The 288,358-nt window shown below is 47.0% G+C and overlaps 3 protein-coding genes across 6 annotated transcripts in view; 2 read left to right on the plus strand and 1 right to left on the minus strand.

Annotated features, from left to right (window-relative positions):
- The window catches only part of MTERF3 (mitochondrial transcription termination factor 3), a 111,143-nt gene extending 106,584 nt beyond the window's left edge, over positions 1 to 4,559 (plus strand). For both annotated transcript variants that reach the window (XM_063924168.1, XM_063924170.1), the window contains exons 6-8: positions 2,798 to 2,869; positions 3,569 to 3,730; positions 4,317 to 4,559. In XM_063924168.1, coding sequence (XP_063780238.1) covers positions 2,798 to 2,869; positions 3,569 to 3,730; positions 4,317 to 4,511 — 429 coding nt within the window. In that variant the 3' untranslated portion in view covers positions 4,512 to 4,559. The remainder of the gene's footprint in view (positions 1 to 2,797; positions 2,870 to 3,568; positions 3,731 to 4,316) is intronic.
- Positions 4,560 to 33,239: 28,680 nt separating this feature from the next.
- RIDA (reactive intermediate imine deaminase A homolog) lies at positions 33,240 to 94,503 on the minus strand. Of its 3 annotated transcripts, none has more exons than XM_063924172.1 (6): positions 94,321 to 94,503; positions 55,854 to 55,959; positions 49,353 to 49,407; positions 39,678 to 39,746; positions 34,936 to 34,991; positions 33,240 to 33,528 (listed from the first exon to the last, which is right to left on the minus strand). In XM_063924172.1, exons 1-6 carry the CDS (start codon positions 94,383 to 94,385, stop codon positions 33,460 to 33,462), a joined length of 420 nt encoding a protein of 139 aa, XP_063780242.1. In that variant the 5' UTR covers positions 94,386 to 94,503; the 3' UTR covers positions 33,240 to 33,459. The 3 variants fall into 3 exon arrangements, with proteins under 3 accessions (XP_063780242.1, XP_063780243.1, XP_063780244.1); XM_063924173.1 differs by lacking the exon at positions 94,321 to 94,503 and adding an exon at positions 73,660 to 73,776; XM_063924174.1 differs by lacking the exon at positions 94,321 to 94,503 and adding an exon at positions 64,658 to 64,755.
- Positions 94,504 to 94,616: 113 nt separating this feature from the next.
- Positions 94,617 to 223,310, plus strand: POP1 (POP1 homolog, ribonuclease P/MRP subunit). Its single transcript, XM_063924171.1, has 16 exons — positions 94,617 to 94,757; positions 95,871 to 96,013; positions 96,195 to 96,308; positions 127,189 to 127,364; positions 151,324 to 151,572; positions 152,401 to 152,488; positions 154,105 to 154,292; positions 178,820 to 179,073; positions 179,351 to 179,444; positions 180,158 to 180,263; positions 181,871 to 181,990; positions 184,003 to 184,118; positions 184,240 to 184,431; positions 184,509 to 184,663; positions 221,505 to 221,789; positions 221,998 to 223,310. Exons 2-16 carry the CDS (start codon positions 95,890 to 95,892, stop codon positions 222,626 to 222,628), a joined length of 2,892 nt encoding a protein of 963 aa, XP_063780241.1. The 5' UTR covers positions 94,617 to 94,757; positions 95,871 to 95,889; the 3' UTR covers positions 222,629 to 223,310.
- The last annotated feature ends 65,048 nt before the right edge of the window (positions 223,311 to 288,358 follow it).

The raw sequence follows: 288,358 nt of genomic DNA on the forward strand, positions 1-288,358 counted from the left end.
CTTGGGAAGGTTCCTCCGTTTTGTGCAGGCTGGAGTGGATAAAGGCTTGCTTCTGGGATCCATTAAGGTCCAGATTTCAGCTCTTTCCATCTTCTTTCAGAAGAAGTTGGCTCTCTTGCCGGAAGTTAACGTCAGACCTTCTTGCAAGGGGTGCTTCACATACAACCTCCTTTTGTGCCGCTTACGGCACCTTGGAATCTGGATGTAGTGTTAAGCTTTCTACAGTCCTCCTGGTTTGAACCTCTGACGACGGTAGAAGAGAAGTACCTCACGTGGAAAACGGTGATGTTACTGGCCCTGGCTTCTGCTAGGTGTGTCTCATAATTGGGGACCTTGTGCAAAAGTCCGTACTTGGGGGGTAATTCCAAGTTGATCGCAGCAGGAATTTTGTTAGCAGTTGGGCAAAACCATGTGCACTGCAGGGGAGGCAAATATAACGTGCAGAGAGAGTTAGATTTGGGTGGGTTATTTTGTTTCTGTGCAGGGTAAATACTGGCTGCTTTATTTTTACACTGCAAATTAGATTGCAGATTGAACACACCACACCCAAATCTAACTCTCTCTGCACATGTGAAATCAGCCCCCTCCTGCAGTGCACATGGTTTTGCCCAACTGCTAACAAAATTCCTGCTGCGATCAACTTGGAATTACCCCCTTGGTCTTTTACGAGAACAGAGCTGAGCTCAGGACTGGACAGCAGTTCCTGCCGAAGGTGGTCTCCGCGTTTCACTTGAATCAACCTATTGTGATTCTGTCCAGTTCTGACACTTCTGCTCTTCCGGAGGCGTTGGATGCTGTGCGAGCCTTGAAAATCTATGTCAAGAGGACGGCTCTGATCAGAAAGACGGATTCCTTGTTCGTGCTGTATGATGCGCGTAAAAAGGGTTGCCCTGCTTCAAAGCAGTCCATTGCTCGTTGGATTAGGTTTACTATCCAACAAGCCTATGCGTCGGCAGCCTTACTTGTTCCTCAGTCTCTGAAGGCCCACTCTACTAGATCGATGGGTTTTTCCTGGGCGGCTGCCCGTGGAGTCTTGGCCCTGCCACTACGCCGAGCTGCTACCTGGTCGGGGACGAACACCTTTGTGAAGTTCTACAAGTTTGATACCCTGGCCAAAGAGGATAACCAGTTTGGGCAGGCGGTGCTGCAGTTGTCTCCGCACGTTCCCGCCCGTTCTGGAAGCTTTGGGACATCCCCATTGTACTAATTCTGTCCCCAATATCCCTTATGGATGCTAGAGAAAATAGGATTTTGAATACCTACTGGTAAATACTTTTCTCGTAGTCTATAAGGGATATAGGGCGCCCGCCTCTGTGAGGTGACTTTCTGCAGGTTCTCAGTTACGTGCTCCTGTTCAGATGTTGCTGTTAATGTGGCCAGACTTTGCTGGCTAAGTTATGTATTGGTGTGCTGGTGTATAAATCTCACCACACCTGTTGTTGTTATGTTCCTTCTCTCAAGTATGTCATTTTCCTTTGGGCACTGTTTTACCTATAAATGACCTGTAGGAGGAGGCATAGAGGGGAGGAGCCAGCACACCCAGCTGAAGAAATTTAAAGTGCACTGGCTCCTTTGGACCTGTCTTTACCCCATCGTACTAATTCTGTCCCCAATATCCCTTATGGACTACCAGAAAAGGATTTACCGGTAGGTATTCAAAATCCTATTTTTAATTATATGGTCCCACCAAGTGTCAGTGATGCCTTACAGGGAGAATAATAATACTGTAATAGAAACAACAAATTCAATATAACAATAATATAACCAAACCATACAATATAACAATATTATAAACAAACCATACAATATAACAATAATATAAACAAACAAACCATACAATATAACAAGATTCAGACAGTAAAGGGACGAACTGTGAGATGATACAACAAAATGAGTGACTGTAATAAGCTGCAGCTTTTGATGACCCTGTGGCCTGAGAAGATTAGATGGAAGGAACTGGAGATGCTAACTATGAAAGTGGGGGGCACACTGGAGACCAGTATAGTGCAGGGTAAGAGCCAAGAGATTGGAGGACCTTGCTTGTGAGAATTTACCTCCTAGGGGAAAGGAAGTAAAAAATGGGATTTGAACTGGGAAGAGATGAGGTGGGGCAGAGGTCTGGAGGTAAAGATGTGAAAAGGGCTGGTAGGCTTTATGGAACAGTTGTGTTTTCAGGCCATGTTTGAAACCCCGCAGGCTGTTAGACAATCTGGTAGGGTGGGGGAGCGCGTTCCGGAGGTGGAAAGCAGCATGCAAATGTTTTCGATGAGGGAGTTGGAGGGTGAAATTGAGGAAGCAAGGTGACAATCAGAGAAAGAGGTAAAGTGGGAGTGGATAAGCTTACGTCACTACCTGCAATGACCATGCTATGTGCAGACTCTGTCTCTACACGGTCGGACCAGAACAGATCGCAGACCATTTGGTGCACCCTCTCAGCCTTAGTACAGTGTGCTACATGCTAGCATGTGACAGTGCTTCACTGCACGATGGAGACTAAGAGGCATGTACTGTAGAGGCTGCAAATAAGGCAGCCATCTCTGCAATCCCAATTAAGTATCCTATTTAAAAAGCAAACATAATAGGGTAAGTGAGGAGTTTTAAAATGAATAGGAAGTTGGTTTCATTATAAAAGGACCCCTAAAGTACAAGCTGCGTTGTCTATAAATAACTACAGATAACATTTACACATATATTACTTGGTTGTTAGTCATTTCATTTAAAATATTTCTTTTTTTTACTCAGATTTTTAAACAAGACGACATTAACTTTTTGCTTTTTCTTCTTCATTATGTCGCAGACCAGAGATTTAGTAACCCGTCTCCCCAGAATGGTAACTGGAAGTCTTGAACCTGTAAAGGAAAATCTAAAGGTAGTGAAGGTTTTTATTTTTTTATGTATTTTACTTACCCTACATCTCACATTTGCTATGTCTTTTAAAATTCCCACACAAATTACAGAAGGTATCAAATCAGTGGCAGTAGGGAACCAGCGGAAACTAAAAGTGGGGAGCCACAGCAACCGCACCCCCCAACTCTGCCCAAAATTGCCGTCCGGGAGTCAGTAGGAACAGCAGCGGGGATTGTGCAGCACAGCAGCAAGTGGATAAACCGCCCCCCCCCCAGTCTCCGGTGTCAGCCAGCTTCCATTGGCTAGCTGACCTTCTCTCCGCCCTCAGATGGCATTTGGGTGTGCAGTGGCTGTGTCTCCCCACTTTTCGTTTTGTAAAGCGCTGCAATCGAGGTTATCATCTCAAACCGGCCCCCCCTCCTCATAACACTTCTCCCCAGCCCACTACCACAGGAATTGGGCTGGGAAAGAACAGAGACTGGATTTGCTGTTGCTGGGACGTGCACGCCCACCTAAAGTGCCTTTAACTCTGACAACAGTCACCACTAGGGAGGCCTTGCCTACGATGTATAGCGCACCTGTGCTAGACTGACCTAAAGATACAGTAGCTGTCTAGTAGTAGTTACATCACTGATGTCTGTGGTCTGCTACATGTTTATAATATGGGTAATATTTTAACAAATTTGGAAACTGGACATAAAATTCAGTTTTTGTTTTACAGGTTTTCGAAATAGAACTGGGATTCCGTAAAAATGAAATACAACATATGGCACTGAAGGTTCCTAAAATGTTAATTGCGAAGAAGACGACACTTACGGAAACCTTTGATTTCGTGCACAATACAATGGAGATTCCCCAACACTTGATCACTAATTTTCCACAGGTATTCCAAATATCACTTGACTGTTTTAAAAAAAAGACATCATTTTTGAAATTATTATTATTATTCTTTATATGGCGCCACAAGGGTTCCGTAGCGCCCAATTACAGGGTACAAATGCACATAATCAAAACAGGAAAATAGTGACTAACAGTTGAAGACAATATAGGACAAGTACAGGGTAACTAAGCACAACTACACAAGTAAACGACATAGAGATAAGTTCCCAGGTGGCCAAAAAACTGTGGGATTTGGGCAGTTGAGGATTATTAAAGGAAGAAAAGGATAAGCACATTTTTAATTCAATGAAGTCAGTACCCTCTTTTTAAAAGCTCAAATGTTATTATAGATTAAAAATATGCCTTGGGGGCTGTAGTACCATTCCAGTGTCCATAGGCCCCCATTGTAACATTAGCCCCTTTCCCCCCAGGGGGGGATAGATCTCTCCGTGGCTCTAACCTCACACCCTCCAATGGTAATAGATCTCCCAGTGGCTTTAATCACAATGGTAATAGATCCCACAATGACATTGGTCCCACCTCTCTCATGTTGATAAGTCATTATTGATCTGTCCTCTGTTTCTTTTCAGATATTTAACAGCAGTCTGTATAGAATTAAGGAAAGACACCAGTTTCTTACCTTTCTGGGAAGAGCAATCTATGACCCGACAAAGCCCAACTATGTCTCCTTAGATAAGCTGACATCTATGCCCAACCACATTTTCTGTGAAGAAGTTGCCAAGACTTCCATACAGGACTTTGAACAGTTCCAAAAATCCATGTGAAGTGGCTCTGACACATCTATTGCTCTTATTAAACACGTTTATGTATTACTGTGCTTCATGATTGTTTATTCATAAGTGTTAATATTAGTAAAAATTGTGGGGTCATTATTCCTGTACATTATATTTAAATATGCAGTGTTTGTAGACTGCTTTTTGTAGATCAAAAATATGTTTAACCAAAACAAGTGAAGGGGGGGGGGACACCGACACCGGCCTCCTGGAGGTGCTGAGTCGGATCCCGCTGACCGGACCACCGTCCTGAGGGTCAGTGTACCGCAGGCATTGCACTCTTGCGCACACACCCGCAGCACGCCGCACCCCCCCAGTACAGAGCCTGAAGGTCATCAGACTGGTGAGTGATAACCGGGGACCCCGCTTGCTTCATCAGAGCGGGACCAGCGGCTGCCTGGCGCCATTTCCTGCACTCACAACCCTGCTGCAGGACTGCCAGCTCCTCCACAGGATACTTCACGGCCAGACACTGGTACAGGGGTGTAGTTAAGGGGTAGAGCCAGCTGTGGGACCCTTGTGTTAGGCTCCTCACGCACTGTACACCAAATTGCCTTATCCTAGCACTGCAATTGTTAGTTTCAGGCTGTGTGCTGGTTCCTCATCTCTGTGTACAGAGGCTGTATCTAGGCTGAGCAGGCTTGCTTGTACCTGTGTCTCTGTGTATGTGTGTGTATGTAAATGTTCTCTGTCAGCATGGTGAAAAAGGTTGTGTGTACTGTACGTCACACCAAGTTTTCCCCCTCTCCTGCAGATTCCCTCTTGTGTGAACAATGCAGTCAGCCCTCATAAACTAGTGGGGCTTCTGTGGGTGAATTGCAAGAGCCTCCTTGGCTCAGTTCAATTAAAACTATGATGGCTGACATATCTAATGAGTTAACTACTGCAAGACAAGAAAGGCAGCAGTTACAACAGTCAATAGCTGCTCTGACAAAGGACAGGGCAGATAGCAGACGTGTTTCTCCTCTCTAATCCTTTACCCCAAAAAAGGGGGTTACCCGATATTCTCTAGGAGTCCGAGGAGGAGGTACCGGAGGTGGAAGAGGGGGAGGAGCTGGAATCAAATGCTGAGTTAGAGGATTCCTCTGCTGCACAGGGTGTAGACTCACTTATTATTGCAATAAGAGATGTTTTAAATATTCCTAGTAATGAATCTGAGGTGCAGCAATCCTTTTTCTCTGCACAGAAAAAGGTACAGGTCACATTTCCTGAGCCATGGGCCTCTCCTGATAAAAAATTCCAAGTGTCCAAAAAGTGGTTAGCCATCTTCCCATTTGCCCAGGAGGGGCGTAAAGGTATGGGAAACTCCCCCGGCGGTGTACACATCTGTGTCACGCCTGTCCAAAAAGCTAGTTCTGCCGGTTCTAGGGGCTACGGCCTTAAAGGAACCTGCAGATAGGAAAATAGAAGCAACTTTAAAATATTTTTGTTGCAGTGGGTGCATCCCAAAGGCCTGTTATTGAAGGATGTTGGGTGATGCACGCAATACTCACTTGGGCTGGTAACATTCAGGAGGGCCTAGCAGGGCATAAGTCCCTGGCTGACTTAGTACTGCTGGTTCAGCATTTTCAGGAGCCTGGCCGCTTCCTCTGTGACACCATCAAAGGAATCATTGGTGTTAATGCACGTACCTCTACCATGGTGGTCTCTGCACGCAGAGCTTTGTGGCTACACCAGTGGGTAGCGGACGCTGAGTCTAGAGTGTGGAAGCTCTACCCTTCACAGGTGATTGGCTGTTCGGAGGTGAATTGGATACCTGGATTTCGAAGGTGACCGCTGGAAAGTCCTCTTTCCTTCCCTCTGCTACTCCACCTCCTAGACGCTGGACCTCTCTGCAGTACTTTCGGACAGCGTGCTTTAAGGGTAAAGCCAGAGGTGCCTCAAATGCGACACGAGGTTCCAGAGGTAAGTCTCGCAAACCAGCTACAACAGGATCTCAGAACCAGAGTGTTAGCTCTGGCTCCTCAAAACCCTCAGCATGACTGTGTCCCTCCACTCCAGGGGAACCTCAGGGTGGGAGCTCGTCTGTAATTCTTCAGCTCCATCTGGAACAGCTCCTTCCAGGACGCCTGAGTAGGAGGTCTGGTCTCCCAAGGCTACAAGCTGGAATTCGACAGTCTTCCACCTCGCAGGTTTTTCAAGTCGGGTCTACCAGCTTCAGAAACCATGCGCCTCACGTAGCAGGAGGCCATTTTAACGTTAACCCAGACCGAGGTCATTGTTCCTGTACGACCTCAACAAGGCGAGGGATGCTACTCCAGCCTTTTTGTGGTACCAAAACCGGACTGTTCAGTGAGACCCATTTTGAACCTCAAATCGTCAAACCCATATCAGAGGGTTTTCCGGTTCAAAATTAAGTCTCTTAATTTCTCAGGTCTGGAAGAAGGGGAATTCTTGGTCTCTCTGGACATAAAGGATGCCTACCTTCTTGTCCCTGGCCGCCTCTTCAGATGTACCTCAGGTTTACTCTGATGGAGAAGCACTACCAGTTCCAGGTGCTACCCTTCGGCCTATCCACAGCCCCAAGGGTTTTCACCAAAGTAATGGCGGAGATTATGTTACAATTTGGGATTCAGGGGTGAACACTGTCCCCTACCTGGACGATCTGCTTATAAAAGCAAGGTCAAAGGAAATCCTGCTGGAAAGCATCTGTCGCACGACATCCCTATTGTCACGCCACGGTTGGATTCTAAATTTTCAGAAATCCCACCTGGAGCCAACACAACGCCTCCAGTTCTTCAGAATGATCCTGGACTTGACACAGTGGCTCAAAAGGTTTTCCTCCCTGCAGACAAGGTGGAGGCTCTTCAGGTGTTGGTTCGAGCGGTTCTACAACCACACGAGGTCTCGGTACATCTTTGCACCCGTCTGCTGGGCAACATGGTGCCCTCCGAGCACGGACCTTCCAACTGGACCTCCTGAAGAAGGGGTCGGATTTGCATCTGCGGATGTACCAAGTCATTTGTTTGTCACTACAAGCCAGGATCTCTCTCCTGTGGTGGTTCCAACGCACCAACCACTTGGTGGGGAGGAGCTTCAGGATCCAGGATTGGATTCTCGTAACCACAGACGCCAGCCTTCGGGGCTGGGGTGCTGTTACCCAAGGGGCGCAGTTCCAGGGCAGGTGGTCGGAACTGGAGACTTGCCTTCTGATAAACATACTGGAACTCAGGGGGTCATTCAGACCCGATCGCACGCTGCCTTTTTTCGCAGCCATGCGATCGGGTCTGTACTGCACATGCATAAGGGCCGCAATGCGCAGGCACGTTGGCATCGCCTGGCAGCAACGAAAAGAACAAAGAACGCGTTAGCAGCGGCGAACACAAGAAGATTGACAGGAAGAGGCCGCCCTGGGGTGTCAATTCACCGTTTTCTGGGAGTGACGAGGAAAACGCAGGCGTGCCCGGCCGTTTACAGGGAGGGTTCCTGACATCAGCTACAGCAAGGATCTTCGCAGCGGCTGAGTAAGTCTTGAGCAGTGCAGAGACTGCACAAACTTTTTGCTTGTGTAGCTCTCTGCACAGCCGATCGCACCCCTGCAAAGCTCTTACCCCCTCCCCTGTAAGCAGCGATTATGTGGTCGGAGCAGTGCAAAAAATAGCCTACGTGCGACCAGGTCTGAATTAGGCCCTCAGAGCGATATACAATGCTCTGCTGCACGGAGCTCATCTGCTCCGAGGTCAAGCCATTCAAGTTTAGTCGGATGGTGGCATATGTCAATCGACACGGAGGAACAAAGAGCAGGGCCTTCATGAGGGAAGTATCCAAGATTCTCCTTTGGGTCGAAAGGAATGCAAGGGCTGTGTCAACCATTTTCATTCCAGGAGTGGACAATTGGGAGGCGGACTTCCTAAGCCGCCACGACCTCCACCCAGGAAAGCGGGGCCTGCATCCACAAGTGTTCCGGATGATAACAGATCTGTGCGGACATCCACAGATCAATATGATGGCCTCTCTGCTCAACAACAAGCTTCCGTGCTACTGTTCCAGGACGAGGGACCCTCTAGCAGTGGCGGTGGAAGCGCTGACGGCACTGTGGAATTACCAGCTAGTGTACCTGTTTCCTCCGATTCTTTTACTCCCTTGGATCCTAAAAAGAATCCGAAGAGAGGGGGTACAGGCAATTCTCATTGCCCCTGACTGGCCTCGAAGAGTCTGGTATGTGGATCTTCTGTCCATGGCAGTAGAAGAACCCTGGGCCCACCCACTACGGGAGGATCTTCTTCAGCAAGGGCCGTTCATTTACCCAGACTTACGGCGGCTTCGTTTAACGGCATGGCGGTTGAACGGAACATTCTAACTCAGAAGGGTATTCCGGGTGAGGTCATTACCACCATGGTTCAGGCCAGGGAGCCTGTCATATCAAAGCATTACCACCACGTCTGGTGTGAGGGCTGCGGAATTCAATCTGGGCACTTTTTGTGTTTCCTACAAGCTGGCGTAGATATGGGCCTGCTGTTGGGCTCCATCGAAGTTCAGATCTTGGCCTTGTTCATTTTCTTCCAGAAGAAATTGGCTGCTCTGCCTGAGGTACAGACGTTCCTGCAGGGTGTCCTGCATATTCAACCTCCCTTTGTGCCGCCCACGGCTCCTTGGAATCTCAACATGCTTCTGACATTCCTACAGTCATCTTGGTTTGAACCTCTGATGTCAGTGGTAGACAAATTACTCACGTGGAAGACCGTGATGCTCATAGCCTTGGCCTCTGCTAGGCGGGTTTCAGAGCTGGGTGCTCTGTCCTGTAGGAGTCCCTACCTGGTCTTTCATGCTGACAGGGCAGAGCTCAGGACTTGTCACCAGTTTCTGCCGAAGGTGGTCTCTGCGTTCCACCTGAATCAGCCTATTGTGGTTCCGGTGGCTTCGGCCACTGCCTCTCTTCCTGAGTCCTTGGATGTGGTGCGAGCCCTGAGGATTGACGTCAAGAGTACTGCGACTGTCCGAAAATCGGATTCCTTGTTTGTCCTCTATGATGCTCGCAAGAAAGGTCTTCCTGCTTCCAAGCAATCCAACGCCCGTTGGATTAGGTTTACTATTCAACAGGCCTATGCTTTGGCGGCCTTGCCTGTTCCTAGGTCTAGTTGCAAAAAAAAAGAGTTGTCCCTACAAAGAAATAGGGAACAAAAGAAAAAAGCCTCTTTGTGGGGGCACGCTTTCAAAATTTTATATATTGTTTAAAAATACATTTTAATTCGATAAATATAAAATTATGTGTATAGAAAAAGGGAAAAAATGTACCTATTGGTACAACCCTATTGAGAAAAAACAATCATGATTCTGTGGTGAATACAATATTATATACTCCTCCAATATAACAATGTATCTAAAATTGGACAGTTTGTAGCAGCCTCTGTATCCAGTGATATGTCTGAGAGTACAGATAGAAATCCCTGTACTCTTGACACAGGATGCAATTTAATAGATTAATTGCCTTAAGCAATACTTATGGAGGGAAATTAATTAATTAAATGCTAGGAGAAAATTATAGACAATTAGAATAGTTGTTAAGTAGGCAAAGGCATGGTACTTGTTAACCAGATCATTAGCTAAATCACCGCAATAAATTCAGATGATATAAACATGACAGAGGTATCTTAATTAATATCTTTGTTAATCTTAATTATAGATAAAATAGTAATAATCAGTGTTGATAGCCACACAAGAAAACAACCTGTGTATGTAAATAGTCTGGCGCGTGCATAGAATACAATACAATTGCTTAATGATCTAAGGATAAATACCCAATTATTTCAACAAGTACCTGATAAGCAAGCTCAGCAGCAGTAATAGAGATTGATTTATATATTTGCAAATTTCTATCAATAAGCTAACATTAATAAGGAGAGACAGTGACAATACCCGTGCCGTTCGTCCGCTAACTTCTGCTGCCTTCCCATATGTGAAAATCGCCACAGTGAATGGGAGGTGAGAGAGTCAGCGGCCGGAACGGGTATGAAAAAAGAAAGTGGCGTTACTGCTGTTGTCGGGAACAGGGAGGGGTGACCCTGGTAACAATTTGTCATTGAAGGGAAAACCCACTCCCGTCCCGCAATGAGTGCGCACCGAAATACCTATAGAAGTGGTGTATAATCCTCCTGATGTGCTGGGTTGCTGCCGTAGGTTTGACACATGTCCCTGGTTGCCTACGAGTCCGGGCCCGTATGCGCTTCACGGGAAACCCGGAGAGGACGTCAAAGTGACGTCAGTACGAGACTGAAGCTGGACGTACGTTTCACCCTAGCCGGGCTTGTTCACCATGGACCTGTTCCTAGGTCTGTCAAGGCCCACTCTACCAGGTCTGTGGGTTCTTCCTGGGTGGCTGCCCGTGGTGTTTCGGCTTTGTAACTATGCCAGGCCGCTACCTGGTCGGAGACAAACACGTCAAGTTCTACAGATTTGATACCCTGGCCACGGAAGATGTCCAGTTTGAACATATGGTGTTGCTGGCGTCTCAGCACGTTCCCACCCGTTTGGGAGCTTTGGGACTTCCCCATCGTAATTCAGTGTTCCCAGCATCCCTTATTGATGATAGAGAAAAGACGATTTTAATTGCCAACCGGTCAATCCTTTTCTCATAGTCCATAAGGGATGCTGGGCGCCCGCCTCTGTGCTTCACCTTCCTGCAAATTATTGTTCATCTTTTCACATCAATCAACCAATAGTAGTTCCTGTGTTAACAGCACATTCTGGAACTCTGGATGTGGTACGCGCATTACGCGTTTATGTATCCCGAACGTCTACAGTTCGTAAGACGGATACGTTGTTTGTTCTCTATGATGCTGCCAAGATGGGTTGGCCAGCTTCTAAGCAGACCTTATCCAGATGGATAAAACTGACTATACGTCAGGCTTACCTTAATGCTAGGTTACAGCCGCCTACATCAGTAACAGCTCATTCCACACGTTCTGTGGGAACTTCATGGGCAGCTGGTCGTGGAGCTTCTACGACGCAGCTTTGCCGTGCGGCTACATGGTCTTCAGTGCACACGTTTGTGCGCTTTTACAAGTTTGATACGTTTGCGGCATCAGCATCTAGCTTTGGCCGCCTAGTGTTACAGGTGCCAAACAGCTCTCCCGCCCACGGGGGAAGCTTTGGTACGTCCCAAGAGTACTCCAGTGACCCCTAGTGGATGAAAAAGAAAATAGGATTTTGGTACTTACCAGGTAAATCCTTTTCTTTGAATCCATAGGGGGCACTGGACGCCCACCCAGAGCAGTTTTACCTGGTTTGTGGTAAGTTCAGGGGATCTTATGGTAACACATTCTCACAGACTGGTTCAAATTTTCAAGTGCTGGTTATGGTGTCAACTGTTTAGTTGTCAGTAAAGTTATGTGTCAACTTCGTTGTCCGTTATGTTATATGTAATACTCCATTGTCAACCTCTCTATGGTTCCTGTTCGGCTCAGTAAAAAACACTGAGGTACTCGGGGATATGGAGGGGTGGAGTGTTCTAAATTTAAATATTCAGTGCCCTGTTTCCTACGGAAGCCGTCCATATCCCAAGAGTACTCCAGTGCCCCCTATGGATTCAAAGAAAAGGATTTACCTGGTACCAAAATCCTATTTTTTGTTATGCCACGCCCCTTTTTTGTGCGCGCACCTGCGGCGCGCGCTATTATTCCTCCTAGGTAGATCACAAAAGTTTTTTAGCTTTCACAGTAGATAACCGACTCCAAAAGTCTGGCCGCCCCTGGGATAGGTAGTGACGTCACCAACCTGGCATATTGCCGGGACGCCTGTCTGAAAGGGGTCTTGCCGAGTCGCACCCGGGAAGGACCAATGCACAAATCCTGGATGCAACTCGGCATTTTAGTGTAAAAGTGGTGTCAGAGAGGACAAAGAAGGTGTGGGAATAGTGTTTCCATAGAGCCCCTTATACTCGATGGACATGGCGTGTAGCTAAAGATGGGCTAGGGCTGTGATGGGGAACCTTTGGCACTCCAGCTGTTGTTAAACTACACATCCCAGCATGCCCAGCTACAGTTTTAGTATGGCCAAATAGCAAAACTGTAGCAAGGCATGCTGGTTTGTGTAGTTCAACAACAGCTGGAGTGCCAAAGGTTCCCCATCACTGGGCTAGGGGTTATTGGGAAAGAAGACATAATTGGGGAAGCGGAAATGTGAGAGTGAAATACAGATTTGAGCGCTCAAACTAGACTTTTTGCGCCGCAGCCATTAGTTTGCTTGGGTTTAGCTGCTTTACGCAACTTATCCTGACCTCTGTGGGCGCCATGTGCGATAAAAAAAATTAATTGCATATTGCCCAGTGATCCCCCATCACTTTAGATGAGAGATTGGGCGCAATATAATTGAATATCACCTACGGACTGAAATTCATAGGGAGGAGCTTTAAGAATTGCAGATTGACTGTAGGAGTTTAATAGTAGTGCTATAATATAGTATTGTGGTATCAGGTTATGGCCAAATACTTCAAAGTTAAAAATAGATGATGAGATGAACATCGGTACTTTGTGGCAAATATGCTCTTGCTAGGTGACCTGGAAAACATGACAGCTTTGAGGTTCTGAGGACCGAGTTTGAGAGCCACTGCAATAAAGGCATACTTGCCGACTTTCTGGCTGCTCTCTCCGGGAGAGAGCAGCCAGGTCGGCTCAGCAGCGGGGCGGGCTGTGATGGGGAGTGCAGAGGGGGGCGGGCCAGAGGCGTGATGGGGCGTGACAGAGACGGAACGGGTCGTGGCTGCGGAAATCACGTCACGTAAGCCACGCCCCCCACTGTGTAATGCCGCTATTACCGGCATTATACAGCAGGGGGCGTGGCTATGATGACGCGATTCAACAAGAATCGCGTCATCGCCTGCCCGGACCGCCCACTTTACTCGCTAAGTGGGCGGCCGGGCAGTGGGGAACCCCTGCAATCGGGAGACTTGCCTGTTCTTCCGGGGGGCCGGGAGGGTCACCCGATTTTCGGGAGCCTCCCGGCTATTCCGGAAGAGTAGGCAAGTCTGAATAAAGGGTTAATGTTAACCTGTTGTGTTTGTTGTTGTTATAATAAAACAAAGTTTTTTTTATTGGACCAAATCATCTTTTATTGTCTGAAGTGTTACAGGTTGAGTCTCCCTTATCCAAAATGCTTGGGACCAGAGGTATTTTGGATATGGGATTTTTCCGTATTTTGGAATAATTGCATACCATAGTGAGATATCATGGTGATGGGACCTAAATCTAAGCACAGAATGCATTTATGATACATATACACCTTATACACACAGCCTGAAGGTCATTTTAGCCAATATTTTTTATAACTTTGTGCATTAAACAAAGTGTGTCTACATTCACACAATTCATTTATGTTTCATATACACCTTATACACACAGCCTGAAGGTCATTTAATACAATATTTTTAATAACTTTGTGTATTAAACAAAGTTTGTGTACATTGAGACATCAAAAAACAAAGGTTTCACTATCTCACTCTCACTCAAAAAAGTCCGTTTTACGGAATATTCCGTATTTCGGAATATATGGATATGGGATACTCACCCTGTATAGCATATTTTAAAAATTGAAAAAACATTATATACATTTTTATGCATTATCTTCTTTTTGTCTTTTTTAATAAGTGGAACTGAGAGCTAAAATCTGGGAGTCACTTCTATTGCACAGGCCCATGCACCCTAACTTAATGGGGTAAATGTAATAGGGTCTGATTTGCCGGAGGTACGAGACTTACGACAAGAATGCACACATTTTTAAAATAGCAATCATTTACAAGGCAAAACCCAAGAGATTCTCGCAAAGTGGTGGAGAGCTAAGGCCCTCATTCCGAGTTGATCGCTCGCTAGCTACTTTTAGCAGGCGTGCAAACGCATAGTCGCCGCCCACTGGGGAGTGTATTTTCACTTTGCAAGCGTGCGATCGCCTGTGCAGCCGAGCGGTACAAAAACATCCCTGTAGTTACTTATCCTGTGCGATGATTCTAGCGTCGGAGGTCCCAGAATTGACGTCAGACACCCGCCCTGCAAACACCTGGTCACGCCTGCGTTTTCCCTACCACTCCCAGAAAATGGTCAGTTGACACCCATAAACGCCCTCTTCCTGTCAATCTCCTTGCGATCAGCTGTGCAAATGGAATCGTCGCTAGAAGCAGTGCACAGCCACGATGCTGTTTGTACCCGTACGACGCATGTGCGCATTGTCCTTATCGCTGCGCTGCGAAAATCGGCAGCGTGCGATCAACTCGGAATGACCCCCTAAATTTGTAAGGTGAGTAGTAAACCAGATTAAAATCCCTTCTTGTTTCAGTATTACCCTTTCTTAAAAACTTAACTGATGATTTTTCTGCAGCGGGGTACACTGGGGTTCCACAGGGATAACATCGGGGTGTAGAGTTGGATCTTGATCCGAGGCACCAACAGGCTAAAAGCTTTGACTGTTCCTAAGATGCACAGCGCCGCCTCCTCTATAACCCCGCCTCCGTACACAGGAGCTCAGTTTGTAAGTTGGTGCCTGCAGTGCAGGCTGACAACAGGCAGCGCAGCCCTGAAAAGAGCTTTCATTTGAAAATAGACTTCAAGAGCTGCAGTGTAGGCACATAAAAGTGCTATGTGTCATTCTGACACATCGTGCTGCAGCTCCCTCACCTCCCAGCGGCGCTGTACACTCCCGCACCCTGGTTGCCGGGTAACTACAGCGAAGGGCTCCGGTTCTAACATAGGGGGCACACACACCGCAGCTGCTCTCCGGGATCGCGTGGCCGCTGTAAGGAGGAGGTAAGAGGGTTCCCCAGGTGGGACCCGCTGCAAACCGCAATCCGGCGCGGTATATGGGAGGCAGACAGCGTGCGCTGGCGTGGACACTGTGGCCGTGCAGGAACCCCACTAGACCACCAGGGCAAGGGTACAGGTCGGATTGTAACATTAATCCGTTTCCATAAGGCCCACAGAACCCGGTGGTGAAGTCCAGCCAGGGGATCTGGCTCTGACCTGTAGCCCCTCCCCCAGGGTGCCATTTACTGCTAATGTTCCTGCCCTGGAGCTGCATCTCTCTCTCCCTCACTCGCTGTCAGCGTTTGGGCACCATTACACACAGCTGCGCTGATCTGGGACTGCTGGGTGATGCCTCCTCCGTAAAGCCGCCTGCATCTTCAGCGCTGTGCATTTACAGGTCACTTAAGTATCATACATGTCTTTAGACAGTGTTAGTTAAGAACAAGTGCACATTGTCAGGGATATTTAATACAAGTACCCTGTGATATACATCCAGTCTTTACTGTGCATTGATATATCTATATACCAAATTAGCTTTACTTGCGTAGTGTGTTTACTAAAGTATTGCCAGTCCAGTTTTATGGTTATTTGTGATCATTTCTGCATTGTTCATGTGACTGTGTGTGTGCCAATAGCTGCTGTGTGATTTCTATTCCGTGTATCTCACATATACTGCATATTCTGTACCCTGAGCGGGGCTAAGTGCGTTAGGGTGTTCATATAATATAGGGGGTCATTCCGAGTTGATCGCACGCTGCCGATTTTCGCAGCGCAGCGATCAGGTTACTACTGCGCATGCACTGCAATGCGAACTTACGTCGTACGGGTACAGACAGCATCGTTGTTGGGCAATGTTTCTAGCGACGAATCCATTCGCACGGGTGATCGCAAGGAGATTGACAGAAAGTGGTCGTTTATGGGTCATCTGACCGTTTTCTGGGAGTGGTAGGGAAAACGCAGGCGTGTCCAGGCATTTGCAGGGCGGGTGTCTGACGTCAATTCCGGGACCGGACAGGCTGAAGTGATCGCAAGGGCTGAGTAAGTCCAGAGCTACTCTGAAACTGTAAAAAACTTTTTTGTCCCGCTCGGCTGCACATGCGATCATACACTTGCAAAGCGAAAATACACTCCCCCGTGGGCGGCGACTATGCGTTTGCATGGCTGCAAAAAGTAGCTAGCGAGCAATCAACTCGGAATGAGGGCCATAGTGTTTATCACAGGATATACTCTTGGTATTTTCTCTGTGAGTTAAAGTCACCATATACCTCTTAAATCCTCCTTGTGTGCTCTGCCTGTAGTCACACGATCCGGGGGGATTTTTGTTAGGTATTCTGTCTGCTTATATTGTTCTATTCCACCCTACGGTAACGCTTTCCTATAATGTCAGCGCATCAGGGTGAGGGTTCTGTGGCTGACCCTGCGTCCTGCAGTGCTCATGCCATGGATGTCTCAGAGGAAAATACTGCAGCTGAGGGTTCAGGTGCTGGGGGCTTTGTGCCCCTCAGTCATTCCACTACAAAGGGGGCAACTACTGGCCCATTGTGGGATACATTTTCTAATTTACTGACTACGCTGGTAACTAGACTTACACCCCCTATGGGACCTCCTGTGCCATTACAGCCACATATCGTCCCTGCTGTTAATCCGCCATGGGCAGATACTCTGTCCTCCCAGTTACAGCAATTAAATCAGTCTTTGGCCAAGCAAAATGCTAACCCTCGCCCGCCTAGGACCAAAGGGTCATCTAAGTGGGCCCTTACGTCCTCACAATTCACTCATGTTACAGATACTTCATCTGATGAAGATGGTGCATATACTGATCCCTCAGACACTGATGCAGATGCTTCTGATGGGGGGTCCCTGACCCAAGTGGATGTTCCTGACCTCTTAGAGGCTATAAGGCTGATTCTTCAAATTGATGATGACGAGGAACCACCGGCTCCCTCTAAGAAACCAGATAAGTTCAAGCGTCAGAAGGTTACTAAGTTAGTTTTACCACATTCTGACCATTTAGTTGACATACGTCAGGAATCCTGGGAATGTCCAGGTAAGAAATACTCTGTCTAAGAAGATGCTGGCTCGTTATCCCCTCGCTGCAGAGTTAAGCAAAAATTGGGAAACACAGCCGCCGGTGGACTCAGGTCGCACGTCTGGTGTTATCATCTGCTCTGCCTGTCACTACCGTCACCTCTCTGAAGGAACCGACGGATAAGCGTGTGGAGGGTTGCTTGAAGTCCATTTACACTCTGGCTGGAGCTGTGCATATTGCGGTCTCTTGGGCTGCTGAAGCTATAGAGGCCTGGGTTCAGGAAGTAGAAGTGGAACTACCATCTAATTTTCCTGATAATGCAAGACAGTGTCTTTCATACATTGTTGCAGCCTCTCATTATATTCAAGAGGTGGCATCGGATGCAGGTATCCTAGCGGCCAAAGTGTCTACCACGTCTATTCTGGCTTGCCGGATCCTCTGGTTGCGGTCCTGGTCGGTAGATCTGGACTCGAAAAAGACCTTGGAGGTTATCCCTTTTAAGGGAAACATTCTTTTTGGGGAAGATCTCAACAAGATTGTCGCTGACTTAGCGTCTGCTAAGACTACATGTCTGCCCAGTACTACTCCTTCGGTCCCGAAGGCTAAGAGTACTTCCTTTCGTTCATTTCGACCTCCAGGTAAAGCAAAGGGTCAGGCATACCCGAAACAGGTTCGCACTTCCAAATCCACTAAGCCCAAACCTAAACGTGCCTGGGCTGCCCGTCAGCCTGCTGCCAAAACAGACAAGCCTGCTGCATGATGGGGTGGACCTCCCCCTGGGATATCCCAGGGTGGGAGGTCGACTTCTACGGTTTGCACAGGTATGGTTACAGACCACTTCGGACGCCTGGGAAAGGGAAGTCGTCACTCACGGATAAGCCATCTCTTTCAAGAAACGTCCCCCTCGCTAGTTTTGCTCAACAAACATCCCTTCTGATCCGGTAAAAGCAAAAACTCTCCATCTGGTGGTACAATCCCTCCTGGATACGGGAGTGTTGTAGTGCCGGTGCCTCTGGCTCAGAGAGGCAGGGGGTACTATTCAACGCTGTTCCTAGGCCAGAAACTGAATGGATCTTCTCGGACCATTCTTAACCTCAAATCTCTGAACAAATTTGTGAAAGTTTCCAAATTCCATATGGAAACTCTTCTCTCTAGTGTTCTGGCCCTGGAGCCCAAGGACTACATCGTATCCCTGGCTATACAGGATGCTTACCTGCATATACCTATTGCAGTGTCACATCAGCAATACCTGTGATTTGCTATTGGCAACCTACATTTTCATTTACTTGCCTTGCCTTTTGGTCTGACCTCGGCTCCTCGAGTTTTCACCAAGGTCATGGCAGTCATGACGGCCCTACTCCGCCGTCAGGGTATCAGGATCCTGCCGTATCTTGACGACTTGTTGATCCTGGCGAATTCCCCAGAGGTTCTCCTTCGTCACCTGGAACTGACGGTCCAATTCCTGCAAGCCCACGGGTGGCTCTTCAACTGGATGAAGTCTTCCCTGGTTCCTGCTCAGAGCATGGTGCACCTGGGAGCACTATTGGACACCCACAACCAGCAGTTGTCTTTGTCTCCGGAGAAGGTCTTGAAGCTTCAGGACCAGATAAGATGCTTCCTCTCTCGCCCACGTGTGTCAATTCACTTGGCGATGCAAGTACTAGGTCTCATGGTGTCGGCTTTCGACATGGTGGAGTTCACTCAATTTTATTCCCGCCCTCTGCAGAGGTTAATTCTCTCCGAGTGGGACAGCCTGCCTCACCGAAACAGGTCTCACATGATATCCTTGACTCCGGAGGTCCATCTGTCACTGACTTGGTGGCTGCAGGACAATCAACTGAGCAGGGGTCATCCATTCTGGATCTCCAACTGGGTCCTTCTGACAATGGATGCCAGTCTGCGGGGTTGGGGCGTGGTGTTGGAGCAACACTCTTCAGGGTCGGTGGACCAGGGAGGAATCTCTCCTCCCGATAAACACTCTAGAATTGCAGGCAGTGTTCAATGCGTTGACACTAGCCCTGCCTCTAATACAGAACAGGCCTGTTCAGGTACAGTCAGACAATGCCACCACGGTTGCGTACATAAATCATCAAGGTGGCACCCAAAGCCACAAAACACTGATGGAAGTGTCAAAGATACTTTGTTGGGCGGAACGCCATATCGGCAGTGTTCATTCCGGGGGTCCTAAACTGGGAAGTGGACTTCCTCAGTCATCAGGACGTACACACCGGAGAGTGCAGCCTTCATCCGGAGGTCTTTCAACTCCTCGTGGAACAGTGGGGTCTACCAGATGTAGACCTGATGGCATCTCGACACAATCACAAGGTTCCGGTCTTCGGAGCAAGGACAAGAGATCCTAAAGCAGCGTTCGTGGACGCACTGACAATTCCATGGAACTTTTGGCTGCCGTACGTGTTCCCTCCGGTGTCACTTCTGCCCAGGGTGATAAGGAAATTCAAGCAAGGAGGAGGAATACTACTTCTAATTGCTCCGGCGTGGCCCAGATGGCATTGGTTCTCAGACCTTCAGGGTATATCGATAGAGCGTCCTCTTCTGCTTCCGCAGCGGCCAGACCTCCTCGTTCAGAGCCCTTGTGTCTACCAGGATTTGGCCAGGCTGGCTTTGACGGCGTGGCTCTTGAAGCTTCCGTACTAAGGGCCAATGGATTTTCTGAGGCGGTCATTCAAACTATGTTGAAGGCCCGTAAGCCAGCTTCTGCTCGAATATATCATAGGGTCTGGATTTCTTATTTTGCTTGGTGTGCAACTAACAATTATGATGCATACAAGTTCAGTACGGCCAAACTCTTGGCTTTTCTGCAACAGGGCCTGGACTTAGGCCTTTGTCTGGCCTTCCTCAAGGTTCATATTTCTGCCTTGTCGATATGGTTTCAGAGAAAAATTGCGACTCTGCCTGATGTTCATACCTTCACTCAGGGTGTTTTACGGATTCAACCTCCCTATGTCCCGCCTGTGGCTCCTTGGGATTTGTCGGTTGTTCTGGATGCCTTACAAGAGTCTCCGTTTGAGCCTCTTCAGTCTGTAGACCTTAAATGCCTAACTCTTAAGGTCTTGTTTCTGCTGGCTATTGCCTCTGCTAGATGGGTTTCAGACTTGGGTGCCTTGTCCTGTCAGTCACCCTTTCTGATTTTCCACCGTGACCGTGCGGTTCTTAGAACTCGCCCTGGTTATCTCCCTAAGGTGGTGTCATCTTTCCATCTTAACCAAGAGATTGTGGTTCCAGCCTTTACCTTTCCAGGTTTATCCTCCAAAGAGCAGTCTTTGGATATGGTACGGGCTCTCCGTATTTATGTGAAGAGGGCAGCTTCTCTTCTGAGATCTGATTCTCTCTTTGTACTTTTTGGTTTTCACAAACGTGTCTGGCCTGCTAACAAGCAGACCTTGGCCAGATGATTTAGAAGGGCGATTGCACATGCTTATGTACAGGCTGGCCTTCCAGCTCCTGCAACCATCAAAGCCCATTCTACTCGGTCTGTTGGACCTTCTTGTGCAGCCCGCCGTGGTGCACCTTTGACCAATTGTGCAAGGCGGTTACAGAGTCCTCAGTGAACACGTTCATAAGGTTTTATGCCTTCGATACCTCCACCTCCCAGGATGCTCCTTTGGACGCCGGGTTCTTGTGCCCGCTACAGTGCGTCCCCTCCCATGAGGAACTGCTTTAGGACATCCCAGATGTATTCCCTGTGGAACCCCAGGGTACCCCGCTGCAGAAAAGGAGATTTATGGTAAGAACTTACCTTTGTTAAATTTCTTTCTGCGAGGTACACTGGGTTCCACAGGGTGCCCACCCTGACGCACTTAGCTTCTTTGGGTTTGTATGGCATTAGCTGCTGATACCTTCACCTACCGTGAGAATGTGGTGTATGTGGCTACGAACGGTTGTCATCTTTTTTACCTGCTACTGCATTGGACTGATTAACAAAACTGAGCTCCTGTGCACGGAGGCGGGGTTATAGAGGAGGCGGCGCTGTGCATCTTGGGAACAGTCAAAGCTTTTAGCCTGTTAAGTGTCTCGGCTCAAGATCCAACTCTACACCCCGATGTTATCCCTGTGCAACCCAATGTACCTCGCAGAGATTTAACAAAGGTAAGTTCTTACCATAAATCTCCTTTTTTCCCTAAAAAATGCTCAGAAATTGTCGGGGTTTTTTTTATGACTGAATTAGGTGAAGAACATGAATTTAACCCTATCCAAAATGATTTTAGTTTAAAAAAAAAAAAAAAAGGGGGAAAAAATAGGATTTTAATAACTACCCGTAAATCCTTTTCTCTTAGTCCGTAGAGGATGCTGGGGATGCTTCAAGAACCATGGAGTATAGACGGGATCCGCAGGAGACCTGGGCACTTTAAGACTTTAAAAGCGGTGTGAACTGGCTCCTCCCTCTATGCCCCTCCTCCAGACTCCAGGTATAGGAACTGTGCCCAGGGAGATGGACATTTCGAGGAAAAGGATTTATTTAATTTTAATTTTTAAACTAAGGTGAGATACATACCAGCTCACACCTCAAACACGCCATACAACATGGCATTCAACAACAACGCATGCAACGGCATGACCAACATCAGCCACAGACTGACTGTACTAAACTCAACATGAGTGTAACCAAAAAACCAAACTGCAGAAACAGCCCGCACTGGGACGGGCGCCCAGCATCCTCTACGGACTAAGAGAAAAGGATTTAACGGTAGGTGTGAGGATACGGATTCTCTGATCACTCAGGTAAACAGTTTAGTAAAGTGGCAAATGCCCTTTATTGTAAAAATACACACACAGTACACAAAACAGTAACTACTACATGCCAGGATGGTATCTTACTTACTAAGTCCCCACAGTAGTTTAGAATTACAGTCTCCTGATGTCACATGCCAGCAGTAGTTCTGTGTCCCCTGGTCTGGGATACCAGCTCACACAGTGCCCTTTGCCACTGACGGCACCGCAATGCCTAGTTAGTGTCTCCACTCCAGAGGTACATCCACTCTCTCTGACCTTCTGTGTAGATCTCCCCCTCACCAGAAGAGCTCACTCTTGTTATACCCTCCCCTGTCTATTCATCGCACAAGCTGGTCCGTCAGGAGGTCACAGAGGAGACGAGGTGTCTGGGCTCCTGCACACAATGGGGTGTATGTGATCAGATTACCTGCAGGCTCCATACATAACCTGTTTACTACTGAACCTACTCATCCTAATCACATGTGATTGTACAGCTAGGGGACTTACATTACAATGAATTGTTTACCATGTTAAATAACACTCTGGCATAGACTTATTCCTGTTAATAATTACACACATTGAACACAGTATAACCAAATAAAATACATGTTTCAAATATAACTGTACAATATAATAACACAATACAATATTGCCTAGCATATAACTAATAACATATTGGCAATTAGTGGAGTCCATGGGTAGGATCAGGGCTAAGAAAGTAACCGCGTGTATTTTACGACTGTGCGACACGACGCGTCGGCTATGTCGTTACAGTAGGTATTAAAATCCTATTTTCTCATACGTCCTAGAGGATGCTGGGGATGCTTCAAGAACCATGGGGTTTATACCAAAGCTCTAGAACGGGCGGGACAGTGCGGATGACTCTGCAGCACCAATTGACCAAACAGGAGGTCCTCCTCAGCCAGGGTATCAAACTTGTAAAACTTTGCAAAGGTGTTTGATCCCGACCAAGTAGCAGCTCGGCAAAGCTGTAATGCCGAGACCCCTCGGGCAGCCGCCCAGGATGAGCCCACCTTTCTGGTAGAATGGGCTTTTACCGATTTTGGTGACGGCAATCCTGCCCTAGAATGAGCCTGCTGAATCGTGTTACAGATCCAGCGCGCAATAGTCTGCTTGGATGCAGGAGCCCCAATCTTGTTGGGAGCCCACAGGACAAACAGAGCCTCTGTTTTCCTAAGCTGCGCCGTCCTGGCAACATAGATCTTCAAAGCTCTGACCACATCGAGAGACTTCGACTCCGCCAAGGTGGCAGTAGCCACTGGCACCACAGTCGGCTGGTTTACATGAAATGATGAAACCACTTTTGGCAGAAATTGCTGACAAGTTCTCAACTCCTCTCTATCAGCATGGAAGATTAAAAAGGGGCTTTTGTGAGACAAAGCCGCCAACTCAGATACCCGCCTTGCGGATGCCAAGGCCAACAACATGACTACTTTCCAAGTAAGGAATTTTAACTCAACCTTACGTAAAGGTTCAAACCAATGAGATTGCAGGAACTGCAATACCACATTAAGATCCCACGGTGCCACAGGGGGCACAAATGGAGGTTGGATGTGTAGCACACCTTTCACGAAGGTCTGAACTTCTGGAAGGGAGGCCAATTCTTTTATAAAGAAAATAGATAAGGCCGAAATTTGTACTTTAATAGAGCCTAACTTTAGGCCCGCATCCACACCTGCTTGTAGGAAATGGAGCAAACGCCCCAGCAGAAATTATTCCGTAGGAGCCTTCTTGGATTCACACCAAGACACACATTTTCTACAAATACAGTGGTAATGCTTTGCCGTTACTTCCTTTCTAGCCTGAAGCAGAGTGGGAATGACTTCACTGGGAATATCCTTTCTGGCTAGGATCTGGCGTTCAACCGCCATGCCGTCAAACGCAGCCGCGGTAAGTCCTGATACACGCACGGACCTTGTTGTAACAGGTCCTCTAGAGGAAGCGGCCAGGGATCTTCTATAAGCAACTCCTGAAGATCTGGATACCAGGCTCTCCTTGGCCAGTTTGGAACAATGGGGGTCATTCCGAGTTGTTCGCTCTGTATTTTTTTCTCGCAACGGAGCGATTAGTCGCTAATGCGCATGCGCAATGTCCGCAGTGCGACTGCGCCAAGTAAATTTGCTATGCAGTTAGGTTTTTTACTCACGGCATTACGAGGTTTTTTCTTCGTTCTGGTGATCGTAATGTGATTGACAGGAAGTGGGTGTTTCTGGGCGGAAACTGGCCGTTTTATGGGTGTGTGTGAAAAAACGCTACCGTTTCTGGGAAAAACGCGGGAGTGGCTGGAGAAACGGAGGAGTGTCTGGGCGAACGCTGGGTGTGTTTGTGACGTCAAACCAGGAACGAAACTGACTGAACTGATCGCAGATGCCGAGTAAGTCTGGAGCTACTCAGAAACTGCTAAGAAGTGTCTATTCGCAATTCTGCTAATCTTTCGTTCGCAATTTTGATAAGCTAAGATTCACTCCCAGTAGGCAGCGGCTTAGCGTGTGCAAAGCTGCTAAAAGCAGCTTGCGAGCGAACAACTCGGAATGACCCCCAATGAGTACCGCCTGAACCCTTGTTCTTCTTATAATCTTTAATCACCTTTGGAATGAGTGGAAGTGGAGGGAACACACAGACCGACGGAAACACCCACCGCTATTGCTTGAGGGTCCCTCGACCTGGAACAATATCTCTGAAGTTTCTTGTTGAGGCGGGACGCCATCATGTCTATTTGAGGAATTCCCCAACGACTTGTCACTTCTGCAAAAACCTCTTGATGAAGAACCCACTCTCCTGGATGGAGATCGTGTCTGCTGAGGAAGTCTGCTTCCCAGTTGTCCACTCCTGGAATGAAGACTGCTGACAGAGCGCTTGCATGTCTTTCCGCCCAGCGAAGAACTTTCGTGGCCTCGACCATCACCACTCTGCTCTTTGCTCCGCCCTGGCGGTTTATGTACGCCACTGCTGTTATGTTGTCTGACTGAATCAATACTGGCAGACCGCGAAGAAGATGTTCCGCTTGCAGAATGCCGTTGTAAATGTCCCTTATTTCCAGACTGTTTATGTGCAGACAAACTTCCTGGCTTGACCATATTCCCCGAAAGTTTCTCCCCTGTGTGACTGCTCCCCAGCCTCGGAGACTTGCATCTGTGGTCACCAGGATCCAATCCCGAATCCCGAACCTGCGTCCCTCCAGAAGGTGAGAACTGTGCAGCCACCACAGAAGGGAGATCCTGGTCCTGGAAGATAGGATTATTTTCCGGTGCATGTCCAGGTGAGACCCGGACCACTTGTCCAACAGGTCCCACTGAAACACCCTGGCATGGAACCTGCCATACGGAATGGCCTCGTAGGCCGCCACCATCTTCCCCAGCAACCAAGCGCATTGAAGAACTGACACTTTTGCCGGTTTCAGAATCTGTTTTACCATGTTCTGTATTTCCAGAGCCTTTTCCCCTGGAAGAAAAACTCTCTGTAATTCTGTATCCAGAATCATACCCAGGAACGACAGCCATGTCGTCGGAACCAACTGTGATTTTGGGAAGTTTAGGAGCCAACCATGTTGTTGCAGAATCGTCAGTGAGAGCGCAACATTTTTCAGCAATTGCTCCTTGGATCTCGTCTTTATGAGGAGATCGTCCAAGTACGGGATAATTGTAATTCCCTGCTTGCGCAGAAAAACCATCATTTCCGCCATAACCTTGGTGAAAATTCTTGGTGCCGTGGACAGACCAAAAGGCAACGTCTGAAATTGGTAATGACAATCCTGAACAGCAAACCTAAGGTATGCCTGATGTGGATGATATATGGGAACGTGTAAGTAAGCATCCTTTATGTCGACCGACACCATAAAATCCCCCTCCTCCAGACTGGAGATCACTGCTCGGAGAGATTCCATCTTGAATTTGAACTTTTTCAGAAAAAATCCCTCAATTTCTAGGTTCAGAATCGGTCTGACTGAGCCATCCGGCTTCGGGACCACGAACAGACTTGAATAAAAACCCTCCCCCCGTTGTGACGGGGGTACTGTGACAATGACTTGATTTTGACACAGCTTTAGTATTGCCGTGCATACTACCTCCCTTTCTGGAAGAGAAGCTGGCAAGGCCGATTTGAAATATCGGTGAGGGGGCACGTCTTGAAACTCTAATTTGTACCCTTGGGTTATTTCTAATATCCAAGGATCCAGGTCCGAGTGTACCCAGACCTGACTGAAGAGTTTGAGACGTGCCCCCACCGGTGCGGACTCCCGCAGAGGAGCCCCAGCGTCATGCGGTGGATTTGGTAGAAGCCGGGGAGGACTTCTGCTCTTGGGAACTTGCCACAGCCTGTGACCTCTTTCCCCTTCCTCTTCCTCTCGCAGCAAGGAAGGAGGACCCTCGTCCTTTTTTAAATTTATTAGGCCGAAAGGACTGCATCTGATAGTGGGGCATTTTCTTCTGTTGTGCAGGAACATAAGGTAAAAATGACGACTTACCCGCCGTAGCCGTAGATACCAGGTCAGTGAGGCCGTCACCAAACAAGACACTACCGTTATACGGGAAAGACTCCATCGCCTTCTTAGAGTCAGCATCAGCATTCCATTGATGAATCCACAATGCTCTCCTAGCTGAGACTGCCATGGCATTGGCCCTTGATCCCAAAAGGCCAATATCCCTTACAGCTTCTTTTAAATATGCTGCAGCGTCCCTGATATGACCCAGAGTCAAAAGCACGCTATCCCTCTCTAGGGAATCTATCTCAGATGACAAGTTATCTGCCCACTTTTCAATAGCGCTACTCACCCATGCCGAAGCAACGGCAGGCCTGAGTAGCGAACCCGAAGTGACAAATGGATTTTAGTGTATTTTCCTGCTTACGATCCGCAGGATCCTTTAGGGCTGCCGTGTCAGGAGACGGAAGTGCCACCTTTTTGGATAGACGCGACAGAGCTTTATCCACCGTGGGGGTTGACTCCCACTTTTCCGTCCCCCAAAAGGAAACTGATATGCCACTGGAATTCTTCTGGGAACCTGTATCTTCTTGTCAGGATTTTCCCAAGCCTTTTCAAAAAGAGCGTTCAGTTCATGAGAGGGAGGAAACGTTACCTCAGGTTTCTTTCCTTTATACATACAGACCCTAGTATCGGGAACAGCAGGGTCCTCGGTTATATGCAACACTTCTTTTATTGCCACAATCATGTACTGAATGCTCTTATCCAGTTTAGGATTTAATCTGGCATCACTATAGTCGACACTGGAATCAGAGTCCGTGTCCGTGTCAGTATCTGTATCTGTTATCTGGGTAAATGCACATTTCTGTGACCCCGGAGGAGTCTGAGCTTGTGACAATGCATCTTCCATGGATTTCCTCCATGTCTGGCTTTTAGACTCAGATTTATCTAATCTCTTCGTCAACTGAGCCACATTAGCATTCAAAACACTCAACATATTTACCCAATCAGCCGTCGGCGGTGCCGACACGGTCACTCCCACAGCCTTTTCTGTCCCCACTCCAGCCTCCTCCTGGGAAGAGCACTCAGCCTCAGACATGTCGACACACACAACCACACTGGGGCTATAGGGGACAGACCCACAACAAAGCCTGTTAGAGACACACAGAGGGAGTTCTGCCAGCTCACAACGCAGCGCCTATCCCGGTTCTGAAAGGAGTAAAATACTGCCCAGACCTGTTAGCGCTTTTTTATTCAAATAATTTGCACCAAATCTCTTGTGCCCCCCCCCCATTTTGCACCCTGTTACTTGTACAGCAGTGTGGGAGGCCAGGCTCAGCGTTGCAGCTTCTGTGAAGAGAAAATGGCACTGGTCAGAGCTGTGAGGGCTAAGCCACGCCCCCTTAATGGCGCGCTTAAGTCCCGCTTAATTTTATATCTTTATACTGGCGGTGGTCCGTAATCAGTGCCCAGGCACATTATACTCTTATTGCCAGTGGCTAAATTGAGGATTTATGCTGCCCAGGGCACCCCCCCTGCGCCCTGTAGTGCTGTTCTTACGAGGGAGCATGGCACGCAGCGTGGTACCCCAACATGCCGTCTTCTGCAGTCACTGAAGTCTTCTGATCTTCTAATACTCACCCGGCTTCTATCTTCTGGCTCTGCAAGGGGGGTGACGTCGCGGCTCCGGGAATGAGCAGCTAGGCGCACCAAGTGATCGAACCCTCTGGAGGTAATGGTGTCCAGTATCCTAAGAAGCTACTCAGAGAAGTAGGTCTGCTTCTCTCCCCTCAGTCCCACGATGCAGGGAACCTGTAGCCAGCAGGACTCCCTGAAAATAATAAACCTAACAAATGGGGTAATTCCAAGTTGATTGCAGCAGGACATTTTTTAGCAGTTGGGCAAAACCATGTGCACTGCAGTGGAGGCAGATATAACATGTGCAGAGAGAGTTAGATTTGGGTGTGTTATTTTGTTTCTGTGCAGGGTAAATACTGGCTGCTTTAATTTTACACTGCAATTTAGATTTCAGTTTGTATACACCCCACCCAAATCTAACTCTCTCTGCACGTTATATCTGTCCCCCCTGCAGTGCACATGGTTTTGCCCAACTGCTAACTTATTTGCTGCTGCGATCAACTCAGAATTAGGCCCAAAGTCTTTTTTTCTGAGAAACTCTGGAGAGCTCCTCAGTGTGCATCCAGTCTCACTGGGCACAGAATCTAACTGGAGTCTGGAGGAGGGGCATAGAGGGAGGAGCCAGTTCACACCCCTTTTAAAGTCTTAAAGTGCCCATGTCTCCTGCGGATCCCGTCTATATCCCATGGTTCTTGAAGCAACCCCAGCATCCTCTAGGACGTATGAGAAATTATTTTTCAAACATCGGTACATCAATCGGGAACATAGCAACCATCGGTAACATTGCGACTTTAGTTTTTAGTAGTGATGAGCGGATTCGGTTTTACTCGGTTCTCAAAACCGAATCTTATTGGCTCACTGATGTCACGTGTTTTGGATAGCCAATAAGATTCGGTTTTGAGAACCGAGTAAAACCGAATCCGCTCATCACTAGTTTTTAGAGCCTGGACAACTGCCAGATACACAGGGGGGGCTTGGGGGCGATGATTTACACTTACCAGCGGATACTATTATCTGCAGCTGCTGGGGGTGGGGGATCCTGCCGTGCTGACCGATCAGCAATGATCGGCAGCACGGCAACACTGGGAACTGGAAGGCAGAGTTTCCCTTCCCTGTTGCTGCTAACACAATTTATCTGACTGGTCGTATCCTGTGTGACCAGGTCAGAAAAAGCACTTGCAGGCATGGTCGCATCTGATGCGACCATGTCAGACAAGTGGTGAAAGGAAAATTTACAATGAAGTGGTGGCGACTGGAGCCTCACCAGAGATTTTGCCTTGATTAATATAACCTATAAAAGGAGACGATGAGGGATCTCTTGACAATGCCTCAAAGTGGGTGCTTATTGGAATCTGCTGCTGTATGGCCAACACTGGAGGGTCAGATGAGTCATAAGGTAAGTACACAGGAACCTCACAGGTATAACTCACAATACAGGTCAGTGAGGTACTGGCCCTTGTTACCAAATCCCTTTCAAATGGATTTTGTGATTTACATAAAAAAAAAAAAAAAAAGAGAAAACTGCGGATTATTGTTTATTGGTGTACTGCTGCAGAGACAAACACTCAGGGCTGCAGGCGTAAATCTCAGGACCAGCTGCTTCTCCCATGGGCAGCTTTACGTCGGCTTGCTTACGAGTTAGTAGCCCCAAGCATCTTTTTGTGTTAATCCCTGAAGGAAAAACTGCAAATATTGTTTACAAATAAATGCTGTGATCCATGTGTACAATATAAAATACATAAAATATACATCACAATATAAGATGGCACTACTGTCTTTGTAAAATTAGTTCAGCTGCGCAATAACCGACATGCACACCAGCAAAGCCACGGGCATCCACAGTTGCAAATACTGATGATTATCTTCCAGATGAAGACAATAAAAATGAATATCCTAGGTGACATTTATTAAGGAGCTTCAAAAGACCAAAAAACTAAATTCATGCTACTTTACCACCACCTAGTGGACATTTTTGAAACCACAGTTTGTGACATTGTCAAAGATTATTGATCAATGGGTCGATAGAAGGTCAACATGGAAATGGTCGACACGCTAAAAGGTTGACATGAAATTTTTTTTTTACATTTTTGGTGTCAAAATGTTCCTTTCTGCACATGGACCCCCAAATTAGTGCACCACGTTCGTTTGACATGCTTCGGGCAAGATGCTTCGTTGCACAGGTTACTATTCCCAATTGTAGTCCTCGTGGATGGCAAAATATTAAAAAGTCGTAAATATATATATATATACATATATATATATATATATATATATATATATATGAAAAAGAAATTTGAGGTGTGAGCGCAAACCGGGTTTAAATGGAGAACGTCTGTGGCACTACAAGTCCAAGTCCAGATTGTTGGATCAAAACTGAAACAGGTAAAAATCTCCAAGTAATCTGGCTGCACACTGCCATTTAGATCAGCTGTCGTCCACCCCGTTCTCCCTTCTCCCAACGGGGTAAGATTGTGTCTAGAGAAAACAGAATGATGGGGGGCGCCAATAGTGCATTAAAAGACGACAATTTATTAGCACATCATAAAACACAGGTCTAAAAATGTAAGAGTACCAAAGATAGCGGTACAATCACCGCTAATAAATTAGTTTTAAAATCAAAGATACAAGATGGATTCACTGCATGTTGCCTTGTTCAGCGTCCATCCACAAGCCATGGGGCGTGGCTTATAGATGGACGCTGAACAAGGCAACTTGCAGTGGTGAATCCATGTTGTATCTGATTTTTAAACGAATATATTAGCGGTGATTGTACCGCTATCTTTGGTACGCTTACATTTTTAGACCTGTGTTTTATGATGTGCTAATAAATCGTCATCCTTTAATGCAGTATTGGCGCCCCCCATCATTCTGTTTCCTCTAGACATTATATATATATATATATATATATATATATATATATATATATATATATATTTTAAAATCATGTTGACCTTATCACGAGCCATTGTCATGTCGACCTATCATCCGGATACCACTGTCAAATTATTTTCTCTAATATGGGGCCTACTTGTTCTATATACTTTACCTGCAGATAATATGGCACAAACCTACTTTACTGTATCCTGAAAAAACATTTATATATATATTTTTTTTTTAAACAATGATATGTATTTAATAGGAAAAAACTAAATCTACTGTGGCATATACACCTTACCTGCCTACTTTTGAAAAAGCATTTCAGAGAGATTGTCAAAGCTACACCTACATTATGAGCGCAGTGTTAAAGTGGACGTGTACTGCTAATCTGAGCAGTGTCATATAACGGACTAAAGCTGCATATACACGGTGCGATATGAACTACTGATATGGATTATATAGTCCAAATCGGTACAAAACATAGTACATATCACAGCTTGCGATGCCGATGCGTGCTTCCGCGGTGTCGGTATCACAGAAAAAAAATAGACTGTGCAGGCAGCTCAATTTTGACTAGAAAGTTGACAATCTAGTGCATATTGGTACGTGTGTATATTACTGACTGATCAAAGCCTGCAATACCGATATAAGCCCCCCTTAAAGACAAGCCCAGTATTTAAATGAGCTATTTCTAGTATAATCAAAATCGTCCACAGCCAAAATTGCACCGTTTGTGTAGGCTCCTTTACATACAAAGTAAATGAGCCCCATAGCAGTTGGTAACATCTACTAAGTTCTTGATAAATACACACTGATACTTTTCAGGGCTTGTTCATGTATTGTGTTCTACTCACAAGTGGTTCCATATAAGTGGCTTACCATACTATATAAGGGATAGTATGGTAAGCCTACTTATAACCAATGCAGAGAACTGGGACTGATGACCCCATTTGAATGTATAGATCTCGGATTTGTTTTTTTCCAGGAATAAAACAACGAAATAATGTGGGTAAGGTGCAATCAGGGAGATTACAATACTCTTCAGGGAGTATGGGAGATTGCAGCTATTTCAGGGAGTATCCCTGACAATGAGGGAAAGTTAGCAAATATAATATACACCCATCAGCTATAACATTAATTCCCTGCTATTGCTGGACAGCTCTTCCACTATGCTTAACTGCCCATAACCACAGAAGCGGATGAGTAGTTGTGCTGGGAAGGGGGGAGGGATGTCAAGTAAAGTGGCAGGGATGCCACAATTGGTGAGAGCTCCATGAATCTCTGAAGCTTAAAAAAAAAAAAAAAAAAAAAAAGCACAGTATCCTAAAAGTAAGAACATTTTTATAAGCAGAGTGCTAATAAGTTAATAGGATGTAATATTTGGGACGCACTTTATTTTGCAGAAAGAAGAACCATAGGGGCTCATTTATCAACGAGTGATAAAAGTTGTGAGTGATAAAACTTGTTACACTTCTAGTGGTGTCCAAGATGAATTAACAGTGATAGAGAAACCTGGAGATGCAAGACGAGCAGTGGAACCAACTGACAATTTTACTGAAGTCCTGACAATTTTCCAATTTTACATACTTGATGTGAAATATAGGGGTCATTCAGAGTTGATCGCTCGCTAGCAGTTTTTAGCAGTCGTGCAAACACTATGCCACCTCCCACTGGGAGTGTATCTTAGCTTAGCAGAAGTGCGAACGAAAGGATCGCAGAGCGGCTACAGAAAAAAAAAAAAGTGTGCAGTTTTAGAGTAGCTCCAGACCTACTCAGCGCTTGCAATCTCTTCAGACCATTCAGTTCCGGATTTGACGTCACAAACACACCCTGCGTTCGGCCAGCCACGCCTGCGTTTTTCCTGGCACGCCTGCGCTTTTTTGACCACTACCTGAAAACGATCAGTTGACACCCAGAAACGCCCTCTTCCTGTCAATCACTCTGCGGCCAGCAGTGCGAATGAAATGCTTCGCTAGACCTTGTGTAAATACATCGGCCGTTGTGAAACACTGCGCTGCATACGAATGGGCAAAAGTACGTTTTTTTGCATCAGCGTTGCACAGCGAACATTTTCTGCTAGCGATCAACTCGGAATGACCACCTATATTCCTAGTTTTATGAAAAAAAGAAAAAAAAGAGGAGAATAAAATAAAACCTAGACAAATCTTGAGTGAACAAAGATAATTTTCTTAATTTTATGTCAGTGCTTATTATGGTTTATTGTGAATATATATGGTGATGTGCGCAGTATCAATAAAATCTAAATCTGAAAAAAAATATATATATAATTAACCTTTATTGCTGACATGTATAATTACATTCCTTCTGACTGAATTATTAAAGATACTAAACACAATGTCCTTTAAACAGCTTAGGACTAATGCTTAAAACATTAATCAGTTCTTCCCCAAAAAATGCCCAAAATACAAAACAGCCCCTCCAAAATAGTGCTTCTATCAAATACATGGGCACAGGCGGTACTGTATGTAAGCGTCATCCTTATAGTGCCGGGGAAACCTCTGTTATAGGTCCAAGGACAGCCACCGCCTCGATTTCCACTCTTCCTCCCTTAAATAAAAAAGGGAAAATAAATATTTTTTGGAGCAGCAAAAAAGGGACCCAGTTAGGGCCCATTTATCAATGGGACCCATTTATCAATGAGTGATAAAACTCGTTGTGAATGATAAATGGTTCTCTAGCACATCAGCTACCAACTGTCATTTTCTCAAACACATGACAATTGGGAGCTGATTGGAGCACCATTTATCAGACGCAATGAGTTTTATTATTCGCAATGGGTTTTATCACGCGTTGATAAATGAGCCCCTTCTTTTTTAAGGATTAAAAGACTACAGGTAAAACTGGTCTAAAGTATAATGGTAAAGTCATAACTCTTTTGTTTAGATGGGATGCGGTCAGCATCCCAGTGGTTAGTCAGGTGACCAGCGCTGGAAGCCCGATGCCGGAACACCAAACAGCGATATTCCGAGGGTAAGAATTGAGGTAACGGTTAGGGTTTGGGGGTAGCACTAGAGGAGAGGTTAGCCGTAGATGCCCCCCCCCAAGTCTTAGCCCTACTCGCCACCCCCTGTGATTAGCCATAGCCGCCACCCCCACTATTTTAGCCCTAGCCACCACCCCAGTCGGGTTAAGGTAGGGAGCAGGGGAGGGGTAAAATTAATTACCCTGTCGGCATTCTAAAAGTCGGGATACCGTGGTTGGTCATGTGACCATCGGCATCCCAACCACCGGAATTTACTATCACACTCATTTAAATTAAAGGTAGGTACACACTGAAAGATATATCTGCAGATCAATTGATCTGCAGATATATCTATGGACGGATCGGGCAGTGTGCTGTGCATACACACTGCCCGATCCATCGGGGACTGACGTCATGAACTGGGCGGGCATGTACACACGCCCGCCCAGTTCAGCTGTCAATCACCGCGGCTGCCGCAGCATGTGTACGGGCGGCCGGCTGGTCGCCCGTACACACACAGCGATGCGCCAATATATCGGTAGATATATTGGCCATCGGCTGTGCTGCCGGGCCGACACAATATTTCTGTGAACGACGGAGTTCACAGACATATCGCCTGTACACACTGGGCGACGGACCCGCGATATATCGGCCATTGTGTACCTACCTTAACTGTTCTACATGCACATAACATATTCCTTTTGGGAGGAAGGGGAGAGACAGGTGTGCATGGGCACCAGAAGGCGGCATGTACTGGCTTACATCATCATGCAAATGCGTCTGTTATATGAACAGCTTTAAGATGGCCGAATGGTTACACATAGCGCCAAAAGGAAATCAGTATCATGTACAAGTATTGTAAGAGTTAAATTGTTAGCATATGACTCCTGGAGTACTTTGTAAACTGAAATATTCTATTCCAAACATGAAGGCTAAACATATAGGAAGAAGAGATACATCTGTATTTGGAAAGAATGGCTTGAACAACTTACTTTTGGCAAAGCAGCAACCTGGTAAGCGGCCCGTGCCGGGAAATTATTCTGAAAGACTGGGAAACAAAAGAACTAAATTGTGTTAAAAGTACAAACGTAAGGGTTGTTTTATTTGTGAAACAACATTTTATTAAAGTCCCTCAATAGAAAACAGTACATGGTATGGCATTATGTAAAGCTGAAAACAAATCTGTGAGGGGATGCACTAAGGTTAAAAATGTGCCCAAACCTCTGAAAATGTGGTTTTTGGAGGTCTGGCCGCTTAATGCATATACACCAAGCCCCGAAATGTGATCGATTCTGGGGTTTGGGTCCCCACTAGGGGGCGTCCAATCAGATCCTTTCCAGATCCCAATGTGGTGCAGGCGTCAGCCCACAGATGTGCAGATAGGACTCCAGGTCATAATCCCGGAAGTCCCGTCACCGCAAGAATTGTCCTTTGGAATTTTCTCCAAGCACATGGAGTTAATAAACGCTGTCATGCTTGCGGAGAGTGGCGGCACGCATCGCATGCAAAACGTTATGCTTGATGCATCTTGCCCTAGATAGCACATATTAGTCAAGACATTGTGATATGAACATTAAGACATGTCTGAAGACAATACACACGTAAGGAGAATTTTTAGACACTACGCTAGAAAAAGAGGGGGAAAAACAATGGTATGGGAGGATTAGTAAGGGGAGAGGTCGGACTCCGAACCCCATCCGCCTGCTAATTGGTTAGTTGAAAAACTTTACAGATGTTAGCGAGGGATGCCGACAGAATGGCTGGGAAGCAGGGTAAATATACAGGTATTAACAAGCCAACAATACCTAAATTCAACCACTTTTTTGTGTTTTGTTTCTTTTGGTGCAATGGCGTTTGTCTGTCAAGAGCATTTTAAGCCCTTTGTTGCTTATGGTGTTCTCATTCCAGTGTGGAGCCCATTTTTCGAGATCACACATTTTTAGAGTGCCAGAAGCTACACAAAATATACCTAGTGTTTTTTCCAGAAGGCTCTGCATTTTCAGGAAATACCTCTATTTGCTGTAACAAGTGAATTTAAATACAATTTAACCAAAATTTGTCCAAGAAAGCGGATGTACGTGTACGTATAATATATTGATGAAGTCCAGACAGGACGAAACGCGTTGGGTGCTGCCTTGATCTAACCTCAGTGACTAAGTTAAGATACTTCACTCCTCTCTTTTTAATTGTTTTTTGAATTTTTTTATTCTCACGTATTTTTATGTCCTATGTACCCCTTTTATGCTTTCTAGCCTTTCCATGCGTTTTTTATATATGTTTTTTTATGTATGGTACTTCTATTACTTATTTTTACTTCATAAATACTCGGTTTGTTTTTAGTGCTTTATATTGTAATAAATGTAATTTTTTATATAACTGCCTAGTTTTGCAAATGGTTTTTGCACCAGTGGTCGCTTTTTATTACCTCATCCTTTGTTCATAAATCTTTATTCTAGACACTTATACCGGTGCCTAACCATATTTGAGGTACAAAGCTGACGCCCTGATAAGACATAGGGAGTGCCCACTAGGCTGATCATATATCCGTAGTTCCAATACTAGTGTTGTTACTTGTTATACTGCATCTGTGGTGCCGATAGCTTTCCTGGTATATATATATATATATATATATATATATATACACACACACAGAGGAAAAACCACAGCACTCACCACACCAGAAGCGGGGCACAGCTATGCACTTACCACTCACAGGGTGGGGTGCATGTAACACTGCACTCTCCACCACAGAAGTGGGGTACACAGCTGTACTTACCACTCACAGGGCGGGGTGCATGTAGCCCATGACCACATCGCTCTAATAAATACAAACAGAGAACCCAGCACTCACCAAGGTAAACTCACTTATCCTCAACAATTCAATAAATAAATGATGGGGGTTTAGTTGGTGGATTGGCCAATGCACGGAAGCCTGCATACCGATTTTCAAGGTGCCCCACCTTCATGCAGGTCCTACACTATCACAGGTTTTGAGACTCTGTGATAGTGTAGGACCTGCATGAAGGTGGGGTACCTTGAAAATCGGTATGCAGGCTTCCGTGCATTGGCCAATCCACCAACTAAACCCCCATCATATATTTATTGAATTGTTGAGGATAAGTGAGTTTACCTTGGTGAGCGCTGGGTTCTCTGTTTGTATATATATATATTATATATTATATATATATATATATATACACGAAAGGAAAGAAGGGAACAAGCGCCTATGGTGTAGTATTTCCAGGAATGGGTAGTGATATTCTACCCACAATATACTGCGTACCAGATAAAAGCTTGTAATCAGGGCACATTAATTCACTGTCTTGTGTTCCTCATATAATGCCGGAATCAGATAGTAGCTTGTAACCAAGGCACATCAATTCACTGTCTTGTTTTCCTCGTACATTACCGGAATCTTTGGTGTGTGCTCTTTGCCGTGATCATACCGCGGCGGTGGAATGATTACAAGCTACTATCTGATTCCGGCATTATATGAGGAACACAAGACAGTGAAGTAAAGTCTCAATGTTCAGATGGTCGCAACGTTCCTGATCAATGTTCCGATGTTTGAAATTATAATTTTTTAATTATTTATTTATTTTTTTATTCATTTTTTTTAACTAAAATCTTTTGGATTGGGTTACATTCATGTTCTTCACCTAATTCACTCATAAAAACCCCCGACAAATTCTGAGCAGTTTTTTGGGAAAAAAATAGTCAGTTAAGTGGTTAACATAAACAAGTAACGGGTATTTTGCCTGATACCTTGTCTCCTGTGAATGCATTTGCAAAATAAATACACAGGGGTATTTCTGACTGGGATGCAAAGTTGCATGATTCCTCAGAAGCCTGATTTAGCACATCATGCTAACGCCACCTTCTGTAGGACTTATGCGAGAACCCATATAGCTTCATGTAGGAAGCCGCTCTGTCCACAGCTGCAAATGTCATTAGTATCACCAATTACACCAGCCACATGCTAGGTGCAAGAGATCCATTTGAAATAGGCTTCCCTTGTGCATATGCATAACTCAGAAGAGCACACCCACAACAATCCCACAAGACAGAACATGTCCATGCGATCTCATTGTCACTACCCAGTTAATGGCCCAAAAAGCCCAAATAATAGGGCAACACAGGTGTGGGGGGCTCCCACCAATAAAATTGACTTTGCACCCAGCTGTTGTCACTATTTTGCCCCTTATGGGAGCAGATGAGAGAGTGAGGGGCGTTAGAGAGAGACAAAGAGGGTGTCAGGGAGAGAGAGAGTGAGAGAGAGATACAGTATAAATGAGAGAGAACAGCTAGAGAAAGAGGTTGTCAGAGAGAGAGTAGCAAGAAAGAAAGAAAGAAAGAAAGAAAGAAAGAAAGAAAGAAAGAGAGGGTGTCGGAGAGAAAGATAGAGACAGGGGGTGTCGGATGAGAGGGAAGCAGAGAACAGGGGAGAGAGAGAGAGAGGGGGTGTCAGGGAGAGAAAATGAGGATAGCAAGAGAGAGGGTGATGGAGAAAGAGGGAGGGAATAGAGGGGAGAAAGAGAGACAGTGTGGGTGTCAGGGAGAGAGATGGTGTTAGGTAGAGAGGGAGTGGGAGCGACCAGGAGAGAGACAGAGGGTGTCAGGGAGAAAGAGGGAGGGGAGCAACAGTGTGTGTGTCAGGAAGACAGTGAGAGTGGAGAGAAAGTGAGAGGAAAAGAGAGAGAGTACGTGTCAGGGAGAGAATGGAGAAAGAGAGAGAGAGAAAGAAAGAAAGAGAGTCAGGGAGCGAAAAGAGTGCAAGAGAGGAAGGGTGTCAGGGAAAAAGAGAGACAGCATCAGGGAGAGAAAGAGGGGTGCAAGAGAGGGGGAGCGAGTGGGAGAGACACTACCTATTACAGCCTGGGTAAGCTTCAGCACAGGTCTCTGATGTGGACGGACACTTCATGGCATTAGGCCCTGCCCCCCTTGCCACCTGCAAATCGCAGCACTGCAGTGCCCTGATGCTAGGAGACAGCCAGGCAGGGCTAGAGAGGGCCGGGCCAGAACAATATATGCCGCAGTGTGGGGCTACCAATGTGTGGGGGCCCCTGGATGACCGCCCGGTCTATAATCCGGCCCTGGAGATAGGCAACAAAGCATAGATTGGCATCTGCGCATGCACTATGGGGCCGATTCAGACATAATCGCTGCTGTGCGTTTTCGTACAGCGGGCGATCAGGCACAAACTGTGTATGTGTATGCACCGCAATGCGCAGGCGCATTGTACGGGTACAAAGCGGATCGTTCACATGGGCGATGGCAAGGAGACTGACAGGAAGAAGGCATTTGTGGGTGTCAACTGACCGCTTTAAGGGAGTGTTTGGAAAAACGTAGGCGTGTCCATGCATTTGCAGGGAGGGTTCCCGATGTAAATTCCGGTCCCGGACAGGCTGATGTGATCGCAGCGGCTGAGAGTGTCCTGGGCTGCGCAGACTGCACAAAATCAGTTTGTACAGCTCTGGTACACATGCGATCGCACACTTGCACAATTAAAATACACCCCCCCCCCCCCGTTGGCGGTGACTATCCGATCGCAGGGCTGCAAAAATCGCTGTCCAGCGATCAGGTCTGAAATACCCCCTGTATGCTAAACCTTGCTATTAGCATTCGTGCAGAGAACCACCTGACTCCGTATTGTCCCTAAATAGTGCAAAAAGGGGAGATAAGAAACTATTTTGTTATATCTTCATTGATTTGCTATTTCCTTACTAATACTTACATTGCCTGTAAACTTCATTAACATCATTAAAATCGTTGATATCAGCCAATAATACAGTGGTTTTCACAACTGAAAAAGAGAGAAAAATTGGTTTTTTTTTGCAGTTCGTGAAAAACCAAAAAGCAGCGAGTAGATTACTGAACGGGGAGTTATATAAAACAGTATCATACAGAGTGTACATATACGGTCATAGATGAATAGAAATGGATAAACTAGAGATCAGTTTACAAATGATAACTTCCAGCTGAGAGCAAAGCTGTAGAGTAGCTGCACACTAACAATAGCTATGCTGACACGAGAGCATAGCAAAGGGCCTTAGCTAAAATGCTCATGCACCAACTCCAGTACATCATGCACAGCTCTTGAAGATGAACGATAATAAAGTTGTACAAAAGAACATAGGGGGTAATTCCAAGTTGATCGCAGCAGGAAATTTTTTAGCAGTTGGGCAAAACCATGTACAGTGCAGGGGAGGCAGATTTAACATGTGCAGAGAGAGTTAGATTTGGGTGTGGTGTGTTCAATCTGCAGTCTAAATTGCAGTGTAAAAATAAAGCAACCCGTATTTACCCTGCACAGAAACAAAATAACCCACCCAAATATAACTCTCTCTGCACATGTTATATCTGCCTCCCCTGCAGTGCACATGGTTTTGCCCAACTGCTAAAAGATTTCCTGCTGCGATCAACTTGGAATTACCCCCATAGTGGGACAGATGGGCAATGAGAAAAACAAGAGCAGGGGTACAAGGAGAAGGGAGCAGACTAGGGGCCTAATTCAGACCTGATCGCAAAATCTCTCTCTAATGGGCAAAAATAGGATTTTAATTAGCTACCGGCAAATCCTTTTCTCGTAGTCCATAAGGGATATTGGGGGAATCTAGTACGATGGGGTATAGACGGGGTCCAAAGGAGCTGGTGCACTTTAAATTTCTTCATTGGGTGTGCTGGCTCCTCCCCTTTATGCCCCCTCCCACAGGCAGTTATAGGTAAAACAGTGCCCGAAGGAAAAAGGACATATATGAGAGAAGGAACATGAAAAACAAGAAGTGGTGAGATTTTATACCAGCACACCACTAACATATAACAACCCGCAACGGCTGGTAACAACAACAGCAACAGCTGAACAGGTAAACACATAAAAGAGAACCTGCAGAAAAGTCAGTGCACTGAGGCGGGCGCCCAATATCCGTTATGGACTACGAGAAAAGGATTTACCGGTAGGTAATTAAAATCCTATTTTCTCTAGCATCCATAAGGGATATTGGGGGAACCTAGTACGATGGGAACGTCCCAAAGCTTCCAGAACGGGCGGGAATGTGCGGAGACTGCTGCAGCACCGCCTGCCCAAACTGGGTATCCTCTTTGGCCAGGGTATCAAACTTGTAGAACTTCACAAAGGTGTTCTTCCCCAACCAAGTCACAGCTTGGCATAGTTGCAAGGCCGAGACTCCACGGGCAGCCGCCCAGGAAGGGCCCACAGATCTTGTTGAGTGGGTTTTCAGAGACTTAGGAACAGGTAAGGCTGCCGACACATAGGCCTGTTGGATAGTAAGCCTAAGCCAACGAACAATGGACTCCTTCGAAGCAGGGCAACCCTTTTTCTGCGCATCATAGATCACAAACAAGGAATCAATCTTTCTGATTCAAGCCGTTCGCTTGGCATAGATCTTCAAGGCTCGCGCAGCAACCAACGCCTCCGGAGGAGCAGAAGTGTCAGAACTAGATGGAACCACAATAGGTTGATTCAGGTGAAACGCAGAGACAACCTTCGGCAGGAACTGCTGCCTAGTCCTGAGCTCTGCTCTGCCCTCGTAAAAGACGAAGTACGGACTTTTACACAATTCTGATACACACCTAGCAGAAGCCAGGGCCAGTAATATCACTGTCTTCCACGTGAGGTACTTGTCTTCTACAGTCATCAGAGGCTCAAACCAGGAGGACTGTAGAAATTCCAACACCACACTCAAATCCCAGGGCGCCGTAGGTGGCATAAAAGGAGGTTGTATGTGGTGTACCCCTTTCAAGAAGGTCTGAACTTCTGGCAACAGTGCCAATTTCTACTGGAAGAAAATGGAGAGCGCTGAAATCTGGACCTTAATGGAACCCAGCCGCAAGTCCTTATCCACACCAGCCTGCAGGAAATGTAAGAAACGTCCCAAGTGGATACATGCGTTCCTCGTACCAAGACACATATCTTCTTCAGATATGATGGTAGTGTTTTGACGTCACAGGTTTCCTGGCCTGAACCATGGTAGCAATAACCTTTTTGGAAAGGCCCTTGTGAGCTAGGATGTTCCGCTCAACTTCCATACTGTCAAACAAAGTCGCCATAAGTCCAGGTAGACGAACGGACCCTGTTGAAGAAGATCGCTTCTTAGCGGTAGAGACCAAGGGACTTTGACGGACATGTCCAGAAGATCCGTGTACCACGCCCTCCAAGGCCGATCCGGGGCAATCAGAATTGCCTGGACTCCTTGATCTCTGATTCGCTTGAGCACCCTTGGGAGCAACAGAATCGGAGGAAACAGGTAGACCAAGGCGATGTCAGTGCATCCAATGCCCTCGCCTGAGGGTCCCTGGTTCATGAGCAAAACCAGTGAAGCTTCTTGTTGAGTTGAGAAGCCATCAAGTCTATCTGTGGGCAGCCCCACTGGTGGATGGTCTGCTGGAACACCTGAAGGTGGAGTCCCCACTCCCCCGGGTGGAGATCGTGACGACTGCGGAAGTCCACTTCCCAGTTGTCCACACCCGGAAACGAAGATTGCGGACCTTGTTCTTGCATTTCTGTCCGCCCGTCCGAGGAGTATCTTTGACACCTCTCACATGCAGGCTCTGCTTTTTGTCCCTCTATGCCCATTGATGTACGCCACTGCTGTGGGGTTGTCTGACTGAACTTGGATCGTGTGATCCGTGAGCAGAGGAGAGGTCTGAAGCAGAGCATTGTAGATCGCCCGAAGTTCCAGAATGTTGATTGGAAGGAGGGCTTTGTGGACTGACCACCTGCCCTGGAACTACGCCCCTTGGGTGACAGCTCACCATCCTCGCATCCGTCGTGAGGAGGATCCAATCCTGAATCCCGAAACTCCGGCCTTTCAGGAGATTGGAGGACTGCAGCCACCACAGGAGGGAAATCCTGGCCTGAGGTGACAGCCGAATCACTCGGTGCATTTGCAGATGTGATCCGGACCACTTGCTCAGGAGATCTAATTGAAATATTCTGGCATGGAATCTCCCATATTGGATCGCCTCGCATGAGGCGACCATCTTTCACAGCAATCGTATGCAAAGATGGATGGACACTCATGTAGGTTGGAGCACCATTTAGACCATCTCCTGAAGTGTTCTTGCCTTGTACTCTGGTAGGAACACCTTTCGCACCACAGTATCCAGCAACATTCCCAGGAACAAGAGCCGCTGAGTTGGCTCCAGGTCGGACTTCTGTTAATTGAGGATCCACCCAGAAGATGGATAGTGCGGTCGATATGGAGCAATAACAGCTCTCTGGTTGTTGCTTTTATCAGAAGATCGTCCAGGTAAGGGACCACATTGACCTCCTGGACCCGGAGTTGGAACATCATCGCCGCCATCACCTTCGTGAATACCCTCGGAGCTGTGGACAGGCCGAAGGGCAGGGCCTGGAACTGGTAGTGACCATCCAGCAGGGGTACGTCTGATGAGGTGGCCAAATTGGAATATGAAGGTAGGCATCCTTGACATCCAGGGAGACCATGAATTCCTGTTCCTCCATGCCCGCAAATACTGCTCGCAAGGATTCCATTTTGAACTTGAAAACCTTCAGATAAGGGTTCAAGGACTTGAGATTCAAAATGGGCCTTACAGAATCATCCGGTTTCGGTACCACAAACAGGTTGGAGTAATAACCCTTGCCTCGTTGTGGTATTGGTACTGGAACAATGACGTGGGACTGTACCAACTTTTGGATGGCCTATTGCAACGTAACCTGCATATCCTCTAAAGCTGGTAAGCTTGATTTGAAAAATCGTTTGGGAGGAGCACCGTCGAACTCCAGCTGGTAGCCCTGAGAAATGAGATCCCTGACCCAGATATCCTGGCAGGAAGCCTCCCAGATGCTGCTGAAGTGACGCAGTCGATCTCCCACCTCGAGATCCCCTCGGGGTGGGTGGGCACCATCATGCTGAGGTCTTAGTGGAAGAAGAACTGGTGGTCTGGTCCTGAGAGCTGGTGCTTGCAGGTTTTCTTGACTTACCTCTGGTGCCTCTAGTGGCATTTGAGGCACATCTGGCCATAGATCGAAATCTGTTAGACTGAAAGGACTGCACAGACGGCCCCGTATAGGAGCGTCTCGCCGGTGGGGCCCCAGAGGGAATGTGGATTTTCCAGCCGTTACTTTGGAAATCCACATATCCAACTCATCCCCAAAGAGCCATTCCCCAGAAGAGGGGAGGGATTCCACACTGCACTTTGATTCTGCGTCCGCAATCCACTGACGCAACCACAAAGCCCTGCACGCCGACACTGCCATGGCTAAAGTCCTAGCATTAATATTTCCCATCTCCTTGAGTGAGTCACACAGGACGCGTGTAGTGTCCTGAATGTGCTTAAGGAGAGTCACCACAGTGACCAGGGGCATAGCCCCGGAGAGGCTCTCCTGAATCTGAGTAGCCCACGTATGAATGGCATGGGTCATCCAGCATCCAGCTATGACCAGCCTTTGCAATACACCTGCTGCCATGTAAACAGATTTTAGCGTAGTCTCTATTTTCCGGTCCCCAGGATCCTTTATGGTAAAGGAGCCCGAGGCAAGCAGCACCGCATTATTAGACAGTCGAGAGACTGTTACGTCAATCCCAGGCGGTTCCTCTCAAAACCTCCTGCCTTCAGGAGCAAATGGTAAAGTGTGCAAAAACTTTTTGGACACCTGGAATTTTTTGTCTTTTTTTTTTTTCTGAGGCTAACTTGAATAGGTCATCTAACTCTGCAGAATCAAGGAAAGTGAAATTAGGCTTGTTTTGTCTAAAGAAAAACGACTGCTGTGATGCAGCGTCCTCTAGAGGGAACTTTAACATGTCCCGTATAGCCAGAAATTGGGGTTCAATACCCTGAGCAGAATCTGAATCCCCACTAACGGGATCCAAGTCCTCCCCATCCTCCTGTATATCCTCATCTGTATCAGACAGCAGAGCAGGTAGACCACGCTTTTGTGGACCTGCATGAGAGAAGGGGGGCTGTGTAACATTTGCCCTAGCAGCTAAGTCTGCAACAGCTTGTTGTAGTAGCAGAGTTTTCTGTACATTAGCAGTGAGCTGGGATGACGTAGCAGACATCGTAGTTTTAAGAGACCCTAGCCAGTGGGGCTCTGGACCCTCTCCCCCCAGCCCCTTCACTGATTTGTGAAGATTGGCTGCATTGTTCACAAGAAACAGAATCAGATGACATGGGAGAGAATCTGATGTGGCATACACTGCACACATTGTGTTTACCCATGATTCACAGTAAGCACAATGACATACACACAGACAGTAATACTTTGCAAGCCTGCCCTTACTGTATGTGAGAGGAGACACACAGAGAGAAGGACACCATCACACCCCTAGCTGCACTGCCCCAATGAGGCTGACAGCTAACTATAACAGAGCAAATACTAGTAAATTCTGTCCTGTAGAGGACACAGACCGTGTACAACAGCAGCTCTCCCCCTTTGTAACACCCTGTACCAAATTTCCAGCATGTCTTGAGATGCAGGAAGCGCTGTGTGTGGCAGCATTAAGCAGAGGAAGGCGCCAAAATGCCTCTGGTCCCGCTCTGAGTTATCTCCGCCCCCTCAAATGGCGCCGGAGTTATAATGATTTTTATACTGGCAAACTCTCCTGTGTGGCTTAAAATCGTTGCACAAGTGCTAGTTCAAGCAAATATAAACCAGTCTGCACGGGGCTCCAGCGGGACCCCCCAGGAGGGTCCTGTATGCCGCGCCCGCGTTAAGCCGCACTTTGAACCGGGGGCCCCCCAGTTTGTACTCACCACAGACGTCACCTTCAGGCTAGTGTTAGGGGTGTGGGGTTTGCTGCGATTGTGACAGCCAAGGCGCAGTGCCCCGCTGAACAAACAACCTCTCAGGACGGTGGTCCAGCAGCAGGAAAGCGGCTCTGATACCTCGCAAGGCCGGTGACCGCTACCCCACCTAACTCCCACGGTGCAGCTAAGCTGTTTCCCAAACAGCATACCGAAAATAATAAAAGTTTAAAAGAAATTGAAGAAAACTCTCTGGAGCTGCAGAGACGTGCATCCTCTCCTGAGGGCACTTTTTTCTAAACTGCCTGTGGGAGGGGGCAAACAGGGGAGGAGCCAGCACACACAGTGAAGAAATTTGGACCCCTTCTATACCTATCGTACTAGATTCCCCCAATATCCCTTATGGATGCTAGAGAAACCATGTGCACGGCAGGTGGCGGCAGATATAACATGTGCAGAGAGCGTTAGATTTGGGTCAGTTATATTGTTTCTGTGCAGGGTAAATACTGGCTGCTTTATTTTTACAGTACAATTGAGATTTCAGTTTGAACACACCACACCCAAATCTAACTCTCTCTGCACGTTATAGCTGCCCCACCTGCACTGCACGTGGTTTTGCCCATTAGAGAAAGATTTTGCTGCTGCAATCAGGTCTGAATTAGGCCATAGGACCCAGTCCTCATAGTCTTATAGGCATATTCCAATAGAATTTGCCATCATTCTAAGGCCACAAACTCAAAATCACAACTCGAGGGCAGGCAATGAGCGTCTACTGGTTAATGAAGCATATTGAGAGTAGCCGCAAATCTAAATAGAACAGTACTCCTCAAACTTGTCAGCTAAAGGTATAATTAGGCTGTCCATACTCATAATGATCTTTAGGAGTGATGTGGGTCTCTAACACACCTGTATTACTACATTTCCGGCACTACTGAGATATTCATGAAGGACTTTTTATATTGTGTAAATAGCAGGCTTACAAGTCAGAAGCTGCAGGTTTCTACCAAGTCACTCTCCAATATAGCTTTGTATGTGGCACCCACCTCACTCCACAATGGGTGAATACTGGGACATTCCTGCCATATATGGAGAAATGTCCCAGAGCACCTCAAGCAGTTATTTGAGATCAATGGGTACACTTTGGGAAGAAAGTTATGGCTGTGGTAACATTGGGATAGGACCTTGTAATAGCTCTCTATAACCTGTACACTGACTACTACAGGGTAGTCCAGAATATAGTGGGCAATTATTTTTATCAGGCACATTCACCAGCTCATGATCCCAATCGTTAGTAAATTTAATCAATTAATCGATAAATCCCTCCAAGAGTATGAATGACTCAGTATCATCTTATTGGACCCAGGAGAATATAGAAAAACTGGGTTAAAAACAAGTATGCTAACTGGCAGCGGAAGCTATACTAAATATATGAGAAGCAGTTAGTTTCCCGGCTGTCGGGATTCCAGCGGTCACGATACAGATGCCGGAATCTCGACAGCCAAGGAAACCGTGCAGTCGGAATCCCCACTTGGGGGTTGTTCCACGCCACCCCCCAAGGGGAATAAATAATCTCGCCACCGAGCCCGGAGCGTGACGAGCCCACAAGGGGAAACGCTACGCTCGCCATCGGGATCCCGCCTGTCGGAATTTCAGCGTCGGTCTTATGACTGCCAGGATCCCATGCTGATTCCCAAACATATAACCTACAACATACATGAGTGCTTAGGATACAGGATGATTCAGTCTGTAACACACTAGAACAGATGACAGTCCATGGTAGCAGCTCTGTTAGGAGACTGCATGCAGGAGGCTGTAAAATAGCATACTGTAGCTGGAAGCACAGGTAATACTGCAGGTAGCAGACAGGACACTGGTGTAAGATGAACGCTGATTACAACAGGGAGTAAGAGATGATGACTCCTTGTTGCAGGATGGTGAGCGCTGATCACAGGACTGAATCAATAGAAGAATAGGAGCACTCTGGATAACGGAAAGTAACTGGAACAGATGCTGGAAGCTCAGGAACAGAGAACCGCTTCTAACACAGGAGACCTAATAGACTAGTTGTATTGGCAACGAGCAGGTGGAGGAGAGCGGTTTAAACAGGGAGCCGTAACACAGGATTGGACACTGAAGTCATGTGCAGTATAAAGACTCTGTAAATGGCTGTAACAGTTTCAGCTGACCTCAGGCAAGATGGCGGCACCCACACCGCAGCAAATGGGGAAACCTGAGATGATTGGCCAGCAGACACATACAGCTAGTCAATCAGCAGCGCAAAGTGTGGCAAGAAGGTCTAAGAACTCTATTTGTGACAGGGGATACTAAACATTCTATGTGACGTTCAACTTCTGCTAGCCAGGTGCAGTAATGGGAACTGGAGATATTTAAAACGCTACTATCAAGGAGTGCTTTACATGAACACATGTTCCAGCCAGCATGGTATGCTATGGTGGGCTTATATTGGCCAACGGATATCCTGCTAAAAATAGCTGCTATAAGGTAAAATAGCCACCCATATCTATCCAGCTGGGATGGCTGGCCAGATTACATTTACCATTGTTAGGGATTAAGGGTGCAGGTGGAAGGTAAAAAATATTTCAATATATATTTATGTTTCTTAAAGAGGACACAGGCTCCGACTGTCAAGGGAACCTAGAACATATATCTACAATATAAATGATATTACAGATGTGTCCTCATACGTCAAGCATCAGGGGGTGATTCAGACCTGATTGTAGAGGTGTTAAATTTAGCACATCTATGATCAGTTACTCAGACATGCGGGGGGACGCCCAGCACAGGGCTAGTCCATCACGCATGTCAGACCCTACCCCCCCTTCCCCACGGGTGCGAAAGCATCGCACGGAGGCGATGCTTTCACTCCCACCAAGTAGCTCCGTGCCTGCGCAGCCTAACTACGCTGGCAGGCGACTACCTGCTGCGTTCCGGGTCGCAGCAGCTGCGTGTGACGCCACGCAGCCGCCATGGCCCGCCCCCGCAACAGTCCGGACATGCCTGCGGTGTCCGGACCGCGCCCCACCAATGGCGTTCTAACGCCGTTGGCACGTCCCCTCCTGCCTGTCAATCAGGCAGAGGCGATTGCAGCCGCGAGATGCTTTCGCATCTCAGTGGGCCTCACGAGGTGCGCACTCCCCAAAGGGTTTCAGACTGTTTGCTGCTGTTGCAGCGATCGGGTCTGAATTAAGCCCTCAATACACCATGCTGCACGAGATGCCTGCCATGAAGGAACCGAGTTGAGGGGTGTAGCGCAGCAACTTTTTCATTAAAAGTTGTGTATACAGTAATTCGTACCACAGAGACAGCTAAGCACTAGTCTGTACCAGAGACGCCGGGCTGCGACTTTAAAGGCACAGGAATTCGTTTTAAATACAGTATGTGCAAAGTCGCAAGAGAAGAATGAAAAAAAGATGACCACAAATTTGCAAATGTTGCATTTTAAATTAATCGGTGAAGCCTCGTTAAATGGTTTAGTTGCATCCATTAGTTTCATTTGTGTGGCAAATATGCACATTCAAGTGAAAAAGATTCCTTGCGCAAGCCGAGTTGCACAGGACCTGGCGCACCAAGGAGGACTGTTTGGTGCGACTGCAGCAATAATCTATGAAGACATAGCTATAGGTCACATGATGATCTTTTAAAGCAAGGACAACCCACATACCATTGCCATAGTCACATCCTGCCGCCTTAAGGATTTCGCCCATATTCAGCAAAGCCTGGTTACAATAGGAAGATATTAAAATGATTAAGGGTTTAACTATACAGCACATTCTTTATGGTTCATATTATTTACTCATTCAATGTATTTTAAAACTCACCAAGAGCTGCATAGTGAGCAAAATTGGGGAGGGGGGTTTCGTCTATTAAACCTATAGCCTTGACCTTGCTGGTAACTGGGGCGGAAAGTAGCTATGCAGAGTGGGACTCTCCTAATGCCAAAACGGGTCTGACTGAATACTCAGCTGGCAAACTGGTCACCAGCTACTACAGGGGGAGCGATTTAATTAAGGAAAAGGTCTCAATGTTCTCCTGACCCATTTTTCAGATATTCGGATACTGTAAACATTGCCGATTATTACAAACAAGTACTGCGAGTACCACACCATCCCAGAGACACATCATGGCAATGGGACCTTGTGCTTCTCCTACGGGAACTATTACGGTTGCCCGTAAGGTGGATGTAACATTGGCTTGCAACTCAGCCGCACCGGCTCCTCCAGACTAGGTATAGTGCATATGTCACAGCGGGCGGCTTAACGACACATATGTATGGTCAGCAGGTTCCCCAAACATCTTCTCTATGCCAGCTCCCATGATACATCACAGGGTATGACTATCTCTCTGCGATATACCGCCATGCATCACCTGGCCGTATACATTATATATGAGTGAAGGATTATCACAGCAGAGTGCCTACACAACCGCTCCACAGCAGCCTATCACAGAACACTGAATCCCCCAAAGTATTTAGATTACAATAAAAATAAGAATTTACTTACCGATAATTCTATTTCTCGTAGTCCGTAGTGGATGCTGGGAACTCCGTAAGGACCATGGGGAATAGCGGCTCCGCAGGAGACTGGGCACAAAAGTAAAGCTTTAGGACTACCTGGTGTGCACTGGCTCCTCCCCCTATGACCCTCCTCCAAGCCTCAGTTAGGATACTGTGCCCGGACGAGCGTACACAATAAGGAAGGATTCATGAATCCCAGGTAAGACTCATACCAGCCACACCGTACAACTTGTGATATGAACCCAGTTAACAGCATGATAACAGAGGAGCCTCTGGAAAGATGGCTCACAACAACAATAACCCGAATTAGTTAACAATAACTATGTACAAGTATTGCAGACAATCCGCACTTGGGATGGGCGCCCAGCATCCACTACGGACTACGAGAAATAGAATTATCGGTAAGTAAATTCTTATTTTCTCTGACGTCCTAGTGGATGCTGGGAACTCCGTAAGGACCATGGGGATTATACCAAAGCTCCCAAACGGGCGGGAGAGTGCGGATGACTCTGCAGCACCGAATGAGAGAACTCCAGGTCCTCCTCAGCCAGGGTATCAAATTTGTAGAATTTAGCAAACGTATTTGCCCCTGACCAAGTAGCTGCTCGGCAAAGTTGTAGAGCCGAGACCCCTCGGGCAGCCGCCCAAGAAGAGCCCACCTTCCGTGTGGAATGAGCTTTTACAGATTTTGGCTGTGGCAGGCCTGCCACAGAATGTGCAAGCTGAATTGTACTACAAATCCAACGAGCAATAGTCTGCTTAGAAGCAGGAGCACCCAGCTTGTTGGGTGCATACAGAATAAACAGCGAGTCAGATTTTCTGACTCCAGCCGTCCTGGAAACATATATTTTCAGGGCCCTGACTACGTCCAGCAACTTGGAGTCCTCCAAGTCCCTAGTAGCCGCAGGTACCACAATAGGCTGGTTCAGGTGAAACGCTGAAACCACCTTAGGGAGAAATTGAGGACGAGTCCTCAATTCTGCCCTGTCCGTATGAAAAATCAGGTAAGGGCTTTTACAGGATAAAGCCGCCAATTCTGACACGCGCCTGGCCGAAGCCAAGGCAAACAACATGACCACTTTCCACGTGAGATATTTTAAATCCACAGATTTAAGCGGTTCAAACCAATGTGATTTTAGGAACCCCAAAACGACATTGAGATCCCAAGGTGCCACTGGAGGCACAAAAGGAGGCTGTATATGCAGCACCCCCTTGACAAACGTCTGAACTTCAGGCACTGAAGCCAGTTCTTTCTGGAAGAAAATCGACAGGGCCGAAATCTGAACCTTTATGGATCCCAATTTGAGGCCCATAGACACTCCTGTTTGCAGGAAATGTAGGAATCGACCCAGTTGAAATTCCTCCGTAGGGGCCTTCCTGGCCTCGCACCAAGCAACGTATTTCCGCCAAATGCGGTGATAATGCTTTATGGTTACATCCTTCCTGGCTTTGATCAGGGTAGGGATGACTTCCTCCGGAATGCCTTTCTCTTTCAGGATCCGGCGTTCAACCGCCATGCCGTCAAACGCAGCCGCGGTAAGTCTTGGAACAGACAGGGTCCTTGCTGGAGCAGGTCCCTTCTTAGAGGTAGAGGCCATGGGTCCTCTGTGAGCATCTCTTGAAGTTCCGGGTACCAAGTCCTTCTTGGCCAATCCGGAGCCACGAGTATAGTTCTCACTCCTCTCCGTCTTATAATTCTCAGTACCTTGGGTATGAGAGGCAGAGGAGGGAACACATACACTGACTGGTACACCCACGGTGTCACCAGAGCGTCCACAGCTATCGCCTGAGGGTCCCTTGACCTGGCGCAATACCTGTCCAGTTTTTTGTTGAGGCGGGACGCCATCATGTCCACCTTTGGTTTTTCCCAACGGTTTACAATCATGTGGAAGACTTCTGGGTGAAGTCCCCACTCTCCCGGGTGGAGGTCGTGCCTGCTGAGGAAGTCTGCTTCCCAGTTGTCCACTCCCGGAATGAACACTGCTGACAGTGCTATCACATGATTTTCCGCCCAGCGAAGAATCCTTGCAACTTCTGCCATTGCCCTCCTGCTTCTTGTGCCGCCCTGTCTGTTTACGTGGGCGACTGCCGTGATGTTGTCCGACTGGATCAGTATCGGCAGACCTTGAAGCAGAGGTCTTGCTTGGCTTAGAGCATTGTAAATGGCTCTCAACTCCAGAATATTTATGTGAAGTGATGTCTCCAGGCTTGACCACAAGCCCTGGAAATTTCTTCCCTGTGTGACTGCTCCCCAGCCTCGCAGGCTGGCATCTGTGGTCACCAGGACCCAGTCCTGAATGCCGAATCTGCGGCCTTCGAGAAGATGAGCACTCTGCAACCACCACAGGAGAGACACCCCTGTCCTTGGAGACAGGGTTATCCGCTGATGCATCTGAAGATGCGATCCGGACCATTTGTCCAGCAGGTCCCACTGGAATGTTCTTGCGTGGAATCTGCCGAACAGGATTGCTTCGTAGGAAGCCACCATTTTTCCCAGGACCCTTGTGCATTGATGCACTGATACTTGGCCTGGTTTTAGTAGGTTTCTGACTAGCTCGGATAACTCCCTGGCTTTCTCTTCCGGGAGAAACACCTTTTTCTGGACTGTGTCCAGGATCATTCCAAGGAATAGAAGACGTGTCGTCGGGATCAGCTGCGATTTTGGGATATTGAGAATCCAACCGTGTTGCCGCAGCACTACTTGAGATAGTGCTACTCCGACTACCAACTGTTCCCTGGATCTTGCCCTTATCAGGAGATTGTCCAAGTAAGGGATAATCAAAACTCCTTTCTTTCGAAGGAGTATCATCATTTCGGCCATTACTTTGGTAAAGACCTGGGGCGCCGTGGACAATCCAAACGGCAGCGTCTGAAACTGATAGTGGCAGTTCTGTACCACAAACCTGAGGTACCCTTGATGAGAAGGGTAAATTGGGACATGGAGATAAGCATCCTTGATGTGCAGAGACACCATATAATCCCCTTCTTCCAGGTTCGCGATCACTGCTCTGAGTGACTCCATCTTGAATTTGAACCTCTGTATGTAAGTGTTCAAAGATTTTAGATTTAAAATAGGTCTCACCGAGCCGTCCGGCTTCGGTACCACAAACAGTGTGGAATAATACCCCTTTCCCTGTTGCAGGAGGGGTACCTTGATTATCACCCGCTGGGAATACAGCTTGTGAATGGCTTCCAATACCGCCTCCCTGTCGGAGGGAGACGTCGGTAAAGCAGACTTTAGGAAACGGCGAGGGGGAGACGTGTCTAATTCTAATTTGTACCCCTGAGATACCACCTGAAGGATCCAGGGGTCCACTTGTGAGTGAGCCCACTGCGCGCTGAAATTCTTGAGACGGGCCCCTACCGTACCCGAGTCCGCTTGTAAAGCCCCAGCGTCATGCTGAGGACTTGGCAGAAGCGGGAGAGGGCTTCTGTTCCTGGGAACTGGCTGTCTGCTGCAGCCTTTTTCCTCTTCCTCTGCCACGGGGCAGAAAAGAGGAGCCTTTTGCCCTCTTACCCTTATGGGGCCGAAAGGACTGCGCCTGATAATACGGTGTCTTCTTATGTTGAGAGGCTACCTGGGGTAAAATGTGGATTTCCCAGCAGTCGCCGTGGCCACCAGGTCTGATAGACCTACCCCAAATAACTCCTCCCCTTTATAAGGTAATACTTCCATATGCCTTTTGGAATCCGCATCACCTGACCACTGCCGCGTCCATAACCCCCTTCTGGCAGAAATGGACAGCGCACTTACTCTTGATGCCAGTCGGCAAATATCCCTCTGTGCATCACGCATATATAAAAATGCATCTTTTAAATGCTCTATAGTCAGTAATATACTATCCCTATCCAGGGTATCAATATTGTCAGTCAGGGAATCCGACCAAGCCACCCCAGCACTGCACATCCAGGCTGAGGCGATTGCTGGTCGCAATATAACACCAGTATGTGTGTATATACATTTTAGGATATTCTCCTGCTTTCTGTCAGCAGGTTCCTTAAGGGCGGCCGTATCAGGAGACTGTAGTGCCACTTGTTTTGACAAGCGTGTGAGCGCTTTATCCACCCTAGGGGGTGTTTCCCAACGTGCCCTATCCTCTGGCGGGAAAGGGTATGATGCCAATAACTTTTTAGGAATTATCAGTTTTTTATCGAGGGAAACCCACGCTTCATCACACACTTCATTTAATTCATCAGATGCAGGAAAAACTACGGGTAGTTTTTTCTCACCAAACAGAATACCCTTTTCAGTGGTACTTGTACTATCAGAAATGTGTAAAACATCTTTCATTGCCTCATCATGTAACGTGTGGCCCTACTGGAAGTCACATTTGTCTCTTCACCGTCGACACTGGAGTCAGTATCCGTGTCGGCGTCTGTATCTGCCATCTGAGGTAACGGGCGTTTTAGAGCCCCTGATGGCCTTTGAGACGCCTGGACAGGCACAAGCTGAGTAGCCGGCTGTCTCATGTCATCAACTGTCTTTTGTAAAGAGCTGACACTATCACGTAAGTCCTTCCATAAGTTCATCCACTCAGGTGTCGACTCCCTAGGGGGTGACATCACCATTACCGGCAATTGCTCCGCCTCCACATCATTTTCCTCCTCATACATGTCGACACAATCGTACCGACACACAGCCCACACACAGGGAATGATCTGATAGAGGACAGGACCCCACTAGCCCTTTGGGGAGACAGAGGGAGAGTATGTCAGCACACACCAGAGCGCTATATATAAGGGATAACCTTATATAAGTGTTTTTCCCCTTATAGCTGCTGTTATGTTAATACTGCGCCCAATTAGTGCCCCCCTCTCTTGTTTTACCCTTTTCTGTAGTGCAGGACTGCAGGGGAGAGTCAGGGAGACGTCCTTCCAGCGGAGCTGTGAGGGAAAATGGCGCCTGTGTGCCCCCTTCTCGGCGGACTTTTCTCCCGCTTTTTGCTGTATTCTGGCAGGGGTTAAAATACATCCATATAGCCCTGGGGGCTATATGTGAGGTATTTTCGCCAGCCAAGGTGTTTTTATTGCTGCTCAGGGCGCCCCCCCCCCAGCGCCCTGCACCCTCAGTGACCGGAGTGTGAAGTGTGCCTGAGGAGCAATGGCGCACAGCTGCAGTGCTGTGCGCTACCTTGGTGAAGACTGATGTCTTCTGCCGCCGATTTTCCGGACCTCTTCTTGCTTCTGGCTCTGTAAGGGGGCCGGCGGCGCGGCTCTGGGACCGGACTCCGAGGCTGGGCCTGTGTTCGGTCCCTCTGGAGCTAATGGTGTCCAGTAGCCAAGAAGCCCAAGCTGGCTGCAAGCAGGCAGGTTCGCTTCTTCTCCCCTTAGTCCCTCGATGCAGTGAGCCTGTTGCCAGCAGGTCTCACTGAAAATAAAAAACCTAAAACTAAACTTTTTCTTAGAAACTCAGGAGAGTCCTAGAATGCACCCTTCTCGGCCGGGCACAAAAATCTAACTGAGGCTTGGAGGAGGGTCATAGGGGGAGGAGCCAGTGCACACCAGGTAGTCCTAAAGCTTTACTTTTGTGCCCAGTCTCCTGCGGAGCCGCTATTCCCCATGGTCCTTACGGAGTTCCCAGCATCCACTAGGACGTCAGAGAAATGATATTTGGTGATCAGTATTTAAAAAGTGCAATGGAAGAATTACCTGCCGTGCCTCACCCTTAACCCCGCCAGGCACAAGCTGCCCACTCTTAGGATCCATGCCAAGCTGGCCAGACACGAACATGGTCTTATCCACCACCACTGCTTGACTGGAATATAGAACAGACACTGAACATTACCAACCATGTATTACTAAACATACAATAAAAAGTTGTAATGGCACAAAGTGGTGTAAAAAATACATTTGTTTGGTTAGTTATAATTTATTAAAACTCCTTCCTTAGGGGTATATTCAATTGAAGTCGAAAGCTGCAGTCTGTCGAAAAGACGGCAGTTTCAACTTTTTTAGGTCGGAAGGGGTTCCGACCTATTTAATATAACCCCAAATTTTTTGACAAGTTGATGAATTTGACTTGTCGAAAAGCACGCGGATCAGCGCAATAGCTGCCGATCCACGTGCTTGTGTTGAAAACGGGGCCAAAACCTTTTCGACCATCTCAGTTCAACTTTAAAAAAAGTCGAAGTGAGATGGGGAGAGCAGCGCCGGAGACGGGGAGAGCCGAGGCGGGGACCAGGAGAGCCGAGGCGGGGACGGGGTGAGCAGCAATGGAGGATGTCACAGCGAGACCTCACTTGCTGGAGCCGGGTGGACGCTGCCGTGAGCGGCGGCTGTGATGTAGGGAGGGACAGGGAGAGGCAGAGAGACTGGGGGGAGATGGGGGAGAGCCGCGGGGAGACGGGGAGAGTAGTGCTACAGCAGCGGCTATATAGCCGCTGCTGTAACGCTGCTCTCCCACGTCTGCCAGCGGCTCTCCCCCGTATCCCCTCCCGCATCTCAATTCGACTTTTTTAAGAGCTGTGCACCGGATTTATTTATTTATGGTAACCATATTACAAAGAACACAGTAGACAATGTTTAAAAGTAGAAAGGGCAATGGTCATTATACTCAGGGATATTTGTCATGTTTTATTATTGTTAATACAGGTTGAGTATCCCATATCCAAATATTCTGAAATACGGAATATTCCGAAATACGGACTTTTTTGAGTGAGACCGAGATAGTGAAACCTTTGTTTTCTGATGGCTCAATGTACACAAACTTTGTTTAATACACAAAGTTATTAAAAATATTGTATTAAATGACCTTCAGGCTGTGTATATAAGGTGTATGTGAAACATAAATGAATTGTGTGAATATAGACACATTTTGTTTAATGCACAAAGTTATAAAAAATATTGGATAAAATTACCTTCAGGCTGTGTGTATAAAGCGTATATGTAACATAAATGCATTCTGTGCTTAGACTTGGGTCCCATCGCCATGATATTTCATTATGGTATGCAATTATTCCAAAATACGGAAAAATCCGATATCCAAAATACCTCTGGTCCCAAGCATTTTGTAGTAAATGAAGTAATATTCAGCAGTTTGTCCCTGTACTTTTTTCTCTATATAAAATTTTCCCATTATTTTTCACTACACTAACTTCCAAAGAGACGCTGTGCATTTGCACACAGGACAAACTTTTTGCAAAACCTCCCCAGCGTGTCAGCCCAGCACTGGGGCAGAGTGGATGGTGATGGGAAAAGCTGGAGGCCTGAGAGCTGATTGGACGATACAGGACGACTCCCTGTGCATTTTGTGTTACTTATTTAAAAACAGGTCAAAGGTCTTCATTCCATCTGCTAGAAGTAAGCGGCTTCTACTTTCCAGGCTCCAGCATTGCCCCCCCCCCCCAAATTATACACTGCAAAGCTACCTCTTAAAGAGCATGCATGCAGTATCTTTATTACAGGTTACATACTTCTTATATATTCTGTATTATTATCCAACAACATATGATGCATTACATTACAAATAATTGTTTAATTATTTACATCAGTCCCTGCCCCAGTCGAAAAATTTTCAGTTATTTTTTTTTACTTTGGAAGGAAACAAGAAGAACATACAAACTCTGCACAGATAGTGCCCTGCTTGGAACTGGACAGATGCCCGAGGCTATGCCGAAACTGAAAATCAATTGTGTACTTTTTTAATTTATTTTGTTATTGAAGCAGCAACAACAAAACATTAATATACTTTAATATTTCCAAAAGTGAATATTCTATTAAAAAGCAAAATGACTCTACCTTAAGCTGTGTTGTGAAGTCTAATTATTTGTAGTAAACTATTTCAAATGACTGTTTGTGACATTGGCCCTCATTCCGAGTTGATCGCTAGCTGCCGTTGTTCGCTGCGTAGTGATAATTTAAAAAAAAACGGCAAAACTGTGCATGCACCGCAATGCGCACGGGTACAAAGAGTATCATGGTTTTGCACAGGTTCTAGCGACGCTTTCAGTCGCACTGGCGAACGCAGGGAGATTGACAGGAAATAGGAGTTTCTGGGTGGCAACTGACCGTTTTCTGGGAGTGTTTAGAAAAAGGCAGGCGTTTGCTGGGCGGGTATCTGACGTCATTACCGTGTTACTCGTCGCAGCAATTATCGCACAGGATAAGTAACTACAGGGCTGGTCTTGATCTGTACAAAATGTGTTTGCAGCCGCTCTGCTGCACAGGCGTTCGCACTCCTGCTATGCTAAAATACACTCCCCGTGGGCGGCGAGTATGCGTTTGCACGGCTGCTAAAAATAGATAGCGAGCGATCAACTCGGAATGAGGGCCATTGTTTGATGTTATGCAAGAAACACTATATACTGTAAACGTGTGTAGAGGAGTGTAATAGTAATACATTGTAATCAGGTTATGTAACCACTAGTACGATCCCTGCAGTAAATACAGGGACACATCAGGTACGTCCAGGCAGGAGTTTGGGCAATATATTAGGTGCATATTAAAACTACTTTAAATACGCTACAAAAGGAGTAAAACAAAAAAACATCTGTCTGGAATTAGCATAATAATTATCCTACCTATAACCACCCCAGCAAATTAAGCAATATACAACTAAGCAAGCAGACAAGACACACACAGATCGCCAAGGATTATATTCTCACAGCTGACACAATAAGAATTTACTCACCGGTAATTCTATTTCTCGTAGTCCGTAGTGGATGCTGGGAACTCCGTAAGGACCATGGGGAATAGCGGGCTCCGAAGGAGGCTGGGCACTCTAGAAAGATCTTAGACTACCTGGTGTGCACTGGCTCCTCCCACTATGACCCTCCTCCAAGCCTCAGTTAGGACACCGTGCCCGGACGAGCGTACACAATAAGGAAGGATTTTGAATCCCGGGTAAGACTCATACCAGCCACACCATTCACACCGTATAACTCGTGATATGAAACCCAGTTAACAGTATGAAACAACTGAGCCTCTCAACAGACGGCTCAACAATAACCCGATTTAGTTAACAATAACTATGTACAAGTATTGCAGATACACCGCACTTGGGACGGGCGCCCAGCATCCACTACGGACTACGAGAAATAGAATTACCGGTGAGTAAATTCTTATTTTCTCTGACGTCCTAGTGGATGCTGGGAACTCCGTAAGGACCATGGGGATTATACCAAAGCTCCCAAACGGCGGGAGAGTGCGGATGACTCTGCAACACCGAATGAGAGAACTCCAGGTCCTCCTCAGCCAGGGTATCAAATTTATAGAATTTTGCAAACGTGTTTGCCCCTGACCAAGTAGCAGCTCGGCAAAGTTGTAAAGCCGAGACCCCTCGGGCAGCCGCCCAAGATGAGCCCACCTTCCTTGTGGAATGGGCATTGACAGATTTTGGCTGTGGCAGGCCTGCCACAGAATGTGCAAGCTGAATTGTACTACAAATCCAACGAGCAATAGTCTGCTTAGAAGCAGGAGCACCCAGCTTGTTGGGTGCATATAGGATAAATAGCAAGTCAGATTTTCTGACTCCAGCCGTCCTGGAAACATATATTTTCAGGGCCCTGACCACGTCTAACAACTTGGAGTCCTCCAAGTCCCTAGTAGCCGCAGGCACCACAATAGGCTGGTTCAGGTGAAACGCTGACACCACCTTAGGGAGAAACTGGGAACAAGTCCTCAATTCTGCCCTATCCATATGGAAAATCAGATAAGGGCTTTTACAGGACAAAGCCGCCAATTCTGATACTCGCCTGGCCGAAGCCAAGGCCAACAACACGACCACCTTCCACGTGAGATATTTCAGATCCACGGTTTTAGTGGTTCAAACCAATGTGATTTTAAGAAACTCAACCCCACGTTGAGATCCCAAGGTGCCACAGGGGGCACAAACGGGGGCTGAATATGCAGCACTCCCTTTACAAATGTCTGAACTTCAGGTACTGAAGCTAGTTCTTTTTGAAAGAAAATCGACAGAGCCGAGATCTGTACCTTAATGGAGCCCAGTTTTAGGCCCATATTCACTCCTGCTTGCAGGAAATGCAGAAATCGACCTAGTTGAAATTCCTCTGTTGGGGCCTTTTCGGCCTCACACCATGCAACATACTTCCGCCATATGCGGTGATAATGATTTGCTGTAACCTCTTTCCTAGCTTTAATAAGCGTAGGAATGACTTCCTCCGGAATGCCCTTTTCCTTCAGGATCCGGCGTTCAACCGCCATGCCGTCAAACGCAGCCGCGGTAAGTTTTGGAACAGACAGGGCCCCTGCTGCCGCAGGTCCTGTCTGAGCGGCAGAGGCCATGGGTCCTCCGATATAATTTCTTGAAGTTCTGGGTACCAAGCTCTTCTTGGCCAATCCGGAACCACGAGTATCGTTCTTACTCCTCGCCTTCTTATTATTATTCTCAATACCTTTGGTATGAGGGGCAGAGGAGGGAACACATAAACCGACTGGTACACCCACGGTGTTACCAGAGCGTCCACAACTATCGCCTGAGGGTCCCTTGACCTGGTGCAATATCTTTTATAGCTTTTTGTTGATGCGGGACGCCATCATGTCCACCTGTGGTCTTTCCCAAAGGTGTACAATCCTTTGGAAGACTTCTGGATGAAGTCCCCACTCTCCCGGGTGGAGGTCGTGTCTGCTGAGAAGATCTGCTTCCCAGTTGTCCACTCCGGGAATGAACACTGCTGACAGTGCTAACACATGATTTTCCGCCCTTCGGAGAATCCTTGTGGCTTCTGCCATCGCCATCCTGCTTCTTGTGTCGCCCTGTTGGTTTACATGGGCGACCGCCGTGATGTTGTCTGATTGGATCAGTACCGGCTGGTTTTGAAGCAGAGGCCTTGCCTGACCCAGGGCATTGTAACTGGCCCTCAGTTCCAGAATATTTTGTGTAGAGAAGTCACCTGACTTGACCAAAGTCCTTGGAAGTTTCTTCCCTGTGTGACTGCCCCCAGCCTCAAAGACTGGCCTCCATGGTCACTAGGACCTAGTCCAGTATGTCGAACCTGCGGCCCTCCTTAAGATGGGCACTCTGCAGCCATCATTTTAGAGATACCCTGGTCCTTGGAGACAGGGTTATCAGCCGATGCATTTGAAGATGCGATCCGGACCACATGTCCAACAGGTCCCACTGAAAAGTTCTTGCATGGAACCTGCCGAATGGGATTGCTTCGTAGGAAGCTACCATTTTTCCCAGGATTCGCGTGCAATGATGCACCGATACCTGTTTTGGCTTCAGGAGGTCTCTGACTAGAGATGACAGCTCCTTGGCTTTCTCCTCCCGGAGAAACACCTATTTCTGGTCTGTGTCCAGAACCATCCCCAGGAACAGTAGACGTGTCATAGGAACCAGCTGTGACTTTGGACTGTTTAGAATCCAACCCTGCTGTTGTAGCACTTTCCAAAATAGTGCTACCCCGACTAGCAACTGCTCTTTGGACCTCGCCCTTATAAGGAGATTGTCCAAGTACGGGATAATTAAAACTCCCTTTTTTCGAAGGAGTATCATCATTTCGGCCATTACCCCGGTAAACACCCTCGGTGCCTTGTACAGTCCTGTCTGGACTTGGTAATGGTAATCCTGTACCACAAATCTGAGGTACTCCTGGCGAGGATGGTAAATGGGGACATGCAGGTAAGCATCCTTGATGTCCCGGGATACCATGTAATCCCCCTCGTCCAGGCTTGCAATAACCGCCTCGAGCGATTCCATCTTGAACTTGAATTTTTTTTTTTTTATGTATGTGTTCAAGGATTTTAATATAAATGGGTCACACCGAACCATGCGGTTTCGGTACCCCAACCCGTGTAGAATAGTAACCCCGTCCTTGTTGAAGTAGGGGCACTTGAGTATTACCTTTGGGAATACTGCTTATTAATTGCCTCTAGTACAGCCTCCCTGCCTGAGGGAGTTGTCGGCAAGCCATAATCTAGGAAACGGCTGGGGGGAGATATCTCGAATTCCAGCTTGTACCCCTGACATACTATTTGAAAGAAACAGGGATCCACCTGTGAGCGAGCCCACTGATCGCTGAAATTTTGGAGACGGCCCCCCACCGTACCTGGCTACACCTGTGGAGCCCCCGCGTCATGCTGTGGGCTCAGAGGAAGCGAGAGAAGAATGTTGATTCTGGGAGCAGGCTGACAGGTGCAGCTTTTTCCCTCTTCCCTTGTCTCTGTACAGAAGGGAAACGCCTTTGACCCGCTTGCTCTTCTGAAGCCGAAAGGACTGTACCTGATAATACAGTGCTTTCTGAGTCCGTGAGGAAACCTGAGGTAAAAATATTTCTTCCCAGCTGTGGCTGTGGATACGAGGTCCCAGAGACCATCCCCAAATAATTCCTCACCCTTATAAGGCAGAATCTTTTTAAAGTCAGCATCACCTGTCCCGTGACAGGTCTCTAATACCCTCCTGACAGAATGGACATTACATTCATTTTGGATGCCAGCCGGCAAAATATCCCTCTGTGCATCCCTCATATATAAGACGACGTCTTTAATATGTTCTCATGTTTGACAGGGTCACCGACCACGCTGCAACAGCACGATCTGCAGGTCTCCGTCTAGTACCTGAGTGTGTAAATACAGACTTCAGGATAGCCTCCTGCTTTTTATCAACGGGTACCTTCAAAGTGGCCGTTCCTAAAACGGCAGTGCCACCTTTTTTGACAACCGTGTAAGCGCCTTATCCACCCTAGGGGATATCTCCCAGCGTAACTTATCCTCCTGGCGGGAAAGGGTACGCCATCAGTAACTCTTTAGAAATTACCAGTTTCTAAACGGGGGAACCCACGCTTTTCACACACTTCATTTATTCATCTGATGGGGGAACAAAACACTGCCTGTTTTTTCTCCCCAACCTAAAAACCCATTTTTAGAGGTGCTTGGGTTAATGTCAGAAATGTGTAACACATTTTTTATTGCCGGGATCAAGTCACGGATGTTCCTAGTGGATTGTGTATATGTCTCAACCTTGGCGACCCTGGAGTCAGACTCCGTGTCGACATCTGTGTCTGCCATCTGAGAGAGCGGGCGTTTTTGAGCCCCTGATGGCCTTTGAGACGCCTGGGCAGGCGCGGGCTGAGAAGCCGGCTGTCCCACAGCTGTTACGTCATCCACCCTTTTATGTAAGGAGTTGACACTGTCGGTTACTACCTTTCACCTATCCATCCACTCTGGTGTCGGCCCCACAGGGGGCTACATCACATATATCGGCCTCTGCTCCGTCACCATATAAGCCTCCTCATTCAACATGTCGACACAGCCGTACCGACACACCGCAGACACACAGGGAATGCTCTAAACGAGGACAGGACCCACAAAAGCCCTTTGGGGGGACAGAGTGAGAGTATGCCAGCACACACCAGAGCGCTATATATATACACAGGGACTAACTGAGTTATGTCCCTAATAGCTGCTTTTCATATAATATATATATACTGCCAAATTTAATGCCCCCCCTCTCTTTTCCCTCTTACTGTACTGTAGATTGCAGGGAAGAGCCAGGGAGCTTCCTTCCAGCCGAGCTGTGAGGGAAAAATGGCGCCAGTGTGCTGAGGATAGGCTCCGCCCCTTTTTCGCGGCCTATTCTCCCGGTTTTTATGGAATTCTGGCAGGGGTATTTTCCTCATATATAGCCCCTGGGGCTATATATTGAGGTATATTAGCCAGCCAAGGTGTTTTTATTGCTGCCTCAGGGCGCCCCCCCCCAGCGCCCTGCACCCTCAGTGACCGGAGTGTGAAGTGTGTGAGAGGAGCAATGGCGCACAGCTGCAGTGCTGTGCGCTACCTTGGTGAAGACAGAGTCTTCATGCCGCCGATTTTCCGGACCATCTTCTTGCTTCTGGCTCTGTAAGGGGGACGGCGGCGCGGCTCCGGGACCGAACACCAAGGACTGGGCCTGCGGTCGATCCCTCTGGAGCTAATGGTGTCCAGTAGCCTAAGAAGCCCAATCCGGCTGCAAGCAGGCGAGTTCGCTTCTTCTCCCCTTAGTCCCTCGCTGCAGTGAGCCTGTTGCCAGCAGGTCTCACTGAAAATAAAAAACCTAAGTCTATTCTTTCTAAGAGCTCAGGAGAGCCCCTAGTGTGCATCCAACCTCGGCCGGGCACGAATTCTAACTGAGGCTTGGAGGAGGGTCATAGTGGGAGGAGCCAGTGCACACCAGGTAGTCTAAGATCTTTCTAGAGTGCCCAGCCTCCTTCGGAGCCCGCTATTCCCCATGGTCCTTACGGAGTTCCCAGCATCCACTAGGACGTCAGGAAATTGTATTTACCACTGTTGATACACTTAGGTGTCTATTTACTAAGCCTTGGAGAGAGACAAAGTGGACGTAGATAAAAGTACCAACCAGCTCCTAACTGTCATTTTTCAAACACAGCCTGTAACATGGCAGTTAGGAGCTGATTGGCTGGTACTTTATCTCAGTCCACTTTATCTCTCATCAAGACTTAGTAAATAGACCCCTTTTTTCTTAAAGTGATAAGCACTGACAGGGGTAAGAAATTTACCTGTAAACATCCCTCCGAGCAGGGGCATTTGGTGTAAAGATAATGCGCCGTAGTCTATCAGACATGATCTGTGGTTCAACGCCTGCCAGGATATTCAGAGTCTGTGGTTCCAGCACACGTTTTAACCTTTGGTTCTTATCAACTCACTGAGTCAGTATCATTGATCCTGCTGTGTGACTAATACTGTACAGCATAGGGGTTAAGGTCGTTAGGTCGACACAATGTAGGTCGACCACTGAAGGGCGACAATGCCATTAGGTCGACAGGTCAAAAGGTCGACATGAGTTTTTCACATATTTTTTTCATTTTTGGGATTTTTTTCATACTTAACGATCCACGTGGACTACGATTCGAACAGTAAACTGTGCCGAGCGAAGCGGTAGCGGAGCGAGCCATGCAAGAGGACACAGTGCACTCATTTGGGTTCCCCGTCACTTTACGGAGAAAACGACACCAAAAACAGTCAAAAACCTCATGTCGACCTTTTGACCTGTCGACCTAGTACACGTCGACCTAATGACCACGTCGACCTATTGTCCCTGTCGACCTAATGCATGTCGACCTTCCACGGTCACCCTAAGTTGTGTCTATCCGACGACCCATACCCCAGCATAGTAGCTGTATCATGCACCTGTATATACTGTTTCTCACATACTTAAAATATTAGCAAAGTACAGATGGAGCCACGCTAATCGTGGCTCCGTCTGTGCCGCTGCATGCCCGCTAAGGCGCGCCTATTGCAAAGTTTGGGGCGCGTGTGTGTGAGACGCGTACGTGCCCCATTCACTTCAATGGGAGTGTCTCTGTGCACTCCCGTAGCGTGGCTAGGCGCCAGATTGACTAGTCACGGCGGGAGTGCACACTTGCAATGGAACAACATCAGATGAGCGCAGCTTCTTCTATACTGTACATAAAACGTTTACAACAGCTATGTTTTCATAGAATGGACAGAGTAAAATGAAATTGCAGGACATCATAGTGACTGATGTTTCAAAACATTTGTCCTAGTACACATGGGCCCATGGCCTTATTCAGACTCAGCATGAGTCTTAGGGGCAAACGTAATAGCCTGCGATTTGCGGGCATTGCCGACTTCCTGGCTGAGGTTGGACGTTGTGTTAAGTTTGCAGTCATTTTAAAGGCAAAGCAATTCGCACGGTTATTACATTTACTGCTTAGTCACAATTTGCATTAAAAAAAAAGTCTCACCTATTCACAGTCATATTGCAAAGCTTTTTGAGAAAGTGGTTGCAAATCAACTGGAAACTCGCCTGACAACCCAAGATATTTATGATCCATTCCAGCCAGGATTCAGGAGAAGACATAGCACTAAAAATAAGATTTTAATACCTACCGGTAAATCCTTTTCTCCTAGTCCGTAGAGGATGCTGGGGACTACAAAAGGACCATAGGGTATAGACGGGATCCGCAGGAGCTTGGGCACACTATAAAGACTTAAACTGGGTGTGAACTGGCTCCTCCCTCTATGCCCCTCCTCCAGACCTCAGTTATAGGAACTGTGCCCAGGAGAGACGGACATTTCGGGGAAAGGATTTTTGTTTAAACTAAGGCGAGAAACATACCAGCCCACACCACAACATACCGTACAACTGGAATAGAATGAAACCAGATAACCGTATGAACTAACAACAGCAACAAGCTGAAGAAAACCAATACACAATCCGTGTGTAAACAAGTACAATCAGTAATAATACAACTGCAAGAAACAGTCTGCACTGGGATGGGCGCCCAGCATCCTCTACGGACTAGGAGAAAAGGATTTACCGGTAGGTATTAAAATCCTATTTTCTCTTACGTCCTAGAGGATGCTGGGGACTCCAAAAGGACCATGGGGTCTATACCAAAGCTCTAGGACGGGCGGGAGAGTGCGGACGACTCTGCAGCACCGAATGGGCAAACATAAGGTCCTCCTCAGCCAGGGTATCAAACTTGTAAAACTTAGCAAAAAAGTGTTTGAACCCGACCACGTAGCTGCTCGGCAAAGCTGAAGTGCCGAGACCCCTCGGGCAGCCGCCCATGATGAGCCCACTTTCCTGGTAGAATGGGCCTTTACTGACTTCGGCAACGATAGCCCAGCCGAAGAATGAGCTTGCTGAATCGTATTACAAATCCAGCGAGCAATAGTCTGCTTAGAAGCAGGATTTCCAATCTTGTTGGAAGCATACAGGACAAACAAAGCCTCTGTTTTCCTGGTAAGAGCCGTTCTGGCGAAGTAAATTTTCAAGGCTCTTACAACATCAAGAGACCTTGGAACCGCCACAGCATCCGTAGCCACAGGCACCATAATAGGTTGGTTGATGTGAAAAGAAGAAACCACCTTCAGCAGAAATTGTTGACGAGTCCTCAATTCCGCTCTATCCGAATGGAATATCAAATAAGGGCTCTTGTGAGACAAGGCCGCCAATTCAGACACTCGCCTGGCCGACGCCAGAGCCAAAAGCATGACCACTTTCCAAGTGAGAAACCTTAACTCAACCTTACGCAAAGGTTCAAACCAAGGAGACATAAGTAACTGCAAGACCACTTCAAGATCCCACGGCGGCACAAATGGAGGTTGTATATGCAACACACCCTTCACAAAAGGTCTGAACCTCAGGCAGGACGGCCAATTCTTTCTGAAAGAAAATAGATAAAGCCAAAATCTGCACTTTTATGGAACCCAATTTCAGGCCTGCATCTACGCCTGCCTGCAAAAAATGGAGAAACCGACCAAAGTGAAACTCCTCCGCCGGAGCTGCTTTGGTCTCACACCATGAAACACATTTCCTCCAAATACAGTGATAATGTTTTACCGTAACCTCCTTTCTAGCTTTAAGGAGAGTGGGGATGACCTCCCCGGGAATACCCTTCCGAGCTAAGATTTGGCGCTCAACTTCCACGCCGTCAAACGCAGCCGCGGTAAGTACAGAAACACGCAGGGCCCCTGCAATAACAGGTCCTCTCTTAGAGGAAGCGGCCAGGGATCTTCCACTAGTAATTCTTGAAGATCTGGATACCAGGCCCTCCGTGGCTAATCTGGAACGACGAGTATCGCCTGAACCCTTGCTCGTCGAACGATCCTCAGCACCTTTGGAATGAGAGGAAGCGGAGGGAACACATACACTGACTGAAACACCCACGGAGTCACCAGGGCGTGCACTGGCTTGGGGGTCCCACTGGCTTGGGGGCACTCCACTGCACTGGCTTGGGGGTCCCTTGACCTGGAACAATACCTCGGAAGCTTCTTGTTGAGGCGAGACGCCATCATGTCTATCAGAGGAATTCCCCAACGCTTTGTCACTTCTGCAAATACCTCTTGATGAAGAGCCCACTCTCCCGGATGGAGATCGTGTCTGCTGAGGAAGTCTGCGTCCCAGTTGTCCACTCCCGGGAGGAAGACTGCTGACAGAGCACTCACGTGCTGTTCCGCCCAGCGTAGTAGTATTCTAGTGGCCTCGTCCATAGCGACCCTACTCCTTGTTCCGCCTTGGCGGTTTACGTACGCCACCGCTGTTATGTTGTCCGACTGGATCAGGACAGGGAGACCCTGAAGAAGGTTCTTTGCTTGTAGCAGGCCGTTGTAAATGGCTCTCAACTCGAGAACATTTATGTGGAGACAAGATTCCTGGCTTGACCATTTTCCCTGGAAATTTCTTCCTTGCGTGACTGAGCCCCAGCCTCGGAGACTTGTCCCGGGCTGTCACACCCCCTTCCGCTGCCCCGGTCAAGCTCAGAGACTTATTCCTGGGTGGCTGGCTGGCCGCACAGCCCACCCGCTGTCATGCTCTGACCGCCTCGCGATGTAACATGCTGACGTCACACAGCGCCCTCCCTCCCCACCCTGTCCTCCGGTCCGCGCTCAGTGTCTCCACTCACTCCGCGTGTGCCCTGCCCTGCCATTGCCGACATCCCGACACACGCCAGGAGCCTAGGATTAGCCGCCGCTGGAGCAGGACAGAGGTGGACTGGACACAGGCAACTGAGCCTTCCTGCCTGATGCATGACTACAGTGGGAATTGTGTAAGGGGCACGACTACTGTGTGGGCATTGTATAAGGGACATGACTACTGTGTGGGCATTGTGTAAGGGACACAACTACTGTGAACATTGTGTAAGGGGCACCACTACTATGGGCATTGTGTAAGGGGCACAACTGCTGTGGGCAGTATCTGGGGCACAACTGCTGTGGGCATTGCGTGGAAGTGGCACTAGACACAGAATGAAGGGAGGTGGAGGCTAAAATAGACAGTGATGGGGCAGGCTGAGAGATACAGAATGAAGGTGGACATGCCGAGAGACAGAGTGAAGGGTGTGAGGCTGAAAGACACAGAATGAAGGGGGGCAGGCTGAGAGACAGAGTGAAGGGCGTGAGGCTGAAAGACACAGAATGAAGGTGGACAGGCTGAGAGACAGAGTGAAGGGTGTGAGGCTGAAAAACACAGAATGAAGGGTGGTAGGCTGAAAGACACAGAATGTAGGGTGGGGGGCAGAGGAACAGAGTGAAGAGGGGAAACAGAGAGACACAAAGTGAGGTGGCTTGTGAGAGATGCGTGGCAGGGAGACGCAGGCGGATGTGGATGAGAGATGACACAGGGAGAGGATTATGGTGTGGCTGAGAGACGATGCAGGGAGGGGAGGAGATGGTGTGGCAGAAAGAAGCAGGCGGGAGATGAGGGTGTGACTGAGAGACAGAGAGGGCAGAAGGTGACATGAGTCTGGTTGAATCTCTGTTGCATAATGATGATCTTGGTTATATTCCTACACAAACAGGTAACTTCTGGACCATGTAATTTCCTTCATGAATAGTGATTATGACTGAAGACATCGTCTACCCATGGAGGACATTTTTTCAGAGGTTCCCCCGTTGTGAGAAACCACCATATAGGTAAGGTGCATATGGAATGGAAAGGAATACTCCCAGAGTGATGAGAAACCAGTATCGTGTCATACTGACACCCCCCAATTTGCAGTGGCCACGCCCCTTTTGTTATGTGATTTATATTGCTTTGAGTGCCAATAGGCGGTGCTAGACATGCCCAGTAGGCAGTGCTACACATGCCCAGTAGGTAGTGCTACACATGCCCAGTAGGTGATGCTAAACTCGCCCCTCCAACGGTGCACCCCCTAATAAAATGTTCTGCGCACACCTATGGAGGTCACTATGATAGAACCTCAACATCAAAAGGATAAGACTGGAACATTGCCAACCAACTGGATTACACTTGGGGGTTCAGAATTACAAAACACTAATCATGTGTGGCATCTTGGCATCGGTGGCTTGACACTTAAACATCAGATATTAGCCACAATCAAATCGTCATTCTTTCATCTGAGGACCATAGCCAGAATCAAGCACTTAAGTCCCCTTGAAGATCTGCCACAAATCAAACATGCTTTAATATCGTCTCAATTCTCATCGGGTCCCGATGGAATTCACCCAAGGGTTCTAATGGAGCTTCACTCTGAACTTGCAAGACCGCTATTTTGATCTTAAAAGATTCAGTTATATCAGGTATGGTTCCCAAAGACTGCAGTATAGCGGAAGTAGTACCAATATTCAAAAAGGGAAGTAAAGCTGAACCAGGTAATTATAGACCAGTTAGTCTTACATCTATAGTGGGGAAAGTATTGGAAGGTATTCTAAGGGACAGTATTCAGAAGTTCCTTGAAGTCAATAAGGACATTAAAAGGAATCAACATGGATTTGTGAAAGACAGATCATGTCAAACCAACTTACTTGGCTTTTATAAAACAGTAAGTGCGAACCTTGATCAGGGTAAGGAGTTGGATGTAATCTTTTTAGACTTTGCCAAAGCTTTCGACACTGTACCACACATGCGACTTATCTATAAGCTACAAGAAATAGGGCTAGAGAGCACAATATGCACTTGGGTCAAAAATTGGTTAGATAATAGCGCGTTGTGGTTAATGGATCATTTTCAAATTGGACTAAAGTGCTAAGTGGTGTGCCACAAGGGTCTGTACTAGGACCACTTTTATTCAACATTTTCATTAACGAGCTAAAAGATGGTCTAGAGAGTATGGTGCCAATTTTTGCAGATGATACCAGATTGTGTAAAGTTATAAATACGGAGGGGGATGCCGAGTCTCTTCAGAAAGACTTAGTTAAATTAGAAGCATTGGCAGCCAAATGGAGAATGCGCTTCAATACAGACAAGTGTAAGGTAATGCACTGTGGTAGCAAGAACAAAAATTTACACCTACATACTAAATGGGGTAACATTAGGGGATTCTGTACTGGAAAAGGACTTAGGTGTTCACATAGATAGCAAACTAAGCAGCAGTACCCAAAGTAGGATTGCAGCAAAGAAGGCTAATAAGATATTAGCATGCATAAAACGTGGAATTGATGCAAGGGACGGAGTGTTATACTCCCATTATATAAATCACTAGTGAGGCCACATCTTGAATACTGTGTGCAATTTTGGGCACCATACTACAAAAAGGATATTCTGGAGTTAGAAAAGGTTCAGAGGCGGGCGACCAAACTAATTAAGGGCATGGAGACGCTGGAATACGAGGAAAGGCTTGCAAGGCTAGGCATGTTTACACTGGGAAAGAGGAGACTAAGAGGGGACATGATCAACATCTACAAATATATAAGGGGACAATACACAGAGCATGCGCAGGACCTGTTTTCGGTAAGATCAGCACAGAGGACACATGGACACTCGCTTAGATTAGAGGAGATTCCGCACAATGCGGCGTAAAGGTTTTTTCACATTAAGGACAATAAGTGTTTGGAATTCCCTGCCTGAGGGAGTTATAATGGCGGACTCAGTCAACACCTTTAGGAATGGGTTAGATAAATTCCTTATGCATAAGGATATCCAGGGTTATGGTGCGTAGTCGCGCACTATAGTTACTATCAAAAGGGAATAAAACACAACGGCTTACATCAGCATCAGACAACAAATAGGTTGAATTTGATGGACAAATTGTCTTTTTTCAACTTTAGATACTATGTTACGAATTAGACTACTGCAATGCCCTCTAACATGGTCTCCCAGCAAAGAATTGCACCACTTACAACTGGTACATAAATAACGCAGCTCCCAGGCTGTTACCCAACCATCCCCATTCTAGCCACATAACACTCATTCTCTACTCCCTCCACTAGTTGCCTGTAAGATGGTAAGTCGTTTTCAAGATTAGCTTACGGACTTTCAAAGTCTACATGACCAGGGTCCAAGGTACCTGAAGCAGCTTCTGATTCCAATCCCCCAGGTCGATTACTGCAATCTGTAGATGAAGGACTTTAGCAGTACTGTGAATCTCCTGGAATTCATCTGGGGATGGGGGAGGTGAAGCTTGTAGCCATGTGCCCCGACTCTATAGAATGCGCTTCTGCGCATAGTGCGAGAGGCCCCGACTCTAGAATTCTTCAAAAACAGTCTCAAGACTTTCCTGTTTACTCAAGTATTTCCATAATGTCCCTTTAGTATCTCCATGATCTCTGTATTTTGGGAAAAGCATTTCTGTACTTCATTGTTTCTCTACTGTATTATGTTCATTTTACCTGTTAAGCGCCTTGAGTCCTATAGGAGAAAGAGCTCTATATAAATAAAATTATAATTATTATTATTATTATCCCTATGGTCAGAATCCTGACACATCCCAGAGGTAGTACTGAGGTTGGGGTTAGGGCCAGGCACTATAGGGATGGTTAGGCTGCAGTGGGATTGGTTAGGGTTAGGCTGCGGAAGGGGGTGGAGGTTAGTGTTAGGCTGCGGAAAGGGGAGAGATTAGTGTTAGGCTGTGGAAAGGGGGAGGGTTAGTGTTAGTCTGCGGAAAGGAAGAGAGATTAGTGTTAGGCTGCGGGAGGAGGGTGAATAGGGTTAGGTTGCAAGCGGGGGCGGTTATGGTTTGGCTGTGGAAGGGCGGAGTTAGTGTTAGGCTGTGGAAGTGGTAGGTTAGGGTTAGGCTGCATGGAGGGTGGTTATTGTTAGGCTGTGGGAGGGGGAAGTTAGGGTTAGGCTGCTGGAAGGCGGAGATGAGGGTTAGGCATTACACTGTTATATTTTGTTCATATAATCTATAGCATTATCCCATCCCTCATATATAAATTGTCTATGATCTACACTCAGGGCCGGATACAGAGACAGACACTATTGCACAGCCGCTGCACCTATGTAAAGACTAAAATATGCAAAATTTGCAGGAGTCGTCTTCAATTTAAAGATGTCCACTGACTTGTTGATTGTTTCGCTCTACTGCAGTATATTTGTATTTCTATGTGCAGTTTTACAATAAAATATTGTTTAAAAAAATATGCCCACTGAAAACTAACAGGTAACTCAGGATGTCTAGTAAAATCATGCAGCCGGGGCCGGTGAAGCTACAGGGTTCGGCATGCCCACAAAACGGGGCTAACACTCTGCGACTCTTCCTGTTGCTGCCCTATCTCCGCCTCCAAATGCCAGCGACATGTTAATCACGCTGCAGCATTTGGTGTGCTGCGACATCGCAGCCCCAGACCTCCACATGCACATGGTGGCTTCTGCGCATAACTAAAAACATCGGAGATGTGCAGAAACTTCGGGTGAGGTTAATCTGACGACACGCTCTGGGTTTTGCTTTGCCTTTTTCTGTGGTTCAGCGCAAATTTATGAAAGACTGAACGAGAAGGTTCTGGGCCTTATGTCACAGCCTGCAAGAAAGCCCGTATATTTAAATAGGCTATAATTTAAAAAGCAAAAACAACACGGTCTTGCCTTTTAAATTATTGACGCTTTAAAAATACAGGCAAACTCCCCGGAATTGTGCCCCAGCCCCCATCTCGCAGCGATTACATGTGGCACTCTGTGTGTTTTTTAACCTTGCTAACTATATAAACATTAACGAGTGAGAACAAGCTATATGAAACTACAATTAATAGACGCAGAGTAGCTCAGGAATTCTGAATATTCAAATATAAAACTCTCGGATATATAACCGGTCACACACGGCAGGTACTGTAAAATAAAGAGCAGACTTCATACCTGTAAATCCCTTTGAAAACAGGTGCTCTAGGTGTACAGATAATGCGCCGTAGTGTATAGGACATGATATACTCAGGATCATCCGGCTGTTAATCCAGAAAATGCCATTCAAACAGCAGATGTAACCTTTGATTTTTATTGACAAAAGGAGTCACCCAGGTTCGGATCAGGAACCTGACTGGCTACGGCTGACCAATAAAAATAACATTACTTTGAGAAGTGTTTATGATAAACACAGTTGGAGCCTCCTGATTTCCTGACTGCTGAATGGACAATTGTATAATATGAGGTTAATATTGATTAACCATTTACAACCTCTACTGTAGTTCAGGAATATTTCACTATATGTTGAAGGAGCAACAAGTCTTTAACTTGTCTTTGCCAAAAGTGGGTTTAGAGACCTGAGAAGGTTCCTGCAGATCTGGTGACTGGAACTTACGTTTTGCAGTCCGAGTAAGCAACCTTTTACTCATGTTTACCATGTGTCTTGTTTATCTCAGTCTCAGTTATTGCCACTGGAAATCTTTAAACTCATAGGGGAGAATTAAATTAAATGCAATTTGCCACCGGGTATAACGTCACATATATTGGCCAGGGTGGTCATTCCGAGTTGTTCGCTCGGTAATTTTCTTCGAATCGCAGCGATTTTCCGCTAACTGCGCATGCGCAATGTTCGCACTGGGACTGCGCCAAGTAAATTTGCTATGCAGTTAGGTATTTTACTCACGGCATTACGAGGTTTTTTCTTCGTTCTGGTGATCGTAATGTGATTGACAGGAAGTGGGTGTTTCTGGGCGGAAACAGGCCGTTTTATGGGAGTGTTTGAAAAAACGCTACCGTTTCTGGGAAAAACGCGGGAGTGGCTGGAGAAACTGAGGAGTGTCTGGGCGAACGCTGAGTGTGTTTGTGACGTCAAACCAGGAACGACAAGCAATGAACTGATCGCACTGGAAGAGTAAGTCTCGAGCTACTCAGAATCTTTCGTTCGCAATTTTGCTAAGCTAAGATTCACTCCCAGTAGGCGGCGGCTTAGCGTGTGCAAAGCTGCTAAAAGCAGCTTGCGAGCGAACAACTCGGAATGAGGGCCCATATACGGTAGGGCCAACATTTCAAGTTCCTATGCTCCAACACATTGAATACCCACATAGGGGCTTATATATCAATCAATATTTTTCAATTTAAAAAATAAATAAATTATATAAATAAATAAATAAATAAATAAAGGAATTGGTGCTATATTTTCCATTAGGGTTAATGGGTGGGCATACGGCTTTGCCTCCTCCTCAATTGAACAGATGCCTCGGTGGGACCTGCCTGACAGGAAGCTGCTTCCCAGGCACTGTTGTGCTATGTGGCTATAACAAGAAAGGAACAGAAGAGATCTTCAACAGGTGACTTAGGGTATAGGGAGTATAGTTTAATAGGTAATACCAAGTAAAAAGGGAGGAAAGAGGTTAATAATTTAATAGGGCTAATTTTTAGGTGGCGGTGGAATATATTTAGGAGTTTAATGCTGTATGCATCATACGAGTCCGTAATGCTCCGTGTAGTATTTGGCGGTCACTAAAGCTCCCTGTATTATATGACAGTCACAAATGCTGCTTGCAGTGTATGGCAGTCAATAATACTATGATGGAGATAGAAAATGCTGGTGCACACTACTAGCACTAAGAACACTAATAGTAAAAATCATTTAAATAAACCCTCACAATTAATACAGGTCTTACCTTCGAAAAGAGCCCATATTATTGCGTGATCTGAAATGTAGGACCTCTGGTAATTAAAACACCTGAGGGTAAATGGGAGGGGTGCCAACACCAGAATGAAGAAACCTCAACTTCAAGTGTACAATACATACACACATATAGAGGAAAGAGGGGTAAGCTGGACTGCACACCCTATTTCTAAAGATATTAAGAGTTTCTATCATGCTGAGACTTCTAATACTATGCTGGAGAAAGAGAAATGCTGATGCACACTACTAGCACTAAGAACACCGAAAGAAAAAATAAGATTTTAAACCTACCGGTAAATCTATTTCTCCTAGTCCGTAGAGGATGCTGGGGACTCCGTAAGGACCATGGGGTATAGACGGGCTCCGCAGGAGATAGGGCACCTAAAAAACTTTGACTATGGGTGTGCACTGGCTCCTCACTCTATGCCCCTCCTCCAGACCTCAGTTAGAGAACTGTGCCCAGAGGAGATGGACAATACAAGGCAGGATTTAGCAATCCAAGGGCAAGATTCATACCAGCCCACACCAATCATACCATGTAACCTGGAACATACATAACCAGTTAACAGTATGTACAAACAACAGTAACGGTCCAAGACCGATGTCAACTGTAACATAACCCTTATGTAAGCAACAACTATATACAAGTCTTGCAGAGTTTCCGCACTGGGACGGGCGCCCAGCATCCTCTACGGACTAGGAGAAATAGATTTACCGGTAGTTTTAAAATCTTATTTTCTCTTACGTCCTACAGGATGCTGGGAACTCCGTAAGGACCATGGGGTTTATACCAAAGCATCCAATCAGGCGGGAGAGTGCGGATGACTCTGCAGCACCGACTGAGCAAACGCTAGGTCCTCATCAGCCAGGGTATCAAACTTGTAGAATTTAGCAAAAATTATGACCCCGACCACGTCGCCGCTCGGCAAAGTTGTAAAGCCGAGACGCCTCGGGCAGCCGCCCAAGAAGAGCCCACCTTCCTAGTGGAATGGGCCTTAACCGGATTTGGTACCGGCAATCCAGCCGTAGAGTGAGCCTGCTGAATCGTAGTACAGATCCAGCGAGCAATAGTCTGCTTTGAAGCAGGAGCGCCAATCTTATTGGTCGCATACAGGACAAACAGAGCCTCTGTTTTCCTAATTTTAGCCGTCCTGGCTACATAAATTTTAAGGCACTGACTACGTCCAGGGATCTGGAATCCTCCAGGTCACCAGTAGCCACAGACACCACAATAGGTTGATTCATATGGAACGACGAAACCACTTTAGGCAAAAATTGCGGACGTGTCCTCAATTCAGCTCGATCCACATGAAAAATCAAGTAGGGGCTCTTGTGTGATAGAGCCGCCAATTCTGACACTCGCCTTGCTGATGCTAAGGCCAACAACATTACCACCTTCCAGGTAAGAAATTTCAATTCAACCTTGTTAAGCGGTTCAAACCAGTGTGATTTTAGGAACTGCAACACCACGTTCAGGTCCCATGGTGCCACTGGAGGCACAAAAAGGGGCTGGATGTGCAGCACTCCCTTTACAAACGTCTGGACTTCTGGAAGAGAAGCCAATTCCTTCTGAAAGAAAATCGAGAGGGCTGAAATCTGTACCTTAACTGAGCCTAATTTCAGGCCCATATCCACTCCTGTCTGTAGGAAGTGGAGAAAACGACCCAAATGAAAATCTTCCGTAGGTGCATTCTTGGTCTCACACCAAGACACATACTTTCGCCAGATACGGTGATAATGTTTTATCGTCACCTCCTTCCTAGCCTTTATTAAAGTAGGGATGACCTCTTCCGGAATCCCCTTTTTTGCTAGGATTCGGTGTTCAACCGCCATGCCGTCAAACGTAACCGCGGTAAGTCTTGAAATACACAGGGTCCCTGCTGCAACAGGTCTTCCCTCAGAGGAAGAGGCCAGGGGTCTCCTGTGAGCATCTCTTGTAGATCCGAGTACCAATCCCTTCGAGGCCAGTCTGGGACAACGAGTATCGTCTGTACTCTTCTTCGTCTTATGATCCTCAACACTTTCGTGATGAGAGGAAGAGGAGGGAACACGTAGACCGAGTCGAACACCCACGGTGTTACCAGTGCGTCTACTGCTACTGCCTGAGGGTCCCGAGACCTGGCGCAATACCTCCGAAGTTTTTTGTTGAGGCGTGACGCCATCATGTCTATTTGAGGAGTTCCCCAAAGACGTGTTACGTCTGCAAAGACTTCTTGATGAAGTCCCCACTCTCCTGGATGGAGATCGTGTCTGCTGAGGAAGTCTGCTTCCCAGTTGTCCACTCCCGGAATGAAGACAGCCGACAGAGCACTTACATGATTTTCCGCCCAGCGAAGGATCCTTGTGGCTTCCGCCATTGCGACTCTGCTTCTTGTCCCGCCTTGGCGGTTCACATGAGCCACTGCTGTGACATTGTCTGATTGAATCAGAACCGGAAGGTTTCGAAGAAAACTCTCCGCTTGTCGAAGGCCGTTGTCAATGGCTCTGAGTTCCAACACATTGATGTGTAGACAGGACTCCTGGTCTGACCAAAGACCCTGAAAAGTCTTTCCCTGTGTGACCGCTCCCCATCCCCGGAGGCTCGCGTCCGTGGTAACCAGGATCCAGTCCTGAATCCCGAACCGGCGACCCTCCAGGAGGTGAGCACTCTGCAACCACCACAGGAGGGACACTCTGGTTCCTGGGGACAGAGTTATTTTCCGATGTAAATGCAGATGGGACCCGGACCACTTGTCCAGAAGGTCCCATTGAAAAGTCCTTGCATGGAACCTTCCGAAGGGAATGGCCTCGTAGGCCGCCACCATTTCCCCCAGAACTCGAGTGCTTTGGTGAACTGACACCCTTTTCGGTTTTAGCAGGTCTCTGACCATGTTCTGGATGTCTTGGGCTTTCTCTATTGGGAGGAAAACCTTCATTTGTTCCGTATCCAGTATCATACCTAGGAACGGTGGACGAGTTGTCGGAATCAACTGTGACTTCGGTAGATTTAGAATCCAACCGTGTTGCTGGAGCACTCTCAGAGACAGCGCCACACAGCTCAGTAATTTCTCTCTTGATCTCGCTTTTATCAGGAGATCGTCCAAGTATGGGATAATTGTGACTCCATGCTTGCGCACCATCATTTCCGCCATTATCTTGGTGAAAATCCTCGGGGCCGTGGAAAGTCCAAACGGCAACGTCTGAAATTGGTAATGACATTCCTGTACAGCGAATCTCAGGTATTCCTGATGGGGGGCAAATATGGGGACATGAAGGTACGCATCCTTTATGTCCAGAGACACCATAAACTCCCCCTCCTCCATGTTGGCTATTATCGCTCTGAGTGATTCCATTTTGAATTTGAATCTTTTTATGTACAGGTTTAGGGATTTCAGATTCAAAATCGGTCTGACCGAACCGTCCGGTTTCGGGACCACAAATAGGGTTGAGTAGTAACCTCTTCCCTGCTGGTGCAGGGGAACCTTGATTATCACTTGCTGTATACACAGCGTTTGAATTGCAGCTAACACTACATCCCTTTCCGATGTGGAAGCTGGTAGGGCCGACTTGAAAAATCGGCGCGGGGCACCTCCTCGAATTCCAGTTTGTAACCCTGTGAAACTATTTCCAACACCCAGGGATTCAGGTCCAATCTGACCCAGGCCTGACTGAAAAGTCGAAGACGTGCCCCCACCGGTGCGGACTCCCTCAGGGGAGCCCCAGCGTCATGCTGTGGGTTTTGGAGCAGCCGGGGAGGACTTTTGTTCCTGGGCACCTGCCGAAGCAGGTGCTCTCTTGCCTCTGCCCTTACCTCTGGCCAGGAAAGAGGATCCCCGACCTCTTTTGGACTTGTGCGACCGAAAGAACTGCATCTGATAAGGTGTTGCTTTCTTTTGCTGTTGGGGAATATATGGTAAAAAATTTGATTTACCTGCTGTAGCTGTGGAAACCAGGTCCGTCAGCCCATCCCCAAACAATACATCACCCTTATAGGGTAGTACTTCCATATGTTTTTTGGAATCCGCATCACCCGTCCATTGGTGAGTCCATAAGGATCTTCTCGCGGAGATAGACATGGCATTGGCCCTAGAAGCTAGCAATCCAAATGTCCCTTTGAGCATCCCTCATAAACAAGACTGCGTCTTTTATATGTGCTAGAGTTAGGAATATAGTATCCTTATTCATAGTATCAAATTGATCTGTCAGCTCATCTGTCCAAGCTGCAATTGCGCTACACACCCATGCCGACGCAATCGTCGGTCTTAGCACAGCACCCGTATGAGAATAAATACCCTTTAAGGTAGTTTCTTGCCTGCGATCTGCAGGGTCCTTAAGGGCCGCTGTGTCAGGAGACGGTAGCGCCACTTTCTTGGACAAGCGCGTCAGGGCCGTGTCCACAGTGGGGGGTAATTCCCAAATCTCCCTGTCCTGCTTAGGGAAAGGGTATGCCATAAAAATTCTTTTGGGGATCTGCGGTCTTTTATCCGGAGTCTCCCAAGCTTTTCCAAAGAACTCATTTAATTCATGAGATGTGGGAAAATTAATAATCTGTTTCTTTTCCTTAAACATGTGTACCCTTGTGTCGGGGACCGAGGGTTCATCCACAATATGCAACACATCCCTTATTGCCACAATCATACACTGAATAGTTTTAGTCACCCTAGGGTGCAATTTTACTTCGTCATAGTCAACACTGGAATCAGAATCCGTGTCGGTAGTAGTGTCTTGTGTTAAGGGACGCTTTTGAGACCCCGACGGGCCCTGTGAGTCGGTCCAATCTGAGGATTGACCGCCTGATGTCCCCCCTAAACCAGCCTTATCAAGCCTTTTATGTAAAAAGATGTCACACTTGCATGCAACGTATGCCACATGTCCATCAAATCTGGAGTCGGCACAACCGACGGGGACACACCACTCATTTGCTCCACCTCCTCCTTGGAGAAGCCTTCCGCCTCAGACATGTTGACACACACGTACCGACACCCCACACACACAGGGAGTTACCTATAAGGGGACAAAACCCCAACCAGGCCCTTAGGAGAGACAGAGAGATAGAGTATGCCAGCACACACCCAGCGCTTAAAAACACTGGAATATATGACCAGATAGCGCTGTTATATGTTTATAATTGTAATCTCCACTAACTGCGTCGCCAAAGTGCCCCCCTCCTCCTTTTTCCAACCTGTGAAGCTCAGCAGGGGAGAGAACAGGGAGCCAGCGTTTTCTCATGCAGCCTCTGTGGAGAAAATGGCGCTGGTTAGTGCTGAGGATCAAGCCCCGCCCACCCGACGGCGGGCTTCGGTCCCATCATCATATACTAATAAAATGGCGGGGGTCCGCGGATTTACTGTCCCACAGCTTAATCCATCGTATTTATGGCCAAATTGAGGTTTATTGCTGCCCAGGGCGCCCCCCCCCCCCCCGCGCCCTGCACCCTTCAGTGCCTGCTTGTGTGTGTGTGACTGGGAGCAATGGCGCGCAGCTTACTCATGAAGCTTACCTCATGAAGATCTGATGTCTTCTGCCGCCTGAAGTCTTTTCCTCAATACTCACCCGGCTTCTATCTTCGGCATCTGTGAGGAGGACGGCGGCGCGGCTCCGGGACGAACCCCAGGTGAGACCTGTGTTCCGACTCCCTCTGGACAAGCCAGCTCTGCTTCTCTCTCCTCGGTCCCACGATGCAGGGAGCCTGTTGCCAACAGGACTCCCTGAAAATAAAAAACCTAACAAAATTCTTTTTCCACAGAAAACTCTGGAGAGCTCTCTGCAGTGCACCCATTCTCCTCTGGGCACAAGATCTAACTGAGGTCTGGAGGAGGGGCATAGAAGGAGGAGCCAGTGCACACCCATAGTCAAAGTTCTTTTTAGGTGCCCTATCTCCTGCGGAGCCCGTCTATACCCCATGGTCCTTACGGAGTCCCCAGCATCCTCTAGGACGTAAGAGAAATAAATTAAAATAAACCCTTACAATTAACATTGGTGGTCATTCCGAGTTGTTCGTTCACTGCCGATTTTTGCAGTGCAGCGATCAAGTGAAAAAACTGCAAAAATGCGCATGGTACGCAGCACGCATGCACTAAGTACTTTCACACAAAACTTTGTAGATTTACACAAGCTCGAGCGACGTTTTTTCATCGCTCGAGTGATCGTAGTGTGATTGACAGGAAGTGGGTGTTACTGGGCGGAAACTGGCCGTTTTCATGGAGTGTGCTAAAAAACGCAGGCGTGCCAGGTAAAAACGCAGGAGTGGCTGGAGAAACGGGGGAGTGGCTAGGCGAATGCAGGGCGTGTTTGTGACGTCAAACCAGGAACTAAACGGACTGAGGTGATCGCAGTGTAGGAGTAGGTCTGGAGCTACTCAGAAACTGCAAGGAATTATTTAGTAGCAGTTCTGCTAATCTTTCGTTCGCTATTCTGCAAGCTAAGAGGGCGGCGGCCTAGCGTTTGCAATGCTGCTAAAAATAGCTAGCAAGCGAACAACTCGGAATGACCACCATTGAGTATAAGTGTAGTTCTTAGTGCTAGGAGTATGTATTCGCATTTCTCTTCCTCCAGCATAGTATTAGAAGCCACAGCATGATAGCATCTCGGAATATCTTTAGTAATAGGGTGTGCAGTTCGGTATCCGGTTGATAGATAGACAGTGTCTAGGTAGACAGTCAATAGATAGACACCATATGTTAGACAGACATTAGGTTGACAGGGTCAAAAGGTCAACATGAAAAAGCTAGACAGTACAAAAGGTCAACGGGGTCAAATATCCATATGGTTTCCTTTTTTTGACACTGCATTGATTTACAACGGGCAGGACCTAAAACTGGAATCATATTGTGAAAATTATAGGGGGGAAAAAAAGGATTTTAAATACCTACCGGTAAATCCTTTTCTCGTAGTCCGTAGAGGATACTGGGAATCCATTTAGTACCATGGGGTATAGATGGGTCCACTAGGAGCCTTGAGCAGTTTAAGAATTTGATAGTGTGTGCGCTGGCTCCTCTCTCTATGCTCCTTCTACCAGACTCGGTCTAGGAAACTGTACCCAAGGAGACGGACATACTTTGAGAGAAGGATAGATAAGGAAAGTGGTGAGATTACGAACCAGCGCACACAGAACAATAGGAAAGCCATGCTAACCAAACTTGAAACATGAACAGCAACAGCTGTACAAACCAGAATACTTAACCAAGTAACAGTGCAGGATGAACGAAGCACTGGCCGGGCGGGCAGCCAGTATTCTCTACGGACTACGAGAAAAGGATTTACCGGTAGGTAATTAAAATCCTATTTTCTCTTTCGTCCTAGAGGATACTGGGAATCCATTTAGTACCATAGAGAAGTACCAAAGCTCCCAAACCGGGTGGGAGAGTGCGGAGGTTCCTGCAGAACTGAATGACCAAACTAAAGGTCCTCAGAGGCCAAAGTATCGAACTTGTAGAACTTTCCAAACATGTTTGAACCTGACCAAGTAGCTGCTCGGCAGAGCTGTAAAGCTGAGACACCACTGGCAGCCGCCCAAGAAGAACCCATCGACCTAGTAGAGTGGGCCTTTACAGACTTTGAAACCTGCAATCCTGCCGTGGAATAAGCATGCTGGATAGTGAGCCTGATCCAGAACGCAATTGACTGCTTTGAAGGGATCATAGAGAACGAACAGAGAGTCGGATTTTCTGTGACGAGCTGTTCTCTTTCCATACACCTTCAAAGCCCTCACAACATCCAAAGACTTTGAATTAGCACAGCCAGAACCACAATAGGTTGGATAGGTTGGTTGATGTGAAAAGCGGACACCACCTTCGGAAGAAATTGTTGACGAGTTCTAAGTTCAGTTCTGTCCTCATGGAAAAATAAGTAGGGACTCTTGTGAGACAACGCCCCTAGTTCCGACACACGTCTTGCTGAGGCCAAGGCCAATAGTGTGACGGTCTTCCATGTAAGATATCTGTCATGCCGCCGCGGCCGCTGCGCTTACCCCTCCGGGTCCTTTCGAAGAATCTTCGACGAACCCGGCAGGATGACCACTGCTTCTTCCGATTTGCTCCGTGTTCGTCAGGGCTCCCGTTCCGTGGGTCAGTACGTGGTTCATTTCCAGACCATTGCCTCTGAATTACGCTGGAATAATGATGCCCTGAGAGCTCCCTTCTGGAACGGTCTCTCCGATCGGCTGAAAGATGAGCTGGTTACAAGGGATCTGCCGGATCCATTAGAAGAGTTGATTTCCCTTTGCGTCAAGGTGGATCTTCGGATGCAGGAGCGTGGAAGAGAACGTAGCCGTTCAGATCGTTCCAGGTTCCGGAATCCTACTCCTAGACCGGTGGCTATGCTTAGCTCGGACGAGCCCATGCAAATTAACCGATCCCGACCGTCTCCGGAAGAACGACAGCGTTGTCGTGAGGGTAAACTTTGCCTTTACTGTGGAGCCGCAGATCACTTTCTCAAGTTTTGTAAATCCCGTCCGGGAAACGGGCAGGCCTAGCTTGTTCCGGAGGAGTCAAGCTGGGGGTTACGACAAAATCTTCTCCAATTTTGGACTGTTTGCTTCCTGTAACTCTAGTCACCGAATCAGCCTCCAAGTCTTGTGAAGCCCTGTTGGATTCCGCCCTGTTGGATTTCGGGGCTGCGGGGAACTTCGTTTCTTCCTCCTGTGTCCAAAGCATGGGTTTAAAGTTACGGCCTATCGAGCGGCCGATTTCGTTGACGGCTATCAACGGGACTAGAATTTCCAAGGGTCTCATAATGTGGCGCACGGAGCCAGTTAAGCTGCAGGTCGGGGCTCTACATCAAGAAAGTCTGGAACTCTTGGTTATCCCAGAAATGCACCATGATCTGGTCCTTGGAATGCCTTGGCTAAAAATTCATAATCCTCACATTGACTGGAAGTCTTCACAAATTCTGTCCTGGAGTTCCTTTTGTCACGCTAATTGTCTCACTCCTGTTTGTCCGCTCCGTGTCTCTTCCAAGACGGATGAAGAGCATATTCCGGAGGCGTATCAAGGGTACAAGGATGTGTTTTCGGAACAAGCAGCTGATCTGTTACCACCTCATAGGCCTTGGGACTGCCCTATTGACCTTGTCCCAGGGAAGACGCCACCTCGTGGTCGCACATATCCCCTATCACTTCCCGAGACTCAAGCTATGTCAGAATATATTAAGTCCAATCTGCTCAAGGGATTTATTCACCCCTCTTCCTCCCCTGCTGGAGCGGGCTTCTTTTTCGTGAAGAAGGAGGACGGGGGGTTGAGACCATGAATCGACTACCGCGGCTTAAATTATATCACTATCAAGAATAAATACCCCTTGCCACTAATCACAGAGTTATTTGATAGGGTTCGTGGTGCCCGCGTTTTCTCCAAACTCGACTTGAGGGGAGCTTATAATCTTATACGCATCCGAGAAGGAGATGAATGGAAGACTGCCTTCAATACCCGAGATGGGCATTACGAATACTTGGTGATGCCGTTCGGTCTTAGTAATGCTCCTGCTGTTTTCCAGGGATTCGTCAACGAAATCTTCCGAGACATGTTATATCAGAGTGTTGTGGTATATTTGGACGACATACTGATTTTTTCCAAGAATCTTGTTGAACACAGGACTCAAGTCAAAGAAGTGCTCCACCGTTTACGAGAGAATCATCTCTATGCTAAGCTTTCCAAATGTACCTTTGAAGTAACATTAATTCTGTTCCTCGGTTATATCATCTTGGGGACGGAGCTTCGCATGGATCCGGAAAAGCTTTCTGCCATTCGTGACTGGACTCAGCCTCTCTCTTTGAAAGCAATACAAAGGTTCCTGGGCTTTGCGAATTACCACAGGAAATTCGTTAGAGGTTTCTCCACCATTGTCGCGCCCATTACTGCCCTGACAAGAAAGGGCTCTAATCCGAGTTTGTGGCCTCCCGAAGCCATTGAGGCATTTTCCCACTTGAAGTTAGCTTTCATGGCCGCTCCAGTTCTCCAACAACCAAATTTCGATGAACCTTTCTTCCTAGAGGTTGACGCATCTTCAGTCGGGGTTGGGGCCGTTCTCTCTCAGTACTCCTCTGATAAGAAGTTACATCCGTGTGGCTTCCACTCTCGTAAATTCTCTCCGGCCGAACGAAATTACACTATTGGAGACCAGGAACTTTTGAGAATGAAATCCGCCTTGGAAGAGTGGAGATACCTCTTGGAAGGGGCTAAACATGTGTTTACCATTTACACGGATCACAAAAATTTGCTGTACATAAATCCGCACAATGCTTGAATCCTCGCCAAGCGAGATGTGCCCTTTTCTTTACTCTATTTTCTTTTGTTTTCAAGTACCGGGCCGGGACTCTCAATATTAAAGCAGATGCGCTGTCCCGTTCACAAGTTTCCACAGACGAGGACGAATCTTTTGAGCGGAGTTTAATTCTAAACCCAGTTTCTGTCTCCGCTGCTTTAACTACTCCAGCTCCTCCTCCTGGAAGAATGTCCGTACCAGCTAGATTCCGGCCAAGAATATTACAGTGGGTCCATAACTCCAAGTTTTCCGGTCATCCCGGTGCCCAGAAGATGTACAAGTTTCTGCAAAGGTCTTACTGGTGGAACACCATGAGGAAGGATGTACAGGATTACGTTAATTCTTGTCCACAGTGCACACAACATAAATCTCCTCGCCTGCCTCCTGCTGGGTTACTTCGTCCTTTGCCTATCCCTGTGAGACCCTGGACTCACATTTCCATGGACTTCATCACTGACTTGCCCTGTTCCAAGGGTTGCAACACCGTCTGGGTAATCGTTGACCGTTTTTCGAAGATGGCACACTTCGTGCCTTTGACTGGTCTACCGACAGCTCCGAAACTAGCTCTACTGTTCATCCAAGAACATTTTCGGTTGCATGGGTTGCCACAAGAAATAGTCTCTGACCGTGGGGTACAGTTCACCGCAAGGTTTTGGAAAGCCCTCTGTTCGAACCTACAGATTAAACTTAAGTTTTCATCCGCTTATCATCCCCAAACGAATGGTCAAACGGAACGAGTCAATCAAGATCTAGAGACTTTCCTTCGTCTTTATCTCTCCCCTTCACAGGACAACTGGGTGGAGTTGTTGCCTTGGGCGGAGTTTGCCCATAACCATTCGTTTCATTCTTCCACTGGGGAATCTCCATTCTTCGTCAACTACGGGTTCCATCCACGTGTTCCAGAATTACCAAGCCTTCAGACAGTAGAGGTTCCAGCTGTATCGTCCACTCTACGACACTTCGGACAAATTTGGAGTAAGATTCATGCTAATCTTAAGAAGGTTTCAGTCCGGTACAAGTTCTTCGCAGATAAGAAACGGCGAGCCGCTCCTCAATACAAGGTTGGTGACAGGGTTTGGATGTCCACACGTAATCTCCGGTTGAAGGTGCCCACCATGAAGTTTGCTCCAAGATTCATCGGTCCTTACCCTGTGCTACAAGTCCTGAATCCTGTGGTCTGTAAGCTGGGTTTGCCTTCTCACCTACGTATACCTAATGCCTTCCATGTTTCTCTTCTTCGTCCTCTCGTCCTTAATCGTTTTCATTCAAAGACCTCTAGCCCCACCTCAATGGAGACTGAAACAGGGACAGACTTCGAGATCAAAACTATTCTAGACTCTCGTTACTATCACAAGGGTTTACAATATTTGGTGGAATGGAAGGTTATGGACCTGAAGAAAGAAGTTGGATAAAGGCTTCTGAGGTCACCGCTCCCCGACTAATTCGGATCTTTCATTCCAGACACCCAACTAAACCAGGAAAGTGTCCTGAGGCCACTCCTAGAGGAGGGTGTACTGTCATGCCGCCGCGGCCGCTGCGCTTACCCCTCCGAGTGCGCTGGGCTTCCTGGCGGCCGTCCCCGCTGGTGGTCCCCGGCTCCTGTTGCTCTGTCGGCGCTGGTCCCGGCGGATGTCCGGGGGACGGGCGTCGCGGGTGCGCCTGGCGTCCCCGGGGGTCAGATGGGCGGGTGACGTCATCGGCGCTCTCCGCCAATCGGAGAGAGGCGGGAAGTTTAAATTCAGACGCCGGGCAGAGCTCCGGTGCCTGAGTATCATCAATTCTGCTGTCAGAAGCTGTGATCTCCAGAGCTCCCACGTTCCTGCAGCCTCCGTGCCTCCAAGCACCTCCAAGCACTTACGTGCCTCCAAGCATCTTCGTGCCTCCAAGCAACTCCGTGCCTCCAAGCACCTCCGTGCCTCCAAGCACTTCCGTGCCTCCAAGCACCTCCGTGCCTCCAAGCACCTCCGTGCCTCCAAGCACCTCCGTGCTTCCAAGCGCCCAAGCGCCTCCACGCACCTCCGTGCCTCAATACCTGTGCCCCCAGCACCTCAGTGCCTCCAGCACCTCTGTGCCTCAGCATCGCTGTGCCTCCGGCACCTCCGTGCCTCAGCACTCAGCATCGCTGTGCCTCCGGCACCTCCGTGCCTCAATACCTGTGCTTCCGGCACCTCCGTGTCTCAATACCTGTGCCTCCAGCACCTCTGTGCCTCAGCATCGCTGTGCCTCCGGCACTTCCGTGCCTCAATACCTGTGCCTCCGGCACCTCCGTGCCTCAATACCTGTGCCTCCAGCACATCTGTGCCTCAGCACTCAGCATCGCTGTGCCTCAATACCTGTGCCTCCAGCATCTCAGTGCCTCAGCATTCAGCATCTTTACAAGTCTTGTCTTTCAGGAGACCTTCAAGCATTCCTCCGTGCCTCCTGCCTGCCGTCTTAATCCTGTATGAGGAAGACCTACATCCGGCCATCTCTACTGCGACCCAGTAGCGGTTCCTCTTCCCGGTCACCGGAAGAAGCCCCGAGTCCACAACACTTTCCAATCAGGTCAGTGATAATATCATTTACGTCAACCTCCTGTAAAAGGTTCAAACCAGTCCGATTGGAGGAACTGCAGCACCAAATTGAGATCCCAAGGTGCCGTGGGAGGCACAATGGGAGGCTGGATGTACAGAACACCTTTCAAGAATGTCTGGACCTCCGGGAGAGAAGCCAATTGTTTCTGAAAGAAAATAGACAACGCTGAAATCTGGACTTTAAGGGAACCTAAGCCACATCCACTCCCAACTGCAGAAAAAGCAGAAGACGTCCCAGATGAAATTCCACCGCGGAATATTGTCTGCTCTCACACCAAGACACATACTTCTTCCATGTACAGTGGTAATGTTTAGACGTTACCCCTTTCCTGGCTTGGATCATAGTCAGGATGACTGTCAGGAATCCTTCTGGCTAGAATCAGCCGTTCAACTTCCATGCCGTTAAACGTAGTTGCTGTAAGTCGATAGACGAATGGGCCCTGTTGCAGAAGATCCTCACGAAGAGGTAGAGGCCACGGATCTTCGAGGAGTATCTCCAGAAGGCCCTTCTTGGCCAGTCCAGAGCAATGAGAATTGCTTGAACCTTTTCCCTTTTTATTCTTTTTAGAATTCTTGGGATCAGAGGAAGTGGAGGAAACAGGTAAACCATCTGGTAGACCCATGGAGTCGTCAGAGCGTCTACCGCCACTGCTTGTGGGTCTCTCGATCTGGAACAATACCGCTTGAGCTTCTTGTTGAGACGAAAGGCCATGTGAAAGCTCCACTCCCCCGGGTGCAGGTCATGTCTGCTGAGGAAGTCAGCTTCCCAGTTGTCTACTCCCGGAATGAAAACCGCCGACAACGCCACGGCGTGTTTTTCCGCCCAGAGGAGAATTCTTGACACCTCTGACATTGCTGCTCTGCTTTTCGTTCCGCCCTGTCAGTTTATGTACGTTACCACCGTTACATTGTCCGAATGGAATTGAATGGCCTGATTCCGAAGTAGAGATGAAACCTGCAGAAGGGCGTTGTAGACTTCCCTGAGTTCCAAGATGTTTATTGGAAGGACGACTTCCTGACTTGACCATCTTCCTTGAAACTGCACCCCAATCTCTGAGGCTTGCGTCTGTGGTTAGCAGAATCCAATTCTGAACCCCGAACCTCCGACCCTCGAGGTGAGAAGTCTGTAGTCACCACAGAAGGGAGATTCTGGCTTTTGGCAACAGACAGATCCTCTGGTGGATGTGAAGATCCGATCCGGGCCATTTGTCCAACAGATCCAGCTGGAAGGGCCTGCATGAAACCTTCCGTACTGAAGTGCTTCGTAAGAGGCCACCATTTTCCCCAGAAGGCAAATGCACAGATGCACCGAGATCCAGGCTGGCTTCAGGACAGCCTGAACCATCGACTGGATTTCCATAGCCTTCTCCAAGGGAAGGAACACTCTCTGAGATTCCGTGTCCAGTATCATACCCAGGAAGGAAAGCCTCTGCGTCAGTTCCAGATGAGATTTTGGTAAGTTCAGAATCCACCCATGATCCAGGAGTAGTTTGGTTGTTAGGCGAATGCTGTTCAACAACCGCTCTCTGGACGGTGCCTTTATCAGAAGATCATCCAGATATGGAATTATGCTCACTCCCTGTTTGCGGAGTAGAAACATCATCTCTGCCATCACCTTGGTGAACACCCTCGGTGCCGTGGAGAGACCAAATGGCAGGGCCTGGAACTAGTAGTGGCAGTCCTGCAGTGCAAACCATAGATAAGCCTGATGAGGTGGCCAGATCGGAATGTGAAGGTACGCATCCTTGATATCTAGAGACACTAGGAATTCCTCCTCCTCCAGACCTGCGATCACTGCTCTCAGAGACTACATCTTGAATTTGAACACTCGTAAGTACGGGTTCAACGACTTGAGGTTCAAAATCGGTCTTACTGAACGTCCGGTTTCGGTATTACAAACAGGTTGGAATAATGGGGGTCATTCCGACCCATTCGCACACAGCGGTTTAATGCTGCGGTGCGAACGGGTGCGGAATGCGAATGCGTGGCAGCCACAGTGCGCATGTGCGGCGGCCACAGTGCGCGTGCGCGACGTTGCCCGGCGGCCGTTATGTTGCGTCTATAGAAGGAAGCTGTCGCAGAGCCGACCGGAAAGAAGATTGACAGGAAGAAGGCGTGCCATGCTGATCCGGACCGTTTGGAGACGTTTTCGGGGAGTGGGGAGTAAAACGCAGGCGTGTCCAGAAGAACGGAGGGCAGATGTTGGACGTCAAAGCCGGCTCCAGCATCACAGAGATCGTCGCACAGGGTAAGTATGTCCAGGGCTAGTCATCCTTTGCTTGAAATTTTTTTAGCTTAGCAGGGCTGCATAAGCTCCCCCATAGGCGTGTACTAGTTGATTGCAGCAGCAAAAAGTTGCTGGCTGCGATCAACTCGGAATGACCACCAATATCCCTTGTTTCGCAGATGAGGTGGAACTGTAACAATGACCCGAGTCTGTACCAGTTTTCGAATGGCGTTCTTTAAGGTTATACTTGCTTCCCGTGAAACTGGTAAGCCTGATTTGAAGAATCTGTGAGGTGGGAGCTCCTGAAACTCCAGTCTGTAGCCCTGAGAAATAAGATCTATGACCCAGGAATCCTGGCATGATGTTGTCCAGATGGGACTGAAAATTTTTAGTCGGGCTCCCATCTGCCATTCTTCCTGGCATCCCGGTCCACCGTCATGCTGCGGGCTTTGAGGAAACATAGCTTGAGCTCTGTTCCTGTGAACCAACAGTTGCTGGTTTGCGTGGTTTACTTCTAGCGCCTCTGGTGGCTGTAGAAGAACCTCTAGTTTTTCCCTTAAACTTGGCAGTCCGAAAGGACTGTACATTAGGTACTGAGTAGGCTATCCTGGCTGGGGGAGCTGCAGAAGGAAGATACATGGACTTACCCGCAGTAGCTTTGGAGATCCATTTGTCTAGTTCATCTCCAAAAAAAAGGTCTCTCCTGTGAAGGGTAGGCCTTCCACGCCTTTCCTGGAGTCCGCATCGGCAGCCCACTGGCGTAGCCATAAGCTTCTGCGTGCTGACACTGCCATAAGCCTATTTCTTTTATGGCTTCCACAATAAAATTTGCAGAGTCCTGTATATGTTGCAGGAGTAAAACAATGCCCCCCTTAGGCAAGGTACCTAACCCTTCAATTAGGTTACCCGACCATTTTGCGATGGCTTTAGTAATCCACCCACATGCTATAGTTGGTCTCTGTGCCATCCCAGCAGCTGTATACAAGGATTTGAGTGTATTCTCAATTCTACGATCAGCCGTGTCTTTTAGGGAGGCTGCACCAGGGACAGGCAATACAATTTTCTGTGACAGCCTGGATACTGATGCATCCACTATCGGTGGATTTTCCCATTTTTTTCTATCCTCAGGAGGAAAGGGAAAAGATTATATCAATCTTTTAGGGACTTGAAATTTCCTATCAGGATTAACCCACGGTTCTTCAAACAGGGTATTTACCGTATTTTTCGGACCATAAGACGCACCTGACCATAAGACGCACCTAGTTTTTAGAGGAGGAAAACAGGAAAAAAAATATTCTGAACCAAATAGATTCTGTTACATTGTCTTATATAGCGCAGCAAATTCCTTTGCTCTTTACAATTGTAAACAGAGATAAAACAAATTGGGTAACAACAGACAGACTTGGAGGTAAGAGGGCCCTGCTGCAAGCTTACAATCTATACTGTAGACACAGACATCAGCTTTACAGGCTCTGAGAAGTAGTTCCTTTGACACAGGAAAAGTGGCTGAGGATTTCTTTTATATATTAAAATAAGATCCCTCAGTCTCCTCTGTTACCTTATCAGGGATATGCAGAACCTCTCTGATAGCCTTTGTTCCCTGTGACAGAGTAGCCTCCCCCACCTCTGCGTCCACCTCCCCCCTCCTCCATGTCTGACCCCTCATCATCAGAGTCAGACTGCAGGATATGGGCCAAAGGATGTTTTTGCGGACAAATGGTAGGGGACACTGAGACGCTGGTTTGGGTACTGGGTCTCTGTTCATAAACTCAGTCATCGATTGTCTTAAGTATTGCGTCTCTCTCTCATTGCGGGATAATTTAGTAGAAATATTGGAAATCATTCCCCTAATGGAATCCACCCAAGCTGGCTCTGCCCCACTAGCCTGGGAAGGTACACTGCACTGAGTACACTGTAGTGAACCCCCTGGGGAAGAGGAACACTCTGCATTACATGAAACACACTCTTTGTCTGACATACTGTGACAGTGACAGCGCACACACACACACACACACACACACACACACACACACACACACACACAGAGGAAAAAGGTTAAATGCACAATTAAACCACAAAGAGCCCTTGAAGAGAGCCACAGAGTTAGCCTGGAGCCAGCACACGGCATCCTTACTGCTAATGCCAAGCTTAGCCAGGTCGCAGACTAAGTACCCAGATTGGGGACTTAGTACACTAGAAAGTGCTCCCCCCCCCCCGCCATGACCCCCTGGTACAGGCTTAGGTAATCTGGAGTCTCTCTGGAGGAGCTGCGCGTCCCTGTCAATCAGCGTCTGTGTCCACTGCAGAGGGAAAAATGGCGCTGGTGAGCTGCTGGATCCGCTCATAGTGAAGCCTCGCCCCATCAATGGCGCTTGGTCTTCCCGCTTTTTTATGCTGGCTGAGGTAGTTTTTAGTCATTAAAATTGAGTCAGTCGCCTTTTAAGTCTGTAATGCCAGTCTGAGTACTGTGTACACCCGTAGTGTACTTAGACTCAGTTCGCTCCCTCAGAAGCGGTGCATCCGCACTGTGTACTGAGTCTGGAGAGACTGCTGCCCCAGCAGAAGCCATGCGTCTCTGTACCCTCATGCCGCCATAATGGCCGACGACACGCTAACTGGGACGCAGGCTTAGTACTCTTCTGGCTCTTTTAGAGGTGGCGACGTGCTGTGGGAATGTACGCTTGCCGTGGTGGGGCGTGCGAATAGTTCCCTCAGGAGCTAGTGTCCTGTCAGCGGGAAACAGGACCATTAACCCTTCAAGAGGTTGAGCCCCCCCAAGTCCCACGAAGCAGGCAGGCTGGTGCCATCCAGTCCTGCCTGAAAATAACAAACAGATAAAATAAATGCAGAAAACTCTTCAGGAGCTTCCAGTGACGTGACCGGCTCCTTCGGGCACATTTTCTAAACTGAGTCTGGTAGGAGGGGCATAGAGGGAGGAGCTAGCACACACCATCAAATTCTTAAAGTGCCCAAGGCTATGGGGGAATGAAATGAACAATGGGGGTCATTCCGAGTTGATCGCTAGCTGCCGTTGTTCGCTGTGTAGTGTTCAGTGAAAACAACGGCTATTCAGCGCATGCGTATGAACCGCAATGCGCGTCGTACGGGTACAAAGTCCTTTGTGGTTTTGCACTGGTTCTAGCGACGATTCTAAACACACAGCCGATCGCAAGGAGATTGACATGAAGTGGGCGTTTCTGGGTGGCAACTGACCATTTTCAGGGAGTGTTTGGTAAAACGCAGGCGTGGCTGGGCGTTCGATGGGCGGGTGTGTGACGTCAAAAGCCGTCGCTCCGTCGTTAGAATCAACGCACATGAAGAGTAACTACAGGGCTGGTCTTGTTTTGCACAAAAAGATTTTGCAGGCACTCTGTTGCACAAGCGTTCGCACTTCTGCAAAGCGAAAATACACTCCCCAGTGGGCGGCGACAATGCGTTTGCACTGCTAAAAACTGCTAGCGAGCGATCAACTCGGAATGACCCCCAATGTATTTGCCTTCATGCATACATGGAGAAAACATGACTAACATTGATGCTGAAACACGACCAGCCCAAAAAGTTCACAATAAGCTATGCAGATGGTTCCAAAAAAAAAAATCAGCATTCAGCAGTAAAGTGATAATACAATTAAACATACAAGTGTATTTTATAGACATCATAAAAGGAAACATTAAAAATGATAAAAGGACAAACTGGTGTAAATCTATGTACTGTTAAATAGGTAATGCTACCTGGTTTGGGAAACTGGTATTACGTGCATAGTCTAATAATCACTTGTGTCAGCCATGAGTGCAGGCACTGTAGCATTACTGTACAATGTACTTACCTTCATGCATATAACAATTAATATTATAAAATGCAATGACTGACCTGAGCATGCAAAGTGTTACCTGTATGGGCCAATAGCAGCTGGAGCCTTAGCACTGCAAATAATCTTCCTGACGATAGAAGCCATGGCTGTTACTAGAAAGCAGCTTCCTGCCAACTGAGACCTGCAGTTCTGTAGCACTGCGTGGTGTGAGTACTCAGTACTAGACTAATGTGCCTTTTCTAATCTGCTGCTGCACATGGGCGTTGCGCATGCCCAGTAGAGAGGATACGATGAAGCCAATTCATACTAGCGTTCCAATTACGTCATCGTTGCTCAGTATCCACCAATGAGATTACCCGCTGGAATTTTAGAAAGAGGCTTGGAACGCAGTAGCTCTGCAGCAGGGCCAGGGCGTCCGGAGTTACTGTGACCCACGTGAGAAGTGTATGGCAGTCCCTGGGCAATGAAGTTGGCACTGTGCTGAGTGACTGAGCATCGCTACCACAACCAGGACTGGTATACTAACCTCGTATATGTAGATAGAAGTGTATGGCATGTCCTGGGCAATGAAGCTGGCACTGTGCTGAGTGACTGAGCAGCAACATCACACCACCACTCTCAGGATTGGTATACTAAACTCATATGTAGTTAGAAGTGTATGGCATATTCTGGGCAGTGCAGCTGGCACTGTGCTGGGTGACTGAGCAGAAACAAACATCACACCACTACTCTCAGGACTGGTATTAGGTATACTAACCTCTTATGTGTATTGTAGATAGAAGTGTATGGCATGGCACTTTACCCAGTGACTGAGCAGGAGCACCATCACACCACCACTCTCCGGACTGGTATACTAACCTCTTACATGTAGATAGAAGTGTATGGCATGGCACTTTACCCAGTGACTGAGCAGGAGCAGCATCACACCACCACTCTCCGGACTGGTATACTTACCTCTTACATGTAGATAGAAGTGTATGGCATATCCTGGGCAATGCAGCTGGCACTGTGCTAAGTGACTGAGCAGGAGCATCGTTACCACACTCAGGACTGGTGTACTATTATTTATTACCAGTTTCTTCTATAGGCAGCCGATTTCGTTGTACTTTACAATTGGAAACCGTAATGGTACAACACTGACCGACATAGAGGAAGGATGGCCCTGCTCGCAATCTTACAATCTATGGGGAAATAGGCATGGATACACAAGGATAGGTGCTGCCTATTACTAATCTCATATAAGGGCATTGCATGCAAGGACTCTGGTCCCGTTCTGGAATGCAGGTGCACAGTATGTACATCTTTGAATCAGGCCCTATGTTACTGAATTGGTCCTGTGGGAGTGGCTAGGCCTGATAAACTAACTTAGTGTGAAGGTTTAAAGGCATGGCCTACCTACCACATTGGGGGTAAGTTGCCGTAGACCTGCTACTCTTTCAGTGCTGTAGTATGTGCTGGTTCTATGTAATGTATAATCAAGGAATTTAGGGTCACTATTGTAACCTCCTGGGTCGTTTTAATGTCTCTGAACTTCATGACTGATACGGATGTGCAGGCTGTCACTTCTGCTACTGGTTGCTGTTTCCAAACTTTTGTTACTTTCAATAGATATTTACTTCATTGTTCCAGTATTCCAGTTACTGAAGCAATGTCTACTGCAAAGGAGAAGAAATATGCAAAACGGATGCGGAATCAGCCGTCCAATGTGAGCTTGGATAAGAGTGACCAGCCAGCCAAAAATGGAGGGCGTGAAGCTTTTCATCCAGACAAAGGTAACGATACCTGTAGCCTGCCATTCGTCAATGCAGCATCTACTGATTCACATTAAATTTACATATACCAATTTTTTTCTTATGTTCCCCACTTCTGCCATGTAAACAAACTGTTAATACTTTGATTTGTCCTTTTTGACTTCTTCACATGATTAATGACTAGTAAATTTGTATTCTGTAGACGGCAGTCCTGATTCTTCCAGACAGCAAGAGAGGGGTTCACACTTACAGTCTAGAGGAGGTAGAGGAAAAGAAGGACAGAGTGAGGCATCTCGGGTTCCAAAATATATCACAGGTAAGTGTGTACAAGAGATCTTAAACCACCGGGTGAGACTTTTATTAATCCAGATTTATTATCATCAGTGGTGGAATGGATGATAAATCATGTTCCCCTCTTTCATGTCATGGTGGCATTTGGGTCACTGAACCTTAAGCGGAGTACACGCCTAAAGATTTACTTGTCCAATATATATGGTTGAAACAAACATCTGGTAATGTATAGGAGCAAATGACAAGCAATCTGTTGCTCCCAAATGCTGGAAAAGGACAAAAATGATTGGTCAAATACATTTGTTAAATCAAACAAATTTAACCAATTTGTCTAAACAACCATTGTCTGTTTTCCGGTGTTTGGTTGATTGTCATTTGCTCCCATGCATTACCAGATTTTTGTTGCCAACAAACAGGTTGGACAGAGATCTTTTGGTGTGTACCAAGCTTTAGGGGGAATTCAATTAGCTCTGGTAATTTACCACTGGCTAATTGATCCCCCGAAGGATAGTCAATTAGCCCCCACCGGCAGCACTTATCAGGCGAAAAAAAAATTCCAATAACCAGCGGGTTAACTGGTGCCGCTACCCTGTTAACACACATCTGTGAACTTTTCATGGATTCTGTGTTTTAATGTCCATTAACACGTTAATTTACTGGGAGTTAAAAAGGGTATCTGGTGAAAAAGGGAATACAAATTTATAGCCACGGGCATTAAAGCTCGAGACTACCTCCTTTTTTCACCAGCAGTAATTAACAGCGGGTAATTAACTATCCCCCCCTTAAGCCCAGTACTCACGGGCCGATCAAGGAGAGATGCGTGCTGAGCGAACCGCTCAGCACACATCTCTCCTGCCGCTCAGCACAGCGCGATCTGTGCTGAGCGTGCGGGGGGAGACGGGGGGGCCGCTCACTTCACCCAGCGGGTGAAGTGAGCGACCCGCTAGATTGGCCTGCATGCAGGCCAATCTAGCAGCGGCGATAGCGATGTGCGGGGCCGCGCATCGCTATCGCCGAGGGGGCTACACACGGAGCGATCCTGCCGATATTCTAAGCAATCTAGTCAGATTGCTTAGAATATCGCTCCGTGAGTACCCCCCTTTAGTTTCTCTTGCCTACCTTGAGCTTATATGCCTGCAAAGCCTTATATACATTTATGTGTGCTTAGCAGCAGCCAAGTCTCAATGGAGCAATCTAAATTAAAAGCTTTAAAACACAGGTTCTCAGACTCTGTCCTCCGGACCCCACACAGTTCATGTTTTCTAGGTCACCTGTAGATTTTTAAAATGTGACAGTTGGTGATGCACAGTGCAGCTGCCTGGTGACCTGAAAAACGTGACCTGTGTGGGGTCCTGAGGACTGAGTTTGAGAACCACTGCTTTAATATATAGAGGGCGATTGAATTTAGCCACATGGTCTGTCCTCCTGGGTGAAGTGCACAGAGCTATTCAATAACTGACACATAATCAACCTGGAATCAGTAACTGGAGCTCCTGATACTATAGGGTAGATGTATAAAGCAGTGATAAGAATGGAGAAGTTGCTTATGGCAACCAATCAACATCTAAGTATAATTTTATGGAATGCACCTGATAACTATTGCTTCAATGCTGATTGGTTGTTATGGGCAACTTCTCCGCTGGCTCACTTCTCCACTATTTTCACTGCTTCATACATCTCTCCCTATATCCTTTACAACACTCATTAAATATCTGGCTCTCTTATTCTATTTGCATGCTGAGCCACAGAGAAACTTTATTTTTGCTGCATTAGTTCTTCTAGGTCAGATTGCTGATCCTCTTCGCTTTGGGAGCAATATCGGTCAGCTCATTGGAGCATTTTTATTTATTTATTTTTCTCTTACGTCCTAGAGGATGCTGGGGACTCCGTAAGGACCACGGGGAATAGACGGGCTCCGCAGGAGACATGGGCACTAAAAAAGAACTTTAGGTATGGGTGTGCACTGGCTCCTCCCTCTATGCCCCTCCTCCAGACCTCAGTTTGATACTGTGCCCAGAGGAGACTGGGTGCATTACAGGGAGCTCTCCTGAGTTTCCTGGAGAAAAGTATTTTGTTAGGTTTTTTATTTTCAGGGAGACCTGCTGGCAACAGGCTCCCTGCATCGTGGGACAGAGGAGAGAGAAGCAGACCTACTTAAATATTAGGCTCTGCTTCTTAGGCTACTGGACACCATTAACTGCAGAGGGAGTCAGAACGCAGGTCTCCCCTTGCTGTTCGTCCCGGAGCCGCGCCGCCGTCCTCCTCGCAGAGCCGGAAGATAGAAGCCGGGTGAGTATAGGAAGGCAGAAGACTTCAGAGGCGGCAGAAGACTTCAGAGCGTCACCTTGGTAACGCTGCGCACCATTGCTCCCACACAACACACACATCGCACACTGTTGGGTGCAGGGCGCAGGGGGGGGGGAGGGTGCCCTGGGCAGTAATGTTATACCGCTAGGACTGGTTATATAGATATATACACTTTATTTGGTGTTATTTGTGAGAATTCCCCGCCAGTTTGTTTAAAAGAGTGGAACCGAAGCCCGCCACTGAGGGGGCGAAGCTTGTTCCTCAGCACTCACCAGCGCCATTTTCTCCACAGCACACGCTGAGAAGCTGGCTCCCCGGACTCTCCCCTGCTGATCACCGGTGACAGTGTATGTGTATATATATATATATATATATATATATATATATATATATATATATATATATATATATATATATATATATATATATATATATATATATATATATATATATATATATATATATTATAGTGTTCACTCTAGGATTTTTTTAGGGCAGGGTGCTGATCACGGGGAGGGCACATTTTTCATTCGTGAGGGCACATTTTTCATTCGTGAGGGCACATTTTTAAGTTAGAAGGGCCAAATCAGGTACATACTATAATGCTTGGTGCTCCCATTCCTATAGGTGAAAGCATGGACAGTGCGCGCCGGAGGCGTGCAGCAAAAATTTAGGGGAGTTGTTTCGTGGGGAAGGGGCGTGACCACATAATAGTACCAAATCACATTATACCACACAATAGTGCTGCTTATACACATTGCACCAGGTAGAACCTCCTATACACACTGCGCCAGGTAGAGCACGTTATACATATTGCGCCAGATAGAGCACGTTATACACATTGCACCAGGTAGAACCTCCTATACACACTGCGGCAGGTAGAGCACGTTATACATATTGCGCCAGGTAGAGCACGTTATACACATTGCACCAGGTAGAACCTCCTATACACACTGCGCCAGGTAGAGCACGTTATACATATTGCGCCAGATAGAGCACGTTATACACATTGCACTAGGTAGAACCTCCTATACACACTGCGCCAGGTAGAGCACGTTATACATATTGCGCCAGGTAGAGCACGTTATACACATTGCGCCAGGTAGAGCACGTTATACACATTGCACCAGGTAGAGCACGTTATACACATTGCACCAGGTAGAACCTCCTATACACACTGCGCCAGGTAGAGCACGTTATACATATTGCGCCAGATAGAGCACGTTATACACATTGCACCAGGTAGAACCTCCTATACACACTGCGGCAGGTAGAGCACTGAGGCACACTGCACCAGGGAGAGAACACTGAGGCACACTGCACTAGGGAGAGAACACTGAGGCACACTGCACTAGGGAGAGAACGCTGAGGCACACTGCACTAGGGAGAGAACACTGAGGCACACTGCACTAGGGAGAGAACACTGAGGCACATTGCACCAGGGAGAGAACACTGAGGCACATTGCACCAGGGAGAGAACACTGAGGCACACTGTAACAGGGAGAGAACACTAGGAGGAAGGGGAGGACGGGCACAGGGCAGATGCAGAGCGGCACTCACAGTTGCGGAGGAAAGCGCTGTGCCGGGTCAGCGGGGTCGGTCTCTTGATGCTGACGGCGGAGCCCAGGTCAGCGCGCAGCGCCATGGTGAGGGGGAATCAAACCATGCCGGAGGACTGGCGGGAGACACCGCAGGCTCTGATTGGCTGCTCCTCCCCACTGCACGCTGGCCCTGTCTCCGCCTTCAGCTGAGAGCTATCAGCGCGGCGGGGGGGAGAAGTGCCAGCGCGGCGGGGGGGAGAAGTGCCAGCGCGGCGGGGGGGAGAAGTGACAGCGCGGCAGGGGAAAGAAGTGACAGCGCGGCGGGGGAAAGAAGTGACAGCGCGGCGGGGGGAGAAGAGCAGTCCTTAGCAGGGCGGCAGGGCGGGCACAAACGGGCAGGGCGGCATTCTGTCACTCAAAAAAGGGGCAGGGCGCAGCGCCCTGCAAAAGAAGCTTAGAGTGAACACTATATATATATATATATATATATATATATATATATATATATATATATATAATATTTTTCCAGGGTTATTGGCGCTGGGTGTGTGCTGGCATACTCTCTCTGTCTCTCCAAAGGGCCTTGTGGGGGAATCTATCTCCAGATTAGAGATTTCCCTGAGTGTGTGCAGTGTCGGCATGTCTGAAGCGGAAGGCTCTCCTAGGGATGAGGTGGAGCGCATGAGTGTGGTGTCTCCATCGGCACCGCCGACACAGGACTGGTTGGATATGTGGAATGGTTTAAATGCAAATGTAAATTTATTGCACAAACGTTTGGACAAAGCAGAGTCCAGGGATTATACAGGGGGTCATGCCCTGCCTTTCCCTATGTCACAGGGGCCTTCTGGCTCTCAAACGCCCACTTTCTCCAGTAGTAGACACAGATACCGACACGGATTCTGAATCCGGTGTCTATTATGATGATGCGAGGTTGCAGCCAAAATTGGCAAAGAGTATTCATTATATGATTATTGCTGTAAAGGATGTGCTGCATATTATAGATGACCCCGCTGTACCTAATCCAAGGGGCCACATGTTTAAAGAAAAGAAGCCTGAGGTTACTTTTCCACCTTCTTTTGAATTAAATGAGTTATTTGAAAGTGCTTGGGAAACTCCAGACAAGAAACTGCAGATTCCCAAAAGGATTCTTATGGCGTATCCTTTCCCGATCAAGGACGGAATACGGTGGGAATCCTCCCCAAGGGTGGACAAAGCGTTGACGCGCCTTTCCAAGAAGTTGGCGCTGCCGTCTCAGGATACCGCAACCCTCAGGGATCCTGCTGATCGCAAGCAGGAGACTACCTTGAAGTCAATTTACACACATACTTGTACATTACTCAGGCCGGCAATAGCGTCGGCTTGGGTTTGTAGCGCTGTAATAGTGTGGACCGATTCCATATCTGCTGATATTGTTACGATGGATAAGGAAACTATTTTGTTGACCCTGGGCCATATTAAGGATGCGGTCCTTTTATATGAGAGAGGCTCAGAGGGATGTGGGCATACTGGGATCCAGAGCGAACGCTATGGCGATTTCTGCCAGGCGAGCACTGTGGACCCGACAGTGGACTGGTGATGCCGACTCGAAACGGCATATGGAGGTTTTGCCTTACAAGGGTGAGGAACTGTTTGGGGAAGGCCTCACGGACCTAGTTTCCACGGCTACGGCAGGTAAATCAGCTTTTTTACCTTATGTTTCCTCGCAGCCTAAGAAAGCGCCACATTATCAGATGCAGTCCTTTCGGTCGCATAAATCCAAGAGAGCTCGGGGATCTTCCTTTCTTGCCAGAGGTAAGGGCAAGGGGAAAAAGCTGCCAGCTACAGCAAGTTCCCAGGAACAGAAGTCCTCCCCGGCTTCTACTAAATCCACCACATGACGCTGGGGCACCGCTGGGGGAGTCCGCTCCAGTGGGGGCACGTCTTCGTCTTTTCAGCCAAGTCTGGGTTCACTCTCGGGTGGATCCCTGGGCAATAGACATTGTTTCCCAGGGGTACAAGCTGGAATTCGAAGAGGTGCCTCCTCGCCGTTTTTACAAATCGGCACTACCGACTTCTTCCCCAGAGAGGGAGGTAGTTTTGGCAGCAATTCAACAGTTGTGCCTTCAACAAGTGGTGGTCAAAGTTCCCTGCTGCAACGGGGGATGGGCTATTACTCAACCCTGTTTGTGGTCCCGAAACCGGACGATTCGGCCAGACCCATTCTGAATTTAAAATCCTTAAACCTATACTTAGAGGTTCAAGATGGAATCGCTCAGAGCGGTCATCGCAAGCCTGGAAGGGGGAGATTATATGGTGTCCCTAGACATAAAGGATGCATACCTTCATGTCCCCATATATCAACCTCATCAGGCGTTCCTGAGATTTGTTGTGCAGGATTGTCATTACCAATTTCAGACGTTGCCGTTTGGGCTTTCCACGGTCTCGAGGATTTTTACCAAATTAATGGTGGAAATGATGGTGCTCCTGCGCAAGCAGGGGGTCACAATTATCCCATACTTGGACGATCTACTGATAAAAGCGAGATCGAGAGAACAGATGCTGGACAGCGTATCACTCTCCCTGAGGGTGTTGCAACAACACGGTTGGATTCTCAATCTACCGAAGTCACAGTTAGTTCCAACGACCCGATTGCCTTTCTTAGGCATGATTCTGGACACTGAACAAAAGAAGGTCTTTCTCCCGATGGAAAAGGCTCAGGAACTTCAGAGCTTGGTCAGAGACCTGTTAAAGCCAGACAGGGTGTCGGTACATCACTGCACTCAAGTTCTGGGAAAAATGGTGGCGTCTTATGAGGCCATTCCATTCGGCAGGTTCCATGCAAGGACTTTTCAGTGGGACCTTCTGGACAAGTGGTCCGGGTCACATCTACAGATTCATCAGATGATCCGCCTGTCCCCCAGGGCCAGGGTATCTCTCCTGTGGTGGCTGCAGAGTGCTCACCTTCTAGAGGGTCGCAGGTTCGGCATTCAGGACTGTGTTTTGGTAACCACGGACGCGAGTCTCCGAGGATGGGGAGCAGTCACACAGGGAAGAAACTTCCAAGGTCTGTGGTCAAGCCAGGAGGCTTGTCTACACATCAACGTACTGGAATTAAGGGCCATATACAACGGCCTTCGTCAAGCGGAGACTTTACTTCGAGGTCTACCGGTTCTGATTCAGTCAGACAACATCACAGCAGTGGCTCATGTAAACCGCCAAGGCGGCACAAGGAGCAGAGTGGCAATGGCAGAAGCCTCAAAGATTCTTCGATGGGCGGAGAGTCATGTAAGCGCTCTGACAGCAGTCTTCATTCTGGGAGTGGACAACTGGGAAGCAGACTTCCTCAGCAGACACGATCTACATCCAGGAGAGTGGGGACTTCATCAGGAAGTCTTCGCAGAGATTGCAAGTCAGTGGGGACTGCCTCAAATAGACATGATGGCTTCACGCCTCAACAAGAAACTTCCGAGATATTGCGCCAGGTCAAGGGACCCTCAGGCGGTTGCAGTGGACGCACTGGTGACACCGTGGGTGTTTCAGTCAGTCTATGTGTTACCTCCTCTTCCTCTCATCTCAAAGATACTGAGAATCATAAGACGAAGAGGGATTCAGACAATTCTCATTGTTCCAGATTGGCCTCGAAGGGCCTGGTATCCGGATCTGCAGGAAATGCTCACAGAAGATCCGTGGCCTCTTCCTCTCAGGGAAGACCTGTTACAACAAGGGCCCTGTCTGTTCCAGGACTTACCGCGACTGCATTTGACGGCATGGCGGTTGAACGCAGGATCCTAGCGGAGAAGAGCATTCCAGATGAAGTCATTCCTACTCTGATAAAGGCTAGGAAGGAGGTGATATCGAAACATTATCACCGTATCTGGAGGAAGTATGTGTCTTGGTGCGAAGCCAAGACTGTTCCTCCGGAAGAATTCCATCTGGGCCGTTTTCTCCACTTCCTGCAAACTGGAGTGAATTTGGGCCTAAAGTTAGGCTCCATTAAGGTTCAGATTTCGGCCCTATCCATTTTCTTTCAAAAGGAATTGGCTTCTCTTCCAGAAGTCCAGACTTTCGTGAAAGGGGTGCTGCATATCCAGCCTCCTTTTGTGCCTCCAGTGGCACCATGGGACCTTAACGTGGTGTTACGGTTTCTTAAGTCTCACTGGTTTGAACCTCTTCAAACAGTCGAATTGAAGTATCTCACTTGGAAGGTGGTCATGTTATTGATTATATTATACCTTTTGGTTATTTATGTGTAATATATGGCCATATATGCTTCTCCATTAAATAATAAATATATATGTGTATGTATGTATGTATGTATGTATGTATGTATGTATGTGTATATATATATATATATATATATATATATATATATATTTAATTTGATGTGACTGGACAGCGCTTCCTATTAAAACCTCGGTTTTAATTTTTGTGAATCTGCTTGCTAAAGGGGTCTATGCAATAAGCCCTTATTAGGAAGCTGCAGCCCAGTCCCAGATTTACGTCTGCCAACGAATGAAGGATCAGGCGCCGAGTATATTTTGTGTTGTGTTTGGTCATGTTATTGGCCTTGGCTTCGGCGCGGCAAGTGTCGGAGTTGGCGGCTTTGTCTCGCAAAAGCCCTTATCTGATTTTCCATGTGGATAGAGCTGAGTTGCGGACTCATCCTCAATTTTTGCCTAAGGTGGTTTCTTCTTTTCATATGAACCAACCTATTGTGCCTGTGGCTACAAGGGACGTGGAGGATTCCGAGTCCCTGGATGTGGTCAGGGCATTGAAAATTTATGGCTCGGGTTAGGAAAACAGAGTCCCTGTTTATCCTGTATGCAGCCAACAAAGTTGGCGCTCCTGCTTCTAAGCAGACTATTGCTCGCTGGATCTGTAACCCGATTCAGCAGGCTCATATTACGGCTGGATTGCCGTTACCGAATTCGGTAAAGGCACATTCCACTAGGAAGGTGGGCTCTTCTTGGGCGGCTGCCCGAGGCGTCTCGGCATTACAACTTTGCCGAGCGGAGACTTGGTCAGGTTCAAACACTTTTGCAAAATTCTACAAGTTTGATACCTTGGCTGAGGAGGACCTCATGTTTGCTCATTCGGTTTTGGAGCTTTGGTATAATCCCCATGGTCCTTACGGAGTCCCCAGCATCCTCTAGGACGTAAGAGAAAATAAGATTTTAAACCTATCGGTAAATCTTTTTCTCCTAGTCCGTAGAGGATGCTGGGCACCCGTCTCAGTGCAGACAACATCCTGCAAGATTTGTATATAGTTGTTGCTTACATAAGGGTTATGTTTCAGTTTGGATCAGTCTTGGACTGATACTGTTTTGTTTCATACTGTTGACTGGTTCGTATATCCCATGTTATACGGTGTGAATGGTGTGGCTGGTATGAATCTTTCCCTTGGATTTCCAAAATCCTTTCCTCGTACTGTACGTCTCCTCTGGGCACAGTTTCTCTAACGGAGGTCTGGAGGAGGGGCATAGAGGGAGGAGCCAGTGCACACCCATACCTAAAGTTCTTTTTTAGTGCCCATGTCTCCTGCGGAGCCCGTCTATTCCCCATGGTCCTTACGGAGTCCCCAGCATCCTCTACGAACTAGGAGAAAAAGATTTACCGGTAGGTTTAAAATCTTATTTTTTTTATTATTCTCCTCCTTTTATTTATATGGTGCCTCAAATGTTCCAAAGTGCTGTACATAGTGGATGGAATGTACATCACCCATACTAAAGTGCAAAGGTGTCGGAATAGTTTTAAATCTATTTACAAATATACATACTGTAGTTTGCACAGGTTACGTTCTTACATAATGATTATATAAGGACAGAGGACCTCCTATATAAGTACTCTCTAGAGCAGCTACTGGTGAACACCTAGATAGAGATGGAGCATTGAGAGCGCAAAGCTAGCCGGGCAGCGTTTTTGAGGATAAATTGAATAGAGACCATTTAATTAACTAGGTTTAATTATTCTTGTAGGGTAGTGATGTCAAATGATGTGATTTATCAACCCATCACTGTACAGCTGAGATGAATGTTTACAGATTTTATTTTTAAAAAATTGACCTTTTGACCTCCCAACTCTGGACACAGTTTAATCAGTACTTAATCTCTTGGTGTATTTGGGGAAAAATACATCCGTTCAGGGCAATCAGTTAGATTTACTTATTTCACTAAGGGGATCTCTGGATAAACATACGTCTGCCCCCACAAATTTAAGGCACCCCTCTTCCCCTAGTGATGGAAAATGATCTAAAGGCTCCCTGATGCTCTAAATTGTATGCATAATATAGTGCTGGATTAAACTCTATTGTGCTGAGAGGTATAGTATAAGGCTGCATAATGTATATAGGATGTTCTATATATTTTGTCTACTTGGTCAGATGTCGACAGTGACCCGAATGCAAATGTTAAAATTTTCCAGGTGTCAACATTATCACTGTTCACATGATCACTACATCACTATCTAAGTTGTAGATTTATTACCGTACTTTAATGGTCTTGTATTTTTCTGTCAGCCACTAGGGGACACTGGCACAACTTCAAGACCATGGGGTGATGATTACGGTTTTACAGGGAGCTGGCACTTTAAATAATTTAAGAAGTGAAACAGGCCCCTCCCCCTCTTTCCTCAATCAATCCTCAGTTTTTGAATTTGTGCCGAGGGAGCCGGTCTTTTCTGACTGAGCTTCAGCTCAGTATCAACTTTCCTTTTTATTATTTTATTTCCTGATTTTATTATATTAGGGACTTATGTTTTCCTCAGCCTCAGGAGACCCTTCGCCACTTAAATTTGAGAGGTGGGGTCCAGGTTTTCCAGCAGCAACTTCACGCTGCATAGGAGCACAGCGCTGAATGGAGAAGCACTGTCCTTTCACAGTAGCCGCATCCTCCTGAGGCTCCAGCAGACAGGTGAGTGTGATCACCCTCCTACACAGTGGCCAGCCCCCCTCCCTACCGCCCTGCAGTAACCACTCTCCTACTCAGCACCCGCGTCCTGGGCACAGTGGCCAGCACACCTCACCTCCTGCCTTACAGTATTCAGTAGTGCTGCTATAGACATCAAGGCCCGGCACACTGGCGCCCACAGGCTCACTGGCGAGACTATACACGGGCGTACACACAGTTGCGGCAGCACAAAATCCTCCACTAACGCTCTACCATATACAGCACTGATAACTGCGATCACAGTTACGGGGGACACAGCGGTGGTTCAGATACTGCAGTACAGCTGGCGGAGGCGCAATGCTGCTGAGCTTTAGTATACACGCTAAGCTCGAAACACAGCAGCAGCTCATTAAAAGTTTTCAGACACCCACTCTAGATGGTGTTTATAGACCTAGTTGAGCTTGGGTGCCAGTACATGGAGGGAGTTGGCGGGCTTTTCAGCCTGTCAATCACTTCATAATGTGCCTTTCTCAGCTAGGCAGATTTTTAACTGGTAACATTGTTATATATTTCCTCAGGAATCAGCACTGTTAGCAGAGACAGGTTCATATTCCTCCACACTGCCCGAAACTTGAAAGCCTGCACGTAAAATACAGGCTGGTGGCTGAGAGGGTTTAGAATAGGGGAGTACTACAAATATTATACCTCCCTCTATCCTTCTGATATTCTTCTCTCTCTCTGTACTATTGCGAATGCCCGTATGAATTGTATGTGTCTCTATTCTGTCCGTCATAATGGCAGGCCAGGGACCAGTGTATAAGGCGTCACAAAAATTATCTGTGTGAAATATATACAAAAAAGAAAAAAACAACTTGCACAGTTGATTCCTCCGTGTGAATCATGCGCTTAGGAGGTTGTCTCAATTAACCTGTCCCAAGGCGCTATTTTTCTCTTACGTCCTAGAGGATGCTGGGGACTCCGTAAGGACCATGGGGATAGCAGGAGACATGGGCACTTTAAGAAAGACTTTAGGATTTGGGTGTGCACTGGCTCCTCCCTCTATGCCCCTCCTCCAGACCTCGGTTGATTACTGTGCCCAGAGGAGACTGGGTGTTTTTCATAAGCTCTCCTGAGCTTTCTGACAGAAGGTATATTTGTTAGGTTTTTTATTTTCAGGGAGCCTGCTGGCAACAGACTCCCTGCATCGTGGGACTGAGGAGAGAGAAGCAGACCTACTTCTGTGAGTAGAAAGGCTCTGCTTCTTAGGCTACTAGACACCATTAGCTCCAGAGGGATCAGTACGCAGGTCTCATCCTCGCCGTCCGTCCCGAAGCCGCGCCGCCGTCCTCCTCACAGAGCCTGAAGGTAGAAGCCACGTGAGTATGAGAAGTTAGAAGACATCTGAGGTGGCAGAAGACTTCACTGTTCTTCACTGAGGTAACGCACAGCACTGCAGCTGTGCGCCATTGCTCCCATTCACCTCACATACTGTGTCACTGTAAGGGTGCAGGGCGCGGGGGGGCGCCCTGGGCAGCAAATAAACCTCTCCTGGCAAAAGATGGGTATATACAGCCGGCCACTGTATATACCTACGAGCTCCCACCAAAGTTTTGTATTTTAGAGCGGGACAGAAGCCCGCCGCCGAGCGGGCGGGGCTTCTCTTTCAGCACTCACCAGCGCCATTTTTTTTCTCCACAGCACCGCTGAGAGGAAGCTCCCCGGACTCTCCCCTGCTTAGATCACGGTGACAAGAGGATTTTAAAGTAGAGGGGGGGCACATAATTGGCGAATTGAGTATAAAAGCGCTATCTGGGTAAACATACATATTGTGTTTTTGTCCTGGGTTATTATAGCGCTGGGTGTGTGCTGGCATACTCTCTCTCTGTCTCTCCTAAGGGCCTTGTGGGGGAACTGTCCTCAGATGAGAGGGTTTCCGGAGTGTGTGGTGTCGGTACGTGTGTGTCGACATGTCTGAGGTAGAAGGCTTTTCGAGGGAGGAGGAGGAGCAAATGAATGTGGTGTCGACGGCGCCGACACCTGACTGGATGGATATGTGGAATGTTTTAAGTGCCAATGTAAATTTATTACACAAAAGGTTGGATAAAGCTGAAGCTAGGGAACAGTCAGGGAGTCAACCCATGCCTGTACCTATGTCGCAGGGACCTTCGGGGTCCCAAAAGCGCCCACTATCCCAAATAGTTGACACGGATACCGACACGGATTCTGACTCCAGTGTCGAATATGATGATGCAAAATTACAGCCAAAGGTGGCTAAATGTATTCGATATATGATTATTGCAATCGAAGATGTTTTGCATATCGCAGAGGAACCCCCTGTCCCTGACACGCGGGTACACATGTATAAGGGAAAGAAAACGGAGATAAATTTTCCCCCCTCACATGAGCTGAACGAGTTATGTGAAAAAGCTTGGGAATCTCCAGACAAGAAACTGCAGATCCCCAAAAGGATTCTTATGGCGTATCCTTTCCCGCCAACGGACAGGATACGGTGGGAATCATCCCCTAGGGTGGACAAAGCTTTGACACTCTTATCCAAAAAGGTAGCGCTGCCTTCCCAAGATACGGCTACCCTCAGGGATCCTGCTGATCGCAAGCAGGAGGTTACCCTGAAGTCCATTTATACACATTCAGGTACCTTACTCAGACCGGCGATTGCGTCGGCATGGGTGTGTAGTGCTGTAGCAGCATGGACAGATACCTTATCAGCGGAAATTGATACCCTGGATAAGGATACCATCCTATTGACCATAGGACATATAAAAGATGCTGTCTTATATATGAGGGATGCACAAAGAGACATTGCTCTATTGGGTTCGAGAATCAACGCTATGTCGCTCTCGGCTAGAAGAGTCCTTTGGACCCGCCAATGGACAGGTGATGCAGACTCAAAAAGGCATATGGAGGTTTTACCTTACAAGGGTGAGGAATTGTTTGGAGAAGGTCTCTCGGACCTGGTCTCCACTGCTACGGCAGGAAAATCTAATTTTTTTGCCTTATATTCCCTCACAACCTAAAAAAGTACCGCATTATCAAATGCAGTCCTTTCGATCAAATAGAAACAAGAAAGGCCGTGGATCGTCCTTTCTTGCCAGAGGTAAGGGTAGAGGAAAAAAGCTGCACAACACAGCTAGTTCCCAGGAACAGAAGTCCTCCCCGGCCCCTGCAAAATCCACCGCATGACGCTGGGGCTCCACTAAGGGAGTCCGCCCCAGTGGGGGGCACTTCTTCGAATGTTCAGCCACATCTGGGCCCACTCGCAGGTGGATCCCTGGGCAATAGAAATTGTTTCCCTTGGTTACAAACTGTAATTCGAAGAGGTGCCTCCTCGCCGGTTTTTCAAATCGGCTCTGCCAACGTCTCCTCAAGAACGGGAGATAGTGTTAAATGCAATCGAAAAATTGTATCTTCAACAGGTGGTGGTCAAGGTTCCCCCGCTTCAACAGGGCAGGGGATATTACTCAACTCTGTTTGTGGTCCCGAAACCGGACGGTTCGGTCAGACCCATTTTAAATTTAAAATCCCTGAACCTATTCTTGAAAAGGTTCAAATTCAAGATGGAATCGCTCAGGGCGGTCATCGCCAGCCTGGAAGGGGGAGATTTTATGGTTTCTCTGGACATAAAGGATGCATACCTTCATGTACCCATATATCCACCTCATCAGGCGTACCTGAGATTTGCGGTACAGGATTGTCATTACCAATTTCAGACGTTGCCGTTTGGGCTTTCCACGGCCCCGAGAATTTTCACCAAGGTAATGGCGGAAATGATGGTGCTCCTGCGCAAGCAAGGTGTCACAATTATCCCGTACTCGGACGATCTCCTCATAAAAGCGAGATCAAGAGAACAATTACTGAACAGCGTGTCGCTTTCACTGAAGGTGTTACAGCAACACGGCTGGATTCTCTATATCCCGAAGTCGCAGCTGGTTCCTACGACTCGTCTACCCTTCTTGGGCATGATTCTGGATACAGACCAGAAAAGGGTGTATCTGCCGATAGAAAAGGCTCAAGAACTCGTGACTTTGGTCAGGAACCTATTGAAACCAAAACAGGTGTCAGTGCATCACTGCACGCGAGTCCTGGGAAAGATGGTGGCATCGTACGAGGCCATTCCATTCGGCAGGTTCCATGCACGGACCTTCCAATGGGACCTACTAGACAAATGGTCCGGGTCGCATCTACAAATGCATCTGTTGATCACCCTGTCCCCCAGGGCCAGGGTGTCTCTCCTTTGGTGGCTGCATAGTGCTCACCTTCTAGAGGGCCGCAGATTCGGCATTCAGGACTGGGTCCTGGTAACCACGGTCGTGAGCCTCCGAGGATGGGGAGCAGTCACACAAGGAAGGAACTTCCAGGGGCTTTGGTCAAGTCAGGAGACTTGTCTTCACATCAACGTCCTGGAGTTAAGGGCCATATTCAACGCCCTTCGTCAAGCGGAGACTTTGCTTCGCGACTTACCAGTTCTGATCCAGTCAGACAACATCACCGCAGTAGCTCATGTAAACCGCCAGGGCGGCACAAGGAGCAGAGTGGCAATGGCGGAAGCCACAAAGATTCTACGTTGGGCGGAAAACCATGTAAGCGCCCTATCAGCAGTGTTCATTCCGGGAGTGGACAACTGGGAAGCAGACTTCCTCAGCAGGCACGACCTGCATCCGGGAGAGTGGGTACTTCATCAGGAAGTCTTCTCACAGATCGCAAGCCAGTGGGGCCTGCCCCAGATAGACATGATCGCGTCCCGCCTAAACAAAAAACTACAAAGGTATTGCGCCAGGTCAAGAGACCCTCAGGCAGTAGCTGTAGATGCACTAGTGACACCGTGGGTGTTCCACTCAGTATATGTTTTTCCTCCTCTTCCTCTCATCCAAAAGGTGTTGAGAATAATAAGAAAAAGAGGAGTTCGGACAATTCTCATTGTTCCAGATTGGCCACGAAGGGCCTGGTACCCGGAATTGTAGGAGTTGCTCACAGAAGATCCGTGGCCTCTTCCTCTAAGACGGAACCTGTTGCAACAGGGGCCCTGTCTGTTCCAAGACTTACCGCGGCTGCATTTGACGGCATGGCGGTTGAACGCCGGATCCTAGCGGAAAAGGGCATTCCGGATGAGGTCATTCCTACTCTGATAAAGGCTAGGAAGGATGTGACGGCTAAACATTATCACCGTATATGGCGTAAATATGTTGCTTGGTGTGAGGCCAGGAATGCTCCTACGGAAGAATTCCATCTGGGCCGTTTCCTTCACTTTCTACAAACTGGAGTGAATTTGGGCCTAAAATTGGGCTCCATTAAGGTTCAGATTTCGGCATTATCCATTTTCTTTCAAAAAGAATTGGCTTCACTTCCAGAAATACAAACTTTTGTGAAGGGAGTGCTTCATATTCACCCTCCTTTTGTACCTCCGGTGGCGCCTTGGGACCTTAACGTGGTTTTGAGTTTCCTTAAGTCGCACTGGTTTGAACCACTTCAGACAGTAGAGTTAAAATATCTCACTTGGAACGTGGTCATGTTGTTGGCCTTAGCTTCGGCTAGGCGAGTGTCAGAATTGGCGGCTTTGTCTCACAAAAGCCCCTATCTAGTTTTCCATGTGGATAGGGCGGAATTGCGGACCCGTCCTCAATTCTTGCCTAAGGTGGTATCATCCTTTCATATGAACCAACCTATTGTGGTGCCGGTGGCTACACGAGATTTGGAGGATTCCGAGTATCTGGATGTAGTCAGGGCTTTGAAGATTTACGTGGCCAGGACGGCCAAAGTCGGGAAAACTGAAGCGCTATTTATCCTGTATGCAGCCAACAAGGTTGGCGCTCCTGCTTCAAAGCAGACTATTGCTCGCTGGATCTGTAACACGCTTCAGCAGGCACATGCGACGGCTGGATTGCCGTTACCAAAATCGGTCAAGGCCCATTCCACTAGGAAGGTGGGCTCGTCTTTGGCGGCTGCCCGAGGGGTCTCGGCACTACAGCTGTACCGAGCTGCTACTTGGTCGGGTTCAAACACCTTTGCAAAGTTCTATAAGTTTGATACCCTGGCTGAGGAGGACCTCCTGTTTGCTCAATCGGTGCTGCAGAGTCATCCGCACTCTCCCGCCCGTTTGGGAGCTTTGGTATAATCCCCATGGTCCTTACGGAGTCCCCAGCATCCTCTAGGACGTAAGAGAAAATAAGATTTTAAACCTACCTGTAAATCTTTTTCTCGTAGTCCGTAGAGGATGCTGGGCGCCCATCCCAAGTGCGGACTACTTCTGCTAGACTTGTATATAGTTTTGCTTACATAAGGGTTATGTTCTGGTTGCTTTCAGTTTCCGACTGAAGCTATGTTGAATTTCATACTGTTAACTGGTTAATTTATCACAAGTTGTACGGTGTGATTGGTGTGGGCTGGTATGAATCTTGCCCTTGGATTAACAAAAATCCTTTCCTCGTACTGTCCGTCTCCTCTGGGCACAGTTTCTCTAACTGAGGTCTGGAGGAGGGGCATAGAGGGAGGAGCCAGTGCACACCCAAATCCTAAAGTCTTTCTTAAAGTGCCCATGTCTCCTGCGGAGCCCGTCTATCCCCATGGTCCTTACGGAGTCCCCAGCATCCTCTATGGACTACGAGAAAAAGATTTACCGGTAGGTTTAAAATCTTATTTTTCTCTGACGTCCTAGTGGATGCTGGGACTTCCGTAAGGACCATGGGGAATAGCGGCTCCGCAGGAGACTGGGCACAAAAAGTAAAAGCTTTAGACTAGCTGGTGTGCACTGGCTCCTCCCCCTATGACCCTCCTCCCAGCCTCAGTTAGATTTTTGTGCCCGAACGAGAAGGGTGCATGCTGGGTGGCTCTCCTGAGCTGCTTAGAAGTAAAAGTTTAAATAGGTTTTTTATTTTCAGTGAGTCCTGCTGGCAACAGGCTCACTGCATCGTGGGACTAAGGGGAGAAGAAGCGAACTCACCTGCGTGCAGAGTGGATTGGGCTTCTTGGCTACTGGACATTAGCTCCAGAGGGACGATCACAGGTTCAGCCTGGATGGGTCTCGGAGCCGCGCCGCCGCCCCCCTTACAGAGCCAGAAGAGCGAAGAGGTCCGGAGAAATCGGCGGCAGAAGACGTTCCTGTCTTCAGATAAGGTAGCGCACAGCACTGCAGCTGTGCGCCATTGCTCTCAGCACACTTCACACTCCGGTCACTGAGGGTGCAGGGCGCTGGGGGGGAGCGCCCTGAGACGCAATAAAACATGTTTAAACCTTATATGGCTAAAGAAATACATCACATATAGCTCCTGGGCTATATGGATGCATTTCACCCCTGCCAGTTTTCCTAAAAAAAGCGGGAGAAAAGGCCGCCGTGAAGGGTGCGGAGACTATCTCCTCAGCACACAAGCGCCATTTTCCCTCACCGTTCCGCTGGAAGGAAGGCTCCCAGACTCTCCCCTGCAGTCCTGCTACAGAATCCGGGTAAAACAAGAGAGGGGGGGCACTATTGGCAGCTAATCTAAAACAGCAGCTATAAAGGGAGTAACACTTACATAAGGTTATCCCTATATATATATATATATATATATATATATATATATATATATATATATATATATATATAGCTATATAGCGCTCTGGTGTGTGCTGGCAAACTCTCCCTCTGTCTCCCCAAAGGGCTCGTGGGGTCCTGTCCTCTTTCAGAGCATTCCCTGTGTGTGTGCTGGGTGTCGGTACGATTGTGTCGACATGTATGAGGAGGAAAATGATGTGGAAGCAGAGCAATTGCCTGTGTTAGTGATGTCACCCCCTAGGGAGTCGACACCTGACTGGATGGTCGTGTTTAAAGAATTACGTGACCGTGTCAGCACTTTGCAAAAAACTGTCGACGACCTGAGACAGCCGGCAAATCAATTAGTGCCTGTTCAGGCGTCTCAGACACCGTCGGGGGCGCTAAAACGCACGTTACCTCAGATGGTCGACACAGACCCAGACACGGATACTGAATCCAGTGTCGACTGTGAGGAGACAAACGTAATGTCCTGTAGGGCCACACGTTACATGATCACGGCAATGAAGGAGGCATTGAATATTTCTGACACTACAAGTACCACAAAAAAGGGTATTATGTGGGGTGTGAAAAAACTACCAGTAGTTTTTCCTGAATCAGATGAATTAAATGAGGTGTGTGATAAAGCGTGGTTTTCCCCCGATAAAAAACTGCTGATTTCTAATAAATTATTGGCACTATACCCTTTCCCGCCAGAGGTTAGGGCACGTTGGGAAACACCCCCTAGGGTAGATAAGGCGCTCACACGCTTATCAAAACAAGTGGCGTTACCGTCTCCCGATACAGCCGCCCTTAAGGAACCAGCTGATAGAAGGCTGGAAAATATCCTAAAAGGTATATACACACATACTGGTGTTATACTGCGACCAGCAATCGCCTCAGCCTGGATGTGCAGTGCTGGAGTGGCTTGGTCGGATTCCCTGACTGAAAATATTGATACCCTGGATAGGGACAGTATATTATTAACTATAGAGCATTTAAAGGATGCATTACTATATATGCGAGATGCACAGAGGGATATTTGCACCCTGGCATCTAGAGTGAGTGCGATGTCCATTTCTGCCAGAAGAGCGTTATGGACGCGACAGTGGTCAGGTGATGCGGATTCCAAACGACATATGGAAGTATTGCCGTATAAAGGGGAGGAGTTATTTGGGGTCGGTCTATCGGACCTGGTGGCCACAGCAACGGCTGGAAAATCCACCTTTTTACCCCAGGTCACCTCTCAGCAGAAAAAGACACCGTCTTTTCAAACTCAGTCCTTTCGTTCCCATAAGGGCAAGCGGGCAAAAGGCCACTCATTTCTGCCCCGGGGCAGAGGAAGGGGAAGAAGACTGCACCAGGCAGCCTCTTCCCAGGAGCAGAAGCCCTCCCCCGCTTCTGCCAAGTCTTCAGCATGACGCTGGGGCCTTACAAGCGGACTCAGGCACGGTGGGGGGCCGTCTCAAGAATTTCAGCGCGCAGTGGGCTCACTCGCAAGTGGACCCCTGGATCCTGCAGGTAGTATCACAGGGGTACAAATTGGAATTCGAGACGTCTCCCCCTCGCCGGTTCCTGAAGTCTGCTCTACCAACGTCTCCCTCCGACAGGGAGGCGGTAGTGGAAGCTATTCACAAGCTGTATTCCCAGCAGGTGATAATCAAGGTACCCCTCCTACAACAGGGAAAGGGGTATTATTCCACGCTGTTTGTGGTACCGAAGCCGGACGGCTCGGTGAGACCAATTTTAAATCTAAAATCCTTGAACACTTACATAAAAAGGTTCAAATTCAAGATGGAGTCACTCAGAGCAGTGATAGCGAACCTGGAAGAAGGGGACTATATGGTGTCTCTGGACATCAAAGATGCTTATCTCCATGTCCCAATCTACCCTTCTCACCAAGGGTACCTCAGGTTTGTGGTACAAAACTGTCATTATCAGTTTCAGACGCTGCCGTTTGGATTGTCCACGGCACCACGGGTCTTTACCAAGGTAATGGCCGAAATGATGATTCTTCTTCGAAGAAAAGGCGTCTTAATTATCCCTTACTTGGACGATCTCCTGATAAGGGCAAGGTCCAGGGAACAGTTAGAGGTCGGAGTAGCAATATCTCAGGTAGTGCTACGTCAGCACGGGTGGATCCTAAATATCCCAAAATCACAGCTGATTCCAACAACGCGTCTACTGTTCCTGGGGATGATTCTGGACACAGTCCAGAAAAAGGTGTTTCTCCCGGAGGAGAAGGCCAGTGAGTTATCCGAGCTAGTCAGGAAACTCCTAAAACCAGGCCAAGTGTCAGTGCATTAATGCACGAGAGTCCTGGGAAAAATGGTGGCTTCTTACGAAGCGATTCCATTCGGAAGATTCCATGCAAGAACTTTTCAGTGGGATCTGCTGGACAAATGGTCCGGATCGCATCTTCAGATGCATCAGCGGATAACCCTATCTCCAAGGACAAGGGTGTCTCTCCTGTGGTGGTTACAGAGTGCTCATCTTCTAGAGGGCCGCAGATTCGGCATTCAGGATTGTATGCTGGTGACCACCGATGCCAGCCTGAGAGGCTGGGGAGCAGTCACACAGGGAAGAAATTTCCAGGGCTTGTGGTCAAGCATAGAAACGTCTCTTCACATAAATATCCTGGAACTAAGGGCCATTTACAATGCCCTAAGTCAAGCAAGGCCTCTGCTTCAGGGTCAGTCGGTATTGATTCAATCGGACAACATCACGGCAGTCGCCCACGTTAACAGACAGGGCGGCACAAGAAGCAGGAGGGCAATGGCAGAAGCTGCAAGGATTCTTCGCTGGGCGGAAAATCATGTGGTGGCACTGTCAGCAGTGTTCATTCCGGGAGTGGACATGATGGCGTCCCGTCTCAACAAAAAACTGGACAGATATTGCGCCAGGTCAAGGGACCCTCAGGCAATAGCGGTGGACGCTCTGGTAACACCGTGGGTGTACCAGTCGGTGTATGTGTTCCCTCCTCTGCCTCTCATTCCAAAAGTACTGAGAATCATAAGAAGGAGAGGAGTGAAGACTATACTCGTGGCTCCGGATTGGCCAAGAAGAACTTGGTACCCGGAACTGCAAGAGATGCTCACGGAGGACCCGTGGCCTCTACCTCTAAGAAAGGACCTGCTCCAGCAGGGACCTTGTCTGTTCCAAGACTTACCGCGGCTGCGTTTGACGGCATGGCGGTTGAACGCCGGATCCTGATGGAAAAAGGCATTCCAGATGAAGTCATCCCTACCCTGATCAAAGCCAGGAAGGATGTAACTGCGAAACATTATCACCGCATTTGGCGAAAATATGTTTCCTGGTGTGAGGCTAAGAAGGCCCCCACAGAGGAATTTCAACTGGGTCGTTTCCTGCATTTCCTGCAAGCAGGACTGTCTATGGGCCTAAAATTAGGATCCATTAAGGTTCAAATTTCGGCCCTGTCGATCTTCTTCCAGAAAGAACTGGCTTCATTGCCTGAAGTTCAGACGTTTGTCAAGGGGGTACTGCATATACAACCTCCTTTTGTGCCACCAGTGGCACCTTGGGATCTCAATGTAGTTTTAGGGTTCCTAAAATCACATTGGTTTGAACCACTCACCACTGTGGAATTAAAATATCTCACATGGAAGGTGGTCATGCTGTTAGCTCTGGCGTCAGCCAGGCGTGTCTCAGAAATGGCGGCTTTGTCATATAAAAGCCCTTACCTAATTTTTCATTCATACAGGGCAGAATTGAGGACTCGTCCTCAATTTCTCCCTAAGGTGGTTTCAGCGTTTCACATGAACCAACCTATTGTGGTGCCTGCGGCTACTAGGGACTTGGAGGACTCCAAGTTGTTGGACGTAGTCAGGGCCCAGAAAATATGTTTCCAGGACAGCTGGAGTCAGAAAATCTGACTCGCTGTTTATCCTGTATGCACCCAACAAGCTGGGTGCTCCTGCTTCTAAGCAGACGATTGCTCGTTGGATTTGTAGTACAATTCAGCTTGCACATTCTGTGGCAGGACTGCCACAGCCAAAATCTGTTAAAGCCCATTCCACAAGAAAAGTGGGCTCATCTTGGGCGGCTGCCCGAGGGGTCTCGGCTTTACAACTTTGCCGAGCAGCTACTTGGTCAGGGGCAAACACGTTTGCAAAATTTTACAAATTCGATACCCTGGCTGAGGAGGACCTGGAGTTCTCTCATTCGGTGCTGCAGAGTCATCCGCACTCTCCCGCCCGTTTGGGAGCTTTGGTATAATCCCCATGGTCCTTACGGAAGTCCCAGCATCCACTAGGACGTCAGAGAAAATAAGAATTTACTTACCGATTAATTCTATTTCTCATAGTCCGTAGTGGATGCTGGGCGCCCATCCCAAGTGCGGATTGTCTGCAATACTTGTATATAGTTATTGTTACAAAAAAAAAAATCGGGTTGTTTATTGTTGTGAGCCATCTTTTCAGAGGCTCCTACGTTTATCATACTGTTAACTGGGTTCAGATCACAGGTTGTACAGTGTGATTGGTGTGGCTGGTATGAGTCTTACCCGGGATTCAAAATCCTTCCTTATTATGTACGCTCGTCCGGGCACAGTATCCTAACTGAGGCTTGGAGGAGGGTCATAGGGGGAGGAGCCAGTGCACACCAGCTAGTCTAAAGCTTTAACTTTTTGTGCCCAGTCTCCTGCGGAGCCGCTATTCCCCATGGTCCTTACGGAAGTCCCAGCATCCACTACGGACTATGAGAAATAGAATTATCGGTAAGTAAATTCTTATTTTTTTTCCCCTCTGGGTGGCAGAGCCACAGGAACCATCTCACAAAACATATTGGGTAGCAGAACTAACCAAGTCAGTTAAGGGTCTCTCAAAACGTTTGGGTGCGTCCAGTAAGCATCACAGACAGTTTATAAGAGTAAAGAACTTCCTGTACCACAAGTTCTTAAGTCAGATGAATTGGGAGATGAACTTCTCTCTCAGAATGGAGGTGAAGGGGATGGTCGTGAGTTGGGCTAAATCACTGACGCGGAGGACTAAGTTTCTCCAGAATCTTCTCAGGTGGTTGAAACTCTTATTTAAGACGCGTTTTAAATATTTCTAAAACTAGTCGGATATTGCCTTATTTGGTAGAAAACAGCGGTCATTCGTCACATCCCTTTTCAACAAGCTGGATGATCAGCTATCGGAGGCCTGGAAACTGTTTCAGATGCCTAAGAGATTCCTAAGTATTTATCCATTTCCTTCGAGTATGACGGATAAATGGGGAAAGTCACCTCAGGTGGACGCCTCTCTCCAGGCTGTCAAAGAAGACTGCATTACCTGTTCCAGGTGCAACTTCCTTGAAAGACCCGTCGGACCAGAAATTGGACACCATGCTGAAATCCATTTATTCGTCCGCAGGTGTCATGTTTAGACCAGCTTTGGCAAGACTTACAAGATGGTGTTCATGTAGAAGATGTAGTGATCCTAGCGGAACATATTAAGGAATCTGTTATATATTTAGGGAAAGTGGTTAGCGATATCGGTCATGTGAATTCGAGGATCTCCGCATCGACTTTTGCAGCCAGAAAATCCCTTTGGCTAAGGTCATGGCAGGTAGACGAGGAGTCTGAGAGCGACGGAAGCACTCCCACTTACAGGTGACATTCTTTTTGAAAAGAACAGACACATTAATTTTCCCGGATGTGGGTGGTAAATCTACTTTCTTGCCAACCCTACCACCACCTCCTAAATGCTCTTATGTTGGAACTTCCTTTTAGGTCTTTCGTACCACTCAACCTTTTAGGGAACTACACACTTCCGAGGTAGAGGTCGCGGCAAGCAACCACCCTTTACTTGTCGTCAAGACCCAAAGTCTACAGAAAAGACTGGCATGACAGTCTCCCTCGCATCACATAGCGATGCGAGAGGTGACACGCATTCTCCATTGGGCAGAACGCAACGCAGTCATTCGCTCTGTGGTGGTCATTCCAGGAGTGGACAGTTGAGAAGCCAACTATCTCAGCCAGTAGGATCTCCATCCAGGAGAATGAGCACTTCACACAGCGGTGTTCGAAGGCCTGATCCAACGCTGGGGATGTCCAGAGGTGGATCTCATGGCGTCCTGACTCAATCATCAGCTTCCTCCAATACATTTCCAGAACACTGGATCCTCAAGCAGAAGCTGTGGATGCTCTGGCCATGCCTTGGCTGTACGACCTAGTATACGTTTTTACTCTGTTCCCTCTTTTGTCTTGAGGATCCGAGACAATCCAAATGAGAGCCACTCACGGTGATCCTGGTAGCACCAGATTGGCCTCGGAGGAATTGGTTTTCAGACCCGCGCTCTCTTCTGGCGGATGATACGTGGCCTCTTCCTCTGCGTCCGGATCTACTGCAACAACGACCCTTCGTGCATCCAGACTTGCCACGACTAGGTTTAACGGGATGGCTATTGAGGCAGACATCCTAAAACGCAAAGGGGTTCCAGAGGGTGTGATTTCCACGATGTTGCGGGCACAGAAACCAGTTACGGCAGCCCACTATCATCGCTTCTGGCGGTCTTTATATCTCTTTCTGTGACAAAAGGAGTTTACATTGGATTCCTTTCGGCCCTCATGGTTCTTGCTATTTCTTCAAGCAGGTTTGGATTTTTCATCCGGATATGGCAGAGTTATGAACACATGCTTCCTTTCTTCCTAAGGTCGTGTGGGTTTTTCATATCATCCTATCGTGGTACCATCCTTACAGGAAGATTCTGGAACTCCTTCTTCTACTCTGGATGTAGTGAGAACTCTGAAGATTTATATACTGTAGATCGTACAACATCTTTATGGAAGTCTGATGCTTTATTCGTACTTTATGATCTCACACATCGGGGGTGGCCTGCTACTAAACAGACCATGACCCGCTGGATTTGGTTGACAATTCGTCAGGCCTATTTCCACCAGTCTAAACTACCTCCATTGTCCATTGCTGCCCACTCTACACGCTCAGTTGGGTCTTGTGGGCCACTAGTGGGGGGGCTGCCATGTCTTGTCTCTGTCGAGCAGCCACTTGATCCAGTGTTCATACGTTTACTAAATTCTACAAGTTCAATACTTGTGGCTTCATCTTCACGGTTTGGCTGTCTTGTTTTGCAAGTTCCTCAGCGATCTCCCGCCCAGTGGGGAAACTTTGGGACGTCCCCACGGTCTTGAAGTTGTGCCAGTGTCCCCTAGTGGCTGACAGAAAAAGGAGGATTTTGGTACTTGCCAATAAATCCTTTTCTCTTGCGTCCTAGAGGATGCTGGTGTCCATATTAGTACCATGGGGTATAGATGGGTCCACCAGGAGCCATTGGCACTTTAAGAGTTTGAGTGTGGGCTAGCTCCTCCCTCTATGCCCCTCCTACCAGATTCAGTTTAGAAAATGTGCCCGGAGGAGCCGGTCACAGCTAGGGGAGCTCTACAGAGTTCGCTTGGTAAAAGTTTAGTTTATTTTTTTACACGGAGGCTGCTGGCGACAGCTTCCCTGCAGCGTGGGACTGAGGGGGGGGGGGGGGGGGGGGGGGGGGAGCAGTGTCCGCCCCGCGGGGTCTTGAGCCACTGATCCTGCTGACTGGACGTAAACCTCCAGATGGGTCTGATCGCACCCTGCCGCAGGGGAACGCTCGCCCCGTCAGCCAACCGCCACCCCCTCAGAGAGCTGAAAATAGGCGAGCGGGGGGACAGTGTGAAGAAGGCGGCTATGGGTAGGAGCGCGGTCTTAACCGCGGGGAAGGCTCAGCGGTGCGGCGCTGGGGGGGGGGGGGGCCTTGGCCAGCTCCAAACCCACAACTGACCAAGAACAGCCTGTCTGGGTCTAAGGATCCAAGCCAGCATAAACACCTCCGGCCAGTATAATCTGTACAGAGCGTTAAGACTGCGCCTTTGAGGGGGCGGAGCTTCTCCTCAGAGTGGACCTAGCAGCGTTTAGCGCCATTTTCCAGCCTGCAGCTCACTGCCAGTGGATGCCAGGTCCCTCCTGCACGACTCCAGCTATCTGTACGGTACCAGGGGGTTGTAGAAGGGGGGGGGGGGGGACGGTGTTATGACTGTGTCGCCTATTAAGGGACACAGTCAGAGCGGGTTTAGGGTCTCCCTATACTCAAATAGCGCGGTGTGTGGGTTGGCTCCAATCTGTCTCTCTCTGGGATAACTCTGTCTGCCAGTACCCTGTGTGATTGGGAGGTGTTTGGTTGTGTGTGTGTGTGAGAGACATGTCTAGGGACACTGTTTCATATGCTGCAGAGGATTGGTCTTCCCTGTTTTAGCAAAGATCCCGCTTAGTGAGCCAGAATGGTTGGTCTCTCTGAGGGGGACTATTTCTCAGATTTCTGATAGAGTTGCTAGGACTGAGCATGCCACTCAGGTCCTTCAGTCCTCGATGGTTGTATGGTCTGATACTGCCTCCTCGGGGTTCCTCGATGGTTGTATGGTCTGATACTGCCTCCTCGGGGTTCCGTGCGGTACATTCTCACAAACGTGCACTTGCAATTCTGCAGGATGACACCGACTCTGACACGGCTGATGGTGATGGGGATGTTTTGAGGGGGTCAGCATCACTTGCCAAGGGGGTGCAGTTGATGATTGAGGCTGTAAGATGTTTTACACATTTCGGACACTGCTCTGGAACAGGTGGAGGAGGCCTTCTTTACGGATAATAAGAAGCGCCCTCCCCCTCAACTTCCTGGCGTCCAAAGAATTGTATGCTATCTTTGAAAAGGCATGGGAAACTCCGGAAAAGAAATTCCAGATTCCTAAGAGGGTCTTGGTGGCTTTTCCCTTCCCAGAAGAAGATAGGAAGAGATGGGAGTCCCCGCTGATAGTCGACGCCTCGGTCTCCAGGATGTCAAAACAGGTGGTCTTACCAGTCCCCGGGTCCACTGCGTTGAAGGACCCGGCAGATCGCAAGGTGGATGCTACACTAAAATCCATTTACACAGCTTCTGGGGCTATATTGCGGCCTACTATAGCCTGTGATTAGATTGTGAAAGCTATTGCCAGGTGGTCAATCACTCTACAGGAGGAATCAACTACGCTGGATAAAGGTGACGTTGATTTTATTTTTACGTAATATTCAGGATTCTGCAGGGTTCCTGGTGGATTCCATGAAAGACCTGGGTTCCATGGTGGCTGGGATCTCCTCCATGTCAGTCTCTGCTCGCAGGGGTCTCTGCCTGCGCAACTGGTCTGCGGATGCGGAATCTAGGAAAAGTGTGGAGGGACTGCCGTCCAAAGGTCAGGCTCTCTTTGGGGAGGCACTGGATGCATGGATTGCCACGGCTACCGCGGGTAAGTCTCCTTTTCTCCCCTCGGCTGCATCGGCTACAAAGAAACCTTTTACACCTGCCACGTCACAGTCCTTTCGGCCCATAATGTCTAGAAAGAGCAAGCCTTCAAATACCTTCTTCAGAGGTGGTCGGGCCAAAGGAAATAAACCTGCTCCTGCAGGTTCCCAAGCCCAGAAGCCCACTTCTCATACCACCAAGTCCTCCGCATGACGGTGGACAGCTAGGCCTGGAGGAAGGTCAGGTGGGGGCGAGACTCCGACAGTTCAGCCACCTCTGGGCGTCGTCTGGTCTGGATCCCTGGGTCCTGGATATAGTGTCCAGGGGGTACAGACTGGAGTTTCAAGATCCCCCGCCTCACCGTTTCTTCAAGTCAGGCTTGCCGGTGCTGCTGGCAGACGGGACAGTTCTTCTGAATGCCATCAGGAAATTGGTGGTGTCGGAGGTAATTGTTCCGGTTCCACCTCAACAGTGGAACAAGGGTTATTATTCGAACCTTTTCGTTGTACCAAAACCGGATGGTTCGGTATGGCCTATTCTAAACCTAAAGTCTTTGAACCCTTATCTCAGGGAGTTCAAATTCAAGATGGAATCTCTGAGAGCTGTCATCTCAGGACTGACGGAGGGGGAGTTCCTGGTGTCGCTGGACATCAAGGATGCTTACCTCCACATTCCCATTTGGACGCCGCATCAGGCATACCTCAGGTTTGCACTGTTGGACGATCACTATCCGTTCCAGGCGCTGCCGTTTGGCCTCTCCACAGCACCAAGGATCTTCACCAAGGTGATGGCGGAGATGATGGTTCTCCTCCGCAAACAGGGGGTGAACATAATTCCATATCTGGACGATCTTCTGATCAAGGCGTCGTCCAGGGAGAAGTTGTTGCGATCCATCGCGCTCTCGACACAGCTGCTCCGGAAGCATGGTTGGATCCTGAATCTTCCAAAGTCTCATCTGGAGCCAACAAGGCGGCTGTCTTTCCTGGGAATGATCCTCGACACGGAGGTGCAGAGGGTTTTTCTCTCTGTGGAGAAGGCATTGGTGATTCAGTCAATGGTTCGGGATGTCTTAAAGCCTACCCGGGTTTCTGTTCATCAATGCATCCGCCTTCTGGGGAAAATGGTTGCCGCCTACGAGGCTCTGCAATACGGCAGGTTTCATGCTCGTCCTTTTCAACTGGACCTATTGAACCAGTGGTCGGGCTGTCAACTACACGTGCACAAGAGGATACGTCTGTCTCCGAAAGCCAGGATTTCACTCCTCTGGTAGCTACAACTTCCGCACCTTCTGGAAGGCCGTAGGTTCGGAATTCAGGACTGGATCCTTTTGACCACAGATGCAAGTCTAAGAGGTTGGGGATCAGTCGCTCTGGGGGAAACCTTTCAAGGAAGGTGGTCGATTCAAGAATCTCTTCTCCCAATAAACATCCTGGAACTAAGGGCCGTGTACAACGCCATTCTGCAAGCAGCACACCTTCTAAAGGATCGGGCTGTTCAGGTGCAGTCGGACAATGTGACCACGGTGGCTTACATAAACCGACAAGGCGGAACGAAGATCAGAGCTGCTATGTCAGAGGTGTTAAGAATACTCCTCTGGGCGGAAAGGCACGCGGTGGCGTTGTCAGCAATCTTCATTCCGGGAGTAGACAACTGGGAAGCAGACTTCCTCAGCAGACACGATCTCCATCCAGGGGAGTGGGGTCTCCACCCGGAGGTGTTTGAGGAGGTCACCGGTTGGTGGGGGGTTCCTCACATAGACATGATGGCCTCCTGCCTCAGCAAGAAGCTGGGGAGGTACTGTTCCAGGTCGAGAGACTCTCAGGCAGTGGCGGTGGACACACTGGTAATGGCGTGGGTGTTCAGGTCAGTGTATGTGTTCCCTCCACTTCCTCTGATTCCAAAGGTTCTTCAGCTAGTAAGAAGAACAAAGGTTCTGGCAATCCTCATTGCTCCGGACTGGCCAAGGAGGGCTTGGTACGCGGATCTGCTGGATCTTCTACTAGAAGATCCAAGGCCCTTACCTCTTCGGTAACCCCAGACAGTTTGTTCTTAACAGATTGTTGCATTTCTTCAAGCTGGTTTGGAAGGCGGTTTGAGGTTTTGATCATTACAGGTTGAGGTCTTGGCCCTTTTCTCTTTTCTTTCAACAACATCTGGCTCCCTTACAGGAGGTACAGACATTTTTACAGGGAGTGTTGAGGCTTCAACCACCCTTTCGTCATCCCCCACAACTCCGTGGGATTTAAACCTGGTTTTAGAGTTTTTAAAATCTGACCCTTTCGAACCTTTGGAAAGAGCAGACCTTAAATATGTGTCCCCCGAAGACTGTTTTGTTGCTTGCATTGGCTTCGGCAAGGAGGGTTTCAGAGTTAGGAGCCCTATCTTGCAAGAGTCCCTTTTTGTTTTTTTTCACAAGGATAGAGCAGAACTTTGTACTAAGGCGGAGTTTCTACCCAAGGTGGTATCGAGTTTTCACATCAACCAACCTATTGTGGATCCGGCTTTTCACATGTTGGATGGTGACAGTTCGCTGGATGTAGTCAGGGCACTAAGAGTGTATGTACGAGCAACTGGTTCCCTTAGACGGTCAGATGTTTTGTTTGCATTGTATAATGGTCCAAAGAGAGGTTGGCAGGCGGCAAAGCAGAGACTCACAATTAGACAGTCTTATGTCACTAGTGGTAAGTATGTCCCGTTTCGGGTGGGTGCTCATTCCACCAGGTCGGTAGGAGCTTCTTGGGCGGCTGCCAGGGGATCCTCTACGTGTCAACTTTGTAGAACTGCAACGTGGTCTTCTTCTCACACGTTTACTCATTTTTACAAGTTTGACACTTTTGCGGCTAAAGACTCTACTTTTGGCCGGTTGGTCCTCAAGGCTTCAGACGGCACTCCCGCCAATAGGAGTATCTTTGGGACGTCCCCAGCTGTTTAGGATTCCAGTGTCCCCTAGTGGATGACAGAGAATTCTCTGAATCCACTCCGGGACACTGGATGCCCACCTCTGTGCTGCCTGCCTGTGTGTTCTTGTTAATTTGGCTAAATCTGGTTTTCTTGTTAAGATTACAGTTTGATAGTTTTCAATATTAACGTTTTACGTCATGGCGTGTATGGTTCCTTCCTGAATTTCTCGTTCATGTTCCCTCTTCTCTCCGTACAATTTTCCAAACTGGAGGGAGAGGGGCGTGAAGGTGGAGGAGCCAGCTGTGCACTGCAATTGATTTACATATATTGTGCCACCTCCGGTCTCCATTCTTCACACCCCAGCTGTTTAGGATTCCAGTGTCCTCGAGTGGATTTTTTATTTTATTTTTTGCCTTGTTCTGTGCAGGTATGATATTTATTTTTTATTATTATTATTATTATTATTATTATTATTAGATTTGTTTTTTGTTTTTTTGTGTTTTTTTCCAGCGACAATGTTTGCTCAGGCCCGAGCTGCAGAAATCAATGCCATGGTTAAGGCAGTGTCACAGAAATCTTCTAACTCCTTGGTATTTCAGTCCTTACCCAGACACATGCGAAGGCGAGCCATGGGGCATGACATTAAACGACTGCCCAGAAGACTTCGTGAGATTGCTAAAAAAGAGGTATTGCTCTATAGGTTAGCGTTTCCTATGCTGTAGTGTTTGTTTGTTTGTTTTTTTTTGTTTGTTTTTTTTAATTGTGGCATTAGATCTGTACAAAAGCAAATGCCTTACCCCAGCATTATTGGCCAGTAGTTCACTGTTTTGTGGGGATAATTACAACTCTAGGCTAACCTCCTCCCATTCTTCATAGGAGTTTCACCAGTGACCCAAGCACACCTACTGTAGGCCCCAGTGTAATAGCCTGTGATTTGTAGGAACCATTGCGCTTTCTGTGATTAAAGGGTCTTTTATACTAAACCAGTGTTTTCCAAACTTTTCTGAATCGCGGCGCCCTAGAATATCAGAATTTTTTTCACGGCACCCCTAAGCCAAAAATTTCTTATTGAGATATTTAGAAAGAAATATTACATTAAGTAGATCGCATTTATATGTCATCCTTAGGGTCAGTTGTGTGGTGAGGGACAAGATTTGCTTCTGTTTGTCCACATATTTTATGACTGGCAGCCACCAGCACTGGTTTTGCCTATTATATTGACCATGAATAAATTAAATTGGTCCTGGACCACCAACCCAGGACACCCCAGGGAGCCACGGCACACAGTTTAGGAACCTCTGTACTAAGCATTGGATAGAGATAGTGGACGGAGATAAAGTACCGGCCAATCAGCTCCTGTTTGAAAAAAAATATAGGAGCTGGTTGGTCAGTATTTATCTCTCTACAGGGCTTAGTACATAGACCCCATAGTTTCTAGCCTTAAAGTGTCCATTAGTTGGAAGCTAAAACTAGGTTGGTTCTGCTTAAAAGGAATTATTTGAAATCTAGCGGCTGTATCATCGTAATCGCTTCAGTGTCTGCAAATTGCAGGCTGTTACATTTGGGCCCTAGTTTCTAGATGAGCTTCCTTTCACTGAAAAGGTGTTATAGAATCCTATCGGATAACTTTTAAATGTTTATAGCTACAGATGATGGCAAAAATAATCGCAGATCATATGGTGAGAGAATTTATATGGGCTTGTAAAACTTGCCATTATATAGTGGTCCTGTGACTTACAACTGTGCGCCCTCATACACTGCAATTAAGCTATCATTTCCATCCAGAAGGATATGTATCCCATTGCCTCATGGGATCGCACTGATTTGATCTGCGGAACTTGTATAACGGTGTGCGATGGAGTCTGAACCGTATACAAAGTGCTCCAACGCCCAACCCTCTCCCCCCCCCCCCCCCCCTTTTTTTTTTTCTTCTTCTCACACACCAAATTCCATTGAGCTTTATATACAGATTCAGGAGGATATGTACTAAGCAGTGAAAAGAGTGTAGAATCAGCACTGAAGTTACATTTATCATTTGCATGCTATAAAATTATGCAGAGCAGCTGACTGGTTGCTATGGGCAACTTTTCCACTGACTCGCTCTCTCCACTCTTTTCACTGCTTAGTACATTTCCCCCTCAGACTCAGTCGCATACATATATACAAGTGTCGCTTATAAAATGAATCGGTGCAGTCTTGTGAAGCACTTCTGTGACACGATCACTTGCTCCAGGCATTTTGCGCTGGATGGAGTATTGAGGCTAGATGTATGATGACACATCTTTATATATCTCATTGAATGAGACCATGAGATATACATTTGGTACAGTTTACCTTATACTGTTATGAAGATTATACAGCCACACGGTCAGTGTGCTTATTACTGTCACAGTGGAACTCGCAGGAATACATCAACCTGTGTTACACTATAGTCAATGATGGTTCATTCCGTGTCAAATCAACACGCTGATTTTACTTCACCAGCTCAGATTTTGGTCAAATTTGGTATATGGAGAGTATACATATAGTCTAAAAAAAATACAAAATATTATTTCTCTGACGTCCTAGTGGATGCTGGGGACTCCGTAAGGACCATGGGGAATAGACTGGCTCCGCAGGAGACTGGGCACTCTATAAGAAAGATTTGGTACTATCTGGTGTGCACTGGCTCTTCCCTCTATGCCCCTCCTCCAGACCTCAGTTAGATTTCTGTGCCCGGCCGAGCTGGATGCACACTAGGGGCTCTCCTGAGCTCCTAGAAAGAAAGTATATGTTAGGTTTTTTATTTTACAGTGAGACCTGCTGGCAACAGGCTCACTGCAACGAGGGACTAAGGGGAGAAGAAGCGAACCTACCTGCTTGCAGCTAGCTTGGGCTTCTTAGGCTACTGGACACCATTAGCTCCAGAGGGATCGACCGCAGGACCCGTCCTTGGTGTTCGTTCCCGGAGCCGCGCCGCCGTCCCCCTTACAGAGCCAGAAGCATGAAGATGGTCCGGAAAATCGGCGGCAGAAGACTTCAGTCTTCACCAAGGTAGCGCACAGCACTGCAGCTGTGCGCCATTGCTCCTCATACACACTTCACACTCCGGTCACTGAGGGTGCATGGCGCTGGGGGGGGGGCGCCCTGAGCAGCAATAAAAACACCTTGGCTGGCAAAATAACCACAATATATAGTCCCAGAGGCTATATATGTGGTAATTACCCCTGCCAGAATCCAGAAAAAAGCGGGAGAAAAGTCCGCCGAAAAAGGGGCGGAGCCATCTCCCTCAGCACACTGGCGCCATTTCTCCCTCACAGTTCTGCTGGAAGGAAGCTCCCTGACTCTCCCCTGCAGTCTACACTACAGAAAGGGTAAAAAGAGAGGTGGGGGCACTAAATTTAGGCGCAGTATAACTTATAGCAGCTATAAGGGGACATAATTCAGTTAGTCCCTGCATTATATAGCGCTCTGGTGTGTGCTGGCATACTCTCTCTCTGTCTCCCCAAAGGGCTTTTGTGGGGTCCTGTCTCCTTTAAGAGCATTCCCTGTGTGTGTGCGGTGTGTCGGTACGGCTGTGTCGACATGTTTGAGGAGGAGGCTTATGTAGAGGCGGAGCAGATGCCTATAAATGTGATGTCACCCCCTGCGGGGCAGACACCGGAGTGGATGGACTTATGGAAGGAATTACGTGCAAGTGTCGACTCCTTACATAAAAAATTTGACGACATGCCAAATGCGGGACAGCCGGCTTCTCAGCTCGTGCCTGCCCAGACAATTCAAAGGCCATCAGGGGCTCTGAAACGCCCACTACCTCAGATGGCAGACACAGATGTCGAAACGGATACTGATACCAGTGTCGACGACGATGAGTCAAATTTAATGTCCACTAGGGCCATTCGTTGCATGATTGAGGCAATGAAAGAGGTATTACACATTTCTGATATAAACCCAGGTACCTCAAAAAAGGGTATTATGTTTGGGGAGAAAAAACTACCAATAGTTTTTCCCCCATCTGAAGAATTAAATGAAGTGTGTGAAGAAGCGTGGGCTTTCCCCGATAAAAAATTGGCGATTTCAAAAAAATTACTAATGGCGTTCCCTTTCTCGCCAGAGGATAGGTCACGTTGGGAAACTCCCCCTAGGGTGGATAAAGCGCTCACACGTTTGTCTAAAAAGGTGGCACTACCGTCTCCGGATACGGCCGCCCTAAAGGAACCTGCTGATAGAAAGCAGGAGGCTATCCTAAAGTCTATATATACACACACTGGTGTTATACTGAGACCAGCTATTGCTTCAGCGTGGATGTGCAGTGCTGCTGCTGCTTGGTCAGATTCCCTGTCGGAAAATATTGACACCCTAGACAGGGACACTATATTGCTAACCGTAGAGCATATAAAAGACTCAGTCTTGTACATGAGAGATGCACAGAGGGAGATCTGCCGGCTGGCATCTAGAATAAGTGCATTGTCCATTTCTGCTAGGAGAGGCTTATGGACTCGGCAGTGGACAGGAGATGCAGATTCTAAAAGGCAAATGGAAGTTTTGCCTTATAAGGGTGAGGAGTTATTCGGGGATGGTCTCTCAGACCTTGTTTCCACAGCAACAGCTGGGAAGTCAGCATTTTTGCCCCATGTCCCCTCACAGCCTAAGAAAGCGCCGTATTATCAGGTACAGTCCTTTCGACCCCAGAAAAACAGGCGGGGAAAAGGCGGGTCCTTTCTGTCTAGAGGCAGAGGAAGGGGAAAAAAGCTGCAACAAACAGCAGGTTCCCAGGAACAAAAGTCCTCCCCCGCTTCTTCCAAATCCGCCGCATGACGGTGGGGCTCCACAGGCGGAGCCAGGTATGGTGGGGGGCCGCCTCAAAAATTTCAGCGATCAGTGGGTTCGCTCACGGGTGGATCCCTGGATCCTTCAAGTAGTATCTCAGGGGTACAAGCTGGAATTCGAGGCGCCTCCCCCCCGCCGTTTCCTCAAATCTCCCCCCCGCCGTTTCCTCAAATCGTCCTTACCGACAACTCCCTCGGGCGGGGAGGCTGTGCTAGAGGCAATTCACAAGCTGTATTCCCAGCAGGTGATAGTCAAGGTACCCCTACTTCAACAAGGACGGGGTTACTATTCCACACTGTTTGTGGTACCGAAACCGGACGGTTCGGTGAGACCCATTTTAAATTTGAAATCCTTGAACACATACATAAAAAGATTAAAGTTCAAGATGGAATCGCTCAGGGCGGTTATTGCAAGCCTGGACGAGGGGGATTACATGGTATCCCTGGACATCAAGGATGCTTACCTGCATGTCCCCATTTACCTTCCTCACCAGGAGTACCTCAGATTTGTGGTACAGGATTGCCATTACCAATTCCAGACACTACCGTTTGGACTGTCCACGGCACCGAGGGTGTTTACCAAGGTAATGGCAGAAATGATGATACTCCTTCGAAAAAAGGGAGTTTTAATTATCCCGTACTTGGACGATCTCCTAATAAAGGCGAGGTCCAGGGAGCAGTTACTGATCGGAGTAGCACTATATCGGGAAGTGCTACAACAGCATGGCTGGATTCTAAACATTCCAAAGTCACAACTGGTTCCTTCCACACGCTTACTGTTCCTGGGGATGATTCTGGACACAGAACAGAAAAAAGTTTCTCCCGCAGGAGAAAGCCAAGGAGCTGTCATCTCTAGTCAGAGACCTCCTAAAACCAAAACGGGTATCGGTGCATCACTGCACACGAGTCCTGGGAAAAATGGTGGCTTCATACGAAGCAATTCCATTCGGCAGGTTCCATGCAAGGACCTTCCAGTGGGACCTCTTGGACAAGTGGTCGGGATCGCATCTTCAGATGCATCAACTGATAACCCTGTCTCCAAGGACCAGGGTGTCTCTACTGTGGTGGCTGCAGAGTGCTCATCTTCTAGAGGGCCGCAGATTCGGCATACAGGACTGGGGTCCTGGTGACCACGGATGCCAGCCTTCGAGGCTGGGGCGCAGTCACACAGGGAAGAAATTTCCAGGGACTTTGGTCAAGTCAGGAGTCGTCCCTACACATAAATATTCTGGTACTGAGGGCCATTTACAATGCCCTAAGTCAGGCAAGGCCCCTGCTTCAAAACCAGCCGGTTCTGATCCAATCAGACAACATCACGGCAGTCGCCCATGTAAACCGACAGGGCGGCACAGGAAGCAGGATGGCGATGGCAGAGGCCACAAGGATTCTCCGATGGGCGGAAAGTCATGTACTAGCACTGTCAGCGGTGTTCATTCCGGGAGTGGACAACTGGGAAGCAGACTTCCTCAGCAGACACGACCTACACCCGGGAGAGTGGGGACTTCATCCAGAAGTCTTCCTACTGTTGGTAAACCGTTGGGAAAGGCCACAGGTGGACATGATGGCGTCCCGCCTCAAAAAAAAGCTAAAGAGATATTGCGCCAGGTCAAGGGACCCTCAGGCGATAGCTGTGGACGCTCTAGTGACACCGTGGGTGTACCAGTCGGTTTGTGTGTTCCCTCCTCTGCCTCTCATACCAAAGGTACTGAGAATAATAAGAAGGCGAGGAGTAAGAACGATACTCGTGGTTCCGGATTGGCCAAGAAGAGCTTGGTACCCAGAACTTCAAGAAATGATATCAGAGGACCCATGGCCTCTACCGCTCAGACAGGATCTGCTACAGCAGGGGCCCTGTCTGTTCCAAGACTTACCGCGGCTGCGTTTGACGGCATGGCAGTTGAATTCCGGATCCTAAAGGAAAAGGGCATTCCGGAGGAAGTCATTCCTGCGCTGATAAAAGCCAGGAAAGAAGTAACCGCAAACCATTATCACCGTATTTGGCGAAAATATGTTGTGTGGTGTGAGGCCAGGAAGGCCCCTACAGAGGAATTTCAGCTGGGTCGTTTTCTGCACTTCCTACAGTCGGGAGTGACTATGGGCCTAAAATTGGGTTCCATTAAGGTCCAGATTTCGGCTCTGTCGATTTTCTTCCAGAAAGAACTGGCTTCACTGCCTAAAGTTCAGACTTTTGCAAAGGGAGTGCTTCATATTCAGCCCCCTTTTGTGCCTCCTGTGGCACCTTGGGATCTCAATGTGGTATTGAGTTTCCTAAAATCACTTTGGTTTGAGCCACTTAAAACTGTGGATCTGAAATATCTCACGTGGAAAGTGGTCATGTTATTGGCCTTGGCGTCGGCCAGGCGTGTGTCAGAATTGGCGGCTTTGTCATGTAAAAGCCCTTATCTGATTTTCCATATGGATAGGGCAGAATTGAGGACTCGTCCCCAGTTTCTCCCTAAGGTGGTATCAGCTTTTCACTTGAACCAACCTATTGTGGTGCCTGCGGCTACTAGGGACTTTGAGGATTCCAAGTTACTGGACGTAGTCAGGGCCTTGAAAATTTATGTTTCCAGGACGGCTGGAGTCAGGAAAACGGACTCGCTTTTTATCCTGTATGCACCCAACAAAATAGGTGCTCCTGCTTCTAAGCAGACTATTGCTCGCTGGATTTGTAGTACAATTCAGCTGGCGCATTCTGCGGCTGGATTGCCGCATCCTAAATCAGTGAAAGCCCATTCCACTAGGAAAGTGGGCTCATCTTGGGCGGCTGCCCGAGGGGTCTCGGCTTTACAACTTTGCCGAGCTGCAACTTGGTCAGGGGCAAACACGTTTGCTAAATTATACAAATTTGATACCCTGGCTGAGGAGGACCTTGAGTTCTCTCATTCTGTGCTGCAGAGTCATCCGCACTCTCCCGCCCGTTTGGGAGCTTTGGTATAATCCCCATGGTCCTTACGGAGTCCCCAGCATCCACTAGGACGTCGGAGAAAATAAGAATTTACTCACCGGTAATTCTATTTCTCGTAGTCCGTAGTGGATGCTGGGCGCCCATCCCAAGTGCGGATTGTATGCAATACTTGTATATAGTTATTGCCTAACTTAAGGGTTATTGTTGAGCCATCTGTTGAGAGGCTCAGTTATATTTCATACTGTTAACTGGGTATAATATCACGAGTTATACGGTGTGATTGGTGTGGCTGGTATGAGTCTTACCCGGGATTCAAAATCCTTCCTTATTGTGTCAGCTCTTCCGGGCACAGTATCCTAACTGAGGTCTGGAGGAGGGGCATAGAGGGAGGAGCCAGTGCACACCAGATAGTACCAAATCTTTCTTATAGAGTGCCCAGTCTCCTGCGGAGCCCGTCTATTCCCCATGGTCCTTACGGAGTCCCCAGCATCCACTACGGACTACGAGAAATAGAATTACCGGTGAGTAAATTATTATTTTAAATTTCATATGTTTCCAAAATATAGCTATGTAAAGTTTTCAGAAATCTGTCAAAAATGCACAACCAGCATATTTTCAAATCGCCATAGCAGTTCTCCTAATTAAGCTATAGCGGTGGGAGTGGTGTCATTTTACTGTGTTTCTCCTTCATCCACTAGGGGACACTGGAGTGAATATACTGGGGTATAGACGGGTGGATGAGTGGAGCAGGCACTTCTTTAGAATTGTAGTTGGCTCCTCCCCCTCTATAGCCCACAGGAAGCTTGAAGGAGCCAGGTGCTACTATGGCTTTCTCCAGCCTTTTTACTTTTTATTTGTACTTTTGATCTTCTACTAAAGCTTCAACAGGCAGTCTGTATGCTGCAACATAGAGCACCTCTGGGGGGGGGGGGGTCTCTGGCCACAGGATCACAGGACCCTTGGGACCCTTCACTGCTTATTAAGAAGCTAGTGTCCGGGTCCCGCGGCCCCCTGCGCACCGGATGGTGTAGGCGGTGGTAAGTATTCTCATTAAAAGCTGGTGCCTCCCAGCAGGGCTAGACCATTGTGCTAGCTACTCTAGGGCAGGGGCGCATATTTTATACTAAGGGTATATGTTTGCACTCTCTGCCTCGCTTCCGATTAGGATGCTTGTCTCTCAGCTCCCACCCGCTACTGATACTGCACCTCTGTTGGTATTTTCCTGCTTCACACAGTGGGCGGGTACCTGTGTGGGCATATTACCTTTAAATACGGCGACTCTGCAGCAGACATTGTCCCCATCAACTTTTTTCTCTACATGTTCAGCTGACACATGATTCACCTGCTGCGGATGGGGGGCCATCCCTGCACTGGCTGTTTGCATCAGGCCGAGCTAGCCGGAGAGGGGTGCAAGCCCCATATCTGTATGCTGCACTGCATAGGGGGCTCCTAGTATCTATGACGGCACGCTTTATAAATGGAGGAGGTGCAGCATTACTATGTCGGCGCTTGACCATTCATGTCAGTGCAGAGGCTGGTAGTACTGCAGCAACCGGGTTTATACTTTACCGACACTATTTTAAATTAAATCTGCAGCGGGAATGCTGGGAGGCGGGGTAAGCATCTTCCCCCACGGAAGGGGTCGCCCTTGCTCAGGGGCTGTGCTGGGAGTTGTTGTTGTTGTTATTATTATTATTTAGCGCGCACATACTCCAGCGCTTTTACAGAGAATATTTGCCCATTCACATCAGTCCCTGCTCCCAGTGGAGCTTACAATCTATATTCCCTATCACATGGCACACACACGCTAGGGTTAATTTCTCTGACGTCCTAGTGGATGCTGGGAACTCCGTAAGGACCATGGGGAATAGACGGGCTCCGAAGGAGACTGGGCACTCTAAAGAAAGATTTGGTACTATCTGGTGTGCACTGGCTCCTCCCTCTATGCCCCTCCTCCAGACCTCAGTTAGAATCTGTGCCCGGCCAGAGCTGGGTGTTCCTAGTGAGCTCCCCTGAGCTTGCTAGAAAGAAAGTATTTGTTAGGTTTTTTATTTTCAGTGAGCTTCTGCTGGCAACAGACTCACTGCTACGTGGGACTGAGGGGAGAGAAGCAAACCTACCTGCTTGCAGCTAGCTTGTGCTTCTTAGGCTACTGGACACCATTAGCTCCAGAGGGTTCGAACACAGGGCCCGACCTCGATCGTCCGTTCCCGGAGCCGCGCCGCCGTCCCCCTTGCAGAGCCAGAAGACGGAAGAATCGACGAAAAAACGGCGGCTGAAGACTCCTGTCTTCATTAAGGTAGCGCACAGCACTGCAGCTGTGCGCCATTGCTCCCACAGCACACCACACGCTCCGGTCACTGGTGGGTGCAGGGCGCTGGGGGGGGGGGGGAGAAGCCCGCCGCGGAGGGGGCGGGGCTTTCTCCCTCAGCACACCAGCGCCATTTTCTCTTCACAGCTCCGCTGGAAGGACGCTCCCCAGGCTCTCCCCTGCAGTATACACTACAACAAGGGTAAAAAAGAGAGGGGGGGCACATAAATTTAGGCGCAAATGTGATATAAGCAGCTATTGGGAAAAAGTCACTTTTCGTTTAGTAAAAATACCTGATTTATATAGCGCTGTGGTGTGTGCTGGCATTCTCTCTCTCTCTCTCTCTCTCTGTCTCCCCAAAGGACTTCTGTGGGGTCCTGTCCTCAGTCAGAGCATTCCCTGTGTGTGTGCGGTGTGTCGGTACGGCTGTGTCGACATGTTTGATGAGGAGGGTTACGCGGAGCAGATAAGTGTGGTGTCGCCCCCGACGGGGCCGACACCGGAGTGGATGGATATGTGGAAGGTATTAACCGACAGTGTCAACTCTATACATAAAAGGTTTGATGACGCAGCAGCCTTGGGACAGCCGGCTTCTCAGCCCGCGCCTGCCCAGGTGTCTCAGAGGCCATCAGGGGCTCATAAACGCCCGCTAGCTCAGCTGGCAGACACAGATGTCGACACGGAGTCTGACTCCAGTGTAGATGAGGATGAGACAAATGTACAGTCCACAAGGGCCATCCGATGCATGATTACTGCAATGAAAAATGTATTACACATTTCTGACATTAACCCGGTTACCACCAAAAAGGGTATTATGTTTGGGGAGAAAAAACTGCCAGTGACTTTTCCCCCATCTGATGAGTTAAATGAATTGTGTGAAGAAGCGTGGTGTTCCCCTGGTGATTTATAAGAGGCTACTGATGGCGTACCCTTTCCCGGCAACGGATAGGCTACGTTGGGAAACATCCCCTAGGGTGGACAAGGCGCTCACACGCTTATCAAAAAAGGTGGCACTGCCGTCTCAGGATACGGCCGCCCTAAAGGAGCCTGCAGATGGAAAGCAGGAGGCTATCCTGAAGTCTGTATATACACACTCAGGTACTATACTGAGACCTGCAATTGCTTCAGCATGGATGTGTAGTGCTGCAGCAGCATGGTCTGGTACCCTGTCAGACAACATTGATTCCCTCGACAGGGATACTATTTTGCTAACCATAGAGCATATAAAAGACGTCGTCTTATATATGAGGGATGCACAGAGGGACATTTGCCTGCTGGCATCTAGAATTAATGCAATGTCCGTTTCTGCCAGGAGAGTATTATGGACTCGGCAGTGGACAGGTGATGCTGATTCTAAAAAACACATGGAGGTTTTGCCTTATAAGGGTGAGGAATTGTTTGGGGACGGTCTCTCGGACCTCGTATCCACAGCAACAGCTGGGAAGTCGACTTTTTTACCTCAGGTTCCCTCACAGCCTAAGAAAGCACCGTATTATCAAGTACAGTCCTTTCGGCCTCAGAAAGGCGAGCGGGTCAGAGGCGCATCCTTTCTGCCCAGAGGCAGGGGTAGAGTAAAGAAGCTGCACCATGCAGCCAGTTCCCAGGAACAAAAATCCTCCCCTGCTTCCACTAAGTCCACCGCATGACACTGGGGCTCCACAGGTGGGGGCGCCTCTCCGGAACTTCAGCGACCAGTGGGTTCGCTCGCAGGTGGATCTCTGGGTTATACAAGTGGTATCTCAGGGATACAAGCTGGAGTTCGAGGCGACTCCCCCTCGCCGTTACCTCAAATCAGCCTTGCCAGCTGCTCCCAGGGAAAGGGAGGTAGTACTGGCGGCAATCCACAAGCTGTACCTCCAGCAGGTGATAATCAAGGTTCCCCTCCTTCGACAGGTAGGGGGTTACTGTTCCACAATGTTTGTGGTACCGAAACCATTCTAAATTTGAAATCCTTGAACACTTATATAAGGAAGTTCAAGTTCAAAATGGAATCGCTCAGGGCGTTTATTGCAAGCCTGGAAGAGGGGGATTTTATGGTGTCGCTGGACATCAAGGATGCTTACCTGCATGTCCCCATTTACCCGCCTCACCAAGAGTACCTCAGGTTTGTGGTACAGGACTGTCATTACCAATTCCAGACGTTGCCGTTTGGTCTGTCCATGGCACCGAGGGTATTTACCAAGGTAATGGCAGAAATGATACTCCTTCGAAAGAAGGGAGTTATAATTATCCCGTACTTGGACGATCTCCTTATAAAGGCGAGGTCCAAGGAGCAGTTGTTAGTCAGCGTAGCACTATTTCGGGAAGTGTTGCAACAGCACGGCTGGATTCTGAATATCCCAAAGTCGCAGCTGATTCCTGCGACGCGTCTGCTGTTCTTGGGCATGATTCTGGACACAGAACAGAAGATGGTGTTTCTCCCCGGGGAGAAGGCCCAGGAATTGTCATCTCTGGTCAGGGACCTCCTGAAACCAAAACAGTTGTCTGTGCATCAGAGCACGCGGGTCCTGGGAACGATGGTGGCTTCTTACGAAGCAATTCCTTTCGGCAGATTCCATGCAAGGATCTTTCAGTGGGATCTGTTAGACAAATGGTCCGGATCGCATCTTCAGATGCATCGGTTGATCACCCTGTCCCCGAGGGCCAGGGTGTGTCTGCTGTGGTGGCTGCAGAGTGCTCATCTTCTCGAGGGCCGCAGATTCGGCATACAGGACTTGGTCCTGGTGACCACGGATGCGAGCCTCCGAGGATGGGGGGCAGTCACTCAGGGAAGAAACTTCCAAGGACAGTGGTCAAGTCAGGAGACTTCCCTACACATAAATATACTGGAACAAAGGGCCATTTACAACACCCTGAGTCAAGCAGAGCCCCTGCTTCAAAACCAACCGGTGCTGATTTAGTCAGACAACATCACGGCGGTCGCCCATGTAAACCGACAGGGCGGCACAAGAAGCAGGATGGCAATGGCAGAAGCCACAAGGATTCTTCGATGGGCGGAGAATCACGTGCTAGCACTGTCAGCAGTGTTCATACCGGGAGTGGACAACTGGGAAGCAGACTTCCTCAGCAGGCACGACCTCCACCCGGGAGAGTGGGGACTTCATCCAGAAGTCTTCACACAGATTGTAAATCGTTGGGAACGGCCACAGGTGGACATGATGGCGTCCCGCCTCAACAAAAAGCTAAAAAGATATTGCGCCAGGTCAAGGGACCCTCAGGCGATAGCTGTGGACGCACTAGTGACACCGTGGGTGTACCAGTTGGTTTATGTGTTCCCTCCTCTTCCTCTCATACCCAAGGTACTGAGGATAATAAGAAAAAGAGTAAGAACTATACTCATCAACTATACTCATCGTTCCGGATTGGCCAAGAAGAACTTGGTACCCAGAACTACAAGAAATGATCTCAGAGGACCCATGGCCTCTGCCTCTCTGACAGGACCTGCTACAGCAGGGGCCCTGTCTGTTCCAAGACTTACCGTGGCTGCGTTTGACGGCATGGCGGTTGAACGCCGGATCCTAGCGGAAAAGGGCATTCCAGATGAAGTCATTCTTACGCTGATAAAAGCTAGGAAGGATGTGACCGCAAAACATTATCACCGCATATGGCGAAAATATGTTGCTTGGTGTGAGGCCAGGAAGACCCCAACAGAGGAATTCCAGCTGGGTCGATTTCTGCACTTCCTACAGTCAGGGGTGACTATGGGCCTAAAATTGGGGTCCATAAAGGTCCAGATTTCGGCCCTCTCTATTATCTTTCAAAAAGAACTGGCTTCACTGCCTGAAGTTCAGACGTTTGTTAAGGGAGTGCTGCATATTCAGCCCCCTTTTGTGCCTCCAGTGGCACCCTGGGATTTCAACGTTGTGTTGGATTTTCTGAAATCACATTGGTTTGAGCCACTTAAGACCGTGGATAGTGTTCACTCTAGGAATTTTTTAGGGCAGGGTGCTGATCACGGGTAGGGCACATTTTTCGTTCGGGAGGGCACATTTTTCAATTAGAAGGGCAAAATTAGGTACATACTATAATGCTTGGTCCTCCCATTCCCACATGATAAAGAATGGGCAGTGCGCGCCAAAGGCGAAAATTTAGGGGCGTTGTTTTTCGTGGGGTTAGGGGCATGGCCACATAATAGTGGCAATTCACATTACACCACACAATAGTGCAGCTAATACACACTGCACCAGGTAGAACCTCCTATACACACTGCGACAGGTAGAGCACGTTATACATATTGCGCCAGGCAGAGCACATTCTACACTTTGCGCCAGGCAGAGCACGTTATACACATTGCGCCAGGTAGAGAGCACTGAGACACACTGCACCAGGTAGAGAGCACTGAGACACACTGCACCAGGTAGAGAGCACTGAGACACACTGCACCAGGTAGAGAGCACTGAGACACACTGCACCAGGTAGAGAGCACCGAGACACACTGCACCAGGTAGAGAGCACCGAGACACACTGCACCAGGTAGAGAGCACCGAGAAACATTGCACCAGGTAGAGAGCACTGAGAAACATTGCACCAGGTAGAGAGCACCGAGAAACATTGCACCAGGTAGAGAGCACTGAGAAACATTGCACCAGGTAGAGAGCACCGAGAAACATTGCACCAGGTAGAGAGCACCGAGAAACATTGCACCAGGTAGAGAGCACCGAGAAACATTGCACCAGGTAGAGAGCACCGAGAAACATTGCACCAGGTAGAGAGCACCGAGAAACATTGCACCAGGTAGAGAGCACCGAGAAACATTGCACCAGGTAGAGAGCACCGAGAAACATTGCACCAGGTAGAGAGCACCGAGAAACATTGCACCAGGTAGAGAGCACCGAGAAACATTGCACCAGGTAGAGAGCACCGAGAAACATTGCACCAGGTAGAGAGCACCGAGAAACATTGCACCAGGTAGAGAGCACCGAGAAACATTGCACCAGGTAGAGAGCACCGAGAAACATTGCACCAGGTAGAAAGCACTGAGACACATTGGAGGAGGAGGGGGGGGGGGGGGGTAGATGGTTCCGCACACACATAAGACAAGGGGTAGTGGGGCCACACACAGGGGGTTGGGGGGGGCAGGAGGGCACAAGGTGTCACACACACGGGGGGGGGGGGGGGCGCACAAACCAGGGTGAGGGGGGTAAAGTGTGCCACACACAAAGGCTGGGGGTAAATGGGGTCACATGCAGGGGGTGGGGGCAGGATATGGCAATGCATTAAAATACATGTTCATTACTTTGTGTGTATCTACTTACTCACACTCTGGCAGCTGAGGGTCACACTCCGGTAGATGGGTACGCTGGCCAGTGGCACTGGCTGGTGGGAGATGGGGGCTGCCCGCGGGTGTCTGGCCATGCACACAGAGAGGAGGGAGGGCTGGGTTTGCCTCGGCGGGAGAGGCAAACCCAGCCCTCCTGTCTCTCGCAGAGGAGGGGAGATGCGGCGGCTGACAACTAAGGACGGACGAGGTGGGCGGGCGGGACGGACGAGGTGGGCGGGACAGATGGGGCGGTACAGACGGGGCGGGCCGCGGAGGTCTCTGTCTCTCATGCAGGGAGACAGTGTGACTGTGATTAAGCACACTGGATTACTGCAGTAATGTGTCCGGTGGCTTGGCGGGGTCCGGCGGGCAGCAAAGTGCGGGGCGGGAGGGCGCTCACAAATGGGCAGGGCGGCATTCAGGTGTCTAAAAAAGGGGCAGGGCGCAGCGCCCTGTGAAAGACACCTAGAGTGAACACTACGTGGAGTTAAAGTATCTCACGTGGAAGGTGGTCATGCTGTTGGCCTTAGCTTTGGCTAGGCGTGTGTCAGAACTGGCGGCTTTGTCATGTAAAAGCCCATATCTGATTTTCCATATGGACAGGGCAGAATTGAGGACTCGTCCCCAATTTCTCCCAAAGCTGGTATCAGCGTTTCATTTGAACCAACCTATTGTGGTGCCTGCGGCTACTCGGGACTTGGAGGACTCCAAGTTGCTGGACGTAGTCCGGGCCCTGAAAATGTATGTTTCCAGGACGGCTAGAGTCAGAAAGACTGACTCGCTATTTATCCTGCATGCACCCAACAAAATAGGTGCTCCTGCTTCAAAGCAGACTATTGGTCCTTACGGAGTTCCCAGCATCCACTAGGACGTCAGAGAAAATAAGAATTTACTCACTATATCATTACTCATTATATTTCTTGTAGTCCGTAGTGGATGCTGGGCGCCCGTCCCAAGTGCGGACTCTCTGCAATACTTGTATATAGTTATTGCTTAACTTAAGGGTTATTGTTATGAGCTATCTTTTGAATGAGGCTCAGTTTTTTGTTCATACTGTTAACTGGGTATAGTTATCACGAGTTGTACGGTGTGATTGGTGTGGCTGGTATGAGTCTTACCCTGGATTCCAAATCCTTTCCTTGTAATGTCAGCTCTTCCGGGCACAGTTTCCTTAACTGAGGTCTGGAGGAGGGGCATAGAGGGAAGAGCCAGTGCACACCAGATAGTACCTAATCTTTCTTTTAGAGTGCCCAGTCTCCTGCGGAGCCCGTCTATTCCCCATGGTCCTTACGGAGTTCCCAGCATCCACTACGGACTATGAGAAATAGAATTACCGGTGAGTAAATTCTTATTTTTTGTTAGGAGCCAATTTACCTACCAGTATATTTTTGGATTGTGGTAGGAAACCGGAGAAAACCCACGCAAGTACGGGGAGAATATACAAACTCTACACAGTTAGGGCCATGGTGGGAATCGAACCCATGACCTCAGTGTTTTGAGGTAGTAATGCTAACCATTACACCATCCATACTGCCCCTTGGTATAGCATCTCCCTGGGTTCTCAGTTTCCTGTTATTCCCGCAGGGGGGTTAACTCCACACCCATTCCCCTCAGGCTGCATGGCCACCTATATCTTTCTGTGAGTAGCTGCAGATCATATTCAAGTGCCTGGCTTGCTTAGATCCCTTCTCTTATGTAGAAGGGAGCTAAAGTGTATTGCAACAGCAGCGCTGGCTTAGTGGGCAGCATTGTGTACATTGATCTCTGTTTCTATCTCTTCTATAGCACAGTCTGTATGTCAGCAGGTATAGGGTGATGTAGCCTATTCAGATTCCATGGTGAGCTTGTTATCAATATGAAAAATATTATAATCTGCTGCTCAATCCCTGTCTGGGGGCCGTATCATATATATATATATATATAATTATATTATATTATATTTCTCAAAAAAATAAAGGGAGCACTAAAATAACACATCCTAGATCTGATTGAATGAAATATTCTTATTAAATACTTTGTTCTTTACATTGTGTGATTTTGTTGTCAGCACATTCAACTAACATGATCAATGGAAATCAAATTTATAAACCCATGGAGGTCTGGATTTGGAGTCACACTCAAAATTAAAGTGGAAAAACACACTACAGGCTGATCTAACTTTGATGTAATGTCCTTAAAACCACTCAAAATGAGGCTCGGTAGTGTGTGTGGGCACCACGTGCCTGTATGACCTCCCTACAACGCCTGGGCATGCTCCTGATGAGGTGGCGGATGGTCTCCTGAGGCATCTCCTCACAGACCTGGACTAAAGCATCCGCCAACTCCTGGACAGTCTGTGGTGCAACGGGGCGTTGGTGGATGGAGCGAGACATGATGTCCCAGATGTGCTCAATTGGATTCAGGCCTGGGGAACGGGCGGGCCAATCCATAGCATCAATGCCTTCGTCTTGCAGGAACTGCTAACACACTCCAGCCACATGAGGTCTAGCATTGTCTTGCATTAGGAGGAACCCAGGGCCAACCGCACCAGCATATGGTCTCACAAGGGGTCTGAGGATCTCATCTCGGTACCTAATGGCAGTCAGGCTAACTCTGGCGAGCACATGGAGGGCTGTGCGGCCCCCCAAAGAAATGCCACCCCACACAGTTACTGACCCACTGCCAAACCGGTCATGCTGGAGGATGTAGCAGGCAGCAGAACGTTCTCCTTGACTTCTCCAGACTGTCACGTCTGTCACATGTGTTCAGTGAGAACCTGCTTTCATCTGTGAATAGCACAGGGCGCCAGTGGCGAATTTGCCACTCTTGGTGTTCTCTGGCAAATGCCAAACGTCCTGCACGGTGTTGGGCTGTAAGCACAACCCCCACCTGTGGACGTCGGGCCCTCATACCACCCTCATGGAGTCTGTTTTGAGTAGACACATGCACATTTGTGGCTTGCTGGAGGTCATTTTGCAGGGCTCTGGCAGTGTTCCTCCTTGCACAAAGGTGGAGGTAGCGGTCCTGCTGCTGGGTTGTTGCCCTCCTACGGCCTCCACCACGTCTCCTGATGTACTAGCCTGTCTCCTGGTAGCGCCTCCATGCTCTGGACATTACGCTGACAGACGCAGCAAACCTTGCCACAGCTCGCATTGATGTGCCATCCTGGATGAGCTGCACTACCTGAGCCACTTGTGTGGGTTGTAGACTCCGTCTCATGCTACCACTAGAGTGAAAGCACCACCAGCTTTCAAAAAAACATCAGCCAGAAAGCATAGGAGCTGAGAAGTGGTCTGTGGTCACCACCTGCAGAACAACTCCTTTATTGGGGGTGTCTTGCTAATTGCCTATAATTTCCACCTGCTGTCTATTCCATTTGCACAACAGCATGTGCAATTGATTGTCAATCAGTGTTGCTTCCTAAGTGGACAGTTTGATTTCAGAGAAGTGTGATTGATTTGGAGTTACGTGTATGTATGTATGTATGTATGTATGTATATATATATATATATATATATATATATATATATATATATATATATGTATATATATGTATATGTATAGTGATGGTTAAAATGGAATTAATTAGGTGGATCACAAGATTATTAAAAATGGCCTTAGGCACTTATCTGATTAAAACAAAACTTCAATCCGGTGTTCATCATTTTGGAAATCATGTAAAAGAAGAAACAGCAAACATAGTGTGTATCGTTCACAAATAAAAATAGAGCAATTTTGCTATAAAAAGGTACCAATATTTTAGGGAATTTTTGCTATTCCCAATAAAACAGTGTGTATCGTTCACAGATAAAAATAAAGCAATTTTGCTATAAAAAGGTACCAATATTTTAGGGAATTTTTGCTATTCCCAATAAAATTATAATCTGTAGCTTCACGACATAAAATACAGATTTTAATGAACAATACAAAACACGGCTAGACAACACACGTACAAGATTCTAAAATCTTAAAAGCTTATCTGTCCGTTCTATGTGCAAGGGAATCAGTAACCAATTGTTCCATGGACACAGGATAGCCAAAGTTTATGCGTACAGGATAAAAGTAGTTCAAATGCTTATCTGTCCATCAATAGGAGTTTCAGCAGCAAACGGTCCCAACGCGTTTCGTCCTTCAAGGTGTGGACTTCTTCAAGGGGATCAGCAGAGTGAGCTAGGACTGCTCCATTTATACCATAAAGCAGGAAGTTGTAATAACCTTACTTAGTGACATCACATCCTGTGGTGTCAATCTTGTATTATGTTTAAAATACACATAAAAATGCTAGAAAGCATACTGAAATAATAAGTAGGGGATGATGCTAGAGTGCAGTGAGTGGCCTGTGCAATAAATTGCATGAAAAATGATGGTGAATGGTGTTTAAGATGAAAAGACGGCGGTGGAACGCACCGCCATCTTGTATACGTCACTTCCGCCCATTTTGTGACGTCACTTCCGCCCGTTTTATGACGGGAAAAGGACTTGAAGCAGAGAATAGCGGAACGCCTGGTGGAACGCATGTCCGCCTATGTGGTGGAACGCACCACCATCTTGTGTGAATGGAATGCGGAAATAAAGTGAACGTTCGGCGGTGAAGCGCATATTCAAGATACGGATGTAGTGAGGGGAGAGGGAGAATTTCGTAGCCATGGAGATTTTAAACAAAAAAGGGGTTTAAAGGAACCAGAGTTTATAGTGACTTAAAGTGACAGTGCTTAATGTTTATTAAAATATTGTTAATGACCGTGCAGTGATAGTACTGGTATCTAAAAGATTTGTGCATATGATTAAAACTATTCAGCAAGGGATAGTGTGCAGGTGTAATCATTTTTATATATAGAAACACAGATAAAATATATAAATATAGAGAAAAACAATGTTTTTTTAAAAAAGTGTACATAATATCCCATTTGGGGGGGAGGAATTATTTCCAGATTATATTTTTGTGGAGTGCAGGGATGCTAGAGTAAAAAGACAGAGATAAAAGGTATATCAGTATTATGTAACATTAAATATTAAATATATATGTATATATATAAAAAAAGGATATAAAATTACAGAAAAATGTGGTTTTCGTGTTGGTAATAATAAAACAGCATAAAAAAGACATAAGGAAGACATAAAGAAGAATTCATGTGATGGATGGGTGTATAAACCAGATCTTATTGAAGAAAGGGGGCGATTTCAAAGGCTTCGTTTAGTCCTTGTGGTGATAATGTTTGTAGTTCATGTATCCAAAACATTTCGCGCTTGGAGAGTTTATTTAGTATATCTCCACCTCTATCTCCGAGTTTTACCCATTCGATCGCTTTATAGGTGATTTCTTCTGGGTTGGATTTGTGTTTATCTATGAAATGTTTTGATACTGTGTGATTGTCCACTTTGTTTTTAATATTTCGGATGTGTTCTTGTATCCGAAGTTTTAGAATTCTCTTGGTTTTGCCCACATATTTTAGGCCGCACGTGCATTCCAGTAAATATATGATCATTGTGGAATTGCAGTTGAGGAAGTCTTTGATTGGATATTCCTTTGTGTTGTTGTAATTGAAAATTTTTTTTCTGTTGGGATGAAGAAACTTACAAATATTACAGTTGCCACATTTATAACTGCCTTTGCAGGTTCCAATGGTATTTCTTGTGTTTGTGATTTCGGTTGGCAAGTGGCTTGGAGCCAAAATGTCCTTTAGATTGCTTGTTTTGCGAAAAACTATATCTGGTTTAGACGGGAGTATTTCCTTCAGGATGGGATCCAGAAGAAGGAGATCCCAATGTTTATTAATAGACTGTCTGATTTGTTTTTCTTGATTACAAAAAGTGGTGATGAAAGGGGTGAAATTCTTGTCTTTTTCTTTGTTGTTTTTGCTGAATAAAGCTTGTCTGGATGTGCTGTCTGTTTTCTCTAATGCTTTGTTGATTACTGTGTCAGGATATTCTCTCTCCTTGAATCTATTTGCATAAGTGGTTAGTTGATTTGTACAGTCTTGTTGGTCGCTGCAGTTGCGCTTAATGCGAAAGAATTGGGAATAAGGGATGTTTGTCTTCCAATTTTTCGCGTGGCAGCTTTTGAAGTGGAGATAGCTATTGGTGTCGACACTTTTGATGTGATTACTGGTGACGATCTGAGTTCCATTGTTTGACAAGGTTAAGTCCAGGAAGTTAATTTGTTTTTTGTTTATTTCATGTGTGAACTTAAGATTGTAGCTGTTGGATTCTAATGTACATAAAAAGGTATTGCAGGTATCCAGGTCTCCTTTCCAAACTATCAAAATGTCGTCAATGTACCTCTTGTAGACGATCAAATTAGGAAGATGTGGATTATTGTTGTAGATATGTTCTTCTTCCCATGCTCCCATCAGTAGATTGGCGAAACTAGGCGCGAAGGTAGTGCCCATTGCGGTCCCGCAAGTTTGTAGAAAAAAGGTTTTTTGGAAAATGAAATAATTGTGGGTAAGAGTAAATCTCATAAAGTCACAGATTGCATTTTTATGAATAGTTGTAATGTCCGCATCTCTATCCATAAATTTTCTGCAGGATTCTATACCTTTCTCGTGTTTAATGCATGTATACAAGCTTTGTACGTCAACTGTAATCCAGATGTAATCCTCTTTCCATTCAATTTCAGACAAAAATTGAATCACATTGCCTGTATCTTTCAGGTATGATGGTAGGGACATGACATATTTTTGTAAAAATATATCGATATATTGTGATAGATGGTGGTGCGTTCCACCACATAGGCGGACATGCGTTCCACCAGGCGTTCCGCTATTCTCTGCTTCAAGTCCTTTTCCCGTCATAAAACGGGCGGAAGTGACGTCACAAAATGGGCGGAAGTGACGTATACAAGATGGCGGTGCGTTCCACCGGACGGCGTGTGCGTTCCACCGCCGTCTTTTCATCTTAAACACCATTCACCATCATTTTTCATGCAATTTATTGCACAGGCCACTCACTGCACTCTAGCATCATCCCCTACTTATTATTTCAGTATGCTTTCTAGCATTTTTATGTGTATTTTAAACATAATACAAGATTGACACCACAGGATGTGATGTCACTAAGTAAGGTTATTACAACTTCCTGCTTTATGGTATAAATGGAGCAGTCCTAGCTCACTCTGCTGATCCCCTTGAAGAAGTCCACACCTTGAAGGACGAAACGCGTTGGGACCGTTTGCTGCTGAAACTCCTATTGATGGACAGATAAGCATTTGAACTACTTTTATCCTGTACGCATAAACTTTGGCTATCCTGTGTCCATGGAACAATTGGTTACTGATTCCCTTGCACATAGAACGGACAGATAAGCTTTTAAGATTTTAGAATCTTGTACGTGTGTTGTCTAGCCGTGTTTTGTATTGTTCATTAAAATCTGTATTTTATGTCGTGAAGCTACAGATTATAATTTTATTGGGAATAGCAAAAATTCCCTAAAATATTGGTACCTTTTTATAGCAAAATTGCTTTATTTTTATCTGTGAACGATACACACTGTTTTATTGGGAATAGCAAAAATTCCCTAAAATATTGGTACCTTTTTATAGCAAAATTGCTCTATTTTTATTTGTGAACGATACACACTATGTTTGCTGTTTCTTCTTTTACATGATTTCCAAAATGATGAACACCGGATTGAAGTTTTGTTTTTATCAGATAAGTGCCTAAGGCCATTTTTAATAATCTTGTGATCCACCTAATTAATTCCATTTTAACCATCACTATACTCATTAGCGCTTGTACTCTCCACTACCTAATTTTACTATATGTGTATACCATGCACTAATCTTGTATTACGAGCTGCTACTCTTAAAAGAGTTTAAACGAGTTTTTTCCTTCTTACATCTTATACCGCACGTCTGTACTATAGCGCCTAGGTCTCTATTTTTCTATATATATATATATATATATATATATATATATATATATATATATATATATATATATATGTATAAATGTAATTTTTTTTTTTTGTGCAGGGAAAAGGAAAACAAGCTTGCTGTGTTACACACACACACACACACACACACACACACACACACACACACACACACACCCCCACACCTTCCTACTCTTAGGCTAGGCTACTCTGTGTAGCCACTTTAGGTAGGGACCTTGGCTTGCAGAACTCCTTCACTACCATAGTATTATGAAGTCTGTGATTACAGTAGGCTACCCTACCTGCAGCTAAAACAGGGGCAATGCCTACATCGGTGTGTGCCTCAATGTAACATATTTTGAGGTCATGTTGACAGTGACACACTGGCACCTATAGGTAATAACAGCACAGTCAGCTGGGTTGTCCTCTGTTTGAGAACAATAAAGTTGTGGGGGTTTTTTGTTGAAAACGATAGGGGGAAAACAGCCTGTAGCTGCGCAGTGAGGCTGAGGACTTGACCATATTCCAGAGAGTAATTGGTGAGATTAGTATCCTATGTGCTGGTTACTTATAATGGTGGTAAAGCTGGGCGAGGAGTAGCGGCTGTGCATTAGTTATTGGAGAATACATGTGTTGAAGGTTTGGTGTACCGACTTCACATCCCTAGTATAGTGTATATTTAGGCTTCAATTTGAGATAACCTTTACTGGTCAGACTGTTGCAAATTGCAGCTATCGGGAATACATAGGCAGAAGAGGATGGCGTATAAACAACCGTGATCTGACTTGTACCATTCTTTTTGGCAATTGACAGCCTACTATATGAAGCGGTGAAAAGAGTGGAGAAGGGGACCAGTGAAGAAGTTGCCCATAGCAATCAGTCAGCTCCTTCCTATCATTTTATAGTGTACTAGAATAAATGCTACCTCAAAGATGATCGGTTGCTAGAGGCAACTTGTCCACTTCTCCATTCTTCTCACTGGTTCTTACATCAGCCCCTGGACCTGCTTTTCTTTCAATCATAGATGAAAATATTATTTAAAGTTTAATGAGTAATAAAAATGTTATGGGTTTATTCTTGTGTAGAGTATTAAGTCACTGGGGGGGAATCTAAATCTTTTTTAAAGTTGCAATAAATTAATGGGTGCCCATTGTTGTAGTTCAGTTGTTTTGGGCGCCCTTTTAATTATCACACCCAATTAGATGGGGTTTAGCCACGTAAAGCAGCAAAACCCGACTAAACTAACCGCGTGTGTGTGTAAGTTTAAAAAAAAAAAAAAAGTGAAGAAAAATTTTTTTTTTTAAATTAAATAACATTTCATAGATGAATCTGCTTCGCTGAAGTCTTAAGGATAAACAACCCAGGGTAGAGATAACCAAATCCTATATTAATGGGTTCAAATATAACCGCAAACATTCTGGCATTATGGAAACATTTAAGGGCCACTTTTTCAAAAACTTGGACACAATCCAGTTTTATTCTTTAATTTTGTGTTATTCATTTTTAGATTGAGAAATCTGTGCACCAGAAGAAAGAGCAGCCGAAAAGCAAATGCCGCAAAGCGCGTAGACGCCATGGGAATCTTCAGTTGGAATTTAACCGCAGGCAGCGGAAGAACGTATGGCTGGAAACGCACATATGGCACACAAAACGGTTCCACATGCTGAAGAAGTGGGGGTTCTGCTTGGCAGACCGGCCTACAATGAAAAGTTACCGAGCGTGTTATCGGGCCATGTCCAATCGCTGTCTTCTGCAGGTAACTGTGACAAGAAAGTGATGACCTTGAAAATAGTTTATCCTGCTGGACACCCGTTCTCATCCAAACTGTGTTTAACATTGCTTGTATTCTTTGAACCATATGTTGTATTTTATACCAATTGTATGATTCTTAAATGTAACCAGGAGCTGTTGCGCACACAATCCTTTTTGTATGCCTTTTGTTGTGCGCTGTAATATACCCCCTGGTCATTGAGTCTATAAACAAACCACAGGAAACCCAGTCACATCTTCCTTTAGCAGACCTGTTGGAGCCACACTCCACTAGATGTCTGCAAGTGCCTTGAGGGTTGGAGAAGCTCATGGGGCAGCCCGTGAGAAGGGTCTAAAAATGTCACAACTTTATGGCCCTAGGCCTCTCAAATAATATTATGTTGTCCACCCTGTTACCTTTAGAGGAAACCAAGAGGTTTGACCACAAACTACCTTAAATAACCCTGGTTATTGCCCATGTGGAGTAGTAATAATAAATAATAGTACAATAGTACAAAAATACTTGGAAAATACATAGAATAACCATAAACCTAGTGACGAAACCAAACTCAGTGAAGGGGCAAGTGGACTAGAGATTAGAAATACTCAATATGGCTTTAAGAAGCAAACGATGGGTTGCACAGTGGCTAGTATGGAGCAAACTGCACTCGATGAGCCTGTACCTACTGAGTAGACCGACAGACCGGATCAGAGTCACAAGTGGGGTAAATATAGACTGAAAACAGAAATGCACTAGTGACAGGGATAGTGTTGGGATCGATGAAATATCTTCCCCCGATGTGCAAAAATTTTAACTCCACTGTTGTCTTCCTAGGATGTATCATACCTCTGTTGTGTGGAGTTAATGGGAAAAGAGGAGGCTCTATTGCAGGCGTTGTCCAGACTATGCAGCATAGATACAGGTAATGCTGTGATATCTGCTTATTTTCCGCCACCTCTGTTCAGTGACTGTAAAGCTGGGAAAATTTTGACCTATTTGGTAGTGTGTGGGTGTGGTGTGTGTGTGTGTGTGTGTGTGTGTGTGTGTGTGTGTGGGGGTGTTTTTTTTTTTTGTTTTTTTTTTAATAAGCATAGCACGGTGTTTTGCATGCCTTTAACATTTCCCTTTTTACGCAATTGTCAAAATTATATACAGTATAGGCCAATTCAATCCGCCGCGGAAGTCGCCGGAACGGAAGCACAGCATTTTATGCGCATTACCTTCAGCTTTCAGATTCTGTTCACACCCTACTGAGATGAGATCAGAATCTCGTACCGTTATGCACAGAAAAATGCACACAACAAGCTGCCATTGGCTAAATAAATCTACCACAGTGTTTTCGGAACCCAAGCTTGATTGTGTTTTACTATTAATTGGTTTAGTTAGTTCATTACGAGGTTTGTGCAATAGTTTCTGGATGCACAAAAAATATTTTATTTACAACCAAAGAGAACATGAAGCTTTTTTTTTTTTTTTTTTTCCAACGTATTTGCGAGAGGAGTCTATGCAAAGTTGCATGCGCTCAGACCACTTGGTGATGCAGCTGGGACCAGTACCAAGCAGGTATGTCTTCTACATGCTGGATGAGGGTGTCCACTGCAGCCTCTGGTGACTCTAAATAAATCCCACACATCTTGCTCTTGATTTGTGGGAACACAAAGAAGTCTCAGGGGGCCAAGTCTCCCATGGCAACATTCTGCAAACCACTCAAACGCAGTGGTGGTTCTGTCCCAAAAGCAGCTTGCGGTCAGTCAGAGCTCTCCTGCTGTAGCAGGCCACTTATGTAGCCGTAGGAGATCATGGCTTTCCAGTGGCCTCTGAGCAAGTTTTTGAAGGAAGTAAACACGCATCTGGCCAAGTTCTGAACAAGTGCACATGCACAGGGCCCGCACTGTGCATCGCATCTCAATAATGCGCTTGGTGGGGGGGCCATGGGGGTGGCGTTGCGGGTTTGCGACTGCAAAAACATACGTCATGTGGCTGCTGTGATGGAAAACATGGCTGACCTTCGCCTGCCTTAGCAGTTGGGCTGCGAAGGCAGGGGGCATCACTTATTTTGCGGTGACAGCGATGCGCTTGCTGGCGGCCATTAGCATGCTGGGCGGCCTTGCCCTGTGCTGGGTGGGCAACAGAATGCGAACAATTAGCAAACCTGAAGCTGAATAGGGTCCTACATACAGTTCTGCACCTTGACCTTTCGCAAGAACTTTAGTTACAGATTAAAGATCACAACTAGACAGTCAGATTGTGTCTACTCTACCTATGCCATGGGTCTTCAACCTGTGGCCCTCCAGCTGTTATGGAACTACACATCCCAGCTTGCCCTCCCACAGTTTTGCTATTAAGGCATCTTATAACTGAGGCAGGGCATGCTGGGATGTGTAATTCCGCAGCAGCTGGAGGGCCACAGGTTGGAGACCCATGACCTATGCACCACATAACTTCCTGAAACATATTGTACACCCCTCGTATACTAAGGCCTTTGTGTGACAGATACTTTTATCTAGTGCTGTAGTTCTTATTTTCTGCATCCCCCAGGCCCTTCCTTTGCTGCTGTGGCCTGTCTGGCTGGGAAGCGTCAGGGCTCCCTAACCCTCTACAGAGCTGATAAGTACCCGGAGGAAACATTAGGTCCCGTTACCTTTATTTGGAAACCCAGATGTGTTCCAGAATCAACGTGTGAGACTAGGCAACTGTGGATCTGGATGCACCCTGGTCTCAAGCAGGTACAAACATGCATTGTATCCCCTACTGTAAGCTATGCGTGTTAAAATGTATATGGGTCACAGTACTCTGAGATGGGAAAAAAATTAAAAGTTATGTTTGTTTGGTCGGGTCTCTCCCTCTAGTCCACTCCTGCTTGAGGAGACTCTTCCACTCTGGAGTGTAGTGAAGCAGAGCTAGTTCTTTAACGAGAAGGCCGGTGAAGGGAGGCCGGCTTAGCTACTCTCAATGCCCTGTTACATGCTGCTCACCTTGCAGCACCCACTGGTCAGCTCAGTCTTTATTACCGCTCTCCTATGAGTGTTTACAATGCAGCTCCTGTCTTCAGGGTGAGCAGAGTGTGCCGTCCACTCTTGGGGCTGCATGAAAGATAGGCTAGTCAGTTTGGGGCATTTTACACAAGCATCTTGCTGGGCGTATCTGTGCTACAGTAAGAACTGGAAGCTATAAATTATACCAGTGACCTCCCGTTTCTCCGAGACACTTGGCCTATTACGATGACTGTGTATGGCATATTCCTATACACCAGTGATTTTCAACCTTTTTTTTTACTCACGGCACACCGAACAATATTTTAAAATTCCCAAGGAACACCATCAGTTCCCCACAGAAAAAAACAAAAAAACACACATTGGCCCTCACAGTAAAAAAAAATTCCATACATACATTGGCCTACACAGAAAAACAATCACATTGCTCCCCACATAAATCCTATGCTCCCCACATGAATTATTCACATTGTTCCCCCTCATAAATCCTTATTCTTCCCACATAAATCTTTTTGAAATCCTATTGTTCCCCACAGGAGAAATAAAATAACAGATATACAGTATTAGCCCCTACCGGTCAGCTGTCCTCCTCCCTGTCCCTCAGTGGCAAGGGTGGTTCATAGTGGAATACTGAGCAGCAGGCTGTCGGGCAGGTGTGGATGTGGGTGGGCAAGGAAAGCCGTGTATGCAGGCGGGAACTGGAAGATGTGTATGCAGGTGGGTGGACTGGCTGGGTGGGTGGTGAGAGGTGGCAGCCGAGACCTATGATATCACACCGCCGCGTCTTCAAAGCATAGGTCACGGCCAGAGCACGACTGATCCTCTAAGAAGAGCCCGGGCCAACAGTTCACTCTGGAGGTGCAGGAAGCTGCTCTGGCTCCGCGGCACACCTTGCAACTGGTCGCAGCACACTGGTTGAAAAAGCCTGCTATACACTGTGCTTTCGTGCCTTGTTGTGTTAAAGGACAATGCATCCGAATTGTAAATTTACTTTACCCTCCTTTTAATCTTTGTAATGGTGCCAATTTCTAACTTATATGGGGCATTGCCAAGAGAAAGAGGAGACCGAACAATACAGAAGAGCTGAAGGCCGCTATTGAAGCATCCTGGTCTTCCATGACACCTCAGCAGTGCCACAGGCTGATAAAATCCATGCCACGCCGCATTGAGGCAGTAATTCATGCAAAAGGGGCCCAGACCAAGTACTGAGTACATATGCATGATTATACTTTTCAGAGGGCCAACATTTCTGTATTTAAAATCCTTTTTCTCATACGTCCTAGAGGATGCTGGGGTCCACTTATTGACCATGGGGTATAGACTGTTCCGCAGGAGCCATGGGCACTCAAGACTTTTCAATGGGTGTGAACTGGCTCCTCCCTCTATGCCCCTCCTCCAGACTTCAGTTTTAGAAATGTGACCAGGCAGACTGGATGCACTCTGAGGAGCTCTACTGAGTTTCCCTGAAAAAGACTTATGTTAGGTTTTTTATTTTCAGGGAGGACTGTTGGCAACAGACTCCCTGCTTCGTGGGACTACCCCCGCCAGTATTGATATTAACAGACCTTGCTGAGTGATAAACGCGCCATTTGCGGGGACGGAGCGTCTTCCTCAGGCAGCCAGCACACTGCTCAGCACCATTTCCTCTCTCTCCTCGGTTGCAGAGACGACGCTGGTCCTTTCCTCAACTTCTGGCAACAAGTACAGGGTGCAAATAAGGGGGGCACAAAGCGTTCTGTGGTGCATTACTAGTGTGAATTACTGTGTAAAAGCGCTGTTGTCTGTGGGCATTCTGTTTTCAGGCATTACATACTGGCGCTGGGGTTGTGAACTGGCTGCTCCTATACTGTGTCCCTCTGACAGATTTTGCTGTGGGTCTGTCCCCTTATAAGTCCCAGTGTGTCTGTGAGTGCTGTACACGTGTAAGGCATGTCTGAGGCAGGGAGTTCCTCCCCGGAGGAAGGCATTTTAGGGACACAGAGTTGTAATGTGGTGGCGCTGCCGGCACACCAAGAGCCTGCATGGGTGAAAGATATATGTGACAGTATGCATCTGATTAACAGGAGGTTAGATAAGTCTGAATCTCAGGCTGAATGCTGGAGAAAATCTGTGGAAGATGTGATTTTCAGGACTCTGTTCTTCCTTCTGCAGGCGGCCCCTCTGGTTAACATAAGAGACCTTTTGTGAATACTGATACCGACACAGACTCTGATTCTTGTGTCGACGATGGTGATTCTAGAGAAATAGATCATAAATTGGCAAAAAATATACAATATATGATTGTGGCTATAAGGGACGTGTTTAGGGAAGCCAATCCCGGGACATTTTTTTCAATCCCGGGTATCGGGATTGAAAAATGGCCAATCCGGGATACCCGGGATTGGCTTTTACCTAGGTGGCCGCCCACTCGCCCCGCACATATAACTCACCATATACCGGGGCAGGCGGGAGTGGAACATCCTTTGAACGCTGCTGGCGGCTCCCACCAGCAGCTGACAGCGCAACGTGACCTCTCACGCTGCGCTGGGGACCCGGAAGGAGGAAGCCGGGCAGCGTTTGAGCGATTGAATCCCGGCCATTTTTTGGCCCTAAATCCCGGGATCCCGCCGATCCCGGGATTGGCCACCATAGACGTGTTGGAAGTTACAGAAGCCTTGCCTGTACCTCAGGAGAAAGCTTATTTATGTAAGAAAAAGAAATCCAAAGTCACGTTCCCTCCTTCCCACGAGCTAAATGCTCTCTTTGCAGGGATGTGGGTGAATCCTGAGAAAAAATTTCATATTCCTAAGCGGATTCAGGTAGCTTACCCTTTCCCAGCAGAGGACAGGAAAAAATGGGAATCGCCACCTGTGTTAGACAGTGCACTGTCCAGGTTGACAAAGAAGGTTATTCTCCCTGCTCCTGGCACTGCTTCACTAAAAGAGCCGGCTGACCGTAAGATGGAAACTACATTGAAATCCATTTATGTTGCCAATGGTACACTGCTCACACCCACTATTGCCTGCGCGTGGGTCAGTCGTGCTATTGAAAAATGGTCAGACAGCGTGTCTTCAGAAATTGACACGGTTGATAAAGATGAGATACTCCTTAAGTTAGGGTATATCAAAGACGCTGCCGCCTACATGCTAGAAGCGATGAAAGATATTGGACTCTTGAGTTCACAAGCCGCTACCATGGCGGTATCAGTTAGGCGGGCATTGTGGATGGAACGTGGATGCGGATTCCAAAAGAAACATGGAGGCTCTCCCATATAAAGGTGAGACCTTATTTGGCGATGGTCTGGATGTGTTAGTCTCGGCGGCTACCGCAGGTAAGTCAACGTTTTTCCCTCTGCACCGGCAAAAAAGACCTATCACACACATGCAGTCCTTTCGGCCCAATAAATACAAAAGAGCGAGAGGTTCCCCCTTCTTTGTAGGAAGAGGAAGGGGAAAGAAGCCCACAGCGGCTCCAGGTTCCCAGGAGCAGAAGTCTACCCCTACTTCTGCCAAATCTTCAGTATGACACTGGAACTCCCTTGCGGGAGGCCGCTCGGATGGGGGCACGTCTCAAACTGTTCAGCCAAGGTTGGATTCTGTCTGGCCTGGATCCCTAGGTATTGCAAATAGTATCTCAGGGATACAAGCTGGAGTTTCAAGACGTTCCCTCATGCCGATTTTTCAAATCAACCTTGCCAGCTTCTCTTCCAGAAAGAGAAGCCGTAACAGCGGCAATCCAAAAATTATGTCAGGACCAGGTCGTAGTCCCGGTGCCTTTGCCGCAACAAGGGGAGGGGTTTTATTCAAGCCTCTTTGTAGTTGCGAAGCCGGACGGCTCGGTCAGACCGATCCTGAACCTAAAAAATTTTAATCTCTACTTGAAACGGTTCAAGTTCAAGATGGAATCACTCCGGGCAGTGATTTCCAGTCTGGAGGAGGGGGATTACATGATGTCGGTAGACATCAAGAATGCTTACCTGCATGTTCACATTTATCCTCCTCACCAGGCCTATCTGAGATTTGCGGTTCAGGATTGCCATTACCAGTTCCAGACGTTACCTTTCAGTCTCTCCACGGCGCCGAGGGTATTCACCAAGGTGATGGCGGAGATGATGGTCCTCCTTCGTCAAAAAGGAGTCAATATAATTCCTTATCTGGACGATCTCCTGATAAAGGCAAGATCCAGGGAGCAGCTGTTACAAAACATCACGCTCTCCCTGTCGATACTCCAACAACACAGTTGGATCATAAATTTATCCAAAGTCTCACAATTGGAACCGACAACAAGATTGTCTTTTCTCGGGATGATTCTGGACACGGAAGTTCAGAGAGTATTTCTTCCGGTGGAAAAGGCTCTGGAAATCCAGAAAATGGTAAAACAATTATTGAAACCATCCAGTGTGTCAATCCATCAGTGCATTCGGTTGTTGGGGAAGATGGTGGCGGCCTACGATGCCATACAGGTTGGCAGGTTCCATGCCAGAGTATTCCAGTGGGACCTGTTGGACAAGTGGTCGGGATCCCGCCTTCACATGCACCGAAAAATAGTTCTGTCGTCAAAAGCGAGGATTTCACTCCTGTGGTGGCTACACAGTCCGCACCTACTAGAGGGACGCAGATTCGGGATTCAGTACTGGGTCCTGGTAACCACGGATGCAAGTCTCCGAGGATGGGGAGCTGTCACTCAGGGGGAAAGCTTCCAAGGAAAATGGTCAAGTCAGGAAGCCTGCCTTCACATAATCGTGCTGGAATTGAGAGCCATTTACAACGGCCTCCGACAAGTGGTACATCTTCTACAAGATCATCCAGTGCAGATCCAGTCGGACAATGTAACAGCAGTCGCATACATAAACAGGCAGGGTGGAACGAAAAGCAGAGCAGCAGTGGCAGAGGTGACAAAGATCCTCCTCTGGGCAGAAAGGCATGCAAAAGCTCTGTCAGCAATTTTCATTCCGGGAGTGGACAACTGGGAAGCAGACTTCCTCAGCAGACACGATCTCCATGCAGGAGAGTGGGGCCTCCACCAAGAAGTCTTCGCAGAGGTGGCAAGTCTTTGGGGAGTTCCTCAAGTAGACATGATGGCATCTCGTCTCAACAAGAAGCTTCAGAAATATTGTTCCAGGTCGAGAGACCCTCAAGCAATAGCAGTGGATGAGTTAGTGACCCAGTGGGTATTCCAGTCAGTGTATGTCTTCCCTCCACTTCCGCTGGTCCCAAAAGTTCTCGGGATCCTAAGAAGAACAAGGGTTCGAGCAATCTTCATTGCCCCAGACTGGCAAAGGAGGGCTTGGTACCCAGATCTTCAGGAGTTACTCATAGAAGATCTTCGGCCTCTTCCTCTTCGCGAGGACCTGCTGCAGCAGGGGCCGTGTGTGTATCAGGACTTACTGCGGCTACGTTTGACGGCATGGCTGTTGAGCGCCGGATCCTAGCCCGTAAGGGTATTCCGAAAGAAGTCATTCCCACACTTATTCAGGCCAGGAAAGGAGCAACGTCGAAACATTACCACCGTATTTGGAGAAAGTATGCGTCTTGGTGTGAATCCAAGAAGGCTCCTACGGAAGAGTTTGAGTTGGGACGTTTTCTCCATTTTCTGCAGGCTCTTGTGAGGCGGGCCTCCGATTGGGGTCAATCAGGGTCCAGATTTCGGCCTTGTCGGTGTTCTTCCAAAAGTGGTGTTGCAGTTCCTTAAATCGGATTGGTTTGAGCCTCTACGAGAGATAGAGTTGAAGTTTCTCACTTGGAAAGTGGTGATGCTTTTGGCATTGGCATCCGCACGGCGGGTGTCTGAATTGGGGGGCCTTGTCTCACAAGAGCCCTTACCTGATTTTCCATGAAGATGGGGCAGAGTTGTGAACTCGCCAACATTTTCTTCCAAAGGTGGTTTCTTCTTTCCACATAAACCAACCTATTGTGGTGCCAGTGGTTACACGTTCACTAAGTCAAAGTCTCTAGATGTGTTTAGAGCTTTAAAGATTTATGTCGCTAGAACAGCTCGAATTCGGAAAACAGAGTCTTTGTCCTGTATGCTCCCAACAAGATTGGGTGTCCTACTTCCAAGCAGACTATTGCACGTTGGATCAGAAGTACGATTCAGCAAGCTCATACTACGGCTGGACTGCCGTTGCCGAAGTCGGTGAAGGCCCATTCCACTATGAAGGTGGGCTCATCCTGGGCGGCTGCCCGGGGGGTCTTGGCATTACAACTTTGCCGAGCAGCTAATTGGTCGGGGTCAAACACGTTTGCAAAATTCTACAAGTTTGATACCTTGGCCGATGAAGACCTCAAGTTTTGGTCAATCGGTGCTGCAGGGTCATCCGCACTCTCCCGCCCGTACTGGAGCTTTGGTATAAACCCCATGGTCAATAAGTGGACCCCAGCATCTTCTAGGACGTATGAGAAAACAGGATTTTAATACCTACCGGTAAATCCTTTTCTCCTAGTCCGTAGAGGATGCTGGGCGCCCGTCCCAGTGCGTACTTTACCTGCACTTTAGTTATAAACAAGTTGTGTTATGTTAATTTCAGCTTGTTGCTGCAATTGATTCGTGCCTGTTCGCGTGTTATGTTGATTGCCATGTGTGCGGCATGTTTGAGGTGTGAGATGGTATGTATCTCACCACTAGTATTAAAGTAAATGTCCGTCTCCCTGGGCACAGTTCCTATAACTGGGGTCTGGAGGAGGGGCATAGAGGGAGGAGCCAGTTCACACCCATTGAAAAGCCTTAAGAGTTCCCATGGCTCCTGCGGAACAGTCTATACCCCATGGTCAATAAGTGGACCCCAGCATCCTCTACGGATTAGGAGAAAAGGATTTACCGGTAGGTATTACAATCCTTGTTTTTTTTCTGCAGAGGGGTACACTGTGTTCCACAGGGAATACATTGGGGTGTAGAGATGGATCTTGATCCAGAGGCACCAACAGGCTAAAGCTTTAGACTGTCCCAGAATGCATTGCAGGGCCTCCTCTATAACCCCACCTCCAGGCACTGTGAGCTCAGTTTTAAAGTTGGTGCCTGCATGAAGCAGGTCACTTAACAGGGGGGCTGTGCTAGACAGCCCTGAAAGTTTTTTTAGAAGACTTAAGGGCTGCAACACTTCATATGTCAGTGTGACGTACTGTGCTGCGGCTCCATCACCTCCCCAGTGGTGTCGCATACTCCCTCTGGCTCGGTTCCTAGGCGCACCACCGCAGACGCTTTCCTGGATCGCATGGCTGCTACTAAGGGAGGAGGTAAGAGGATCCCCCAGGCGGGACCCGCCATTAAATCTCGCTCCGGTCGCGGTTTAAGGAGACTGAGCGTGACACTGGCGTGGACACTGACAGAACAGGGACCCCACTATATCCACCAGGGCATGGGAGCACAGGTCAGATAGTAACACATCCACTTTAATAAGGCTCTATAGTACCCGGTGGTGAGGACCAACTTAGGGAAAAAGGTGCTTGACCTGTAGGGAAAAAGGTGCTTGACCAGAGCATGCGCAACGGATTTCTCTTTCATCCACTAGGGGACACTGGAGTCCTATACAGTAGGGGTGTGAAGCTTTGAAACGGAGGTGTGGCACAATCTAAAATTAGCATCGTCTGCACAGCCGGCTCCTCCCCCTTCACATCCCTCCTCCCACAGTTTGAAAAATTGTGCTGGAGGTACAGCACGTGGAGCACTGAGCTCCTGACTTAAAATCTAAAAGGGGCTGCGTAACCCTAATAAAAGGGGGACAAGGCTACTTAATATTGGAGAGACAAAGATCCCTATTGAAGGGACCTGCCTCTCTCCACAGGAGATCCTCCAGCCTTCTAACAGTGAGTACTGGTTGAAGGAAGACGTAGCTTAGGCTAGGGTACTTCATGTAATTTATACATTTCTTTATTCATTTTTTTCTCTCTCTCTCTTTCTTGAAAGTAAAACCTTATTATCACTGCTGCCACCTGATAAAATAAGAGATAGACTTCCCTCTTGCAGCTACAGCGGCGGGCGCGGGAGCACAGTGCGGCGCGGGACTCAGCCCTTCCTCCCTGTGAGCAGGGAGCGACGGCAGAGAGGCCCGCTGCACAGCGACTGAGACTGGCAGCCGAAGCAGAGCACAGGCGCCGCTACGAGGCTGTCAAGGCGCGCGCCGGCCAGCGGGTACGGAGCGCGCCAGATAGTAGCGGGGAAAGTTTGTTCGCCGATGGCAGACTCGGCGCGCGCCAGCCAGCAGGCGGCGGGAGGGGAGCCAAAAGTGCCTGCTGTGGCACACCGCACTAATCACCGAGACAATCAAGTCTAGAGACCTGGGTTCAGATCCCACCACATCTCCGTTAAAAAAACAGCAAGTGTTTTTAACAGAAAAACCTATAAGCATATGTGGGGCACACATTTAGTGGGGGCCATATTTAATGATTATGGCGCCAGAATGAGATAATGGATGGGTCCTCCCCCCTCCCCCCAGTAAAGTAAGGAAAAGGGTTGCTTATTACAGAATTAGCTCCCCCTGCTGCACTGCCTGCATAGTGCATAGTAAAATATAGCAGAGTGATCGTTAGACAACAGCTCCCTCTGCTGGTGTCAAATACTTTTCAGGAGATCCTCATATACTGTAAATATAATATAACTCTACAATTTATATTTTCTGGGGACTTCTGTTTCAAAGATCCCGCAGAAAATTCACGGAAGCAAGCGAATACCAACTCTAACATCGTAGCTGATTTACAGTTGGGGTGTGGGGATTGCGAGTCGGCTGGTGTTTTATTTTTTTATTTTTTTTTATTTAATTAAAGTAAAGATATTGGCCTGCTCCTTTTTATATACGAAAAGGACAGGTAATTGCCAGCCGGATCCAATACCTTCGCTTCCATCTTCTCCCAGTCTTTCTCTTCCTAGTTTAAAGGGTGAAAGCGCGGCGGGTTACCCTGGTACAGGGTTTTCAAAACAACATGTCTAAGGCAACCAAGACCTGTTATGTTTGTACGAAATGTAACAAGAAGAGCACGCGGGTTGGCAGCTCCGGGGTGTGCGACTCCTGCTTAGACAAGGACGCTCCACCGGGGAGCAGTGCTCTGGCTAAGGCATGGGAAGACAACCTTGCTAATAGAATCTCCATGGAGATGGCAGAATCGCGCAAGCAGCAATCAGAATGGGCTGCGGGATTCTCAAAGACGATGGAGGAATTTCTCATCAGGTTAACGCCGCCCGCACACGCAGACACAAGTGTGCACAAGGCTGTTAAAAGAACTCTCCCTATGATACCAGAATCAGAAGAGGAAGAGGGTTTTCTTCTTGATACGGTGGAAGGTGAGTTAATTGAACCTAACCTAGACGCCGACTTTCCAGAAGAGGACTCGGCAATCTCCGGTCTAGACTCCTTAATTGACGCGGTAAAAGAGATCCTAAGCTTTAAGGACGAGGAAATACGGGAGCCGGAAGATTTTGATTTGTTTGAATCCCAGAAGCCGTGTTCAGCAGTGTTTCCCATTCCTAAATCCCTCCAAACGGTTTCAATTTCCGAAACGGTTTCAGGTAACTTATCCCCTACCTAAGGGTGTAATGGACAAGTGGGAGACTCCGCCGGTAGTGGACGCCTCACTAAGAAGGTTGTCAAAAAAGACAATTTTACCGATTCCTAACGTAACTACTTTAAAGGATGCGTCAGACCGTAAAGTTGACACTGCGTTAAAGTCAATTTTTGTTGCAGCTGGTGCAGCGCAGAGACCTGCGATAGTCTGTGCTTGGGTCAACAAGGCCATGGGTGCATGGTCCGGCCGTATTGTACAAGCTATTGAGGAGGAAAACAGTTTAGAAGAGATTACCCAACTGGCGGAACACATTCGGGAATCTGCATCGTACTTATGTCAAGCTTCTAAGGATATTAGCAGAATAGCATCGCGCATATCTGCATCGGCTATATCGGCTAGACTGATTTTATGGCTCAGAGAATGGCAGGGAGACTCCGAGACCAAAAAGGCGGTAGAATCCATCCCCTTTGGGGGTGAAATGCTGTTCGGACCAGAATTAGACAAGTGGATTTCGCAGGCTACAGCGGGGAAGTCCACTTTTCTGCCTACTCCTTATACGAGAACCGCTCCACAAACTAGGAGAGGTTATTCGGGTCCAGCATTTACTTCATTTAGATCTCAGTCCTTTCGAGCCAGAGGAAGGGGTTTCGGTACACAACCACGTGGGGGCAGAGGTAGAGGCCGCTCACAAGCAGCAACCAGAAAGCACGATAAACCTGCTGACAAGACCGTGGCATGACGGCCTCCCAGCTCACCTGGGGTCCCCCTTGGTGGGCGGCCGACTGGAAGGTTTTCAGGACATCTGGGCCAGAACCTCACCAGAACTTTGGGTGAACAACTTAATCTCTCAGGGATATAAGCTGGAATTTCAACAGAGGCCTCACAGTCAGTGAGACAGGATTGCCTCGGTGCCCTCAAAAAGCAGGGGCACTACGGGCAGCATTTCTCAAATTGCTACAAGCAGAGGTCATTATTCCGGTTCCCTCTTCTCAGAGAGGAACGGGGTTCTATTCCAATCTTTTTGTCGTGCCAAAGCCAGACGGGACGGTCAGACCAATACTCAATTTAAAAGTTTTCAACCAGTTTTCTCTGACGTCCTAAGTGGATGCTGGAACTCCGTAAGGACCATGGGGAATAGCGGCTCCGCAGGAGACTGGGCACAACTACAAAGAAAGCTTTAGGTCTAACTGGTGTGCACTGGCTCCTCCCACTATGACCCTCCTCCAGACTTCAGTTAGAATCTTGTGCCCGGCTGAGCTGGATGCACACTAGGGGCTCTCCTGAGCTCCTAGAAAGAAAGTATATTTTAGGTTTTTTATTTTACAGTGAGATCTGCTGGCAACAGACTCACTGCAGCGAGGGACTAAGGGGAGAAGAAGCGAACCTACCTAACTGGTGGTAGCTTGGGCTTCTTAGGCTACTGGACACCATTAGCTCCAGAGGGATCGAACACAGGACCCGACCTCGATCGTTCGGTCCCGGAGCCGCGCCGCCGGCCCCCTTACAGAGCCAGAAGCAAGAGGTGTTCCGGAAAATCGGCGGCAGAAGACTTCTGTCTTCAACAAGGTAGCGCACAGCACTGCAGCTGTGCGCCATTGCTCCTCATGCACACCTCACACTCCGGTCACTGATGGGTGCAGGGCGCTGTGGGGGGGGCGCCCTGAGGGCAATATAATACACCTTGGCTGGCAAATCTACACCATATATAGTCAGGAAGGCTATATAGGTGTAAAAATACCCCTGCCAGAATTCCAGAAAAAGCGGGAGAAGTCCGCCGGAAAAGGGGCGGGGCCCTCTCCCTCAGCACACTGGCGCCATTTTTCCCTCTCAGCTCCGCTGGAAGGACGCTCCCTGGCTCTCCCCTGCAGTGTCAAGCTACATAAGGGTAAAAAAGAGAGGGGGGGCACTAAATTTAGGCGCAGTGTATGTATGTATGTATGTATATATATATATATATATATATATATATATATATTATATATATATATATATATATATATATATATATATATATATATATACAGCTATAAGGGGAAAAACACTCGTTTATAGCGGGATCCCTGTGTTATATAGCGCTCTGGTGTGTGCTGGCATAATCTCTCTCTGTCTCCCCAAAGGGCTTTGTGGGGTCCTATCCTCTGTCAGAGCATTCCCTGTGTGTATGCGGTGTGTCGGTACGGCTGTGTCGACATGTTTGATGAGGAGGCTTATGTGGAGGCGGAGCAGATGCCGATAAATGTGATGTCACCCCCTGCGGGGTCGACACCTGAGTGGATGGTTCTGTGGAAGGAATTACGCGACAGTGTCGACTCCTTGCATGAAAGGTTTGACGACATACCAAATATGGGACAGCCGGCTTCTCAGCCTGTGCCTGCCCAGGCGTCTCAAAAGCCATCAGGGGCTCTAAAACGCCCGCTACCTCAGATGGCAGACACAGATGTCGACACGGATACTGAATTCAGTGTCGACGACGATGAGACTAATGTATCTTCCAATAGGGCCACACGTTATATGATTGAGGCAATGAAAAATGTGTTGCATATTTCTGATGTTACCCCGGGTACCACAAAAAAGGGTATTATGTTTGGAGAGAAAAAACTACCAGTTGTTTTTCCTCCATCTGAGGAATTAAATGAAGTGTGTGAAGAAGCGTGGGCTTCCCCCGATAAGAAACTGGTAATTTCTAAGAGGTTACTAATGGCGTACCCTTTCCCGCCAGAGGATAGGTCACGTTGGGAAACATCCCCTAGGGTGGATAAAGCGCTCACACGCTTGTCAAAGAAGGTGGCACTACCGTCTCCGGATACGGCCGCCCTGAAGGAATCTGCTGATAGAAAGCAGGAGGCTATCCTGAAGTCTATATATACACACACAGGTGTTATACTGAGACCAGCTATTGCTTCAGCATGGATGTGCAGTGCTGCAGCTGCGTGGTCAGATTCCCTGTCGGAAAGTATTGATACCCTAGACAGGGACACTATATTGCTAACCGTAGAGCATATTAAAGACGCACTCTTATACATGAGGGATGCACAGAGGGATATTTGCCGGCTGGCATCTAAAATAAGTGCAATGTCCATTTCTGCCAGGAGAGGGTTATGGACTCGGCAGTGGACAGGAGATGCAGATTCTAAAAGGCACATGGAAGTTTTGCCTTATAAGGGTGAGGAGTTGTTCGGGGATGGTCTCTCGGACCTCGTTTCCACAGCAACAGCTGGGAAGTCTACATTTTTACCCAATGTTCCCTCACAGCCAAAGAAAGCACCGTATTATCAGGTACAGTCCTTTCGGCCCAATAAGGGCAAGCGGGTTAAAGGCGCGTCCTTTCTGCCCAGAGGCAGAGGTAGAGGGAAAAAGCTGCAGCATACAGCCAGTTCCCAGGAGCAAAAGTCCTCCCCCGCTTCCTCTAAGTCCACAGCATGACGCTGGGGCTCCACAGGCGGAGCCGGGTACGGTGGGGGCCCGTCTCAAAAATTTCAGCGATCAGTGGGCTCGCTCACGGGTGGATCCCTGGATCTTTCAAGTAGTATCTCAGGGGTACAAGCTGGAATTCGAGACGTCTCCCCCCCCCCCCCCCCCCCCCCTGCCGTTTCCTCAAATCTGCCTTGCCAACAACTCCCTCAGGCAGGGAGGCAGTGTTAGAGGCAATTCACAAGCTGTATTCCCAGCAGGTGATAGTAAAGGTGCCCCTACTTCAACAAGGAAGGGGTTACTATTCCACAATGTTTGTGGTACCGAAACCGGACGGTTCGGTGAGACCCATTTTAAATTTGAAATCCTTGAACACGTACATAAAAAAATAAGTTCAAGATGGAATCGCTCAGGGCGGTTATTGCAAGCCTGGACGAGGGGGATTACATGGTATCACTGGACATCAAGGATGCTTACCTGCATGTCCCCATTTACCATCCTCACCAGGAGTACCTCAGATTTGTGGTACAGGATTGTCATTACCAATTCCAGACGTTGCCGTTCGGTCTATCCACGGCTCCGAGGGTCTTTACCAAGGTAATGGCCGAAATGATGATACTCCTTCGAAAGAGGGGAGTTTTAATTATCCCGTACTTGGACGATCTCCTGATAAAGGCGAGGTCCAGGGAGCAGTTGTTGGTCGGGGTAGCACTATCTCGGGAGGTGCTACAACAGCACGGCTGGATTCTAAATATTCCAAAGTCACAGCTGGTCCCTACGACACGTCTACTGTTCCTGGGGATGGTTCTGGACACAGAACAGAAAAAAGTGTTTCTCCCGGAGGAGAAGGCCAAGGAGCTGTCATCTCTAGTCAGAGGCCTCCTAAAACCAAAACAGGTGTCGGTGCATCACTGCACGCGGATCCTGGGAAAGATGGTAGCTTCCTACGAAGCAATTCCATTCGGCAGGTTCTTGCATGGAACCTTTCAGTGGGACCTGTTGGACCAGTGGTCCGGATCGCATCTTCAGATGCATCGGCTGATAACCCTGTCTCCAAGGACCAGGGTGTCTCTGCTGTGGTGGCTGCAGAGTGCTCATCTTCAAGAGGGCCGCAGATTCGGCATACAGGACTGGGTCCTGGTGACCACGGATGCCAGCCTTCGAGGCTGGGGGGCAGTCACACAGGGAAGAAACTTCCAAGGACTATGGTCAAGTCAGGAGACTTCCCTGCACATAAATATTCTAGAGCTGAGGGCCATTTACAATGCCCTAAGTCAGGCAAAACCCCTGCTTCAAAACCAGCCGGTACTGATCCAGTCAGACAACATCACGGCGGTCGCCCATGTAAACCGACAGGGCGGCACGAGAAGCAGGACGGCGATGGCAGAAGCCACAAGGATTCTCCGATGGGCGGAAAATCACGTGTTAGTACTGTCAGCAGTGTTCATTCCGGGAGTGGACAACTGGGAAGCAGACTTCCTCAGCAGGCACGACCTCCACCCGAGAGAGTGGGGACTTCATCCAGAAGTCTTCCAACTGATTGTAAACCGTTGGGAAAGGCCACAGGTGGACATGATGGCGTCCCGCCTAAACAAAAAGCTAGAAAGATATTGCGCCAGGTCAAGAGACCCGCAGGCGATAGCTGTGGACGCTCTAGTGACACCGTGGGTGTACCGGTCGGTTTATGTGTTCCCTCCTCTTCCTCTCATACCAAAGGTACTGAGGATAATAAGGAGAAGAGGAGTAAGAACTATACTCATGGTTCCGGATTGGCCAAGAAGAGCTTGGTACCCGGAACTTCAAGAAATGATGTCAGAGGACCCATGGCCTCTGCCGCTCAGACAGGACCTGCTGCAGCAGGGGCCCTGTCTGTTCCAAGACTTACCGCGGCTGCGTTTGACAGCATGGCGGTTGAACACCGGATCCTGAAGGGAAAAGGGCATTCTGGAGGAAGTCATTCCTACGCTGATTAAAGCTAGAAAAGAAGTAACCGCAAACCATTATCACCGCATATGGCGAAAATATGTTGCGTGGTGTGAGGCCAGGAAGGCCCCAACGGAGGAATTTCAGCTGGGCCGTTTCCTGCACTTCCTACAGTCAGGGGTGACTATGGGCCTAAAATTGGGTTCCATTAAGGTCCAGATTTCGGCTCTATCGATTTTCTTCCAGAGAGAACTGGCTTCACTACCTGAAGTTCAGACTTTTGTTAAGGGAGTGCTGCATATTCAGCCCCCTTTTGTGCCTCCAGTGGCACCTTGGGATCTCAACGTGGTGTTGGATTTCCTAAAGTCACATTGGTTTGAGCCACTTAAAACCGTGGAATTGAAATATCTCACGTGGAAAGTGGTCATGTTGTTGGCCTTGGCTTCGGCCAGGCGTGTATCAGAATTGGCGGCTTTGTCATGTAAAAGCCCTTATCTGATTTTCCATATGGATAGGGCAGAATTGAGGACTCGTCCCCAGTTTCTTCCTAAAGTGGTATCGGCTTTTCATCTGAACCAACCTATCGTGGTGCCTGCGGCTACTACAGACTTGGAGGCTTCCAAGTTGTTGGACGTAGTCAGGGCCCTGAAAATCTATGTTTCCAGGACAGCTGGAGTCAGAAAGACTGACTCGCTATTTATCCTGTATGCGCCCAACAAGTTGGGTGCACCTGCTTCAAAGCAGACTATTGCTCGCTGGATCTGTAGTACGATTCAGCTTGCACATTCTGCGGCTGGACTGCCGCATCCTAAATCAGTAAAAGCCCATTCCACGAGGAAGGTGGGCTCTTCTTGGGCGGCTGCCCGAGGGGTCTCGGCTTTACAACTTTGCCGAGCAGCTACTTGGTCGGGGTCAAACACATTTGCTAAATTCTACAAGTTTGACACCCTGGCTGAGGAGGACCTAGAGTTTGCCCATTCGGTGCTGCAGAGTCATCCGCACTCTCCCGCCCGTTTGGGAGCTTTGGTATAATCCCCATGGTCCTTACGGAGTCCCAGCATCCACTTAGGACGTCAGAGAAAATAAGAATTTACTCACCGGTAATTCAATATCTCGTAGTCCGTAGTGGATGCTGGGCGCCCATCCCAAGTGCGGATTGTCTGCAATACTTGTATATAGTTATTGTTTAACTAAAGGGTTATTGTTGAGCCATCTGTTGAGAGGCTGAGTTGTTGTCATACTGTTAACTGGGTATTGTATCACGAGTTATACGGTGTGATTGGTGTGGCTGGTATGAGTCTTACCCGGGATTCTAAATCCTTCCTTATTGTGTCAGCTCTTCCGGGCACAGTATCCTAACTGAAGTCTGGAGGAGGGTCATAGTGGGAGGAGCCAGTGCACACCAGTTAGACCTAAAGCTTTCTTTGTAGTTGTGCCCAGTCTCCTGCGGAGCCGCTATTCCCCATGGTCCTTACGGAGTCCCAGCATCCACTACGGACTACGAGAAATAGAATTACCGGTGAGTAAATTCTTATTTTTAAGAGTCTACAAATTCAAGATGGAATCAATCCAATCAGTCATTGCAGGCTTAGAAGAGGGCGAGTTCATGGTATCCATGGACATAAAGGATGCATATCTGCATATTCCAATCTGGACTCCTCACCAGGCTTACTTAAGGTTCGCACTGGTGGCGGATCACTACCAATTTCGGGCCTTGCCGTTCGGTCTAGCATCAGCCCCAAGAATTTTCACAAAGATCATGGCGATCATGGTTGCAGGACTGAGACTGTTGGGGGTCACGATTATACCTTATCTGGACGATTTACTGATCAAGGCTCCATCTCAGACTCGACTGCTCAAGGATGTTCAGACATCCCATCAATTTCTAATTCAACATGGATGGATTGTCAATTTCCAAAAGTCCAACCTCATACCGACTCAACGGATTTAATTCCTCGGTCTCATCTTGGACACGGTCTTATTACGTGTGTTCCTACCAGAGAACAAGGTCCAGGACTTAGAGATTAGTGGCTCAGGTACTGAGGACGCAAACCGTTTCTCTGCACCTCTGTGTGCAACTTCTCGGGAAGATGGTGGCATCATTCGAAGCTCTCCAGTACGGCAGACTTCATTGCCGACCATTCCAAATAAACCTCATTGCTCAGGGAGCAGGCTCGCACTGGCTTCTCCATCGGAGAATCCGACTTCAACCACAAGTACGGGTCTCCTTGATATGGTGGTCGTTACACAAGAACCTTGCAGCCGGCAAGAAATGCGGCATTTGGGATTGGAGGATCCTGACGACTGACGCCAGTCTCAGAGGTTGGGGAGCCGTCCTAGAGGACCATCAGTTTCAAGGACGGTGGACGCTACAGGAGAGCAAACTACCCATAAATATCCTCGAACTAAGAGCAGTTTACAATGCACTTCTCTTAGCAGAAGACCTAGTCATGAAACAACACATCAGGATTCAGTCAGACAATGTCACGACGACGGCTTACATAAACCGTCAAGGAGAAACAAAGAGCAGGATGGCGTTAAAGGAAGCCACAAAGATCTTGTTGTGGGCAGAAAGACGAGACATCATTCTCTCGGCAGTGTTCATTCCAGGTGTGGAGAACTGGGAAGCAGATTATCTCAGTGGCCAGGACATGCATCCGGGAGAGTGGTGCCTTCATCCACGGATTTTCAACATGATTGTGAGAAGATGGGGTCTGCCTCAGGTGGACCTAATGGCGTCTCGACAAAACCATCAGCTACCCAGATATGTGTCAAGGACTCGAGATCCAGCAGCAGAAGGAGTGGACGCATTAACACTTCCTTGGTGCTACAGGAGGGTTTACATATTTCCCCCATTCCCACTCATACCCAGGGTTCTAAAAAGGGTAAAACGGGAACGAGTGTGGGCCATTCTAATCGCACCAGATTGGCCCCGCAGGAGTTGGTACTCCGACCTGCGGGGTTACTTGCGGAAGATCCTTGGAGGTTACCTCAGAGAGAGGACCTGCTATCTCAGGGACCGTTCCTACACCCCGACCTGAACAGGCTGCGTTTGACGGCGTGGCTATTGAAACCCGGATCTTAAGAAACAGAGGGATTCCACGAACGGCCATTCCTACAATGATTGCCGCTAGGAAGCCGGTCACAGCCAGGCACTACTACAGGATTTGGAGACGGTACATGGCTTGGTGTCAGGAGCGGGGATGGAATTCAACGAATTTCCATTTATCTCGACTTCTACTTTTCCTTCAGGCCGGTCTAGAGGGAGGACTCAGACTTGAAGGTTCAGATTTCGGCTCTCTCCAACCTTTTTCAACAGCGGCTAGCAGCCTTGCCAGAGATTCAAACCTTTTTACAGGGGGTTCTGAGGATTCAACCCCCTTTTTGTCCTCCCACGGCACCATGGGACTTAAATTTGGTGTTAGAATATTTGAAGTTACCGATTTTTGAGCCGTTGACAAGAACAGACCTGAAATATCTCTCTTGGAAGGTCACGTTATTACTTGCCTTGGCTTCGGCTAGGCGGGTTTCTGAGTTGGGAGCCTTATCCTGTAAGAGTCCTTTCTTAGTTTTTCATGAGGAAAGGGCGGAACTCCGTACAAGGGCGGACTTCCTTCCGAAGGTGGTTTCGGGGTTTCATGTAAACCAGCCAATAGTGGTTCCATCTTTCCAGGGTATCACAGATGAGGACGTGTCCTTGGATGTTGTCCGAGCTTTACGGGTATACGTACAGGTTACGTCGTCCTTCAGAAAGTCGGACCATTTGTTTGTTCTTTATGATGGGCCAAAGAAGGGTTGGCCAGCATCTAAGCAGTCTTTGGCTAGATGGATTAGACTTACCATTCGCCAAGCTTATGTTTCCTGTGGCAAACAGGTTCCGGTTCAGACGGGTGCTCATACTACCCGATCAGTGGGTGCCTCGTGGGCGGCTGCCAGGGGTGCTTTCACTACTCAACTTTGCAGAGCGGCGACGTGGTCTTCAGCACACACGTTCGCAAGATTTTACAAGTTTGATACTTTTGCGTCCGGAGAATCTAATCGGACGTTTAGTTTTGCAGGCCACCGACAGCACTCCCTCCCTGGGGGAAAACTTTGGGACGTCCCCTACTGTATAGGACTCCAGTGTCCCCTAGTGGATGAAAGAGAAAAGAGGATTTTGGTACTTACCGATAAATCCATTTCTCTGAATCCTCTAGGGGACACTGGACGCCCGCCTCCGGTGCTGTCAACCTGCTGTGTTTTTCAGTTCTTGTTTTAAACAGTTCGTATAAACGGTGTTCCTTATTCGGTCCAGAGTTCTTGGCCGCTGTTTGATATGTTGTACGGGTCGGTTCCTCGCCATGTGCTATAGTGTCATGTCCTATTCTCTCAGTCAAAATTTTTCAAACTGAGGGATGTGAAGGGGGAGGAACCGGCTGTGCAGACAATGCTAATTTTAGATTGTGCCACACCTCCAGTTCAAGGCGTCCCACCCCTACTGTATAGGACTCCAGTGTCCCCTAGAGGATTCAGAGAAATGGATTTATCGGTAAGTACCAAAATCCTCTTTTACCTGAGGGGGGAGTTTTGTGTGATGGTCTGTGTACTATGTCTCATACATCTCCCAGTCAGTCCGCAGTGCCTGTAATCAATCGGGAGCCAACCTGAGCTGCGTTCTCAAACCTCAAACCTACTGGGTTCTCTTGTTGAACGCTTTATGCCCCCTATGGGACCACCTGTAACATTACTGTCACTGATGTCCTCATGGTTACTCCGCTTTGGGCGGGAAAATTTTTCCTCACGGGTTGTAGTGTATGACTCATTCCTTGGTCAGGCAAAACCCTATTCCAGGTCACTCTCGTGTCTCTGGGTCACCTGAGCAGGCTGCTTCTTCCTCCCTATCCAATAATCTCTCTGATATTTTTATCTGAAGAGAGGGGGATCATGTTGTCCTGTCAGTCCCTATATTAGGTGTTCCTGACAAGGATTTTCCATTGCTAAATGATACCACTGCCCTTGTGGTTACTGGGTAACAAATCCTACAAATCACTGATAAGAGGATTCCCCTACTGTGGTAAACAAACTGATATGTCCACACGTTAGAGGGGAATTAAAACTCTGTTACCACAATCTGACCATTAAGTGTACATTAGACAAGACTCCTGGTCCAATCCAGGGAAGACATTCCCCCTGTCTACAATGCGCATTGGCTCAATATCCTCCCCCCTGCAGAGTTATATAACGAGTAGGTAGTTCACTGCTAGTGAACTCATGTGTCGGGTGTCGGACACTCTGCCTCTCATCACTGTCCCCTCACTGTAGGAACCGACAGGTAAGCGCGTTGAAGGATGCCTGAAGTCTATTACTCCCTTACGGGTGTTTATACATAGACCACAATTACGTCCTCTTGGGGCTGCAAAATAGATTGATGACTGGATCAGGCAGAGGAGGAGCTGCCCGAGGATATATCTGACAATGCCAGACATTCCCTGTCTCACAATACCACCGCCACCTTTTTTTTTCACCAGGAGGCATCACCTGAGGCGGGTGTGTTGGCTGCCAAGGCGTTGACTACATCTGTCCTGGCTCGCCGTATTCTGTTGTTGAGGTCGTGGATGGTGGACCTGGACTCCAAAAGTCCTTGGAGGTATTCCTTTTTTACTGGGGACATCTCATTTGGGGAAGACCTAATTAAAAATGGGGTCTGAATCGGCGGCTACTGTGACTGCCTTTCTCCCAAATGCTACTCCTTCTGCACAGAAGGCAAAAGGTACCACTTTTCTCTGCTTTCGGCCTTAAGGGGAAGCCAAGGTCAAGCATACCCGAGATTCTGTCTCGTGCTCCCAACAACCACTAAGCCAAAGGCCTAACATACCTGGGCTGCTCGTCAGCCTGCTTCTCATGACAAGCCTGCTGCATGACAGGACAGGCCTTCCCCTGGAGGATCCAAGGGTGGGGGACCGACTTCTACAATTCATCTAGGTCTGGTTAATGACCACTTCAGACGCATGGGTGTGAGAAGTTGTTTCTCACAGGTACGCAGTCTCTTCCCAGAGACATCGTCCTCGCCAGTTCTGCACATCGGTTATCCCTTCGGATCCGTTAAAGGCGCAAGCTTTACTGATGGTTGTGCGTTCCTTCCTGGATACAGGAGTGGTAGTGCCGGTCCCTCTGTCCCAGAGAGGCAGAGGATACTACTCGACCCTGTTTCTAGTCCCGAAACTTGATGGGTCTTTCTGGCTTATCTTAACCTCAAATCACTGAACAAGTTTGTGAGTGTGTCCAAGTTCCATATGGAAACACCGCGCTCAATTGTACTGGTCATGGACCCGAAGACTGTATGGTATCCCTGGTTATACAAGATGCTTACCTGCATATGCCTATTGCCATATCACATCAGCAATGTCTGCGGTTTTCTATTGGCAACCTTCACTATCAATTCCAGGCTCTGCCGTTTGGACTGACCACGGCCCCTCGGGTCTTCACCAAGGTTATGGCTGTGATGACTGCTCATCTCCGTCGCCAGGGAGTCGGGTTCCTGCCGTATCTGGACGATTTGCTGATTCTGGCAAAGTCCCACAATGTCCTCCTCTGTCATCTACAACTGACTGTAAACTTCCTACAAGCCCACGGGTGGCTCATCAACTGGAAGCAGTCCTCGCTGGTCCCTGCTCGGAGCATGGTGCACCAGGGGGCACTACCGGATATACACAGTCAACGGCTGTTTCTGTCTCCAGAGAAGGTGCTGAAACTTCTTCAGGACAGGATTAGATACTTTCTTTCTCGCCCAAGAGTGTCTGTACACTCGGTGATGCAAGTACTGGGCCTCATGGTGTCGGCATTCGACATAGTAGAGTACACTCAATTCCATTCCCGCCCTCTACAGAGGTTAATCTTTTCCAAGTGGGACGGCTTGCCTCATTGGATCAGATCTCACATGATCTCCTTGACTCGGGAGGTTCGCCTGTCGCTGACCTGGTGACTACAGGACCAGCAGTGGAGCAAGGGCCGTCCCTTCTGGATCCCCCTACTGACGTCAGTCTGAAGTGTTGGGGGCACGGTGTTGAAGCAACACTCTTTCCAGGGTTGGTGGACCATGGAGGATTCACTCCTCCCAATAAACATTCTGGAATTACGGGCAGTGTTCAATACTTTGTCTCTCGCTCTGCCTCTGATATAGAACAGGCCTGTTCAAGTACGGTCAGACCACGCCATCACTATGGCGTACATAAACCATCAGTGCGACACTCGAAGCTGCATGGCAATGATGGAAGTGTCAAAAATCCTTCGTTAGGCGGAACGCCTTTTGCCGGTAATATCGGCAGTGTTCATTCCGGGAGTCCTCAACTGGGAAGGTGATTTCCTCAGTCTTCAGGACGTGCACGCCGGAGAGTGGAGTTTTCATCAGGAAGTCTTTCAACTTCTAGTGAACAAGTGGGGCCAACCAGATGTAGACCTGATGGCGTCTCGACACTATCACAAAGTTCTGGTCTTCGGTCAAGAACCAGGGATCCTCAAGCAGAGTTTGTGGATGCTATGGCAAATCCATGGAACTTTCGGCTGCCCTACGTGTTCCCTCCAGTGTCACTCCTGCCCAGGGTACTATGGAAGTTCAAACAAGAAGGAATACTACTTGTAGTCGCTCCAGCATGGCCCAGACGGCATTGGTTCTCAGACCTGCAGGGTCTATCGATAGAGCGTCCTCTTCTACTTCAGACCTCCTCGTTCAGGGCCGTTATGTCTATCCAGACCTGGCCAGACTGGCTTTGACGGCGTGGCTCTTGAAGCTTTACTCCTGAGGGCCAAAGGATTCTCAGAGGCGGTCGTCCAAACTATGTTGAAGGCCCGCAAACCGGCATCTGTGCGGATTTATTATAGGGTCTAGAATTCTTACTTCACCTAGTGTGCTGCTAAGAATTACGATGCTTACAAATTCAGTACTTCCAGACTTCTGTTTTTTTGCAACAAGGCCTTGATTTAGGACTTCGTCTGGCCTCCCTCAAGGTTCACATATTTGCCTTGTTGGTGTGGTTTCAGAGAAAAATTGCATCTATACCTGACGTACATACATGCACTCAGTGCGTACTGCGGATTCAACCTCCCTATGTCTCTCCATGGGATTTGTCTGTCCTGAATGCCCTGCAAGAGTCTCCATTTGAACCTCTTGAGTCAGTGGACCTTAAATGGCTCACAGCCAAGGTCCTGTTTCTGCTGGCTATTGCCTCTGCTAGAAGGGCGTCGGACTTCGGCGCTTTGTCCTCTTTGATATTTCATCGTGACCGAGCAGTTCTTAGAACTCGCCCTGGTTATTTACCTAAGGTGGGGTCCTCTTTTCACCTTAATCAAAAGATTGCGGTTCCAGCCTTCATCTCTTCCGAATTGTCCTCCAAAGAAAGGTCTTTGGATGTGGTACAGGCTCTCCGTATGTATGTGGACAGGACTGCCTCTATTAGGAGGTCAGATACCCTCTTTGTACTGTTTGGTTTCCACAAACGTGGCTGGCCTGCGAATAAGCAAACCTTGGCCAGATGGTTTAGAATTGTGATTGCACAAGCTTATGCGCAGGCTGGACTCCCAGCTCCTGCTGCTATTAAAGCCCATTCTACTCTCTGTTGGACCCTCTTGGGTGGACCGCCGTGGCGCGGGCGCAGAACAATTGTGCAAGGCGGCTACGTGGTCCTCAGTGAACACGTTTATTAGGTTCTATGCCTTTTGATACTTCCGCCTCCCAGGATGCTTCCTTTGGACGCCAGGTTCTCATACCCGCTAAGGTGTGTCCCCTCCCTTGAGGATCTGCTCTAGGACATCCCCCGATGTATTCCCTGTGGAATACAGTGTACCCTGCTGCAGAAAAGGAGATTTGTGGTAGACTTACCATGGTTAAATCTTTCTGCGAGGTACACTGGGTTCCACAGGGTTCCAACCCTGACGCACTTGGCTTCTTTGGGTTTGTATGGCATTAGCCGATAGTCCCGTCTTCTGTCGTGAGAATGTGGTTCTATGTGACTAACATCTGCCTTCTCTTTTACCTGCTTCTGCATTGGACTGGTTAACAAAACTGAGCTCACAGTGCCTGGAGGCGGGGTTATAGCGGAGGCCCGCAATGCATTCTGGGACAGTCTAAAGCTTTACCCTGTTGGTGCCTCGAGATCAAGAACCATCTCTACACCCCGATGTATTCCCTGTGGAACCCAGTGTACCTCGCAGAAAGAGATTTAACCATGGTAAGTCTACCATAAATATCCTTTTTATTGATTTTATGTAATTTTCTAATTTTCTGAGATTTTGGATTTGGGGTTTTCTTAACCTGTAAGCCACAATCATCAAAATTATAACTAATAAACGCTTGAAATATCTCACTTTGCATGTAATGAGTCTATATAATATATTCGTTTCACCTTTTTAAGTTGAATTACTGAAATAAATTAACTTGTGCACGATATTCTAATTTTCTGAGTTTCACCTGTATATCAGGATATCTTGAAGGAGCTGAGGCTGGTGTGCGTATGTGAGGACAGACCGGACAATGCAGTCTCCAGCCCGGAGCTAGCACCTGCTCCTGCCCAGGAAGAGAAACCAGCAGGTGTGAAGAAGGCAGGAAAAAAGAGGAAAGCAAAGGATAACAAAGGAGAAAAGGCCGTTCCTGTGAAAAGAATCATCGGTGATGGCACAAGAGCTATTCCTGAGCCTTATCGGTGGACTTCAACACAAACCAAGATTACCATTCGGTACCTAGAAATTTTTTTGTATTTATCCTCTTACATTAGATCGTTTCAGTACTTGCTATGGGATTGGAGAGCACTATTTGTCTGCTATCGTGCCGGATTTCAACCAAATTGAATGTTTAGTGTAAGCAGAAATGGGCACAGTCGAACATCACAGTGGCACAGCACCTGCAATTGAAACTGGTCACGTTGCCCATAGCAACCAATCCGATTCTACTTGACATTTTATCTATTACAAATGCCTAGTATCTATTCTCAGTCTGTGTGTTCTGCTTTCCAGGGATCTGACCATGGAGTTTGTGCGGTATCGGCTGATTGGCCCCTACTCCCACTGCGTGCTCACTTCCACACTGCACGCTGCTTCTCTTCATAAAGTAAGAACTCATGAACTAAATACCTACTTGCTTGTATGCTTCATTGGTCGCTATCTAGTGGCCGCCGGCGCGCGAAACACTTGAATCCCACCCCCCATAGAGGTGAGGAGCAGCGTTAGCCTTTTGTAATATAGGATGATTTTGGAGCATGTCATGATTTCCAGAGCTGTTCTTAATAAAGTTATATATACATATATAGAAATTGGATATATTTAATAAATCTCTTAAAGCTGCACTACTAACTGCTGCCGAAACTTTGTCTGCCGATCCGCCTAGCTGGAGCCTAGAGGTCTGCTCCGTACCAGCTGTTTAATCCTCCAGATGGCAAAACTGACAATTCCTATATAATAGAAATTCTGTTTAGCGTCGACATCCTAAATCCTTTATGGAGATTACTTATGCTGGTAGGTGGTTGGCCCATGAGTGGCCCTAATGCTGATTGTGAAGATCTGACTCATTATCAATGGAATTAGAAGATGTTTTCATGTTATGACCCCGCTAACAAAGCACAGCGTATATTAGGAGCAGCTTGTGCTCTTCATGGCCCGGTTTCGGATGGCTATGTGACTGACTGAAAATACTGGATGACCCTGATTACATCACTTGGTGACAGACCAGCAGGATCACCCTGTGTATGACAAGCATTCCATGCAGTAATGTTATAGTTATATAATCTACCGCAAAACTCTTTTTTTTTTTTTTTTTTTTTTTAGGAAACTGAAAATCCTGGACCTCACAGCTGGTGGGCAGATTATTGCAAGAGTCCAGATAATGTTCAGCTCCATAACCGTCAGGAATCCTTGTTCCAGTTACTGCAAGGTATGAATCACATGCTCATGTTTCATCTGGTAATTGCAGCGCCAACAGAAGCTGCAGCACTGAGACAAAACAGACTTGTATGGATAATTTATTCAAGAATTTAGTTTGAGAACAAAAGAGGGAGGGGGACCGACCGCCTACCAATTTCAGAGCCTCAGTTGGGAGTACAAGGCACGTTAGGTAAAATGCACTGCTCCATAGCTTCAGCTAACCTGATTATCTTATTACACGTGCAACTTTTTCCTTGAAACACTACATATATTGGGGTCACGTTATTGTAGTCAACTGTGGGAAGTTGTCAGAAAACAAGCTGCGTATGTTCATGATGCTGGTTAAGTCTTGGGGGGGGGGCATCAGAAAGGCAAGGCTCCTCAAATAAGGGATAGCCTACAAAATCAAATTGCAAATTTCAAGGTTTAAACTGGAAACTTCTGAATGACTTATTGTCACAGCACCGTACTTATGTCCGTGGTCAGTTTTTGTTTCATGTTAATTTTTATGTGATTCACCTTTTCCTTTTTCTTTGTATCGTGTTTATGTTGCATGAATGAGAGTCTCTGTGCACGTTGCCTTTGCGCGGCTAGGAAATCCGGCGCTTAGCCGTACCAAGACAACATACAGAGACTCTCATTCATGCAACATAAACACGATACAAAGGAAAAGGTGAATCACATAAAACTTAACATGAGTGCCCGCATGCGTTGTAGCCACGCTAGAGGAGTGCGTCTGTATGTGTGTCCCGCTTCCTCCACTGTCTGGTGCTGCAAAACACTTTTGTGCCTTCATATCTAGGCACATCCGTATGTCTTTTTGTGCCGCAGTACAAAATTATAATTTTTTTGTGGGTTTTTTGAATGTGCATTTAGGGTGCATACCTTGCTGTACAGACAGAGGAACCTGATGTTTCCACCCCACCCAAGTAATTTATCTTTGCAGCAGTTCTGAGATTGCACAGATGGGTAGTCTCATTCTATACTTTTAATGGGATGCACATTGCTCCTCCAAGTTGCACTTTCGGAGAGAAACACTTCTGCCAATGTAGGGAAAAATCAACGTCCAATGCACAAGTGCTATGTAATGTGGACAGCCCTGATGTCCTGAAGGGGTGGTTTCTGAATGGCTTTATGTTAGAAATGTGATCAATTCAGTTAGGTGCGAGGGGGGGCGAATTGTTACTGCATGGAAACTCCAGCAACGGCACTACATCTCGCACCCAATCTCGCAACTGTTGGCGTGTGCTGACTCGCACCTAATTAATTCGATACCTTGATGTGGCGCTTACGCTTTTGCGCCTCACCATAAACAAAGCAAATTTTGTGAAGGCATCTTCCTAAGAGTAGGTTTTCATAAAGGAACTTTGCATCCAGAAAGTTTTGTGAATGAGGTCCAGTGTTTACGGACAGTGGAATGTGACAGAATTCCCATGCACCTCTTATCCCCCCTAATGCCTTGCTCCCTAGTTGTCCTGGTTTTTGTCCCCGCCCTGGCTGATGGGAACACGTCCAGGTACAGCTGACTTAACATAATTATTAAAACTAATTGCTTTGTTTTATTACATTGACAGCTGTTCTATAAAATGACTCCTCGCTTGTCATGCACTTTTCCAGGGATAGAATCTCCGGCCCAGTTGCCATTCGGAACCATTTTGGGCCTCACTGTTGGCGATCCAAGACTGAACTTGCCTAACAAGAGGACAACCATTTTCCCGAGTGTAGAAAACTATGAAGGTGAACCTCCTGGCGATTACTTGCAGCCGTGTGAAACTTTTGTGCCGTGTACTGTATGTGGCCTTGACAAGGGGCAAAATTCCAGTGATGGCTTTGTGCTCAGTGGGAGCCTCTGTCTTTCCATACAGATGACCAGGTTCAAATCCTGGCAAAGCCACTTTGAGGAGTTTTATTTATTTTTGTATTCGTGTTGTGTGTGTTTAATCTTTTACTGTGATTATGTTTTAAACAAGATGAAGTGTTTCCAGTCTTATGTAATTTGTCTGTTCGGTTTCTTCTCCTCCTAAACAGAGATGTTGATGCTGAGTTCCGTTGATGCTGTTTGTATTTGTAGTTCTGCCGTTTTCTTCTTCGGGAAGCATAAACACACAGCGTTCATGCTGGCCACACACCCTGCCGTGTCTGCGGTGATGAACGGCAAATGGATAACGCTGGTTTTATGTTACGGGTGTAACTGAATAATACAATGCATGGAATCAAATCTAATTCTCCATATGCATATTTATCAAACATTCATGTAATAACTCTATCCAAAAATTGTCCTTTAGCAGCCTTCAGCAGATCATACTGTATATAGAGTTGATCCCTTATTCACAGTGTTGGACATTTTTGTTTGTGCATAAGCCCCACAGTTGTGATCACTATAGAACTATGATGGCCAGATTCTGATAGGAGCGAGGAGTCCCTTTTTGCAAAGATCTTATCCCAGTTTCCTGACAGTGATCCTCGTACTGTAGGGAACACGTGTCCAGTTAGTTCTCAGAACTGTTATGTTATAAATCTGGCCACTAAACTGGTAAATGACCTGAAAATTGCGTGTTTTGTTGCCCAAACGGCTTCCTTAGGGGTATTTGGTCCCTACTAAGGTGCTGGGTACATATAGTATTTGTTCTGATCTCATACAGGGGGATATTTATCAAATCTTGGAGAGAGATAAATTACCAACCAATCAGCTTTCAGTTGTAATTTTACAGTCTGTGCTAGAAAAATAAGTTAGGCTCTGTACACAAAGCACCTATTTAACGATTGGTAAGTGCATATACACTTATCATACACTTACCAATCTGTCCGATGTGTCGTGTTGGTGTTACAACTGGACGGGTATTTAAATGTTCCCGTCCAGCTGAGAGGTCATTTACCAGTGGTCCCTGCAGCAAGTGTACAGGCTTTCACCCGTACACAGAGCCAAATGCGCCAATACAATTGCAGATATATCTGGCATTGGCTGTGCTGCAGGGCTGACACGATACGTCTGTGCACGTAGTCTTTCACAGACCTATCTGTACACACCGGCCAATGCACTAAAGATGTCTGTCGCTGTGTACCCAGCATTACAAACATTGGGATAATTCAGACCTGATTGTAGCAGCAAATTTGTTAGCAGATGGGCAAAACCATGTGCACTGCAGGTGTGGCAGATATAACATGTGCAGAGAGAGTTAGATTTGGGTGGGTTATAGTGTTTCTGTGCAGGGTAAATACTGACTGCTTTATTTCTACACTGCAATTTGGATTTCAGTTTTAACACACCCCACCCAAATTTAACTCTCTCTGCACATGTTATATCTGCCCCCCTGCAGTGCACATGGTTTTGCCCATCTGCTAACAAATTTGCTGCTACGATCAGGTCTGAATTAGGCCCATTATCTCTCTACGAGATTTGATAAATCTCCCCCACAGTCAATAGCTTTTATCCATTTGGTCTATATTACTGACCGGTGACCATTTCTGACGGTTGCCGACTGCACTGACAAGGTCCCACCTGGTTCAGAATTGATCCACCTGCAGAGTGCCCAGACCTAGTCGTGTTTAGCTACCCATTTCACAAGATAACCCCACATGTGACATAAGCTTTTGTTTCTCTCTCCTCTTCGATCTGTTGAACTACCGTCTAGTTAATGAGTTGTTAGTGAACTACAAATTCCAGCATATCCTTTTAACCATCTGACTCTGGAGTGATGCAGAAATTGTTTGTTTATGGACAGAAAGCGTCTCTCTGTTTTGATTTGCAGATGGAGACAAAGTGAAGTCGTTGGTGAAGTCCGGTGTCCCGGTGGAGTGCGCTCAGAGCCTTATATGGTCTCCTGACGTTCGCTCACATGTATTGGACAATAAAATACCAGAGCAGGTGACTATAGCTGTTTATTTATATAAGGGTACACCGGGTGACTGCAAAGAGACCCTTTCAGTGTGCATGCGGTGAAAGCCTATGTAGACCTCTCCATTCTCATCACCATCATGTATTCCAGGAAATGAACAGGCTGAGAAGTGAGCTCCTGGTGCCTGGTTCACAGCTTCATCTTGGTAATAGTGAATCCAAGATACCAGTCCTATTAATCCAGCAGCCTGGTAAAGTCACAGGGCGAGAGCGTCCAGGGTGGGGAAGTGGCTGGGACATCTGCCTACCAAAAGGATGGGGAATGGCTTTCTGGATTCCTCTTGTAAGTTTTTGTCTTTACGTAACAGTATACATGTATATTACAAGACGAGGAATAAATGTTTTATGATCCACTGTCAGATTTACCGAGGTGTCAGAGTTGGCGGTTTACAGCAAGCATTGCAGCACTGCCAGTATATGGGAGCGCCATTTGTTCCTGGGGACTTCCCGGATACCCCAGCCGGGGTCCAGTCGGCACAGGAGACTGCGGACTGTTTGCTAGGCAAATATACCAGGTAAAGTTCCCCCGCTTATCACAACACTGGAGGTGGGGTTACTGGGGTTTGGCTAGTAGCTTGCTGTTTCCTTCTAAAAGGACAAATAAAGCAGTTTATAAGTATCTATGCTAATATAATTATACCCCAGATAACGGAAATGTTAGAATATTAATGAAGTCTGCTCCCTGTGATGTAGCTGTTTGACCCGGGTATCTCCTGCTGTTGTGAGACTACACATCCCAGCATGCCCTGCCACAGTTTTGCTGTTAGTTTTAAAATTACCTATGACAGGGCATGCTGGGATGTGTAGTTTCTCTTTCATCCATCTGGGGGAAGCTGCGTACTTACTAATGGGTTAAAGCAGGGATGGCGAACCTTCGGCCCTCCAGCTGTTGTTGAACTACACATCCCAGAATGCCCTGCAACAGTTTTAGCATGGCCAAATAACAAAACTGTAGCAAGGAATGCTGGTATGTGTAGTTCAACAACAGCTGGAGGGCCGAAGGTTCCCCATCTCTGGGTTAGTGTGTGGGTAAGGAGTTTGGCACAGAACCTATAGAAAATGAACTCCTCCCCCGTCTAACCCCTCCCATCTCCAGCCTGACCAACAAGCACCTCTGTTTTAGTTTTGTGCCTGTGGAGTACAGACAGTTTTCTGCCTATAGCTTTTAGCTAGGTTTTTCTGTTATTTTGTTTAGTTATTTGTGGTACCTAGTCCCTGTATACAGGTGGCAGGTACAACTAGAGTGGGGTTAGATAGAATAGATCGTATTTCCCACTCTAATATGCTTCTGGACTGTCGCTATTCTCTGGTCACTGGGGCTCTCTTCCGGACAGGATCCGAGGATGCACTGTCGAGGTAGGACGGCCGCAATTGGGCTGTTCCTTCTATTGTGTTTACGTGTATGTATGTATGTATATGTGTGTATGTATAGATATGTGTGTGTGTGTGTGTATGTGTGTGTATGTATGTATATGTATGTATAGTACTCCAAGATAAAACGGCACTGGACGCAAAGAATATGAAAATGAGATGTATTGCAACAACAACAGCTGTTTCAGGGCAGCAGCCCTTTCCTCAAGTTAACAGCAACACTACCAACAAATGGACAGCTGTTGTTGTTGCAATACATCTCATTTTCATATTCTTTGCCCAGCTGTTGTCGTTGCAATACATCTCATTTTCATATTCTTTGCGTCCAGTGCCGTTTTATCTTGGAGTACTGTATCTGATATTTTGAAAACGCTGCACGGAGGCCAGTTGTATTTATTTAATCTAAGAGTGCCGACTGAACTGCAAGTATATGTGTGTGTGTGTATATATATATATATATATATATATATATATATATATATATATATATACACACACACACACACACACACACACACACACACACACACACACACACACACACACACACACACACACACACACACCTTGAAGAAATAAGAGGCGGCACTCAAAGGCTTTGAAATCAGTGAAAAAAACTTATATTCGTGAGGTCAACGTTTCGGGGACCACCTCCCCGTCTTCAGGACAAATACACAGTGCAACAGTGAAACTTAAATACACACTTACCCCCCTCCTCCTTTCGGTCTACCCGCCAGCGCCCGCCGCGGCCACGCCAGCCGCACTTCCTGTCCGGCATACTGCATACCTCCCTCGGGCGGAAGTGACGTCGCGGTATCTTGCTGGCCGCGTGACCATGGCAACGCTGGGGGGGGGAGGAAGAAACAAGTGCACACATGAATTTCCGTGTTCCATACTATTGGAAAGCCCACATTTATTTCCCACACTATAAAAATATATCCTAAAAGCAATAAACTAAAACACAATAAATACATCCTAAAAACCTGTGACAATACATATGGGCAGCTTCTGTCAAAACTCCCATCCATGTGTTCACCTTATCCCCCTCCTACCACCAACATAAAAATATTTTTGTGATTAAGACCTGTGCATCATCCTAATTAGTTGATTCCAGGATATATGATACATAGTGTATTTGTACACCCACATCTAAACTGCGGTCTATCCTCAAACAGTGTTCTGTATGAAATTCTTTGTAATCACTACCTTTTCTCCCAATGATAAATATCTATCTCAGGCTATTGAACTACTGTTACCTCTCCTCTTACCACTCAGACCTCTCCATTTATATCACATATTTTCTCTAACGTCCTAGTGGATGCTGGGGACTCCGAAAGGACCATGGGGAATAGCGGCTCCGCAGGAGACTGGGCACAAAGTAAAAAGCTTTAGGACTACCTAGTGTGCACTGGCTCCTCCCCCTATGACCCTCCTCCAAGCCTCAGTTAAGATTTTGTGCCCGAACGAGAAGGGTGCAATCTAGGTGGCTCTCCTGAGCTGCTTAGAGTAAAAGTTTAAATAGGTTTTTTTATTTTCAGTGAGACCTGCTGGCAACAGGCTCACTGCATCGAGGGACTAAGGGGAGAAGAAGCGAACTCACCTGCGTGCAGAGTGGATTGGGCTTCTTAGGCTACTGGACATTAGCTCCAGAGGGACGATCACAGGCCCAGCCATGGATGGGTCCCGGAGCCGCGCCGCCGTCCCCCTTACAGAGCCAGAAGACTGAAGAGGTCCGGAAAATCGGCGGCAGAAGACGTCCTGTCTTCACTAAGATAGCGCACAGCACCGCAGCTGTGCGCCATTGCTCTCAGCACACTTCACACTCCGGTCACTGAGGGTGCAGGGCGCTGGGGGGGGGGGGCGCCCTGAGACGCAATAAAAACACCTTTTTGGCAAAAAATACATCACATATAGCTCCTGGGCTATATGGATGTATTTAACCCCTGCCTATTTTTACATAAAAAAGCGGGAGAAAGGCTCCGCCCCTTTTTCGGCGGCCTATCTCCTCAGCACACTGGCGCCATTTTTTCCTCACAGCTCTGTTGGAGGAAGGCTCCCTGACTCTCCCCTGCAGTCCTGCACTACAGAAACAGGGTAAAACAAGAGAGGGGGGGCACTAAATTGGCATATAAATATATACAGCAGCTATATTAGGGAAAAACACTTATATAAGGTTATCCCTGTATATATATAGCGCTCTGGTGTGTGCTGGCAAACTCTCCCTCTGTCTCCCCAAAGGGCTAGTGGGGTCCTGTCCTCTATCAGAGCATTCCCTGTGTGTGCTGTGTGTCGGTACGTTGTGTCGACATGTATGAGGAGGAAAATGGTGTGGAGGCGGAGCAATTGCCTGTGTTAGTGATGTCACCCCCTAGGGAGTCGACACCTGACTGGATGGTCTTATGGAAAGAATTACGTGATAGTGTCAGCACTTTACAAAAGACTGTTGACGACATGAGACAGCCGGCAAATCAGTTAATACCTGTACAGGCGTCTCAAACACCGTCAGGGGCTCTAAAGCGCCCGTTACCTCAGGTCGATACAGACACAGACACGGACACTGACTCCAGTGTCGACGGTGAGAAAACAAACGTATTTTCCAGTAAGGCCACACGTTACATGATCACGGCAATGAAGGAGGTTTTGAACATTTCTGATACTACAAGTACCACAAAAAAGGGTATTATGTGGGGTGTGAAAAAACTACCCGTAGTTTTTCCCGAATCAGATGAATTAAATGAGGTGTGTGATGAAGCGTGGGTTTCCCCCGATAAAAAACTGCTAATTTCTAAAAAGTTATTGGCATTATACCCTTTCCCGCCAGAGGTTAGGGCGCGTTGGGAAACACCCCCTAGCGTAGATAAGGCGCTCACACGCTTATCAAAACAAGTGGCGTTACCGTCCCCTGATACGGCCGCCCTCAAGGAACCAGCTGATAGAAAGCTGGAAAATATCCTTAAAAGTATATACACACATACATACTGGTATTATACTGCGACCAGCAATCGCCTCAGCCTGGATGTGCAGTGCTGGGGTGGCTTGGTCGGATTCCCTGACTGAAAATATTGATACCCTGGACAGGGACAATATATTATTGACTATAGAGCATTTAAAGGATGCATTTCTATATATGCGAGATGCACAGAGGGATATTTGCACTCTGGCATCAAGAGTAAGTGCGATGTCCATTTCTGCCAGAAGAGGATTATGGACGCGACAGTGGTCAGGGGATGCGGATTCCAAACGGCATATGGAAGTATTGCCGTATAAAGGGGAGGAGTTATTTGGGGTCGGTCTATCGGACCTGGTGGCCACGGCAACGGCTGGAAAATCCACCTTTTTACCCCAAGTCACCTCGCAGCAGAAAAAGATACCGTCTTTTCAGGCTCAGTCCTTTCGTCCCCATAAGGGCAAGCGGGCAAAAGGCCACTCATATCTGCCCCGGGGCAGAGGAAGGGGAAAAAGACTGCAGCAGACAGCCTCTTCCCACGAACAGAAGCCCTCCCCCGCTTCTGCCAAGTCCTCAGCATGACGCTGGGGCCTTACAAGCGGACTCAGGCAAGACGGTGGGGGCCCGTCTCAAGAATTTCAGCGCGCAGTGGGCTCACTCGCAAGTGGACCCCTGGATCCTGCAGGTAGTATCTCAGGGGTACAAATTGGAATTCGAGACGTCTCCCCCTCGCCGGTTCCTGAAGTCTGCTTTACCAACGTCTCCCCCCGACAGGGAGGCGGTATTGGAAGCCATTCACAAGCTGTATTCCCAGCAGGTGATAATCAAGGTACCCCTCCTACAACAGGGAAAGGGGTATTATTCCACGCTGTTTGTGGTACCGAAGCCGGACGGCTCGGTGAGACTCATTTTAAATCTGAAATCCTTGAACACTTACATAAAAAGGTTCAAGTTCAAGATGGAGTCACTCAGAGCAGTGATAGCGAACCTGGAAGAAGGGGACTATATGGTGTCTCTGGACATCAAGGATGCTTACCTCCATGTCCCAATTTGCCCTTCTCACCAAGGGTACCTCAGGTTTGTGGTACAGAACTGTCACTATCAGTTTCAGACGCTGCCGTTTGGATTGTCCACGGCACCCCGGGTCTTTACCAAGGTAATGGCCGAAATGATGATTCTTCTTCGAAGAAAAGGCGTCTTAATTATCCCTTACTTGGACGATCTCCTGATAAGGGCAAGGTCCAGAGAACAGTAAGAGGTCGGAGTAGCACTATCTCAAGTAGTACTACGACAGCACGGATGGATTCTAAATATTCCAAAATCGCAGCTGATTCCGACGACACGTCTGCTGTTCCTAGGGATGATTCTGGACACAGTACAGAAAAAGGTGTTTCTCCCGGAGGAGAAGGCCAAGGAGTTATCCGACCTAGTCAGGAACCTCCTAAGACCAGGCCAAGTGTCAGTACATCAATGCACAAGGGTCCTGGGAAAGATGGTGGCTTCTTACGAAGCGATTCCATTCGGCAGATTCCACGCAAGAACTTTTCAGTGGGATCTGCTGGACAAATGGTCCGGATCGCATCTTCAAATGCATCAGCGGATAACCCTGTCTCCAAGGACAAGGGTGTCTCTCCTGTGGTGGTTACAGAGTGCTCATCTCCTAGAGGGCCGCAGATTCGGCATTCAGGATTGGGTCCTGGTGACCACGGATGCCAGCCTGAGAGGCTGGGGAGCAGTCACACAGGGAAGAAATTTCCAGGGCTTGTGGTCAAGCATGGAAACGTCACTTCACATAAATATCCTGGAACTAAGGGCCATTTACAATGCCCTAAGTCAGGCAAGACCTCTGCTTCAGGGTCAGCCGGTGTTGATCCAGTCGGACAACATCACGGCAGTCGCCCACGTAAACAGACAGGGCGGCACAAGAAGCAGGAGGGCAATGATGGAAGTGGCAAGGATTCTTCGCTGGGCGGAGAATCATGTGATAGCACTGTCAGCAGTGTTCATTCCGGGAGTGGACAACTGGGAAGCAGACTTCCTCAGCAGACACGATCTTCACCCGGAGGAGTGGGTGTCACGATCCGGGTATCTGGACGCCATTTCTTACCCATCAGATGCCTCCTAAGGCTGGCTCAGCGCTCCAGGACCGGATCCCATCTGTTATCCTGATGTGTACATTCCTGTATCCTCTCCTGTCACTCTGGGACGCTGTCACAGTAAACGCCATATTACACCTGGCATGGCGTCTCCCGAGGCCTCCGCCGCCGTCCCTGAACTTCTGCATGCAGAGTGTCTGAGTGGCGATTACGTCAGCCGCGGCCTCCGCTGTGTCCGCGTGGTTGGATGTGCATCTGTCAGCCTGGCGCCTCCTGTCTCCAGTGGCCGGCGCCGCCATTACTGTTTTCATTACCACATGGATTACAAACCAAACTTCCCTCCAAGTGTCTGCATGGGCGCAGCCATCTTGGATTCTGTCAGCTGATCATTTACTCCAATCTGTTGTCAGTATTGTTAATCTGCATAATTGCCAAGCCAATCCCTTCCTTGCTGCAGGTATAAATACACTGTGCCTGAGCAAGGAAGGCGTCAGTGCTTTGGTTGTCAAACCTAGTTCCTGTTTGTCTCTCTCCTGTGATTGTCTTCCAGGTTCCAGCTCCTGTCTCAAGACTTCCACCATAGAGACCCGCACCAGCATTCCACCTGCGGTGTAGCCTGACTCTCCGATCCATTTTGGATTCATCTGTTTCCAGCTACAACATTACCTGCTTCCAGCCCAGCTTCCAGCAGAGTACAGCTTCTCTTAAAGGGCCGGTGTCCTTTCTACAGTTTACCACTCTCCACCGGTATTATTTCTCCGCTCTCAAGCTCTACATTTCAGCTCATATTTCATCGCTCCCAAGTTCATTTATTATTTAACTGGTTCCAGCCAGTATCCACTCCGTGCTAACAACAGTCTGGTTCCAGCCAGTATCCACAGCAGCCGTTTTATCTACAGCAGCCCAGCTTTTCCTGGAACACCAGCTGGTACAATCCTGGGTTATCTCCATTGCTACAGTCGGGCCTGGTAAGGACTTTCCATCTAGAAGATTATTAGAACTATCTCACACTACCAGTGCCCTGTGGCTCCTGCCACCCTGTAGTACCCAGGAACTGTATTTATTCTTTGCTGACTTTTATGTTTTCTTTTACTGCTGCTGTGTTGCGGAGTTGTCATAATAAACATCATTGACTTTTATCCAAGTTGTCGTGGTCACGCCTTCGGGCAGTTATTATTCATGTTACTTACATGTCCAGGGGTCTGATACAACCTCCCAGGTTCCGGTACATCTCAGCCCCTACAACTGAGGCTGCCTCCCGTCAGCTCAGGACCTCAGTTGTGACAGTAAGCACTGACCTAATGAATCCAGCCGGAGACCAGGATCAAGCGGCCAGGCCGATGCAAGAACTGGCAGCCCGACTAGAACATCAGGAGGCTGCACAGGGCCACATCATCCGCTGTCTCCAGGATCTCTCGGCTGGATGGGATTCAGACAACTCTCCGTGGATCAGGCGCTTCTGGTGCGTCAACCACAGTGACTCCAGTTATAACCCCACCCACCTTACCCATTTCTGCTCCACGTCTTCATCTTCCAACGCCAGCAAAATTTGACGGATCTCCAAGATTCTGCAGGGGATTTCTCAACCAGTGTGAGATTCAGTTTGAGCTACAACCTGGCAATTTTCCTAGTGACCGTACAAAAATTGCCTACATTATTTCTCTTCTCAGTGGCTCAGCCCTTGATTGGGCATCACCGTTATGGGAGAGGTCCGACAGCCTGCTATCTTCTTACACTGCATTCGTCTCAACATTCAGGCGCATCTTCGACGAGCCAGGCCGGGTAACCTCAGCTTCATCCGAGATTCTCCGTTTACGCCAGGGGTCATGTACTGTAGGACAATATCTGATACAGTTCCAGATCCTGGCATCCGAACTGGCATGGAACGACGAGGCCCTGTATGCTGCATTCTGGCATGGCTTATTTGAGCGTATTAAAGATGAGTTAGCTACCAGAGACTTACCCTCTAAGTTAGATGAGCTAATCTCACTCTGCACGAAAGTTGATTTACGTTTCAGAGAGAGAGCAACTGAGCGTGGAAGATCATCTGCTCCAAAATCTTCTGCTCCTCCTCCTCGCCAACTGTCACCAACTAAAGATGAGCCCATGCAAATTGGCCGTTCCCGTTTAACGCCTGCTGAGCGCCGAAGACGTCTCTCCGAGTCTCTCTGTCTTTATTGTGCAGCTCCGTCTCACACCATTAATGCCTGTCCCAAACGTCCGGGAAACTCCAAATCCTAGCTCGCCAAGGAGAGGGCCGGCTAGGAGTAATGATCTCCTCTCCATCTCCTCAAGATTGTAATCTCCCAGTCTCGCTTCAAGTTGCTCAATGTTATCGGAACGTCATTGCCCTCCTTGATTCCGGAGCAGCTGGGAACTTTATTACCGAAGCCTATGTTAAACGGTGGTCTCTACCCACCGAGAGACTTCCTTCGTCCATTTCTTTAACTGCCGTGGATGGCAGCAAAATTTTTGATGCAGTTATTTCTTTAAGGACTCTACCAGTTCGTCTGAGAGTGGGAGTTCTTCATTCCGAACTTATTTCTTTTTTAGTGATTCCAAGAGCCACACATCCTGTGGTCCTGGGCCTTCCATGGCTCCGTCTTCACAATCCTACAATTGATTGGACGACTACGCAAATCCTGGCATGGGGTTCCTCCTGTGCTGAGACATGTTTGTTTAAAGTATTGCCTGTCTGTTCTTCCTCCCCCAGGTCGTCTGATGTTCCACCTCCTCCATATCAAGATTTCACGGATGTGTTCAGTAAAGCTTCTGCTGATATCCTTCCTCCTCATAGAGAATGGGACTGCCCGATTGATCTCGTTCCAGGGAAGGTTCCACCTCGAGGCCGAACTTATCCGTTGTCTCTGCCTGAGACGCATTCTATGGAGGAATACATTAAAGAGAACCTAGCAAAGGGGTTCATTCGACCTTCTTCTTCTCCAGCCGGCGCAGGCTTCTTTTTTGTAAAAAAGAAAGATGGTGGTCTGCGGCCGTGCATCGACTACAGAGGTTTGAACGACATTACCATCAAGAACCGTTATCCTTTACCCCTGATTACTGAGCTCTTTGACAGAGTTAGCGGAGCTACCATCTTTACAAAGCTGGACTTGAGAGGTGCATACAATCTCATCCGGATCCGTGAGGGTGACGAGTGGAAGACCGCCTTTAACACCCGTGACGGACATTATGAGTACCTCGTCATGCCCTTCGGATTGAGCAATGCTCCAGCTGTCTTCCAGCATTTTGTCAATGAGATCTTCAGAGACATTCTATACCGTCATGTCGTGGTCTATCTAGACGATATCCTCATTTTTGCCAACGATTTAGAGGAACATCGTTTTTGGGTTAAAGAGGTTCTGTCCCGTCTCCGTGTCAATCATCTCTATTGCAAATTAGAGAAATGCGTCTTTGAAGTCAAGTCCATTCCGTTTCTAGGGTACATTGTGTCCGGTTCCGGACTAGAGATGGATCCTGAGAAACTACAAGCAATCCAAAATTGGCCGGTACCCTTAACCCTCAAAGGGGTCCAGAGGTTCTTAGGGTTCGCCAACTATTACCGAAAGTTTATACGAGACTTTTCCACCATTGTGGCGCCTATTACTGCTTTCACTAAGAAGGGTGCTAACCCGTCCAAGTGGTCTGAAGAAGCCATGCAAGCATTTCATCTTTTAAAACAAAGGTTCATCTCTGCGCCTGTTCTGAAACAGCCTATCGACTCTCCTTTCATCTTAGAGGTGGATGCCTCCTCCGTTGGAGTAGGAGCGGTGTTATCTCAGAGGGCTAAAGATGGCCATTTACACCCTTGCAGTTTCTTCTCCCGGAAGTTCTCTCCAGCTGAGCGCAACTATGCCATTGGCGACCAGGAGTTGCTAGCCATCAAGCTCGCTCTAGAAGAGTGGAGGTATCTGTTGGAGGGAGCTTCTCATTCAATCACCATACTTACAGACCACAAGAACCTTTTATATCTGAAAGGCGCACAATGTCTCAACCCTCGTCAGGCCAGATGGGCACTTTTCTTTTCCAGGTTCGACTTTAAACTCCAGTTCTGTCCGGGCTCTCAGAATCGCAAGGCCGATGCCCTTTCCCGCTCATGGGAGCAAGAAAATGAGTCAGAGTCTTCAGACAAGCATCCTATTATAAATTCGTTGGCATTCTCCACGGTAGGGATGGACTCTATGCCCCCATCAGGGAAAAGTTTTGTGAAACCGATGCTAAGGAAGAAGCTTATGCATTGGGCCCATGCTTCCCGTTTTGCCGGACATACAGGTATCCAAAAAACCCTGGAGTTTATCTCTAGGTCCTATTGGTGGCCAACTCTGAAAAAGGACGTCTTGGAGTTTATTGCATCTTGCCCAAAGTGTGCTCAACATAAGGTATCCCGCCAGTCGCCTGCGGGGCAACTGGTTCCACTATCTGTTCCCCGTCGACCTTGGACCCATTTGTCGATGGATTTTATTACAGATTTACCCATGTGCAACAAGTTCAATACCATCTGGGTGGTAGTTGACCGGTTCACCAAGATGGCACACTTCATTCCTCTCACCGGTCTTCCGTCAGCTTCCAAGTTGGCTCAAGTATTCATACAAGAGATCTTCCGACTCCACGGTCTTCCTGAAGAAATGATCTCAGATCGAGGAGTTCAATTCACAGCCAAATTCTGGCGAAGTTTATGTCAAGTCCTCCAAGTCAAGCTAAAGTTTTCCACGGCTTACCATCCTCAGACCAATGGTCAAACCGAGAGGGTGAATCAGGACTTGGAGGCCTTCCTCCGCATCTATGTGTCCTCCTCTCAAGATGACTGGGTTCAATTACTTCCCTGGGCCGAGTTCTGTCATAACGACCAGTATCATTCTTCATCTGCTTCAACACCATTCTTCACTAACTTTGGATTCCACCCTAAAGTCCCTGAGTTCCAACCGCTTCCAGCAACTTCTGTTCCCGCAGTGGATATCACCTTGCATCAGTTTGCCAATATCTGGAAGAGCGTACGATCAGCTCTGCTCAAGGCATCGTTCAGGTACAAGAAGTTTGCGGATAAGAAGCGTCGAGCAGTTCCTGCTCTCAAGGTGGGTGATCGGGTATGGTTATCCACGAAGAATTTGAGGTTAAGAGTTCCCAGTATGAAGTTTGCACCTCGCTATATCGGTCCTTTCAAGATTGAACAAGTCATCAATCCTGTTGCTTACAGACTCCAGTTGCCTCCCTTCTTAAAAATACCCAGGACATTCCATGTTTCCCTGTTGAAACCGCTGATCTTGAATCGGTTTCATTCCTCACTTCCTCCAACTCCGAAAGTCCAAACTCAACGAGGCGTTGAGTATGAAGTGGCCAAGATCCTGGACTCACGTCACCGTTACGGTCAACTACAATATCTTATTGACTGGAAGGGTTATGGTCCTGAGGAACGTTCATGGACCAATGCTTCTGATGTCCATGCTCCTGCCTTGGTCCGGAGATTCCATTCCAAGTTTCCTCAAAAGCCAAAGAAGTGTCCTGGGGCCACTCCTAAAGGGGGGGGTGCTGTCACGATCCGGGTATCTGGACGCCATTTCTTACCCATCAGATGCCTCCTAAGGCTGGCTCAGCGCTCCAGGACCGGATCCCATCTGTTATCCTGATGTGTACATTCCTGTATCCTCTCCTGTCACTCTGGGACGCTGTCACAGTAAACGCCATATTACACCTGGCATGGCGTCTCCCGAGGCCTCCGCCGCCGTCCCTGAACTTCTGCATGCAGAGTGTCTGAGTGGCGATTACGTCAGCCGCGGCCTCCGCTGTGTCCGCGTGGTTGGATGTGCATCTGTCAGCCTGGCGCCTCCTGTCTCCAGTGGCCGGCGCCGCCATTACTGTTTTCATTACCACATGGATTACAAACCAAACTTCCCTCCAAGTGTCTGCATGGGCGCAGCCATCTTGGATTCTGTCAGCTGATCATTTACTCCAATCTGTTGTCAGTATTGTTAATCTGCATAATTGCCTAGCCAATCCCTTCCTTGCTGCAGGTATAAATACACTGTGCCTGAGCAAGGAAGGCGTCAGTGCTTTGGTTGTCAAACCTAGTTCCGGTTTGTCTCTCTCCTGTGATTGTCTTCCAGGTTCCAGCTCCTGTCTCAAGACTTCCACCATAGAGACCCGCACCAGCATTCCACCTGCGGTGTAGCCTGACTCTCCGATCCATTTTGGATTCATCTGTTTTCAGCTACAACATTACCTGCTTCCAGCCCAGCTTCCAGCAGAGTACAGCTTCTCTTAAAGGGCCGGTGTCCTTTCTACAGTTTACCACTCTCCACCGGTATTATTATTTCTCCGCTCTCAAGCTCTACATTTCAGCTCATATTTCATCGCTCCCAAGTTCATTTATTATTTAACTGGTTCCAGCCAGTATCCACTCCGTGCTAACAACAGTCTGGTTCCAGCCAGTATCCACAGCAGCCGTTTTATCTACAGCAGCCCAGCTTTTCCTGGAACACCAGCTGGTACAATCCTGGGTTATCTCCATTGCTACAGTCGGGCCTGGTAAGGACTGTCCATCTAGAAGATTATTAGAACTATCTCACACTACCAGTGCCCTGTGGCCCCTGCCACCCTGTAGTACCCAGGAACTGTATTTATTCTTTGCTGACTTTTATGTTTTCTTTTACTGCTGCTGTGTTGCGGAGTTGTCATAATAAACATCATTGACTTTTATCCAAGTTGTCGTGGTCACGCCTTCGGGCAGTTATTATTCATGTTACTTACATGTCCAGGGGTCTGATACAACCTCCCAGGTTCCGGTACATCTCAGCCCCTACAACTGAGGCTGCCTCCCGTCAGCTCAGGCCCTCAGTTGTGCCAGTGGGGACTTCACCCAGAAGTCTTCCACATGATTGTGAACCGTTGGGAAAAACCAAAGGTGGACATGATGGCGTCCCGCCTCAACAAAAAACTGGACAGATATTGTGCCAGGTCAAGGGACCCTCGGGCAATAGCTGTGGACGCTCTGGTAACACCGTGGGTGTACCAGTCAGTGTATGTGTTCCCTCCTCTTCCTCTCATACCAAAAGTACTGAGAATCATAAGAAGGAGAGGAGTAAAGACTATACTCGTGGCTCCGGATTGGCCAAGAAGGACTTGGTACCCGGAAATTCAAGAGATGCTCACGGAAGACCCGTGGCCTCTACCTCTAAGAAAGGACCTGCTCCAGCAGGGACCATGTCTGTTCCAAGACTTACCGCGGCTGCGTTTGACGGCATGGCGGTTGAACGCCGGATCCTGAAGGAAAAAGGCATTCCGGATGAAGTCATCCCTACCCTGATCAAAGCCAGGAAGGATGTAACCGTACAACATTATCACCGTATTTGGCGTAAATATGTTGCGTGGTGCGAGGCCAGGAAGGCCCCTACAGAGGAATTTCAACTGGGTCGTTTCCTGCATTTCCTGCAAACAGGACTGTCTATGGGCCTCAAATTGGGGTCCATTAAGGTTCAAATTTCGGCTCTGTCTATATTCTTCCAAAAAGAACTGGCTTCTGTTCCTGAAGTTCAGACGTTTGTCAAGGGAGTACTGCATATACAGCCTCCTTTTGTGCCTCCAGTGGCACCTTGGGATCTCAATGTAGTTTTGAGATTCCTAAAATCACATTGGTTTGAACCACTCACCACTGTGGACTTAAAATATCTCACATGGAAAGTGGTAATGCTGTTAGCCCTGGCTTCAGCCAGGCGTGTCTCAGAATTGGCGGCTTTATCCTATAAAAGCCCTTACCTAATTTTTCATACGGACAGGGCAGAATTGAGGACTCGTCCTCAATTTCTCCCTAAGGTGGTTTCAGCTTTTCACTTAAACCAGCCTATTGTGGTGCCTGCTGCTACTAGGGACTTGGAGGATTCCAAGTTGCTGGACGTAGTCAGGGCCCTGAAAATATATGTTTCCAGGACGGCTGGAGTCAGAAAATCTGATTCGCTGTTTATCCTGTATGCACCCAACAAGCTGGGTGCTCCTGCTTCTAAGCAGACGATTGCTCGTTGGATTTGTAGTACAATTCAGCTTGCACATTCTGTGGCAGGCCTGCCACAGCCAAAATCTGTAAAAGCCCATTCCACACGGAAAGTGGGCTCATCTTGGGCGGCTGCCCGAGGGGTCTCGGCTTTACAACTTTGCAGAGCAGCTACTTGGTCAGGGGCAAACACGTTTGCTAAATTCTACAAATTTGATACCCTGGCTGAGGAGGACCTGGAGTTCTCTCATTCGGTGCTGCAGAGTCATCCGCACTCTCCCGCCCGTTTGGGAGCTTTGGTATAATCCCCATGGTCCTTTCGGAGTCCCCAGCATCCACTAGGACGTTAGAGAAAATAAGAATTTACTTACCGATAATTCTATTTCTCATAGTCCGTAGTGGATGCTGGGCGCCCATCCCAAGTGCGGATTGTCTGCATTACTTGTACATAGTTATTGTTACAAAAATCGGGTTATTGTTGTTGTGAGCCATCTTTTCAGAGGCTCCTTCTGTTATCATGCTGTTAACTGGGTTCAGATCACAAGTTGTACGGTGTGATTGGTGTGGCTGGTATGAGTCTTACCCGGGATTCAAAATCCTTCCTTATTGTGTACGCTCGTCCGGGCACAGTATCCTAACTGAGGCTTGGAGGAGGGTCATAGGGGGAGGAGCCAGTGCACACCAGGTAGTCCTAAAGCTTTTTACTTTGTGCCTAGTCTCCTGCGGAGCCGCTATTCCCCATGGTCCTTTCGGCGTCCCCAGCATCCACTACGGACTATGAGAAATAGAATTATCGGTAAGTAAATTCTTATTTTTTTATATGTATGGCATTCTGTGAGTGTGAGGGCTCTTTTAAGGTGCTGCTTACTCCTTACAGGAAATTAATGAGGCCTAAGCTGTCATTTAAACCTCCCGGTTTCATAGTGTTTAACCTGTGAATCCACCTGGTTTCTAATCTCAGTAGCTGTTGTCCTCTGTTTCCACCCCTGGGTAGTTCCGGCACATGATCGATGATCCTGTGCTTGAATGTTGCCATCCCATGCCTATTTTCCAGAAAGTGCCTGGCCACTGGCTGATCTCCACTGCCTGTGGCCAGTGCGTTACGGATTGCCTGCCTGTGTTGGGCCATCCTCGTCTTGAACTGGCATTCAGTTTTGCCAATGTAATAGTGCCCACATGGGCATATGATGGCATACACAACAAATTTCGTACTACATGTTAACGGCCATCTGATTGGGAATTTCTTCCCTGTATATGGGTGGGCAATGTTATCTCCAGGTGACATGTGTGAACATGTAGTACAGCCAGTGCATTTATAGCATCCGTTTTTGCGTGTCAAGAAATTTGTCGGGGTTGTTTTTAATTTGGACATGTCCGTTTTCACCACAATATCTCTAATGCTTTTGCCCCTCTTATAGCTCGGCATTGGTCTTTTGTCCTGAAAGATTTTTAAATCTGGGTCAGAAGTGACCATCGGCCATAAATTTCTCACCTTCTGTTTAATACCCTCACTTCTTGTTGAAAACTCATTGACCCATGGAATAACTTTGGACATGTCCCTTACCATGGATGGTTGTAATAGGTCCTCTCTGTTTTTGTCTACAGCTTTCGCTCTGGCTGCTCTCAACAATCTCAGGGGATATCCTCTCTGGAGGAATCTCTGTTCCATCTCATCCAACTGTATTAACATCTCGTTCCTATCACTATTTACTCTACATACGCGTAGGAACTGAGAATAGGGGAGGCCTTTAACTGTTGCTGGGGGGTGAAAGCTATCATGTCTCAGCATAGTGTTGCGGTCTGTAGGTTTTTTGTACAGCCCCGTAACAATCCGTTGTTCTTGGATTCTGATACAGATATCCAAAAAACAAATTTCTGTTTTACTGCATGTGCTGGTAAATTTTATAGGGCTGATTGTGACATTGTGTGTCTTCACCAAACTATTCAAAGATTCTTCTGTGCCCTTCCAAAACAGCAGTAGATCGTCTATATAACGATAGTAAATAAATAGACAATCTGCCACTTCCTTTTCCGCGAAAAACAACTCTCTCTCTCTACCTCCCACATGTAGGAGTTTGCAAACGAGGGTGCCACCGAAGATCCCATGGCACACCCCGTTTGCTGCCTGTAATAACCTCCGTCAAAGATGAAAAAGTTAAGGTAAATTCTAACAAGGACATGAAAAAATCTACGTCTGGTCCCCCATAATGCACATTACCTGTAATCAACCGTCTCACAGCCTGTAACCCCTGTGCATGTGGTATACATGTATACAGGCTTGTGACATCCAATGCTGCCAATATTACATCACTTGGTACTTCCTTGATAGACAAAAACTTTCTAAGTAACATACTAGAATCTTTAAGATGGGAAGCTGTGCTCTGAATACACGGCTGTAGGTAAGTATCCAAGTACACTGCCACTGGTTCGCACAGAGACCCCCGAGCCGATATTATCGGTCTGCCTGGAGGCCTCTGTGCGTCCTTGTGTATCTTGGGGATCGTGTAAAAAATAGGTGTAATCGGGTATTCTGGGCGCACAACCTTTTAGCTATATCTGCTGTTATAACCCCCGCATCCTGCGCCTCCCGTAACAAATTAACCAGTTGCATTCTGTACTTTTGTGATGGATCAGAACTCAATCTACAATAAGTGTCCTGGTCACTCAAGTCTGTGACACTCAGCCTTGCACTCTGCAACATCCTGCACCACTACAGCCCCTCCCTTATCCGCATTGCGAATAACAATGTCTTTGCGGTTACCAAGTCCCTTTAAAGCCACGCGTTCTTCTCTCTGTAAATTATGGTATTTATGAGACCCCGTTTCCTTTCCTGCTGTTTCCAACATCCTATGAAAAGTTTTCAGGGATGCATTTTGAGTTACAGGATCAAAACGCGACTTGGGCCCCAACTTCTGTATTCTCGGTGGTAATGCAATTTTATCTTTAACAGGTGGAATCTTGCTGAAATGTTCTTTAATTTTTAAGGTGCGATGTAATTTAAATGTATCAACAGTCCATCCAAAATCATCACCAAAATTAGTAGGTACATATGATAACCCCTTATTAAGTACACTAACCTCAGCAGGGGTGAGGGGGGTCGAGGACAAATTGAAAATTAACGTGTCTTCCCCTTGGTGGTTTTGGTCTTGCCTTTGTCTTTGATTTTGTCCTCCCCGTCGCGTTTGCCTCCTTTTCCTCCCCGAGCTGCCACCACCGCCCGGGTATTTACCCCTAAAGGGGTTCTCTCACTTACAGACATAGCTTAGGATGTGTTGGCTTCCTCTGAATCACATGCCGAGGTGTTATATTCTCTGCCCCTGCTTCTGAACCTCACATTACGGGTGGGTTTCCTCCTGGTGTTTTCCATATTGTTGTTACCCAGCCAGGTGTACACTCGATGTTGGGTGTAATTCATCTGTACCTTTCGTAATTTTTCTTTCTTGAATTTTATGAGGTTGTTTTTATATTGCTTCACCTGCTCCCCAAGCTTAACCATCCAGATTTTGGACTGTTCCAGGGCTATAACCGATGCATGTTCCGTCTCAAATTTGTGTATATTCTCCCTGGTTTTCTCCAACTCCTTAGTGGATTCCTCCACCACTAGTAAAACCAAGTCCATGGAACATTTATTTAGAACAGCGGTCCATTTTTTGCAAAATTCCATGCTGTATCGCCCAATCGTAGGGATATTGTGGACCCTGAAGCCTCTCGGTAACTGTTTCGCTCGATAATAATCGGATAAAGTCCGGCTGTGGTATAAATAATCTAATTCACGTCTTTTCAGGCGGAACTCTCGCTGGACATCCTCACCAGAGGGTACAACGGTCTCTGTAAATGCCGGTTCCTTGTGCAAGATTCTCTCTGCTTCCACATCTGAGAAACTTAATGTATCGTATGTGTCACAATGGAGCAGGAATGAGGTAAAATCTCCACTTTCTTGTGCAGTCGTAGCCATCTTTATCAGGTATCAAAGTGCAACAGTGCTTGTGCAGTATTGATGTGCAAAACAGTGCAAACAAAGTGCTGGTGCTAATAGGAATAAAAAAACCTGATGAAGCAGGGTGGTCTAATGTTGAAAAAAATGTACTAGGTGCCTTGAGTAGTCCTTTACGCCTGCACGGCGTGCACGGACTATACGTATGCAGTAGATAAACTCCGGCACTCCAGTCCTCCCCCTCAGGGTGTACCTTGCTCAGGTGCCTTCCCCAGGGAACCAGTCCCTGACGTGCAACTTGAAGAAATAAGAGGCGGCACTCGGAGGCTTTGAAATCAGTGAAAAAAACTTATATTCGTGAGGTCAACGTTTCGGGGACCACCTCCCCGTCTTCAGGACAAATACACAGTGCAACAGTGAAACTTAAGTGATTTCAAAGCCTCTGAGTGCCGCCTCTTATTTCTTCAAGTTGCACATGTCAGGGACTGGTTCCCTGGGGAAGGCACCTGAGCAAGGTACACCCTGAGAGGGAGGAATGGAGTGCCGGAGTTTATCTACTGCATACGTATAGTCCTTGCACGCCGTGCAGGCGTAAAGGACTACTCAAGGCACCTAGTACATTTTTTTCAACATTAGACCACCCTGCTTCATCAGGTTTTTTTATTCCTATTAGCACCAGCACTTTGTTTGCACTGTTTTGCACATCAATACTGCACAAGCACTGTTGCACTTTGATACCTGATAAAGATGGCTACGACTGCACAAGAAAGTGGAGATTTTACCTCATTCCTGCTCCATTGTGACACATACGATACATTAAGTTTCTCAGATGTGGAAGCATAGAGAATCTTGCAGAAGGAACCAGCATTTACAGAGACCGTTGTACCCTCTGGTGAGGATGTCCAGCGAGAGTTGTTCCGCCTGAAAAAACGTGAATTAGATTATTTATACCACAGCCGGACTTTATCCGATTATTATCGAGCGAAACAGTTACCGAGAGGCTTCAGGGTCCACAATATCCCTACGATTGGGCGATACAGCATGGAATTTTGCAAGAAATGGATCGCTGTTCTAAATAAATGTTCCATGGACTTGGTTTTACTAGTGGTGGAGGAATCCACTAAGGAGTTGGAGAAAACCAGGGAGAATATGCACAAATTTGAGACGGAACATGCATCGGTTCTAGCCCTGGAACAGTCCAAAATCTGGATGGTTAAGCTTGGGGAGCAGGTGGAGCAATATAAAAATAACCTCATAAAATTCAAGAAAGAAAAATTACGAAAGGTACAGATGGATTACACCCAACATAGAGTGTACACCTGGCTGGGTAACAACAATATGGAAAACACCAGGAGGAAACCCACCCGTAATGTGAGGTTCAGAAGCGGGGGCAGAGAATATAACACCTCGGCAAGTGATTCAGAGGAAGCCAACAAATCCTCAGCTATGTCTGTAAGTGAGAGAACCCCTTTAGGGGTAAATACCCGGGCGGTGGTGGCAGCTCGGGGAGGAAAAGGAGGCAAACGCGACGGGGAGGACAAAATCAAAGACAAAGGCAAGACCAAAACCACCAAGGGGAAGACACGTTAATTTTCAATTTGTCCTCGATCCCCCTCACCCCTGCTGAGGTTAGTGTACTTAATAAGGGGTTATCATATGTACCTACTAATTTTGGTGATGATTTTGGATGGACTGTTGATACATTTAAATTACATCGCACCTTAAAAATTAAAGAACATTTCAGCAATATTCCACCTGTTAAAGATAAAATTGCAACGGTACAATTTAAGTACCTTGGAATCCAAATAACTAACGACCCTTCTGATTTTGTCCCTCTGAATCTGGACCCGACCATGCAGTGGGTCACGGGCAAATCCAAGACTTGGTGTAAGCTTCCACTGACGGTGTCTGGCAGGGTTAATCTCATTAAAATGATTATACTGCCCAAACTCTTATACATTATTCTCCAGTCCCCGGTATATATTTATCCAATATTCTTTAGGAAATTGAATAGCGTTCTGTCCTCACTGATCTGGGCTAATAAACGACCTAGGATACAGCTAAATACCCTTACCAGACAGCGATCTGACGGCGGCCTGGCTCTACCTAACTTTCAGATGTATTACTTCGCTGCTCAGCTGACTCATATCACTGTATGGGCACAAAACTCTGGGGCTGACTCTTTGCATTGTGAGTTTATTCGTTGTTACTTTCCCCACCTCTCTCCTATGCAGGTGTTATTGAGTGGGAGCATAGCTAGGTTTCTTCCCCCTATCATTTTTCAGGCCTTAAAGATTTGGCGGGCCCTGAGAGACCTCTTGAGGTACGATGGCCTGGACCCAGATACCCCCTTATGGTACTCTGACTGGCTCCCTGAATTGCATGCACTTGAGGGGCGGGAGGTATGGGCCCCTAGATCGGTGATTTCTATCTCTCAACTTTACCTAGATAATGCACTTAAATCCTTTCAACAACTGAGAGATGAATTTGACCTACCCAATTCTTACTTCTTCAGATACCTCCAGCTTCGTCACGCCCTCCAGTCCCAATTTGCTGAATCCCCCCCATGAATCCTCCCATTCCCCATCAAGACTTTTGTGGCTACTTTGGGTCGGGCTAAGATGGTCTCCCTTGCGTATGGATATCTTCTTACCAAGCTCCATACGGACCCTTTGACACGTCTCCGTGGAAAGTGGGAGGAGGATTTGGGTCTAATAACTGAGGAGGACTGGGTCCTTGCTCTGGAATACCCTGCCAAGGTTACCAAGTCCCTTAGATATCAGCAGATTCAATTCTTCATTTTACACAGAACATATATGACTCCAGCTAGGCTAGCTACTTTTGGGACGGGCAGATCTGGCCTTTGTCCTAAGTGTGGGGGGGCGGTGGGAACATTCTGGCATCTAGTGTGGGACTGCCCGAGATTGAGGGCCTTCTGGTCGGGGGTCGGGTCAATTGTGGAGAGTACGGGAGTGCCTGGCGGACTGCTTACCCCACAATTCTGTATTTTGGGGATGGGATGCTTTGCTCCTGTGTCTGTTTCAACGGGTCTCTATGCTCTAAATGTATGTGCCTTGGCTAAGGTTTGCATTGCAAGGATGTGGATGGCCCCTAAAGGCCCGTTAATATCTGCACTTAAGACCTTAATTAACGACACAATAATTAAGGAAAGATACGTTTATATGAAACAAAACGCATCAGCCAAGTTTGAAAAGGTTTGGTCTCCATGGCTGGACTCCCCCCATTCTCATATGGTTCCCCAAATATAGTGGGCACTGAAGTGCTAGCATATCAATAACTTACTATAACTGATGTATACTGAGATATTTGGCGGTTGGGCCCTGCGTGTTCGCCTACTTATTTGTATGACTAATGGGGTCCTGAATCGGATGGCTCCTTCTCACTCTGCCTCCCCCCCCCCCCCCCCCCCCTTTTTTTTTTGTTATTTTTGTTATTTTTCTTACTGTTTAGGTTACGGGTGTAAATATAAAAGTTAATGAAGACTAATATAGTTGGCTACGGATTTTGCAGACCCTAAAGGTCCGAACAATAGGAAATCCTTGTATATTTCCTCTTGAAACTGAACTGATATTTCATTGTTGTAAGCTTAGTTTAAAACGTGGCTCTGATTCAAGACGATTGGATGTATTGTTTGTGATATGATAATGCTCTGCAATGTCTGTACCTTATTCTTCAGACTACTGAATAAAAATTACTTTATTAAAAAAAAAAAAGATAAAATTGCATTACCACCGAGAATACAGAAGTTGGGGCCCAAGTCGCGTTTTGATCCTGTAACTCAAAATGCATCCCTGAAAACTTTTCATAGGATGCTGGAAACAGCAGGAAAGGAAACAGGGTCTCATAAATACCATAATTTACAGAGAGAAGAACGCGTGGCTTTGAAGGGACTTGGTAACCGCAAAGACATTGTTATTCGCAATGCGGATAAGGGAGGGGCTGTAGTGGTGCAGGATGTTGCAGAGTACAAGGCTGAGTGTCACAGACTTTTGAGTGACCAGGACACTTATTGTAGATTGAGTTCTGATCCATCACAAAAGTACAGAATGCAACTGGTGAATTTGTTACGGGAGGCGCAGGATGCGGGGGTTATAACAGCAGATATAGCTAAAAGGTTGTGCGCCCAGAATACCCGATTACACCTATTTTTTACACGATCCCCAAGATACACAAGGACGCACAGAGGCCTCCAGGCAGACCGATAATATCGGCTCGGGGGTCTCTGTGCGAACCAGTGGCAGTGTACTTGGATACTTACCTACAGCCGTGTATTCAGAGCACAGCTTCCCATCTTAAAGATTCTAGTATGTTACTTAGAAAGTTTTTGTCTATCAAGGAAGTACCAAGTGATGTAATATTGGCAACATTGGATGTCACAAGCCTGTATACATGTATACCACATGCACAGGGGTTACAGGCTGTGAGACGGTTGATTACAGGTAATGTGCATTATGGGGGACCAGACGTAGATTTTTTCATGTCCTAGTTAGAATTTACCTTAACCCATAACTTTTTCATCTTTGACGGAGGTTATTACAGGCAGCAAACGGGGTGTGCCATGGGATTTTCGGTGGCACCCTCGTTTGCAAACTCCTACATGTGGGAGGTAGAGAGAGAGGAGTTTTTCGCGGAAAAGGAAGTGGCAGATTGTCTATTTATTTACTATCGTTATATAGACGATCTACTGCTGTTTTGGAAGGGCACAGAAGAATCTTTGAATAGTTTGGTGAAGACACACAATGCCACAATCAGCCCTATAAAATTTACCAGCACATGCAGTAAAACAGAAATTTGTTTTTTGGATATCTGTATCAGAATCCAAGAACAACGGATTGTTACGGGGCTGTACAAAAAACCTACAGACCGCAACACTATGCTGAGACATGATAGCTTTCACCCCCCAGCAACAGTTAAAGGCCTCCCCTATTCTCAGTTCCTACGCGTATGTAGAGTAAATAGTGATAGGAACGAGATGTTAATACAGTTGGATGAGATGGAACAGAGATTCCTCCAGAGAGGATATCCCCTGAGATTGTTGAGAGTAGCCAGAGCGAAAGCTGTAGACAAAAACAGAGAGGACCTATTACAACCATCCATGGTAAGGGAGGGACATGTCCAAAGTTATTCCATGGGTCAATGAGTTTTCAACAAGAAGTGAGGGCATTAAACAGAAGGTGAGAAAATTATGGCCGATGGTCACTTCTGACCTGGATTTAAAAATCTTTCAGGACAAAAGACCGATGCCGAGCTATAAGAGGGGCAAAAGCATTAGAGATATTGTGGTGAAAACGGACATGTCCAAATTAAAAACAACCCCGACAAATTTCTTGACAAGCAAAAACGGATGCTATAAATGCACTGGCTGTACTACATGTTCACACATGTCACCTGGAGATAACATTGCCCACCCATATACAGGGAAGAAATTCCCAATCAGATGGCCGTTAACATGTAGTACGAAATTTGTTGTGTATGCCATCATATGCCCATGTGGGCGCTATTACATTGGCAAAACTGAATGCCAGTTCAAGACGAGGATGGCCCAACACAGGCAGGCAATCCGTAACGCACTGGCCACAGGCAGTGGAGATCAGCCAGTGGCCAGGCACTTTCTGGAAAATAGGCATGGGATGGCAACATTCAAGCACAAGATCATCGATCATGTGCCGGAACTACCCAGGGGTGGAAACAGAGGACAACAGCTACTGAGATTAGAATCCAGGTGGATTCACAGGTTAAACACTATGAAACCGGGAGGTTTAAATGACAGCTTGGGCCTCATTAATTTCCTGTAAGGAGTAAGCAGCACCTTAAAAGAGCCCTCACACTCACAGAATGCCATATATATAAAAAAATATGTGATATAAATGGAGAGGTCTGAGTGGTAAGAGGAGAGGTAACAGAGCAGTTCAATAGCCTGAGATAGATATTTATCATTGGGAGAAAAGGTAGTGATTACAAAGAATTTCATACAGAACACTGTTTGAGGATAGACCGCAGTTTAGATGTGGGTGTACAAATACACTATGTATCATATATCCTGGAATCAACTAATTAGGATGATGCACAGGTCTTAATCACAAAAATATTTTTATGTAGGTGGTAGGAGGGGGATGAGGTGAACACATGGATGGGAGTTTTGACAGAAGCTGCCCATATGTATTGTCACAGGTTTTTAGGATGTATTTATTGTGTTTTAGTTTATTGCTTTTAGGATATATTTTTATAGTGTGGGAAATAAATGTGGGCTTTCCAATAGTATGGAACACGGAAATTCATGTGTGCACTTGTTTCTTCCCCCCCCCAGCGTTGCCATGGTCACGCGGCCAGCAAGATACCGCGACGTCACTTCCGCCCGAGGGAGGTATGCAGTATGCCGGACAGGAAGTGCGGCTGGCATGGCCGTGGCGGGCGCTGGCGGGGAGACCGAAAGGAGGAGGGGGGTAAGTGTGTATTTAAGTTTCACTGTTGCACTGTGTATTTGTCCTGAAGACGGGGAGGTGGTCCCCGAAACGTTGACCTCACGAATATAAGTTTTTTTCACTGATTCCAAAGCCTCTGAGTGCCGCCTCTTATTTCTTCAAGTTGCACATGTCAGGGACTGGTTCCCTGGGGAAGGCACCTGAGCAAGGTACACCCTGAGGGGGAGGACTGGAGTGCCGGAGTTTATTATATATATATATATATACCACTCCAAAAAAGAACGGCACTGGGGGCAATAAATTAAGGAATAATGATGTGTATTTAAAAGCGACAGCTGTTTCAGGGCTGTAGCCCTTTCCTCAAGCAGCAACAACACCAAATGCTGGACTAAACATGCGGTTCACCACTTGTCAGCGGGTCCCCATGACAACGGGTGACGCGCTCACCGGAAGTGACCAGGCGGCTTCATTTCCGGAAGCAGGGACGCGTGGAGAGGATGCGGCGGTGAGCGCCTCAGCGGGTATTTAGGTGGGGTAAGTGTTGTTTGTTTAGTCCAGCATTTGGTGTTGTTGCTGCTTGAGGAAAGGGCTACTGCCCTGAAACAGCTGTCGCTTTTAAATACACCATTATTCCTGAATTTATTGCCCCCAGTGCCGTTCTTTTTTGGAGTGGTGCATTGATATTCTGAACGTCGCACGGAGGCTGGTTGTGGTGTTTAACCCTGTGAGTGCCGACTGCCTTGTCTGTGTATGTATGTATATATATATGTGTGTATATATATATATATATATGTGTGTGTGACGTTTATTTTCAGTGTATCCCACACATCTTTTCCCTGGTCCAAGCTTTCAAAAGGCAGCACGGACGCAGGTACTCTGTACTACATGCTCTGGAACACCGGTAGTGGACCAGCAGGGAAGTTCCGCAGATCAGTCTTATGCCTCTGTGGGCCAAAAACATGGCCGATATCAGATTTGCGTCAGTCCAGATCGGGTACTGATTCCTGTCAGACTCCTGAGGAGCCACTGTGGGCGAAAAATATGGGCAAGTGTCTCTCTGATTTTAGCTCAGTCCTTGAACAAGATAGTGACTTCTTCGGGTAATACTACAGCCACTTAACGCTCACACCCATTACCCGCTATAACTTTTCCAGGGGAGGAGTTAGATCCAGTAGCCTCTCCCTTAGAGGAGGGCGAAGTGGACCCGGAGTGGGAGGATGCTTCGGCTTGGGAAGAGGAGGAGCTCTCTTCGAGCTTAGGTGTTAGATTACTGATAGGACTCTTTATCTCCAAGATACGGCGGTGGCGGAGACGTCAACAGCCTTTTTCAAAAGGAAGAAAAGGCGAGTGGCTGGCTTCCCTTCTGATTCACACTTTGCAGATATTTTGAAGGAGCCCTGGCTTAAACCGTACTCTTGTTTCCAGGCCCCTAAGAAATTGAATTTTTTGTATCCATTTATGGAGGAGGACACAAAATTTTGGGAAACCGCCCCAAAGGTAGATGCACCTATTACACACTTGGCGAAGGCTATGGTTATTCCCTCCATACAATCCGTTACCTTGAAGGATTCTACAGATAGAAAAATAGAGGCAATTCTTAAATCTATGTTTCCCTTATCAGGTATTTCTCTACGTCCAATCCTCACTGGCGCTTGGGTTCTTAAGGCCGTGGATGACTGGTTAGCACAGGTGGTGTCTGGAATGCAATCTGACGATCCATTGGAAGCCATTCAATTAGCAGAACAGATTTCTGAAGCTCTAACTTATGTAGGAGAGGCCTTGTTGGACTCTGCTGCGCTCCAGTCACGTGTGTCTGCATTAGCGGTAACGGCAAGAAGATCGCTCTGGCTTCGGGTTTGGGACGCTGACTCTGATTCAAAACAGACTTTAACAGCTGTGCCCTTTGAAGTGGAGTTTCTTTTTGGCTTGAAACTAACGAAAATTATCTCCAATACTACTGGAGGCAAGAGTCCTTTTCTTCCCGTTGCCCCTCAAAAACCAAAAAACATGAAGTTTCGATCCTTTCGTACTCTGGGCAGGGGAAGTTTTTCCAGTCCTTTCGGGCCTTTTCAAGATTTCCACGTAGAGGAGCGTTCAGAGGTACGGGATCACAGGCAACTCGTAGACCAACCATCAAGTCTACCGACAAGCCTGCCGCATGACGCTTCGAGGTCTCTGGAGAGATCACAGGTGGTCGGTTACTATAGTTCAAGGAAGTGTGGCTTCAGTCGAATCCAGATGGGTGGGTGACGGGGGTCATCTCCCGAGGATATATCCTAGACCTCGAGGAGCCAGTCCCACATCGTTTTTTGGTCACCCCTCTTCCAAGCGATCCCTCCAGATGGCAAGCTCTCATTCAAGCGACATACACGCTTTTACGCAACGGAGTGGTTCTTCCAGTTCCCAGTCAACAAAAAGGTCAGGGCTTTTACTCATCTTTTTCTCGTAAACAAACTGGACAGTTCGTTTCGGTCCATTTTAAATCTCAAATGCCTAAATCCGTATCTCTGTACAGAAATTTAAAATGTAATATATTTGTTCAGTTATCGCCTCCATGGAACTGGAGGAATATTTGGCTTCCATAGACATAAAGGATGCATACCTACATGTTCCCATTTGGACAGGTCACCAATATCTTCTGAGATTTGCAGTCGGCCCTTGGCATTTTCAGTTTCAGGCTCTTACGTTCGGTCTTTCCACGGCTCCTCGGATGTTTACAAAAATCATGGGCCATATCGTGGCGGTACTGAGGTGTCAGGGAGTCAACATTACTCCCTTCTTGGACGATCTGTTGATCAAGGCTCCATCAGAGACTGTTCTTCACCAACACTTGCATCTCACAAATAGACACCTTACAGTCATTTGGGTGGATAATACATTTTCCAAAATCATCCCTGCTTCCTTCCCAAAAGATGATGTTTCTAGGACTCTTATTCGACCCCAAGAGCCAGAAAGTTTTCCTTCCTCAGGACAAGATTCAGGACAGAATTCGAGCACCGTTACAATTGCCGATAGTCTCAGTTCTCAGATGCATGCAGTTGTTAGGCAAGATGGTGGCAACCTTCGAAGCAGTGCCATATGCCAGATTTCATGCACGACCACTTCGGGCTCAAATTCTCAGCTGTTGGACTCTGATGGGACCTCGCCTGGACTCGCAATTGTTCCATTTGTCTGTACAGACTTGTCAATCTCTCCACTGGTGGCTTCACAACCACGCTCTGACCAAGGGAGCTCCATTCACTATTTGGTCTTGGATGTTTGTCACCACGGACGCCAGCCTCACTGTCTGGGGAGCAGTGTTTCAAACTCGTCATTTTCAGGGAGTCTGGACCAGTCAAGAATTGACGTTACAGATCAACATTTTGGAATTGAGAGCGATCCACTATGCTCTCATTTAAATACAGACCATGGTCCAGGATCATCCAGTGCGTATTCAGTCCGACAACGCCATGGCGGTGGCTTACATAGACAAACAGAGCGGAACTCGAAGTTGGCACGCCATGAAATAAGTCTCTCATATATTCTCTGGCATTGGGAGTCGAAAATTGGGAAGCCGTCACACTGTTCACCCGGGAGAGTGGGAGCTTCACCAGGAGGTGTTTCTTGCTCTAGTGTCTCTGTGGGGAATGCCCGACATAGATCTGATGGCGTCTCGTTTCCACAAGAAGTTCCCTCAATACGGATCACGTGCTCAGGACCCTCAGGCAACACTAATCGATGCCTTGACAGCTCCATGGCAGTTTCAACTGGGATATGTGTTTCCACCGATTTCCCCTAATTCCACAAATACTTCAACGCATTTGGCGAGAAGGCTTGCCAGTCATTTTTGCAGCTCCAAATTGGCTGTGTCGCAAGTGGTACACGCTTCTGCACAGCATGGTAGTCGGGGAGCCCTTTCGGTCTACCTCTGCGACCAGATCTTCTTCTTAAAGGACCGTGTCGCCACCCAGATTTAAATCAACTGGCTTTGACGGCATGGGTCTTGAATCCAGCATTTTAAGCGCAAAAGGATTGTCTCGGCCAGTTGTGAAAACGATGCTTCAGAGAGTGAATAAAATGAATAGGATAGATCTAATACAAGGTACAAATAAAAAGAAGCCTAAAATCAAATTTTAATTCTCAGTATAAGGAAATTTGAATATATTATGACCAAACATTGGAAAGTACTTAAAGACCCTATCATAGGGCACTTAATACCAAATTAACCAAGTTTTATTTTATAGGAGATCAAAGTCCTTTAAAAGATAAATTAGTTCAGTTCAATTGAAGGTCCACTAAAAAGCAGTTTTAGAAGTAAAGGTTTTTACAGGTGTGGGCTTTGTGCAATGTGCAAATGTACAAAAGGTGTGAGTAAAATAAGAGTTTACAATCAATGGCACCACTTACCCAATAAGAGAATTCATTACCTGTAATTCAAGAAATGTGGTTTAAGCTCTTGAATGCGACTGCGGTCTAATATATGTTGGAAAGACCAGCAGAAATCTTAAAACAAGACTATCTGAACATATGTACAGATAAAGATATAGATATATATATATATATATATATATATATATATATATATATATATATACACACACACAAATTTGGACAGACTCTTAATAAGAGCAATTAAGAAATCTCTTTTAAAATTATGATGGAACGCAAACATTCAAATGTTGGAACGCATACCAGGAAATGGTAAATTACATCATTCTATGAGGAGACGTAAGCCCAAAGACGCGTTGCCGGGTGGAGACCTGTGTGACCCGCACGCGTCACTTCCGGTGACGCGCCTTCCGAGAGATGTGGAACGCAAGAACATCACTTCCTGTTGCGTAGGACCGGTAACAGGAAGGACGAAGACGGTGCATCTCACTTCAGGTGCCTTGCGTTGGACAATTAGAAGAGTATTTAAACCGGGAAGGATGCGTGTTTGAGTGTGTGTCGTCCCCCCCCCCCCCCCCCCCCCCCATGCTTCAGAAGAAGGATCTCTATCCGAAAGCGCTTAAGCAGGGGACGTTCTATGCTGTCATGAGGACCCAGGAGCCGGATGCCGTGACCAGTGAATTGGGGGACACCAGAGTAACCGGGACTTTGGTGACTATACTCTCAGCCTACTGTTGGCAGTATCCCGTTTTTCCTGGAGGGCTCTCCAGCACACCATTTGTTTTATATGCCTATTTTCAATTCATGTTTGTGAGTGTGTTTTAATAAAAATATATAGAGACAGGCAGTATTGCACTATTATTATTTTATCTTTTAAAGTGCCTTATGGAGAAAAGTGGATTCTCTTACATCTAGAGATTTGATCTCTACATGCCTTTTTATCTGTTTCTCCATGTGAGTGAGACCAGTAACAAATAAAAACCCACTTACTCTAACAACAGGTTTGCAAAATGTTCTGTGTTCCTTTCCATTTCCAGAGTTGATCATCTAAAGAGAAAGTTGTGAAAACCTTTTTGTTTGAAGTGTATTTGTGAGTCTGAAAGGAACATCGATTCCCTTACAAAAATCTTACATATTATTGTTGTATCACTGAGTGTATAAAGTAGCGCCACTTGGTATCCCGTTCTGTATACATATAGAAAGCCAGTAACTTCTGGAATTTAACACAGGGTGTGGTGTATTTACATTGCTTGGTGTGAGAAATGCGGATTGGCACCGGACCTATTTAGAGTACCTCGCCTGTTGTCTTTCCTTCAGAATGGTCTCCCAAAAGGACTACGACTTTCCACCCTTAAAGGGCAGGTTTCTGCCTTTATCGGTGCTTTTTTGAGAGATGGTTGGCTCTCATTCCAGAGGTCCAGACGTTTCTTCAGGGAGTGCTTAGGTTGCAACCACCTTTCGTTCGCCCAGTTCCTCCTTGGGACCTAAATGTATTTCTTACGGCTCTTCAGAGATCTCCGTTTAAACCATTGGACTCTGTGGAATTAAGGTTCATCACACTCAAGGTTGTTTTCCTTTTTGGCCATTGCTTCGGCCAGACGTGTCTCGGAGTTGGCGGCCCTTTCTTGCAGACCACCTTTGTTGATTTTCATGATAACCGAGTGGTTTTGCATATGAAACCTTCCTTTCTTCCGAAGGTCGTCAGCTTTCCACCTAAATCAGGACATTGTGCTGCCAGCGTTTACCCCTTCTTCCTCCGGAGAGGATAACCGTTTGGCCTTATTGGATGTTGTTAGGACTTTACGCATTTATTTGTCTCTTAGTGAAATCTATTCGTCATACGGATACGTTGCTGATTTTGATTGACGCACCCAAACGGGGTTAGCTGCCTTCTAAAAACACGGTGGCTCGTTGGGTGACTTTGACTATTCGACAGGCTTACGTTTCTTCCAATGTTACGGTTCTTGACCCAATACGGGCTCATTGGACTAGAGCTGTTGGAGCCTCTTGGGCTGTTCAGGGGGGTGTATCTGTCGAGCAGTTGTGTAGAGCAGCAACCTGGTCATCCGTGCATACCTTCACAAAGTTCTACCATTTTCATACTTTTGGTTTGGAGACTGCCTCTGTTTGGTGTCAAATTTTACAGACCACTATGCTATCTGGGTCTCCCTCCTCTAATTAGCTTGCTTTGGGAAATCCCATTAGTATGTGCGTAGCGTCCCCCAGATGGCTAAAAGAAAAATAGGGATTTCTCTAACGTCCTAGTGAATGCTGGGGACTCCGTAAGGACCATGGGGAATAGACAGTCTTCACTGAGGTAGCGCACAGCACTGCAGCTGTGCGCCATTGCTCCCACACACACCTCACATACTCCGGTCACTGTAAGGGTGCAGGGTGCAGGGGGGGGCGCCCTGGGCAGCAATTGGGACCTCTTTGGCAAAAGTTTAGCATATATACAGTTGGGCACTGTATATATGTATGAGCCCCCGCCAAGTAAATGTATATTTAAGCGGGACAGAAGCCCGCCGTCGAGGGGGCGGGGCTTCTTCCTCAGCACTCACCAGTGCCATGTTTTTTCTCCACAGCAACGCTGAGAGGAAGCTCCCCAGCCTCTCCCCTGCAGATACACAGTAGAAGAGGGTAAAAAGAGAGGGGGGGCACATAATTAGGCGCAAAAATCAATATAAACAGCAGCTACTGGGTTAACATTAAGTTACTGTGTTATTCCTGGGTTAATAGCGCTGGGCTGTGTGCTGGCATACTCTCTCTCTGTCTCTCCAAAGGGCCTTGTGGGGGAATTGTCTTCAGATGAGCATTCCCTGAGTGTGTGGTGTCGGTACGTGTGTGTCGACATGTCTGAGGTAAAAGGCTCCCCTAAGGAGGAGATGGAGCAAATGTGTGTGTGAGGGGTGTCTCCGTCGACAACGCCGACACCTGTTTGGATATGTGTAATTAAGTGCTAAGGTGAATTTATTGCACAAAAGATTAGAGAACAGACAGGGAATCTACCCATGTCTGTCCCTATGTCGCAGAGACCTTCAGAGTCTCTCAATGCTCACTATCCAAAATAATAGACACTGATATCGACACAGGGTCTGACTCCAGTGTCGACTACGATAATGCAAAGTTACAGCCAAAATGGCAGGAAAGTATTCGATATATGATTATTGTAATAATAGATGATTTGCATATCACTGATGACTCATCTGTCCCTGACACAAGGGTACACATGTTTAAGGGGAAGAAAGCTGAGGTAAATTTCCCTCCTCTCATGATGAAAAAGAGCGGGAATCTCCAGACAAGAGACTGCAGTTTCCCACAAAGAATTCTCAGGGAGTATCCTTTCCCTACTAGGGCCAGGATACGATGGGAATCTTCCCCTAGGGTGTCACGTTTGCCCAAAAGGTAGCCCTGACTTAACAGCTATCCTCAGGGATCCTGCAGATAGCGTGCACATTCTGGTACACTACTCAGACCGGCGATTTTGTCGGCATGGGTTTATAGCGCTGTAGCAGCGTGGACAGGTACCTTATCAGCAGAGATTGAGACCCTAGTATGTATGTATGTATGTATGTATGTATGTATGTATGTATGTATGTGTGTGTGTGTGTGTGTGTGTGTGTATATATATATATATATATATAGATATATATAGATATATATATATATAGATATATATAGATATATATAGATAGATAGATATAGAGATATAGAGATAGATATAGAGATATATAGATAGATAGAGATAGACAGAGAGATATATAGAGATATATAGATAGATAGAGATATATAGAGATATATAGATAGATAGATAGATAGATAGAGAGAGATAGATATATTAAAGATGCTATCTTAAGATAGATATATATTAAACATGCCCAAAGAGACATTAGTCTACTGGGTTCTAGAGTCAACGCTATGTCGATTTCTGCTTGACGTGTCCTGTAGAATATGCAATGGACAGGTGATGCCGACTTAAGAGGCATATGGAAGGCTGAGGATTGTGTGGAGAAGGGATCTCTGACCTGGTCTCCACAGCTATAGCTGGTAATTCTGATCTTTTGCCTTATATTCCTGCACAGCCTAGGAAAGCACGACATTATCAAATGCAGCCTTTCGAACACAAAGAAACAAGAAAGTCCGAGGTGCGTCCTTTCTTGCCAGAGGCAGGGGCAGAGGAAAGAAGCTGCACAACACAGCTAGTTCCCAGGAACAGAAGTTCTCCCCGGCCTCTACAAAATCCACCGCATGTCGCTGGGGCTCCACAGGCGGAGCTAGGCCCGGTGGGGGCACGTCTTCGTAATTTCAGCCACAAGTGGGTTCACTCCGTGTTGGATCCCTGGGCAATAGATATTGTGTCTCAGGGATACAAGCTGGACTTTGAGGAGATGCCCCCTCACCGACGGCCCTGCCGGCTTCCCCCCACGAGAGGGAAATAGTGTTAACTGCAATTCACAAATTGTATCTTCAACAGGTGGTGGTCAAGGTTCCCCTCCTTCAACAAGGAGGGGCTTATTATTCGACCATGTTGTAGTCCCGAAACCGGACGGTTCGGTCAGACCCATATTGACTTTAAAATCTCTGAACATATACCTGAAAAGGTTCAAGTTCAAGATGTAATCGCTAAGAGCGGTCATCGCAAGCCTGAAAGGGGGAGATTTTATGGTGTCTCTGGACATAAAGGATGCATACCTTCATGTCCCCATTTATCCTCCTCATCAGGCGTACCTCAGATTTGCGGTACAGGATTGTCATTACCAATTTCAGACGTTGCCGTTTGGTCTCTCCACGGCCCCGAGAATCTTCACCAAGGTAATGGCGGAAATGATGGTGCTCCTGCGGAAGCAAGGTGTCACAATTATCCCGTACTTGGACGATCTCCTCATAAAAGCGAGATCAAGAGAGCAGTTGCTGAACAGCGTATCACTTTCTCTGGAAGTGTAACGGCAACACGGCTGGATTCTATATATTCCAAAGTCGCAGTTGGTTCCTACGGCTCATCTGCCTTTCCTAGGCATGATTCTAGACACAGACCAGAAAAGGGTTTATCTCCCGATAGAGAGAGCTCAGGAGCTCATGACACTGGTCAGGAATTTATTAAAACCAAAACGGGTGTCAGTGCATCACTGCACTCGAGTCCTGGGAAGGATGGTGGCATCATTCGAGGCCTTTCCCTCCGGCAGGTTCCATGTGAGGACCGTCCAATGGGACTTACTGGACAAGTGGTCCGGATCACATCTTCAGATGCATCGGTTAATCACCCTGTCCCCCAGGGCCAGGGTGTCACTCCTGTGGTGGCTGCAGAGTTCTCACCTTCTAGAGGGACGCAGATTCGGAATTCAGGACTGGGTCCTGGTGACCACGGACGCTAGCCTCCGAGGGTGGGGAGCAGTCACACAGGGAAGAAATTTCCAAGGTTTGTGGTCAAGTCAAGAGACTTGCCTTCACATCAACATCCTGGAACTAAGGGCCGTATAAAACGCCCTACGTCAAACTGAGCACTTGCTTCGCGACCAACCGGTTCTGATTCAGTCAGACAACATCACCGCAGTGGCTCAGGTGAACCGCCAAGGCGGCACAAGGAGCAGAGTGGCGATGGCAGAAGCCACCAGAATTCTTCGCTGGGCGGAGAATCACGTAAGCGCTCTGTCAGCAGTGTTCATCCCGGGAGTGGACAACTGGGAAGCAGACTTCCTCAGCAGACACGACCTCCACCCGGGAGAGTGGGGACTTCATCAGGAAGTCTTCACACAGATCACATATCAGTGGGAACTGCCACAGGTGGACATGATGGCATCCCGCCTCAACAAAAAACTACAGAGGTATTGCGCCAGGTCAAGAGACCCTCAGGCAATAGCGGTAGACGCCCTGGTGACACCGTGGGTGTTCCAGTCGGTCTATGTATTTCCTCCTCTTCCTCTCATTCCCAAGGTGCTAAGGATAATAAGAAAAGGAGGAGTGAGAACAATCCTCATTGTTCCAGATTGGCCACAAAGGACCTGGTATCCAGATCTGCAAGAAATGCTCACAGAGGACCCGTGGCCTCTTCCTCTAAGACAGGACCTGTTGCAACAAGGGCCCTGTCTGTTCCAAGTCTTACCGCGGCTGCGTTTGACGGCATGGCGGTTGAACGCCGGATCCTAGCAGAAAAGGGCATTCCGGACGAGGTCATTTCTACGCTGATAAAGGCTAGGAAGGACGTGACAGCTAAACATCACCGTATATGGCGAAAATATGTTTCTTGGTGTGAGGCCAGGAATGCTCCTACAGAGGAATTCCAGCTGGGCCGTTTCCTTCACTTCCTACAGTCAGGAGTGAATTTGGGCCTAAAATTGGGCTCCATTAAGGTCCAGATTTCGGCCCTATCCATTTTCTTTCAAAAAGAGTTGGCTTCTCTACCAGAAGTTCAGACGTTTGTAATGGGAGTGCTGCATATTCAGCCTCCTTTTGTGCCTCCAGTGGCACCTTGGGATATTAACGTGGTGTTATGTTTCCTGAAATCACACTGGTTTGAACCACTTAAAACAGTGGAGTTAAAATATCTCACGTGGAAGGTGGTCATGCTATTAGCCTTGGCTTCGGCTAGGCGTGTGTCAGAATTGGCGGCTTTGTCACATAAAAGCCCCTATCTGGTTTTCCATATGGATAGAGCAGAATTGCGGACCCGTCCACAATTTCTGCTAAAAGTGGTGTCATCTTTTCATATGAACCAACCTATTGTGGTGCCTGTGGCTACTCGTGACTTGGAGGATTCCGAGTTACTGGATGTGGTCAGGGCTTTGAAAGTTTATGTAGCCAGAACGGCTAGAGTCAGGAAAACTGAGTCGCTGTTTATCCTGTATGCATCCAACAAGCTGGGTGCTCCTGCTTCAAAGCAAACTATTGCTCGCTGGATCTGTAACACGATTCAGCAGGCTCATTCTGCGGCTGGATTGCCGCTGCCAAAATCAGTTAAAACCCATTCCACTAGGAATGCCGAGCTGCTACTTGGTCAGGTTCAAACACTTTTGCAAAGTTCTACAAGTTTGATACCCAGGCTGATGAGGACCTATTGTTTCTCAATCGGTGCTGCAGAGTCATCCGCACTCTCCCGCCCGTTTGGGAGCTTTGGTATAATCCCCATGGTCCTTACGGAGTCCCCAGCATCCACTAGGACGTTAGAGAAAATAAGATTTTACTTACCGGTAAATCTATTTCTCGTAGTCCGTAGTGGATGCTGGGCGCCCGTCCCAAGTGCGGACTTCTTCTGCAATACTTGTATATAGTTATTGCTGCAATAAGGGCTATGTTATTGTTGCATCAGGGTTGAACTGATGCTCTGTTGTTCATACTGTTGACTGGGTAAGTTTATCACAAGTTATACGGTGTGATTGGTGTGGCTGGTATGAGTCTTGCCCTGGATTTCCAAAATCCTTTCCTTGTAATGTCAGCTCTTCCGGGCACAGTTTCTCTAACTGAGGTCTGGAGGAGGGGCATAGAGGGAGGAGCCAGTGCACACCAGTATTCCTAATTCTTTCTTAAAGTGCCATGTCTCCTGCGGAGCCCGTCTATTCCCCATGGTCCTTACGGAGTCCCCAGCATCCACTACGGACTACGAGAAATAGATTTACCGGTAAGTAAAATCTTATTTTTTGTTTACTTACCGTAAAAATCTTTCTCTGATTCCATCTGGGGGATGCTGCGATCCCTCCCGTATATTTGTCTGGTTTATTGGTTACATTCTGTTTTGTCTCCCTAGGCTTAGCTAAACGTTAACTGAGGTGCTTGTTGGTCAGGCTGGGTATGGGAGGGGTTAGAGGGGTGAGGAGTTAGTTTTCTATAGGTTCTGTGCCAAGCTCCTTACCCACACACTCTAACCCATTAGTAAGTGGGCAACGTCCCCCAGATGGAATCGGAGAAAGGGATTTTTGTTTACTTACCACACATGGCCTAGGCAATGGTTTCACCTTACATGACTGACACAATAACAGACTGTTGTGTTTCAAACATATGGGTGAGATATGTCATGCTTCCTAAATAGGACAAGTGTGGAGATGTTGCACGTGGCAACAAATCAGAATTTGTAGTGTGTACTAAATAAACATTTAACTGACTGTCTCTTCCTCGATACTACCGTTTACCAATTCACAACATTTTGCATAGAATTTTTTTATATTTATTTTCAAGCTTAATAAAAAGAGCAAATGTCCACTTTGTTTTGTTACTGCTTTATGCTTTAGACGTCCACCTGCAAAGCGCACAAACTTTATCAAGCACGGCATCCTGGCGCCTTTCTGCTGTCCCTGGGATCAGCTCACGAGAGAATGGGAGATTCGGGCTCGCACCGAGACGGAGCTCCCTGCAGTTAAACAGCAAGAGCACAGTGCTCTTTCAGAGGACACCTGTGGTGCAAAGACTGAAGTACAGGATGATATAAAAGCAGAGAGCAGCGCTGCAGCCGGAACCGGAAGCCATGTGGTACAGGGAGAAGGCGCAACATGTGGAAGAGGTTTCTCTGTACTAAGGTTTGTAAACTCCTGTTTACCCCAATATTTTACTTTTGTGCTTGTACAATTAGTTGGGTCCAAAAAGTAACACCGCTGTTTTTGTTTTTGTTTTTTTTAAATACATAGTTTTTTTTTATTTCACAGGGGTCAGTAAGGAATGAGAAAGTGAGTCAAAAAATAATTCCACCTCAACGGCCATTGTAATTTTTTTGTTTTGTTTTTTTAGGAACAAAAAGATCCTGAGGACACTATCTACATGTTTTGATCCATTTAGCCGTGAAGGTCTGAAAGCAAGAGCGTTGTCATCCCAGCAAATGTCCACCCTGCTAAATACTTTTCTGAGAGACTTCCCAAGATCATTGGTTTGGGTCAGACTGTCCATGGTGACCAAAGGAAATCCTGAGCTCCATTCTCTGATCTGCATTCCGTCTGAGCAGGATTTGCTTCATCTGCAAAGAATGAAGTCATTCCACGGTCCCGAGGAGGCCATGCACAGTGACCCCTTCAAGAATAAAATAATGAAACTTAAAAAGGACATGAAAAAAGCCAAATCAAAGTCCAAGCAGGATCCTGAGAAAGCCGAAACCAAAGAGGCCTCCTGTGAAAGGCTGACACTGGGGCTGTGGCCAAGTCCTCTACCTGAGGTCACCACACACTGCAGCAGAGTCCTCCTTGGTTATGTCACGCATGGAAACTTCTCCATGGTGGCAGGGTGTGGGGAGGCTTTAGGATTCGTTAGTCTAACAGGTCTATCACACATGTTGTCTCGTCAGCTCCGGGACAAGATGGAATATGTATTAATTCGATGCCCAACATCTTTTCAGTACAGATTTGCCAAATTAAGCATAGATATATAAAAATAAAAACACAGATTAGCTTATTTTCAAACACAAAAATGTAAGATTTAATTTGTCTAGAACATATTTTCCTACTGGTGGCTTCCGTACAGGCAGCAAGGCATATATCGTTTTATTGTTTTGTTTTGTTTTGTTTTTTCTTCTGGTGTGTGTTTTTTTTTTTTTTCTGCCCTGTGCCTTCCTGGAGCTGTAGCTTCTCATGTTCGCCATCCTCCACTGCATTCTAACTGAATTAATGTTAGATAAGTCCTCTTTATTTCACCCTACAAATTGGTAATAATGACACAAAAAAAGTGTAAAATAAAGTCCCTGTACAGAGTCCCCAACACTCCAGCTACTCTAGGCCTGGTCCTGTGTGACCTTCGCTGAAATCTGGGCTCACATAGCATCTTACAAATCGTTTAAGGAAACAGCGGGTAACTGGATAATCAGTACCTGTCACAGCAGAGGTCTAATCTAAAATGCCTGACTGACACACACACACACACACACACACACACACACACACACACACACACACACACACGTGGTTTTGTTTTCATTATCTGAGCGTCCTTGGTTGCATACTGTGTATTTTCATGAATTTGCAGCCAACCTGCTTATAAGAAATGTACGTCACAGCAGCATGCCTTATTTCCAGTTTGCTTCATGTGTGTAAATATACTCAGATTATTCTACCCTTCTATGTTGCTGTTTATTTGTAACGATTTCGTTTTCAAATTGCTTCTGCTGTTATATGTTCCAGATCTATGACTTGCTTTGGCATTGTTACATGTGTGCATCAACTCTTATTTTTAATTACCTAGTTCTTTCTTTATTGGCCAGTCATGCCATTAATACAATTCCCATATGTGACACTCCTTTCTGCAATGTAAGTATGGTTTTGCGATGTCACATGCCTGTTTTCTCATGAGACATGACCTTCCCTTTACCTTCACTGTCTATGATATCTAGTCTAGATTGTGTTTAGGATGTTGGCATAGGTGTAGTCCTTTTTTTACCTCTCCAGTCTGTGGCTGTTCGGTCACACCTCTATAGTTGTCCATGATGCAGTGGCTTTAGAAGACCATGTGGACAAGCATATGGAGTGCTTCTGTAGCTACACCCTGGCATCCCACCCCCTCTGAGCTGGCAGACTCAATCTCTCCAATTGTGAATAATTTAACATTTGTGGGGCTGTTACGCTATTTGTGGTCTGCTCATGACTTCACTTCTGTCTTGCTGCCAGCCTCAAAATCTAGCCACCAGGTCCTGCCTAAAGAGGTCACTTTTACTCCTTTCAGACAGAAAATGAAATTACCTGGTGAAGCAGTTCCACCTGGTACTTTCATGAAACACGCTGGTCCTTTTTCTGTGTGAAAGGGTCAACCCGTGTTGTAATTCCCGGGACTTCGACCCAGGAATTTACCAGGGTCGGAGACACGGGAATTATGGCACGAGTTGACCCTTTCACACAGACAAAATACCCGTGTTGATCTGCAAATTGCCAGGTCGACATTTTCGACCCGGTAATTTGCATGTCTGCGTGAAAGGGGGGGTCAGGCAGGTCCTGGCAAAACGACCCGGCACTGAAATGCCGGGTAATTGCCGGGACTTTCAGACTTTTCTAAAAGTGTTATTTGTGATTTTTTTTTTTACTTTCATGGAAGCTTCTGCATTTCAGCTTTAAAAATTATCAACCAAGCTACTAAGGGAGAGGGTACAATTCTAGAATAATTACATCACTCAGCTGCTCTTGGGTCTGTTAAACAGTAAATGGAAAAACTGCCCTTGCCCCCCCTCCTTTAAAATGTGGTGCTACATATAGTCTGTAAAACTCAGGCAAATAGCGGTGGAGCCTGATGACTCCGCCAGACAGTTCCCTGGACAATTTAATTCACTTTTTATTTATTTTTTATTTATTTTTTTGTTACATAAAATTTCCATCAAGTTCCCAAATGGTGAGATACACTATCCCAACCCTTTGGTATCACTATGCAAGTGGTTTTGGATTCAGTGTGTGTCACCAGAGCAGCCCCACATGGGGTTCAATAAAAGGACGTTTGATTGTCCCATGTGGATCTGATGTTCCTCATTGTGTTTAATAAAATACTGAATGTAAAGATAAAGCTCTGAGCATGTTGGTGTGGAGCGTCCTCTTCCATGCACCGTTCTCTTTGGAACCATTTTCATAATGCCATTGTTTTAAAAAGGACTACGTTCTAATATTCCCCTACTTAATATAGACTATGCAAATGAGTAGGCAGAGTCCATCATTTGCTTTCAGATCAGCAATGGGCATAGGATAAGTGCTATCACTGAGAATGTGTGGTCCTCTTACAGGTTATAGGGCCAGGCTTTTCTACCATTTGGCAAAGAGAAAAAAGGTACTCCTTTACATCGGGCGCTGGAATTTTTAAGAGTTTAAAAAGCACACCTGATTGACAAATAGATAGTATAATAGCAGCTCCTAGAGGGCACCTGGATGCCTGATACAAAGATATAGCAATTAATGTTCTATAGAAAACATTAAAGGAGCGCTGTTTACAGGTAAAAAATCATTTAATGATAGATATGGTGGAAAAAACCACCTAAATAGTAAAATGAAATTTAAGATCAAAAACAGTGCAAATACAATTGCATATACAATAATCACATACACAATTAGCGATATGTTAACTGTGATCGGCCTATACGCCAATTATAATTGATGTTACAGTCCACAGTAGTATATTAGGCTGGTGTCATCCGTACTGATAAGGGGCATATGGAAAAATGTCTCGACAGGTTATAAGAAAATCTGCTGATAATTGTAGGCAATGGGGTTTTTTATTTGCTATATCTCACCCCTCACATTTAGGTCCGTTCTCACCCGTAGTTGTGTATGCTGATTCCCGTCAGTAGCAATTAGCGGAGGTGGCTCTCGGCAGCCGACAGCGGCTATATCAGATTATCCGGCAGAGAGAGTCGTGGTTGCTGCATAACACCTCAGCAGAACGGGGCTTTTCAAGCACAGCAGGGAGAGTAGAGTATCACCATTGTAACCTGTCCACCGCTGGAGATTCTTATGGACCACCCGTTACTGATATTGAGAGATTGAGATGCTTTCTCACCACCTCCATTAACTGGACACACCGCAACCATACTCTCCCAACTCACAGTTAACATATCGCTAATTGTGTATGTGATTATTGTATATGCAATTGTATTTGCACTGTTTGATCTTAAATTTCATTTTACTATTTAGGTGTTTTTTTCCACCATATCTATCATTAAATGATTTTTTTACCTGTAAACAGCGCTCCTTTAATGTTTTCTATAGAACATTAATTGCTATATATTTCTACCATTTGGCTATCACTGTTCTAGATGGTAAAAAAAATAAATGACACCTGCTACTGTAGGACTGGGCCATGTACATATTTCATTAGGCTAGTGTTCCTCAAAACAACTTCAACGAGTATTTGAAATATTTTGTTATATTGAAAGAGGGGTACCTGTACTTATACACAGTGACTACAGTCAGGACCGTATTCTAGGTCTCTTTTAAATGCCAGTTGTAAGTTAACAGAGTAATGTGTACAGCAATGTGCCTTAGGGTTTGCTTACATCTGATAGCTGCCCTCATGCTACACCCAGCCATGTTAGTACAGTGATTAGGGTTGCTGCTCACTGCACTGGGGTCATAAGTTCAAATCCTGATCAATGTGGAGTTTGTACGTTCTCTACATGTTTGTGTGGGTTTCCTCCTCTTTCCCAAAACAAATCATTAGGTTAACCGGGATCGGTATGAAATGCCGGCGGATGGGATCCCGGCTGTTATGATCCCAACAGTGGGATCCTGGCCGCCGTAATGATGGCAGCGGGGCAAACTGCTCTCATGTTACACCGAGCCATGGTAGCACAGTGATTAGCGTTGCTGTTTACAGCACTGAGGTCATAACCTCAATTCCTGATCAGTGTGGAATTTCTTTTCTTTACATGTTTGTGTGGGTTTCCTCCTCTTCTACAAAACAAATCATTAGGTTATCTGGGATTGATATGAAATGCCGGCAGGTGGCATCCTGGTTGTCATGATCCTAACAGCGGGACTCCATCCGCTGAAATGCCAGCAGCGGGGTGAGCATTAGAAAGCTCCTTTTGGGCTCGCCATGCTGCGGGCATAGTGGCTAGCTGCACTCGCCACAGGTTCTATTCTCCTTCTATGGGTGTTGTTTTACACCCACAGAGGGAGAATAGCCTGTGCCGCCGGTATTCCAGCGGCGCCATTTCACTGCTAGTCAGGATACCGGTGTCGGCATTGTGACCGCCGGGTTCCTGACTAGCAGTATTTTAACCGCTTCGCAGTTAACTGGATGCGGACTAAAATGGACCCTACTCTGTGTTTTCTTGTGTGTTAGGGAATAATGGGCCTAATTCAGACCTGGAAGCTGCTACAAGAGCGGTCGCAGGCTGAAGCCCAGTGAGGTGTTCCCACGCGCAGCAGCCGCACTGCGCGTGCGCACACTGAATGCAAAGCCTGATTGACAGGGAGAGGCGATCGCATGGCGTGACGGCTGCGTTTTCGGGGCGTGGTCCGTACAATGCAGGCGTGTCCGGACCATTCGCGGAACGTGCTGCAGCCAAAAATATAGCAAGTAGCCCCTGCCTTCATTTTTTCGCACATCTCCGATCAGGTCTGAATTAGGCCCATAGACCTCTGGTGTGTGTGTGTGTGTGTGTGTGTGTGTGTGTGTGTGTGTGTCTTGTGTACTAGAGAATTCAGTCTGGCTGGCTGCGTGTTTGCTCTAATGGCTGTGTGATAGCAGTGAGCCTCTGTGGACAATGCTCAGAGATAAACAAGCCCTTACTCTCCTGTAACATCCTTCATCATTACATCATTTGATAGAAAGCAGAATGTTTCACTGATACTCTCAGCATAACAGAAACAAACACATTTTGTTGCTCTAGTCTAGTGTTATTCCTCAGGCCCTGCACAGCAGATTTAACTTTGCAAAGACCACAGAGTGATACAAAGGACATATCAGCCATAAAATAAAAAACTGAGTATTTTGTTGAATTAAGTTAGATGATCTCGATCTGGGACAGAGGATCATGCCCTGGACACCAAATTTGTGATGGTAAATGTTTTTTTTAGAATTCCACTTCTCCTTTATAATGGTAGTTGTAGGTAGTGAGTCAGGTGACTGCGTTGCAGGGAAGAGCAACCGCACCAGATGAGAGTTTGGAAGGGAGCGGTTGGAGGGGCTGAGTAGCGTCCAGTACGGATGAATGTTTTATGTGTCTGCAAAAGGAGGAATGAAAATAAAGACGCAGATAAGATGTAGGAGCAAAGGTTCTGGGAACACTGGAAGGTGTTTGGAAGTGCGGGGCTTTTGGAAAGAGATCTAAGAGGAGGTGTATATATTATTGTGGCATTACAAATGGGTGGTGCGTGCTGCTTGCCCTATTAATTCTATGTCTGGTTCTGTCAAACTCCATTCCACAACAGTGTATGTGCTATTTATCACTGTCGTACTATTGGCCTTGTTCTCCCATTTCTCTAATTTTGTAATTCCAGTGTGTCTTTCACTGCCAATAGAAGAATTCATCTAGAATTTGAAAGAACATTTTTGAAGAGGTGCTACTTTTTTATTTGCTCTGTGCGCCATCAGCCCTACGCACTCCACCCTGCACATCTGGTGACTTTTATAAGCCACGTCCTCTGTTTTTGAGGAAAATAATCTGGTAGGCTGAACGCCCTCAAGTTATCCATCAAAGGGAGACCCTCGGGAATCGTTAGTTCCCTGTTGTTCCTGATGAAATTAAATATTGTTTATCCTTTAAATTACACTAATGATGATTCTATAATCACTTTCTGTTCAGCCTTGAAATTATTTATTCAAGGCATTACAGTAGCCAAGCTGCTTTCAATAAAATTGAACAAGCAGGCAAATTAATGAATTGCTGTAGAAATCAGTCTTCAGGCTGTGGGCAGTTACTGAAATAATAGCAGTTACCTCCCGTTTCCTCTAGAACACAGGTTCATAAACTCAGGACCCCATACTGTTCATGTTTTCTAGGTTACCTGTAGCTTTTTACAATGTGACAGTTGGTGATACACAGTGCATAGGCCAGGTCCCCGGAAAATGTGAACTGTGTTGGGTTCTGGGGACCAAGGGGGAGATGTATTAAGCAGTGATAAAAGTGGAGAAGTTGCCTATGGCAACCAATCTGCATTGACGTAACATTTATTTTCATACTATAAAAGTATACAGAGAAGCTGATTGGTTGCCATGTACAACTTCTCCACTTTTATTACTGCTTAGTACATTTCCTCCCAAGTTTGAGAACCACTGCTCTAGAAGTTCTGTTTATTTATGTACAATTTGAAGTTTTTCTGAAAGATCTCTTATTTTCTAGGAAAGGGGCTAAATCTGGTTTGTGTCAAGCAATAGAATGCAGAGATGTATGCGATCAGATTGATATGGTCTCCTGTTGTGTCCCTGGTATATGTCCCTAATGATATTCTTTTATAATTGGTCAAACTTTGTTTCACTCTATGGGGAGATGTCTGAAGCCTTGGAGAGATAAGGTTCCCAAATCAGCCAATCCTCTTCCAACTGTCATTTATCTAGCACAGTATTTGAAATGATAGTTAGGCTCTGGTTGGTTTGGGCAACTGCTCCACTTTATCTTTCTCTGAAACTTGATACATCTTTTAAAGTATATGATGGTTGTGAAGTTTGAGTTTTATACCCCTCTAAAATGTCTTGATCTTGCTGGAATGTGTTCCACCCCAAATGTCTCCTGAGTCCAGAGAGAATTTAAAGGAGCCTGCAAGGAGGAGACTTTAGACTTGATGCAGAGCTGAATGTACTCCTCTGTGTGTGTAGCATTTCTTGTGTATTTTGACACATACTCTGGATCGGTGTACAGGCGGTGCAGATCCCTACACATTTTGATATCCTCTACACTTAAAACTGAAGTTCTCACTTAAGGTGTGTACACACTGGCCGATTGAACGGCCGACGTACTGCAGGTCTGTCGAGTAGTGTGTACGAGCGATGTGTCTGTGAATGCCGTCATTCACAGACTTATCGCATCGGCCCTGCAGCACAGCCGACGGCCATATCTAACAATATATTGCCACATCGTGCTTTCTGTACAGGTGGTCAGCGCAACTGGGCAGGCACCATGTAAATGCCCACCCAGTTCATGACATCAGTCCTGAGGAATCGGGCAGTGTGTATGCACAACACACTGCCCAGTCCATCTGTAGATATATCTGCAGATCAGTTGATCTGCAGATACATCTACAAGTGTGTACCCAGCATTGGGCAAAGTTCACAGTTGGATATACGTGTAAATACAGCTGTTTCCAGGCATGTTCATTGTAGCAAGTACAGGCTGGTGTAGGTACAATACAATAGATTAATTCTGTCTTGTCTGGGAATTAAACAATTAGCATATCTCCTTACACAAAATATTTCAGTTTAGTTATTAATTAAACTGAGGTCCCAGTCTTCTTTTCCTCACTTGCATAGAATAACATTCATACCCATTACCTGGAGAATGGAGAGCTTGAATTTCCCATATCTCCATTTGGATGTATTGCAGTTTGACTAGTTATATTACTATAGTAAGTTAATCAAGCATGAGTAATAAACCATTTTACAACACTGAAAACATACTGAATTAAATTTAGCTGCATATAATATGAACATTTACAATGTGGATGGCAGTTTTCTCAGAGTAGAGCAGGCATTCCCAACCACGGTCCTCGAGGCACACCAACAGTGCAGGTTTTAGTGATATCCAGGCTTCAGCACAAGTGACTTAATTAGTAGCTCAGTTATTTTGATTTAACCATCTGTGCTGCAGCCTGGATGTGCCTTGAGGACCGTGGTTGGGAATGCCTGGAGTAGAGAATCCACCATATAATTGCACTTGCAGTATATAATCTGATGTTTTAGCCATTGCATTGCAGTAAAACTCAGGGCTGTGAATCTAATCTATTATTTTATCTAATACTATGTCTTGGTCTATTGGAGATTATTCTCTCATTCCTTTGTGCCCTCTACTTTGTGATTTTACAGATTATTGTTAAAATGTAGTATTCTATTTCAGCCACAAGATGGCACTATAATAACATGATCCACTGGCTCTAGCTCACAATTTGCTGTAATATGGTATATAATTAAGGACAGGCCAGTAGATCCACTTTGGTTTCCATAAATGAATAACACAGGAGAATACATGGTGATGATTTTCTGTATCTGTTTATATTATTTCGTACGCCCATTCTGATTCTGATTATTCTTGTGTCCTCTTGAAGAGTGCAAGTCTAAAGCCACATTGAAAGTCACAGAATGCTCTGCAGAATTTCTTGGAAAAAATCCAATGGAGATGTGTGGTTCTGAATAGTAATATGTAAAAGCCCAATCCTTTAACTACTGTACTATTTTAATTATTCGAGTAAGAAATTAGAACTCAGATTGCAGTGAAGCGTAAAATCAGTGCTAGGAAGAGGTGCAGTGCAATGTTTAATAAGAGCATTAAGGTTATTTGTAATCCAGTAAATTAACTGGCACGTACATCAAGGGACACAGAATTATATCACAGAATGTAATTGAATTACTGATGAAGTGGAGCATAATCTCTCCTCATGGAAAATAGCATGAGCAACATGTTTTGAGAATCCTATAATTCTATCCCCAGCTTCCTGCATTTTTTTTAATTACTCAATTGTACCCCTCAGGCTAGTACTGGGAACGCTATTAGTTACACATGATCTGGGCAGTAGCTGCAGATTGTTACAGAAGGAGTGTTCTTCGCACTGTGTCTCACACAGTCCTGCACTGATCTGCAGGGCATCGACCTAATCGTTTGAACCAGGTCAGCAGGTTAAATGAAGATGAACGTCCACAGTCACATACAGCAAGTAAAGAACAAATGAATTCTGAGCTCTGCTGTAAACTTCTTTAGCCGTTTTATAAATGGGTCACAGACACAGCATTAGTGTTACGTGATCTTACGCAATGATCGGTGGCTGTTTATTTAATAATTGTAATATTAAACAACGTACTATTACAGGGGTAAGGCAACATTTTTCTCTTTGGGTGCCAGATATTCAACATTACAAGCCAAAAAAAGGTTTCTGGAAAGCCGCCACTATACAATATATACAAAAGTAATAGATTGCCACTAGAAGTGTTAGTGGCTTCTCTGTTCTTACCAGGGCTTACAGTGGTGCTGGAGAAGTGGTGGAATTCATTTTCCCCGGCACCTACCCCCCCGCCCCACCACAACCTCCCATTAGGCAGAGCCAGGGCTGGTGCTAGGCTGTTCGCCGTCCCCCTGCAAACTATATATTTGTGTAATACCTCCCATTCTTTATAAAGGGACAGTGGTCTCACAAGGAAGGGGCGTGGTTATACAATAGCACCACCAATTAAAATTATGCCACACAGTAGCACAATCTTATTCCCATTACACCGCATGTCCCCGATTCATACTACACCACATAGTAGTGACCCTTATACACGTTACGAGACACAGCAGTGCCCCTTCTCTCTAGTGGATGCTGGGGACTCCGTAAGGACCATGGGGAATAGACGGGCTCCGCAGGAGACAGGGCACTTTAAGAAAGAATTAGGAATACTGGTGTGCACTGGCTCCTCCCTCTATGTCCCTCCTCCAGACCTCAGTTTGAATCTGTGCCCGGACGAGCTGGGTGCACCTTAGTGAGCTCTCCTGAGCTTGCTAATAAGAAAGTATTTTGTTAGGATTTTTTATTTTCAGAGAGATCTGCTGGCAACAGACTCTCTGCTACGTGGGACTGAGGGGAGAGAAGCAGACCTACTCACTGTGGATAGGTCATGCTTCTTAGGCTACTGGACACCATTAGCTCCAGAGGGATCGAACGCACCCTTGGTCGTCCGATCCCGGAGCCGCGCCGCCGTCCCCCTCGCAGAGCCAGAAGCCGGCGTGAGAAGCAAGAAGACTTCGAAAGCGGCGGCAGAAGACTCCAGTCTTCATATGAGGTAGCGCACAGCACTGCAGCTGTGCGCCATTGCTCCCACATTAAACCCGCACACTCCGGTCACTGTAAGGTGCAGGGCGCAGGGGGGGCGCCCTGGGCAGCAATTAAGTACCTCTTGGCATAAAAGAGCATATATACAGTTGGGCACTGTATATATGCATGAGCCCCCGCCATTATTTTACACAAAATCGCGGGACAGAAGCCCGCCGCTGAGGGGGCGGGGCTTCTTCCTCAGCACTCACCAGCGCCATTTTCTCTCCACAGCTCCGCTGAGAGGAAGCTCCCCAGGCTCTCCCCTGCAGAATCACGGTAGAAAGAGGGTAAAAAGAGAGGGGGGGCACATAAATTTAGCACAAAATCAATGTATACAGCAGCTACTGGGTAAACACTAAGTTACTGTGTAATTCCTGGGTCATATAGCGCTGGGGTGTGTGCTGGCATACTCTCTCTCTGTCTCTCCAAAGGGCCTTGTGGGGGTTCTGTCCTCAAATAGAGCATCCCCTGTGTGTGTGGTGTGTCGGTATGCTTATGTCGACATGTTTGACGAGGAAGGCTATGTGGAAGCAGAGCAGGTGCAAATGAATGTGGTGTCTCCGCCGACGGCGCCGACACCTGATTGGATGGATATGTGGAAGGTGTTAAATGATAATGTAAACTCCTTGCATAAAAGGTTGGATAAAGCTGAAGCCTTGGGACAGTCAGGGTCTCAACCCATGCCTGATCCTACAGCGCAGAGGCTGTCAGGGTCTCAGAAGCGCCCACTATCCCAAATTGTTGACACCGATATCGACACGGATTCTGACTCCAGTGTCGATGGCGATGATGCAAAGTTGCAGCCTAAAATGGCTAAAGCCATCCGCTACATGATTATAGCAATGAAGGATGTGTTGCACATCTCGAAGGAAAACCCTGTCCCTGACAAGAGGGTTTATATGTTTGGGGAAAAAAGGCAAGAGGTGACTTTTCCCCCTTCACATAAGTTAAATGAGTTATGTGAGAAAGCTTGGGATTCTCCTGATAGGAAAATGCAGATTTCCAAACGGTTACTTATGGCGTATCCTTTCCCGCCAACGGACAGGTTAAGCTGGGAATCATCCCCTAGGGTAGACAAAGCTTTGACACGCTTATCTAAGAAGGTAGCCCTGCCGTCACAGGATACGGCAACCCTAAAAGATCCTGCGGATAGAAAGCAGGAAGGTATCCTGAAGTCCGTTTATACACATTCAGGTACCCTACTAAGGCCAGCAATTGCGTCGGCCTGGATGTGTAGTGCTGTAGCAGCATGGACAGATACTCTATCTGAGGAACTTGATACCTTGGACAAGGATACTATATTACTGACCCTGGGGCATATAAAAGACGCTGTCCTATATATGAGGGATGCCCAGAGAGACATTTGCCTACTGGGCTCTAGAATAAATGCAATGTCGATTTCTGCCAGAAGGGTCCTGTGGACTCGGCAATGGACAGGTGATGCCGACTCAAAAAAGCACATGGAGGTTTTACCTTATAAGGGTGAGGAATTGTTTGGGGACGGTCTTTCGGACCTAGTTTCCACAGCTACGGCTGGGAAGTCAATTTTTTTGCCATATATTCCCTCACAACCTAAGAAAGCACTGTATTACCAAATGCAGTCCTTTCGATCAAAAAGAGGCAAGAAAGTCCAAGGTGCGTCTTTTCTTGCCAGAGGCAGGGGTAGAGGAAAGAGGCTGCACAATACAGCTAGTTCCCAGGAACAGAAGTCCTCCCCGGCTTCCACTAAATCCACTGCATGACGCTGGGGCTCCACAGGTGGAGCCAGGAGCGGTGGGGGTGCGTCTCCGAAATTTCAGCCACCAGTGGGTTCACTCACGGGTGGATCCCTGGGCTATACAGATTGTGTCTCAGGGATACAAGCTGGAATTCGAAGTGATGCCCCCTCACCGTTACCTCAAATCGGCCCTGCCAGCTTCCCCCATAGAAAGGGAAGTAGTGTTAGCGGCAATTCACAAATTATATCTCCAGCAGGTGGTGGTAAAGGTTCCCCTCCCTCAACAGGGAAGGGGTTACTATTCCACAATGTTTGTGGTACCGAAACCGGACGGTTCGGTCAGACCTATATTGAATTTAAAATCCCTGAACATTTACCTGAAAAGGTTCAAGTTCAAGATGGAATCGCTCAGGGCGGTCATTGCAAGCCTGGAAGAGGGGGATTTTATGGTGTCTCTGGACATAAAGGATGCTTACCTGCATGTCCCCATTTATCCACCTCATCAGGAGTACCTCAGATTTGTGGTACAGGACTGTCATTACCAATTCCAGACGTTGCCGTTTGGTCTGTCCACGGCACCGAGAGTATTTACCAAGGTAATGGCAGAAATGATGGTGCTTCTGCGAAAGCAAGGAGTCACAATTATCCCATACTTGGACGATCTCCTCATAAAGGCGAGGTCCAGAGAGCAGTTGCTGATCAGCGTAGCACACTCTCGGGAGGTGTTGCAACAGCACGGCTGGATTCTGAATATTCCAAAGTCGCAGCTGATTCCTACGACGCGTCTGCCCTTCCTGGGCATGATTCTGGACACAGACCAGAAGAAGGTGTTTCTCCCGGCGGAGAAGGCCCAGGAGCTCGTGACTCTGGTCAGAGACCTCTTAAAACCAAAACAGGTGTCGGTGCATCAATGCACGCGAGTCCTGGGAAAGATGGTGGCATCATACGAAGCCATTCCCTTCGGCAGGTTCCATGCGAGGACCTTTCAGTGGGATCTGTTGGACAAGTGGTCCGGATCGCATCTTCAGATGCATCGGCTGATCACCCTATCCCCCAGGGCCAGGGTGTCTCTTCTGTGGTGGCTGCAGAGTGCTCACCTTCTCGAGGGCCGCAGGTTCGGCATACAGGACTGGGTCCTGGTGACCACGGATGCAAGCCTCCGAGGGTGGGGGCAGTCACTGAGGGAAGAGATTTCCAGGGGCTGTGGTCAAGTCAGGAGACTTGTCTGCACATCAATATCCTGGAATTAAGGGCCATATACAACTCCCTGAGTCAAGCGGAGCCTCTGCTTCGCAACCAACCGGTGCTGATTCAGTCAGACAACATCACCGCAGTGGCTCATGTAAACCGCCAAGGCGGCACAAGGAGCAGGGTGGCGATGGCAGAAGCCACCAGAATTCTTCGCTGGGCGGAGAATCACGTGCAAGCACTGTCAGCAGTGTTCATTCCGGGAGTGGACAACTGGGAAGCAGACTTTCTCAGCAGGCACGACCTCCACCCGGGAGAGTGGGGACTTCATCAAGAAGTCTTCACACAGATTACAAATCGATGGGAACTGCCACAGGTGGACATGATGGCATCCCGCCTCAACAAAAAGCTACAAAGGTATTGCACCAGTTCAAGAGACCCTCAGGCGATAGCTGTGGACGCACTAGTGACACCGTGGGTGTTCCAGTCGGTTTATGTGTTTCCTCCTCTTCCTCTCATACCCAAGGTGCTGAGAATCGTAGGAAAAAGAGGAGTGAGAACAATACTCATTGTTCCGGATTGGCCAAGAAGGACTTGGTATCCGGAACTGCAAGAAATGCTCACAGAGGACCCATGGCCTCTGCCTCTCAGACAGGATCTGTTGCAACAGGGGCCCTGTCTGTTCCAAGACTTACCGCGGCTGCGTTTGACGGCATGGCGGTTGAACGCCGGATCCTAGCGGAGAAAGGCATTCCGGATGAGGTTATTCCTACGCTGATAAAGGCTAGGAAGGACGTGACAGCAAAACATTATCACCGTATATGGCGAAAATATGTTGCTTGGCGTGAGGCCAGGAAGGCCCCTACAGAGGAATTCCAGCTGGGCCGTTTCCTTCACTTCCTACAGTCGGGAGTGACTATGGGCTTAAAATTAGGGTCCATTAAGGTCCATATTTCGGCCCTATCCATTTTCTTTCAAAAGGGACTGGCTTCTCTTCCTGAAGTTCAGACGTTTGTAAAGGGAGTGCTGCATATTCAGCCCCCTTTTGTGCCACCAGTGGCACCTTGGGATCTTAACGTGGTGTTGAGTTTCCTGAAATCTCACTGGTTTGAGCCACTTAAGACCGTGGAGTTAAAATATCTCACGTGGAAGGTGGTCATGCTATTGGCCTTAGCTTCGGCTAGGCGTGTGTCAGAATTGGCGGCTTTGTCATATAAAAGCCCCTATCTGGTTTTCCATATGGACAGGGCAAAATTACGGACTCGTCCGCAATTTCTGCCGAAGGTGGTGTCATCTTTTCATTTGAACCAACCTATTGTGGTGCCTGCGGCTACTCGTGACTTGGAGGATTCCAAGTTACTAGATGTAGTCAGGGCTTTGAAGATTTATGTAGCCAGAACGGCTGGAGTCAGGAAAACGGACTCGCTGTTTATCCTGTATGCATCCAACAAGCTGGGTGCTCCTGCTTCAAAGCAAACTATTGCTCGATGGATCTGTAATACGATTCAGCAGGCTCATTCTGCGGCTGGATTGCCGCCTCCAAAATCAGTAAAAGCCCATTCCACAAGGAAGGTGGGCTCTTCTTGGGCGGCTGCCCGAGGGGTCTCGGCATTACAGCTTTGCCGAGCAGCTACTTGGTCGGGTTCAAACACTTTTGCAAAATTCTACAAGTTTGATACCCTGGCTGAGGTTTGATACCCTTGTGTTTGCCCATTCGGTGCTGCAGAGTCATCCGCACTCTCCCGCCCGTTTGGGAGCTTTGGTATAATCCCCATGGTCCTTACGGAGTCCCCAGCATCCACTAGGATGTTAGAGAAAATAAGATTTTACTTACCGGTAATCTATTTCTCGTAGTCCGTAGTGGATGCTGGGCGCCCGTCCCAAGTGCGGACTTCTTCTGCAATACTTGTATATAGTTATTGCTTAAATAAGGGTTATGTTATGGTTGCATCAGGTTTGTCTGATGCTCTGTTGTTGTTCATACTGTTAACGGTGTAAGTTTATCACGAGTTATACGGTGTGATTGGTGTGGCTGGTATGAGTCTTACCCTGGATTCCAAAATCCTTTCCTTGTACGGTCAGCTCTTCCGGGCACAGTTTCCTTAACTGAGGTCTGGAGGAGGGACATAGAGGGAGGAGCCAGAGCACACCAGTATTCCTAATTCTTTCTTAAAGTGCCCTGTCTCCTGCGGAGCCCGTCTATTCCCCATGGTCCTTACGGAGTCCCCATCATCCACTACGGACTACGAGAAATAGATTTACCGGTAAGTAAAATCTTATCATTTACATTACGTCACTCAGTAATACCCTTTATTCACGTTATGCTACACAGTGGTACACGTTATGGAATTACTGTGCAAGGCCGTGAAGGAGGAGGAACTAGTTCCACCTACAATTACAGGTGGTGGAACTCCTCGTCCCCACACTTTAACCCCTGGTTCTTCCTATATTTTAAGTTTATTTACTCAGGATTGGGCAGTGGCTGACAATTCCCCCCCCCCCCCCCTCCCCAAAACCGGCTCAGAAATTGCCGGGTTTTTTTTAATGAGCGAATTAGGTGAAGAATATGAATTTAACCTTTATCCAAAATGATTTTAGTCTAAAAAAAAATAATTTTCTTTTTTTACTTTTAAATTTTCTCAAACATCAGAACATCGGTCGAGAAGATCAGTAACATCGCGGCCATTGCAACATTACTTTTTAAACCCGAGACAGCTGCCAGGTATACATTGGGGATCTGGGGGTAGCTTGGGGGGGGTTTGGTTTACACTTTCCCAGCGGCTGCTATTGTCTGCAGACGCTGGGTGGGGGCTCCTGCTGTGCTGACTGATCTGCAGTGATTGGCAGCACAGCAATCAGTGGGGGAAGGAGCAGGGTTCTGGTCCCTCTGAGAGCAGCAGCGGAGGGAAGTTTCCCTTCCCTGCAGCTGCTTACACTGTTTATCTGACAGGTCACATCCTGTGTAACCAGGTCAGATAAAACACTTGTTGGTATGGTCGCATCTGATGCAACCATACCAGGCAAGTGGTTAAGGCACCTCAACAGTCCAGGTTTAAGAAGCTTACTATACAATCCCTTTAAACCAGGACACTCATGAATTACACAGGTTCTCTGGCTGGCTGATTTCAAGCCTGAATTTCACCTGGTTTTAATCAGCCACAGAACCTGTGTTAATTCATGAGCGTCCCAGTATTTTAGTAAGATAAGCAGTGGTGCCGAGAGAGGAGGGGAGAGGGTACAAATTACCCAGGCCCAGGTGTGATGCAGGGGCCCAGTGGCGGCCTGGGCCCCCTCCCTCTTAACTGGCAGCAGCAGCTGCAGCTCTTCTCCTCAGCCCAGCACATGCTGCTGTGTGCTGGGCTGCAGTGTAGCCATGGATGCACTTCAAATACCATTTTTTTCTGAGGGTACATGACCATGCCTCCTATGTTTAGGCCACACCCCTGAAAAGTACCTGTGCCTAGACAGGCTTTCTATTGCCCTGATGATAAGCCTAGGTTTAAAAGAAATCCATGCTTAGGCACAGGACAGGTGACTTAATTAGTACCTCAGTCAGTTAGATTATACCATCTGTGCACAAGCAGGGATATTCCTAAAACCTGGACCTTTGGAGTAGCTTGAGGACTGTGTTTGGGAACCACTGGATTAGGGAGATAAATTGCAGACTGCAAACAAAACTTGCTTCAGATCCTTTGTATCACATCTGCATCAGGACAATGTCAATGTTGTACGCAGAGGAGCAATCTTTTTGCTACTGTGTAAGTTTATGTTGCACTGCCCATGTGCCACGAAGGTCTTGTATTTGCGGTCGCAGTGATGATTTATTTGCAAAGTGAGTAGCAAGGAGGGAGCGTTTTGGGGGAGGAGGGGGGGGGTCACAGCTTGTGACTGCTATTCTACACACAGTTAAAGTAGCTCTGGCGTCTTACTTCCAACTGCCACTCTGCACAATAGTTGCGTCTTTGTACTGAAACAGCAGATCTCAGATGCCTCCAGTGGACGTCTCTATACAAATCCCTGCAGCTGCGACAGTTGCAAATTTTTGCCCAGCCTCCGTGCACGAGATCGCAGCTGTGAAGGCATTTCTGTACATCTCTGAATCAGACCCTTTGTACTGTTATTTGACTGTAAGCAGGACTAACTGGGGCACATCTCACTTGCGGGTGTAGTATGGTATGCCGGCGGCCGGGCTCCCGGCGACCAGCATACCGGCGCCGGAAGGCCGACCACGGGCATACCGACAGTGTGGCTAACGCAAATGAGCCCTTTGCGGGCATGGTGGCGCACTATGCGGGCACGGTGGCGCGCTATGCGGGCACGGTGGCGCGCTATGCGCGCCACGCTATTTATTCTCCCTCCAGGGGAGTCGTGGATCCCCATAAGGGAGAAAAAGTGTTGGTGTGCCGGCTGTCGGGATCCCGACAGCCGGGAACCTGAAGACCACCCCTCACTTGCAACAGGCACAGGCCTCACTGTGGTCCTTCGTTTTGGAGATGGTTTTGCACACCAAAAATGTTTCCTCTGTGAGATGGAAGAGGAAGGGTGTAGCACGCTAAGTAAGAGGTAGACAAGTGGTCGCCAAACTTTTTTGAATCATGGCGCCCTAGAGTATCAGATTTATTTTTACAGTACCCCTAGTGCAAAAGTTTCTTATTGGGAAAATAAAAAATAAACACAATTTACTTTAATATATACAGTATGTCATCCATAGGGTCAGTTATGTGGCGAGGAACAGGATTTGCTTCTGTTTGTCAATATAGTTTATGACTGGAAGCCACAAACACTGGTTTTGCCTATTACATTGGTCATAATGATTTGAATTGGTACTGGACCACCAGCCCATGGCACCCCTGCAAGTGCCTCGCGGCACCCAAGGGTGCCAGGGCACACAGTTTTTGCCGGGGAGCAATGAGGAGAGTCTGAGGCCGCTCCAGACCCGCGAACACCGGCCCAGGTAACGGTTCCTGCAGGTCACATATACCCGGGGTATACAGTCGTCCGGTGCTCCCCTGCAGTCCCTATACCCTGCCATTGTACTGTGTATATGTATCATAGCTGACAGCTGTCCTGTCTCCACTTTTCACCATTGCAGCTGGACCCATAACATGCATTAAGGTCCTATATGCATTATACTGTTCGTGTGTGTGAGTTTTTCCTATATGCATTCAGATATGTGACTCTATGACTCTGATTCCGCCCAACGTTGTGACTCCACCCAGCGTTAGAGAGTCACAGATCTGTACAAATATATAGGAAATGTATGTATAAAATAATTTGTTAAGGTCTGTCCCATCCCCAGCATGCATGTAAAGTGGGACCTCGGGCGCGCCCCCGCCCAGCGGATACCACTAGGGAGACGGGGCAGACCGAGGAGGTGCTGTTGTCAATGGGGTACGTATTGTGGTGGGACAGAGCAGGGTCGAGGCATGGAACACATCTCCTAAATATTTGCCCAAATCTGTGACTCATTTTAGAACGCTGGCCGGAGTCACAACGCTGGGCGGAGTCAGAGTAAATGAGTCACAGATCTGGGAAAATATATAGGAGATGGGTGGCTGGATGCAGGGCATGATCCCTTAACTTTTTGGTGAGTGGTGAGCACTTTAAATATAGTTGATACAAGCACCCTCCCCGCCCCCACCTGCGGCATAAATAATAAAATACCTCTTGAGATAAATGGTGTGCCAGAATAAAAAGGAATAAAACAGTAACAGACAATAAAGCCGGGATTTAATGAAGTCAGAGTTCAGCGGCTGTGCGGGATGCTGGCCGAACTGGGATGTAAAGGGCAATCATCTAGAAGGCACGGTTTAGTCTTGTAAATGATTGCCTCTTTTTAAAAAACGTCCTAGTTCGGCTGGAATCGTGTGTGGCGGCTGAACTCGGACTTCATAAGGTCTCGCACTAAGAGGCCTGTTTATCACCATGGATGTGGTGTGATAAAATCGCCCGAATCCGCACTGCGATAAATGATTACATTGCATGTATGTATCAATTATCTCATGCAGGGACAGAGCCTGCAAGCAAGCACTGTCCCTGCGATGACAATCCACAGCATTATCGGGGTATTTTTCGGGTAAAATACCCTGATCTCCTGCTGCGCATGTACCAACATCGCCACTGCTGCCGCCGCCGGGTGACCCCGTCATGACTACCCCGCGCCGCAAATACCCCGCACAGTAATATACTTACCAGTCCAGGGAACTGGTGATCGCTGCTCCTGCCGGATCCTGTGTGCTGCTGTCACCCCCAGTGCTGTAAAGTGAGCTGCTGTTTTGCAGCATCGCTTTACTGCACCGTGAGTCCCAGTGCAGCACATGGAGGACCCGGTGCCCGGCAGCCCGCACCAAAGCACCGTTCACCAGCTCCTGGACTAGTAAGTATGGTTTTAGGGTTTTTTTTACTTTTTTTTTTGTTTGTTTGTTTTTACTACTGATCAGCTTGTGTGTCCATCGGACACACAGAGCTGATCACACTGCCGGGTCCATGCACAGCTTTGTCTGCTAGGGGGCAGATAAAGCTGGGCAGAAGTAGGGGTCTCGTAGTACTGCACTGTGACTTCGCCAGCCTGAGCTGGCGTAATTATCACAGGGCACACTGCAGTGTTTTAAAAAAAAAAATTTTTTTTTTTTAGTAAATTTGGCCACATCACATTTACCATTATACGTATGGGGAATGTGATGTGGGTTACTAAACAAAAATTCAATTAAAGGGTTTGGAGCAGATTTTCACAAAAACTGCTCCAAAAGCCCTTTAATACATTGGAGTGATACCTGAAATGTTCATTTGGCATCAACAGGTTTGGACAGCGCAGTGCATTGTGGTTACCAACCATGGCAGCCGCCCAACTGAGCACTAGGGCCACAGGTTTTATTCCCACCCTATCCTTGCAGCATTTCCAATTCATCTCTACAATGTTCACATATGGGGTTTTTTCCACAGTCCAAAACATATACGGCATATTAACCACTTACCTGGCTAACATTATTTTCAAAGATGTCTCTACAATTGGGTTCTCCTGCTCTGTTAATTTATGAGTCCTGTCTTTGTGACATCACCTTCAGATTGTTCAATTCCTTTTGTAGTTTTCAGGTTAATAAATAAGTAAATTGAGATTATGACCAAAATGTTTTTTTTTTTTTTTCTATAAAAAAAAATAATAATTAATTTTACCTCCATTTTAAGCACCATTTACCTCCATTTATTCATTAGAAATATGTCTATGTGGTGTATTAAGAAACATGACCTTATAGTGGATTACAGGAATATCTTGATGTTTCTTATCGTCTTTAATGCATTCTGGACTTGTCGTAGGCATTGCTATAATGGGTGCAGGGTGCACACCCGGCACACAGAGTGTACTTACCTTGTACTGGGAAGCAGCTTTTTGCAGTAACATTTTCAGGAAGACTGCAAAGAGAAAGCAAAAACTCAGGGACGTTTCTGTCTTGTACACATGCGCCATCTTCCCACATACCATTTGTCGGCTCAAGGTAAGTGAAAATACCCCTAGCACAGTCCCTGTAATTATGGGCGTTTTCAGAGAGGAAGGGACGCGCCTCTCCTGAAGCAAGTAGACTCCGGAGGGGTAAGTATAATATATGGGTGCGATGTGGACCCCCCTGGACCCAGGGGCCCGTGTGCACCGCACCCGTTATAGAAACGCCTATGCCTGTAATCATCACCTGCATGGAGCCATAATGTAGCCCAGCACCTGCATGTAATAATGACAGACCGAGCAGAACTAGGAACTAGCGCAGTCCCTGTAATCATCACCTGCATGGAGCCATAATGTAGCCCAGCACCTGCATGTAATAATGACAGACCGAGCAGAACTAGGAACTAGCGCAGTCCCTGTAATCATCACCTGCATGGAGCCATAATGTAGCCCAGCACCTGCATGTAATAATGACAGACCGAGCAGAACTAGGAACTAGCACAGTCCCTGTAATCATCACCTGCATGGAGCCATAATGTAGCCCAGCACCTGCATGTAATAATGACAGACCGAGCAGAACTAGGAACTAGCGCAGTCCCTGTAATCATCACCTGCATGGAGCCATAATGTAGCCCAGCACCTGCATGTAATAATGACAGACCGAGCAGAACTAGGAACTAGCGCAGTCCCTGTAATCATTACCTGCATGGAGTCATAATGTAGCCCAGCACCTGCATGTAATAATGACAGACCGAGCAGAACTAGGAACTAGCACAGTCCCTGTAATCATCACCTGCATGGAGCCATAATGTAGCCCAGCACCTGCATGTAATAATGACAGACCGAGCAGAACTAGGAACTAGCACAGTCCCTGTAATCATCACCTGCATGGAGCCATAATGTAGCCCAGCACCTGCATGTAATAATGACAGACCGAGCAGAACTAGGAACTAGCGCAGTCCCTGTAATCATCACCTGCATGGAGCCATAATGTAGCCCAGCACCTGCATGTAATAATGACAGACCGAGTAGAACTAGGAACTAGCGCAGTCCCTGTAATCATTACCTGCATGGAGTCATAATGTAGCCCAGCACCTGCATGTAATAATGACAGACCGAGCAGAACTAGGAACTAGCACAGTCCCTGTAATCATCACCTGCATGGAGTCATAATGTAGCCCAGCACCTGCATGTAATAATGACAGACCGAGCAGAACTAGGAACTAGCGCAGTCCATGTAATCATTACCTGCATGGAGTCATAATGTAGCCCAGCACCTGCATGTAATAATGACAGACCGAGCAGAACTAGGAACTAGCGCAGTCCCTGTAATCATCACCTGCATGGAGCCATAATGTAGCCCAGCACCTGCATGTAATAATGACAGACCGAGCAGAACTAGGAACTAGCGCAGTCCCTGTAATCATCACCTGCATGGAGCCATAATGTAGCCCAGCACCTGCATGTAATAATGACAGACCGAGCAGAACTAGGAACTAGCGCAGTCCCTGTAATCATCACCTGCATGGAGCCATAATGTAGCCCAGCACCTGCATGTAATAATGACAGACCGAGCAGAACTAGGAACTAGCGCAGTCCCTGTAATCATTACCTGCATGGAGCCATAATGTAGCCCAGCACCTGCATGTAATAATGACAGACCGAGCAGAACTAGGAACTAGCGCAGTCCCTGTAATCATCACCTGCATGGAGCCATAATGTAGCCCAGCACCTGCATGTAATAATGACAGACCGAGCAGAACTAGGAACTAGCGCAGTCCCTGTAATCATCACCTGCATGGAGCCATAATGTAGCCCAGCACCTGCATGTAATAATGACAGACCGGGCAGAACTAGGAACTAGCGCAGTCCCTGTAATCATTACCTGCATGGAGTCATAATGTAGCCCAGCACCTGCATGTAATAATGACAGACCGAGCAGAACTAGGAACTAGCGCAGTCCCTGTAATCATTACCTGCATGGAGCCATAATGTAGCCCAGCACCTGCATGTAATAATGACAGACCGAGCAGAACTAGGAACTAGCGCAGTCCCTGTAATCATTACCTGCATGGAGCCATAATGTAGCCCAGCACCTGCATGTAATAATGACAGACCAAGCAGAACTAGGAACTATCACAGTCCCTGTAATCATCACCTGCATGGAGTCAGAAAGTAACCAGCACCTGTCCTGTATGTAATAATGACAGACCGAGCAGGACCAGGAACTATCACAGTCCCTGTAATCATCACCTGCATGGAGCCATAATGTAGCCCAGCACCTGCATGTAATAATGACAGACCGAGCAGAACTAGGAACTAGCTCAGTCCCTGTAATCATCACCTGCATGGAGCCATAATGTAGCCCAGCACCTGCATGTAATAATGACAGACCGAGCAGAACTAGGAACTAGCACAGTCCCTGTAATCATCACCTGCATGGAGTCAGAAAGTAACCAGCACCTGTCCTGTATGTAATAATGACAGACCGAGCAGGACCAGGAACTAGCGCAGTCCCTACAGCAATAAAGTAGCCCAGCACCTATAATCACAGACACTTCTCATCTGTACGTGGGTGCAAGTGTTAGTGCCAATTGTCAGGGCCGTAACTAGGTGTGTGCCGGCGGTGCCTGGCACACAGGGCATATGCACTGTAGGCGCAGAACTGCTGGCAACACCCGCAGGGCCACCCGCGCCTCACTAGCATTGTCCACCCGCCGTAGATCACAGTCCCACTTACTAACTCATAATCTCCTCACTGCTGCTTAGTCCCCGCTTCAGGCTGTCATAACTCCAATTGGCCACTGAGAGCTGGCCCAGGATGGCTGGTCTCTCAATGCTGCTTTTACTTTCGGATACTGGGGGTAATTCCAAGTTGATCGCAGCAGGAATTTAGTTAGCAATTAGGCAAAGCCATGTGCACTGCAGGGGAGGCAGATATAACATGTGCAGAGAGAGTTAGATTTGGGTGGGTTATTTTATTTCTGTGCAGGGTAAATACTGGCTGCTTTATTTTTACACTGCAAATTAGATTGCAGATTGAACACACCCCACCCAAATCTATCTCTCTCTGCACATGTTATATCTGCCTCCCCTGCAGTGCACATGGTTTTGCCCAATTGCTAACTAAATTCCTGCTGCGATCAACTTGGAATTACCCCCACTGTGCTGTGTGCTCTCTGATCTGGCTCGGCTCATCAGCTATCTGAGCAGTTTCTACTGTGGTCTCTTGTAGATGCCGCCGTGACAGCTGCCCAGGGGACCAGCTTCCCAGCACTATTACAGGTACCAGCGCCGCCAGCCTCTCCCTGAAGGATGCGCCGCACTCCAGCTGCCCTGCTCTGTATTCACTATCCCCCAGTCACAGCTCTCTTGCTAGCAGTGCAGGCAGCTAGAATGATGTGAGAGTGCAGTCTGGTCTTTGTCATGGCTGGGGGTGCTTACATACTGTATTCCTCTGAGAGTGGCTGTGAGGTGCTCCTTTTTTACCACCTCTTGTGTGATTCCCTCATACTCTGTGTAAGCAGGCTCTGGAAGCTTCCCACAGGGAGAACATAGACACAACCTTTCCCACAGAGCCTCCTCAGCACCATAGTATCCCCTACTGGTGCATGCAGGCTGCCATATGTTTGGTTCATATGTTTGTAAATCCAGTCATCAGGACACAGAGACATGTGAGTTCACTGCTGTGCTGTTTTATTCCATCACCAACTCCAGACACACTGCACACTGGACCACACACTTCCCAGCATCCCCCTGGTCCCAGGGACCATCACTGAAGATTCAGGCTTACACAGATTAGTAAGGGAGTGTCTACAAATATTAAGCATTCTAATACACTAACATCACATACTCTTTTCTTTAAAGATAAGCCCTGTACGCTTCAATGCAACAATTAACAACGTCATATTAAGAACATCATCTAACACATTTCAATGAGTCTCTCAGGTCTGTGTATTTCCCTTTTGGGTCTTTCATACACAGTCTGTGTTTCATCTACCATGTTGGACCTTTCTAGAATCGTGGTTTGTTCACCATTATGAGGATCATCATACATGTCAGATGAAGGGTATTCTTCAGTCATGTTGTCTTCATTATGGTTTGGTTGAGATCTTAAATCCACCTGATTTCTTCTTACTTCCATTCCACGCTCTTTACGTATAGTATAAGATCTTGGTGCTACTTGTGCTTGCACAATACCTTTCTGCACCCAAATACCTTTCTCGTGATCTCTGAGACGGACTTGGTCACCCGATTTTAGATCAGGTAAGCTTTTTGTTCGCAAACAAATTGCTGACAGCGCCTAAATGGATGAACTACCAAGATGCAATAACACCTGAGCGCTGCCGATATTTGGCACTGTGCGTGTGCCTATAGATGCAATAGTAAAAGGAAAGAAAACGGCTGCACTTGGGGTATTGCAAATGGGTAGAAATTATGGAGAGTTGACAAAAATCATCTATATAAAATTGTTTATTGTTATGTTAAATACATCAACAGTAAGTAAAAATAACCACATTTAAAAAATATATAATTATCTATACTCTGAAAACACCGTTGTATGGACACACAGTATCAATCTAAACTTGTATATAGTGTTCCCCTGAATCAGGGTATGAAGTTGATACTGTTTAGAATTGTAACAGTAATGTAACTAAATAGTTACAATTTAGCGCTCCACAGTTTATTCTGACTGAGATGACTGAAGAAATAAGGCTTTTTAAAGTAAAAGTTATGAAGGCAGCAGAACTTTTCTCCAATAATAGGAGAAAATGAGGGCCCAGCGGTCAAATATATAATGGACAATATGCAATATTACCTCTCCTGGGGGCTGGTATTACCGAGCATCCTCGGTAAAGTCCTGTATAGAGCCCACAGTGTGATGCTAAGGAGAGGAATTCAATGTAGAAATGGTTATCCAGACTTGCTCCTTAATGTGTAGGTCCCGGATGAGGATGCAGGACAGGTGCCTGTATATTCCCTTGGGCTGGTGGAAATCCTTTTATTGCCCTAGATACAGGGAATCACACATCTCCAGGACATTGAACGGAGCAGACGCTGTGACTGCTAATTGCGGAGGAAATACACAGGTGTGGCACTAGCCGGAGCCGTTGCTGGCAATGATATTAGAGACTGGAGCGCTGTCCCACGGCCAAATGCTGCCGTAAGATGATGCAGGCTGGCGCCGTATAAAGGCCCTCATTCCGAGTTGGTCGCTCGGTATTTTTCATCGCATCGCAATGAAAATCCGCTTAGTACGCATGCGCAATGTTCGCACTGCGACTGCGCCAAGTAACTTTACTATGTAGAAAGTAATTTTACTCACGGCTTTTTCATCGCTCCGGCGATCGTAATGTGATTGACAGGAAATGGGTGTTACTGGGCGGAATCACGGCGTTTCAGGGGCGTGTGGGAAAAAACGCTACCGTTTCCGGAAAAAACGCAGGAGTGGCCGGAGAAACGGTGGGAGTGCCTGGGCGAACGCTGGGTGTGTTTGTGACGTCAACCAGGAACGACAAGCACTGAACTGATCGCACAGGCAGAGTAAGTCTGAAGCTACTCTGAAACTGCTAAGTAGTTAGTAATCGCAATATTGCGAATACATCGGTCGCAATTTTAAGAAGCTAAGATTCACTCCCAGTAGGTGGCGGCTTAGCGTGTGTAACTCTGCTAAATTCGCCTTGCGACCGATCAACTCGGAATGAGGGCCAAAGACCGCAATGGAACCACCATGTAAATAGGGAAATCCTCTGCTGCAGAACAAGGTTCCTTAGAGCTGAAGTGCCGTTGGATCGGTGATCAGAGTAGAGGAAGGACTTATATAGTCCAAAACGCGTTAAGCTGGTGGTGTTTGGTTGTGAAGGGTTGTAGCTGTCTGACCTGGGCTGTCCTTTCTCCCCCGATGTGCTGTGGATTCCGGAGTTTCCAGTACCTTTTGGGAGGGTAACTTGAATACCAGATGCCAGCTACCCCTATATCCACTTTGATGTGGTTACATGCTCGTTTTATCTGTCAAATTGTGAGTGCTTAGTGTGAATAAATCTGTTGTCGTTTGTCAAACTGGTCTGCTCTATGATCTGTCTCTTCATACCGAGATAAACACCATACCTTGGGAAGACATACAGAGAGAATTCACCTCAGACCCACTAAGCCCTTGCTGCCGGACTAAGAGAGAATCCTCCAGTCCATCGTTATTTTATATGTAAGATTATATGGTGTTGCGCCCACCACTTTCCATTTTTCTTTGTTTATGTATACCTTGGAATTTGGTGAAGGTTCCTGTGTCAGTGGTAGTCTGCTCCTACACCATTGGTAGCGCACTGTGATTGTTTTTTCCTATTTTTATTTTACAGCATTTGGCAAAGTGATTAAGTCTACCACATTTCATGCAGGTTTTACCATAAGCAGGGCACATTTTAGGCTTGTGAGCATTTCCACATCTACTACACATTTCCTTGTTAGACTGTGGCTTAGACTGCTTCATTCTTGAGAATGGAGGTTTGCTTGGCTCTGTTTTCTGCACTACAGGTTTGCTTGGCTCTGTTTTCTGCACTACATCAGCTTCCTTGTGTAACTTTTTGTCTTGAAATCTAGTTATTTCTGCAGATCTGCACATAGTCACTGCCTTTTCTAGTGTTAGGTCTTGCTCTCTCAGCAATCTCTCTCTGAGTCCATTATCAGGTATTCCACAGACAATACGATCTCTAATCAGTGAATCCTTTAAATCACCAAACTCACAGGTTTTGCTGAGTGATTGCAGCTCTGTAACATACTGATCAAATCCATCTCCAGACTTCTGATCACATGTGAAAAACTTATATCTTTCACATGTCACATTTTTTCTTGGCACAAAGTAATCTTCAAACTTTTGCATTATAGAAGATAGCACCATATTCTGCCCCTCATCAAACTGAAAACTATTATAAATGTCCAGCACATCCTCTCCTATCACATGGAGGAAAATGGATGCCTTAGTTTTGTCAGTCTCTGAATCAGCTCCACATGCAGCAAGATATATATTAAACCTTTGCTTAAATCTTTTCCAGTTTTCAGACAAGTTACCAGACATCAGTATGCCGGTTGGAGGAGCTAGTTTATCCATGGTTACTCACTGTTTAAAGAGAGGAGCACACAGCAGGCTTTGCAGACACTGAGTATCACAGCCTTACAGACTTCTGCAAGATTCTTTCACACCCTGAGAGCACTAGCAGTCCAAGTTAAACTTCTTCTGACACCATGTTTTGTTCATATGTTTGTAAATCCAGTCATCAGGACACAGAGACATGTGAGTTCACTGCTGTGCTGTTTTATTCCATCACCAACTCCAGACACACTGCACACTGGACCACACACTTCCCAGCATCCCCCTGGTCCCAGGGACCATCACTGAAGATTCAGGCTTACACAGATTAGTAAGGGAGTGTCTACAAATATTAAGCATTCTAATACACTAACATCACACCATACAATGCATACATTTGTGTAAAAGGGGGGACTCTGCTGCCATAATGTGTAAAAAGGGGACTCTGCCTGCCTAATGTGTAAAAAGGGGGACTCTGCTGCTGTAATGTGTTAAAAAGGGTGACTCTGCCTACCTAATGTGTAAAAAGTGGGACTCTGCTGCCTATTGTGTAAAAACGGGGAATCTGCCTGCCTAATGTGTAAAAAGGAGACTCTGCTGGTGTAATGTGTAAAAGGGAACTCTATGACCATGCCCCTCCCCCATGAAGCCACGCCCTGTTTTGTATATGGGGGGGGTACTGATGCGGTTTCTTGCACACAGCACTAAAATGTCTAGTTACGGCATTGCCAATTGTATATAGTAGATTCTAAGGACAAAAAGTATTTAACATACAACAGGAATATATGGTCATGTCTGAAAATTAATGTCAGTTGAGATAACTATATTACAAACCCTGAGTATGTGAGAATATAATGACGCAGACGTGGTCATTGCTGCAATATTATTTATAGTGAGATAGGTGCTGATTTATCAATGAGTTTTATCATACGCTACGAGTTTAACAACTTGTTCCATATGATAAATGGTGCTCCAGCCAATCAGCACCTGTCATGTAAAAAATCACAGAAGCTTATTGGCTGGAGAACCATTTATCATACGCAACAAGTTTGAAAACTCGTAACGTATGATAAAACTTGTTGATAACTCAGCCCTGTAATTTGTAGATGAGGCTTCTCCCTATTTAAGAAGCCCTATGGTCAGTAATAGCGAACATCGGCCCTCATTCCGAGTTGTTCGCTCGTTAATTTTCTTCGCATTGCAGCGATTTTCCGCTAACTGTGCATGCGCAATGTTCGCACTGCGGCTGCGCCAAGTAAATTTGCTAAGAAGTTTGGTATTTTACTCACGGCATTACGAGGTTTTTTCTTCGTTCTGGTGATCGTAGTGTGATTGACAGGAAGTGGGTGTTTCTGGGCGGAAACTGGCCGTTTTCTGGGTGTGTGTGAAAAAACGCTGCCATTTCTGGGAAAAACGCGGGAGTGGCTGGAGAAACGGGGGAGTGTCTGGGCGAATGCTGGGTGTGTTTGTGACGTCAAACCAGGAACGACAAGCACTGAACTGATCGCACTGGAAGAGTAAGTCTCGAGCTACTCAGAAACTGCAAAGAAAAATCTTTTCGCAATATTGCGAATACTTCGTTCGCAATTCTGCTAAGCTAAGATTCACTCCCAGAGGGCGGCGGCTTAGCGTGTGCACTGCTGCGAAAAGCGGCTAACGAGCGAACAACTCGGAATGAGGGCCATCTTATCTCCCCCCCACACACGCGCGCATACACACACACACACACACACACACACTTACTCAAACTCTTAATAGAAAAGCATTAGAAATCCTAGTTAAGGACAGTAGCAGTACATGCATTGCCACAATTCTCTTATTAAAATATACCATGTTTTCCTTATACAAATAAAGATATATATATATATATATATATATATATATATATATATATTTATTGATTCTGTCAGAAATGTTAGATTGCCGCACGATGCTTTGATAGAAATCTAGCATCATCACTGCTAATTGGTAAATAGACCCCTGAATTAGGGGCCGATTCAGACCTGATAACTGCTGTGCGTTTTCTCACAGGCTGCGATCAGGTCTGAACTGCGCATGCGTATGCACCGCAATGCGCAGGTGCGACGGACAGCAGCAACGGGGATAGCCGGTCAGCGACGGGATGGTGCAAAAATTCTGAACGAATCTGCGATCGCAAGGAGATTGACAGGAAGAGGGCGTTCGTGGGCGGCAACTGACCGTTTTCAAGGAGTGTCCGGAAAACGCAGGAGGGAACCGCTGTTTTGTGGGAGGATTTCTGATGTCAGCTCCGGCCCCGATCATCGCAGCGGCTGTGTAAGACCTGGGCTGATCAGAAACTGCACAAGCTGATTGTGCGGTTCTGCTACACATGCAATCGCACACCTGCACACACACAATACCCTTCCCCTGTAGGGGGCGACTACCTGATCGCAGGGATGCAAAAAACGCACCCTAGCTATCAGGTCTGAATTACCCCCTTAATCAAATCAGCCAAGGCACATTGCTTCTCGTCAAAGCCACCATGACAGGAGATGCGCGGAGTACAGGACTGTGTTATAATGACCCAGATGCTAGGAGAGGGCTAGACGGTAACACCGAGTAACTGTACCAGCAATCTCCACTATTGCTGCACATCATGAGGGAGCCGCAGTAGTTGATGAAATATATGCAATAATGAAAGCACTGCACTAAAATTATATTATTTTGTAAGTGCCAAAAGGAGTAATATATCAGAAAGCTGTTTATGTACCAGCAGAAATAAATCATTGTAGGTTTTAAAATGAACGTGTTTACTTGTTTTTGGAAAGCACATAAGAAATGCTATTACTCACATAACATCTAAATGCTAGGAACTAGTTTTCCTACTAATGTCACTGTTTAGCTTTCATACTTTAAATTACAAATGGAAAGTATTAAAAGAAGTCAAGTAGAAAAGTTGCTATTAACATCCATTCGGATTCTACCTACCATTTTATAGAATGTACTAGATAAATAATAGCTAAAAGCTTATTGGTTGCTATAGGCAACACCTCTACTTGTTATCTTTAGAAGGTTTGTTAGCTTTCCCCCTATATCACAAAATTACTAATGTAGAGTGACCATATTATCCATTTTACCTGGGACTCTCATGAATTACACAGGTTCTGTAGCTGGCTGACTTCAAGCCTACATTTCAGCTGGTTTTAATCAGCCACGGAACCTGTGTAATCCATGAGCGTCCCAGGTAAAAGGAATAATATGGTCACTCTAACTAATACCCTTTTCACACTGCAAAAATAACCCGGTATCGACCCGGTATATTGCCAGGTAGACACGGGTCGCTGTGTGGTGTGAAAGGGGCCATGGACTAATTCCCGGGTCGTCTGACCCAGTAATTCAACCTGGGAATAAAGAAGGATTATTCCCGGGTTAAATACCAGGTCAGGTGCAGTGTGAACGGGTTCCCGGGGTCGATGCGACCCGGACCCGTTCACTGCATAGGGAAAGGCGAAGCGGAAATTATGTCATCTCCCAGCTCCACACCCACCCCTGTTGCCGGATTCGTCCCTGGATGGCAAACTGACCCGGCATATTGCTGTGTCGGGATGGCGGTGTGTAGGGTCCAAGGCCGGGTCCCACCCGGGAAGGACCTGTTTCCAATTCCAGGCATTGCGATGCAAAAGCGGTATAAGGATAATTAAATCTGACCTCTAGCATTGTCATCAGCTGTAGGTATCCGCGCCTGCAGCTTACGAACATTGAAAACCAGCACCTTTGTTTGCACAAGCAGCTCATCTTACAACGCCACTGTGCGGCTCTATGGAATATGTTGGTGTCTCATGAACTAATACAGCACAACATCCTACAGTGTTACATACCTCCCAAGGGGGTGGGGGCATGACCTCAGATGGAAGGGCATGACTTTGCAGAACATCCCTCATTTTCATCACACTGGGGGCTGCCCCCAGCCTCACATCTCTGTACTATGTGTATCTGAAATGGAGGGTGGCTAAGGGGGTGGGGGCATGACCTCAGATGGAAGGGCATGACTTTGCAGAACATCCCTCATTTTCATCACACTGGGGGCTGCCCCCAGCCTCACATCTCTGTACTATGTGTATCTGAAATGGAGGGTGGCTAAGGGGGTGGGGGCATGACCTCAGTTGGAAGAGCGTGACCTTGTAGAACATCCCCCATTTTCATCACACTGGGAGCTGCCCCCAGCCTCACCTCTCTGTACTATGTAGGATTCACCTACTGATCAGCTGTGCAGAGCAGCTGTGATGTCATGAACCCCAAACCTCTTGCATGTAACCCACCAAAATTACTAGATAATCTGCACAAATCTGGACACCAGGGTAGCATTTTTCTCCTCACTCTATTACAGGAATACATAGAAAAGGGATGAGACCCAAATTTGATCATTGCAATTGAACCTTTTGGCAATATGCAGACAAGCAGGGGCATAGCAAGAACTTTGTGGGCCCCATAGCTACATTTTGAAGGGGCCCCCATCCTATTGCTTCTACAGAGACACCTCTCTCTGCAGCAGGTGTTAATGTTATGCCCCATAGTAGTGCCCTAGTTCACAATATGCCGCATTGTGGTGCTGCCAGCTCACATAATACCACATAGTGGCCCCAATTCACATTTTGCTATTCAGTGTTCTCTTAATATATTATAAGACAATGAAGAGCCCCCAGTTCATTTTATGCCACATTGTAGTGTCCCCAATCAGTGGCAGCCGCGGAGTCAGTGGCACCCTGTACAGCCAAGGAAACCCCTGCTGCATTTGAAAATGTGGCGTGGCTTCACAGACAGAGGTGTGTCCTCGTGGGATCCCTGCTGTCACCAAAGGGGGTGTGACCTCACAGGGTAAGCCTCCAATTACCTCACTCAGGGGGGGTATGTCTTATCTTTTAGAAGTCAAGAGGTCACAGTGAGGGGCCTCCTTCATATATTCATAAACTGCTTTTGTAACTTACTTTTAATAGAGTGATTTGTTAAATAAATTCATGTTGTCATTATGGGGTATTGTGTGTAGAATTTTGAGGGAAAAAATCCAGTTAATCTAGTTTGGAATAAGGCTGTAACATAACAAAATGTGGAAAAAGTGAAGTGCTGTGAATACTTTCCGGATGCACTGTATATACTGTGCATATATATATATATATATATATATATATATATATAGTATATACTGTATATATATATATATATATATATATATATATATATACCTATTATACTATTATATTGGGTGTTAATTCTGAAGAATTTGACTGGGGCAGTAAATTCAAATGAACAGTGTCTCCATAGTAACTGCATGCCTCATCCTGTGACTGTGGCATTGGAATACATGCGGTGGTCTGGTCTCTCTATTGCAGAACACTGAGTAAGTAAATAGTGCATTATCCCTAACTGAATCCATATTCTCCCAACTTCCCTCGTACATCAAAACTCATTGTTTTATGCAAATCACTTGATTTCATTAACAATTCACTCTCTCTTGTAAAAAATGGGAATTTAGAGTTAATCCAGATTAGGGGTAGCCAACTTGGTCCTCGAGAGCTACTAAATAGTTCACGTTTTCCAGACCACCTAGCTGGTACACAGGTGTAGTCATTACTGTCACAAGTTGAAACGTGGTGCAACATTCCTAACTGGTATATGGTTGCCAGCAATCGGGATCCCAGCGTTCAGGATACCAGCGCCGGAATCCCCGACATCTGGCATTGCCGGCTGTCGGAATACTGGCCAAACAGGACTACTCCCACTCGTGGGTGTCCATGACACCCATAGAGTGGGAATAGAACCTGTGGCAAGCGCAATGAGCCACCGAGCCTGCAAGGGGACTCTTTGCGCTCGCCCCACTGCCGGCATACTGGCGGCCGGGATGCCGTTGACGGTATACTGACCACTGGTAAAATCATACTGAACCCTCCTAACCAACACATTCTGCAGTTGGTAGCTCTCAAGGACCAGGGTTCGTTACCCCTGTTCTAGTCTAGATTAAATATATGTTAGTTCTCAGAATCCAGTTTAGTTCCTCAGACATTACAGTGCTTAACTGTTCTGACTTCTGAGCACTGCTTCCATTAAATGACCACGCTGCAGGGATGAATGTAACATAGATGCAGAAATCTGAAGAGAATATTGCCACATCCACATACCTCCCAACATTCCAGGAAGGACAAGATAAGAAAGGACTTTCAACACAGGTGATGGCAATCATGCAATAAAGGAAGTCTAGGAACAAAACATTTTGCCCTTCCTGGAGAAGGTCATGTTGGAAGGTATGCATCCATGGGGTGAGGAAACCATTTTGCCCCTCCTGGAGAAGGTCATGTTGGGAGGTATGCATCCATGGGGTGAGGAAACCATTTTGCACCTCCTGCAGAAGGTCATGTTGGGAGGTATGCATCCATGGGGTGAGGAAACCAGAGATGCTCTAAAAATGAGCAAGTCTCCCATGTTTTTATAGCCCACTTCCTTCCATGTGGGGAGCCTAAAACATAGAAATCATCAGAGGAAGAAAATTGACGCTGTGCACCTCACACCTCAAGGTCAGCACAAAAATGAGGCATCTCCTGCAGCATACACCTTTGAGGGATTCTTACAGTATGAGTCTCTGTCAGCCCATAGAACTGCCACTGGAAAGGTCTCAAGAAAAGGCTTAGAGCCAGACAAGCAAAATACAGCATTAAATATAGCTCAAATAAAGGACAGATCTAAACAGACCTGGGCCTGGGGGTCTTTTTATAAACTGGAAGGGGGGCTGTCCCTTGACACCAGGAGGATACAGCTAAAGTACATGTAGTAGAGCCATGCAATTACCAGAAAATAAGGCAGGTTTTGATGTTAACATGAGGTGCAGTAATCTTTTTCCTAAGGGTGGCCCTGTGTTTGTAAAGTGAGATTTTTAAAATTGCCCAAAAAGTTAAGAAATTAAGAAAAAATGAACCAACGTGTAGTTGTAAAACGTTACATAAACCGTTTGTGAGGAGATTTACCTCAGGAACATGATTTATCCAGTAGTAGATGGGATCAGATTTAGGGCACTGAAAATATGTGGGGCAATAGTGGCCTTTGGCGAGCGTGATGATTTCACACCTAAATCATTCTTTTTACATGCTGTCTTTAGGCACCCAACTCGAGCAACATTTCTCAATTTCCTATTAGGAACTCTTGTCTGGCTGACTCATAGATGGGAATCATGGGATTCATATGTGCTTCTCATTATTTCACCTGGGATTGTGAAAGGAGATCTGGAAAAGATGTACTTCTGGGAGTGCCTGATGAGAATCGCTGACCTAAGGGGAGATACAGTGAGAAAATGTGCAGTGTCTTTGTATTTACACAGGATATGGCTGGCTGTGAACACGGCCAAAAGGTTACAAAGAATAACAACACTCATCCGCTCTTCATGATTTTGTACAATGTCCAGCAGTGATTTGTATGTGGGAGAGCTGACTCAACTTTTGGACGGATATCTGAAATTGTATTTATATCACAATGTTAATGCATAAGATATATGAAAGTAATAGTTTACTATACTGCGCAAAGTGTTTTTGGAAAACGTCCCCTTTAAAAACTTAAAATAAACCTCTTCCCACTACTCTCTAAGCAAACTCATCTGGAACTTACAGTGATAAAGTTGAACTTGTTGTGAAATATACATTATGCAGGGTTGCCCTGTACAGCGGCAGTTCAGGTGCTGTTCCCATTAGATTCAAATTTGAACTCTTCCATTTCACTCATCTAAGATGGAACTTAGATGAGTATAGGCGAGTGCTGTAGAGTAAACGCTCAATATACAAAGATAGAGGACTGCAGTGTGCCAATAGCTGCGTGCTGTACACCAGTGGTTCCCAAACTTTCTTGAATCAGGACGCTCCAGAGAATGACCATTTCTTTTACAACACCCCTAGGCCAAGAGTTTCTTGTTGAGAAATTCAGCAAAAGTTATTAAAGGAAGGATATTGTTCTTACATGTCACTTTTGGTCGAATTTTGAAGTGGGAGACAGGGTTGTTCTTCTTCTGTTCGTCTATTTATTTTATGGCTGGAAGCCACAGCCTCTGGTTTTGCTTATCACATGGACCATACATGATTTGATTTGGTACAGGACCACCAACCCATGGTGCCCCTGCAAATGCCCTGTGGCACCCTATAGTGCCACGGCATCAAATTTGGGAACCACTGCTGTACACTACTAAGTTAGTACTATTGTGGCAACTTCTTATTGTGTTTGTGTAGTAAGGGTTAATTTAATCTCTTACCCCCTGGTTTAGGGGTATTCAACATGCAGCCACACAGCTGCTGTGGAACTACACATTCCAGCAGGGCTTGTCACAGTTTGGGCATTAGGTCATGCAGGGGCGGATAAAGAGAGGAGGGGGCCCATGTGCAGGCTCCTTTCTGTCAGTGGCCGCAGCGCTGTATATACTCAGGCTTTGTGCCTGAGTCTACTGTGTAGGTGCAGGTCTCCAGCAAAATGGCGACCGCACTATTCCCGGGGACAGATCTACTGCACAAATCACATTAAAATAGCTGCAGCGCCATTTTTCCATTGATTTATGTCATTAGCGCTGGCTGCCACAGGACTCCACAGTAGTAAGTATAAATATATGGGTGCAGAATGTGCGGTGTGGGCCCTCCCTGGCCCCAGGGGCCCGTGTGCACCACCCTGCACCCATTACAGATATACACCAATGAGGGCATGCTAAAACTAAGGGATTGCATGCTGGGATGTCTAGTCCTGCAGCAGCTGGAAGGCCACATCTGCACTAGTTCAGTGACTCTTTCCAAAGCTTTCAGGATAGGATTTTGGTGTCAGTTATGATACTAATATGAATAAAAAATACAGTCGATTTTTTCCAAGATTGAGGGGGCGATGTAACCAACCTTTGAGAGAGATAATGTGGAGAAGATGCCAATAGCAACTTACCAGATTCCAACTGTCATTTATCCAGCACAGTCTATAAAAAATAAGATTTTAAACCTACCGGTAAATCTTTTTCTCTTAGTCCGTAGAGGATGCTGGGGACTCCGTAAGGACCATGGGGTATAGACGGGCTCCACAGGAGACATGGACACTATAAAGAACTTTTAGTATGGGTGTGCACTGGCTCCTCCCTCTATGCCCCTCCTCCAGACCTCAGTTAGAGAAACTGTGCCCACAAGAGATGGACAATATGAGGAAAGGATTTTGTTAATCTAAGGGCAAGATTCATACCAGCCCACACCAATCACACCGTATAACCTGGAATATACGCAACCAGTTAACAGTATGAACAAAACACAGTATCAATCAAAGACCGATCACAACTGTAACATAACCCTTATGTAAGCAACAACTATATACAAATCTTGCAGATTTAGTCCGCACTGAGACGGGCGCCCAGCATCCTCTACGGACTAGGAGAAAAAGATTTATCGGTAGGTTTAAAATCTTATTTTCTCTTACGTCCTAGAGGATGCTGGGTACTCCGTAAGGACCATGGGGATTATACCAAAGCTCAAAACTGGGCGGGAGAGTGCGGATGACTCTGCAGCACCGATTGAGCAAACGCAATGTCCTCATCAGCCAGGGTATCAAACTTGTAGAATTTTGCAAAAGTGTTTGAACCCGACCAAGTAGCTGCTCGGCAAAGCTGTAATGCCGAGACGCCTCGGGCAGCCGCCCAAGAAGAGCCCACCTTCCTAGTGGAATGGGCCTTTACCGAATTTGGTAACGGCAATCCAGCCGTAGAATGAGCCTGCTGAATCGTGTTACAGATCCAGCGAGCAATGGTCTGCTTAGATGCAGGAGCGCCAACTTTGTTGGCTGCATACAGGACAAACAGAGCCTCTGTTTTCCTAACTCTAGCCGTCCTGGCTACATAAATTTTTAAGGCCCTGACTACATCCAGGGACTTGGAGTCCTCCAAGTCATCCGTAGCCACGGGCACCACAATAGGTTGGTTCATATGAAATGAAGAAACCACCTTAGGGAGAAATTGAGGACAAGTCCTCAACTCTGCTCTATCCACATGGAAAATTAAATAGGGGCTCTTGTGAGCCAAGGCCGCCAATTCGGACACCCGCCTTGCAGATGCCAAGGCCAATAACATGACCACCTTCCAAGTGAGAAATTTTAATTCCACCGTTTGAAGAGGCTCAAACCAGTGAGATTTTAGGAAACTTAACGCCACGTTAAGGTCCCAAGGCACCACAGGGGGCACAAAAGGAGGCTGGATGTGCAGCACTCCCTTCACAAAAGTCTGGACTTCTGGGAGAGAAGCCAATTCCTTCTGAAAGAATATAGATAGGGCCGAAATCTGTACCTTAATGGAGCCTAACTTCAGGCCCATATCCACTCCTGCCTGTAGAAAGTGGAGAAAACGGCCCAGATAGAAATCATCCGCAGGAGTATTCTTGGCTTCACACCAAGATACATACTTCCTCCAGATACGGTGATAATGTTTCGCCGTCACCTTCTTCCTAGCCTTTATCAGAGTAGGGATGACTTACTCTGGAATACCTTCCCCAGCTAGGATTCAGTGTTCAACCGCCATGCCGTCAAACGTAGCCACGGTAAGTCTTGGAATACGCAGGGCCCCTGCTGCACCAGGTCCTCCCTGAGAGGAAGAAGCCACGGATCTTCTGTGATCATTTCCTGAAGATCTGAATACCAGGCCCTTCGAGGCCAATCTGGAACAATGAGTATTGTCTGTACTCTTTTTCGTCTTATGATTCTCAATATTTTTGAGATGAGAGGCAGAGGAGGGAACACATAGACCGACTGAAACACCCATGGTGTCACTAGGGCGTCTACCGCTACTGCCTGAGTGTCCCTTGACCTGGCACAATACCTCCGAAGCTTTTTGTTGAGGCGTGACGCCATCATGTCTATTTGAGGAAGTCCCCAATGACTTGTTATCTCTGCAAAGACTTATTGATGAAGTCCCCACTCTCCTGGATGGAGATCGTGTCTGCTGAGGAAGTCTGCTTCCCAGTTGTCCACTCCCAGCATGAAGACTACTGACAGAACGCTTATGTGATTTTCCGCCTAGCGAAGAATCCTGGTGGCTTCCGCCATCGCCACTCTGCTCCTTGTCCCGCCTTGGCGGTTTACATGAGCCACGGCTGTGACGTTGTCTGATTGAATCAGCACCGGTAGGTCGCGAAGAAAATTCTCCGCCTGTCGCAGGCCGTTGTATATGGCCCTCAATTCCAGCACGTTGATGTGTAGACAAGCCTCCTGGCTTGACCATAGTCCCTGAAAATTTCTTCCTTGTGTGACTGCTCCCCATCCTCGGAGGTTCGCGTCCGTGGTTAACAGAACCCAGTCCTGAATGCCGAACCTGCGACCCTCTAGAAGGTGAGCACTCTGCAGTCACCACAGGAGAGACACCCTGGCCCTGGGGGACAGGCTTATCTTCTGATGTATTTGTAGATGGGACCCTGACCACTTGTCCACAAGGTCCCACTGAAATGTCCTCGCATGGAACCTGCCGAAGGGGATGGCCTCATAGGCTGCCACCATTTTCCCCAGAACTCGAGTGCATTGATGAACAGACACTCTTGTTGGTTTTAGCAGGTCTCTGACCATGTTCTGGAGGTCCTGGGCTTTTTCCATTGGGAGAAAAACCCTCTTCTGTTCCATGTCCAGAATCATGCCTAGGAATGATAGTCGAGTTGTAGGAACCAATTGTGACTTTGGCTGATTGAGGATCCAACCGTGCTGTTGTAGCACTCTCAGGGAGAGCGACACGCTCCTCCGCAATTGATCTCTCGAGCTCGCTTTTATCAGGAGATCGTCCAAGTATGGGATAATTGTGACTCCCTGCCAGCGCAGGAGCACCATCATCTCCGCCATCACCTTGGTGAAATCCTCGGTGCCGTGGAAAGCCCAAACGGCAGCGTCTGAAACTGGTAATGACAGTCCTGTACAGCGAATCTCAGGTACTCCTGATGAGGAGGATATATGGGGACATGAAGGTAGGCATCCTTCAAGTCCAGTGATACCATAAAATCCCCCCCTTCCAGGCTTGAGATTACTGCCCGGAGCGATTCCATCTTGAATTTGAACTTTTTCAAGTACAGGTTTAGGGATTTCAGATTTAAAATGGGTCTGACCGAACCTTCCGGCTTCGGGACCACGAACAGGGTTGAATAGTACCCTTTTCCCTGTTGGACCAGGGGAACCTTGACAATCACTTGCTGTTGACACAGCTTTTGAATTGCAGCCAATACTACTTCCCTGTCCGGGGAAGAAGCTGGCAAGGCCGACTTGAAAAATCGGCGAGGGGGCACCTCTTCGAATTCCAGTTTGTAGCCTTGGGATACAATCTCCATCGCCCAAGGATCCACGTCTGACAGAACCCAGACCTGGCTGAAGAGTCGAAGATGTGCCCCCACCGGTGCGGACTCCCTCAGTGGAGCCCCAGCGTCATGCGGTGGATTTAGCAGAAGCCGGGGAGGACTTCTGCTCCTGTGAACTAGCCGAAGCAGGTGTTCTCTTTCCTCTACCCTTACCTCTGGTGAGGAAAGAGGAGCCCCGACCTCTTCTGGCCTTATGCGACCGAAAGGACTGCATCTGATACTGTGGAGTTTTCTTTTGCTGTTGGGGAACAAAAGGTAAAAAAGTAGATTTACCCGCGGTAGCTGTAGAAACCAGGTCCGCGAGACCATCCCCAAACAAAACTTCACCCTTGTAAGGTAAAACCTCCATATGCTTCTTTGAGTCTGCATCACCCGTCCATTGGCGGGTCCACAGAGCTCGTCTCGCCGAAATAGCCATGGCGTTCGCTCTGGAACCAAGCAGCCCAACGTTTCTTTGAGCGTCTCTCATATATAAGACTGCGTCTTTAAAGTGACCTAAGGTCAGTAAAATGGTATCCCTGTCTAGGGTATCAAAGTCAGCTGACAAGGTATCTGTCCACGCTGCAACTGCGCTACAAACCCATGCCGATGCTATCGCCGGCCTGAGCAAAGCACCCGTATGCGTATAAATAGATTTTAAGGTAGTTTCCTGTCTGCGATCAGCAGGATCCTTGAGGGCTGCCGTGTCTGGAGACGGTAGCGCCACCTTCTTGGACAGACGCGTTAAAGCCTTGTCGACCCTGGGCGAGGATTCCCACCGTACCCTGTCCTGTACAGGAAAAGGATACGCCATAAGAATCCTCTTGGGAATCTGCAGTTTTTTGTCTGGAGTTTCCCAAGCTTTTTCAAATACTTCGTTCAGTTCATGAGATGGGGGAAAGGTTACTTCAGGTTTCTTTTCCTTATAGATGCGCACCCTCGTGTCAGGGACAGAGGGGTCATCAGTGATATGCAAAACATCTTTTATTGCAATAATCATATAATGAATACTTTTAGCCACCCTTGGGTGTAACTTTGCATCATCGTAGTCGACACTGGAGTCAGAATCCGTGTCGGTATCAGTGTCTGCTATTTGGGATAGGGGACGTTTTTGAGACCCTGAAGGGCCCTGTGACCCAGTCCAATCCGTGGATAGACTCCCTGCTTTTTCCTTGGACTCTGCCTTGTCCATTCTCTTATGTAATAAGGTCACATTTGCATTTAACATATTCCACATGTCCAACCAATCATGAGTCGGCGTTGCCGACGGAGACACACCAATCATCTGCTCCACCTCCTCCTTGGACGAGCCTTCCGCTTCAGACATGCCGACACACACGTACCGACACCCCCCCACACACAGGGATATATCTATAAGGGGACAGTTCCCCAACAAGGCCCTTTGGAGAGACAGAGAGATAGAATGCCAGCACACACCCAGCGCCAACTGACACTGGAAACAAATTCCCAGATATAGCGCTTTTATATATATATAATAATCGTGTAATACACTCACTGCGCCAATTAAAAGTGCCCCCCCTCTTTTCAGCCCTCTGTCACCGTGTTCAGCAGGAGAGAGTCCGGGGAGCCAGCTTCTCTGCAGTGCTCTGTGGAGAAAATGGTGCTGCTTAGTGCTGAGGGACCAAGCTCCGCCCCCTCCAGCGGCGGGCTTCGGTCCCACTCAATTGTATAAAAAATGGCGGGGGATTTATATATTAACCGCAGCCTAATATCTACATAATGCCAGTCCAGAGGTTTATATTGCTGCCCAGGGCGCCCCCCTGCGCCCTGCACCCATCAGTGCCTGTCAGTGAGTGTAGTGTGTGGGAGCAATGGCGCCTTGATGTGTGGGAGCAATGGCGCCTTGATGTCTTCTTTTCTTCTTATACTCACCCGACTTCTATCTTCCGGCTCTGTGAGGAGGACGGCGGCGCGGCTCTGGGACGAACGGCGGGGGGAGACCTGCGTTCCGACTCCCTCTGGAGCTAAGGGTGTCCAGTAGCCTAAGAAGCAGAGCCTATCACTTAAGTAGGTCTGCTTCTCTCTCCTCAGTCCCATGATGCAGGGAGCCTGTGTTATGATTCCAGCACTCCTGGTCAGAGGAGATCTTATGACAAGGACCGGAGCACTGGAATGGAATGCTGGGGACGGGAGCAGGAAAGAATAATAGCCCCTGGCGCCCTAACTCTGTTGTCTCACCCGTGCTGTCAGAAATCCCTTGCGAGACTATGGTTTCTTGAGCCCTTGGCAGCCGCGTTTGAAGGGCGGATTATGTCTGCCCAACTCCGATGCCCCCCGGTCTTAATGAGAGACAAAGGGAAATCCGAGGCAGGATGATAACAAGAGGCCCTCTATCTAACAAACAAGCCAGGGGCTACAAGCTAACTAAAAAACCTAAAGTATGTGCGGAAAAACCGCCAGGGAAAAGGACAACCAAAATCCACTTGTCCAATACTCCTACCCGGCACCGCCGAATACCAGAGTGGACCTGTGGAAGCGGAACCCTCCGCAAAATGCTCCAAACACAAATTATAAAGGGTAAAGCGGCCGAGCCGCTACACACGGCAGAGCCGCGACTCACGAACACCACTGGATGTTAAACGGTGATCAGTCAGGACTCCAGGGACGAGATGATAACTCCCGAGTACAGGACTTCAGAGGACTGGAATGACCGGATACAGCAGGACTGGAAACAGACTCTCAGCAAACAAGACAGCATGCAAGAAGCTATTACCGGCGTCTGTGAGAAGCCCTGAGAGTGTATTTAATGAGGAGTCCTCCAATCAGCTGCTGACAGAGCTGATTAGAATCAATGCCGTGCAGCTGCCTTGCTGCACGGCCAGAGAACAGGTGCACTTATTAATTCCAAAAGGACCCAGCAACGGGGAACGCGGTCCGCCAGTGGCGTCCCCGTTGCTAGGGTCCGTGCGGCTCAGCGCGCCCGGCGTCTAGCGTTGCTAGGGAGCCGGCGGCTGTACGCGCCCGGCGTTGCTAGGCGCCGGGCCGCGCATACGAGCGGACCCCGGCGCCTAACAGCCTGTTGCCAGCAGTGCCCCCTTGAAAATAAAAAACCTAACAAAATTCTTTTTCAGAGAAACTCAGGAGAGCTCCCCTGTAGTGCACCCAGTCTCCTCTGGGCACAGGATCTAACTGAGGTCTGGGGGAGGGGCATAGAGGGAGGAGCCAGTGCACACCCATACTAAAAGTTCTTTATAGTGCCCATGTCTCCTGCGGAGCCCGTCTATACCCCATTGTCCTTACGGAGTCCCCAGCATCCTCTAGGACGTAAGAGAAAGACAGAAGCTTATTTGTTGCTTCGAGCAACTTCTCCGCTTTATCTCTCTTGAAGGTTTGATACATGTCCCCCAAATCTATTCTTGTTATTGAGTAGTGTGACACAATTCTGTACATTTTGCAGAGAAAGAATAATTGCTCAGAACAGTGCTATATATGGCCGATAAGGAGTCGCGTGTGGACTGCCATGATACACACTATAAAACCCTTCAGCTTCATGCACAATACAACACAACATGTTGCCGGAAGAGTTATGAACCTTAAAGGGACGAGGTTAATGTTAGGGGGCATTCTCCAGCTATCAAAACGAACACATGCACATAAATCGATGCAAATAAAAATTGTGATGAGTTAACCCTTTGACTGCTGGATAGCTGCGTGCTAGGCTGCACATAACACTTTGGGATGACTTCGATGGGGTGTTTTGGCAGCCTTAGGCCCCAGACGCACAATAACGACTAGTGAATATGGGAAGTGTTTACAATTCCGCTAGTCGGGATGCCAGAGGTCAAAAAGGGGCTCATGTATCAAGCCTTGGAGAGTGATAAATAGCACAGTGGTAAAGAACCAACCAATCAGCTCCTAACTGCCATGTTACACGATGGGTATGAAAAATGACAGTTAGGAGCTGATTGGTTGGCACTTTTTCACCGTGCAATTTATCACTCTCCAAGGCTTGATAAATCTGGGCATAAATACTATACACTTGAGCCCACTTAGTGCACTGCGGCTAAACGGCTAGAGTCTCTTTTATATTGAAGTTCTATTTTGGAATCCCAGGCTTGGTATGAAATTGTTATCTCTGCTGTAAATAAAACCTCATTATATACAGTAACTTCTGCCAGTCTCATTGATTGAATACGAGTCTAGAATCACAAGCTGATCTTATAGCAGACAACTCTAGAGGCGATCCGGGAGAGCCCCCTGCAAATGTCACCCTTCTATATTGATGGCGCTGAGAGAACCAGCCGTCAACGTGATATATAAATGAGTTCATGCATAGACCCTGCATTAATGTGTTCCATATCACATAAGTCTCCACTTCATTAAAATTAATTCTACTTTAATGCCTTCATTAAGCAGCTTACATAACCATTTCTTTATTATTCCATTTGGGAGATATGAGTTTGATTTATTCTGGCCAAATATTGAACAATCCCTGATGTTTTAATGGGAACATCTGATAGAAGTTTTGTCTGCACTGTTTTGCAGGTGAACAGAACTACTGACTGTTGCTAAGCAACAACCTCTGCATCATCACCATCGCCATGCAGTAATATATTTCCACACTCTCTCATACTCCACATAAATAACGCAACATATTATAGTGTATGCAGCATGTAATGAGGTTAACAATGTTTCTTTGTAATGGGAGGAGCTGCTGCATAACTGTGACTTCACAATGAGCTGATGTGGTTTAACACAATGCAGTCCATTCACACATTACAGTGATAATTACGACATTATTAGCAATCCAGCAGGATGCTGATGTGGAAGGAAGAATATTTATCACTGCAGACAACTTTATTGTCTATTGAACTATAGCTAAGTAATTGGCAATTATTGTCACTGCTCTAGTGCTTTTCCTAGCAAATCTGATCAAAGTAAATTGTCTGGTACCCTTCAAGAGAAAATATACCCTGATGATGTGTTAGGTCGTTATTTATTCTAGAAATATCCAGTAACATAAATTGTTCTGTACATTGGGCCTAATTCAGACCTGATCGGTGCTGTGAGTTTTCGCACAGCAGCCGATCAGATCTGAACTTCACATGTGCCAGCGCCACAGTGCACCGGCGCATGCCAGACATCCGACGGCTGTCTCAGCCCTGCGATCGCCTCTGCCTGATTGACATGCAGAAGCGGTCGCTGGGCAGGAGGTGGCGGGCTGGTGGCGTTTGGTCGCCGTTTAGGGGGCACGGTCCGGGCAATGCAGGCGTTCCCGGACCGTGCGGGGGGCAGGTCGCGGCGGCTGCGTGTGACATTACAGCGACGGGTAGCTCCCTGCCAGCGCGTAAGAGCTGCGCGGCCAGGGAGCTAATCTTCAAGTACAAAAGCATCGCCGCTGTGCGATGCTTTTGTACTTGTGCAGGGGGTAGGGCCTGACATGCGGGGCGGACTTAGCCCTGTGCTGGGCATCCACCCGCATGTCTGTGTGACTGAGCATAGATGTGTTAAATTTAGCACAGCTACAATCAGGTCTGAATTAGGTCCATTAGTTCTATGCATATTTCAATACACTGATACAAGAGGCAACATGATTAACCAAGGTCACAGTGTAAAGTAAGAGTAACCAAATTAGTCATGTTTATATTGGGAAGAGATCACTACCGATATGGGGGAATGGTAATAAATGCCTCCTAACACTATAAAACACTTTTTTCTCTGCAAGAGGTGCATGCAGCCCGGGACTGACAATCTAGAAGCAGACCTGATATTTTCCAGAAGATTTGGTGCCCTTGACAGTATTAATGTGTTCTGAGCAAGATGTAGGTTCTGAAGCTCCCTGACCTACATGCAATAAAATACTGTCGTCTTCAGTTACAGTAAGTTCATATTTAATTGTAATATTGACATTTCTGTGAATTGTGTCAGAATAAATTGCAAATTCTAATATTTTGTCAGTAATTAGAATATGTATACCATGCTTGTATGGAAAAGCTGCTCTAGAAATAATAAATTAATAGTTGGGCATTGGAGCGCTATGTGTAAAGTTTACATAAGGTGCACGCCTCGTGTGGAAGGGGCATGATATGATTGATCCCAGACAAAGCCCATGCTATAATGCCCCCTCTCACATATATATCTATATATCGATAGCGATCTATCTATCTATCTATCTATCTATCTATCTATCTATCTATCTATCTATCTATCTATCTATCCTTCTATCTATCTATCTATCTATCTATCTATCTATCTATCTATCCATCTATATATATATATATATATATATATATATATACACTTTTCCAAATCCAAGCACTCTCCTTATTAATGCAACAAGTTTTATTAAATCAATAAAGTGCTTACAATTCCATAGTCAGCGACATTTCGGTCCTGTCCGGACCTTTTCAAGCTTACAGCAATAGATAATGTACACCAATATACATCTCAGATCGAATTCTCATGGTTGATGCTAGAATCAAGTGGGCTAAGGGACCTTTTCCGCCAGGGGGAGGAGCCACGACACAAGGGTGAGGAGCTAGGCCAGCGGGATAGTTCCTCTACTATCCACGCCACCAACTATTACCTTTAGTAATCAGGTGGCGAGCGAAGCGGAGTGGAGCGAGCCACCGAGCCCGAAGCGTGTTCGGCCGTAGCTCATCCCCCTGGTGACATGTCTCCTCCCCTAGGTACGTCAGAAGGTCCCTTCTCCCACTCCGATATAGAACCAACCGAATTCTCATAGGTCCGTACCTGTTCATCACCACGGTGCATATTAAGTACACAGAGCGAGTGCGCCAAACACCTATGCGTTCCAGAGCCGTATGCGATCCACGGCTCACGGGGCGTTTCCACCGCTAGTGCCACATACGTCATCCAGCGGCTGCCGGTTTGCATTCCACAGCCACAAATCGCCACGCACCCGTAAATTAGGTGCAATCTCACTGGTTACCACAGAAACCGGGCAAACACATACAATATTAGCTCTATAAGTAGCACTCCAAAATATACATCTAATATACCAACGGTGTTCCTATTATATTACAGCTGGCGTACTTTATGCCCCTCTAGTGTTCAGATGCATCGCGGTGACAACAAAAGCACATATTAATGAAATAGACACACATACATATATATAACAAGACAATACGATACAAAATTTAAAAATACACTACAAAATATAGTGTTATACCTATTAATAGGTGTGGTGAAGCTGACCTAATAATTTCTAAAAAAATTCCAAAAAATATAAATTGTATCATACATCCACCATATACTAAAACTATACCAGCAACACGTTCAATGCTTTGTGTTCATTGAGTCCCCGTGGTGAAATGGTGTCCAGTCTGTGAATCCATTCACATTCATGATGCTTTAACATAAGTTCACGATCTCCGCCTCTAATGGATGGTGGCATCTAGTCAATAAGTCTACAAAGGAGCGGGGATAATGAGTGACCATATCTAGCCCAATAATTAGCCACCGGCTTGTCCGAATTTCCACATTCCAAAGCCACTTTGATGGTACTACGGTGATTGGTCATCGTGTCACGAAAATTTCTTGTTATTAAACCAACATATGCCAACCCACATGGGCACATTAGTAAATAGATGACATAATCCATTTTACAATGTAAATGATGTTTAATGGTTATTGCTTTACCACTATGCGGGTGTGGGAATGTTGCACTGGCCAACATAGATCTACAGTTGGTACAATCGGCATATTTAAAGCACCCCTTCCTCTGTGACCTTAGCCAGGTGCCTCTAGTACCCATTTATGGTGCCTGTAGTGGTCTCATAAGCAAGGTTTGGTCCGCGACGATAGGCCATAAGTGGTACCTGTTGCATTTGCCTTTTCAGAATAGGATCTGAGGCCATTATGGGCCAACTATGCTTCATATCTCTGTGGATCCTCCATCATACCGGCTGATGCAAATCATCCCATTAGTAGGGGTTTTCTGCTCTTTCTGTTCTGTACTCTCATCCTTGCTTTATGTAAGCACCTGTCAACAGTTTTCTTAGTGTAACCACGAGAGATAAAGCGTTCTCTCATTTCCACAATTTGTTTTTCTGCTCTATCACTTTCACTGTTAATGCAGAGTACCCTCATAAATTGAGAGATCGGCTCCTTTAGACGTTGGGGGTGATGACTTGTGGCAAATAATAGTGTATTCCGATCTGTCTCTCTTTTTTTTTTGTATCATGAAGTTTTTATTGAGGAAAAATAAGCGGTTACAGAGATGTCATACTGGGTCAAGCCAATGACAAAAGCAAATCAGAGTGAACAGTGACATTGGTTCGACATATGTAAAGTAATAAAGAGAAAACAGCAACAGCATGTTCTGGACACAGAAAAAGAGTAGTATTTCTATAAAGAGACAATATAGTCATTCAAAAACTCTTGTAAATAAGCAGAAAAATAAATCCACCTAAAATGCAGTTTGAAAAAAGGACTAGGGGGGTCATTCCGAGTTGATCGTAGCTGTGCTAAATTTAGCACAGCTACGATCATTCACACTGACATGCGGAGTGACGCCCAGCACAGGGCTAGTCCGGGGCATGTCAGCCCCCCCCCCCCCCCCCCCCCGCAGAAGTGCAAAGACATCGCACAGCGGCGATGCCTTTGCACTTCCAGAGTAGCTCCCGACCAGCGCAGCTTTAGCGTGCTGGCCAGGAGCTACTCATCGCTTTCCGGCCCACAGAGGCTGCGTGTGGCGTCACGCAGCTGCTGCAGATGCCCCCCCAACGGTCCGGCCATGCCTGCGTTGGCCAGACCGCGCCCCCTAAGCCCGCCCAGCGACCGCCTCTGTCTCAGAGGCGATCACTAGGCAATGACGGCTGCCATGCGCCGGCGCACTGCAGTGCCAGCGCATTCGCAATTCAGACCCGATCGCTGCGCTGAGACAAACTGCAGCGAGCGATCGGGTCGGAATGACGCCCTAAATGTGTTATAGGAAAGAGGATTTAAACTTAGAAAGTATCAAAGAGAGTAGGGAAGTAGAAGAGGTGGAATAAAGGAATAGGGTAGAGGGAGTAATTCCCCTGACAAATCGGGATAAAAAGAAAAGCGGGAAGGCATAACAGGGTAAAAGAGGATATGTGGGGGTCGGGTCTTTAACTAAGGCCCGGGAGAGGGGCATTGTGAAGCCTATACCTGGGGAGCCACTGCATTGCTTTGTAGGCTTGTAATATATTCCATCTTTGAGATGAACCCTATTCTATTCAGTAGTTCCCGTTTGTTAGGGGGATTCATAGCTTTCCAATTACATGCTATTTGATATTTAGCGGCACACGAGATATGGAGGATCAGTTTATTTAAGTCCTTGGATATGTTTTTGAGTGGGGCACAGAGGAGTAAATTTGCAGGAGAAGGGGGGATTGTGAGCTCAGCTAGATTAGAGATAAGGGAGCTAACCATAGCCCAGTAATGAGTAATCACTGGGCAAGACCACCAAATGTGATAAAACGAGCCCACTTGTCCACAGTTTCTCCAACATAAATTTGGAGTGTTTGGATACATGCAATGTAGTTTCTCAGGCACCAGGTACCATCTAGTATAGACCTTGTATGAGTTTTCACATATAGCCACACTTATAGAGTATTTGGATATTGCTGTACGAATTGAATCCCAATCCTATTCCTCCAAATGTGATCCTAAATCTGTTTCCCAAGCCCGTTCATGGGATTCAGTAGGGGAAGGGTCTAGTGTCAAAATAGAATTGTATAAAAGTGAAATAGTGCCTTTGGCGGTGGAGCTGTACATACATGATCTTTCTAGAGGGGTAGGGATTTGTAGAGGATAAGACAGACGTAGGGACTGTATAAAACGGCGGATTTGTAAATATTGGAAATGTAAGGAATTAGGAATTCTGTATTTTTCTTGTAATTCAGTGAATGAGTGTAGAGCATGCGTACCCGTTATATGATGAACTCTAGTGATTCCCGCTGAGGTCCAGCAAAGAGCCATCGAGGGAGAAAGTCCTGGTGGAAAAGCAGGATTAGACCAAAGAGGGGTTAGAGGGGATGGAGAAGTGGTAAGCTTCAGCTTCTGATTGAGAGATGTCCAGGTTTGCAGAGTTAACTCCACTGTGGGGGAGGAAGAGGAGGCTTGTGTATAATGTTTGTGAGGTAACCATGGCAAAGAAGAAATCGAAGAAACACCAGCCAGATCGCTTTCCAGATCAACCCACCTTTTAGTATGTCGAGGCGAATGCCATGCAATCAACTGGCTAAGGCGGGTCGCATTGTAGTAGCGCAAGAGAATGGGTAAGCCAAGACCTCCATGTTGTGCAGGTTTAGATAGGATGTTTTGCTGTATCCGCTCTTTTTTGTGATTCCAAATAAATGTACCGAACAAAGTTTGAAGAGCACAAAGAGTGTGAATAGGGACCCTGATTGGGAGTGTCTGAAAAAGGTACAGTAGTTTTGGTAGTATATTCATTTTTATTGCATTAATGCAGCCAACCCAGGACAGAAAATATGAGTGCCATGACTGAAGATCTTCATGAATTGACCTAAAAAGCGAGAGGTAGTTAGCACTATAGAGTGAGCTGTAAGATTTCGCTATTTTAACTCCTAGATATTTCAGTGAGTATTTTCGCCAGGAAAATTTGAAATTAGATTGCAGTAGTTTCTTAGTACCACCTGGGATGTGGAGTGGGAGGGCCTCAGATTTTGACTGATTTATTTTATAACCCGAAAGACTGCCGTAAACGGATAGTTCGCGAAAAAGGTTCGGAAGGGAGATGAGTGGTTTGGTCAGGGTTAGGAGAATGTCGTCTGCAAATAAGGAAAGGGTATAATGAGAGCGATTAATGGGTACACCTGAAATGTCAGGATTGGCACGAATATGAGATGCGAGGTGTTCAATAATGAGTGCGAATATGAGGGGTGACAGGGGGCACCCTTGTCTGGTTCCATTGGTGATTGAGAAGGAATCAGATAGTAGTCCGCCTGCGTGAACAACAGCCGACGGATTGAGATATAAAGCCTGTATGGCTTGTAGAAATTTCCCTCGAAGACCAAATTGCAAGAGAGTTTAATGCATGAATGGCCAAGATACTCTGTCGAAGACTTTCTCTGCGCCCAGGGCAAGCACCAGAGAGGGCAATTTATTGACATTAATGTGGTGAATGAAATCAATGGTCCATCTAGTATTGTCCAATGCTTGTCTGGAGGGGACAAAGCCCACTGGGTCCAAGTGAATTAGGGTAGGGAGAATCGGATTAAGTCTATTGGCTAGGATCTTGGCAAAAAGTTTCAAGTCAGTGTTGAGAAGTGAAATGGGTCTATAGTTAGCGATAGAGTGGGAGTCCTTGCCAGGCTTTGGAATAACTGTAATTGTGGCTTAGTAGTTTGAGGGTGGAAAAGAGACCCTTCCTAGATCCAATCTCTTTTTTGTAAAGTGTCATACACAATTGTGAACCTTTTCTGTATACTGTCACATCCAAAAAGTCAATTGATTCCCTATCAAGTTTTGCACTAAATTGCACTGGACTATCCAGTTGATATACATAAGTGACCATGTGCCAAAAACTCTCCTCTGTGTCAGTCCATAATAAAAATATATCATCTATGAATCGGTTATACATTACAATTTGAGAACCGAATTTTCGTAGAATATGGTCAGATTCATATTTATGCATATAAACCACATAAAGGTTAGCATATGCCAGCACGAGGTTACTACCTACCGCTGCCCCGGACACTTGCTTATAGAATCTACTATTATATACAAAATGGTTTTCTTTCAGTACCAGTTCTATGAGCTCCAGAATAAATTCTATTGGAGGACTCTTGTGTCGAAATACTATCAGTGATTCTCTAGTAGTATCGATCCCTGCATCGTGTGGAATAATGGTATACAACGAGTTTACATCAAGCATTGCCAACAACAGATCATCAGAACCAATAACTATATTATTGACCTTCATCAAAAAATAATTAGTATCCTGAATATACAGTAGCTTGGTAATGTTACCACAACAGGTTGTAAATTCCATCAATATATTGTGCTGTAGGTTGAAGTATAGAACCCTGTGTCGATATTATCGGATGCCCAGGTGGGTCAGAAAGTGTCTTGTGTACCTTAAGTAGTGTATATAGAAATGGACATTTCAGATGTTCAACTGATAGAAATGCTGCTATATTCTGGTCATAATATAATATCGGCACAGGGTTCTATACTTCAACCTTCGGCACAATATATGGATGGGTTTTTACAACCTGTTGTGGTAACATTACCAAGCTATATTCAAGATACTAATGATTTTTTTATGAATTAATACACACACATTTATAATCCACTGCAAGAAAATGGATTTTGACACAAATCCTCTTTACACCACATTCATGCACTTAACTTGAGAGCTTGTTATTATTCAGTTAATATACCCTTTATTAAATAACAGATTTCAATATACTGCCATGCCCAGGATTCAAACCTATAATCTGTTGAATTCTAATCAAACACCCTACTCATTGAGATATTTGATCCTGCATAAAAACTATGAATACTATATGAAGCTACTGGTACTTTGTAAAAAAAGAATCAGCATTGCAATTGAGCAGATCCATGTAGTGTGCAGCCACACACCCAATCTCTTGCAGCCACACATACCTTTATATGCAAGGGCAGATAGCTCAAGGAATAGATTGTCTGACTGCAATGCCACAGACAATGAGTTTGAATCCCGAGTATGTCAACATCTTGAAATGTAATAAAGGACAGTGTGACTGAATAACAAAGAGCTGTCAAGTTAAGTACATGAATGTTGTATAGGTATTAGCGACAGAAGGTGTTGGGGTAGGAGACAGGGGCGGCCAGGAGATGCTGGTCTTCAAAAAGGGGGGAAGCTGCAAGTGAAAGTAATTAAAACAGATAATTAACAAGTGCTGCCAACAGCGCCCTCTACCCTGCAGCACTATGTGCGGTGCCCCCTCCGCACACACCTAGTCCTGGAGAGCTGGTAAAGATTGCAGACACCTGTTTGCAGATAGTCTGTACAAAAGAATAGCATGCTACAATTCTGCCTGTAGCACACCATGGATTTAAAAGTCATAATAACTTCTGTCTCCCACCATGTCACTCTACACAGTAAAGACAAGATGGCCCCTGAATATGCTCAGTAGAGATCTTGGTGACCATCTTGGTATAGGGTAAGAAGCCTCCCTAGAGAACAGGCTACGCAGTAGTGCACTCTTCTTTCTGCCAAATTAAGCAAAGTCTAATGATGTTCTAATCAACTAATGGTCATTTGGTCAACTACACAAGCAAAATGTTCGGTCAAATGGGATATCATCATACACTAATATGTACAATATCTTAAGCTAAGTCTTTTGTATGCTGCTACTGTTTTAATAGTAAGTTTCTGTACTAAAATGTACATGAATTACTTTAGATTACAGCTGGCGACTTGCAGGCTAAACCATCTTAATGAGTTTTTGCATTTTGCATACAGTAACATTTCGACAGGAATTTAAATGAAGCAGTTAGTTGAAAAAAAGGTGGGTCTTGCTTTAGAAATAATAAATATCAAGTAAAATTTGGGATTAGACAAAATGATACAACTGTGTGACAACGCTCTTGGGGTGGTGTGATATGGGTGCTTTATTATTTATTTATTAACAGTTTCTTATATAGCGCACCATATTCCGTTGCGCTTTACAATTAGAACAACAGTAATAGAACAAAACTGGGTAATAACAGACAGACCTAGAGGTAGGAGGACCCTGCTCGCAAGCTTACAATCTATAGGGAAATAGGCATTGATACACAAGGATAGATGCTATCTATTGCATAATGGTCCTGCCAGATTGCAAAGGTTCTTAATGGGCTGCATGATATGATCACCCAGCAATGTTGGCCAAGGGTCAGGAAGAGGTGAAAGTAAAGAAAGAAAAAATATGTGAGGTTATGTGTGGACTGTACACAGATGATGTAATTAGATAGGGAAGCACTGAATGTTATGTGGGTGGGTCTGGAATTGGCTTGTCTGAAGAGGTGAGTTTTCAGTGAGCGTTTAAAGGTTTGGAGACTAGAGGCAGTGCCAGATCAAGGTCCTCATGGGCCTGGAGCTGAAATTTTTGAAGGGCCTATTGTGTACTTCCGTAGGGGTTGTGGGGGTGTGACGGGGGCTACTGATATGGGTGCGTGACCAGTGCTGTATTTATAATATATATATATATATATATATATATATATAATATATATACATATATATATATATATATATTTATATACAGTGGTCTAAGTGAAAATTTTGAAGTGGAAGTATGGAAGAGTGAAGGTTGTAATTCGACGTGCGCTCCGGAAAAGGTAGCGTGGTCACTCAAAAGGGGGCGTGTAGTTTGCCACACCATGTACTCCTTATACACCACAATAGTAGGACCTCTTTTCCTATCTAGTACTGGTGCCCTTGCACATTACACCACACGGTTTGAGCTGAAAATTCACATAATAGCACATGGAATGAGCCGAAATTCACATTATAGCACACGGAATGAGCCGAAATTCACATATTAGAACATGATATGACCCAAAATTCACATCATAGCATATGGAATGAGCCGAAATTCACATTATAGCACACAGAATGATCCGAAATTCACATTATAGCACACAGAATAAGCTGAAATTCACATTATAGCACAAAGAATGAGCCGAAAATCATATTATAGCACACGTTATGAGCCAAAATTTACATTATGGCACACAGAATGAGCTGAAATTCACACTATAGCACAAAGAATGAAACAAAATTCACATTATAGCACCCAGAATGAGCCTAAATTCACATTATCGCACACAGAATGAGCCAAAATTCACATTATAGCACATGGAATGAGCCGAAATTCATAGTATAGCACACAGAATGAGCCGAAATTCACATTATAGCACACAGAATGAGATGAAATTCACATTATAGCACACTGAATGAGCCGAAATTCATAGTATAGCACAAAGAATGAGCCAAAATTCACATTCTAGCACAAAGAATGAGCAGAAATTCACATTATAGCACACAGAATGAGCTGAAATTCATCTTATAGCACACGGAATGAGCCGAAATTCATAGTATAGCACACAGAATGAGCCGAAATTCACATTATAGCACACAGAATGAGACGAAATTCACATTATAGCACACAGAATGAGCCGAAATTCATAGTATAGCACAAAGAATGAGCCAAAATTCACATAATAGCACAACGAGTGAGCCAAAATTCACATTCGAGCACAAAGAATGAGCAGAAATTCACATTATAGCACACAGAATGAGCTGAAATTCATCTTATAGCACACGGAATGAGCCGAAATTCACATTATAGCACAATGAGTAAGCCAAAATTCACATTATAGCACAAAGAATGAGCAGAAATTCACATTATAGCACACAGAATGAGCTGAAATTCATCTTATAGCACACAGAATGAGCCGAAATTCACATTATAGCACACAGAATGAGTCAAAATTCATAGTATAGCACACACAATGAGCTGAAAATTCACATTATAGCACAACGAGTAAGCCAAAATTCACATTATAGCACACAGAATGAGCCGAAATTCACATTATAGCACACAGGATAAGCCGAAATTCACATTATGCCACATGGAATGAGACAAAATTCAGGGAGAGTGACAACAGGGACAGGGAAAGTGACAGAGAGAGGGACAGCAAGGTCATATAGTAGGGACTAGGGAGAGAGAGAGGCAGCAGGGTAAGATTACCTAGTTAGCAGCGGTGGTGCTGAGGTTGCTGTGGTCTGCGGTGCAGTGGATGAGGAGGCTGTGGTCGGCGCGGAGCGGAGGAGGCTGTGGTCCTCGGAGATGGTACGTGGATGAGGAGGCTGTGGGAGTTGGCGTAGGTGCAGAGAAGGACTGAGGGCAGCAGAGGAGGCTGAGGGCGGTGGTGCAACAGAGGAGGAGGTTGTGGTCGGCGGCCTTTGGTGTGGCACTGCAGGTCCTATGACCGCGGCGATACTATTTGAAATCTGCCTCGGACCGGCAGCCAATCATGAGCAGCCACTCCTGATTAGCTGCCGGTCCGTGTCAGATTTGAAATAGTAGCGCTGCGGTCAGCTCGATGCGGTGGCGGGGGTCACACACTACATATAAAAAAATATATGTTACATTTAAAAAATATGTATATCTAATATATACAACTCGTTCATATCGTTAAGTGTGTAGGCACCAATGATGAACGATGCGCGGCCCCGTGCGCGTTCATCGTTGGTGCCTGGTGGCTTATACAAGCAGGCCGCCAGGTGACGAGGGGAGTGAAGAAATTTCACTCCCCCCGCCACCACCCCCCCGCCGCCGGGTTGCTTGTCTGCCGTATCAGCCGTCGAGCACATCGCCGAATGTGTAGGGCCCTTTAGTCGTTTTTTATTCATGCTGCGAGTGCCGCACTTCTGGCATCATGTGTGTGTGTGTCTGTGTGTGTATATATGTATGTATATATGTATATATATATATATATATATATGTATGTATGTGTATATATATATATATGAGCAGATTTGCCCGGCACTCCCAATATTGGCAAGTATCCCGGGTGCCCACGCAGCAGAATAAAGTAGAGATGAGGTAAATGAAGCAGCGGCACTCCGGTTTAAATCAATCAACGAACGTGTATTGTATCAAAAGCATGCATGAACTGTTCACACATTGACAAAGGGGTTGCGGACCCCGGAACGTTGGCCCTATGTGACCACTTCATGTATGCTTTTGATACAATACACGTTCGTTGATTGATTTAAACCGGAGTGCCGCTGGTTCATTTACCTCATCTATATATATATACGTGTATGATTGTCCCTGACGACGGGTTGTTACCCGAAACGGCGTAGGACGCAATAAAGTACAAGCTGTTTTAAACTTACTTGAAGTCTGTGGAGTGCCGCCATTACCGCTACTTGTATTTGGGTCTACTGAGGACTTATGGAAGGCAGCCCTTAATTGGAATTCCCCACAGTGAGTGCCGGGTTCTTTGGTATGCATATATGTATATATATATATATATATATATATATAGATATAGATATATTTATATATATATAGATATATATAGATATACAGATACTGTGTATGTGTGTGTGTGTGTGTGTGTGTATATATATATATATATATATATCCACGCACATACTCATACAGTATAGGATAGATACATGTTATATGAAAAATATATAGGCAGCCCACCCCTTGAAGTGCCGAACATCTCACAGTGATCCTCTCTACTGAGGAGCGACGGACCAGCCAGGGCTTCCTTCACGGGGCTTGCTGCAGAGGGAGCAGTGCCTGCGCTGTGCTGCGCTGTGAAGCTGGACACTGTGTGCGGTGGAGGGGCGGTGCCTATATGACGTCACACGTCGTGACGTCTGCGGAGGAGGCGCTGGGTCTCGTCACTGTAAGAACGCGGCGCAGGGAGGGCTAGGAAAGTCTGCGCCGCCATTGTCTTTATGCCTGTGGGCTGTGGCGGCATCTGAATCATCTCTAAGGCGGCGGCGGAGGTTTGGAGGGGGAAGGCAGCGGGGATGTTAGAATGCTGCTGTAGAAGGAATTTTTTTTTCCCTGTCTACAGCAGCATGGAGCAGTGGAGAGGCTGTGGGCCTATTTGATGTGTGGGCCTGGAACTGCAGCTCCATCCGCCCCATTGTTAATCCGGCCCTGACTAGAGGTGAGTCTTATTGTGTGTGGGAGGGCATTCCACAGAGTGGGTGAAGCCCGGATAAAGTCCTGTAATTTTGAGTGTGAACAAGTAATACGCGTGGATGAGAGACGCAGATCTTATGCAGAGTGGAGAGGTCGGGTAGGGAGATATTTTGAGATGAGTGAAGAGATGTATGTTTGTGTAGTTTGGTTTATAGTAGAGATGAGCGGGTTCGGTTCCTCGGAATCCGAACCCGCCCGAACTTCAGCTTTTTTTACACGGATCCGAGCGACTCGGATCTTCCCGCCTTGCTCGGTTAACCCGAGCGCGCCCGAACGTCATCATGACGCTGTCGGATTCTCGCGAGGCTCGGATTCTATCGCGAGACTCGGATTCTATATAAGGAGCCGCGCGTCGCCGCCATTTTACACGTGCATTGAGATTGATAGTGAGAGGACGTGGCTGGCGTCCTCTCCGTTTAGAGAAGAAATAGATAGGAGAGTGAGAGTGAGACAGTGACACTTCATTTACTGGAGCTTAGGAGGAGTACTCAGACAGAGAGTGCAGAATTTTGCTGATAGTATTAGTTAGTTATACTAGTGACAGAGTGAGACAGTGACACTTCATTTACTGGAGCTTAGGAGGAGTACTCAGACAGAGAGTGCAGAATTTTGCTGATAGTATTAGTTAGTTATACTAGTGACTGACCAGTGACCACCAGTGCAGTTTTATATTATTTAATATAATCCGTTCTCTGCCTGAAAAAACGATACACAGTGACTCAGTCACATACCATATCTGTGCTCAGCCCAGTGTGCTGCTGCATCATCTATGTATAATATCTGACTGTGCTCACACAGCTTAATTGTGGGGGAGACTGGGGAGCAGTTAGGTTATAGCAGGAGCCAGGAGTACATATTAAAATTAAACAGTGCACACTTTTTTTCTGCAGGAGTGCCACTGCCAGTGTGACTGACCAGTGACCTGACCACCAGTATATAGTATACTATATTGTATTGTGAATGTCTGCCTGTAAAAGTTAAACACACGTCGTGTGACTTGTGTGGTGTTTTTTTATTCTATAAAATAAAAAACTCATTCTGCTGACAGACAGTGTCCAGCAGGTCCGTCATTATATAATATATATCTGTCCGGCTGCAGTAGTGATATATATATATTTTTTATATCATTATTTATCATCCAGTCGCAGCAGACACAGTACGGTAGTTCATGGCTGTAGCTACCTCTGTGTCGGCACTCGGCAGTCCATCCATAATTGTATACACCTACCCGTGTTTTTTTTTTTCTTTCTTCTTTATACATACTACATCTCATTATCATCCAGTCTATATTAGCAGCAGACACAGTACAGTACGGTAGTCCACGGCTGTAGCTACCTCTGTGTCGGCACTCGGCAGTCCGTCCATAATTGTATACCACCTACCCGTGTTTTTTTTTTCTTTCTTCTTTATACATACTACATCTCATTATCAACCAGTCTATATTAGCAGCAGACACAGTACGGTAGTCCACGGCTGTAGCTACCTCTGTGTCGGCACTCGGCAGTCCATCCATAATTGTATACCACCTACCCGTGGTTTTTTTTTCTATCTTCTTTATACATACTACATCTCATTATCATCCAGTCTATATTAGCAGCAGACACAGTACAGTACGGTAGTCCACGGCTGTAGCTACCTCTGTGTCGGCACTCGGCAGTCCATCCATAATTGTATACCACCTACCCGTGGTTTTTTTTTCTTTCTTCTTTATACATACATACTACATCTCTTTATCAACCAGTCTATATTAGCAGCAGACACAGTACGGTAGTCCACGGCTGTAGCTACCTCTGTGTCGGCACTCGGCAGTCCGTCCATAATTGTATACCACCTACCCGTGGTTTTTTTTTCTTTCTTCTTTATACATACATACTACATCTCTTTATCAACCAGTCTATATTAGCAGCAGACACAGTACGGTAGTCCACGGCTGTAGCTACCTCTGTGTCGGCACTCGGCAGTCCATCCATAATTGTATACCACCTACCCGTGGTTTTTTTTTCTTTCTTCTTTATACATACTACATCTCATTATCATCCAGTCTATATTAGCAGCAGACACAGTACAGTACGGTAGTCCACGGCTGTAGCTACCTCTGTGTCGGCACTCGGCAGTCCATCCATAATTGTATACCACCTACCCGTGGTTTTTTTTTCTTTCTTCTTTATACATACATACTACATCTCTTTATCAACCAGTCTATATTAGCAGCAGACACAGTACGGTAGTCCACGGCTGTAGCTACCTCTGTGTCGGCACTCGGCAGTCCATCCATAATTGTATACCACCTACCCGTGGTTTTTTTTTCTTTCTTCTTTATACATACATACTACATCTCTTTATCAACCAGTCTATATTAGCAGCAGACACAGTACGGTAGTCCACGGCTGTAGCTACCTCTGTGTCGGCACTCGGCAGTCCGTCCATAATTGTATACCACCTACCTGTGGTTTTTTTTTCTTTCTTCTTTATACATACATACTACATCTCTTTATCAACCAGTCTATATTAGCAGCAGACACAGTACGGCAGTCCACGGCTGTAGCTACCTCTGTGTCGGCACTCGGCAGTCCATCCATAATTGTATACCACCTACCCGTGGTTTTTTTTTTCTTTCTTCTTTATACATACTACATCTCATTATCATCCAGTCTATATTAGCAGCAGACACAGTACAGTACGGTAGTCCACGGCTGTAGCTACCTCTGTGTCGGCACTCGGCAGTCCATCCATAATTGTATACCACCTACCCGTGTTTTTTTTTTCTTTCTTCTTTATACATACTTACTACATCTCTTTATCAACCAGTCTATATTAGCAGCAGACACAGTACGGTAGTCCACGGCTGTAGCTACCTCTGTGTCGGCACTCGGCAGTCCGTCCATAATTGTATACCACCTACCCGTGGTTTTTTTTTCTTTCTTCTTTATACATACATACTACATCTCTTTATCAACCAGTCTATATTAGCAGCAGACACAGTACGGTAGTCCACGGCTGTAGCTACCTCTGTGTCGGCACTCGGCAGTCCATCCATAATTGTATACCACCTACCCGTGGTTTTTTTTTCTTTCTTCTTTATACATACTACATCTCATTATCATCCAGTCTATATTAGCAGCAGACACAGTACAGTACGGTAGTCCACGGCTGTAGCTACCTCTGTGTCGGCACTCGGCAGTCCATCCATAATTGTATACCACCTACCCGTGGTTTTTTTTTCTTTCTTCTTTATACATACATACTACATCTCTTTATCAACCAGTCTATATTAGCAGCAGACACAGTACGGTAGTCCACGGCTGTAGCTACCTCTGTGTCGGCACTCGGCAGTCCATCCATAATTGTATACCACCTACCCGTGGTTTTTTTTTCTTTCTTCTTTATACATACATACTACATCTCTTTATCAACCAGTCTATATTAGCAGCAGACACAGTACGGTAGTCCACGGCTGTAGCTACCTCTGTGTCGGCACTCGGCAGTCCGTCCATAATTGTATACCACCTACCTGTGGTTTTTTTTTCTTTCTTCTTTATACATACATACTACATCTCTTTATCAACCAGTCTATATTAGCAGCAGACACAGTACGGCAGTCCACGGCTGTAGCTACCTCTGTGTCGGCACTCGGCAGTCCATCCATAATTGTATACCACCTACCCGTGGTTTTTTTTTTCTTTCTTCTTTATACATACTACATCTCATTATCATCCAGTCTATATTAGCAGCAGACACAGTACAGTACGGTAGTCCACGGCTGTAGCTACCTCTGTGTCGGCACTCGGCAGTCCATCCATAATTGTATACCACCTACCCGTGTTTTTTTTTTCTTTCTTCTTTATACATACTTACTACATCTCTTTATCAACCAGTCTATATTAGCAGCAGACACAGTACGGTAGTCCACGGCTGTAGCTACCTCTGTGTCGGCACTCGGCAGTCCGTCCATAATTGTATACCACCTACCCGTGGTTTTTTTTTCTTTCTTCTTTATACATACATACTACATCTCTTTATCAACCAGTCTATATTAGCAGCAGACACAGTACGGTAGTCCACGGCTGTAGCTACCTCTGTGTCGGCACTCGGCAGTCCGTCCATAATTGTATACCACCTAACCGTGGTTTTTTTTTCTTTCTTCTTTATACATACATACTACATCTCATTATCATCCAGTCTATATTAGCAGCAGACACAGTACAGTACAATAGTCCACGGCTGTAGCTACCTCTGTGTCGGCACTCGGCAGTCCATCCATAATTGTATACTAGTATCCATCCATCTCCATTGTTTACCTGAGGTGCCTTTTAGTTGTGCCTATTAAAATATGGAGAACAAAAATGTTGAGGTTCCAAAATTAGGGAAAGATCAAGATCCACTTCCACCTCGTGCTGAAGCTGCTGCCACTAGTCATGGCCGAGACGATGAAATGCCAGCAACGTCGTCTGCCAAGGCCGATGCCCAATGGCATAGTACAGAGCATGTCAAATCCAAAACACCAAATATCAGTAAAAAAAGGACTCCAAAACCTAAAATAAAATTGTCGGAGGAGAAGCGTAAACTTGCCAATATGCCATTTACCACACGGAGTGGCAAGGAACGGCTGAGGCCCTGGCCTATGTTCATGGCTAGTGGTTCAGCTTCACATGAGGATGGAAGCACTCAGCCTCTCGCTAGAAAACTGAAAAGACTCAAGCTGGCAAAAGCACCGCAAAGAACTGTGCGTTCTTCGAAATCCCAAATCCACAAGGAGAGTCCAATTGTGTCGGTTGCGATGCCTGACCTTCCCAACACTGGACGTGAAGAGCATGCGCCTTCCACCATTTGCACGCCCCCTGCAAGTGCTGGAAGGAGCACCCGCAGTCCAGTTCCTGATAGTCAGATTGAAGATGTCAGTGTTGAAGTACACCAGGATGAGGAGGATATGGGTGTTGCTGGCGCTGGGGAGGAAATTGACCAGGAGGATTCTGATGGTGAGGTGGTTTGTTTAAGTCAGGCACCCGGGGAGACACCTGTTGTCCGTGGGAGGAATATGGCCGTTGACATGCCTGGTGAAAATACCAAAAAAATCAGCTCTTCGGTGTGGAAGTATTTCACCAGAAATGCGGACAACATTTGTCAAGCCGTGTGTTCCCTTTGTCAAGCTGTAATAAGTAGGGGTAAGGACGTTAACCACCTCGGAACATCCTCCCTTATACGTCACCTGCAGCGCATTCATAATAAGTCAGTGACAAGTTCAAAAACTTTGGGTGACAGCGGAAGCAGTCCACTGACCAGTAAATCCCTTCCTCTTGTAACCAAGCTCACGCAAACCACCCCACCAACTCCCTCAGTGTCAATTTCCTCCTTCCCCAGGAATGCCAATAGTCCTGCAGGCCATGTCACTGGCAATTCTGACGAGTCCTCTCCTGCCTGGGATTCCTCCGATGCATCCTTGCGTGTAACGCCTACTGCTGCTGGCGCTGCTGTTGTTGCTGCTGGGAGTCGATGGTCATCCCAGAGGGGAAGTCGTAAGCCCACTTGTACTACTTCCAGTAAGCAATTGACTGTCCAACAGTCCTTTGCGAGGAAGATGAAATATCACAGCAGTCATCCTGCTGCAAAGCGGATAACTGAGGCCTTGACAACTATGTTGGTGTTAGACGTGCGTCCGGTATCCGCCGTTAGTTCACAGGGAACTAGACAATTTATTGAGGCAGTGTGCCCCCGTTACCAAATACCATCTAGGTTCCACTTCTCTAGGCAGGCGATACCGAGAATGTACACGGACGTCAGAAAAAGACTCACCAGTGTCCTAAAAAATGCAGTTGTACCCAATGTCCACTTAACCACGGACATGTGGACAAGTGGAGCAGGGCAGGGTCAGGACTATATGACTGTGACAGCCCACTGGGTAGATGTATGGACTCCCACCGCAAGAACAGCAGCGGCGGCACCAGTAGCAGCATCTCGCAAACGCCAACTCTTTCCTAGGCAGGCTACGCTTTGTATCACCGCTTTCCAGAATACGCACACAGCTGAAAACCTCTTACGGCAACTGAGGAAGATCATCGCGGAATGGCTTACCCCAATTGGACTCTCCTGTGGATTTGTGGCATCGGACAACGCCAGCAATATTGTGTGTGCATTAAATATGGGCAAATTCCAGCACGTCCCATGTTTTGCACATACCTTGAATTTGGTGGTGCAGAATTTTTTAAAAAACGACAGGGGCGTGCAAGAGATGCTGTCGGTGGCCAGAAGAATTGCGGGACACTTTCGGCGTACAGGCACCACGTACAGAAGACTGGAGCACCACCAAAAACTACTGAACCTGCCCTGCCATCATCTGAAGCAAGAAGTGGTAACGAGGTGGAATTCAACCCTCTATATGCTTCAGTGGTTGGAGGAGCAGCAAAAGGCCATTCAAGCCTATACAATTGAGCACGATATAGGAGGTGGAATGCACCTGTCTCAAGTGCAGTGGAGAATGATTTCAACGTTGTGCAAGGTTCTGATGCCCTTTGAACTTGCCACACGTGAAGTCAGTTCAGACACTGCCAGCCTGAGTCAGGTCATTCCCCTCATCAGGCTTTTGCAGAAGAAGCTGGAGACATTGAAGGAGGAGCTAACACGGAGCGATTCCGCTAGGCATGTGGGACTTGTGGATGGAGCCCTTAATTCGCTTAACAAGGATTCACGGGTGGTCAATCTGTTGAAATCAGAGCACTACATTTTGGCCACCGTGCTCGATCCTAGATTTAAAACCTACCTTGGATCTCTCTTTCCGGCAGACACAAGTCTGCTGGGGTTGAAAGACCTGCTGGTGAGAAAATTGTCAAGTCAAGCGGAACGCGACCTGTCAACATCTCCTCCTTCACATTCTCCCGCAACTGGGGGTGCGAGGAAAAGGCTCAGAATTCCGAGCCCACCCGCTGGCGGTGATGCAGGGCAGTCTGGAGCGACTGCTGATGCTGACATCTGGTCCGGACTGAAGGACCTGACAACGATTACGGACATGTCGTCTACTGTCACTGCATATGATTCTCTCAACATTGAAAGAATGGTGGAGGATTATATGAGTGACCGCATCCAAGTCACACAGTCCGTACTTATACTGGCAGGAAAAAGAGGCAATTTGGAGGCCCTTGCACAAACTGGCTTTATTCTACCTAAGTTGCCCTCCCACAAGTGTGTACTCCGAAAGAGTGTTTAGAGCCGCCGCTCACCTTGTCAGCAATCGGCGTACGAGGTTACATCCAGAAAATGTGGAGAAGATGATGTTCATTAAAATGAATTATAATCAATTCCTCCGCGGAGACATTGACCAGCAGCAATTGCCTCCACAAAGTACACAGGGAGCTGAGATGGTGGATTCCAGTGGGGACGAATTGATAATCTGTGAGGAGGGGGATGTACACGGTGATATATCGGAGGATGATGATGAGGTGGACATCTTGCCTCTGTAGAGCCAGTTTGTGCAAGGAGAGATTAATTGCTTCTTTTTTGGGGGGGGTCCAAACCAACCCGTCATATCAGTCACAGTCGTGTGGCAGACCCTGTCACTGAAATGATGGGTTGGTTAAAGTGTGCATGTCCTGTTTATACAACATAAGGGTGGGTGGGAGGGCCCAAGGACAATTCCATCTTGCACCTCTTTTTTCTTTTATTTTTCTTTGCGTCATGTGCTGTTTGGGGAGGGTTTTTTGGAAGGGCCATCCTGCGTGACACTGCAGTGCCACTCCTAGATGGGCCCGGTGTTTGTGTCGGCCACTAGGGTCGCTTATCTTACTCACACAGTCAGCTACCTCATTGCGCCTCTTTTTTTCTTTGCGTCATGTGCTGTTTGGGGAGGGTTTTTTGGAAGGGACATCCTGCGTGACACTGCAGTGCCACTCCTAGATGGGCCCGGTGTTTGTGTCGGCCACTAGGGTCGCTTATCTTACTCACACAGTCAGCTACCTCATTGCGCCTCTTTTTTTCTTTGCGTCATGTGCTGTTTGGGGAGGGTTTTTTGGAAGGGACATCCTGCGTGACACTGCAGTGCCACTCCTAGATGGGCCCGGTGTTTGTGTCGGCCACTAGGGTCGCTTATCTTACTCACACAGTCAGCTACCTCATTGCGCCTCTTTTTTTCTTTGCGTCATGTGCTGTTTGGGGAGGGTTTTTTGGAAGGGACATCCTGCGTGACACTGCAGTGCCACTCCTAGATGGGCCCGGTGTTTGTGTCGGCCACTAGGGTCGCTTATCTTACTCACACAGCGACCTCGGTGCAAATTTTAGGACTAAAAATAATATTGTG

Source organism: Pseudophryne corroboree, chromosome 5 (assembly GCF_028390025.1).
Source record: "Pseudophryne corroboree isolate aPseCor3 chromosome 5, aPseCor3.hap2, whole genome shotgun sequence".
Taxonomy (NCBI): domain Eukaryota; kingdom Metazoa; phylum Chordata; class Amphibia; order Anura; family Myobatrachidae; genus Pseudophryne; species Pseudophryne corroboree.

What these genes read in the sequence shown, in the direction of transcription:
- POP1 (XM_063924171.1), top strand. Translation starts at nt 95,890, where the DNA reads ATGTCTACTGCAAAGGAGAAGAAATATGCAAAACGGATGCGGAATCAG. An exon ending in AGCTTTTCATCCAGACAAAG is followed by an intron (nt 96,014 to 96,194) that starts GTAACGATACCT and finishes TGTATTCTGTAG; the next exon opens with ACGGCAGTCCTGATTCTTCC. An exon ending in ACTATGCAGCATAGATACAG is followed by an intron (nt 152,489 to 154,104) that starts GTAATGCTGTGA and finishes TGCATCCCCCAG; the next exon opens with GCCCTTCCTTTGCTGCTGTG.
- RIDA (XM_063924172.1), bottom strand. Translation starts at nt 94,385, where the DNA reads ATGGCTTCTATCGTCAGGAAGATTATTTGCAGTGCTAAGGCTCCAGCT. An exon ending in AGGATGTGACTATGGCAATG is followed by an intron (nt 39,747 to 49,352) that starts GTATGTGGGTTG and finishes TCTCTTTTTCAG; the next exon opens with TTGTGAAAACCACTGTATTA. An exon ending in TAATGAAGTTTACAGGCAAT is followed by an intron (nt 34,992 to 39,677) that starts GTAAGTATTAGT and finishes TTTGTTTCCCAG; the next exon opens with TCTTTCAGAATAATTTCCCG.